This window comes from Acomys russatus, chromosome 13, assembly GCF_903995435.1.
Source record: "Acomys russatus chromosome 13, mAcoRus1.1, whole genome shotgun sequence".
Classification (NCBI taxonomy): Eukaryota; Metazoa; Chordata; class Mammalia; order Rodentia; family Muridae; genus Acomys; species Acomys russatus.
Window position 1 is genome coordinate 59058809 of NC_067149.1, and position 266939 is coordinate 59325747.

Consider the following 266939-nt stretch of genomic DNA (forward strand, 5'->3'; position numbering starts at 1 on the left):
TAACTCTATTCTAGGAAGTCGAGATTAAGTTGTCCCAGCTAACTTGGCTTCTGTTAAACTGCCTGTTTGAGCAATTGTCCTACCTCTGCAGATAACTGCTTTTTTAGTATCTGTTAAACTGCTTGCTTGCACAACCCCACACCCTCCAGCTTCAGCGTGAGATGCCAGGATGTGGTTTTTGCCTTTAAAAGCCTCATGTTATAAATGCTCAGGGATATACTCAGGCTCCAAATACTTGGGTGTAGTCCCAGCTGGTTAGAATAAAGGCTTTCAGTTGGCCATAAACTAGGTATGAGTGGTCATTTCTGATGGGCTCTCCCCATAACACTAGGGCCTAAAAGGATAACTCAGTCAATACGGTGCTTTCCTTGAAAGCCCAAGAACCTGTGTTTCATCCCCAGAATCCACATTTGTAAAGATAGGCATGGTAGTATGTGTGGGAAGAAGAAAAGTGGGTCTGTGGGGTACATTGCCCAATCTTTCTGATCTGAGTTCCAGGCCAAAAATAAATGTAAGAAAATAGTGAATGATGCCTACTGTGCTGGTAGCATGGTACTCAAGGTTGTCCTCCGGCCTCCACACACAAGTATGTGTGCTTTCCTAAAATGTATAACTTGCACCTGCTTAAATTACTATTTATTAAGCATGGTGGTACATGCCTTTGCTCCCAACACTCACAGATTTCTGTGAGCTCAAGGCTAGCCTGGTCTTAAAATCAAATCTGTGATAGCCAGAGCTCTGTTACACAGAGAAACCCTTTCTAAATAAATAAATAAATAAATAAATAAATGCTATTTTAATTAGGACTCTCCACATGTCAAATAAGGCTCAGGACTGGGTATGTGGCTGATTGGTGACAAAGGATTGAATTTAATCCCCAGAGCTAAAAACAAACAAAAACTAGAGACTTGATTGATGGTATAAAATCCTTCAGTTCGAATGGTTGCTTTTCTTGTAAAAATGTTCAACCAAGGAGAACCAAACTGAGCCGGGCGTGGTGGCGCATGCCTTTAATCCCAGCACTTGGGAGGCATAGGCAGGAGCATTGTTGTGAGTTCAAGGCCATCCTGGTCTACAAAGAGTCCAGGACAGCCAAGGCTACACAGAGAGACCCTGTCTTGAAAAAACAAACCAAAAAAAAAAAAAAAAAAAAAAAGAGGAAGAATCAAACTGGAGGCTGGAGAGATGGCTCAAAGGTTAAGAGCACTGACTGCTCTGCTCGTCCAGAGGTCTTGAGTTCAATTCCCAGAAACCACATGGTGGTTCACAACCATCTATAATGGGATCTGATGTCCCTTCTGGCCTAAAGGTGTACATGCAGGCAGAACACTATATATAGGTTAAATAAATAAATCTGAAGAGGAGGAGGAGAAGGAGAAGAAGAAGAAGAAGAAGAAGAAGAAGAAGAAGAAGAAGAAGAAGAAGAGAAGAAGAGAAGAAGAGAAGAAAGAAGAAGAAGAGAAGAAAAGAAGAAGAAGAAGAAGAAGAAGAAGAAGAAGAAGAAGAAGAAGAAGAAGAAGAAGAAGAAGAAGAAGAAGAAGAAGAAGAAAACAAAACAAAACAAAAAAAATACAGGATTGCCGGTAGTTAATAATCCAAGACTGGTTGGCAGTCAAGTCTTTGTTCTTCAGGATTTAGGTGTTCATACGCTGCTCCCCCAAGCAGAAGCCAGAGTCAGCAAAGCCAGTATCCTGGCCACGCCCACTCACTTCCTGTTAATTCGTTCTCTAGCTGACAAGGAGGGCAATTGTTCTAATTGCAGATCAGCCCCTGGAACAAAGCCAAGCGTGGAGGAGCAGACGCAGCCGGGTGCCTCAGCTCCGCAACAGACGGCTGACGGAGCGGAGCGAGTCCAGCCAACCGCACCTTCCATCCTCCCTGCCAGACGTGCTGGCTTGAAATAGGGCTGGACCCAGCTTTTGCGGTGGACAAGGAGAGCGCTGTGCTCCTGCTTTAGTTACTGGAATGGAAGTATGTGCTGCTAGGAGGCAGGAAATAGAAAGTGCTTCAGCTGAAGCTGGGGGGAGGGCCAAGGGTGTGAAAGAAAATATCTAGCAAAATCATCCAGCTGAGAAACCCAGCTGCACCCAAAGCAATTTCCTGGCTATGGCAACACATTGTGTTTGTTTTGAGGCAGGTCTTCAGCTGAGATTCAGACTGGTCTAGCACTTGCTATTTAGACCAGGATGGCCCCCAAAGTTGCAGCAATCCTCTTGCCTCTGCTTTCCAAGGGGAAGGGATGGACGTACAAACACGTGTGGCTTTCCTTTTGTTTTTTTCTTCTTTTGTTTGCTTGTTTGTTTTCTATCTTGCTTTGTGTGTGTGTGTTTTTGTTTGCATGTTTGCCTGTATATCACAGTCATGCCTGATGCTCACAGAGGCGAGACAAAGGAATCCCCTAGGAGTGGAATGACAGAGATTTGCAAGCTTCCATTTGGCTACTGGGAATCAAATCCCAGTCTTCCGCAAGAGCAGCCAGTGTTCTTAACTGAGCTGTCTTCTCTATCCTCTTCCCCCTTGACTTTTATGGCATTTCTGTGACTCATAAGAGATCTGATAAATGCAGTTCTTCAGGTAAAGCGACCTGACTATCTTGTAACCCTCAAGTTGTGGCCACCCAATGCTGCTTGGAGACCTGAGCGCATAGACTCAAAGTGAAGATGGAAACTCTTAAAGTTGGGGGTAGAGGGACTGTCAGAGCACTGCTAAGAAAACTGTAATGGAAGGATCTGAATTTTCACATTAGAACTAATTGTTTCTGAGAGTAATTATTATGCCAAGATCCTTCTAAGCATCAAATACATCAAAAAGCCTTCTGCGTTTACACAGAAGTTATAAAGCCATATATGTCCCAAGGTTGGCAAATAAGGGCCAATGAGTGGCTACTCAACCGATAAGATATTTCTCAAACCTCCACAATAGAAAGGGGCTTTAGAAAAGCAGGCGTGCAAGGCTGGTACTGGGAATAGGCAAGAACAACAAGAAAGGAAATGTATTCCAAGTACTATAATTTCATTTTCAGATTCCATTGTCTACAGGGAGAAACTAAAATCAAGGTCCCTGGCCCTAGGAGATCTGAGGACTTCCCAATAGCTGTGCAGTTTCTGTCGTAAAGAAACAATTTCCCGAGTCCATATGTATCCAGGGAAAGTTGTAAGGAGACAGTTGTCTTGAGTCAGGCAACCTCAAGGACAATTTTTTGTTGTGATTATTGTTTTGTTTTAATACTTTATTTATTTTTATTTTATGTATATTGCTGGTTTTTTTTTACTGTACATATGTCTGTATGAGGGTGTCAGATCCCCTGGAACAGTAGTTACAGACAGTTGTGAGCTGCCACTTGGACTCAGAAGTTAAGAACACTGACTGCTCTTTCAAAGGTCCTGAGTTCAATTCCTAGCAACCATATAGTGGCCCACAGCCACCTATAAAATGTGATCTGATGCCCTCTTCTGGACTTCAGGTGTACATGCAGGCAGAGCATTGTATACATAATGAATATATCATTGAAAAAAAAAGAGAGAGAGAGAGAGAGATCTAATGTCTAAAGTGACAGGCTACAGAGAAAGGCGCTAAGACTGCCCAAGGCTTAGCTTTTTTTGTTCTCTTTGTTCACTACTTTGTTCCAGGAAAGTGTCTGATTTCTTATTAACCCTATCTCAGGTGAGCAGGAAGGAATGTGGCCATAAAACTGGGTCTCTTGCCCGGTGGTGGTAGCACATGCCTTTAATCCCAGCACTCTGGGAGGCAGAGGCAGGCCGATCATTGTGAGTTCAAGACCAGCCTGGTCTACAAAGTGAGTCCAGGACAGTCAAGGCTACACAGAGAACCCCTGTCTCAAAAAACAAACAAACAAAAAACTGGGTCTCTTATCATCTCTATCTCCAGTGGGACCCTTCGGGTGAGTCACTAGGCAACGCTATCTCTAGTGGGGCTGCTCTTTGCAGCTGGTCAGATTATCTCCTTTAGGCCTATTTCTTAACCTTTGCCCCAGTAACCCTGAAATCCAATTTTAGTTCTTCTGGTATCTCACTTACAAGGAGACGATTGTCTAAGTCGAGCCATTTCGAGGACAACTTCTCCATCTTGATGGCAAGGTCAAATAGGTTCATGTTCTTAAGCTCAAGAACCTAGTAATATCCTGACTGATGGACACTCCTTGTTCAACACCTTATGTCAAAGTATGAATGCACAGTGCCACAGCCCACCCTGCTCCTCCTCACTTTATAGTTTTATCCTTTAAATATGCTGAACAGGGACTGAAGAGATGGCTCAGCGGGTTAGAGCACTGTCTGCTCTTCCAGAGGTTCAATTCAGGGCAACCACATGGTGGCTCACAACCATCTATAATGTGATCTGATGCCCTCTTCTGGCATGCAGATAGAGCACTCATAGACATAAAATAAATGAATAAATCCTTAAATATACTGTAAAACACCCCTTCGGGGTGTTGTTCAGGTCTAGTCTGTTCTATGGCCCTGATCAATCAGTATCAGCTTGATTACAATAAATTTTTGTCACCTGCATTGACCTGGTGTCTGAGTTATGTTGGATTTACGTGGACCCCAGAACCAAGAGGGTTGGCTCGCACCTATAATCCCAGCACTCTGGGAGGCAGAGGCAGGTGGATCTCTGTGAGTTGGAGGTCAGCCTGCTCTATAAAGGGAGTTCCAGGACAGCCAAGGCTACACAGAGAGACCCTGTCTCTGAAAAAAAAAAACAAAACAAAAAGGGGAGCCCACAAAACCGGCAACAAAGAGCAAGCACTCTTTTCCAAAAGAGCCAAACGCAGCTCCCAGCACCCACATCGGGTGGCTCACAGCTACCTGTAACACCAACCCCAGCGTCAATGAAATGGCACAGTGGAAGCTGCTCTATGGTGAAAAGGGGAAAGTTTATTCTTGTCCCTCAAGGCTGTCTCTCAGGAAAGCGGAGAGAAGCAAGGAGGTGGAGGTGGGGTTCCCAGGGTTTTAAGGGAGGAGGGGAACCTGGGAGGTGGGGTGGAGTGCATAACAGGTACATGTAACAAGGGATTGAAGGAGCCTGGAAGCTAGCACAGACCTTGATATGTTAATAGGCATCTGTTCATTAAAGAGCTCCTTTTTGCCGAAGATAAGGACAACGCTTTCTTTTAGCAGGTAAAGATGATTTTCCCAAGTCACCCAGGGGATTCTGGTTTTTGTCTAAATGCCAGACTTTGCGTAAAGGAATTTCTTGGAACCAGACACAGGAGAACTGAAGACTTCTGGCCTTCTCTGGCACCTGGATGTATGCAAGAGTGTTCTCTCTCTCTCTCTCTCTCTCTCTCTCTCTCTCTCTCTCTCTCTCTCTCTCTCACACACACACACACACACACACACACACACACACACGAGAGAGAGAGAAAACAGAGATAGAAACATAGAGACAGAGAGACGAACATGTAAATAAAAATAATTATTTTTTTAAAAAACCTACAAAATATCCTTGTTAGCTTCACACATACACACAGAGAGAGGGAGGCATATAAATAAAAAATACTTTTTTTATTTTTACTTTTTTATTTTTGGTTTTTCAAGACAGGGTTTCTCTGTGTATTCTTGGATGTCCTGGACTCACTCTGTAGACCAGGCTGGCCTCGAACTCACAGCGATCCTCCTGCCTCTGCCTCCTGACTGCTGGTGAGATACCAGAACTAAAATTGGATTTCAGGGTTACTGGGGCAAAGGTTAAGAAATAGGCCTACAGGAGACAATCTGACCAGCTGCAAAGAGCAGCCCCACTAGAGATAGCGTTGCCTAGTGACTGACCTGAAGGGTCCCACTGGAGATAGAGTTGATAAGAGGCCCAGTTTTATGACCACATTCCTTCCTGCCCACCCGAGAGAGGGTTAATAAGAAACCAGACACTTCCCTGGACAAAGTAGTGAACAAAGAAAGCTAAGCCATGGGTGGTCTTGGCTCCTTTTTCTGTAGCCTGTCACTTTAGACATTAGACCTCTTTATGGTACTCAACCAATAGATGCTTGCCAGGTTGGAACTCCCCTGCTTTGGGGCACTGGGAGAGAAAGGAACCTATACATTTACCCTCAGCCCAGAGATGAGGCTCTTTCTGGATATCACTGTGTTGGTGTTTGGTCAGAGTTGATTAAAGGCCCTCATGTATACTGCATCAGTTTCGAGTCCTAGTGGGTTTTTTGGGGTCTCGTGATCTGGGTACAGCACTGGGATTAAAGGCATATGCCACCACGCCCAGCAAAAATAATTACTTCTAAAACAAAAAACAAATATCCTTGGTAGCTACACACACACATACATACACACACACACACACACACACACACACACACACACACACACAATCTTTTTTCCTAATTAGCTTTAACTCTCAATTTGACACAGTTCAGAGTCACCTGAGAAGGAAGGCATTTAGGGATTGCCCTGATCAAATGTGGGCATGCGTGGGGGTGGGTAGAAGGGCCCAGCCCACTGTAGGTAGTATTATCCCATGAACATGGGATTCTGGGATGTATGAAAAAGCCACCCAAGCATGAGCCCATGGGAAAGTCGGAGAGCAAGCCAGCAAGCAGCACTCCTCCATGGTTCTTTAAGTTTCTGCCTTGGGTTCCGGCTCTGACTGCTCCCAAGGATAAACCACAACATTTAAGCTGAAATAACCCCATTTGTTATTATTAAAAATATGGAGAGATGGCACGAAGCAAATCTGATATGAAGAGATTTATTTGGGGGAAGGAAAGGGGAGAGGAGTTAGGACCAGAGTAGGTCATAAGGGTAGAGAGAAAGACAGAGACAGAGAAACAGAGGGAGAACAACAGGGAGAGAGAGATGGGGGGAGGGGGGACCCCAGACACAGGGAAGAGAGAGAGAAACCAAGGGGGAGAGAGAGCACATAGCGACAGATTGGCCCTCATCTGGTACCCACCTGGAGGTGGCAGGTGATGATGTCAGAGGTTGCTAAGCAACCTAGAGGCAGGTTAGCTGGGGCTATCTATACGCTAACACCATCCCCCAGCCTAAATTAATTTATGTCAGAGTGCTGTATCACAGCAACAGAAAGGAAACTAGATCTTCAAAGTTCTTGAATGAAATTCTTCCATTATAATTCATATGTGGTACCAGAAGGTAGAAAGAAGATCAGAACTAGATGGTGAGACCTGTTGCTAAAGATACCACATTTTCTGGTCATAGGGCATGAAGTAATTAATCTAGAACTAACCTGGAGGTCTCTTCCTTGCTGGATACCTTTCACAGTTCTGGAAAGTGCTATGTGGACTTCATGGGATGGACTCTGTAGCGTATGCTACGCTACCAACCAGCCAGGTAAGACACACCCACCAGTGCAACAGTGGCAAGTCTGTTGTGGGTACAACCAACTACTTTTTTGATTGGATTTGACTCCACTGGAGAAAAATCATGGCTGGTATTTTCAGCTTTGTTAAAACCATAGCTTTGAAGGTCATAGGCTTGAATGGAGAAGTGGACATGATGTGCTCATCAGACTGCTTTCTACTTGATTATGTTTATGCTCATAGATTAGTGCTGCTGTCTCCTTTGGTAAGGGAAGCTTCCTTCTGCAGTGCATGGTGGTAACTGCAGACTCATGAGAACGAGTGACTATTGAGTGCTCAGCCATAAGTGGGACATCTATAATCACCTGCCTCTGAGGCTGGTGGAACATTTCTTTTTCTTTCTTTCTTTTTTGTTTTGTTTTGTTTTTCAAGACAGGGTTTCTCTGTGTAACCTTGACTGTCCTGGACTTGCTTTGTAGACTAGGCTGGCCTTGAAATCACAGCGATTTGCTTGCCTCTGCCTCCCAAGTGCTGGGATTTAAAGGTGTGCGCCACCACCGCCTGGTGGAACATTTCAAAATGGAGCAGAAAGAATGCAAGAGCTTGAAGAAGGGGTAGGGTGTTGTAGAACACAGTCTTGGCTGTTAAACTCTTAAACTCACAGCAGCTGTTACCTGCACAAGACTTGCACACAATTGGTCTGGCAACGGCAGTAGAGGGGAGAGGAGAGGAGGGGTTCATGAGACCTCATTCATCCCTTATGATTTAAACTCAGTTAATGATTGTTGATGGAGGGAGAGACCTTTTCTTCAGTGGCGTAACCTCTAGCTCCTGTAAATAACCTCTCACCCATGGTCCTGTACACAACTCTGATGAAAATCATTGGGTCACACACACAAATGAAATGAAAAGGAAGCAAGAATTAGTTGAGACAAAGAGACAGATCAGTGGGAATGGAGGGGACAAGAGATGTAACGTGAGGTGAACATAGTTAAAGAACATTATATACATGTATGAAACTATCATAATGAAACCCATTACTATGGGTAATTAACATATGCTAATAAAAATTTAAAGACACCAGGACGCAACACAAAATATACAGATTGAAAGTCCATGAATAAATACCCAGGAAAATAACTTTCTTCTATTCTTGCTACCTATGTCTGTTGCGTTCAGGGAGACACCAAGAAAACTCATTTCAAAGACAGAGGCTTAAAATGGAAGACTTATTCTCTGAGTACACAGAACAGCAGCTAACTTGGGATCTGAACCATGTCTCTGAAGAGAAATTGCATAATATATTTAAAGGGTGAAACCATAAAGGCAGCCATAGTGGCATATGCCTTTAATCCCAGCACTCAAAAGGCAGAGGCAGGCAGATCGCTGTGAGTTTAAGGCCAACCTGGTCTACAAAATGAGTCCAGCACAGCATGGCTAACACAGAGAGACCCTGTCTTGAAAAAACAAAACAAAACAAAAACACAAAAACAAACAAACAAACAAAAACAGGATGAAACCATAAGGAAAGGGGCAGCAAGGAGGGCTATAACCTTGTCCAATCATATTTTGACACAAGGGGTTGAGCAAAGAAGTGTCCATCATGGTTTTGCCGGGACTGAGAGCTGATCAGTCACAGGGAGGGAGTAAATGTTGGTGATTGAGCCTTATCTGGGAACCATGGTGTCAAGATCCTTGACTCAGAGCCTTGGTGCTCAGGCCCCATCCTGGGCATCCAGCCTGAAACCCGAAATGCTAAAGGAGCAAAGGAATAAGCAAGCTGCACATGTCAGGCAAGTCAGGTCATGGCAGTCAATCAGTTCTATACATGTATGACTTGTGTACCTTGGCTTAGTTAACAGGCAATTTCATATATATATATATTATATATGAATATATATATATATATTATTTGTTAAAAGAAAGCAAGAAACCAACTGGTCATGGTGGCACACACCTTTAATCCCGGCACTTGGGAGGCTGAGACAGGTGGATCACTGTGAATTTGAGGCTAGCCTGGTCTACAAAGTGAGTCCAGGACAGCCAAGATAACATAGAGAAACCTTGTCACAAAAAACAAAAACAAAAAATAAAAAAAAGATAAAAAACCAATAGGATGGGAGTTGGTTCCTGGGCCTGGGAAGATGAATTCAGTTTGAGCCCACCAGAAAGATGGAGAAGTTCTGTCTTTATGTACCTGAATCAAATCTTTGAAAATAGAGGGAGATGCAGCACATCTGATGTGGAAGGGACCAGGGAGTGCTGGGGGAACCTGGAGCTGTTTGTTCTGGGTCTGAAGCACACCATTTCAGCCTTTTGTTCATAGTGGATAAGGGATGAAGAAGTCGACCATCGTTGGCTGCTTTCTGCTGACATTGGGACTACAGCAGGGGGGTCAAAAGGCTGAAATGTTGGCCAAGTCTAGGAAGAGCAGTCTGTTGTATTTGCTGCAGCTAGGAGGGTCCAGCTGGCACCATCTGTGAGGTTGGACTGGAGCACTTGTGGGTAGCTGCGTTGGCGCTATATTGGATGTATGTAACTGGCAGGACACTGAAACATATATACAGGCAGAAAACAAAGTTAAGTAGGTTAGGGAGAAAATTCCCTTTAGGTGGACATTTGAAACTTTTGTGAAAGTGAGCAGAGATGGAAGTTTTGGAGCAAAGAAGAGAAAAGCTTGAACATAGGGACCTTCCTTCCATTTGCCCGATTTCTGGCAATAATTAAAAAGCTCAGTTATGGATCTGTCCAAGATTGGTTGCAGAGGCATGTAAAGCTTAGCAGCCCTTAATGTGGGTCTAGGGATTTGAAATTCTCCAGAAGGTATTCCAGAGCGGAGCCTGGAGGGACGATGAAAAGACGGTTCCCGTGAGTACCTGGAGTCAGGGATCCGTCTGGGTGTACCCAGAGCAAGGTTTAACTCAAAAATTGATGCAGTCTTTTCCACCAACTAGTTAGTGCTGGTCAGAGACAAAGAGCATAGCCCAAACAGGAGCAGGCTTAGCGCAGAGACAAAGGGAAAGGTCCTAACTGGAGGTCAGCGAAAAGGACCAGGCATAGTCATGAAGACCAAGGTTGGGGAACCTCCACTCTCCAGTAAACCAGATAGGTGCTGGCAGTCTTTCGGGCAAAGGGAAGAATTTACACCGACTAGAGGTGTAGGGGAATTCACCAATCAGCCGGCATTGGTACAGAAAGGTGGCAAGCAGGTATCCAGAAAAGGAATCCCACCCTCTGAGACAGGCAGTAGGTAGGAAACTTAGGTTGCTCATTAACAGTACTTACCTGGATTCCATTTGACCAGAGAGGTGGAGTTCTCATAGCTTACAAGAATCCTTTTAACTTTACAAAGGGAGATACATTTTAGACATGTTAGCATCACCATTGTTTGTAATTTGCAGTGAAATTCACATTGTGATAAAGGTAGTAGACACACACATCACTTGTTGGTAGCGTAAGTACTTTAAGGTGAGCTCAGGGAAGGCAGAAGGCGTCTGTGAAGTAGAAGGCGCAAAAGCTCACGTGAACTTAATTTTCAGCATCAGTACACATCATGAAAGAGGGGCTTCTTCCTGCAAGTATATAAATTTAGTGCAATGAGAAATATTTTAAGTCTATGTTTAAAAGACAAACCAAAGTAAATTGAAAATCCTGCGCTTGGAACTATGATAATGGATCATACAGTGTAATGTTTTTTAATCAGAGTTAAATTAATAAATCAGAGCTCCAGTGATTAGTGTCAAAATGCTGAGCAGTCTCAATGCAACAGCAGCATAGCAACAGGAAGAAATAAAACATCTTTTTAGGGGCTGGAGAGATGGCTCAGAGGTTAAGAGCACTGGTTGCTCTTCCAAAGGTCCTGAGTTCAATTCCCAGCAACCACATGGTGGCTCACATGTGCCCTCTTATGTCCTGCAGGTATACACTCAGGCAGAACACTGTATACATAATAAATTAATAAATTTTAAAACAACAAATAAACAAAAAGCATCCTTTTAGACCCTCCAACCTTCATAACTTGCATCTACCAACCTTAAAACATTTTCTTAGATCCTCAAATGCTTTCTTAGAAGCTTTTCTTTTCATTTAAATAGTCGTTCCACATCCTGAGGCAGCAGGTCTGTGTCTCATGCCCAGCAGGTCTGTCTGGGTACTTCTTCCTTCCAGACAGAAACAGATGGACCTCAAGATTAAAGGTCTCATCATTTGCTCAGGTGTGTCTAGAGCACTTTAGGGGTGAGACTTGTGGCTTGGGCACAAAGCCAGGTTCCCAACCTCCCTGGGGGGGTGGGAGGGAGCTCCCATACCAGGTGTCATAATGAGCACTTTTCAGAATAAGACTGCAGGTCTCAGAAAAAAATGGAGAACCAAAAACTCCACAAGATCTAAGTGTCACATCTCTTTGATTCATCTACCATGCCAAGAGCAGCAGGGGAGGTGGGAGAATGTCTGAAACCTCCTGGCAGACAGGGTGAGAGGCAGGCTCAGCAGGTGCTTCCCTGGTGGTCAGGACCAAGCTATCGGCAGGGGTTGAGCAGGCCCCAGTTCTGCCATTGCTGCCTGATCCCTGGGCATCCAGTAGCGGTTCCCCCTGGAATAAATGGAGTCTCAGATGGTCATGATGGAGTGAGAAAACAAGCCCAATTTTACTTGTGTGTCAAGGGGTTTGTAAGCCCTGGCCAGTGAGGGTGAATGTGCCTGATTTGCTAGGGCTAAAGGTACCAGAGTACTTCATCTATACATAGTGCCTTGTTTAGAGTAAATACCACTGGTCCCCATCACAAGAAGGAGAAGACAGTACTTGATTATCCTATGTGTGAGGAGATGACTCCTAGATACAGTTAAAGGCCATTTGCTGGGGGCTAAGCTCATAGAACAGGGTGGGGTACTTCTGGAATTCCCTGTACTTGTTAAAGTTCCTTATCAAGAAAAAGCAATGCTTGGGGCTGGAGAGATGGCTCAGCGGTTAAGAGCAGTGGCTGCTCTTCCAGAGGTCCTGAGTTCAATTCCTAGCAACCACATGGGGGCTCATAACCATCTATAATAAGATCTGATGCCCTCTTCTGGCCTGCAGGCATAACACTGTATACATAATTTAAAAAGAAAAAAAGACTTACTTGTCGGCATTAAAGAGAGTCTTAATCAGAAATTTCCTGACGGCTTTATTTCTCATGTCTCTGTACCCTACTTTCAATCCCCACTCCCTCTTTCAGGTGAACCCTGATTTGATTTGTCCCACATTCAACACACATAACAATAATAGTAAATAAACTTAAAAAAAAAAGAAAAAGAAAAAGAAAAACAACAGTGCCTGTATTTTTCTTTTAGGACTGTGTGACTCCCCTTACAAAATCTGGAATTACTAGATCAGGTGGAGTGAGGACCTCACTAAGAAAAGGAGTCCAGCTCAGCATGGTGGTGCACGCCTTTAATCCCAGCACTTGGGAGGCAGAGGCAGGTGGAGCTCTGTGAGTTCAAGGCCAGCCTGGTCTACAAAGTGAGTTCAGGACAGCCAGGGCTCCACAGAGAAACCCTGTCTTGAAAGAAAAAAAGGGGGGGGGGCTTGGGGACCCATTCAACATAGACCAAGGACAAAACAGCTATTCAGAGAAGCCAGATTTCGACTTTATTCAACAGAATCCCACATTAAACTTCGGCATCTTTATCTAATTACTTACCATGAGACACAAGTGAAATTTCTGTAAGCAGTCAATGTTCTTTAGCTAAAAGAATGGTAAAAGGGTGTATCTGTGACCTGGTCCTTAAGTCTGGCTATAAAGTACACTGTATCTAGACCTGAAAGCAGTGGCTTTAGGAGGGCCGCCTAAGGCCTGGTTCCCTGCATATTAACTGAAGCCTGTTTATCTTTAACATAAGGTCTGTGAGTAAAGAAAACCTGTTTGCCTTTTTAAATAAGAGATCTAGTATCTAGTAGTTTTAACTAGCGAATGGATTGACTAATAGACTAACCTAGTGGATTACTTTGGGCTAAGTAGCTAACTGCCTGTCCTCTAGCTATGAAGCTACTGTCAGCTTAGCCATCAATGTGTTCAAGAATTTGTAATCTAATGAATCTATATATTAATAAAAATGACAGAGATGATTAGTTGGTCATAGTCTACTGCTTAGACAGTTGTTCCAGGCTCCTGTGGTTTTAATGGCACCATGGGCAGAGGCAGTATGGCCATCAGGCACAGAGGAGGAGAAGATCTTTTGGTGGAAGAGCATGGAAGAGTCTGGCCTCACCTCCTTTTCAGCAATGTGAGACAATCACTATCCAGATGTCCAGTTTGTCTACATTTCATGCTGGGCCCAAGCAAAGGGTGAGGCATTGGGGACAGTGGTTAGCATGCTACAATCCAGGGTTGAAGTCATCTGTCATTGTGCCCAAATATTCTCAGAGACCTTAAAGAACTACTGCTAAGATTTGGAAATATCTGTTTATCATAATAAACTTATATATGTTAAATGCTATATTTAGCAGATCTCTAACAAGCTTAAGGGTTAGCATATTTGAGTTAAGCAATTTTTGTCTGTCTTTAGATATTTGCTATAATCTACTCCTTGCAAACATAAAACAGAATGCTATTATCTTATTTTATGTTTGACCTTGAAAATATGTACAGGAGTATGAATAAAGCTCAATCTTGTAATCAATCATGCTGGTTCTTAACATGACTAAAAATAGCTGGGCGGTGGTGGTGCATGCCTTTAATCCCAGCACTTGGGAGGTAGAGGCAGGCAGATGTCTGTGAGTTCGAAGCCAGCCTGGTCTACAAAGCTAGTCTAGGATAGCCAGGGTGACACAGAGAAACCCCGTGTCAGAAAACAAACAAACAAACAAACCAAACAACAACAACAACAAGCCACTAAAAATGTATTTCTGAACATGTTAAAGGATTTGATCATTTATAAGATCTTAATCATTAAAGACTAGGCCTTTAAGTTTCATTCCTGTTAAGTTGGAGTCTTAAAAATCCATAGTCCATAAAGACAAAGCAGAACAGTTTCCTATATAGTTTAGTTTATAAAAACTCCATAGCCTATAAAAGTATAAGAATATATTAATAAATTAATTGCATTACCATATTCAGAAACAAGACTAAACGTATTTCTAAGGCAGTGATTTTTAAGCTTTTGAGAATGAAGGTAGGGCACATTAAACAGTTCTAACATTGTAAATGAATGAATGTCTCTAAAATTAATATACACATTTTCAGAGTCAGTGCTATACTAGAACATTATATAACAATTTTAAAATTGCCTTTAGAGTTATTATATCAAACCCATTGGCCAGAAAGTGTTCAAGTGACCCCAGAGTAGCTGGTGGTGGAAGAAACTGCATTTGTTCATTCACGCGCCTAGGAACTAGTAACGGCATAAGCAGTTAGACATACATTTTAAATTAGCTTGTTTATCTACATAGGCCTTTATAACCTTGAAATAAAAAATCTTTTGTACCAGGGTATAATATACAGTACACTGTAAAAATCTATACTAATTTAAAATGAAATTTGTTGGTTTCTTGGTGTAAAAGAAGAAAAGCGATTTTTTTTTTTAAAGTAGAAAAAGATATCAGAGAGGAATTTTTATTTGTAAGAGTTGGAAAGTATAGCCTTAGAGATAAGAGCAGAGGATAGGTATTTGAGGAGGTAGAGCACAGTTTTAGGTATTTGGGAATCATCTGTCTGTAAGAATTTGGAAATTTGGTATGCCACATTTTTGCATGGAATGAGGCCAGGTTTTTGTAACAGAGCCAATTAAAGAAGGGTGGAAGGGACACATACCTTTGAAATCTTACAGGTCTGGTGGAGGAGTAGGGTAAGTGCATGGAGCAAACCTGGCCACGTGGACAGGCAGAATGCCAGAGCCTTGGGGTAGCAATCTCTAAGTAGAATCTAGGGTAAAATTCACCTCAGCAGTGGTGAAAATCTCCGTCTGATGGTGAGGCATGGATAGGTGTGGGGCATAGTCTCTGCTCCCATCCAGCTCTGACTGATGCATGATGTAGCAGCATACCCACATTTCCCTGCTAACCCCAACATAGCTCCTGGACCAAGTCTTTGCCCATTTGCAGTGGCCATGAGAGTACAGCCATCATTTCATTCATGGGGTGGGAACCTGTCCCATCTTTTAAGGATAATGGTAACTGGGTTGCAGGTCTGGGGTAGCTTACAGGTTTTATGAAGCTGTCTGTGGCTCCTGGGTCCCATCCCTGTACCAAGTCACACAGTACCAGTAAGGGTAATAGAACTCTTTTTTTGTCCCAACAGTGGGGATCTCGGGCCCTTTCTGCAGGACATATATTAAATTGCTGGGACCAGAAATGTCATTCTCTTCGAACCCAGTCAAGCTGGCAGCCTATTGTCCAGTTATTTGCCTCTAGCTGATGCAAGCCATAGTGAGCCCTTGGGAAGGGAGGGAGGGGGACTTGAACCATGGTCTGGCCAAATTTGCATAAGTCCATTGTGAACTTTGGGGCTGTGTGGATGCCAGTTTGGAGAGCTATTGTAATGAGTCTTCCTGTGTTAGTCTCGGTGAGTTTCCATTGCAAAATGGTGGGTCTATAAAAAGAGTAGGCTGAGTAAGGGGGCAGCATAAGGGACACCCAAATTAGACAGATACAAGTCTTATCTTTAGTGTGTCCTGAAGGTTTGTTGGGTGGTCCATCTCTTGTAGGTGTTGGCATTCTATCTGGGACTGGGTTTCACATGGGAATGATGGACTCGTGATCAGACCCTGTCCACCTTCATAGCCATCAGAGTGGTCAGGACCACGGTGTTTGGCTTTTCCAACAGGAGTACCAGTGTCTCTTTCTGGTGGTGCCTTGCCCACACCAAGTTCCCTGGCTTGTGAGTGTGAGGTTTCAGCAGCAGCAGTGTTATTGCATATAAATGAGGTACTGTGCTGTTGTATGTAAACTAAGAATCCTGGCACCCTCGGTTGTATTGGATCAGACACACTCATCCTCAAAACCACTCCCCACTGCCCAAAGTTTATAAATAAAGACAGCACAGCAGCTCAAAGAAGTAGCTGTAACGCTTTGGTATCATCACAGGCTTGTAGGGTTCCTGATTCTCCCCTGACATCTGAGACCTGCAGTCTCGTTCTGAAAGAGCTAACCAGTAACACTCTGTGGAAACCTCACTTAGTGCCCAAGCCACGAGCATCACCCTGAGTGCTCTATGCTGCCCCTGAGCAAGAAACAGGACCATGAGACCTTTGACCACAAGGTCTGTTCATTCTCATCCAGAAACAAGCAGCATCTGGAATGACCTATAGGACAGGACGTGGAACTCAGGCCACCGGTACCCAACACAGAATGACACTCAGAGAAGATTACAAGCCTGATTCTTTCCCGATAAGAAATCTTTTCAACAAGCACCTGGGGATTCCTCGAGATACCCACCCTATACTAATAAGATGTCTTGGTGTCTTGGCTCTCAGCCAGTGACCTTTTAACTGTACCTAGAGATCTTCCCCCACCCATAAGATGATTAAGAACTGCTCTTCCTTTTTTGTGATAGGGCTGTTTTGTTATCTGTAGTTTAAGTATCCTTGGTACCCCTTAGCCCCAGCAAATCAAATATATTCGCCCAGGAAACCACTCCCACTGCCCAAGATTTATAATGTCCCTGATTTAGGAAAACAAAGGCTTACTCTCTCACTCCACTCCTCCACCATAACCATCTGAGTCTCATCGTTTATTTTAGGGAAGAACCACTGCTGGATGCCCGGGACTTGACTGCCAGTAAGGCAGTGATGGCAGAACCACCTTGGCAGCTGCTGAAGCTTGCTGCATCATGACAAGCTCAGTGCTGACCACCAGCTAAGCACTTGCTGGGCCTGTGTCTCATCCAACCTGCCTTTTGGCCTGCCAGGCCTGCATCTCACTGGACCTGCCTTCTAGCTCGTTTTGGGCATCCACCTGATCCCTCTGCCATGCTTAGCACTGCAGCTTAACAAAAGGACATAACACTTTTGGTGTCATCACAGGCTAACTGTGGGGAGTCGAGCGCGTTAGCACACACCTTTAATCCTAGCACTTGGGAGGCAGAGGCAGGTGGATCTCTCTGAGTTTGAGGCCAGCCTGGTCTACAAAGCAAGTCCAGGGCAGCCAAGGCTATGGTAGAGAAACCCTGTCTCAAAAAACAAACAACAACAAAAAGAGCTAACTGTAACACCCAGTGGAAAACTCATTTCCACCTCCCCTGGTGAGAATAGGAGCCTCTTCTAGCACACAGGCCTCATGATGAGCTCTCTAAGATGCTTCTGAGAGAGAGAGAGAGAGAGAGAGAGAGAGAGAGAGAGAGAGAGAGAGAGAGAGAGAGAGAGAGAGAAATAGGACCTTTGATCTCAAGGTCCATCTGTTTCCATCTGGAAGCAAACAGAGCCTGGACTGGCCTTTCATATGTGGAACCAGGCTACTTCTGGAAGTGAAATGATACCATGGACCTGTAAAGTGTGGGCTTGGAGACCAGTGGGATCAATAAAAGACTCTGGGAATTGGAATAGGGCCTCAGGGCCGAAGTGCAGGCTCTGGTGGATACTTATATCCACCAGATGGAAGGTGCCTGCTTCTGGGAAAGAGTTGACAGTTATTTAAATAAAGCCATCCAACCGGGCGTGGTAGCACAAGCCTTTAATCCCAGCAGAGGCAGGCGGATCGTTGTGAGTTCAAGGCCAGCCTGGTCTACAAAGTGAGTCCAGGACATCCAAGGCTACACAGAGAAACCCTATCTTGAAAAACAAAAACAAACAAATACATAAATAAAGCCATCCATCTTCTGTCTGTATGGCCCCTTTGCCAAAGAGCTTGTTCCTTTCCTACAGCTGGTACTGAGGTTTATAGGAGAATGTCAGGGAGAGGATGTGCCTTGTGGTTATGGAGGATCTGGAAGCCAAACCCTGGGCCACTTAGTCAGTGCTGACATTACCCAAAACCACTGGGTCAATGGAGGCCTGGTGCCCCCAGCAGTGAATTCTGACCACCTCTGCTGGGTGTTGGAGAGCCTCCAAAAGTTTGGCTATAAGAAGGCCATTGACAATAGACATGCCCTTGATGATGAGAAAGCCCCTTTTCTTCTGAAGGAGGGAGTGAATATGAACTATTTAAAAAGCATACTTAGAATGAGAATCAGTGTAGATGTTAGCCCGTCAGTCCTTGGCTATTTGGAGCACCCTAGTTAAGATGATCAACACAGACCAGGTGTGGTGGCACATGCCTTTAGTCTCAGCACTTGGGAAGCAGAGCAAGGCAGATCACTGTGAGTTCGAGGCCAGCCTGGTCTACAAAGGGAGTCCAGGACAGCCAAGGCTACACAGAGAGACTCTGTACTGAAAAACAAAACAAACAAACAAACAAACAAAAAAGATGATCAACTCAGCCTTCTGTGAAGATGTCCCCACAGGGAGGTGGTTTGCCTCAAATGTTTCAGTGGAAGTTTGACGGTTTCCCAATCTCTCCATGAGAGAGCTCCCATCCACAAAGAGGGTGAGTTGGGGGTCTGTGAGGGGTTGGTCTAAAAGACCAGGCCAAGGTGAGCATAGGGCCTCCATATCCTCTGGGCAGGAGTGAGAAGGGACACTAGAAGGGACTGGGACAGGAAGGAGGGTTTCAGGGTTTAGGGCAGCACTACTGGTCAGGATAATTTGGGGGTTTCTAGAAACAGAAAATGAAAAGCTTGTACCCATGAGGACCAGAAGAGGGAAAGAGAGGAGTGGCTCATAAGAGCCAAGAAGCAATGGGTGGAGTACACCACGATAGGCTAAAACCCAGTGATCTTGACAGTTCCACTGCCACTGTGAGGGCTCTCAGACATGGCTGCCATTCACATATGGAGGGATCTAGCTGTTTGGACAAGAAAGCTACGACTGAGTAGAAGGGCCCAATAAGTTGAGCCAAAACACCTATGGCCACTCTCATCTTCTGGTCTGTAAGGGGGGGGGGGGGCCTCTAAGAGGGCATCCTGAATTGGAAAGAACTCACAGCTGAGCTAGCCAGGTGGGTGAGGGGACCTGTAGGGGTCTCTCTGCCTGCCTGGTATAGTGGCTTAGGTGTAATAGCAAAATTGGATATGCAATGTTTGAAGAACCCCACCAGACCCCAAAATGAAAGAACCTGGTCCACTGGAGTTGGGGGCTACAAGTCCCACATGTTAGGATTCTGCTTCAGTCTGCCTACCTGTGATGTCACTGCTTACCTGCCGTGGGGGTGTGGCCCTGCCCTGGGCCATATAAAAGACACCCTCCCTGTGGTGCTCTCACTCTACCTCTCTACCTCTCTACCTTTCTCTCTACTTCTCTATCTCTTCCCTACTTTCTCTGTCTCTCTTCTCTCTCTCTCCCGTTCCCCCTTTCCTTCTCCCCCCCTATGCTTATCTAATAAACTCTGTATAACATAATATCTGCCTGGTACCTTGTATTCTGTCATCCGCCTTAATCTTTAATTTTTATATATATAACACCACAAGGCTCAGACTCAGTCATAGGTGAGGGTATTAGACAGGAGAGCACAGCCGAGCTTTAGATGGAGAGACACAATAACCCAGAGAGCTAAGAGAGTTTAGGAGTGAAGAAGTGTCTTGTTGGGACAGAGACAGGGAAAGGTTGCAAAGTAAATTGTCATCTACATAACAAAGAAGTGTGCTAGGATTAAAGTTTAAGAGAAAATATCCTGGGCTGGAGCAATGGCTCAGAGGTTAAGGACACTGACTGCTCTTCCAGAGGTCTTGAGTTCAATTCCTAGCAACCACATGGTGGCTCAGAACCATCTATAATGTGATGCCCTCTTCTGGCCTGCGGGTGTACATGCAGGCAGAGCACTGTATACATACTAATAAATAAATAAATCTTTAAAAAAAGAAAGAAAGAAAGAAAGAAAGAAAGAAAGAAAGAAAAAAGAAAAAGAAAATATCCTGAGCCAATGCTTTTCCTGGAAGCCCTGAGGGAGAACTTTCCATGTGAGCTGTCTAGCAGTCCATGTATCAGGGTCCTCCTAGGTGAAGGTGAAGAGAAATATGAGTCAGGGAATAGGGAGACAGTAAAGAAGGCATCCTTTAGGTCCAGGTCAGTAAAGTGGGAGGTTGTAGGGAGAAGGTTAGAGAGGAGGGTGTAAGGGTTGATAAATATGGGTTAGGTTGGGATAAGTGCCTCATTAATAAGGCATAGGTACAAATGGAAGAATGGGAGCATTGCCAGGTGAGTCAGTAGGAATTAGAAGTCCCTAAGATAGAAGCCCCTGAGATGGTGGGATTCAGAGATGGAAAACAGGTCTGGAGGGGAAGGAAGAATGGTCCTTAAGGCAAATGAGGTCTGACTGGTGGTACGTAGCTGTGGAGAAATGTCTTGAGTGGATGTAACAACTGTCAATAAAGCTCTGTTTAGCTAATGAGCTGCGCAGAAGGACAGGAAGTGGAAGGTGGGACTTCCTAGCGAGGGGGCGGAGCCAAATTTGACAGTTGAGAAGGAGGAAAAAAGACAAGTTTACAGGTGACAGGGAAGGAGAGAGTAGTCTAAGATCACAGTGGCAAGTGCTTGGGATATATGTATGTTATGAGGTTTAGAGTAGTTTCTGTTCATTTATGAGTGGATTTGTATCAGTTTAGATTCTGCCCAGCATATTGCTGACAGCTTTAAAGGACATTTCAGTCTCCCTCTGTCAGTTATTAGCCATCCTAGGCCAAACCGATACAATTTACTGTAACAGGTAGCAGTCACTGGTGTGGAGATATGTCACACTTGGAGGTCAAAAGGATCCCATAGGGTAGGGACTGGGAAGTCTGGGGTGGGAATCTGTGAGGCAATTAGAGAAAGAAGATGGAAGTCAGGAGAAGTTATGGGGGCCAGGGAGAGGGTAGGCCCAAAGCAGATTACAATATCAAGGATGAGTAGAGGAACTGATCTGACAGTCATGACCAGAAAAGAGTATGAAAAAAAAATCATCCTCCAAGAATGCAGGGAGTGCAGGGTTTTAGGTGGAAAGGAGGGGATTCCATCTAGTCCCATGACAGAAGTTTCCAATGTGACCCAAGTGTGAGGTTAAAACAGAGAAGGTAGCCTCTGTGTCCATCAGGAATGAGATGTACTTACCTGCTACCTGCAGCATTACCCTGGGCACATTGAGAGTGATGGAGGTCATTGAGTCTAGGAGCTGTCAGTCCTCTACCAGGCTAAGGAACACAAAGGCCAGAAGTGTATGCAGTGCCTACACTAGTGGGGATAAGCCTCATGGCTGGGCACAGAAGACAGGCACACATGGGAGCAGTCTGACTTGTAGTAGCCAGGCTGCTGGCAGGCAGGGAATGGCTTGGCAGGATGCCAAGGGTTGGGGAAGCTGCAGGACCAGTGTCCTTCCTGGCTGCATTTGGAACAGGTCCTTGGTGGAGTTGACTTAGGTTGGATCCTGGTGGGATGGGACCTGGCTGACCTATCTTGTTCCCTCTGTGGGAATGCCATTGGCCTCAGAGAGGCTGCTAAGTCTTTGCTGTAACAAAGCCTGTCCAGAAGTCTTGGCCACCTCCTGTTGGGTGTTAAAGACTTTAAAAGCCATTTTCACCACCTCCTGTATGGGAGCTTGGGGACCATCCTCAGACCTTCCCCTCTCCTCCCCTACCCTGACCCGCCCCCCCCCACCCCACCCCCACCTCTGCCTTAAAAAATGGGTAGCAGCTCAGGCCATGGCTCCCTCTGGGGAGGTTGGATCCAGGCAGGTATATTGGATCACGGTCTCAATTTAGAACAATACCCAGATGTTTGTCTGTTTGCTGAATAGTTTTGTAGAGCCTATCAAAGTTAACAACTTTACTTGAGACCGATTCCATACACTGAACGAGGCATCCCATCATGAGGTCCCTCCTCTGGTGGCCATCTTGACCCAGCTGGTAATCCCAGTTGGGTTTCATAGCTTTAGTACCATGTCACCCACTGGACTGTATCATTTATTAAGTGGGCCTGGTCTGCATACTGCCTAGGGGCAATCTGTACCCTTCCACATTCCTGGGGAGTGAGGGTAGAAGCCTGGCAAAGTTAGCAGAACTCTTTAATACAGGCAGAAGGGTTGGCAGAGAAGGAGACTAGACACTTTAAAATCTGGGAGAGGGCCTGTGTGGGTTCCTTTCTCTGAGAGGTTGGGCTGAGAATCTGGTCACAGAGTTTTGTTTTGTTTTGTGTGTGTGTGTGTGTGTATGTGTGTGTGTGTTGTTTTGTTTTGTTTTCAGCCTTCTGGAGGCTAGCTGGAAAAGGCTCCATCCTGAGACCAGTCATGAAGAAGGTCTTCTGGACAGGGAGGGAGCGCAGGGCAGCTGTGCTCAGCTGGGTTGAGACAATAGAAATCTAAGTCCCTTCCAGAGGGGGAAGGGGGCCCCTGGCTTGTGAAAGGCCAGACTACACTTTATTGAAATAAAGACAAAAAGAGTCAAACAACTAGATTTTAATTCACTAAGCTTAAAAACTGACAAGGACAGAGGGCTATGGGGCAGAAATGGGGGTGCACTCCTAAACCTTCCACCCTCTGGGTTTTTTAACTAAGGGTACTTGAATAGCAGGAGACACTCCCAGGACACTTCCCAGGGCTTGTCTCCAGGGTACCTTTGATATATTTTTTCTTCAAAGAGCCAGCTTTTGACACCTTTTGTGTGGGTTAGGGTCTGCAAGGAACTATCATTTTAACACATTTGGGTCTGGTGGTTGTTATCAGCAGGGGAGTCTGCTCACCTATGTCCAAGCAGGAAGCTTACCGGGAGGGAACGTCTCCTCCGCCTGCAGACAAGGCCCCACAGTCCTGCAGAGAGAAAGGAATGTGAACTCCAACAAGCCCCTCAGCTCCTGCTACCTCCCAGAGAGGGCAAAGGAGAGCAGAGTTCTGCTTGGACCATGTGTGAGATGCCAGAGGGGAGAATCTAGGCAGGGCAGGCCAGTGTGTGGACAGTTACCAGGGTGTAGGTTGTAGGGTTGTAGAACACAGGGAGAGGAGAGTAGCCATAAAGGAGGGAAGAGGATGAGGAAGAGGCTGGCCCTTGGAAGGAGCAGGTTGGGATCTGGAAAGGAATGGGGGAGCCAATGACTCAGGTTACTCATTCATGGCAAATGACTCAGGGTCCAAGTCCCCAGATAACAGAGCATTTGGGGGTGCCGTAACCCTGGCCAGTAAGACGTGGGCCATCAAGCACTTGCTACAGAGGGAGGGGCATGTGTAGTAAAAGTTTTGGTTTCTTTAAAAATTCAGTTATGTTATGTAAACTTGTTTTTGTTTTAATCCCAAGTGTGGGCTATGGACTGCCTTAGTTTATCCATAGCTGTTAACTATAATTGCCTCTTGTGGGGGCATGGTCTTTTCCAGCTGATAACAGCCTCTTGTGAGCAGTGTGATCTTTGCCAGCTGGAGATACTTTAATTCTGAGGAGTCTGAGACAGTATAAATATGAGAGCCTAGAGAGAGAAGAGATGCTTTGAAGAGATGGTCAGAGAGAGAGAAGAAATGCTTCAAGGAGACAGGCAGAGGAGTAAGAAAGCTGCTGGTTCCTTTACTGGTTAGCTGGACTGCTGAGTATCTTGATAGCTGAGATCCATATTGCCCCAAATGTCCCATCCTGTAGAAAAGTCAAACAGGTTCTCTGAAAGAGGGGATACGGATGAAAAAGGAAGGGCAGAGACACGAAAAAATGGAACCAAGACAAGAAATTCTGATCAAGGCTCTACTTTATTCCATGCAGTTTGTATAGCAAAGACTCACAAGCACCTGTACGGACTCACTTCCTCCCTAGCCCTCAGGCAGGCCGAAAAGAATACACTGAATAGTTCTCTGCCCGAACTTCTTTGTTTCCCTCAGTAGTGGGTAATCCAAAGATGAACCATTCAACGTTCATAGCATGTAGCCTAAGCACAGCGACCTCCTTCAGCAAACGTCAACAACTCAGAGGTTACAGCATGTAGCTTAAACACAGTGGACTTCTACTAGCATGGCTTCCCACACCCAAAGAAGCCAACGACTCTACCCAACCGGATTTGTGCATTAATCCAGTGTTCTCGCTCTTCACTGGGGAAGTAATTATCTGCTTCATGTCTCCACAGTGGCTTGTGAACCATTAACTTGCTTTTGTCCTGGTAATTTGTCACAGAAACAGAAATGCAACCAAGACCCCTATAGTCCTTGCAGTCACTAGAGTTGAGCTTCGGTAGGCTGATAGCATCAGAGAGCCAGTACACCTCACTGGTATATAGTGGCTTCCTCTGGAGGGGGCTCTCTGATCATCTCCCAGGACTCACCTCAGAAACCTGTTCACTGTCCTCAGCTGACACTTGGGACTCATCCCTTGAAATCACTGCTGTCAATATTTTCTTTGATTTGACCTCACCTTATAATTTTTCTCTTCTCTATTCCTCCTACAGCTATATTGCTGTGCAGGCAATTCAACTGGCCTGCCCTCAGGGGCCTTCAGAGTCCCAACAACATCCTATATCACCACCTATGTCTTACGTCATCACCTGCATCAGGTGCATGGGAGATAAGAACCCACCTGCCACCCTGCTCACTCTCACTCTCCCAGCTTCTCTCTCTCTCTGCTCTCTCTCTCTCTCTCTCTCTCTCTCTCTCTCTCTCTCTCTCTCTCTCTCTCTCTCTCTCCTCTCTCTCTCTCTCTCTCTCTCTCTCTCTCTCTCTCTCTCTCTCTTTCCTTTTGTCATGGGCACCCTCCCCTTTCTCTCTTCTTCCTCCTTCCCCACAATAAATCTCCTTTCATACCAAATCTTTTGTGTGGCATCTGTATATAGTACAACATTCACTCCTCTTCTTTTTTCACATGGACTATGGCTCCTTTTTCCCATTCCTAAGTGCACTCTGTAGAATTTCTTCCTCTAAATTTCCATTCAAGCCAATCAAAGCTTCATAGTGAGACCCTGTCTCAAAATAACTCAAAAAAAAAAAAAAAAAAAAAAAAAACCAACAACAAAAACAAACAAAACAAAAAAAGAAAACCCCACACAGATGTCATTCACACAAGCATTGTGTATGTATTTGTGTACATGTCAAAAGACAGAGGCCAACTTCAGGTGTATGTCTACACCACTGTGTAGGTGTGCTTTTAAATTTTATTTAATTTGGTTTTTTTATATCTCTTTCTCCCTTCTCTACTCCAAACCCTTCCAATCCCCAACACCAGGTAGGAGAGAGAGAAGGTGAAGAAGAAGAAGAGGAAGAAGAAGAAGAAGAAGAAGAAGAAGAAGAAGAAGAAGAAGAAGAAGAAGAGATGTAGGTCTCTTTAGGGTCATTGGCTTCCTTAGGGGCAAGTCCAATCTTCATTTCAGGATATCTCAAATTAACTAAGAGATGCTCCTTGGGTAGGTCTGGGATGTCATTTGAAGGGGGAAGTCCATCCCCCAGAGTGGGCAGCACCTTTCAGGGGAAGTCACTGGGCAAGGAGAGGTGAAAGAACAATGCTAGGTACCTGCCTTGGTTCTTGGTGGTGGAAGCGTCTATCATGTTACTTTGAGTTCCTTTGCTGCTATCTGAACCCAGTTTCTTCTAGCTTCCAGTGTGGTCCAAAGACCAGCAGCTAAACCCCTCAGCCATCAGTGCTAAACCAGGGCTGCTGAGCACCAAAAGCGTTCAGCCTCTGCCGTGTGCAGCAGACCCACCTGTATTGTGTGAGCCAATCTGACAAATCCTCCTTTGAAAACCCCAACACAGTTCAGAAAATTATGTCCAGGGGGAGGTGACTAAATTTTTGTAATGTGCTTTCAGCCAAGCCTGGGGGTAGGTACATGGGTTTAAACTCAACACTGAGGAGGCCGAAGCAGGAAGGTTACCCTGAGTTTCAGGACTACATAGCAGAGTACTGTCTCAAAAAGAAAACAAGCTGAGCATGATGGTGCATACCTTTGATCCTAGCACTTGGGAGATAGAGAAAGGTTGATCTCCGTGAGTGTTAGGAGAGACCTTTTCTCAGAAAGAAAGAAAGAAAGAAAGAAAGAAAGAAAGAAAGAAAGAAAGAAAGAAAAGAAGGCGAAGAGAATACAAGATATGAGAACTGGGGAAATGGAAAGAAGAGCACTTGCTGCTTTTGTAGAGGAGCCAGGTCATTTCCCGGTACCTATAAGATGGTTCGCAACTACCCATAATTCCAACACCAAGGAGTGTGATGCACCCACTGACCTCCACCTGTACCAGGCATGCAGGTGGTGCATATACAGACATATGTGCAGGCAAAAGATTCATATAAAGTGTGCGTGCATGTGTGCATGCATGCATGTGTGCATGCATGTGTGTGTGTGTGTGTGTGTGTAAATTGTGTAAATTAGGGTGAAGGACAAAACTCCCACAGTCCAGCATGCATGAAGCCCATGGGCTTGATTCCCCAGTACCAAATGAAATCAGGAATGGTGACACCTATCTGTTGTCAGATCCAAAGGAAACTCTAAAAGGCTGTTCAAACATCCAGAAATGAGCTCAACCTAGTCTTCAGGATGGCTTCTGATGGTTAGATAAAAGCCAGCCTTCCTCAGGAATTTGTAAAGCTGGTCCCTCTCTACCAAAAGGAGTCATTTCCCTCACCTCTGGCAGAAGCACATATGACTACCTCTGGTGCCTATCACCATATCAAAGTGCATGCTGGTGTCACAAAGTAAATGCTGGCATTGTGAGACCAAAACAAGAAAGATGTATTTTTCACGTTAACAGTTTGTGAGTAGTGCCAGGCAGTTGTAGTGCATGCCTTTAATCCCAGCACTCAGGAGGCAAAGGCAGGCAGATTTCTGTGAGTTCGAGGCCAGCCTCTTCTACAGAGAGAGTTCCAGGGCAGCCTGGGTTATTGCACAAAGAAACCCAGTTTCAAAAAATAAATAAATATAAAACAATAAAAAAGTTTTTGTGCAGTTAAGAATAAGTTCCTGTTTGTCCTGTATTTCTTTGACCTATCTGCATCAGATGTGCTTGACCACATTTGGATGCAGACAGGAAATACATCAGGATGTCAGGATGTATACTTGCCCCTTCTTAGGCCTGGTAGGGACAATGTGCTGGATTACTGCTTTTATGCAAACATGATTCAGGGCCATTTTCTAAGAACCCAGAGGTGGACTTGGCCAGAAAGTCCATCAATTAAATAAAACTTGCTTCCAATTTGGCTCAGAATTGTGGTAGTAGTCTTATTCTCTACTGGTGAAATTAACAGTATCACAAATACCTGTTTATACATTTCTTTTTTTTTTTTTTTTTTAAGATTTATTTATTTATTATTATGTGTGCAGTGTTCTGCCTGCATGTACACCTACAAGCCAGAAGAGGGCACCCGATCACATTATAGATGGTTGTGAGTCACCATGTGGTTACTAGGAATTGAACTTCTGGAAACTTCTGGAAAAGCAGTCAGTGCTCTGAACCTCTGATGCATCTCTCTAGCCCCCTGCTACACATTTCAAAGTCCATGCTAACATTCAACCTTCTGTAGTGAGAATTTTAGTTTCTTTAAAAACCCAGTTATGCACTGGACATGGTAATCCCAGCACTCTGGGAGACAGAGGCATGCAGATCTCTGTGAGTTTGAGGCCAGCCAGATCTACAAAGCAAGTCCAAGACAGCCAGGACTACAAGAAAAACCCTGTCTCAAAAATCAAAAACAAGAGCCGGGCATGGTGGCGCACGCCTTTAATCCCAGCACTCAGGAGGCAGAGGCAGGCAGATCGCTGTGAGTTCGAGGCCAGCCTGGTCTACAAAGTGAGTCCAGGATGGCCAAGGCTACACAGAGAAACCCTGTCACGAAAAAACCAAAAAAAAAAAAAAAAAAAAAAAAATCAAAAACAAAGGCGGGTGTGGGTGTGGTGGTGCATTCCTTTAATCCCAGCACTCGGGAGGCAGAGGCTGGTGGATCGATGTGAGTTCGAGGCCAGCCTGGTCTACAAAGTGAGCCCAGGACAGCCAAGGCTACACAGAGAAACCTTGTCTCAAAAAAAAAAAAAAAAAAAAAAAATTGAGAGCCCCAAGAGAGGCCAGGGATCCTTCAAAGAAGAAGATGGCTGCTCCCCCTGCTGTTCCTGGTTACTGCTGCTGTGCTTTGTTAAGGGGTCATGAGCAAGGAAACAAGAAATTGGGGCTGGAGAGATAGCTCAGAGGTTAAGAGCCCTAATGGCTCTTCCAAAGGTCCTGAGTTCAATTCCCAGTAACCATCTATAATGGGATCTGATGCCCTCTTCTGGCATGCAGGTGTACATGCAGGCAGAACACTGTATACAAATAAATCTTTAAGAAGAAGGAGGAGGAGGGGGAAGAGGAGGAGGAAGAGGAGCTATCCTGAGGATGAAGATTGGAAATGCCCCCAAGAGATCTGGTCCCCTCTCCTCCTTTCTAACCTTTCTCTCTTACCTTGTGTGGGGGGTTGGAAGGGATTAGGGTAGAGTAAAAGGTTGGGAGGGAGGTAGAAAAATAAGAACCAATAAAATCGAGAAAAAAAAAATTACACCAACACCCTTCTCTCCCCTCCCTCTAGCTCCCTCCCTCCCTCCAGCTCTCTCCCTCCCTTCCATCCCCTCCCTCCAGCTCACTCCCTCCCTCCAGCTCACCCCCTCCTTTCCCTCCCCTCCCTCTAGCTCCCTCCCTCCCTCCAGCTCTCTCCCTTCCTTCCCTTCCCTCCCTCCAGCTCACTCACTCCCTCCAGCTCACCCCCTCCCTTCCCTCCCCTCCCTCCAGCTCACTCCCTCCCTTCCCTCCCCTCCCTCCAGCTCACCCCCTCCCTTTCCTCCCCTCCCTCCAGCTCACCCCCTCCCTTCCCTCCCCTCCCTCCAGTTCACCCCCTCCCTTCCCTCCCCTCCCTCCAGCTCACTCCCTCCCTTCCCTCCCCTCCCTCCAGCTCACTCTCTCCCTTCCCTCCCCTCCCTCCAGCTCACTGGCTTACCTCCCAAAGCTACTCTTTATGACCCTATTACTCTTGCTATGTTTACTCACTCTATGCTCTGCTCCTGTATGTGTCACTGCTTTCTCTGTTCTCTGTCCCCAGGTATTTGCTCCTCTCTCACAGATAGCCCTGGCCATGTCCAGTCTGCTTAATTTTCTCTTTGCTCTGGAATCTTCCAGATGCCTCTGGCTGTTTTCTCTTCCACATCTACAATAAAACCTTCCCTTTAATCATACCATGGAGTGGTCATGTCATAGATGAGTAAACACTTGTGAGGTGACACATGCACACAGGAGGTGGAGGCAGTAGAAGTATGTATCCCAGGTCATCCCTGGATACAAAGCAAACAGTTCGAGGCAGTCTGGGATCAATAAGATTATGTCAGAAAACATAATAGCAATTGTTAAATTAACAATTACTTAAATAAAATTACACAGAGCAATATATTGGGATCGTAATATAATAAAAACATGAGTTAGGGCTTTTCTGTTTTCACCTTGGGGGAAAGACTGGACTATCTACTGATAGTCTTAGCTCAAACTCTTTTTCTAGGCAGGGTTCAATTTCCTCTGCTCAGTAGACACCCAAGATAGTGCTATTCAAAAAGTCCCAGAGGCAAACAGGTTAAGCAGCAAAATAGAACAGAGAGGGAGGAGGGAGGGAGGAGGGAGGAGGGAAGAAGGAGGGAGGGAGGAGGGAGGAAGAAGAGAGGAGGGAGGGAGGAGAGCGTGTTGCTGCACAGCACAGCACAGCGCTTGCTGAGTCACAAAAAACCCCCAGGTTGATTCCCAGCTCCATTTAAACAAAAGAAACAATGCAGGCTTGGCCTGTGTCCTAAATTCTATCGCCTTGGAAGGTAGGAGAAGGGTCAGATTCAAGGTGATCCTTGTCTATTAAGGCTGTTTTAGGCCAGCCTGGGCTATATGAAATGGTCACAAAAGGTAACAGTTGCAACAGAAAAAGCAGAAAGACAACCACCCCCATAGCAGCAAGGAAGATGAAAGAGAGAAGCCAAGGCCGCTCTGCAGCCTCTTTGGCAGGACACACCCAACAGGCTCCTTGCTCGCTGGGCAGGGCCGAGAAGTAACTCATTCCGGTTAAGTTTCTGCGGTGTGCTGTTCCCTGTGAATGGTCAAAAACAGCGTGTGGGTGGGAATGAGCGCCACAGAGGCAACACTCTTTTCCATCCTTTTTCCAAATGGTCAGGAAAAATACAGAAAGGATCTGGTAGGCTCGAGTCCCATGTTCCCGCCCAGTGTGAAGAAATCTGCTATCCAGACGTGAACAGCCACTGAGCGAACCCTGAGGCTTTTTTTGTTTGATTTGATTTGGTTTGTTTTTCCACCCGATTTCACTATGTAGTGCAGGCTGGCCTGGAACTCCCAGCGATCCTGCTGCTGCTGCCTCTGCCTCCCGATTGCTGGGACTATAAGCAGTTACCACTAACCCAGGCCTGGTTCCAGCCTCTGGGTTTCTGGGGGTTGGCCTGGCACTCACTCTCCATGGTTTTATATAAAGATTTCCTGAGGAAGTGATGAGTCATTCTCCTGAAAGCAAGAGAGGAAATAAAAGAACGCCATCTAACAATGCGGAACACGTGCCAGGCTAACACAGACTCTCAAAACCTCGTGGTTTTGTCGATGTTCTGCCACCTACAGCTGTGTGACATCAGGCAAATGGTTCAGCCTTTCTGTGTCTCGGGTAGACAAGCTGGTGCTCTACCTTAAAAGCAGCTGTGTGAGGCTTAAACGTGTCTCTGCATGCCTCGGTTGCTTTCACATGCGTGCAGAACAGTATGAGGCAGCTATTGTCAGGGCGACAAACGCCAAGCGAACGGTCTCAAAAGGAAGGAGGTAGATTTAACTTGGCTCTGTGTTTTTGAAGGCTTTGGTCTGGGCCTCTGTCTGCGGTCAGCTGATCTTGCTGAGGTCAAAGGTCTCTAAGGAAGTGTGAGGTAAAAGAAAGTTTCTCAGTTTATGTCCACCATCAGCAGCAAGAGTCACAGAGGACCCTTGTGGGGGTGCTTTTAATCCCAGCACTCTGGAGGCAGAGGCAGACACACTGCTGTGAGTTCAAGGCCAGCCTGGTCTACTTAGAAAGTTCCAGAACAGCCAGAGCTACCTAGAGACCCTGTCAAAAAATAAAAAAGTTTTTAAAAGTCAGTAGTCTCCACCTCCCCCAGCCTGTAGTGCCAGGGTTCAAGAAGCTGAAGCTGGGGATTCCTTGGAGTTCAGAGTTCAACATAAATAGCTTCAGACCAGCCTAGACTAGAGAGTGAACCATCTCAAATTTTTACTATTAACATGAAGTGAAAGCTACAAGTTATAGACAATTGGGAAGAAGCAAACAGTTATACAAGCATTCATTAAGCAAAAGCCTTCGGTGAGCTGCTCAGCTCAAGCCTGGAATCCTGGTCCTCAGGAGGGTCGTGAGTGTGAGGTCACAACGGGTTACACAACTACCAGGCGAATACCAGACTAACCTCGACGGCATAGCAATCAACACCTTGCGTCAAAATACAAATAACCAGTGCTGGAGACATGGCTCAACTGATAAGAGCACTTTCAAAACCACGAGGACCAGAGTTCAAATCCCAGCACCCAGGCAACAAGCCAGCAGAGAACCTGCCCAAATCTGTAACCGCAGCCTTGAGAGGGTGGAGACAGGAGGATTACTGGGACTTGGGCTTCCCAGCCTAGCTGAAATGACAAGAGCTCCTGGCTCAAAGAGAGACCCTGCCTCAGAAGAATAAGACTGAGAATGAAAAAGGAGTGCATTGGAACCCTCCTCTGGCATCTACTAGTATACACACACACACACTTTTAAAAACTTAAGTTCAAACAGGAGCTCAGAGAATACAAAATAGAGCCACAATTTGTAACTAAATAATGAATCTGACAAAGCCAGGGCAGGCGCGTAATGCAGGTGGTAGGTAGGGTGCTTACACAGCATCCACAAAGCCCTGCAATGAATCCTGAGCACCAAATCAACTGGGCATGGAGGAGGCAGGAGGCCAGTCTTAGTCTTTGCATGTCTCAGAAAAGGAAAAGAGAAAAAAAAATAGAAAAGAGAGGAGAGAGAGAGAAAAAAAATATAGCCTCAGTTAATGGCTTCTGCATTTGGCTGACACCCAAAGAATGAGCGACATCTGGTACAGAGGCTCAGGACCCTGCAATGTGCCACTTGAAAATTCTGGGGTTTTTAAATCGCGCACAGACGTGTCTGCCTGTGGCCAGCAGAGGGAGACGTTTTCAGAGGATGGAATGGTAAAGCCTTTCTCCACTCGAACAAAGGAAGTGCTGTTAAGAGGAGGGGAGGGCGTGGGAGGACCACGTGGACAGTCCCGTGAGCAGACATCACAGCTGGGATCCAATCCCATCTCAGGGTGAATCAAGTACCACGGAGGCGGAAGCACAGACTGCCGGGATTACAGGCTCAGCTGTCAGTATTTTAGGAGCTAAAAAGAGAGAGGTCACTCAGTCACCTAGCTATCACCCTGTGAAAGAAACCCTGAAATCAGCAATTGCTAAGAGTCCACAAGGGAAAAAAGCAAAGAAGGTCAAGTGTTCAAAGAGCCCTGTCATAGAAAATTAGAATCCAGGAAGTAATGGGCTTGGCCCAGGAGAATGGCATTTGAGTTTAATCTGTCTGTTCAACACATATTTATACAATTTTGATCTGAGAGACATAGCTTTACTGGATTAAGAAACTTAGAACAGGAGACACTGAACCTGTTGGTATGTGTAACCAAGTATAGAGGGAGAAGGGAGGAGGCCAAATGCTCAGCAAGGCCTCCTGAGGAGGAAAGGCCTGAGCCCAGAAAGGACGAGAAAGCTGAGGCCGGTGAGGATTTCCACACGTGGACCAGATAGTCCTAAAGAGCCCACTGGCCATCCAAAGCCAGAGGCGATATCTTAATTTCTGCCTCTCTAGAATCCCGTCTGATGTTTCACATTCTGGAAAGTTCTATGTGAATATTTTGTGCCTTCCTACAATAATCCCTTAGGATTCCTCATTCCCAGAGAACAACGGATTCACTTTTATCTCATATCCATTTTGAAGATTACCGGAGTCCAAACCTACCTACCTCCTCAGACTGACAGAAAGAAGGAGGGAGGAAGGAAGAGAGGGAGGGAGAGAAGGAGGGAGGGTTGGTGAGTCACTCCTCCATTTCTTGCAAATAAATAGCTCCTCTAGATCTCCTGCTGCAATTGGCCTTTTCCCAGAACTTCATGCTCCACTGAAATTACTTAAATGAACAATTTCGGATTTTTGGTTGTTGTTTTTGTTTTTTAAAGCAGGTTTCCTGTGTCTCGGGCTGGCCTCAAACTCGGTACATAAAGGGAGATGACCTTGAAACTTGATGATCAACACGAGATCTCCTGAGTACTGGAACGTTCTCACCACCTTTGACTCTGGTTTTTAACTGAGGAGGAAAAGGCAGTGTTCCAGTCTTTGTCTCGAGATATAGGGCTGAATTTTAAATAATTTATCTATAGTTATTCCCATGAACTATTATAGAAGCAAAACACGAATGATCCCGTTTCTCTGTCATGCATAGAAGTAAGAAAAGATGCACATAAAACAGGTAGAGTGAAGGATCCTTAGCTAGGCAGCTGGGCATTCAGGCTTGGATAGAAACTCAAGGCTGCTCCGAAGGCCTTCGGACAGCTTCACACGCTTCATTAGTTGGCCAGCAGGGGGCGACAAGGAAGCCGTCAAGCACCACATGGAGCCACACCCAGACCATGGTTGCTATTTCAGTGTCCCTTCCTGGGTCCTCAAAAAATTCAAGATGACAAGAAAAAAGAATGAGGGCAATCTAGACACTCATTTTTATTGAAATAATTGCAGAGCCACATAACTGAGCATTTTCAACTGGGCAGCCGGGGGGGGGGGGGCTGCACTCCAGAATTATGCTACTTCCCTTGTCCAGTCCCCAAACAGAAAAATGCCTACATGTGATACTTTTAAAATTTACAAAAATCACAGTAATGTTTTGTCCTGATCCTGTCACCTCCCACTTTGACTCTACCCGCACTCTGCGAGGAGTGGTGTGTCCCTCCCCCCTCTCCCTCCCCCACCCCTCAGTAAGCCTCCCCTCATCTTACAGGTCACACCATCCGATCCAGGGTTAAAATTACAACTGGAAAACCAAACCCATCTGGGTCCCTTAGGTTCTCCTCTGGCAGTTCTACGGTTGCGGAAGGAGTGGGCATGCGGTTCACAAGCTCTGTATGTTGATAAAAGTTAGCAAATTATTTTCCTTTACAGTAAACGAAATGGAAATGAAAAAAAAAAATGAGCTCTACTCAAAACCTTAAGTCAGTGGTGAGAAATGCAGTTATTTCTGGTTTTGCCTGAGCATCATTTGAAGGGCACCATGTTCACTGACTAGATAACAACGCAGAAATAACAAATATCATAAAGCCAAAAGGCTTACAGCTTAGATCCACTAAAAAAACAAAACAAAACAAAACAAAAACCAAAAAAAACTCTATTTACTTCATGGTATTTTTCAGAGGAAAAAAAAAAAAAAGAAAATGGAGTTGGGTAGGGTGGAGTAGGTGGGAGATTGCTGTAGGACACTGGGTAAAAGGAAGGGAGGGAAAAGTACAGACTGAGGCTGGTTCCGCCCTAACAAAGAGGCAGAAACTGTGTCTCAACAGCCACCAAATCCAGTTCAGGGCGGTTTGAGCCAGTTTCTGAGCTGGATTGAGAACAACAGCCACAAGCTGAGACTTCACTAGGGTGAGATGGAAAATGTAACATGGATTTTATGGACAGACCTGAACTGGGCGGGGATTTGCTGGAACCTAAAGCCTGTTCCATGGGTGGCGAAGTCAGATGAAATACCAGGCCTGGGGCCGGATCAGTGGCCTGCCATAGCCGAGAAAGTTCAGAGTCGGGCCTCTGTACTCAGATCCGTTCCGCATTTTCCCTCTCGCCCCTTCTGATTGTATCTGGTGAGGGAAGAAGGGCCTCAGGGTATCAGTTTTCAGAGAGCTGGCCAAGGCCTTGGGGGGGAGGGGAGGGGAGGACTTCGTGGCCTGGTTAGTTTTCTGCCTGTGCTAGGAAGTGGGGGGTGGGAAGGGATGTAGGAGGGTCTGAAAGCGCTGAGAAGAACACTTCACACCCTGCGAGTTCACACCATTTTTCTACACCTATGTTTGTGTGTCTTTACAAGCATGAAATACACAGCCCCCACGTCTATGGCACGTTCTGCTTACAATTGGACATCTCAGTATCTTCTGCCCCAGGCATTAAATGACAATGCATGCACTCATTATGTGTCCCCAAATGCATACAGATTGTCCACACCTTCTCAACCGAAAGCAACAGCAATCTAGGCCACACTGGAATGTGGTTAAGTACGGCCTGCCTCCCCTGCCCAAGTCGGTTGTACATTAAGCCCGAGAGTGGCTGCAGGACCAAGTTGTCACCTACTTGAGCCGTGGTCTACAGCTGTGTAGGGTGCACACGTCCTGAGGGCAAGTTCAGTTCAGACTTCTCACGTCGCTATCCCCCCTCCCCCTCAGAAATGCCCTAGGGACAGGCAAGGGTTCCAGGTCAGCCGCATTTGGGAAGGAGACTGTGCCGAGTGGATTCCCTTTCCTAGGGTGTCTCCAAATGGTTAGAATCCGGAGTCAGCAAGCCAGAGCCTGGAGACTCAAAAGCCAGTCTGCTGAGCGGGGTGGGGGGAGGGGCGCCCTGCAATTCCTTTGTTGGGTCTGTGGGGTATCAGAAACACGCTGAGATATTGAGAGAGAAGCGGGGAGACCCAAAGGGTTGAAAAATCGAAGAGCCACTTCATTCTGTTAATCCTGAACATATGGAAGGACTGTTGGAACGTTTGACCTGTGAGGCACGGAAAACTTGTTACTGGCAGGCACGTTATAGTTGATGCTTATTACTCAAATGTTTACTAAGTGTACATACACATACTTTGTACACACAAACGTCACTATGCATTGTAGGTGAGCTGGTGTGGACCCCATTTGTTACTGTGCTTGTTGCTTGGGAGGAGGTGGCAAATTTTAGGGAGAGCCGCTTTTATGCGAAGATGTAAGAATCTAACAAGTTTAGACCGAGAAATTGTTCTAAGCACCGGCGGTGCCTCGCATTTGGTCATACGTGAGCCTAGCCACTGTATCCCTGAAAGCGACACTGCTGCTTCCCATTTTAGAGATGAGCAAAGTTAAGTTAGAGAGGATCAGGTGTTGTCGCTAACCTAAAACCCAGCAGGGAAAGAGACTGGCTCCAAAGTCCAAGCTTTTAACGTGCCACAGTTCCGCCACTTTGGTGTCAAAAGCTTGTCAACCCTCCTAAAGTGCCTACTGTGTGACTGCCTACTCTGGGCTGAGGGCATGGTCCTGGTGTCGGGACACTTGATGACAAGATGATTCCTGCCTTCAGCAAGCTTTCAGTCTAGTGACTTTTGTTTCAAGAAACATTCAGGCCTGCCCAGCGCAGGGTTTTATTTTCGGACTCAAAGGCCATCTGGGAAACTGGAACTCTCCAAGCTTTTCTGGGCCTCTGGGCTGGGTGGGAGGAGCCGGGAACAGGGAGTGACCCGGTAACAGCAGGCAGTACAGGCTGACAGGCTGGCTGCCTGGGGAAATGGGCAGGGCCAGGCCCTGGGGAGCTGTAGCCATGGCAACCCAGCCTGTTTCCAGAACAATGTCTCCTGCCAGGCAAACAGCCCCAGAGCCACTCCCTGTATAATCCGAAAAGCCGACTCAAGGCACAAAGGGCTTGGTTCTGGTGAGGCCCTCTGCACGAAGCCAGGACAAAGGGAGATGTCTGTTGTCTGGGCTCTGTCTTTGTGTTGCGCTTGCGCCAACATCCAGAAAGAGCGGTGACTTTGAGTTAGCCCCATTTTACAGATGCAACGTCAACAGGCGTGAAGGGGCCTAGCATGTAAACGAACCTTAGAAACCCAGAGTCCTTTGAGGTTAATGGAAGGTGGGCCCTGCCTTTGCCTGTTTTGCGGCAGGGTTCTCCAGACATAGAGAAGAGAGGTCGTGTCCCCGTGCTCTGGCACCCTGGGACTCACTGGCTGGCCCTGGACTCTCCCAGGCCAGCTTGCCCGGGGCTGCAGCTCGCCCCTCCCCCACGCGGTGGCCCGCCCCTCCCCCACGCCGCAGCTGCAACCACAGCCGGAAGAGGAATGAGGAAGGCACGTCCGCCCCCGCCCTGCAGGCCTCAGTATCAGCTGGTTTAGAAACTCCAGCGCACAGCCTGAAAAAGGACAACCTACTGGCGCCTGTACTCCTCCAGACCACCAAAGGACTACATCCTGTGTACTGAAAGTTGTCACTACCTTTGCAGAGCCGCGGTGTGACCTCCCAGAAATCGAGTATAGGGGACAACCTCCCACCCTCAACACCAGAAACTGCGGTAGATATGAGTTATATGAGGACTGGGCAGATGGCTCAACCGTTAAAGGCTAGGCTCACAACCAAAAATATAAAAATCCAGACATGTCTACGTTTACAAATAATGTAAATATTTAAATTATGTGGACCAGAAGAAATGCAACTTTCAATACCTTATCCTAATAAGAAACTTGCCTTCGACAGTGTGGTGTCACACACTTTTAATCCTAGCACCCTGGAGGCAGAGGCAGGGGGATCTCTCGAGTTCAAGGCCAGCCTGGTCTACCTAGTGAGTTCGACAACAGCAAGGACTACACAGGGAAACTTGGTCTCTAAAAACCTAAAGAAAAAGAAAACTTGCCCTCAAAATAGGTGGTAGTTCACACAGGAATCCCAGCGTGCAGATGCTTGTTGAGAGCTCTGGGGCCAGCCTAGGCTGCATAGGAAGACCCTGTCTCAAAAAGAATACCTTTGCCCCACAGAAAAGCATGAAAGGAAAATACTATTGTTCACCATTCCACCCCCTTCCCATCCCCCACCCCCCCTATTCCCCCAGCCCCCCTCCCCCACCGCTGCCCAAACAAAAGGCTTTAAACAACACTTTCAACCAGTCCTTAGAGATTGCCTTGCTCTAAAGAAGCTTGTCCATAAGAATGTGTCCACCCAGCCCCGGAGGAGCGATCAAGACCCACCCCTAGAGAGCCCTTAGAAAGCTCTGGATGACGCTGTGATGATACTAAATCCTTATAGCCACGGAAAGTGGCCCACTTTGATTCACCTCACTTAAGGAAAGAAGGAAGGAGGGAGGGAGGAGAAAGGGAGACAGAGACATGGAGACAGGGTTGGGGGTGGAGGCTAGCCTGAGGCCATGCAGGGGATTTGAGACTAGCCTAAGCTGAATAGCTAAACCCCCAGGTTGTTTGTGCTGCCCATGGTTACATTTCAAGGCATAGTTTATCTAGCTTCACGTTTGTAAATGTGTGCTTAGGGGTAACCTTTATTCTTCCTTAAACTCAAATAATTTAACCTGAAAAGGCGGCGGAGGGGTGGGGGCATACCAACTTTTAAACATTATTTGATAAGGATTGTCTCCCTGTGTGGGGGAGGGGAGACTGCTGGGTAAGGACCCCAGCCTAGAAATGGATCTTTATAGTAAAGTTTGAAGGCTACTATCCCATTGGCAGTTCTTACAATAAAATATAAAATGACGTCACTGTTCCCCAGTTTGGTCCCTATTGTTATGTTTAATAATAAGAAATAAGATACACGGTATCAGAAATTAGATTATATAAGGTTTATTAAATGAGCATGGGGAGAGGAGAAAAGGGGGTAGGGGGTACCCCAGAGAGAGAGAGAGGGATAGGGAGAGAGAGAGAGAAAAAAGAGGTAAGAGGTAAGAGAGAGAGGGGGAGGTAGGTCTGTCCTTTTATATACGGGAAAGGCCACGCCCCCACAGCAAGTAGGCAATGATATCACAGGTAGGCAGATTGAAGCAGAGTTCTAACGCCTATAGCATCCTGTATGTAGTCAGCAGTCACTCGGTATTTCCTGGCAACCAAGCACCTTGGCAGCAAGTTACCATGCTGGGGCTTGTGGGTTTAACAAGCACCAACACAGTGGGACACCCTTTCAATAAACCTGCTCTGTGTAAAGGTGGTGCAAGTCCCCAGTCCCCAAATTCTCAAGGCAGACAGAAAAGCATCTCAAGAGTCCTCAGTGAGTCATAGTGACTAAGGCGGAACCTTTGTAGAGTGATTTTGTTGCTGTGCCCTTGACCCCACATTTTCAGTTATAAAGAAAAGCTGCACCCAAGTGATTAAGATGACAACTGCTAAATAATATTTGGGGGAGGGGTAAAACTCAGACTCTCTCTCTCTGGTGACCTTCACATACCATTAAAATGTGCAATGCACCTCGTGCCCCATAATTTTAGTTTTATGCATCAGCTAGCACAATGCTTGCTATGTGTTTAATTTGCGAAACAGTAGTGTGTTTGTCTAAAGAATGACAGGAAGTAGCCCCAGGGATGCTAGCTCCATAGGGATGCTCAGGTCAAAGAGAAACACAAACCCTCATAACCTTCTTACCACTTTCCCATTGCTCCTTCTGTTCCTCTGTACAAAGGTCCATTATCAAAGTACCTTGATTCTCCCAAAATAGTTTTGAAGAGTGCAAACTTTTTTAATATTTATTTTGAAATATATTCACAATATGTTATTTTGGAAAACATTTGAAATATTTAAGCATATTTTGCAATATATTTATTTATTTTGGCTCAGCAGCGGTGGCATATACCTTTAATCCCAGCACTTGGGAGGCAGAGGCAGGCAGATCTCTGAATTTGAGGCCAGCCTCGTCTACAGAATGAGTTCCAGGACAGCCAGGGCTACTCAGAAAAAAAAAAAAAAAAAAAAAAAATCTCGAGAAAACAAAAACAAAACCAGATTTTGAATTATGTGTAGGTGTGTGTGTAAGTGTGTCTGCATGTGGGTATGTGCACAAGAGTATAAATGCCTGAGGAGACAGAGGCATCAGAAACCCTTAGCGTTGTTGAGGGTGGTGAGCTCCTGATGTGGGTGCTGGGAACTGAACTCTGTCCTCTGGAAAGCAGCAAATGCTCTTAATGGCAGAGTGATCTCTTCAGCCCCAAAGCAGCTAACTCTGGTCTCTTTAATACTGACCTTTCCATGGTGAACAGATGCCATTTTGAAAAAGTAAAGTGTGGCCAGATAAGAAGGCAGGGTGGAGGAAAGGATTAACTTGCATGAGGAAGCAGCCATGTAGGCCGCTCTTGCTTTAAATCAACTCACTAGTTAACTCACTAGAAACCCAGACCACTCTTATTTTTATCTTTAGTCACAGGCTTCCATTATGTACCCCTAACTGATCTGGAATTTGATGTGTCGATTTAGCTGGCTTTGAATTTTCACTAATCTTCTTGTTTCTGATTCACAAGAGCTAGGATTAGTCTAGCACCACCATGCCTGCTGACATGCCTTTGAAATATGAAATATAAGCCACACAACAGATATGATATGGAGAGGCTTATTATAGGGGGAAGGATGACCCAGAGAGAAAGAGAGATAGAGAGACAGGAAGAGAGAGAGAGAGCAAGAGAGGAGAAAGGAGCAAGAGAGAGAGGTAAGAGAGCAAGATTGTTGTTGTTGTTGTTTTGAGACAGGGTTTCTTTGTGTAATCCTGGCTGTCCTGGAAGTCACTCTGTAGACCAGGCTGACCTCGAACTCACAAAGATCCACCTGCCTCTACCTCCTGAGAGCTGGGGTCAAAGGTGTGCTCCACCATTGCCCCATATCACTTTGATTTTCAAATACAAATATGCATCTTTTCAAAGAAGCTTTAAAAATCAATAAGCAACCTTCTCCTTTCCTATTCAGGTCATTGTTGAAATGAGTGAAGCCATCTTTTAGTAGACACCTCTTTCCAGAGTGTCCTGCCAAGGGAAGACAACGGCCATACACTGTTGAGAAAGAACAAACGTTTTCATGTCTTAAATAACTGAGAACTAGCAGACATTTGTTATACAAAGCAACTGAGACTGCCTTGGTGAAGTCTTCTGAAACCTACTCCCAACCAGATGTCCTTGCTAATGGAAACCACAGTCTCTGCTTCAGAAGGAGCTAATCCCAGCTCCATCCCTAAGGGGTGGGTTTTGTTGAACAGAAATCAGTCACATAACACCAATCCCTGATTGAAATTGCTTCAGTAGCTGCAACATGAGCCAAATCTGACAGATGAAATGCAGAAATAAAAATATTGCCAAAAGGTTTCAGTACAGTTGAGAAAATCAGGCTGTTCTATTCAGGGAAGCAGGAAGCTGCCTGCAGTTCTTCACCCCTCCCTCCTGTCCCCGAAAGCTAATCCGTTACCCTCAACAGACCACCTGCCATGGCTACCCCCTCTTCTCTGCCTCCATCTCCAGTGGGCCACACATACCCTCTCCTCTAGATCCCAGTGCCTCTAACCTTCCCCCACATCACCCTGTTACCCAGCCCCCAACTCTAGCAGGTATTCCCTGGGAGCCCACCAGCCAAGCCTGACAGAGAAACAAGTAGCCCCGCAAAGCAGGTGGAATAGCTTAAGACGCTTCACTGCCCCTCCTCTCACCCAAGTCTAATTCCTCCATCCTGGCCTTGGCTTTGTGGCAGTCTACCTCTCTGGCCTCTTCTCACTCTCTGCTCCCATCCTTAGGAGACTAAGCAGATCCTGGCCTGATTTCCATCCTCTGATGGATCCCCCTCAGTGTGCCTGCCCCCAATCCATCCCCATTGCTGTCAGCTTCCAATAGCTATAAGTACATTTTACCTGAAACCCCCAGAAGCCACACCTAGCAGGATTCCAAAAGAATTCCAACAAATAGCCACCACAACCTCCTAAGAATCAGAGAGAGAGAGAGCAACAGAAAGTAACAAGAAAAACACCCACTCACCAAAGACAAGACCAGATATCAACACCTAGAATTATAGTCTTCTAAAATACACATACCAAGACAACATAGTAAAAACAAAATAACAGCCAAAGCTGGGCATCGTGGCACACACCTGTAATTCTAACACTCTGGGAGGCAGAAGCAGGAGGCAGGCAGATCTCTGTGAGTTTGAGGACAGCCTGGTCTACAAATTGAGTCCAGGACAGCCAAGGGAACACAGAGAAACTCTGTCTCAAAAAACAAAAAACAAAAAAAGAAAAACAAAAAAACAAACAAAAACAAAACCCAAATATTAACAGCCAAGTCAATATATCTCCACATGAGCCCAGCAACCCTATCACAGCAGGCCCTGAGAATTGCAACACAGCTAAAGCACAAGATGAAGACCTTATAAAAGCTTTGATGAATAGGGTAAAGATCCTTGAAGAGGAAATGAATAAATTCCTTAAAGAAGTCTATGAAAACACAAACAGTGGAAGCAAATGAGTAAAACAGTTTAAGACCAGAAAGTGGGAACATAATTAATAAAGAAAACCCAAACTGAATCTGAAAATGAAAAATTTAGGAACTTGAATACAAATCTCAAGCAAGCCTCAACAACAGAATACAAGAGATGGAAGAAATAATCTCAGACATTGAAATTAATATGTCAATCAAAGAAAATGTTAAATCTACAAAACTCTTTGGGGACATTATGAAAAGACTTAGTAAACCTAAGGACAAGAGTAATAAAGGAAGGAGAAGAAATCAGGTCAAAACTCAGAAAATATTTTCAACAAATCATAGAAAAAAATTTCTAACCTAAAGAAGATGTCTATCAAGTTCCAAGAAGGATACAGAATGCCAAATAGAACACTAAATGCACAGAACAATGAGAGAATATTAAAAGTTGCAAGGGGAAATGACCAAGTAACATATGAAGGCCATTTTCCCTTATGAACATAGATACAAAAATTCTCAATAAAATACTTGCAAACCAAATCCAAGAACACATTAAAAAAGATCATCCTCTGTGGTCCAGTGTGCTCTGTCCCAGAAATGTGGGCATGGTTCAACAATCCAAAAATCAGTAAATGTAATACACCATAATGAACTGAAAGACAAAAACCACATGAACATCTCGTTAGCTGCAGAAAAGTCTTTGGACAAAATCCAACATCCTTCATGATGAAAGGCCTGGATAGAGCAGGGATGTATGCATCAACATGATAAAGGCAGTTTACAAGAAGCCCAAAGCTAACACAAAAACCCAGGATAGCTAAAACAATCCTAAATAATAAAAGAACTCTTGGAGGTATTACTTTCCCTGACCTTAAATTGTACCATAGAGCTGTATTAATAAAAATAACAAGGTGTTGTGACACACAAAAAAAGACACATTGATCTAAATGGAATCAAATTGAAGGCACAGACATAAATCCACAGTTTTATGTTTATGATTAAGAAGATGAGAAGTGATACCAGTTGCCAGATATTAGATATGAGGTTTATTAAGTGAACATGGGGGTGGGGAAAAAGAAAAGGGGGAAGGGATACCAGAGAGAGAGGGAGACAGAGACAGAGCAAGAGGAAGAGGGAGGGATGAAGCAGGACTGACTGTCCTTGTAGTCATGGTGTCTCTTCACAGCAATAGAAATCCTAACTAAAATGCCTATTGACACTTGATTTTTGATAAAGAAATCAGAAATAAACACTGGAAAAAAGATAATGGGTGTGGTCGCACATGCCTTTGATCCCAGAGACAGAAGCAGGCGGTTCTCTGTGAGTTCAAGGCCAGCGTGGTCTACAAGTGAATTCAGGACAACCAAAATGGCAGGTGACAGAATGGGAAAAGTTTTTATTTTTTTAGCAACTATACATCTAATAGAAGACCAATACTCAAAATATATTCATATACAAAAAACAGGACATTGTGGAATTAGTACAGCAGTTCCTCAGGAAGATGGAAATAGATATACCTCAAGATATACCATTCTTGGGCATACACCAGAAAAATGATCCATCTCATGACAGCCACTTGCTTGTTTACTGCTACTCTATTCATAATAGCTAAAAATGGGAAACAATATAGATGTCTGTGGTAGTTTGAATAAAAATGGCCCCCATGGGTTCATAGGGAGTGGAATTATTAGGAGGTGTGGCCTTGCTGGAGTAGACATGGCCTTATTGGAGGAAGTGTCACATTTCACTTCCGTTTGCCTGCCAATCCAGATGTGGAACTCTCAGCTCCTTCTCCAGCACCATTTTCCTGGACACTGCCATCTTTCCTGCTATTATGATAACGAACGTAACCTCTATAATTGTAAGCCAGCCCCAATTAAATGTTTTCCTTTATAAGAGCTGCCATAGTCATGGTGTCCCTTCACAGCAATAAAACCCTAATTTGGACAATGTCCCTCAACAGATGACTGGATAAAGAAAATGTGGTACATTTACACAATGGAATATTACACAACCACTTAAAATGAAATCATGCAACTCTCAAATCAATGGATGGAACTAGTAAAAGAAAAGCAAAACAAAATAAAAAACAAAACAACAAAACACCCTGACTGAGTTAACCCAGACCCAGAAATACAACTCTGCTCTGTATTTTACTTATATGTGAATAGTACTGTTAATGCAACAAAACCTGGTGTACAGTTCATAGAACCACAGAGATTAGGAACAGAATAAGGGACTAGCGGGCTTGTTTGAGCAGGTGGCTCTCCCAAGACAAGCGAAATAAAATACACAGTTATGGACGAATGGAGAAGGGAATGAAATGGAAGAATCAAGTATTGGGGGAGAGGGAAGAAGGAAAAAAGGGAAAGAATACCAGGAAAGGTATCTAAAAACTAAGGCCCATTTGAAGCAGTATGGAAACCTAATACAGGAGAAGTTTACACACACACACACACACACACACACACACACACACACACACACACACACACACAAAGCCCTAACTGGCCATCTCTTGTCACCAAATGAAAATTCATGTTACATCTAATTGAGTTGTTGGTCAATGGACTCCCATGGGAACCTCCAAACAACCTAGGCTGTTGCCAAGATTATAGGTTACTCGCCACAAACTGACAAGGTCTCATTGATGAAGAAAGTGCCAGATGATTTTTTTTTTTTTAAGCAACTTTTGATGTGGGCTGAGGATGTAGCTCAGTGGTAGAGAGCTTGTCTAGTGCGTACAAGGCTCTGCATTCAATCCTCAGTACCACTAAATGAAAAACAAAACAAAACAAAAACAAAAACAAAAAACATTGGTGTTCTGTTGCAGGAAATGGATATCAGATGCAGTTAGGTGTGTCCTGAGAAGTTGCAGCTTGGGCATGCCTTTGAAAGCCTCCAGGGAAAAGAATGCCAAAGAAGGGAAGTTCCTGCCTATTTTAATGCAAATTGCTTGAGAGAGGTCTTTGCTCTATGACTGCAGGCAAAGTCAGCTGCATGGCCTGGAGCTGCCCCACCATAAATGTGAAATGGTTTGGCTTTTCTGATTTAGCTTGGAGACCACCCCACCCCCACCCCCATGATGGTGACATAGCTCAGCCTGCCAAGGGTGCAGAGGCAGAGCTAGAGACTCCTTAAGTAGCAATTGGATCCTGGAGAGCTCTTCCCCCGCCCCCCCCCCCTTTGGATTGGATGATCCCTCACAGAAGGAGCTCTGGCTAAGTTGCAGGAACAACAGGAAAGCAGCTAGCAAGACACAGGTAAAAGAAATTTTAGGAAAGAGAAGCTAAGAAGCCTCAACGGTTTGGAGGAGCTCGAGAGAAAGGTAGATTAGCTATGTCAAGGGGCACAGATAGAGATTTCTAAAGAGCTAGTATTTTAGTTGTAGAGTCAGGTTTGAAAGTATATATATTATATAGTTAAGAAAATAAAGTTACCTTGCTGGGATAGCAGGGTTTTTTTGTTTGTTTGTTTGTTTGTTTGTTTTTACCTCAGTTTACACCTCCCATGTCTATATTGGTACAATTATTAGAATAATTTAAAAAGATAAACATTTCAGTGTTCTGTTTTGTCCTGACTTTGTGCTTCTGCAGGGTCAATCAGGGCCCTGCGAGTGTTTGGCGGGTATTCAGTGCAGAGCTAACATCAAGGACTGTTGCTTCCTTTTAGCACAACTCACGCTAACTTAATGATACACCAAATTGAGCCTGGATTTTACAAACAGAAGGGTAAAAAGCCCTAATGACACATTCCACAAATTCCTCCTGGGAAAATTTGGTTTCTTAGTCATTTAATAAAGCAATTAGAAATGAACATAAAGGAAGTTTAAGAAAAATCTTATTAGTTAAAAAGATTTAAATTGCCGAATGTGGTGGCACACGCCTTTAATCCCAGGACTCACGAGGCAGAGGCAGGCGGATCTCTGTGAGTTCGAGGCCAGCCTGGTGTGTGTGTGTGTGTGTGTGTGTGTGTGTGTGTGTGTGTGTGTGTGTATACTGTGCATATATGTGTGTGTGCATACATACATATGTATGTATAAGTGTGCACACAAAGGGTCCAGAAGTTCTCTTCTTTACCAACTGTATCCTGATAATTGAACTTAAGTTATAAGGCTTGACAGTAGACCTTAGATTTTGGGAGAAAAACAACAGGGGAGGGTGAAAAAAAAAAAAAAAAACAAGCCTCCATAGGTACTGAAAGGATAAAGGTGGAGGAAAGATAGCAGTATCACCCTAACCCCCCTTTCTGAATCAGGGTCTGACTCTGTAGGTCTGGTTGACCTGGAACTTGCTATGTAGACTAGGAAAACTTCAAACTCACAGAGATCCACCTGTCTCTGCTTATGAGCTGTGGTGTGCACAACTACACCTCAAGAGTTGCACTTTCTAGATAGGAGAAGGAAAAGTTATGTCCTTTGAGGTAGAATTTGGCAAACTGGGTAGGTTTATCAGAGACCATCTGCAAACACTTGGACCTGGGAGGATACACCCATTGTCTTAAGAAGGGGACAATTGTTCCTCCGACTGTAGCGTGACTTCATTTGAATCAGCCTTCCAAAAGGGTATCCCCCAAGCCCCACTGCATTAACTCACTTAAAGGAGGAACAGTAACATGCAACATTGTAAGTTTTAGAGCAGATCTGAATGCCCAAGGTTCAACTCAGATTCCAATTGTTTGATGAGGGGAAATAATGTACATTAGTTAGCTTTAAGAAAGCCTTGGAACCGCTGACCTGGACTCACTTGTAGCCCGGGCTTGTTAAAACTGAGCGGTGGAGGTTAGAGGTCAACGGCGGAGCTGTACAGAGGGATGATGGGATCACACCACGCTACAGATCCAGAGACCGGTTCCGGAGACACACGTGGCGGGGGTGGGGGGGTGGGGCAGAAAGGTAGAAAAGTAGAGAGGAGAGGGAGAGAGAAGAGAGAGAGCCACGTGGAGGGTCTGTCTTTTATATGGTCCTGGGCAGAGCCACGCCCCCGTGGCTGGCCTGGAATTTACAGAGATCCGCCTACTTCAGCCTCCCCAGGTCTGGGATTAAAGGTGTGTACCACCACACCCAGCGGTATTTTAAATCTTAAAAGGGACAGTTGTGAACCTTCTCTTTCTAGTGCTGCCAGGGAAACTGGTCGTCCAAAACTCACCACGAGGAAAGAGCCCGTCCCAAATGGTCTTCAAAGCTCCTTACCTTGTCTACCTGACTAACAAAAGACAGGTATTACTTTACACAAAGTAACTTTTCATTTTGTCTTTTTTTTTTTTTTTTTTTTTTGGGTTTTGGGTTTTGGGTTTTGGTTTTGGTTTTTTGAGACAGGGTTTCCCTGTGTAGCCCTAGCTGTCCTAGACCCACTTTGTAAACGAGACTAGCCTCGAACTCACAGTGATCTGCCTGCCTCTGCCTCCTGAGTGCTGGGATTAAAGGCATGTGCCACCATGCCCGGCCCCAGTTTGTCTTAATATACAGCTGCTGTTCATTATGCAGGTTGGTTTTTTGTTGTTGTTGATGTTTTTTGTTTTTTGTTTTTGAGACAGAGTTTCTCTGTGTAGCCTTGACCGTCCTGGACTTGCTTTGTAGACCAGGCTGGGCTCGAACTCACAGTGATCCACCTGCCTCTGCCTCCCGAGTGCTAGGATTAACAGTGTGTGCCACCACTGACCAGCGAATGTACCTTGTCTAAAGGAGGTCATAGAGCCCAAGCTGGCCTCAAACTCCCTATATAGCCAAGTCCTCTAATGATTGGGATTCAGGGCTGTGGTGATTTGAATGAGAATGATGCCCATAGGCTCATATGTTTGAATGCTTGGTCTCTGCTGAGTGGAACTATTTAGGAAGGATTAGAAAGCATGGCTTTGTTAGAGTGGGTGTATCACTGGGGGTGAGCATTGAGGTTTCAAAACCCCATGCCAGGCCCAGTCTCTCTCTTTCTGCTTGCTGTCTGTAGATCAGGATATAAAGCTCTTAGGTATGGCCATGCCTATCTTCTTCCCTCAATAATGAACATGGATGGACTAACTCTAAAACTGTAAGCAAGCCCTCAATTAAATGCTTCCTAAGAGTTTCCTTGGTCACAGTGTCTCTTTACAGCAATAGGACAGTAACTCAGACAAGGATGTTATTCCCAAGGAGCCAAGTACCCATCCTTAGAGTGTTTGCATATGTGCTCTGAGCAAGAACACATGACCTAGGCAAACCACACCAGATGCTCTTTCTCCTACACAAATATTATCCTGCTGGCTTAAATGAAGACTTCGTAACAAGCCTAGCCCGCTCACTCGGAAGTTGGAGTCAGGAAGAACAGATGTTCAAGATTACACGCCTCTGTATTTACAATTTGAAGTCTCAACCATGTGAGATTCTGTCTTGGGAAACCAAAAATTTAAAATAAATAGGCCCCAAAGTTTGACTCCGAGTATTACCTTGGTACACAACTGTGATCTCAGCATCATCTTTTGTTAGAGGCACAGAGATCTTTGGTCACAGTTGAGCACTGGAAGAACCAGGAATGTTAAACACACAGTGTTGTCTCTTCAAAGGGAAACATGTATGACCTGTTTTGTACCCACAAAGCTGGGAACAGACGTGGTTAATAGCCTGGTGTCCTTGCACGATTTGTGTGACACAGACCACACTGGATCCTCTCCAGACACTTATCATGAGCTTGTAAGTCTATAGAATCCACCATTACGGAAGGGGGGGGGGGTCACAGATAGTCAACTTACAGAACCCATTTTTAAAAGCGGATTAACTCTTCGTGAATTTCTCGTGCACCCCAATCCCACTCATCTCCTTGTCCCTTCAGACTTGCCCTTGCAGGCTCCCCACCACACCCCCACCCCAAAATTGGGGGGGGGAATCTCATTGTAATGTGTAACAGTGTGTCTCACAGTATACACTGTAATAATAATGTAGGGGCTTTTTCTATACCCACTTTAGCTTTATTTAGCCTCTAAATAAAGGCCTGGATACCCTAATACATTTATTTATTTATTTTTGTTTTGTTTTCCTAATACATTTATTAATAAGATAAAAGTGTTATAGCTGTGCAGATACTCATTTATTCTAACCCAACTATGCTGGTCTGGTCTATTTCCCACCATTATCTGTCATCTAGTGTTGCCCTGGCTTTTCCTGTTCCATCCATGTTATCATGGCAACTCTCTAATGTCAACCTCTTCCTCATGGCCACCTATTCATGGTTCCTCCTTATGGTGACGTTCTCCTTCTTCCTCTCTTATCTTGGCGAACTTATTCTCTTCTCTCCTCGACCTGGGACCCTCTGATTGGCATTGGAAGTCTCTTCTCAACTCTCCTCTCCTGCCCTGTTTTTTGGCTGTTCAGCTCCTTACTATCAATCAGAGATGATGAAGAACAATTTTTATGCAACATTGAGAGAGGAAATTCTTCATAGAAACGACAAAACCCATATCCAGATTGCAACCATATCTCTGGGCATAGAAATCAGCAGCTGAATACACAGTGCATAAAACTATCCTCCAACAAAACACTTTGTCTACATTTGTTTATTTACAAATGTTCATTACAGTGAGTCATTGATCTCATTCAAGGCCTCTGGCTCCTGTTGCACTAACAATTCTGGATCCACACTGAGACTCAGCTCAGATATCCTGTTGTTGCCTTGTGTCATGGAGACCCTACAGCTTTGGATCTGTAGGACTTGCCCCTTCATGTGCTCTAGCAGATCACAGATGGGGTAGATGTTGGGTTGGGCTAACTCTAAGCCTTGGACTTGGACTTGGGTGATAGCTGAGCTAGCCATCCCACCAGCTCTCTTGCACCCACCCACCAAGGTGAGCTCTCCAGCACTGCCCCGGCTAGCTTACTCAATACCTCAGCTGGCAAGAGGCAGAGCCACCTTACCCACACTCATGCCATTGGGGGCAGGTTCACCTGGACTTACTCCAGCAGGGCCAGCTCTATTGTGCTGTCCAAGGAGGCACAGGGCCTCCTTTCCTGAGTGCTGTAGCTGGTGAGGGGCTGGAACAGTTCTCCTGCTCTCATGACCTTACTTCTAACTCTCCTGGCTGCCATACGTGAGGAGGTACAAGGGGAAAGGGCATCTTTCCGTTGAACATGTCACTGAATGGCAGACAAGTGGTGGAATCAGCTCCCCCATGTTCACACCCTCAGGGCTGGCTCACCTTCAAACCCCACATCCTTGGCTAGCCAAGGTTCTAGGCCTGTTCTCCTGAGTATTGTAGCCTTTGAGGGGCAGGGACGCTCTCCTGCTCTAATGACCTTGAGACCAACTCTCCTGCCTGTCATAGATAGGGAGGTGTGGCAGCGGCAGTGGGGGCATCTCTCCCTTGCCCACGCTAGAACCTATCTTTATGAAAAATATCATATGTACTTTATAAAGAGTTATAATATTATCATGTGTTAAGCTTAATTGTACATGTGAAATTTGTTGGGGACAATAGGCCATATGGCCAATGTTCAGCCATCTTGTCCAAGTCTGCACTTTTAAATCTCTGTCTTTCCCAGAGCTTGCCTTTCACCAGAAACTAGCAGTGAGTCAGCAGTTAGACTAAAGACAGATAGGGAAGGAGCGACCCTGTTGTGAGTCAGCAGTTAGACTAAAGCTAGATGAAGACAAAGCAAGATACCCTGTGTGACAGGACATTACGACCCTGCCTGGACTTTCTTGTGTTTTGAGAAAAGCCTGCAGTTGGATTGCTATAGCAATATGCTTCCCTGCCTTCTGACTTATAAAAGCTGCTGCCTGACTAATAAAGTTTGAGAGTTTGATCGATCAGACTTGCTCTCCTTCTTTGTGTCTTGCATTTTCCACAGGTGAACTTCCTCCCTAGTTTTAGTGGAATCCTGCATGCCGGGGCAGAGATTTAGTTTTTTATCACCAGGAAAAGTTTCACCAAAGTGTGGTATGCTTAAATATGAATATGCCTAAAATTAATTATTTAGGGTCAGGCTCTGTCATTCAGCATCAGCGGGGCAGCCAGGGTCCCATCACCTGTGGGTCAGTCCAGGTTCCAAGTCCCTCGGGTTGGTCCAGGTGCTGCTTATACCCAATGAGAACTGAAAATAAAGTGATGTCAAGGTCAAACATCCCAAGGTCCCGTTTCTTGCTCAGGGTGGCATAGAGTGCTCAGAAGGAGGTGGAAAAGGAGTTTTCCACAGGCTGTTACAGTTTATCTCTTTTAGGAGGAAAGTGCTGCTATCAGAAGGCAGTGGACACTTGGGAGCTCCCCAAGACCATAGTGATACCAAAAGTGTTACAACTCCTTGCTTGAGCTGCTGTGCTAAGCATGGCAGAAGAAGCAGGTGGGCAAAACCCACTGGCAGGCAGATCTGGTGAGACAGAGGCCCGGTGGTGCGTCACTGGGGGTCAGCATCAAGCACAAATGACAAGGGAGCAGACCCAATCAGCTACAAAGGCAGTTCCACCATTGCTGCCTAACCACTGGGCATCCAGTGGTGGTTAGCCTGGAATAAATGGTGTGGCAGAGGGTCATGGTGGAGGAATGGATAATATGAGAGCCTGCAAGCACTCTGGGCAGTGGGGAGGGGTTTGTGGATGAATGTACCTGATTCCCTAGGCACTAGGGCTAAGGGTGCCAGGGTACTTAATCTACCTACTGTGGTATAATACCTCATTTGCATGCCGTAACACAAGGAGAAAACATTACTTAATTATCCTGAGGAGATATCGTCTAGGTATGATCAAAGGTCATTTACTGGAGGCTAGGATCTCCTCAGCATAGGGTGGGGCACTTCCAGGAATTCCCTGGGCTTACCAAGTTCCTTATCAGGAAAAGTTCAGGCCTGCAATCTTTCTTGAGAATTATGTGACACTTCTTACAAGATCTGGGGTTACCAGATCAGGTGGAGTGGGAACCTTGCTGAGGAAAGTGAGTTTACCATCATACACCAATCACAAACAGCTATCCAAACAAGTCAGACTTCATCCTTATCCAACAGAGTCCCACAAGACTCCTGAAGTTTGAACGAACACCAGCTACTGAGTTATGTTGAACCCAACTACTGTCTTGCCTCTGAAGTATTATTCTTCTGGCCATGATATTCTTTTTTTTTTTTCGAGACAGGGTCTATCTGTGTTAGCCTTGGCTTTTGGCTTTCCTGGACTCGCCTTTGTAGCCCAGGCTGGCCTCGAACTCACAGCGATCTGCCTGCCTCTGCCTCCCGAGTGCTGGGATTAAAGGCATGTGCTATCACGCCCAGCTAGCCATGACATTCTTGATACCATCTTCAATCTATCACTACAAAGCAAGTAGGAGGTTACTCTAAGCTATAAAGTGATGTTCTGTCCTCTGCTTCAACCAGGGCTACACAGAAAAACCCTGTCTCAAAAATCAATCAATCAAACAAACAACAACAACAAAGGACAAGAGGAAAGGCAAAGGAGGAGAAAGAAAGAAAAAGCATAAAAACTTCAGCTACAGCCTGGTGCAGTGGCACATGCCTGTATTCTTAGCACTCAGGGAGGCAGAGGCAGGTGGATCTCTGTGAGTTTGAGGCCAGCTTGTTCTACAAAGCAAATGCAAGACAGCCAAGGCTACACAGAGAAACCATGTCTCAGAAAAACAACAACAAAACTACAGCTGGATAAAAAGGAAAAGAGAAAACAATAATATTTACTTGCAGTGCGCATTAGAAATTGCCACACCCTTCTCAGCGGTAGTTGTAGCTACTTACTGGCCTGGGAAACAATTTCCTTGACTAACCTGTTACACTGCCATTTGTTCCTTTCACTCTGTACAGAATTAACTCATTTATTGAAAGGACCCATGCACCTCAGAGTGCCTTATTATTTAGGCAGAGACCACACTCAAACACCAATTTCCAATACAAAGAGATCCTTTATTAAACAAGATAAAGCAACAGGGTGAGGGTGGTTGAATCTGAATCTGGCAGAAAAAGGAGCAGATTTTCATGCAGAAAAAAGAGGAAGTCCATGCTAAGATGAATTGCTAAGTCCCGATTGGACATGTTAGTCAGTATAGCCAAATAGGTAATTCTGATAGCTGCATCTTCGTGGTCAGCCTCAGAAATGAGTCAGACATGAGTAATTGGCCAAATAAGGGGTCTAGTGGGGTATCCAGTGGTTCAGCAAAAGGTAAGTGGTGAGGGAAGGGCAGGACCTGGCACACCATCTCTGCCATGTTTAGGCCCTTCATTTCTATCCACGTGGGTAAGTAAATTGTGTCCCTTTCAAAATTGCACCTTTACGTATGTATATGTATGTGCAGGTGCATGCACAAGAAGGCATGAGTATAAAGCCAGCTTTCAGGAGTCAATTTTCGGCAGACACGCACAGCCTCCATCTGTTTCTGAGACAAGGTCTCTAGTTTTCTTCTGCTGGCTTGAAAACTCTACCTTAGCTGGTGTTGGGATAAATCAGTAGAAAGGGTACCTTGGTGGGTTGGAGCCAAAAAACCACCACAGTGTCACACAACAGATCTAGCAGAATAGGGTTATTGGGGAAGGTGAGAGCAAATGCCTGACTCAGAGTGGGGATATGAGAGAGCAGAGCGAGAGAGCAAAAGAAAGAGAGAGGGGGGAGGGGGGCAGAGAGAGAAAGTGGGAGACAGAGAGAATGCACAGGACAGAGTAAGAAGTAGAGAGGGGGAATGAGGGGGGAGGGGAAAGGGGGGAAGGGAGGGAAGAAAGAGGGGGAGGGAGAAAAAGAAAAAGAGAGAGCCCCACAACATCCAGAGGGGGCCTTCAAAGACTGCATGTGGTGCTACACAACTCATAGGGACAGTGAAAATGAGCTTACGTGAAAACACAGGCTGCTGCCACGGAGTCACTGACAGGAGTGCCTGTTATGATCTAAGTGGTGAACACCGCAAAGTCGCAGCATGCAACAGATCGCATGTGGGAGGTTTATTCGGGAGGGGGTATACAGAGTCTGTCTCTGTGTGCGGGTGGAGGGAAAAAGAGAATGGGAGAAGAGGTACTGGCTTTTTTTTTTTTTTTTTTTTTTAAACCAGAGCACTTATTTTATGACTGATTGAAATCCCCAAGATAAACTGGATATTGCAACAGCTGCCCTCTTGGGTTTTGGTGTTGTTCCTTCATGGAATCTGTTTCTAAATCTTCGGTAGACAACTTTTAGGCTTTTAGGCGCCTCATCTGCCCAGTCCGGGTTGTGTTTCGTCTCTTAGCCTTGGCACTCCAGTTATACTTTCTCTTGTGCTTGGCAGGGCAGCCACATTTGCCACAGGTCGACTCTGAATGTGGTAGGCCTTAGAGCCACAGCAGCGGCAGTGCGTCTTCTTTCGAAGCTTTCCAAAAGACAGCGTTCCTTTTGTCATCTTGCTTCTGTCGCTGAGGCCAAAGAGCGTGTGGTGGCAAACGCCTTTAATCCCAGCTCTAGGGAGGCAGAGACTGCCGGATTGCTGTGAGTTCGAGACCAGCCTGGTGTACAAAGTGAGTCCAGGATAGCCAAGGCTACACAAAGAAACTCTGTCTCAAAAAAACAAAAAACAAACAAAAAGGATATAGCATATGCACATAAGGAAGATATAGAACTTGTGGCAAAAGTGGAAATGCATCGCATCTTGGCACTAGTGACGATGTATCCTGCTGTCACTAGGTAGGTCCCTGGGGCAGGTGGAGATGCCTGGTTGCTAACAGTGCCAAATTTACAACAGCTGATATGTAAGGTTCTTGGGAACTTGTCTTACTTTGCTGCCCATCTTATCCTAAAAGCACCAAGATTGCAGATGCATGCTACAGCGCCTGGCTTTCTACAGGACCCTAGGGATCTTTATTTATTCATTTTTTTTTTGTTGTTTTGTTTTGTTTTTTCAAGGCAGGGTTTCTCTGTGTAGCCTTGGCTGTCCTAGACTTGCTTTGTAGAGCCGGCGGGGTTTGAACTCACAATGATCTGGCTGCCTCTGCCTCCAGAGAGCAGGGTTTACAGGCATGTGCCACTGCATTTGGTTTTATGTATTATTGATTTTGTTTTTGTTTTTTGAGACAGTGTTCCTCTGTGTAGCCTTGGCTATTCTGGAACTCACTCTGTAGACCAGGCTGGCCTCAAATTCATGGAGCTCTGTCTGCCTCTGCCTCTCGAGTGCTGGGATTATAGGTATGTATGACCATTGCCTGGCTAACCCTAGTATCTCATGTAGCACAGGCTGGTATCTGGTATGGTATCAGTATGGCAACTTGGGCATCAAGCATTTTCAATCTGCTGAGTCATCTCTCCACACAACATTCCCCTGGTGAAGCAGGATGTGGTGGCTGCTTGTCTGTAATCCCAGCATCTGGGAGGTAGAGTGAGAAGAATCAGGGATTCAGGGGGGACTGGAGTTGCCATACTGAGTTGGGTACCGGTCTGTGCTGCATGAGATACTGAAGAGAGTCAGGGTGGGGGGGTGGGGGGTGAAGGGAGAGATAGAGAGACAGAAAAAAAAAAAACCTATTCTGAATTTCTAACCTCCAACTTGAGTCTTTTCAATAACATTAGGGAGGGGACTGAGGTTAAGTGAGGGCATAAACCCAACATGACTGATACCGTTATAAAAGGATGATATTTCAAGGATGCATACACAGTGAAGAGACACATGAAGAATACAAGCACCAGGCTGGAGAGACGACTCAGAGGTTAAGAGCACTGGCTGCTCTTCCAAACATCCCGAGTTCAATTCCCAGCAACCGCATGGTGGCTCATAACCATCTTTAATGAGATCCAGTGCCCTCTTCTGTTGTGCACAATACTGTATAAATAATAAATAAATCTTTAAAAAAAAAAAAAAAAAAAAAAAAGAATACAACCACCAGAAAACTGAGACGTCAGAGAGCAGGAGAGATGAAGTCGACTAATATGATACCCAGAACTCCCAGCCTTCAGAACCAAGAGCATGTGACGTTTTGCCATTAAACCTCCCAAGCCCAAGGAACTCTGTTAAAATGCAATGATGACTAACACATTCCCTTAAGTTTTACTGTCTCAAAAATTCCTCTTTGAGCAACATTTTCCATGACCGTATCTGGGATGAATTTGAAAGAATTATACATATCTTGGGGAATGCACTGTTTATCTAGCCCACTTCCTGTTAATTACCTACGAACCGCCCACATTCCAGAACTTGGTGCTCTGCCACTCACTACCCAGCCTTCAATAACTCAGAACCAATGGCCAGTAGGGCACATTTCCATGTGCACCGCTCCATATCTTCCCTTATAAAGCCACCACCATGACCTGTCTGCTGCCGTCTCCAACCCCCTCAAAGGCAGACACCATTTTGTGTTGTGTCCACACTCCCTATATCTCTTGTGTGGGGTCTGTTTCATGATGTGAATTTTGTGGTATTGGTTAGTAGATTTTTTTTCAATTTTTGAATATTTTATTTTTTGCATATACATTTATCTGAAGGCTCAATTTTTTTTTTTTAACAATTATACTTTATTATGAACTCACTAACAGAGTGTACCTCACTTGCAACCTGATTAACCCAAACAATAGGGAAAGGAGATTAAAGAACACAGTAATGAAACCTTAAGGATGTCAGTTCCGAGAAACAATTCTTCTGGTGTAGTCAGCAGAATCTCAGCAAACCCGCAATTCAACCAAGGCTGCTGCGGAAACCTGGAACAGCAGCTGAGGCCCAGAGCCTCAGCCGGAGCCCAAAGCTTTGAAGTCTTCTCTGGAGCAGTTCTCTCTAGGAGTGTCTCTAGAATGGTTGATGAACAGCCAGAACACTCCCAAGTCCTCTCTCTCTCTTCTCTTGTTTTGGGCTCATATACATATCCCCTCTCAGAGTCTCTACTAGGATGTTTTCAGCTGCCAACATCCAAGTTCTCCGACGAAGTGGTTAGACTTCTAAGTAGAAAAACATCCTGCTCTCTCACAAGTCTGTTCCTCATCCCACACTTGGGGTCAACACAAAAACATGTTTATCTCTCCTACATCTATCTATCTGTCTATCATCTATCTATTGGTTTTTCAAGACAGGGTTTCTCTGTGTAGTCCTTGCTATCCTGGACTCACTTTGTAGACCAGACTGGCCTCGAACTCACAGAGATCTGCCTGCCTCTGCCTCCCAAATGCTGGGATTAAAGGCATGTGCCACCACACCTGGCCACATGTACATTTATTTTATTACACATATATACAATAAACTACTTACAGCAAGAAGAACCATGAAACAATCAGGAATTATATAAAGTTTACATTCTCAGTGTTTTGGCTTTTTCATTTGGTACCCTTGAAGAAAACATTTTTCCTATCGTGGTGAGTCTAAAATTCTGAATGTAAACCAACATCTATCTATATTCCTCCTTGTTTCTCTTCAACCCTTACTCCAAACCTAAGAATGGAAGATAAAGGAAAAGAGAGACACCCCTGATTTCAACCTTGTTTTCTCTCTAAATAAGACCAATAATAACTTATAACCAACTCCCATTGATAAATAACCTTCTATGGGCCAAGAAAGCAACCAAAAACCTACCAACCACCCTCCTAAAAAAAAGGGGCATCGTTCTCCTAAGGTTTCTTCTGGGACAAGTAATACCTTTGTAGGGGCCCAAATAAAATTGGGGAAATGGTTAAACAAGCTAGGAATAGCATTTGTGGTCCAATTTCTAAATGTTGAGAAATTCTAGGCTTAGAGTCCTGTTTGAGATAGTCTGAATTGCTAGACCAATTGGGATTGGAAGCTTTCTTTGAAAGTGTTCTAGGAACTGTCTTGTTCTGATGAGTAACAGCAACTAAAGCACTTGGTGCTGAGAATCAGCAGCACTGGTGTTTTGTAGCTCTCAGTTTGGTCTTTAGGTTGTTGTGTAGTCCTGGTTGTCCTGGTGATCAGAAGTGGTATATGATTGGTGCCACCATCTTGGATCTGCCTTGTGGTTGGTAGTTCTTGGATTGACCAAGATACTCTTTTGCTGCAAAACTCTTCCACTTTCTACCTATGCAGAACTGGGGATTAGCTTTAAGCCTTGAATATACTTGTAGATTTTTGAATTTAATATAATTATGCCAAGTAGAATTTCTTTTTTACATATTCAGTCCTCAGCTAAAAGTAATTATTTTTTTAAGTGTGAAAATTGATATTTTGCTTATTTTAGTATTAGAGACAAAGAACAATCTTAGTGCTACACAAACTGTTTCTGCTAAAAGAGAGTGCCAAGACCCAGTTTAGCAAGCATACTTGGCCAAGATGGTTCCCATCTTTTATTCCTCATATAGGTGGTAACTGTGTCTCATGCCACTGAAAGGAGCTCAGCTTCACAATTTAATATGATTGGCTAATTGATACAAAGCGGGAGGGGTTTGAGACCAGCCTGGTCTACAAAGCGAGTCCACAATAGCCACAGCTGCTACACAGAGAAACCCTGTCTCAAAAAACCAAAATAAATAAATAAATAAACAAATTTGATAGGAATAAAATAGAAATGTCTCACAGTAGTATTCCATCCATCGAGTCACCCATTTTGCTCTTAGTATACATCTTGGTATTTAGGCAGTAGAGCTACACGACACATTCATAAAGTCATGCCACACAACAGGTCCAAAGTGGGACATTTTATAAGGGGAGGGGTTATAGAGACTGTCTCTGGGTGAGGCAGGAGAGAGAGAAAAAGCAGGGAAGGAAATAAGTTGTTGTTAGAAGAATGTAGAGAAGTTAATAAAGCAGAGTGGAAACAGTAAAATAAAAAAAAAATGAGGTGAGGGGTCAGTAAGGGCAGAAACCACTTCCATACGGGGTTTTCAAAGCATCAATGATTAGAGGCCTCGAGCTGTTCCTTTTGCTTCTGGAGGTCTGTCTGGATTTGGTGGATTTGGCTTTTAACTATACCTGACTGGTTGACACAGAAGCATCACTCCTCTTGGAGAAAGAGGCAAAGGTCACCCTCTCAAGCCATAGGAGATCCCATCCTTGTTGGTTTTGAAGTACCACTGCCGCAAGGGAATTGATTTGTCCCTGAGGAGTTACTGTAGTATTGTCTGAGTTACCTCTTGGAGGTTCTTGATAAACTGGGAAGAAAACTGGTGATACAAGGTTAGAGAAGTGGCCAACCTTGCTGTCCCAGACCCAATACCCATGGTGATTCCTGAGAAGGCCAGGAAAGGCAAGATTTGAATTGCCCTCTTATTATACTGGGTGGCCATTGAATCCACAACTGGAATTGGTAATGGTTTCTTTCCATGTATCACCAGCAACTCAGAGAAGAGGACCACCAGCGTGCAAACTCCTGACAAAGCAGAGGTAGGCAATGGTAGACCCAAGTAGCACAAAGCATCACGGTGTTGTGAGCAATAAGGCATTGGGGCTGAGATGAGGTATCCAGGATTATAGAATTGTTGAAGTCTAGGGAACATAAAGCCCCTACAGAATGTGTTCCAGATGCCTTGAATTAGCTCACCACACCAAGGAGGGTGGGTCTCAGACCAGGGATTCCCACGTGATTATATATGGGACCTGATCCGGGTGGCCGTGGGACCCAGGTCTACAAACAACATCTTTAACCTGCAGGATAATAGTAAGGTTAAATGTCCCGTCTCTAGGCCAAGTCAGAGTCAGAGCCAGAGTCAGAGTCAGAGTCAGAGTCAGAGTCAAGGGGGTCGTCACAGTTTGTCCCATGTCAGTACGGTCGAGAGAGAGGAAGACAGGGAGAGACAAGACAAAGACAAACAGACAAATAAAACCAAAACCTATCAACCATACGGCAAAATATCGGCGCCACAGAACAGGATTCAGATCGGATGGCAGAACTTCTCTGCCCTTCGGATTCGGATTGAGGAGACCTCTTCTCCAGACAACCACCGGAGCATCCTCCAGGGCGAAGGGGAGAAAGGTCTGGACACGTCTGCCCCCTTTCTCCTCCTAATACAAATTCGTGCGCTACAGAGGCGAACCGAAAGTGGCTTGCAGACCAGAAAAGCAAGAGCTCGCACAGACAGAAAGGGCAGCCGCAGAAGCTCGAGGCCGCCTGCAGAGCACAAACAAAAGGAGAGCCCGCAGGAGCTCAAGAAGCTCCTAAGCTCCCACAGAGAGTACAAACAAAAGACAAAGTGAAAGTAACTCATGGTCTCAGAAGTCAGTCGTTGAAACCTTGCAACAAGTGGGTCGGTGGTCTCAAGGAGACCCCCCAAATCCCGGACGAGCCCCCACAATGTTGGACCCTATAGTCCACTCAGGTATGGGGTCGTCGTGAGAGACCACTTGAGGACCACAGTGTTGATGCAAAAGCACAAGGTTTATTGCTGACGCGTGTCAGGGGGCCTCAGCACTCACTCAGGAGGGAGGCACACCGAGTCACTGTTACAGACTGCTCTTAAAGGCTAAAACCACAAAGGTTAGGAGGGGCTGCGTGCCCTATACTAGGATTGACTCTGGTGGTCGCTAAGGGTGCTTGTCTAAATGTTTCTGGCTATTGCAGGGGTCGTTGGTCTTGGGGGCTATTCTTGGCAGGGAGGGATGTTGGGGAGTTTCCAGAGAATTTCCAGATGGTACTTTTCTGAAAATTGTTTACCTTAGTTGAAATAGTTTATCTCAGTTGGCCACTTTGATCTCAGAAACTGAAATTGGCCTTCAATTCTTTCTGGGTCACTTTCCCAAGCTTGTCTGGGTCATGTTCCCAGGCTTAGGCTGAGAGAGAGAGAGCCTTACAGCACTACCAGGGGCAGGGCAGTTGATGAATGTCTAGGTAAGGTTATTTGACAGGGTCACTGGAGAAGCTGTCAGTGGCAGTTCTGAGCTGCTTCTGGCAGTGGGGGTGGGGGCACAGCCAGCAATCTCCTAAGTGTCCAGGCTGGGTGACATTAAGGAGCTTGTAGGCCGAGGTCAGAGTCTGAAGGAGGAGACCAAATGACAGGTTTGTATTATTATTCAGGAGGGGGAATGTTAAAGAGGCAATGACCTTGAAGGAGTGCCCCATTACCTTCTCTACTTTTCCATCTCTGGGGGTTGGATGATTGGAGTGTATTTTCTCTGGATCGTACTTATCGGAAGTTTGGACTTGTAGTGGAGGTAGAGTTTGCCAATGATTCCTTTCCCATCTGGGATCCCATGGGCCCCAGATATAGAAGAAGAGGGTCTTCTTATGTAGGTGAAGGAGCTCCTTTTGTGCTGGTGTGTGGATTTGGCAAGACCAGTATGAGCGACCTCCATATCCGTCTGGCCATTCCCTGCAATAGCTTTCAGTTTGGTCAAAGAAGAAACAAACAAAAATGTCATGAAATAGGAAAGAAGGGGTGGCCAGGAGTGGGAGCACATGCCATTAATGCCAGCACTCAGGACGCAGAGGCAGGTGGATTTCTATGAGTTCCAGGCCAGCCTGGTCTACAAAGCAGGTCCATAACAGCCAGGGCTACACAGAGAAGCAACAAAAACCAAAGCAAAAAAGAAAGAGGAGGTGGATATGGGAGCGATGGTGATTTCAATTGGCTTCTGACAGTCTTACATAAAGCAATCTTTCCACTGTATTTGGAAAGACTGTTTCTTATGAATGAGGGTTTCTTGAACCTCAGTCTCCATATGTATGGGTTACCCTTAACAGAAACAAACAAGAGGGCCAAGCATGGCTGCTGGAGTAAGGCCCCATTCCTCTGGAACCAGAGACAAAAGAGGTTGGTCTTGGCATCTTCTGGAGCTTAAAGGAGCAGGATCCTGTGTAGGCTTTGGTTTTTTACGAACCTACTTTATTTGGGGTTATTTAATGCCTATAACTCTCTCTTTCAACCCACCTCCTAGATAAGAGAGAAAAGAGGTTAATGGGGACAGAAGTAAACCTTTGTAGACTCAGATCCTTGGGGAGATTCCACTCTTCATTGTCAGGGTTCCTGCAGACCTGTTAAATAGCAAACCAGAAATTCAGCAAAAGTGACTGCAACTATGGAAGCTGGACCCTGGAGCAGCTGCCGGAACCAGAACCTTGAAGCTTTCTCTGGAGCGCTTCTCTCTAGGAGTGTCTTAAAGTGATGAACAAGCAAGCAACATGAAGTGATGGAGAAGCCAAAAGCCAAGCATCTGGCTTGGGTCTCATATACATCTCCTCTCAGAGTCCATACCAGGATGCTTATGAGCTGGCAAAGACCATGTCGCCAAATGAAACAGTTTTTCTATCAGAACCCTCTCAGAAGTCTGTTTCCAGTGGACAAACACCGCACACCTTCACATAAGTCTGTGTCACATCAACACTTGGGATCAAAACAAAAACACGTTTACATCCACTGTAGTCCTGTTGGAGTTGATACATAGGAAGGGCTTTCTGTGAGATAGATGAATCCAGTGAGGAAGGCCCTCCACCTTAGCAGTTGTGGGTCACAAAAATTACTTTGAAGGGGCCCTGCCATTTAGAGAAAAGGGCTAAGGGACATTGGTCCAGAGGAAAGAGGAGGACCTGATCTCTAGTGTTTATAGCAGATGAACAGGGTTTAGTGTGTGGCAGTGGTAGGCAGTGATCTGTAAAGTTCCATAGTATGGAGCAGAGATGACAGAGTAAGGGGGTGAATAGGTGATCGGGGAGAGACAAGAATTTGGATGAAAGACCAGGAGTTAGAACCAGCCTTCCATACATGAGCTCAAATGGAGAGATTTTTTAAAAAAGAAGTCTCTTGAGGACAGCCTGTATCCTGAAAAGGGCCGGCAGCAGGAGTTTCACCCAATTATGCTGAAGTTCCTGTGACAATTTAAACAAGAATTTTTGTTTGTTTGTTTGTTTTGAGACAGAGTTTCTCTGTGTAGACTTGGCTGTCCTGGACTAGCTTTGTAGACAATGTTGGTCTCGAACTCGCAGAGATCTGCCTGCCTCTGCCTCCCTGAGGACAAGATAAGTTTTTAAAGGATCTGTTTGCTCATTTTATCTTTCCTGGGGACTAGGTGTGGCACGAGATGAAAATATCAAAGAATGTTGAGGGCTTTAGAGAGAGTACGGGAAACATGGAAGGTGAATTCGGGACCATTGTCTGACTGGAGGGAAGCAGGAATTCCAAAATGAGAAATATTAGAAAAAAGGAAATCAGAGACGGTCTGAGATCTTTTGTTGGTGGTGGGGAATACCTCTACCCACCCTGAAAAGGTGTCTACCAAGACCAGGAAGTTCCGGACACATTTGACTATTGGCATGGGGGTAAAATCAAGTTGCCAGGCAGTCCTGGGGGAAGAGAGCCCCTAGCCTGGTGGGTAGTGAAAAGGGACCTATGATACCTGGAGTTGGGTTTTACATCTGACAGGTTTTACAAGATGCAGTAGCAGTCCTTAAGAAACATGTCATCAGGGGAGGGCTGCCGGTGGGTCTTAAGCTAGTTAGACAGGCTTGGTTATTTGGATGAAGAGCTGGACAGATAGGACATAATTTGATGAGTGTCAGAGGGTGACAGAGGGCATATGTGTTGGAGCTAGGAAGGGGGCCATTCCTTAGCAGAGTCAAAACTACTAGAAGATTCTTGAGGTTGAGACTTTAGAGCTAGAAGGAGCTGAGTGGGGAAACAGGAAGAATAGAGGGAAGGTTTGGAGTAAAGAAGAGAGACATGTTGAACATAGGGAACCTCCTTCCATTTACCTGGTTGTGGGCAGTAATTAAAAAGGTCCCGAATAATACTGGGGTCTAAAGTGCTATTAGGAGGCCATTAGGATCCGTTATCTAAAGGCTATTGAGGTCACGTTTGCTTGCAGAGGCCTGTAAGCTTAGAAGCCCTTACAGCGGGCCAAGATGTAAGGATCTGAAATTCTCTAGAGAGCATCTCAGAAGGGAACCTGGGGCTGGCTATGGAGGTGCCTGATGTTCTGCCTTTGCCAGGTTCCCTGGGGCTGGCTGTAGAGGTGTCTGATTGCTAACAATAAGGGCAACTGTTTTAAATTTGTTGGAAACCGACTTAAATGAGAGAAAATATCTACTCACTTCCAGGATTCAATGTTTTCATATGATGATGTAAAACACTAATTTTAGCCTGCCAAGATCACAGATTTTAGCTGCTGCTGGTTAGAATTAATTCCGTTTTGAGGTGCAAAAATCAATTTTCCCTTTTACCTAGCAGGGGTACAAATGACCAGTGTCACTTGCAAGCGTCTGGAATTAGTTCTTTTAGCCAAGCGGCAGGTTCTTGCAGCTCTGTTCTTTACTGCTTTTTTCTAGTATTTCAGGCTTAGAGAGATGAAGGCAGCTGCTGTACACAAAACCATTAATGTTTTCTATTATTTCCTCTAGATATACAACTCAATCAGCATGTGGTCTAAAACCGTATGGACTTTCTATGTCCACTCCAGCTCTGAGGATGACATAGAGACATATTTATTTATAGTACCTTTAGGCCTTAGCTTACTGCTGTTCCCAGCTAGCTCTTACTCTGTGTTCCACCATGGGGTTCTTTACCTCTCCTCAGTTTCACATGTCAGACTTCCTTTGTATCTCACAAGCAAATCCTTTGGTTCCCTTTTCTTTCCCAGAGTCCCTATCTCTCCAGAAGCCCCAGATATTCTCTCCTGCGTTTGCTATTGGCTTCTCAGCTCTTCTCCCCCCACCTCCCACAGGGCTCCCTGTGTAGCCTTGGCTGTCCTGGACTTGCTATGTAGACTAGGCTGGCCTTGAACTCACAGCAATCCGCCTGTCTCTGCCTCTGAGCGCTGGGATTACAGGCGTGAGCCACCATGCCCAGCTCAGGCTGCTGAGAACAATGTTTAACAAAACATTGAGACAAATCATGTTTAACAATACTAAAGTCAGATCTGTGCTCAGGTCTTTCGTGGTACAGAAATCAGCATTTGAATAACACAAGGATAATCTTTACACAGGTTACAAAAACAAAAACATCCTTCCACCAGTGGTCTCCTTTGACTGCTGAAGTGGGTTAAACATTTGGCACCACATTACCAATTTTCTGATACTGAAATTATACCACCCACTGCATCATTTACTTGGTTAGTCAGGTGTAGTACCCTACTTTCAAGTACCTGTTTGAAGAGAAGACAACACACACACACACACACACACACACACACACACACCCCTACTCAGCCAAAATAGGAACCCATAACAGATCAAAATAATGATTATGCCAATCCAATTTAGTGAACCAATTATTTATTGGGGTTACAAAAAGGAGCAAGGATGAGTCAGAATCAGCCGCACTAAGCCAAAGGCCACCCCAACACAGACAATGGACTATCGAGAGCTACAACCCTGGAGATGTTTGTACAACTTCTACATAGCTCAGCTCATCAGATTTTCTTTTCTCCAACTGCAGCTTTGCTGGTCAGTCTCCTCCCCCAACCAGCAGTTGGTTACTGCTTCCAAAACCTTGGGTAAGGACCCTAGCGAATCTTGTAAAATTTATCTTTCCCAGACTTGTGAAGTTTGTTTACTGGCTGAGTCTCTCAAACCGCTCTCCCCGCTTCCTGGAGAGACTGTTTGAATTCTGAGGGAACTGTTATCAACAATCCCTAATCTTATATCCACTAGGAATCCATCCAGGAGCTGGTTGCAGAGCTCAGAATATCCAGGGCCCAAATCCAACCCCCAGCACCAGCAGCAGACACAAAAAATGAAATCTTCAACATCTGCTGAAGTTTTCTAATAGCAAGGAGAGGGTGTGCAGAATATTCAAATGCTTTTAAAAGACAGTTTTCCAGAGTGTACACAGATATTTCTTGGAACTCAGTTTAGCTACATATAGCTTAGAGGGATGTTTTCAAAGCTGTGGCAATAAAGGTCAAATTTCAAGCTACAAAAAAGAAAGAAACAGGGCTGGAAAGATGGCTCAGTGGATAAGAGCAGTGACTGCACTTCCAGAGGTCATGAGTTCAATACCCAGCACCCACATGGCAGCTCACAACTGTCTGAAACTCCAGTTCTAGAGGACCAGACACCCTCTCAGAGACTTACATGTAAGCAAAACATCAATGCAAATGAATAAATTTTAAAAGAATAATAATTAAGAGAAAGAAAGAAAGAAAGAAAAAAAGAAAGAAAGAAAGATATTCTTAGTGTTTTTCTTGTGGGTTGAAAAAAAAAAGTGCCTGACAAGAACCACTTAAGGGAGGAAGGATTTATTTGGGACTACAGTTTGAGGGAACACATGGTTGGCAAGGCAAGGCTGTGGGAGTGTGAGACAGCTGGATACATGTTTACAGTCAGCTTACTTGCTCATTTTTCCTCTGTTAGGACCCCTAGTTCATGGGTTGAGAAAACTAAGAGAAAGCTTATCTGTTGTGTGCGGGCAGAGAGGGTTCCCAGGGTACCAGACAGTGGGATTGTCCTCCCTGTATGGCCCACCAATGTTAAGTAGGTGCCATACAACATGCATGGTTTAAGTTTCATTGTAGAAGCATGGAGAGAGAAGGAAGCGGGGGTCACCCCATGGGGACAGAGAGAAAGTAAGAATAAGAGAACGACGGGTGGTGGGTTTGTCCTTTTATTTGTTGTTTGGTTTTGTTTTTTTGTTTTTGTTTTTTTCCCAAGACAGGGTTTCTATGTGTGTAGCCTTGGCTCCCCTGTACTCCCTTTGTAGACCAGGCTGACCTAGAACTCACAGAGATCCACCTGCCTCTGCCTCCTGAGAGGAGTGCTGGGATTAAAGGCATGTGCAACCTCACCTGGCTGCCTTTGTCCTTTTGATCCTGTGCCACTGTTAGCAGGAGGGGGGGTGGAGAGGTGAGGGCCTCAGATGTCCCTAAGCAAGGTATGCTAACAAGGGTACCCTTGCCGTTGAGGTGGATCAAGGGGGCAGAACTCGCTCAGTTGCACAGCATTTGTCTGCCGGAAGACTGTGGTGTGTTAATGAGCAATGTCCCACCACTTGAGCCCCTTAGTACTTGAGCACTTACTCGGTCTAAAGTTGGCTATGCTCTTTGGGGAGGTTTAGGTATTGCAGACATAATTGCTGGAGGAAGTATGTCATTGGAGGCTGGACTGGAGAGCTTAACACCTTGCCCTACTTTCAGTCTGCCCTTTGGGCTTTATGCTAATGATTAAGATGTAATCTCTTAGCTTCCTGCTCCGGCTGCCAGGCCTGCCACTTGTCTCCATGATAGGCAACCGTACATAGCTGGCCTATTACCTCTTTTCTGATACTGCTTTTAAAAAAAGATCTTAAAAAATAGAGACTAGCTTCAAGTTCAGAAAGAAATTGAACAGAAAGTACAAAGAGTACTGGTGTTCCTCCTGCCCGTCCCGCCCCTCAACTCCCCCATCTCAATGGATAAAATTTTATATTTACCACATACAAGTAAAAATGAAACTTTTTTTTTTTTTTGAGATAGGGTTTCTTGGAGCTGGGAATGGTGGCACATGACTTTAATCCCAGCACTAGGAAGGCAGAAGCAGGCAGATCACTTTGAGTTCGAGGCCAGCCAGCCTGGTCCACAAAGCAAGTCCAGGATAGCCAAGGATGCATAGAGAAACCCTGTCTCGAAAAACAAAACAAACAAACAATCCAAAAAAAGATAAGGTTTCTCTGTGTAGGCTTGGATGTCCTGGACTCACTTTGTAGACCAGGCTGGCCTTGAACTCGCAGCTATCCACCAGCCTCTGCCTCCAGAGTGCTGGGATTAAAGGTGTGCACCACCACGCCTGGCAAACCTCTTTTTTGTTTGTCTTTTGTTTTTGTTTTTTTCTGAGACAGGGTTTCTCTGTATAGCCTTGACTGACCTGGACTCACTTTGTAGACCAGGCTGGCCTCGAACTCACAGAGGTCCACCTGCCTCTGCCTCCCAAGTGCTGGGATTAATGGCGTGTGCCACCACTGCCTGGCTGTTTTTGTTTTCTTGAGACAGGATTTCTCTGCGTAACAGTCCTGGCTGTCCTGAGACTCAGGGTTAGGGTTAGGAGTAGTCCTGGCTGCCCTTAAACTCATAGAGATCCACCTGCCTCTTTCTCTGGAGTGCTGGGATTAAAGGTGTGGCCACCACACCTGGGCCATAACCTCTTTCTTAATACTCTTTTGTTACCATCACTAGCGAAACAAAATTTAGCGGCATACAAAGCCACCTTACTATGATATATAGAAATCCTAGTGTGTTTTTTTTTTTTTCTTCAGAATCTCACTATGTACTCCTGGCTGTCTTGGAACTTGCTACTTAGACTAGGCTGGCCTTAAACTCACAAGATCTGCCTGTCTCCCAAGCACTAAAATAAAAGGTGTGTGCCACCACAGCTGGCCTTTGGTTCATACACTTTAAAATATTTGCATGTTATTATCCAGGGAGTATGTGTACATTGTGTGTGTGTGTGTGTGTGTGCAAGCCATAGAATGTATGTGGAGGTCAGAGGTCAACTTTGTATAGTAGATTCTCTCTTACCTTTATATGGGTTTGGGAGATGAAAGTCTCTCTGGTTGCCAGGCAGTGTTCAGTAAGCACCTTTATCCCCTGAGTGGTCCTTCTTGTTTTTCATGTGTTTGTTTTGATATATAGACTTGACATGTGGCTCAAGTTGGTCTTGAACTCATGCCAGTCCTTCTACCTTAGCCTCCCGTGAATTGGAATTATGGATTGATCCTACCACTCCCTGCAAGAGTGGATTTTTGTTTTTGTTTTTTGAGACAGGGTCTCTCTGTGTAGCCTTGGCTGTCCTGGACTCACTTTGTAGGCCAGGCTGGCCTCGAACTCACAGAGACCTCCTTCCTCTGCCTCCTGAGAAACAGTGGATTTTTAAGGAATAAAGCTGTTCTAGTTTCTTTTTTGTTGCTGTGACAGATCACATCAAATAAAGTCCCCTTGGGAAAGACAGGATTTATTTGGTTTGTATTTCCAGGAGACAGTCTATTGCTGAGAGTGGTGAGGTCAGGCACCTAAGCAGGAACTTGAAGCAGAACTATGGAAGAACACTGCTTGCCTTGGCTCATGCTTAGCTGTTTTGTATAGATAGCTCCAAGGGAATGGTGCCACCCACAGTGGACTGAGTTCTCCTCCATCAATAAGCAATTAACACAACCACTTACAGTCATGCCTAGAGACTAATCTGATCCAGGCAATTGTCAGTTGAGGCTTTCCACTCAGATGACTGTAGGCTGTGCCAAGGTGATAAAGCCAGGCGGTGGTGGCACACGCCTTTAATCCCAGCACTTGAGAGGCAGAGGCAGGTGAAACTCCGTGAGTTTGAGGCCAGCCTAGACTACAGAGTGAGTTCCAGGACAGCCAGAGATGTTACACAGAGAAATCCTGTCTCGAAAAACAACAACAAAAACACACAAAAAACAAACAAACAAAAACCCCAATACTCCCTACATTTTCCTATGTTTAAACAACCTGGTGGGCTGGCACATACCTCCCAGCACTTGACAGGAAGAAGCAGGCAGGATTCGATGAATTGAATTCAAGCCCAGACTGGTCTACATAATGAACTGTACAGTCATCAGAAAGAATATGTCTCAAACAATCAATCAAACAAACAAAAATAAACAAGAAAAAAATTGAACAATAATAGCCTGGTCTTCCTTATCTGTGGAATCTGGACCTATGGCTTTTACCAGCCTATAATAACTGAGACATTAGAAACATGAACACTTTAAGTAGAAATAATCCACTCAAGAAAGTTTCAGACCATCACAATTTATCATTGTTATTGTTATTATAACAGTCCTGGCTGTACTGGAACTTCCTTTGTAGAACCAGCATGGCCTGGAATTCACAGACAACTACCCCCCTCTGCCTCCCGAGTGCTAGAATTAAAGGGGTGCGCTACCACATCCATCTTCAACCACCACAGTTATTAAGCCAATTGAAAGTACTAATGCCCTTTATTTTTTATTTTATTTTATTACTATTTTTTTTTTAGTGACCAAAAGTGGGCTAGTGCCTCAGAAAGTCTCCTGATGCCAAAACTCACACAGGGATTTAAAGGCAAAAGGCAACACAGGTCATAATTACATCAGTCTCAGATGATGGTCTGAGTAAGCTTGCAACACTGGTTCAGCAGAACATAGTAGTTATTTCAGGCACAACATGATAATTATAACCTTTCCAGGTATTTAAATATATTTTTAGTTACCATACAAACTAATTATTTTGGTTAATACACCTGGACCATGGTGAAAGTCCCAGAAAAACTCAAATGTGTTGTTAAGGTGTATATGGCCTTGTCGTTTTTTGTTTTTGTTTTTTGTTTGTTTGTAATTTGGTTTTTTGAGACAGGGTTTCTCTGTGTAGCCTTGGCTGTCCTGGACTCGATTTGTAGACCAGGCTGGCCTTGAACTCACATTATCTGCCTGCCTCTGCCTCCCCAGTGCTGGGATTAAAGGCGGGCATCACCATGACCTGCTCGGCCTTGTCTTGTTTTTAAACAAAATCCCAGGGTTTGATTTTACCAATAGAGACTCAGGAGCCAGATGCTGGGGTAAAAGCCGACTAGCTCAGAGAGGCAGAGAAAGTATCAGCTGACCTTCCTGCTGATCATCCCAGAAGGAAAAAACTCTCTTTCTTCATGCTATCTTAAATACCCTTCAACTCAGTGTCCCTCCTTCCTGTGTTTTCTTACGTTCACTTCCTGCCATCTGGTGCTTGCTCTGCCTCTTGACCTATGGTTGAGTTTATTTAGCTCTTATTTCCAGAAATCTCTTGGGTTAGCCTTTAATCCCAGAATTTGGGAGGCAGAGGCAGGCGGATTGCTGTGAGTTCGAGCCCAGCATGGCCTACAGGTTGAGTCCAGACAGCCAATGCTAAACAGAGAAACTCTGTCTCAAAAACCACACACACACACAAAGAAAAAAAAAGCAATCTCTTGTGTTAAAGTGTGTGTTAGTGCTAAGCCGCACCACAACTACTTGTTTATATTAAGCAGAAAGTTCTAGGATTATAGGTGTGTGCTAGGGCTGAGCCACACCACAACAAGAAAGTTTTTTCCCCCCAGTACAGAATCTCAGGGTTCACGATGTGATCAAATATCTTACAACAGCTTTGAGTGATGGATAGAGTGTTGAGAGAGTTAAAAAAAAGACATGAAGTAGAGCCAGGGCTTCAAAGAGACCAATGAATGAGAGTTTAGTTAAAAAAGAGTTGCAAAACAAACAAGCAAACAAAAACAAAAACAAACAAACAAAATAGCTGCACTCTAGAGGCAGAGGCAGGCAGATTAATGTGAGTTTGAGGACGGACTGGTCTACAAAGTGAGTCCAGGACATCCAAGGCTATACAGAGAAACTCTGAAAAAGCCAAAAAGAAAGGAAAAAAAAAAAAAAAAGGAAAGAAAGAAAGAAAAGAAAAAAAGAGCAAAAGAGAAATATGTTCAATGCCAGGTGTGACATGCCTGTAATCCCAGCACTTGGGAAGCAGAGGCAGGCAGATCTTCCTGAGTTTGAGGCCAGCCTGGTCTACAAAGTGAGTCCCGGATAGCTAAGGCTACAAAAAAACCCTCTGTTTTGAAAAAACAACAAAACAAACAAACAAAAAGAATTGCAGTCAACATCGAGCTCATTTGAATATTCTGAGTAGAATTTTAGTTCTTTGGGTTATTTTTTGTTTTTTGTTTTTGAGACAAGGTCTCCATGTCAGTGGCTCTCAAACTCCCTCATGCTGGGGCCCTGTAGTAAAGTTTCTCATGTAGTTGGGAAAAAAAAAAAGTAATGAAAGAAAGAGGAAAGGAAAGGACATGGCTGCTCCTAGGTATGGTTGAGAAGAAAGCTTATTCTAGATATGTCAGAACCATAGCCAGAACCAGATACTTCTGGAAGACTCTAGAGATAGTGAAGTCATGACCCTGAACCATGTGGGAGATGGGGAAGGGAAAGAGAGAGGGAAGAGAGAGAAATCAGGTGCAGAAGCCAGGAGGCCAAAGGTACAAAAAAGGGGGCCAGTAACTAAAATCTCTGGATTACAGAAAAGCTTCTAGGGGAAGTGAAGCCCAAGCCCTGGGCTAGACAGTTCAGGATAGGGCACAGGGTATACTAGCCATACCCTGTAACAGGTAGGGACTAAGAAGGGATGCTGGGAGAACCTGTCGGCCAGATCCTCTATGATATATTAAAATAGGCACCTCAGCTGTCTGTCCTGGATTTGAAACTTAACAGTGGTAACCCCCAAGCATACAGTTATCTTTGTTGCTATTTCATAACTGTAATTTTGCTACTGCTACAAATTGTAATGTAGGTATCTGATTTGTGACCCCTGTGAAAGGGTTGTTTGACCTCCAAAGGGGTCTTGACCTACAGCTTGAGAATGGCTGTTCTACGTAGTCTTGGCACTCACTGTGTAGATCATGCTGTCCTGGAACCCTTAGTCTATCTGCCTCTGTTTCCCAAATTCTGGGATTAAAGGGGTGTAACACCACATTTGGCTCAAGAGAAGCAAATTTTGAAGCAATGGATTCTTGCTTTTCTTTGGGGAGACAGTTTTCAGCCCCAAAGTGAAAAACCACCAGGAGTTATGTAGGAAGTGTGCACTCAAGCATGGTCCTCAGTTACCTCTCTAAAGATGGTGGCATTATGTTTTTGAGACAGAGCCTCCCTTTGTCGCCCAGGATGGACTCATAATCACAGCGTGTTTCCTGCCTCAGCCTCCCAAATGCTGGCGTTACAAGTATGAGTTACCACAGGGCTTGTTAAACATTCTAAACTGATGGTCTATATTTTGTGACGCATTCATTTTCTCAAGCATGAGTCATTTACTGGCTGAAGGTGTGGGAACCAACGTCAGTGCTGGCCTTCTCAATCAAAGTAGGTCAGCTAATCTCCATGGAGGACACGCTTTCCTGCCTCCTACAGCCAGCTGCCAGAAAGAACACCCTCATTCTTCAAGGCCTCAAGATTAGCTGCTTAAACCAGCCTCTGAGGTTGACAGTATCAGATATTGTTGGATTGTTTTTTGGCTTTGAGAGAAGGCCTCAGGCTCAGGGTGACCTTGAACTTCTTGTCCTCAGGCACTACCTCCTAAGAGCTAGGATTACAGATGTGTACCACCACACCCACTTATAAGGGTGCTGGGGACCAAGTCACCACCTGTCACAGAATAGGAAGCTCTCTATCAACTGAGCCATTATCCCTAACCCTAAGAGGTCTCTTTTATTCTATCATGTCAACATTAGCTTTCTGAGGATACCCCCCCTTTGTAAAGTTCCCCCCCCCCCCAGCATTTTACACAAGCAAATTCTTTTCTTTTCCTCCTAAGATTTTTTTTTCTTTTTGGTTTTCGAGACAGGGTCTGTGTTAGCCTTGGCTGTCCTGGATTTGCTTTGTAGACCAGGCTGGGCTCGAACTTACAGCTATCCACCTGCCTCTGCCTCCTGAGAGCTGGGATTAAAGGTGTATACCACCACACCTGGCCTCCTCTTAAGATTTTTATTTCAGTAGCTCAGTCTGGCCCACACTGGTCTGCTGAGTGCTGGAACTACAGGTGTAGGCCTTTATGTTTAGCTTTAGCTTTTCTCTTTGTAGTTGACTTATCCCAGGTGTTGTTAGTTTGTTTGTTTTTTTTACAGTGCTTGAAAACTAACTGGTAAAGACAGGGGAAGCACTGTGTTTTAGAAACTCAGTTCTTAGTGTGGTGGTGTATACCTACAACCTCAGCTTGAGTCATTGGAGGCAGGAAAGGTCTCAATGCTCTAAGTTAGCCTCTGTTAGGCTGGCTTGGGCTTCATGATACCTGGTCTAAAAAAAGCAACAGCAGCAACAAAAATCCCAGCCCATCCCCAGTGCCTGTCATCCCAGTGTTCTGGAGGCAGAAGCTAGAGAACAGAGGCAGGTTTGAACATGCTCTACATGCTCTTCTCTGGCATAGTAATTAGGTAAGGCTTTGCTTCCGGAAGCACTAGGGTGGGGACTTGGGGAGAGGGTGGTGCTAGAAGATTATAACTCCCTGCATGCCCAGCCAATGGGAAAAGGGGAACAGGAATTTTTTATGATCTAACTACATGATGGTTAAACTACAGTATAGCCATTTTTATGCTTTCTCTATGCTGCCACGCCTTTCTGTAGAATGGCATATTTAAAAACTGCTTTGCTAGCACTAATCTCTAGAATCTTCTACAGAGGGTCCTAGTTCTCATATCCCTTCTGCTACCCACACATCTGACAAATATGAGGAGGATTTAGGGTTCTTAGAAGTGCCTCAGTTCTGAAAGGCCATTACAACACTCACAGAAAATGCCATCCCTGTGGTCATTTATCTTGCTGAGAACAAAACTCAAGAAGTTACTGGAAGAAGCACTTAGAGCAGAGGGTAAAAGGAACCAAGAGCTTCCATCCCTCTGCTCACTGAATCCAGATGAGGTAGCTACCTTCCTGGTCCATCGGCTGTGTTCACCAACCAGGAAGTTTCACTGAGCTCTGGCGGCTAGTTTTTATTGGTACTTCATCACACGGACATGATAAAACCATGGCCCATAATGGTTAAATTCAGTCTCCAGCTCCCTTGACCTCTCTAAAGTTAAAGTCACTCCAAGTCCCAACCGTCTAATTGGATAATCACATGGTTCATGGGTCTTTCTGAGGCTATCATAGGGTCCAAGATGAGTCACTCTAGCCTCATCAGAAAGATATATCTCCCTGAAAGCCCAAAAGGCTTCTGAAGATCTGTGCTAGGAGGGGAGGGAAAATACACAACATTTTTTGTTTGTTTTTCAAGATAGGGTTTCTCTGTGTAACAATCCTGGCTATCCTGGACTTACTTTTGTAGACCAGGCTGGCCTCAAACTCACAGCGATCCACCTGCCTCTGCCTCCTGAGTTCTGAGATTAAAGGTGTGCGCCACCAAGCCTGGCTCAACACTACATATTTTTTTATTACACTATGCTGTATCTTCATGTCGTAATCAAATTTTGTAAGACTGGCACCGTAATCTGGGTGCAGTGGTGTGGGACCTTAATCCCAGCAGAGGCAGGTGGATCTCTGAGTTCAAGGCCAGACGGGTCTACAAACCAAGCCAGGCTGTTACACAGAGAAACCTTGTCTTGAAAAACAAAAACAAAAAACAAAATAAAACCAGACTGGCACCCTGGCTGAAATAAAATGAGAGGGTATGAGGGAAAAGGCAGCACATGTTTTGCTTTTTGGGGATGGGGTCTTACTCTATAATCTAGGCTGACCTTAAACTCATAGTAATACTTCCCCTTTCACACTCCTTTTTTGTTTTGTTTTGTTTTAAATATTTTATTTTATTTTTATTTTTTTAAATTTTTTATTAATTCATTCATTTTACATCTCAATAGTTATCCCATCCCTTGTATCCTCCCATTCCTCCCTCCCTCCCGCTTTCCCCCTACTCCCTTCTGCTATGACTGTGACTGAGGGGGACCTCCTCCCCTTGTATATGCTCATAGGGTATCAAGTCTCTTCTTGGTAGTCTGCTATCCTTCCTCTGAGTGCCACCAGGCCTCCTCATCCAGGGGACGTGGTCAAAAATGGGGCACCAGGGTTTGTGTGAAAGTCAGTCCCCACTCTCCACTCAACTGTGGAGAATGTCCTGACCATTGGCTAGATCTGGATTGGGGTTTGATGTTTACTGCACGTATATTCCTTGGCTGCTGTCATAGTTTGAACAGGACCCCTGGGACCACATCTGCCCATCATAATGTTCTTCTTGTAGGTTTCTAGGACCCTCTGGATCCTTCTATTTCCCCATTGTCCTATACTTCTCTCACCTAAAGTCCCAACAGGATGTCCTCCCCTCTGTCCCACTTTCCTGATAAGTGAAGACTTTCATGGGACATGCCCCTTGGGCTAATGTCCAGATACAAGCGAGTATATACCATTTGAGTCTTTCTGCTTCTGGGTTAACTCACTCATTATGATCATTTCTAGTTCAATCTATTTGTCCACAAATTTTGGAAATTCCTTGTTTTTAATAGCTGAGTAGTATTCCATAGTATAAATGTAAATTTCTTTATTCTTTCTTCTACTGAGGGACACTTAGGCTGTTTCCATGTTCTGGCTATTATGAATAAGTCTGCTATGAACATGGTTGAGCATATGTCCCTGTTGTTTGCTGGAGCTTCTTCTGGGTATATTCCAAGGATTTGAATAGCTGGGTCATGAGGAAGCCCCATTCCCACTTTTCTGAGACAGCACCAGATAGATTTCCTAAGTGGTTGTACTAGTTTGCATTCCCACCAGCAATAAAGGAGTGTCCCTCCTTCTCCACATTTTTGCCAGCATGTGGTGTCACTTGATTTTTTTAACACATTTTTTATTGAAAAATAAAATAATTCACATTACATCTCATTTGCTATCCCATCCCATGCATCCTCCCAGTCTTCCCTCCCTCCCGCTTTCACCCCATTCCCCTTCCCTATGATTGTGACTGAGGGGAACCTCCTCCCCCTGAATATGATGCTAGGGTATCAAATCTCTTCTTGGTAGTCTGCTATCCTTCCTCTGAGTGCCATCGGGCCTCTCCATCAAGGGGACATAGCCAAATGTGGGGCACCAGAATTCATATGAATGTCAGTCCCTAGTCTCCACTTAACTGTGAAGAATGTTCTGTCCCTTGGCTAGATCTGGGTGGGGTTTGATGATGACTGCACATATTTTTCTTGGTTGGTGCCATAGATCGTGCAGAACCCCTGGGCCCATATCCGCCCATCATAGTTTTCTTCTTGTAGGTTTCTAGGACCCTTTGGATCCATCTATTTCCCTATTTCCTATATTTTTTCTCACCTAGAGTCCCAATAGGATGTCCTCACCTCTATCCCACTTTCCTGGTAAGTGAAGACTTTCATGAGACATGACCCTTGGGCTAGTGTCCAGATATACGTAAGTATATACCATTTGAGTCTCTCTGCTTCTGGGTTAGCTCACTCATTATGATCATTTCTAGTTCAATCCATTTGTCCACAAATTTTGGAAATTCCTTGTTTTTAATAGCTGAGTAGTATTCCATAGTGTAAATGTACCACAGTTTCTTTATCCATTCTTCTACTGAAGGACACTTAGGCTGTTTCCACGTTCTTGCTATTATGAATAAGGCTCCTATGAACATGGTTGAGCATATGTCCCCGTTGTATGCTGGAGCATCTTCTGGGTATATTCCAAGGAGTGGACTAGCTGGGTCTTGAGGAAGCCCTATTTCCAGTTTTCTGAAATAGCGCCAGACAGATTTCCAAAGTGGCTGCACTAGTCTGCATTCCCACCAGCAATGAAGGAATGTTCCTCTTTCTCCACATTTTTGCCAGCATGTGGTGTCACTTGAATTTTTGATCTTAGCCAATCTGATGTGTGTAAGATGGAATATCAGAGTCGTTTTGATTTGCCTATTTCTGATGACTAAAGACGTTGATCATTTCTTTAAGTGTTTCTCAGCCATTTCATATTCATCTGTTGAGAATTCTCTGTTTAATTCTGAGCCCCATTCCTCAATTGGGTTATTTGGTTTGGTGGTGTTTAATTTCTTGAGTTCTTTATAAAGTTTGGATATTAGACCTTTGTCAGATGTAGGGTTGGTGAAGATCTTTTCCCAGTCTGTAGGCTGTTGCTTTGTTCTCTTGACAGTGTCTCCTGCCTTATAGAAGCTTCTCAGCCTCATGAGGTCTCATTTATTAATTGTTGACCTTAAGGCCTGGGCTCTCGGTGTTCTGTTCAGGAAGTTGTCTCCTGTGCCAATGTGTTCCAGGCTCTTCTCCACTTTTTCTTCTAACTGACATAGCGTCTCTGGTTTTATGTTGAGGTCTTTAATCCACTTGGACTTGAGTTTTGTGCATGGTGACAAGTGTGGGTCTAAATGCATTTTCTACATGTAGAAATCCAGTTAGACCAGCACCATTTGTTGAAGATGCTATTGTTTTTCCATTGAATAGATTTGGCTTCTTTGTCAAAAATCAGGTGACTATATGTGTGTGGATTTATATCTAGGTCTTCAGTTAGATTCCATTGATCAACCAGCCTATCTCTGTGCCAGTGCCATGCTATTTTAATTACTATTGCTCTATAGTACAGCTTGAAATCAGGTATGGAGATTCCTCCTGAGAATCTTTTATTGTATAAGATTGTTTTAGATATAAAGTTGAGAATTGTCCTTTCAATGTCTTTTAAAAACTGTGTAGGTATTTTGATAGGGATTGCATTGAATCTGTAAATTGCTTTTGGTAATATGGCCATTTTTACTATGTTAATTCTCCTGATCCATGAACAAGGGAGATCCCTTCATCTTCTCAAGTCATCTTCAATCTCTTTCTTCAGGGACTAAAAGTTTTTTTCAGACAAGTCCTTCACTTGCTTGGTTAGAGTAACTCAGATATTTTATATTGCTTGTGGCTAACGTGAAGGGTGTCGATTTCCTAATTTCTTCCTCTGTATGATTGTCATTTGTATATAGGAAGGCTACTGATTTTTTAGAGTTAATTTTGTATCCAGCCAATTTGTTGAACGTGTTTATCAGCTGAAGGAGTTCTCTGGTAGAATTTTGGGGGACACTATCATATCATCTGCAAATAGAGATAATTTGACTTCTTCCTTTCCCATTTGAATCTGCTTGATCTCCTTGTGTTGTCTTATTGCTCCAGCTAGAACTTCAAGAACTATATTGAAGAGATATTGAGATAATGGGCAGCCTTGTCTGGTCCCTGATTGTGAGGAATTTCCTTGAGTATCTCTCCATTTAATTTGATGTTGGCTATTGGCTTGCTGTATATAGCCTTTATTATGTTTAGGTATGTGCCTCTTTCACACTCTTAAATTTTAGAATAACAGTTAAAAGCAGGCCTGTCTTGGAAAATAAATTCTCGGATAAGAAAAGGAGAAAGAAAGCAATTCAGATGAGACTTATTTTATTTATTTATTTATTTGAGACAGGGTCTCTCTGTGTAGCCTTGACAGTCCTGGACTTGCTTTGTAGACCAGGCTGTCCTTGAACTCACAGCAATCTGCCTGTCTGCCTCCCAAGTGCTGGCATTAAAGGCATGCACCACCACCACCTGACTGAGACTTATTTGAATGTGACAAATTATTTAAAAGAAAATAAGGACTAATTTTGTCTGTTTAAAATGGGAGTTTGTGGAGGATGGGGTGGGAGGGCTACTTTCTTCTACAAGGAAGTATTGTGAACCCCAGGCTCATGACTTTGAGAAACTTACTTTGATAGGAAGCTTCAGCAAAGGAGATGACAAATGGGAAAGCAGTATTCTAGGAAGCCCACGTGGACCGCAGATCGGGGGAGAGAAAGCAGAGGAGCTGGAGAGACGTGACAGTATATTTCTAAAGTGTATTTTTCAATTTTAATTAATTATTGTGTATGGTGTTTTGCCTGCATGTTTGTCTGTGCACAGAGTATGTGCTTAATAACCAAGGAGGCCAGAAAAGAGTGCAGGATTCTCTGGAACTGAGGTTACAGACAGTTGTGAGCTGCTATGTGGGTGCTGGGAATTGAACCTGGATTCTCTGGAAAAGCTTTCAGTGCTCTTAACTGATGAGCCATATCTCCCAAAAGTATATAATTTTCAAAAGCACAACTTTCTTACAAATATAGAATGAACATGTGCTGATGGCAATTGTTTAGTTTACTAGTGAGCTGATGTCAGTTGAATTACAGGAACAAATCCAACCCAGAAGGCACATAGAAATACATTTGCAAAAAGCTTGGTGGCCCACACTTGGAATTGAAAACATTTCTGGGAGGTGGAGACAGTTGGATTAAGAACTCAAGGCCAGTCTGGGCTTCATGGTAAAGTTGAGGCTGACCTGTTTCAAAACAACAATAATAATGTACCTCCTGGATTTGAGACAAAATTTAGGAGGTGTTATAATTTGTGGGTTCCCAAGCCAGATGGGCAGTTGACCATGTCCCCTGTCCCCCCTCCCCCATTTGCCCCCACCTCCCCACCTCTCAGAGAGTTTGGCAAGAGTACAGCGTTTTCCTACCCACATCAGGCTTGGGCCTACTCAGCCCCATAGAGCCAAAGGCCAGGTCATAATGAAGTCAGTCCAGCTTCTGTTTCCCTGCCAGAGGACTAGCTTCTTAGAAATCATGTGACCAGCACTCTGCTAATCTGGCCAACAAGCTTGGAAGCTCCCTGCCCCCACTGCTTAACCGCCCCCCCCCCCCATGCTCCACGCTGCAGTACTTCCTCCCTTGACCTTTTTCCTCCCCTCCCCACCACTTGGACTGTAAGAGTTATTGCCCCCCGCCCCCCATTTCAATAAATGATCTGTTCTCTGAAACAGTCTCCCGGGTTAATCATACCTGTTGTACTCACTGCAGCCCCAATCAATAGTAAGCATTAAGTTACACAAGGGCATACACTCTGAGGTTCTTCAGAAATAACGTGGGACTCCTAACTCAGTTTCCTGGTTCAGTAGACAGGCTTGATGCAGAATCCATAGGTCAGGTATTGACAATTAGAAAGAACTGGGTGTGATGACACACACTGGTGTTTTCAGCTCCTCGAGAGACTGAGAGTGATGTTGGCTGGGACTTGGGGAGGGCAGAATGTAAGTACTCTTCAGCTAGATATCCTTTGTCAAAGACGCATTAAATTAATTAGGTAGACATGATCTTGGGCTTGCTTTTGAACTTGTCCTCTGGCTGTCGCAGCCTTCTGAGCACTGGGGGATTACAAAAATGTAATTTTTACAAGTACTATGCTAGAGGCCTTAGGCGAGTGTGCTGGCTAGTTTTATGTCAACTTGTCACAATTGAGAGTCACTTGTGAAAGGGGAACTTCATTGAGGAAAAACCCCACCTTATTGGCCGGTGGAGCATTTTCTTGGTTGGTGATTGGTGTAAGAGAATCCAGCTAACTGTGGGTAGAGCTACCACTGGTCTGGTAGTCCTGAGTGCTGCAAGAAACCAGGCAGGCTGAGCAAGCTGTGGAGAACAAGACAGCAAACAGCAATTCTCTGTGGCCTCTTCATCAGCTCCCCCAAGCAGTTTCCTGCCCTGACGTCCCTCAGTGATGGACTGTAATGTGGAGTTGTGAGGTGAAATAAACCCTTCTTTCCCCAAGTCATTTTTGGTCATGTGCTTTATCACAGCAATAGAAACCCTAACTGCAGCAGCAAATCTGACAGAGCAGTAGGACAGATGTTTAATGGCTCTGATTATTAACAGTCACCAATAATGTCAGTACAGAAAATTAAAAAATAAATGGGGGTGGGATGGGCATAGTGATGTATGCCTTTAATCTCAGCACTTAAGAGGCAGAGACAGAAGGATCTCTGTGAGTTCAAGGCCAGCCTGGTGTATACAGTGAGTTCTGGGTCAGGAAGGGCTATACTGTGAAACCTTATTTCAAAAACAAAAGTTTATTAAGGTAAACTTCATAATAATTGTATTATATGTTGATCAGTTTTTCTAAAGATAGAATATATTTAGGGCCGTAAGAGAATTAGCAAACCTCTTTTCAAAAAAAAAAAAAAGTATATGTAATCTGTAGTAATGAGGGTGACTTTTTTTACTGGTTCAAAATTAACTAAGGGGGCTGGTGATCTAGCTTAGTGGTAAAAGCCTCTAGCACATAGAAAGCCCCTGGTTCAACTCCCAGCATCAAAGACACTGTAGTACCACATACCTGTAATACTAGGATTCGGGTGGTAGAGACAATAAGGTCAAAATGAGATTGAGACTCTCCTGGGCCACATGTTATCCTGTCTCAAAATACTCCTCTGTCTCGTCCTCAGAGTTCACAGTATGTGCATCTATTGTTTCTTTCTTTTTTATTCTTTGTTTTCTTTATTTTAGTTTTTGAGACAGAATCTCAGTCCTCAGACCTTACTGTTCTGGAATGTACCATGTACACCAGGCTGGTTCCAAAGCCAAACTCTCTCCAGATTCTGCCTCCTGTGTGTTGGGATAGAAGGTATTTGCACTATTCCTGGCTCACATTTATTTATTTATGGCATGTGTGTGTGTGTGTGTGTGTGTGTGTGTTTTTTTCTATGTGTGTGGTCCAGGCACAATTAGTTGTTTCTCTTCTTATATTCTGTTGGTCCCAGAGATCAAAAATAGCAGCAAGCGCATTAACCTGCTAAGTCATCTCAAAGGCCCTGGTATATGTCTCTTAAAATAGTGTTGAAATACTTAAAAAATGTGGAACATATATAATTCAAACTCAAATGTTAGTAAGAGAAAATATCAAATCTTCCTGATTGTCAAGTGATTCTAGAAAACCCCTAAGATCCCAGAAGTCTTAAAGATATTTTCCCCTTCTTTTCTTTTCTTTTTTTTTTTTTTTTTTGAGACAGGGCTTCTCTGCATCTGTGTAGCCTTGGCTGTCCTGGACTCTAGACTAGGCTGGCCTCAAACTCACAATGATCCACCTACCTCTGCCTCCCGAGTGCTGGGATTAAAGGCGTGTGCCACCACACCCAGCTCCATTTTTCCCCTTCTTAATATGTCCTCATCTTTGGGGAAAAAAAATCAAAATAAAAATCTAAAATCAAGTAGAGATTTGGCCATTCATTTAACCTAGGATCATATATGTCTTAAAACAAAAACATAGTTTAATTGATTGCAGCAGGTGACAAGACCTTTATAACTGCCAAAATATAATTTTTCAGTTTTTACTTTTTGTCTTTTATATCTTGTTGTTGTTGTTGTTGGTTTTTGTTTGATTTGTTTTTTGAGACAAGGTTTCTCAGTATAGCTCTGCTGTCCTAGAACTCACTCTATAGACCAGACTGGCCTTGAACTCATAAAGGTCCACATGTCTCTGCCTCCTGTGCGGTGAGATTGGAGGTGAGGGCAACTACCACCCAGATTCTTCTGTGTCTTTTAAAAGAGCTGAAAGTTGGTTGGGCATGGTGGCCCAAGCCTGTAATCCTAGCACTAGGGAGGCAGAAGCAGACTGATCTCTGTGAGTTTGAGGCCAGCCTGGTCTCAGTCAGACTCTGTGTAACAGAGAAACCTTGTCTTGAAAAACAAACAAACAAAAAAGCTGAAAGTTGAGAAATTATGTGGCATATAATCAGCAGACAGTCCAAGTTATGAAAACCAAAAACAGATGATCTTTTTGAGGCAGCCTTATATATTGCTTTTTTTAATTGGAGCATCTGACAAGCTGAGGCTCACTGTATAGCCTTGCTGGTTTGGAATTCATTATGCAGTCTCAGAGATCCACCATCTTCGCTTCCTTCCAGGGTTGTTGTACAGCAGATTGAAAGTTTCCATCCTTCAGGGAAGCTAGAGAGGCATATTTTAAAATCTATTTTATTGGGTTCTTATTCCTCTACCACCCTTACAACCCCCAACACTATGTAGGAGAGAAAGAACGTTAGAGGGCAAAGGTGGCATAGAAATCCATAGGCTGCTTCCTGCTAGTAGGAACATAGAGTTCCTTGAGGCAAGTCCAGTCTTCATAAAATATCCGGCAGTCAGCAAACCATCAAGAGCGAAGGCAGCAGGACAAATCATCATCATCATCATCATCATCATCATCATCAGCAGCAGCAGCAGCAGCAGCAGGGCTCCGTCCCTCTCTGGGCTTTGACATTTGTATTCTCTCCAGAGTACCCCTCCTGCCTCACCCGAATTAAATTATCTACAGCCGGCAAAATTGATGCCCCTCGTCGAGCAACAGACGATCATAGCTAACACCTGTGGACAGAGTGCAGCAGCCCCATATCCCACACCTGGGGTTAAAACAAAAACAGTCACTTAACATAACTGGCTTGTTTATTCATTAGAGACAGGGTTTCTCTATGCTGGCCTGGCTGTTCTGGAACTCCCTCTGTAGACTAGGCTAGCCTTGAGTTCACAGAGATCTGTTTGCCTCTGCCTTCCCATTAAAGGCCTGAGCCTTTACACACGGCTGGGGATGAGTATGTTTTAGGGAACATGAAAGTATTAGAGGAGGGAAATGGAGTATGTGTGGATATGACATTTCACTGCACACATGTATGAAATTTCCAAGATTAAAGAAAAAATATTGCTTATCCAAAAAAAAAAAAAAAAAAAAAAAAGAGTATATGTAGAATGTTACAAAAATGACATCTGTCATATTACTGAATGCACAATTTCCAATGAACATATTTAGTTTGAATGATGCAGTAGTCTGGAGCCAGGCTCTTCTTCCTCTTTTTTTTTTTATGTTTAATTCTTTCATTAAATAACTGCATAGCCCTGGGCAAGATATAAACTGAGAATATCAGTAGTTTCTCCTTCGTTGAAATTAACTACTCTTTTCTTTTTCCAAGCTCATAAATACTGTTATTTTCAAAGTCTGCTCTGACTTCCTTATAGCCACAAAAGATAATCATGGTTTCCAAGCCCACCCACACTATACACTACCAGCTTTGTATTTCTAATTGAGCCCTTTGTGCATTTGCTGTGCCTTCATTAAAAAAAGGAAATTTAAACCAGAGATACTTTGAATATAGCCAGATATCCTTTTTCTAGCTTATTTTACACCTTAATTGTTTACTTATTAAGTAATTAGTTGTGCCTGTGGATAAACCCACAGGTTTATCCACACTAGATGCTTGACAAGCACCTAGTAATGAGGTTATACATCCATCCCCAACACATTTAAGTTTAAAAGCAATTCACTTAGATGCCATATGTATTTGTTAATTTCTTCTTGTGACAAAATATCTGACAAGAAGTAATTTTAGGTTTGAGGGTTTATTTTGGCTCATAGTTTGAGGGAGTACAGTCCACCGAGAAGGCATAGCAGTATGAATGTGATGTGGTTGGTCACATTTTATCTGCAGTTGGTATCTTCGTTACTTTTCTACTTCTGTGAAGAGACACTATGACCAAAGCAACATAGAAGAGAAAGCATTTAATTAGGGGCTTGCTTACAGTTTCAGAGGGTGTGATGGTTTGAATGAGAATGCCACACCTCCATGGGCTCATGTGTTTGAAAGCTTAGTCCTCAGGTAGTGAAACTGTTTGGGTAGAATTGGGAAGTGTGGCCTCGTTGAGGTTGTGTCAATGGCACTGGGCGCTGAGGTTTCAAAAACCTAAGCCAGGCCTAGTCGCTCACTCTTTGACTGCTGCCTATAGATCAGGACATAGAGTTCTCAATTTCACTATTGCCATACCCATCTGCTGCCTGCCCTGATGACCACAGGCTAAGCTACACTGTAAGGCAGCCCCCAATTAAGTGCTTTCTTTTATAAAGAGTTGCCTTGATTGTAGTGTCTCTTCAGTGACAGACCAGTAGCTAAGACAGGGGGTGAATCTATGACTATGACAGCTGGAAGCCTGGTAAGAGGTAAGGCACTGGGCCGGGCGGTGGTGGTGCACGTCTTTAATCCCAGCACTCGGGAGCAGAGGCAAGTGCATCACTGTGAGTTTGAGGCCAGCCTGGTCTACAAAATGAGTCCAGGACATCCAAGGCTACATAGAGAAACCCTGTCTCCAGAAACTAACCCCCCCGCCCCCGCCCCAAAAGAGGCATCACACTGGGAAAATGGCTGAGAGCTTACATTTGATCTATATGTTGGAGGCAGAAAGAGAGAAATTGGGTCTTCTGTGGGTTCTTCAAATCTTAAAGCCTACACCCAGTGACACACACTTCCTCTAACACAACTACACCTTCTAATCTTTCCCAAAACAGTCCCACCAACTGGGGACCAAGTATTCACATTTATGAGCCTATGGGAGTCATTCTCATTTAAACAAACACAGACAATGAATACTGGTATTTGTCAGGCCTTCTGTTATAGTTTGAATGAAAAATGTCTCATATAAGCTCATATATTGGAACAGTTGCTCCCAAGCTGGTGGTGCTGCTGTCTGTGAGCTTTGCAGGAGGAAGTACAACACTGGGACATGCTTTGACACTTTGAGGTTTTATAGCCTTGCCCCACTTCCCGCTTGTTCTTGGCTTCCTGTGTGCAATTAAGATGTGATCTCTCAGCTTTTTACTTCTTCCTTTGTTATTATGAACATCTAGCCTCTAACATCAATGGAATTACAAGCCAAAATAAGTTCTTCCCAGGTTACTTCTAGTCATGGTATTTCATCATGCACAGAAAGTGACTAATACACTTCCTCAAATGCACCCTTTTATTTATTTTTCACTTCATTAAAAAGAAATTCTTGGCAACTGTATTAGTTATTGCTGTGACGAGACACCAGGACCAAAGAAACTCTTACAAGAATAAATTTACTTAGGGCTGTCTTACAGGTTCCGAGGTTAGTCCATTATTGTCATGACCGGAAGCATGGTGGCATGCAGGCTGACATGTTGCTGGAGAAGTAGCCAACGTTCTATATTCAGGTCAACAGGTAGCAGGAAAAGAGACACCGGACCTGGCTTGAGCATTTTAAACCTTGCAGTCTACCCCCAGTGAACACACTTCCTTTTTAAAGGCCACATTTATTCTAATGAGGCAATACCTTCTAATAGTGCCACTCCCTATGAGCTTATGAGGGCCAAACTACCACAATAGTTGTCTTAGGCTCTTTTATATTGCTGGGGTAAAACACCATGACCAAGGCAACTAATAAAAGGAAACATTTAATTGGGTTTATGGTTTCAGAGGGATAGGAGTCCATCGCCATCATAGTAGGGACAAGGCAGCAGCTGAGAAGGCACTGTGCTGGAGCAGCTGCTGAGAGTTCACATTCCAGTTTAAAACCAGGAAGCAGAGAGTACACTGGAGATGGCTGGAGGGTTCAAAATCCAGCCCCCATGACACACATCTTCGAACAGTGCTACACCTCCCAATCCTTCCTATCCTCTCTAAACAGTTCTACTAACTGGGGACCAAGCATTTGAACATATGAGCCTATGGGAACATTCTGATTCAAATCACCACAGCAACTATGAAGTCTTTGTAAGCACACCTAGTTTCTGCTGCCTAATTTTCCAAGCACGTACACAGTAACCTCAAACAGAGAATCCCTTAAGAAGTTAAAGAAGTACAGCTGGGCAGTGGTGGCGCATGACTTTAATCCCAGCACTCTAGAGGCAGAGGCAGGTGGATCTTTGTGAGTTTGAGGCTAGCCTGGTCTACAAATCCAGTCCAGGACAGTCAAGGCTACACAGAGAAACCCTGCCTTGAAAAAAAAAAAAAAAAAGAAGTTAAAGAAGTACAAACTGAAGGGTTCTGATTATCTTTACAGACTGAGGCGGTGCGACTCTGATCAGATTGGCCTGATTGGTCAGGTGTAAGAACTTGTGGTTAGACCCTGCTCAACTTGTCTAATCTAGAGTTATGAATTCATAATTTCTCTCCCTCTATTCTTCAGTGCTAAGGTGGCCAGAAGAGGATCTGATGAAACTTGGACGGCAGAAGCAAAACAACCAGCAGTTCTTCCACTCAGATGTGGTAACAGGCACTCTATGGGTTATGACTTCTCCTTCGGCTCACCTTTAGTTCTCTTACCTGCCAAATCAGTTTGATCAACCATGACCACAAACAACCTGCAGAAACATTATTGTGCACAAGGAGTGGTGACAACTAAAGAGAGGCAATACACTTCCTTTGCAATCCGACTTAAGCAAAGAATGTCCGTGATGTTTCTGCTAAATTAGCTGGTGACTCCTTCCCCTTTGTCCTAGCTAGCCCTCATGCATTACTAGTTCGTCAGTTCTAACGCCATGAGTTCTTGACCCCACAAATCTTGAGGGTATTTAGTTTTATTACAAAACCCTTAGTGGATACCAGACAGTGGCTCTCAGGGAAAACAGGAGCACGAAGGTGAGACTTCACATTTGCTTCTCTGACTTGTCTAAACATAAAAGAACAGTGACACTGTTATCAGTAGTAAAATGGCTGCTCATCACATAGAAAACTGGGATCTAGAGCAGAATATAAAATTCAGACTCCTGACACGACAGGCAAAAAAAAAAAAATTAGCAGGACTGGTGGTACATGCTTATAATCCCAGATCTCTGGGAGGCAGAGGCAGGAGGATTTCAAGTTCAAGGGTTGTCTGGGCCTCACTGAGTTCAAGTCAGCCTAGATAACTTGGTAGGACTTGTTCCAAAACTTAAAAGAGAAAGAACCTCAAAAAAATCAAACAACAAAGATAGTAAAAAGTAAGAGAGGGCTGAGCACATGGCTTCATGGTAGACAACAAATCACCTCAAAATGGATTCAGGTCATAAATAAACACAAACATTGAAACTAGAACAACAAATAAAACGTAGGGAAATCCTGCACAAAATTGGTCATAACAAGAACAATTTAAAAGCGAAACAATAAGCCCCTTCTTCTAGTCAATCATGAGCACTGAGTGCATTTGTGCATGCTCAGGTTAGAGCACACATTTATTATTGAATTTTGAATACACCTCCCCCAACAAAAACACGGAAATGTACCAATCCTCTGCAGGAGAATTTTCTGTTGTTGTTCACTTCCTCTTTTTATACAATCATCCAGTGAAGCAGCCAAGACTGGTCTAGTAGCCTACTGTCTGGCAGAAGTCCAGAGAGACAACCCCAGAGGTTGTCAATATTCAGACCATGAGACTTCTCCCACAACTCTTGCTCATGCCCAATATGTGCCAATGAAAGTAGTTCAAGGGGTGGAGGCTGTTGAGGTTTTTGTTTTGCGTTTCTGAGACAGGGTTTCTCTGTGTAGCCTTGGCTGTCCTGGACTCACTTTGTAAATCTTGAACTCACAGAGATGCACCTGCCTCTGCCTCCTGAATGCTGGGATTACAGGTGTGCACCTTGATGCCCAGCTGGCTGTTGAGTTTTTGAGGTATTTTTGGTTTTGTTTTTTGGTCTCTCTGCACTTCTCTAGACCAGCACTGGCTCTCTTCTTCTCGGAGAAAAGGCCGAGGCCCAGGAAGTCAGCCTTAGAGGAAGCCTCAGCCCTGAAGCTGGCCTGGGTCGACAGGGCCAGGGGCACGTGGAGCGGCTTGAGCTCCAGGACTGAAATCTGATCCTGCTGACCCCATGAATTTTGGTGTTATATAGGGTAGGCTAAGGCCGGGTGTGGTGGTGCACGCCTTTAATCCCAGCACTCTGGAGGCAGAGGCAGGCGGATCGCTGTGAGTTCGAGGCCAGCCTGGTCTACAAAGTGAGTCCAGGATGGCCAAGGCTACACAGAGAAACCCTGTCTCGAAAAACCAAAAAAAAAAAAAAAAAAAAAAAAAAGGGTAGGCTAGCATGCAGCTGGCCTCAGGTGACGCATCCCTATGCAGAAGTGCAGTAGGCAACACACATGGGTTGAAGGATGGCTCAGTGAGTAACAGCACTACCTGTTGTTCTACCAGAGAACCTTGGTTTGATTCCCCACACCTACATGGAGGCTCACTTGGGTGAGTTTTAAACAACCCAGTTTGGCCAACAGCATGAAACAGCATCACCTTGGCTACCTCTAGAACACATCTTCCGTGTGATGGCCCTGAGGAAACGCTTCCCAGAAGATTTCACCTCAGTGAAGCTGGCCCCTCTTATTCACAGGTGATTCCTCAGCCCCAGATGAAGTCACAGCAGCCACTGTTCCAGCAAAGCAAAGGTTCCACTTTAGTGGTTCTGGTTCCTTGTTAATCACAGCTGATTCCTCAGCTCCAGCTGACAAGACAACACAAAATCTTCACGCAAGTGGCCTGGAGGAGTATTTGCTGCTCTCTGAAACTGCACAAGCCAGGCCTCTGTTGTCTGCACTGCTCTCAACATTCTTAGCTCCAGAGCGCTAATGTAAGAACTCACTGAGGTCTCAACACTCATTGGCTTTATTGCAAAGTCCTTCCAATCCTCCCTAAACAACACACCTAGGTCTGTTCCAACAATAACAGACACCCATGGCATGGGGGAGGGGTAGAGTAGGAAGGTGTGGAGGTCACATTTTGCTTTCCTTTTTCTTTCTTTTCTTTTCTTTTTTTTTTTTTTCCGAGACAGCCTTGGCTGTCCGGGACTCCCTTTGTACACCAGGCTTAGAGGCTGGCCTCGAACTCACAATGATCCGCCTGCCTCTGCCTCCCGAGTGCTGGGATCAAACAGGTGCACCACCATGCCCGGCTTCTATCTTTGTTTTTTGAGGCAAGGTTTCTCTGTGTAGCCCTGGCTGTCCTAAAGCTCACTCTGTAGGCCAAGCTGACCTGAAACGCAGAGATGTCCATGTCTTTGCCTCCTGAGTGTTGGCATTAGAGTTGTATACCACCACAGCCGGCTGGGTGTTTTCCTTTTCAAAGGTCTCCTGCTAGATTAAATTAGTTCTACTCAAGATAATCTCTCTTGCTGGTTGTGGTGGCATGTACCTTTAGTTCCAGCACTTAGGAGGCAGAGGCAGGCAGGTCTCTGTGAGTTAGAAGGCAGCCTGTTCTGCAGAGTGAGTGCAGGACAGCCAGGAGTACACAGAGAAACCCTGTCTCAAAAAACTAAAACAAACAAGATAACATACAAAAAACCCCCAACAAAACAAAACACACACACAAACAAAACCCACTCTCTCTACTCAAAATCAATTTAGGATCTTAATTATATCTAGGAAAATCTTCCACCTTTTGTCTTTTTGTTTGTTTGTTTGTTTGTTTTTCTGAGATGGAGTTTCTCTGCCTTGGCTGGTCTGGACTTTGCTTTGTAGAGCAGGCTGGCCTCGAACACACAGAGATCCACCTGCTGGGATTAAAGGCATGCATCACTATGCCCAGCCTTTTCTTTCTTTTTTTGAACCAGGGTTTCTCTGTGTAGCTCTGGCTGTCCAGGAACTGTCTTTGTAAACCAGGCTGGCCTTGAAGTCTGAGATTCACCTAGTTGTTTTCTTCTGAGCCCCCACCTCCTGTCCCATCCACCTTTGATACACACAGATAACCACAAATTCCACTCACATCCAAGCCAAAGGGATTACACGGGAAAAGAACTGAATTTAGTGGTGAGGGTTGTGGGCTTCTCCCACAACTCTGTCCATTTTGGTTTGAAGCTACCACTAAGCAGTAAAGCATTCGCCCAGCTTGTAGACAGTTTGGCTCTGAAAAGATTCTGGATACTGTACCATAGTGTTTGTCCTCAGGAGTTGTTTGTTGAATTTATAATTCCTTGTTTTTTGCCTGTTTAGCATCCTGGTTGAACTGTCAGGAACAGGTAATAATTAAAGCTGTGAACATTGCAGAGTGTCTCAAGCCCAGGATGATCTGGAAGCATGTGGCCCGGGTGGTGCTTGTTCCCTCAAGCTCAGCCTCACCCTCCTGGAGTGCTGCAGGCATGCCACCCATGAGCTATTACAGCTGGTTATGAGAGTACCGGTTTGCTCAGCACTGACAGTCACCCAACAGCGTTGGAACATAGGGATTGCTTAAGTTACTATTAAACAAACACTTCAAGGGAGAAATTACATTTTAAGTGATTAAACTTTCTACCTAATATTTTTTCTGGCTCTTACTGGTTTGCAAAAACACATGTAGAGTCTTTTCTATATTGTAGCTTTCTCAGTTTAGTTGAACAGTGATTATTATTTCTTCTTCAGGGATATGTGAACTTACAGTAGGAAGTTTGAGGGTGTGATTGGTAGTGCTTGCTCTGTTACAGATTACCTAAAAAAAAAAAAAAAAGTTTCTTCTTCACATCCTGACGATTAATACATTTAATGGACTTAAAAAATAAATGTTACCTGTAGACAATACTTGAATGATTTCGAATTCCAGACCAGTGAGGCTATGTACCAACTTCAAGGCTAGACTGGGGTAAATTGCACGAATCTGCCTCAACAAAACAAAAAAAGGTAAAAATTAAAATAAAATGCTGAATAATCATCGTATCCTAGGATTCTAGACTTTATGGGAATATCTTTTCGCTTTTTAAACACTCACCTAGTTCTTTTCTCAAGTGTCATAGAAGGTGCCCACTGAGGAATCTCCATGCAAAAAAACACCTCGAGGAGGAAAAAGCCAACCGGAAAAAAAAAAAAAAAAATTACCTCAGGACGGGATTTGAAAGGACCGCAGCGCCACCACCGCAGACCTGGTTCTCATTTTCAAGGCAGGAGGCGTGGCCAAAGTTCCTCATTCAAATAAAAAACCAGGAGATTTGCATGGAGAATAGGCATCGCGTGAGTTCATTGGCCGACGGCACAGTGGGCGGGGAACACCGTGCGCCCCGTGGAGCTCCGCCCCCTCCTATTTGCATAACGGCCCCCGGCGCGTGCAGGGTAGAAGCGGGTTTGTTTTTGAATCTGCGGAGGCGGCGGAGTGGAGCGCACGGCTGAGACGGCAGCGTCCGGGACGGCTGCGCGGGACGGCTGTGTGGGAAGGAACCCGGGTCCCAGTCCCTCACCTCCCGCCCCTGAAGGTATATGCGAGCGCCAGAGGCTGCTCTAACCACAGACGGCGAAATAATTATTGTATTTCGGAAGAGTCAAGACCGCATTATGGCGGCTGCGGGAGTGGAGTTTGCGCCTGCGCGGTTGCGAAGCTGCGGGCGGGCGCTGCATGGGAGCACGTGATCGTCTGGGGTCGGGCTCTAGCTGCAGTTGAGCAGCTGGCCGGGCGGTGGCTGCGCAAGCGCAATATTCATTTTCAAGATCTAATGTTCTTGTTGGACGCCATTTGGGTTCTAGATTTAATTTTTCTCATTCTCGAGGGGGTTTCATCCTGTTGCTCTTCTCTTACCACGTTTTCCGAGGAAAACGTTTCTCCCGCGTCTTACACCTACACCTTCCCCCCTAAAATCGTTTATTTCCCTGATTGTCTCACAAGTGCAGACTTCATTTTGTGTACAAAGTGCCTCTTGTGGTTCTCGATTATAATTTCGCGTTTAGTTAGGTATTTCTGGATTCGCGTTCTGTTTAGGGAGGTAAGATCGGCACCTAGTGGTGTTCTCAGGGGAAGTGCATTTACTTAAGCTGCACTTTTGTAAATACATTTTTAACCTTGTTTTTACCAGTTCGCAATTGGATGTGCGATGTTTACAAAACAGAAACTAATTACTGTTTTATTTTTTGAAATACTAGTTTGGGAGAAGGACAGGAAGAGAATGTACAAGTCAGTTAACTTTAATCTTAAGGATTTTTTTTTTCACGTATTTTTTTCTTTTTCTTTTCTTTTTTTACAAGTTCATCAAAAGTCAGTGAAGTTTTAATCCTGAACAGTTTGTCAAACACTAGAATTTTGCATGTTTTTAGTTCTATTATTTCTTCAGTTGGATAATTGTTAAAAATAATTAATGTACTCGTTTTTCTCATCACTTTGTGATGTATAAGCTATTACATTTGATTATCTTTTTTGATGAGGAATTAAAAAAATAATTCCAAGTTACATTGAGGCCTTTATGGATTAAGTGACTCAAAAATTATGAGTTTTAAAAATTTGTACAGTGTAGTATATGTGCACGATGTACACTTAGAATTTTTTTTAGCTCTATATGTTCTGGTTTTAGTTTCTTAAAATAACTATGGGTGTGCTACTGGTTAAAGTTGTGACGCCACTAAAGTTAAATTTTATGTAGCACAATTGGGTCACATACATATTTCATATCTTTTTAAAAAATTTGGCGACTTATTTCTTACTAGTGTAAAACCTCATAAATCGTTTCATAAACTTCACCTGTCATTCATACATATATTCGCTTTTTTGGTTGATTATGTAACTTAAGTTTGAATCGGTCTGTTGTCAAATGAAGTGTTACTGCATAAAATATTGGTTGGTTTGGGATATCTTTATTGCCTGTAACAAATACTCTTAGAAATAATAGGATATAATTGAAAGGAGCATTTTGGGCTGAGTTTTCTTTGTTTTTTTTTTTGTGTGTGTGTGTGTGTTTTTAATGGTGTGTGACATATGGCATGGAATGGAGGGGTATGAAGGAGTCTTCTGTTCTCCCCGTAACAGGCCTGAGTTTGACCATTAGTGTGATCCCTGAGCCTTTCTTATCTTGTACACGGAATGAAGACAGTTTTGTACCTTGGAGACTTCTCTCATCCTTCTGAGGTGCTTCCCCCGCACCCGTATTTGTACTCCTGTTACTGTGATTTATATATCTAACCTTAAGCTTTTGTTTGAATACTTGGGTGTTTGTGTTTTGGGCTAATTAATATTGAATCATAAGAGGTACTGGAAGAATATAATATAATTTCAATATTGATGGGACGATTTTGCTATTATGTTTCTTAGAGGATAAGTGTAATTTTAAGTTTACTAAAATTAATGAATTGTCTGAATGCCAGTGGCTTATTCTTATTATTTTGTCAGAAACAAATACATTTTGAAATTTTAGTTTGGTGATGACTGAACAAAGCTTTGCATAGCTATATAGTGTATATATAATATATAAAAACTAGGTTACTCAAAGTATGAACAGTTACTGAAGTTACTTAAAACCATTGTAGTTTTGTAAATTTTAAGTATATAATTTAGAAAAAGCCAGGCTGGAATAATTGAGTTATTAAATTAAAATTTTATTTTTAAAAAGTATTTGAATTATTAAAATTAACTTTAAAATTATTGTAAATGGTTCTGTGTTTAAATACTGTAAGCTTACACATTATGAAGATTTAGTATTAAGTTAAGCTTTATGAATAGGCACTCAACTATTCTGTTGACTTTTGCGATTTTACTTTTGCCATGGTGGATATAAATACTTACCTTTATTTATCTATTTACTTACTTATGTACTTACTTTGGTTTTCAAGACAGGGTTTCTTTAATCTGCCTGTCCCGGAATTCATTATGTAGACCAGGCTGGCCTTGATCCGCTTGCAAGTGCTGGGATTAAAGGCATGCAGCACCACAGCCCAGCTTAATTTTTTATTTAATTTTTGGTTTTTCCCCATCCTTTTGCGTGATTCTGTGGATCAAATCAAGGGCCTCAGGCATGCTAAGCACACACTGTGATGCCCAGCTACATCCCCAGCACAATTCCCACTTTAAAAAATTAACATCTGATGAATATCTTCCCTTCTTATTATTCTAAACCTTGTTTTTAGTAATTATATAATGCTGTACTATGAAAATATCTATTATCAGATAGCTTCAGATTTGTTGATTTGTTAATCAATCACTATTTATTGAGACAAAGTCTCTTCTGTAGCCCAGACCAGACTAGAAGTTGTTATGTAGAACCAGAGCTGCCTGGTTCTGCTCTCTATGCTACCTCACTAGTTTGACCAGACTGTTCTAGAATTTATAGGAATCTACCTGCCTCTGGGCCCCTACTCCCTGTATCCCCCAGTGCTGGAATTAAAGGCCTGTGCCACCATGCCTGCGGGCACTGCCTTTTAAATTTGTGACTTATTTGAGATCTTCTTTCTCTACAGTCAAAGTATTGCCTGTTGTGAAATGCATTTTTTTCATTTCATTTTCTTCTAGGACTTTATTATTATTTAGACATAATTTTTGTGTATGTGTGGTATGGGCGTATACTTGCACATGTGTTCATGTGAGAATGGGCTTGGTGTCTGTGTAGACGTTAGAGGACAAGCTCTGGTACCTGTCCTTGTTTCCTACTTTGTGGCAGGATGCCTTAATTGCTTTGTATTGGGTTCACCAGGCTAGGTCCCCTATGAGCTTCTGGGCGGTTTCCTGTCTCTTCCTGTGAGAGCTCTTGGATTACTTATAACATGCACTGCCATGTCTAGTTTTACGTAGCTTCTAGCCTTTGAACTCAGGTCCTTTCATTTCTCTAGCTCTCTTTTTTTGAGACAGGGTTTCTCTAATAGTCCTGGTTGTTCTGGAACTAGATTTGTGAACCAGGCTGGCCTTGAACTCACCACAGAGATCCTCTGCCTCGCCTCCCTAAAGCAGGAATTAAAGACGTGCACTACCACCGACAGCCTAGCTCTCTTTTCATTGATTTTTAACATTGATAAAGTGTGTGTGTGTGTGTGTGTGTGTGTGTGTGTGTGTGTGTGTGTGTGTGTGTTTTACTGGGGGTTGAACTCAGGGATTTGTACCTGTCAGGTAAGTGTCAACCATTGAGTTACATTTGCATCTCTGGGTGCTTATTTTGATCATAATTTGTATTAGGTTTAAACAAATTTGTTTCTTCTGCTGGCATCCATTGGTTTTTAAGGTGTTCTATGGATATGTTTACAGAAATCTATAGATCATTCGTGTATGAATTGATAGGAATGTACATATAGGCATGTGTTTTGTGTGTGTGTGTGTGTGTGTGTGTGTGTGCGTGAACAGATGCAGGAATGTTTGTCTCTAGCTACCTCCTTGCAGAGAGGGTCTCTCATTAGCCTGGAGCTCACCAATTATATTAGAGTGTCTGGCTAGTAAACCCTGGGGATCCTCCTGTTTCCCAGTACTGGGGTTACATGTGTGACCACGACAGCCAACCTTTTTATGTGGGTCCTGGGGCAAGAACAAAGGTCCTCAAAGTTGCAAGGTGTTATAAGGCCATACACTGTATCAAATACTATATGAATGTATTTTATAGTGCTATATATTATTTTATTGAAATACCCACAACTTGTTTTCACAGTTGTGTTAGCTAATGTGTGATTTTGCAGATGAACATTAGATTCTTTTGGTTAAATCAAAATGATAATAGCCTTTGTTTATAATTAGGTACAGTAAATTTATATTTTAGGAATTTTAAAATCATATGCCTAAATAGTCATGAATAGGGTAAATTTCTTCTAGATTCCTAAAATGTAATGTCTTTAGGAAATGTTGGGAAAACTTATGGTTTCTATGATCTTTCAATAAGATGCTATTTTATTGTTTTCTTAGTGTTCATTTCTTTGTGTTGATTGCAGTGACATATTACTAAAATAATTTTTTTTTTCTGGCCTTAAACTCACAGAGATCCTCCTGCCTTTGCCTCCTAAGAGCTGGGATCAAAGGCGTGCACCACCACACCCAGCTCGTATTATTAATTACTAATGATCTAATTATACTTTTTTATATTGAAAAGTCTGGTTAATGTCCAAATATTATTTTATTGAACTTGTAGAAGCCTGAAAAGAAATAAAGAGAACTCAAAGAGTAAAATCTTCTTGGCTTTGTGAAGATGAATCTAGGAAATAGATACCAAGCATTACGATGCTGGCATTTTAGTCCTGCTTTTGGGTCTTTTTCAAACAAATTCACTGATGTTACCCTTTTTCTGTTCCCTTTGACGTTGGTTGAGATGGGCTCAGTTTCTTGTGGAGTCTGCAGCATTTGTTGCCTTGGTGTACGGCAGACTGCTCCTAGACAAGGACCTGTGACCCGGAGCAGCGCGTGAATGTTGCCGTCTTCGTGCCAGACAGAACAGGGGCGGCACATTGCAAATGTTAGAAACAAGAATTTGTCACTTTCTTTTATTTTTCCTCCCCTCCTCCTTATTTTCTTGTCTTTTTTTCTGTTCTTTTTCTCCTTTTTTTTCCTCTCTGAACCACTCCCCCCTTTCCCACCCTTCCTGGCTCCCTCCTCATGCCCCTCCCACCTCCTGAGTGCTGGTTTTACAGGCATGTACCCTCGTGTCCTTGGAGATTGAACTCAGAGCTTTCTTGCGTGCTAGGCAAGCTCTCTGCTGATTGAGCTGTGTCCCCTAACCTCTTTAGTTCTGTTTTTCTTCCTGTCTTTTTGTTGTGGCCGTTTTGTTTTTGAGACGTCTTACTGCCTAACCTTGGCTGGCCTTAAGTAGTTCAGGCTGGCTTCAAATCCAGAGAGCCATTCTCTCTGCCTCCTGAAGGCTGATTAAAGGACAGGCTTTGAGACAAGGTCATGGTATAAGATAGCTCAGTCTGGCTACGGGTTCATCACCTTAGATCCAATTCTAGAAAACACACAAAAGAGTAAAGCTTTGAGGAAGAGATGGAATGATGCAACTAATTATTTGTGTACTATGTTTGTATAAATCTCTCCTTCCTTCATTATATTGAAGTAATTTGAAGGTTGGAGCTGTAGCTGTAGCAGGAGTTGGCAGAGTGAGTTCTTAGTGTGCATGAAGTCTTGGATTTGATCCTCACAACTACATAAGACTGGGCATAATCTTGAACACCTGTGTGGTGTCGCCAGCACTTTGGAGGTAGAGGCAGAAGTAGCAGAGGTTGAAGGTCACCCTCAGCTGCTTAATCATTTCAGGTGTAACACGAGACTCTCAAAAAACATTCCAGGGTGAAACAAGTGAATGAAAGACAGAAAGAACAAAGGCAAAGCATTTTCTTAAAACAAATTAGAATAAAGAACTATTGGGGTTTGTATTGTGATTTGGGCAATTGGTCTCTGCACTTTGCCTTCCTTTAGTTTTTATGCTAGTTCATTCTTTTTGCAGTATTGCGTGTTAAACCTAGGGCCTCATACTTGCTAAGCAAGCACTCTAATCCTGAGCGCTATTGCCATCCTTCCTTTCCCTGAAAATAGATTTAAGTTAACATCTATGTGGTGCAGTGTTAGGGCTAGAGAGGAGTAGAATGTGTTGCTTTTGCAGAGGACCCAAGTTTACCTCCTAAAACCTACATCAGGTGGTTTACGTACGTATGCCTGTAGCAGCATTTGGTGCTTTCATGTTTTCTTTGGGCACTTGAAAACACACACACACACACACACACACACACACACACGCCTGCCTCATTGATAATAAAATCTTTTAAGGCCATAGCAGGTTAAGGCACATGCTTTATAAGCTTGGTAACCTCCGTTCTACCCCTGGGATTCACTTAAAGTTGGAAGGAATTAACTGACTCCAAGTTGTTATCTGACCTACATATGTGTGCCATGGCACAAACTCCTCACACACATAAACACATAATGCAAATTTATGTTTGTTTGTTTGTTTGCTTTGAAACAGGGTTTCTCTGTGTAGCCTTGGCTGTCTTGGACTCACTTTTTAGACCAGGCTGGCCTTGAACTCACAGCGATCCACCTGCCTCTGCCTCCTGAGTGCTAGGATTAAAGGTGTGCGCCACTACACCTGGCTCATAATGCAATTTTAAAAGTCCTTATGGACAATAATCTTGACTATAGAGGTAGAATTTAAATGTGTTGAAAAGTAATTTAAACGTATGTTTGATAATGTACTCTAATAAAGAGTGTAAACATTTAGAAAAGTGAATTATAAATTTTTGTGTGAGAATCTGGTTTTAAGACTGACTTATTAAATAAAAACTAAACAAGCCACATGCTTATTTTTTAAAATATTTATTTATTTTTAAAAATATTTATTTATTTTTACGTATATGAGTGCTCTATCTGCATGTACACCTGCACGCCAGAAGAGAGCATTCTCACATTATTAGATTGTTGTGAGCCATCATGTGGTTGCTGGGAATTGAACTCAGGACCTCTGGAAGAGCAGACAGTGCTCTTAACCACTGACTCATCACTCCAGCCCCGCCACATGTTTATTATGACCACTAGATTTACAGTACACCTCTTTATGATGAAAAAAAAAAATCAGTTTTTTCCAATAGTCATTTTCTTGACACAGTTGTCTTTGCTGAAGTTAGGGATGGAGTGAAGTGTTTTAGGGACTAGACCCAGACAGGATTACTGCCTGCCCATCTCTTCCACTTCCTATAGAACCGCCCAGGGTGCGCAGCTTCCCTTTCTCCATTCATCAGGAAAGGCTATGGAACATGCTGGACTAAGGCGGTGTTAGCATGGTAATTCGGGCCTTTGTCTTGGTTACTTGGGAGGCTGAGATGAAAGACCAGCTGACAAACTCACAGCAGCCTTACTGCCACAACCAAACCAGGCTAGAAAGTGACTCATGAGGCAAACAAATAATTCTCTTTCTTCATTATCTTGTACTTCTAAGAAGGCTTCTACCACTTAACACATAGAGTTAAGGGATTACAGGCATGTGGTACTGTGCCAGACACTTAGTAATTTAATTAGCTCTAAGGAGATACTCACTTCTGTCCAGGTATTTTACGATGCATTAGACTTTATCAGATTTTGATAAATACATGATTGGGAATCAAGAGCCATCTGGTTCATCTGAATGAGTTTTCATCTGTTGTTAACTATCGTAGTAGTGTATTATACAGTTCTTAAAAATTCTCATACATCAATGTTCCAGACTGTCAGAAGTGGATATATTCTATTATTATTATTATTATTATTATTATTATTATTATTATTATTATTATTATTATTATTATTATTATTTTCCGAGTCACAGTTTCTTTGTGTAGCCTTAGCTATCCTGGACTGATTTTTGTAGACTAGGCTGGCCTCCCAACTCACAGTGATCTACTGTCTCTGCTTCCTGAGTGCTGGGGTTAAAGGCGTGCACCACCATGCCCAGCATTCTTTATTTTATTTAAGCTTGGAATATATAACTTTCAGAAGAGATACTAAATTGATTTCTTCTGAAGAGTCATTCTCCACTTGAGATGGTTTCCTTGTTTGGTGTCATACTAAATGTAAGATTTATTCTTAAAGGTAACACTTTTACTGTGGTCATGGTTACAAATTTGATTTAGGAAAGTAGATTCTTTAAATATTAAAGTTATTATTATCATCATCACCATGTGTGTATGTTCACAAGCATGTGGAGGATGCCTTTAAAAAAAAAAAAGATTTATTTATTCATTTAGCATTATGCCGGCATGTATGCTTGCCTGCCAGAAGAGAGGATTAGAGCATATTACAGATGGTTGTGAGCCACCATGTGGTAGCTGGGAATTGAACTCAGGACCTCTGGAAGAGCAGTCAAAGCTCTTAATCTCTGAGCCATCTCTCCAGCCCCAGAGGCTGCCTTTTCAAGTTGGTTCTCTCATTATGAGTTCTGGGGATTTAACTCAGTCTTGGCTTTTTTGGGGCTAATGCTTTTACCTGCTAAGCTGTCTTGCCGGTTCAGAAAGCATATTAATCCTTGACGGTAACTATGTTCACCTCTTACTGAAAACATATAGACTGATTTATAAAAAGTTAAGAGATGTTCCATGAGATACTCTAATGAGTAAAGCTGATTGCTGCCAAGCCTTATCACCTGAGTTTAGTTCCTGAAACCCACAAAGTGGAAGGAAAGAATTGACAACTACAGATTGCCCTCTGACCTCCACACATAACCCGTGCCATGGGCTAGCTTCTGCCTCTCACCTGTAAAAACACACACACACACACACACACACACACACACACACACACACACACAGAGAGAGAGAGAGAGAGAGAGAGAGAGAGAGAGAGAGAGTCTTTCTGAATAAACTTATCAACATTAAATACTACTTTCACAAAGTTGTCTGCTTTGCATTAGTACTACCATGAAAATCTTGACCTAGTTCCTTCATACAGATCTTTATTCATGAGGGTAATGACTCTTTTATGTCACAATAAGTATCTTTGGCCTTCTTTTTCTTATAGGACTCTTGTTTTCCATATGTCCCATATTTTGGTTGACTTTGAGGAGGAGGAGGAAACTATAATATGTAGTGATTCTTATTGTCTTTTTAGACAGGATATATGAGATATTTTTGTTCTTAAAAACCTATGTCAGAAAAAATTTGATATTTTAATGTCTGATAGTTTGGCTGGGTATAGAACTCTAGCTTGAAGTCATTTTCCTTTGCTTTGCAATGGAAGATTATACACAGGAAGGAAGGGCTCAGTAGTATACATTGGAATATTTTCTTAAATGATTTCATTGGTGATATCTTCTGTTATTTGGGCCTTCCGTTTTTAATTTTTGAATAGATACTTTAACTCCATTGTTTTTCTGTTTATACTTTGCTTTTTGCTTAAACAGTTTTCTTCATGTTCATCAAGGTTTGTTTTAGTTTGCCTGGCTGAATTTTTAATTTTCTTTCTTTCTTTCTTTCTTTCTTACGTTTTGGTTTTTCGAGACAGGATTTTTCTGTGTAACATCTCTGGCTGTCCTAGACTCACTTTGTAGACCAGGCTGGCCTCAAACTTACAAATATCTGCCTGCCTCTGCCTCCCATCCTGAGTGCTAGGATTAAAGGCATGTGCCACCACACCCAGCTGATTTTTAATTTCTTATACTAACTTCTGTTTTTCATTTCCTACATGTACTATTCTGTCTGTCTGTACTATTCTGTTGTAGGGTTAAAAGTACAACTTTTTTCCTCCACATAGTAAAAGGTTTTAAGTTTTCTTCTTGATGTATAATGTATTGCTTATTGTATTTTTTGGCATTTGCTTCCTGTCTTTGATGTGAAAGATTTGAGTTCCTTTTTCTGGACTTACTACATGGTGTAACATGGTAGATGGAAGCCAATTGAAATGTCTACATTTGGATAAATTTAAATTTTTCTCTAGTATGATTCGGGTAGGTCATTTTTGGTGGGCTCCTCAAAATGTTTTAGGTTTTGTGTTGGTCAGACACTTATGCTTTCCTTTTTGTAAGTTTATGCACATGTATATATACACACATTTATGTGTGGGGCTGCATATTAACAAATATGTGAATGTGGAGGCCAGAGGTCAGTGTTGTATGTCTTCCTCAATCACTTATCTTATTTTTTGAGATAGGGTCTCTCATTGAATCTGGTGTTTCCAATTCAACTAGACTAGTAGGCCAGTAAGCCCTGGGAGCTTCTTGGTTCTGCTCCCAGCCCTGGGATTACAGGCGCACTTCCTCACACTTTTTCTTAAAGTAGATGCTGAGTTTTAAACCCGTGTCAATCTTTTTACTTCCATTCCCCCCACAAAAGGTTTTCATTTTTATACATGGAGAATAACATTCTGATTCATGAAGGAAGAGGGTTAAGAGTCTCTTAATTTACATGCACCCTGTCAGTTTTCAGTTGTACCTTTCACTCTTGTTTTTCTTCTTCTTTTTTTAATTCCTTCTTTTCTTTTTTGGTGGTTGTTGCTAGAGTTGGAATCCAGCACCTTGTAAAATGCTCCAGAAGCCCTCTTACAGAATAAAACTGCTGACCCCTGTACTATCATTTCAGTTGGCGATATTTTCAGATCTTTACTAGTTTTGAGGAAAACTCCTGCTCCCTGGACTGGTTTTGATGAGGGTATCTAGAGTTCTTTCTGCTTCTCATAGCTCTCACCACCGACAGAGCCCCTTTCCCATTTGTCTTTAACCACCTGCAGCTTGGAATATGTTTTCAGCCTCCCAGATCTTCCTAGCTGTTGCATCTGACTTTCATTTAAAGAAAGAAATTATGCCTTAAAATAATTTCATAACTAGGATGGGATCAAAGCTCAGTAAAAGAGTACTTGCCTAACATGGGCAAAGCTAGGGATTTGATCCAAGCACAGAAAGACAAATCCAAAAATCCTCCTTCTTATTTGTAATTTTAGTAAGATTAAGGGAATGAAATGAGATGTGGAAAAGTGAATTGTTTGAGTTTGTACCTTAATTTTTAAGAAAATTACAAGTTTATTTTATTTTATGGGGCAGATTGCGTGGGTGTGGAGGACATTGAAGTACTAGAGGGAATTGATTCTTGCCTTCCACCCTGTGATACCCAGGGGTTAAAACAGGCTTTCAGGATAGGTGGCAAAAGCTTTTACTCACAGCTGCCTTGAGGGAGATGAGGAGGAAGGGAAATGTGTGCCTTTTGAGTTAGGGTCCAAGAAAGCAAGCAGGTTTAGCTATGGACTACTGTAACTGTTGCAAAGGAGGGGCAGGGTGTCTCCAAAAAGTGGGGCAGGGTGAGAAAGCCAAGTATCAGGGCAAAATGCCTTTAGGATTTTAGTCAGTAACCTAAGAAATAAGACAGGGAAAAGGTAAAGTTAAACTTTTTGAGTTAGAACCCAGAAAAGCTAATGAAGCAGTTTACTTTGTGTCTTAGTGCCCCTTTTTGCCTCCCCCCCCAAGATATATATATAAAACAATAATTTGTGTAGGATGCCATAACTAAATAGATAGAATGGCCTACCAGAACAATTAAGACTTTAAATGGTTTTCAATCATTTACATATACATCGTTATTCCACTAACATGATGAATAAAAACTACAGTAGTTGACTCGTTCCTCCTTCGTTATTACTTGTGTAGTTCCTGTCAAATGATTATATTCTCTGGACATAAAGTTAGTGGTTGTCACACTCACTTTCAGGGATGTCTAGATGTTTGACATTACAACATGACATTGTCATTTACAAATGCATTCGACCAGATGACAATCCATCCTGACGGTGTAGGCTGTAGCTTGGGCGTGCCTGCATCACTGTAATACTGAAATTGGAGGAATGTGGCAAAGCATGCTACTTTCTCATTGAAAGAGATTAAGTGTGAGATTGTAGTGGAACTGTTCACCTAATGTTAAAAATTCTTTCCAACTCATTTATTTTTACAAATAAATGATGGGGCTTCTTACAAATGATCTCATGTAAAACTTCCTAAAAGATAATTTGTGACATTAAGTCAAGCAATGTTAGACTTAGAAATTTTAATAGAATTTAAAGACAAGTAATTAAGTTATGTGAAAATGTCATAATGAAATCTGTTACATTATATTCTAATTAAGAAACAACCAACCTGGAAGTGGGTCAGGGTACTGCACAAGCCCAACTGAGTTCTGTCCCTGGAAGGAGAGAACTGACTCCTGGAAGTTGTCTGATACGCATGCATATGGACATACATATGTACTCCTGCATGCATATGCACACAACAAAAACAACAACAACAAACAAAAAGTTGAAACAAAAATAAGCAGTCTTTCTATAGCAGTTTCACTATTCTATGCAAACAGTAGACATTGTCAAAACACTCAAAACTGGAATGTGCTCTACAAAAGGCATCTTTACCACATTGGATTCTGAACTCAGTCTTGCAGGAGAAAAATTAGGACATAAGAAAAGAGACCCTACACAAGTGAAGGTTCATAAAATGCACAATTTTATGAGATTTTGGGTCAGAAACAAAATGAAAGTCTCAAAATACTGTCTGTTGAGATAGTTTTACACTATTGAATGGAAAAATGATATTCAAATGGAAGACAAATGAAGATGCAGTTTCTGTCTTTACATGATAAATGAAGAGAGTGTTGGAGTGTAGTAAATGCAGTGAGATGGGAATTGAAGATCTTGAGAGCAGTTATACCAGGTTTGCATGATGGGCACAGTGGAGGGGGTAAGGAGAGAACTATCAGTGGTCATTCTGATTGCCGGTGTTCTAGCCCATGCCTGTTATTCCAGGACTTTGGAAGGCTGAGGAATGCTATAAATTTAAGGCTAGTATAGGCCTAAAGAGTGAGACTTTGTCTCAAATATTGAATCCAGAAGAAAATTATCTAGTGAACTAGCCTGTTTTTTGGAATACAGAACAGAAGATGTAAACAGGGACACAAACTCCCTGTAACAGCCTGACATGTATATCAGATGGAGAGAGCCAGTTGGGGTTAGGAAAGCTGTGTGGAATGAAACTGTGTGTACAGCTGGGTTACTTTGCAGCTCTTACTCATTTTTGACTTATTTAATCTCTGAGCCTGTTTTAGCTGTCACAGATTGGTGATAAAGCTCATGCCTACAATCCTAGCACTTGGGAGGCAGGGCAAGTAGATCAGTGTGAGTTCGAGGCCAGTCTGGTCTACAAAGTGAGTCCAGGACAGCCAAGGCTACACGGAGAAACTTGTGGGGGTGGGGGTGGGGCTGGGGGGGGGGGGGGGGGGGGGGTGGGGTGAGCTGCCCTTGGAATCAGAGTAAGGATTGAGGCAGTATCACATCTACTCCAGATGTTCCCAGTTTTCTAACGTCTTGTTCTTACTGAATAGACTGTCATCTGCAGCCACAGTATTCGAGGAACTACAACGTGTGCTTGACCACACATGGTTCACAAACACCTGTAAGCCTAGCGTTGTGGCCGTAGGTACAGACCCTTGCAAGTTTGAGGACAGCTTGACTGCAGGGATTTGGTTACATAGTGAGACAGTGGTATGGAACACTGCGCATGTTGCTCGAGGCCCAGGCTTGATCCCCAGACGAGAACTGATGAGGCTTGGGTCCTGTGTAATGCTTTGTTTTCTGATGTACCAGTTAAGGCAGTTTTCACAGGCATTAGCCAGCTCATCTCATGGAAAATTGAATAAAAGTTTCTTTCAAGGCCGAACAATTAGAAAAATTTTATGGAATATTTCAAATATATACAGAAATAAAATGAGGTAATGAACCACATGATTTATCATCTTGGGAGGCCAATCTTTTTTTCAGTTGCATTTCTGTCACCTTTCTTAAACCCTTAAAAAGTTGTATTAAGTACCAACATTTAACTAAACAACACAAGCTAACTGAACTGGAAGATAGTACACCAAAGAAGAATGGAGGGCACCGGACTCCATAGCTGAGGGCGCTGTGAGGCCAGCGGCCTGCTCTCCTGCTGCCTGTGGGGCCAAGCCAGGTTTGCTGGGGTGTTCTCAGATGCGATGTGGTAGACCTCTTCCAGACTGGCTGTGCCCTTTGTCCTCGCTGTTTCTCCTTCACAAGGAGTCTGCATTCCTCATTCACTTTAACAAGTACCAAAACATTGGGAGCTCTGTGTAGCCTGGAAATGTTCCTGTGACCGATGGACTACAAAGAGAAGAGATATTTAATTTTTTGAGAGATTGCTAAAATAAGCTCTGTTACCACCTTATTTTTAAGACTGTAATTGTTTAAATTTTAAAAAGTGATTGTAAGCTCTAACTATTATGCTAGATTGAGCGTTTTTTGAAGCTTAGACTCTGTGGGGAAATTTTAATTAGCTTTTTAAAATTAAAATTAACTTGGTCAAATGAATACAGAACTTTAACAGATTTGACACTCTTGTGATGGATGTTTTACATTAAAGGTAAAAAAGAAAAAGTAGAAAAGAAAAAGAGGGTCTTGAGCAGGGTTCAAAGGCTAGACTTTGTCCTCCCTTGTTTTTCTGGACTGAAATGGAGGCTTTCTTTCAGGCAATTCCCTGGTGTTTGCTCTGTGTGATTTGGCTCTATCTCTGTTACTGCTAATATGTGGCATGGATTTCAAGTTGTTTGGGATCGGGTGTGCACAGACTCTGTATTGCAAGCCCGGATTCACAGGCATTTTATTGCAAAACTGGCTTGCTGCCTTCTGCTTTCTTTTCTGTGTCCTAAGTGGCTGCATTGTTTGTTGCAGTATATGCATTAGCTATCTGCGTTCAGTTTCCTGCAGCCTGACAAAGTGGGAGGGGCTTTCTTTGATACATGGCTGAGTTTTCAGTGTGTGAGTTCTTGAGTGCACGTTGCAGCCATCTTAATTACACTTTTGTGCAACTGAGACTGTGCAGCTGTCTCAAAATGGCTGCTAACCCAATCTCTGTAGCTGCTTAGGCAGCAAGGAAAGATGCCAGTGAAGAGACTTGTCACATGCTTCAGGATCTGAGGTAAGAACCAGGAAGCTTTTATTTTTAAACGGTGCAGTTAGAAAACATATGACTATGGCCAGGCTTGTGTAGGAAAGAGAATTTGCTAGTGAGAAAGTTGAAATGTTTACTAAGACCTGTAAACCTATATTAGAGAAACTATATTAGGATGGTGAGGTCAAAGGTTAAATTCCTGTGATTTCTCACCATTTTGTTGTCATTGCCAGAACATTTGATCACCACAGTAGTGCTTTTCTGACCCATGAGTAACTTAATACTCCTTGTGTATTGGATAGTTAATTCATTAGATACTTGTAGAAATTCAAACAATGTATTGAGTATTTTTTTTAAGAAGCCATAAATTAGTCTTGTTTAGAAAGAATATGGTATTCTGGTTTTGAAAATGAGTTATTGTTTAGAATGCTAATTTGCTATATAAATCATAGAAAACATAATATTGTCTTATTTCATTTTTGTATTACATGCTTCAGTGCTTTCTCACATGCTGCCTTTTTATAGCAAATATGTAATATATATACCTTTTTCTTAGATTATTTTTGTTTGAATTGACATTTGGATTCAAATTTTAAATTTCAGAATAATTTTTTTTCTTTTTTCTTTTTTAAATCTAATGCAATCTGATACCTAGAGAAGTGGAATAAATATTGTTTTAGCTGAGTGTCATTTATTATGTATATTTAAAACTGTTAACACTCAAAAGAGATTGTGAAATAGAAAAAGGTTTTTTAGCATTGTAAAACAGAAATGTTTGCTAAACTACTGTAATATACAATTTCATGGTTCCCTAGCAAGTTGGGAAAATAATTTTCTCTCCTCCCTTCCCCCCTCCCTCCCTTCCTCCCTTTTCATCCATTTTCAAGCTATGGTCTCCATGTGGCCTGGTGTAGGTTGCCTCTAGCTTGCTGAGTAGCCGAGGCTAGTCTTGGGCCTCACCAGTGCCAGGGTCACAGGCACATGTGCTGCCTTGCACTCCAAACGAAATGAAATTCTACTTACATGATTCGGGTAGGAGAGCAGTTATATTTCAAGCAGCGCTTAAGTTGTAGTAGTTACTAAATTATTTTCTGAATGGTACTGTATCTATATTCCTGTTACTTTGTCAATAGAGTACTTTAAATATATTCTTGACTAATACAATGAAGGTTAGTTCTGAATGTTCTGGTAGAGGAACTTTATTTTTTTATTTTTGTAAGGTAAGGTCTCATGTGGTATAGGCTGGCCTTTGAACTTTGGGTCTATAGACTGGCCTGGCCTTGGGCTTAACGTGCTCCTGCTCTAGCCTCCCAGAATCAGCGGCAAGTACCACCACCATGTCTGGCTCTAAAGCAGCTGTTAAAACAGCAAATTGAAATTTTACAAGTTAAATTCTTAGGAAAGGCCCCAACATATTCAAAAGCTACACATGGAATTTTATTTTGTAGTATAAATTTATACAGTTTACTTGTCATAATTATATTTAATAAATAAGATACTACGTTTACAAAACTTTGAAATGAGATCACATATGACCTTAAGAATTTTGTATTACTGTCCGGATCTTGTTCACTTATTTGTAGAACTCAGCTTCTAAGGCATTATGCAGTTCTGTTTGAAAATTTCCTAGAATGCATTTTTTATTTCTTTATTTTCTCAAAGGTCTAGGCTAGAACATTAGATCTCCTGCTAATGGCTGGAAATTACTGCCCTGTCACAAACTTAAATTTATACTTGCTCCTGCTTATATTTTTTAAATAAAATAGATTTTTTGGTTATTTAATCTCAAGTAAAATTATGAACCGTCATAATTTGAATGATAATTTATACAGATCATCCAACCATGCTTTACATTAGCCCCAACAGAAACAAACAAACAAAAAAAGGTAAGTGTGAGAGAGTCTTGTCTTTCTTCCTGTAAGGTCACGCTCAGTAGTATGCAGTGAGAGTACACTGGCTCCCGTCTCAGTCACCCTCCTTTTCATATGTGAGCAGTTCAGTATCTTGGTAGAAGGATGGAGGGAGGGGAGATGATAGTATTTAAATTATGTATGTTTGAATAAAATTACATAAGACAGTCTTTAATGTAGAGGAAAACTATACTGATTAGGTTGAAATTATTGAGCAGTTTATATTGGCATTCACTTTTCCCCCTTGTGTTGCTGAGTGTAGTTTGCTCTCATACATTATAAGATTATCAGTTATGTGTTAGGAAATTCTAAACTCTTTGGGTACTGAGGCTATTATTGCTAACCTTTTCATCGCCATTGTCCATTTTTACAGTTTATAAGCATAAAGTAGACCTCAGATTATTTTGTGTTGTTGGCAGTTTTCAAATTTTCTGTGGTGAATTACAGGATAGACATGCTCGATAATTAAGGACATGATACATATTCTGGGAATTGAATTCTTGAGGCCATATATTGTCTATTCTCCTTTCCCCCTACTCTTCTCCATTGTTTACTCTTTTTCATAAGCGATTTTAAAAAATTAGTATTAGTTTCAAATGGAAATGATGGGATGGTGGAAAGTTGATTGAGTCAAGAGTGCACACTTGAGCGAATCTCCCTTTGGCTTCCTTTTTCTGATACTGACTGGCTCATCCCATATCTTCAGTTTATTTTTCTCATATGTCATATATCTTGTCATGTGTTACTAGATCTTGGGAAAGGGTGGAGAGTTTCTCATATAATTCATGCTAAAATATATTTATAGGTAAAGCCTGAATGGATTGTTGCTGCTATTAATGAATTGGAAGCATAGGATAAATGCTTCAGTTGTAGTCTGACTGACTCTTCCAAATATATTGTTTAAAAAAATTTTTTTTTTCCAAGATATGACTTGAATCCAGGGCCAGGTGTTTCCCATGCTTGGTGCAGGTGACCCTTCGGAACAGTTCTCTTTCAGGGGCCACAAACTGCCAGTTGCTGGGCTTATTTTATCCTTTGACCACTTCTCATTTCTCTAGTTAACGTCCAATGTCAGATTTTACTGAAAATCCACATTTCTTGCCTCTTTAAATATGCTAGATGGGGTAGTGGTAGGCCAGGTTTTCTGCCCAGTAACCGATATTGAGTACATAAGGTCTCTGGCATTCCTTCCTCTTTACCATTATGCTTCTCTCAGCTAGTTCCAGTGTAACAATCCCATTTGTATTCAGTGGGTGTGTTGACAGCCTTAAATATCTAAGATGCAGTTTCTAACCCAGAAGAAAGTGAACATAAATAAGACGTAGTGTATTATACCTATCCTTGGGAAGACCTGACATATGTAAGTGTATTTTCTAGAGATTTGCTACCTTTGATAGCATTCTTTCTAATTAAGTTTTTTGAGGTTTATTTTTATTTTATATGTATGGGTGCCTTAATGTATTTATGTCTATATACTGTATGCTTGCAGTGCTCACAGAGCCCAGAAATGAACATTAGATCCCCTGGACTTGGAGGTAAAGATGGCTGTTAGCTGCCATATGGGTGCTGGGAATTAAACCTGGGTCCTCTGGAAGAGCAGCCAGTGCTATTTAAACTGTTGAGACATCTCTCCAATCCCCGCCTTCCTTATTTATTTATTTAATTGTTTGCTTGTTTATTTATGTGTTTATGTATTTATGTATTATGTTGGTGCACTGTGGAACCTAGTAGAAAGATTTAGTAACATCAGCCCAGGATTCAAAGTGCTCACTAGAAATATATGAAGAGAACTTGAGATTTTCTTCTGTTAATGATATCACTGTGTTAAAACATTATTGGATATCAACCAGCCTTGATGCTGGTAGGAATAAGAAAAATTAAATTGATTTCTAGATGTACAGCTTTCAGAGCAGGTAAGTAACATTTTGTCAAAATTTTCTGCCAAAATTGAACGACACAGTGAGTTTCCTAATAGAAACTTTTCCTAGTTGAAAATATTTTTTGAAAAATACTTTTCTTGCATAGCTCATATTGTAAACCAATATAAACTTAGCTTTGGAAATTTCTTTCTTTACATTTCTTAGTTAACAGCACTGTGTCAGCCATTAAGATTGCTTTGATAGCGGATAGGTATGTTATCCTTGTGGTCAGCATCGATTGGAATCCACATTTTCCACAGTGTCAGCCCAGGTGTTTTGTTTTGTTTTGTTTTGTTCTGTTTTTTTAAGGTGACAGTCTTACTGTGTATGTAGTCCAGGCTGGCCTCAAACTTTTCCTGCCTACTGAAGCGTGGAGTACAGGCATAGGCCACCATGCCCAGCAGCTTCTTGACATTCATAAAATGACAGGTAACTCTCTATAAAGAAACTACTCCCTCTGTGAAGCCTGTTTCATGGTAAAAGTGAAACCTGTCAAGAATGAGAAAGTGGCTAACTCATACAGGAAGTAGACTACCCTGTTCTCTGCCCAAGAAAGTGACTGGGGAGAAGAGATAACTCCTATTCAGATGGCCTGAGTAGTTCAGGTTAGAACTTTCACAAAGTGGTGTTTGTGTTTGTTTTGTTGTTGTTGATTCACAATAGTTTATAATTGAACTACTGAGAACCACATCACTATGAATTTAACGAGGAGGGAATTTTAACTAGAGAGATGTCTGAGGAGTTCTGAGTTTGCCTGCACATGTCCATCCTGTCTCCTGAAGTAAGCCAGATGCAGTGGATGAAGATTCTAACTGGTGGTGCTTCTTTGCTGGAAGTGGGAAGCACTAATTAACAAAGATGTCAGTCAGGAAAGGTGATCTCTGCGATTATTATTCAGTTTAGGATAAATCATTTAATCTTTTTGTGCCATTCTTTGACCAATAGAGATGATTAAAGAATTTGAAAGTACATGTAGTTACCTGGAGTAAGAGGTTTCTAAGTTTTTGTTTGTTTCGTTTTTGTTTTTTGAGACAGGATTACTCTGTGTAGCCTTGGCTGTCCTTCCATGCATTGTAGACCAGGCTGGCCTAGAACTTGCAGAGATCTACCTGCCTCTGCCTCCCGAGTGCTGGGATTAAAGGTGTGCGCCACCATGCCCGGCTGATGTTTCTAAGTTTGAAGCTAGTTTAGACAACTTAGCAAGACTCCCTGTATTAAAATAAATGTCAAGCAAGAGTCCTGGCTTTGTAAGTGCTCAGTGCAAGAACTGTTTGTTAGAGGACCAAGGTCCTCTATGGCATAAACCCATAAGGGTCTAGACTTTTTTTTATCAGTTTGATAAACTAATTTTTGTCAGTTACATAAAAAGTAATTTAAGCTCATTTTATTTTAATGTCTTTCACTTCTCCAGCAATTCTTTTCACTGTACATTGCAAAAATATTTGTGTGTTGGGCCACTGGAAATAAAGTGTCAGTTCTCTGCAGCAAGCTGGAGCAGGATCCCCAGCCAAAGTAAGCAGGAATGTTGAGCTGTTTTTATTAATTCACTGCATGATTAATTAGCTTACTTGATACTACAGTGATATATAACTGCTTGTTATTTACATTATATTTTATGCTGGACTAAACTTGAAGGTGGATGCTTAACCAAGTACAAAGAAGGAGAAGAGACACCTAAAAAATTAGAGCCTGGTGTCAGAGCTACACACCTGATGCCAGTGCCTGGGCAGCTGAGGTGGTCCTTGTCCTTCCTAACGCTGCCACCCTTTAGTGTGATTTCTCACATTGTGTTGACCCCCAGCAATAAATTATTTTTGTTGATACTTCATAACTAATTTTACTGTTATGAATTATAATGAAAATAGCTTGATATGCAGGATATCTGATATGTAACCCCTATGAAAGGGTTGTTCCACCACCAGAGGGGTCAAGACCCTGAGGTTGAGAACCTCTGATACCAGCCTTAAGGCCGGCTTGGGCTCAGATGCAGACTGTATGTGGTGGTTTGAATAAGAATGACCCCCATAGATTCATATATTAGCACTATTTGTAAAGATTAGGAAGTGTGACCTTGTTGGAGGAAGTGTGTCATGGTGGGGGTGAGTTTTGAGGTTCAAAGGCTCATGCCAAGCTCAGTCTGTCTGTCTGCCTCCCCCCCCCCACCTTTGGATCAGGCTGTAGCTCTCAGCTACTTCTGTAGCACCATGCCTGCTACTGTCCTTCCTACTTGATGATAATGAATTGAATCCCCAATTAAATGTTTTCCTTTATAAGAGTTGCTTTGGTCATGTTCTCTTCACAGCAGTGGAAGAGTGACTAAGATAGAAGTTGGTATCAGGAAGTGGGGTATTGCTGTGATGGGCCTGACCATGCTGCTTGTTGGAGGACTGTGGGACTTCAGGTTAGGAAAGCTTTAAGTGCAGTTTAACGGGCCATAGTAGTAGGAGATAGAAGGCAGTGGTGTTGAGAGCAGTGTAGATTATGACACTGAACTCAAGAGGTTTAAGAGGAAAGAATATTAGTAAGTGGCCTAGAGACCATTCTTGTGATATCTTGGCTAGGAATGTAGCTGCTTTTTGCCATTGTCTGAAAAATATGCCTGAGGCTAAATTGAAGAGTTTTGGAATAATGGCCTTAGAAGAAGAAATTTCAAGATAGCCTAGTATTAACTGTGTTGTGTGATTATTAGTGGCAACTCTTCTGCAGATCTACAGTGAAAAGGAGCAAGCTGGGCAAAGAAATGCATTTACAATTTAAGGAGAAAAAGGAACATCAGGAGCTAATGGAGCTAATCTAGTGTCCAAGGAGATAGAAAGGTTAAAGAAAAACCTGTTGCTAAGTGAAATAAATGAAGTGGTGACCTCAGAACAGTGTCCCACCCAGTTCAGCCTCTAGTATGTGTGGAGGAATTAACGAGAAGCTTCACTAGTGAAGAAACCATCAACAGTGGAAAGCTGATGCAAATGTTACTCAGCATAAGTTCCAGCCCCAGCACAAAGCAGAATTTTTGGGCAGCTTCAGTCACATAGTTCTGGCTTTAGAGTTAGTAATACAAGAAAGGGGCTCTGGAATCTCTTTGGTGCTAAGGAAATCTGCTGAGGCCTGGCCCGTGTTAAGGGTGTCCCTGTGTGGAGGCCTAGATAGAGAGGCCATTCATGATGGTGTGAAAGAAAAGCCTGGGTTGTGTTGGAGACCCAAAGATGTTGGAGATGCCGGAGTCTTGGGATATCTGCCAAGAAAAGCTACAGAGACAACAACATTGAAGGGAGTTGGAAGTATAGAATGTGGAGTTTGCCCTGCTTGGTTTCCATCGTGCTTTGCTCCAGTATTTTCTCATTATGTTCTTTTTCCTCCTTTCAGAACGATAATGCATATTCTGTGCTATTGAATGTTGGAAGTATGTGATATGCTTTTTGATTTTGATTTTACAGGGGGTAACGGTTAAGCATCTCAATTTTGGACATTTAAACAGTATTGAGACTCATAGATTATGGTGATTTTTGAAATTGTACTGAATGCAGTTTGCATTATGATATGGCTAAAAGCCTATAGGGGTCAGGGAGTGGAAAGTGATGGTCTGAATAAGGTTCAAACCATAGGTTCATGATTTCAGTGTCATCAGGGAGTGGCCCTCTTTGAAAGGATTAGCAAGTGTGGCATTGTTGGAGGAAGTGTGTCATGGGGGGGGGCTTTGTGGTTTCAAAAGTCCATGCCAAGCTCAGTGTCTCTCTGTCCTCTATGTGGGGATCAGGATGTAGCTCCTAGCTACGTCTCCAGCACAGTGCCTGCCGTGCCTGCTGTTTCCGTCTTGATGATAATGAATTAAGCCTAAAACTGTAAGCAAGCCCCCAATTAAGTGCTTTCTCTTATGAGCTGCTTTGGTCATGGTGTCTCTTCATAGCAGTAGAACAGTGACTATAATAAAACCTGGGTAATTTCCAAGCTCTCTCTTCAGTTCTTGAGGCTTTGTGGTCAGTGTGGTACTTAACCAGCTGCGCACCCCTCAGTAGTAAGTATATGGTTAAATCGGCAGTTGCATTGCATTTTGTTGTCATTTTATCTGCTGGAATGGAATGAGCAAGAGTGGACTGATGGTGAAAAGACAATGAGCTTGTCTCAGAACTTATCATTTCCTTTCAGTGATTATCTCTCAAAGGTAGTAGCATTTACAGTTGTCTGCGTATCAGAAGGCTCCCGTTTAAGGTTTATACAACAATAACTTTATTCATATTTAGAGACTCCTTATATAAAGAGTAACTTAGGTAAGTTAAAAATAAGATTGAAATTAGAGACATAGTTACTGGAGAGGCCTCACTGGTTAAGAGTGCATACTGGTCTTGCAGTTCCAGGCAGCCACTCTAGGTGTCGCACCGCTGCCTTCCACTGCAGTTCCAGAGAGAACTGATGAGTCTCTGTGGATAACTAGCATTTGCATGGACATATGCAGAACATAACATACATACAGGGAATTTAAAATAGTAAAAACAAGTCTAAACATAATAAAGAACATAATATGAGGTCATTCTCCTTGGCATTTTAAGTTTATTATTTCGAATGTAGCAATAGTTTGTGGATTTGACTATACTTTAGGTCTGTATGTTTAAAGTAAATGGGGGAAAAAGTAGAGTTGTGGAATTTTTGTCAGTAAATCATAAAGTAGCTAAAAGCAATTTAAACAAAGGCATCCACATCTTCCAGTAGTGACTTGGTGCTTGCCCATGAGGACCTGGCTAATTGAAATGGTAAGTCAGCCACATAAGTTTGAAAAGAGTTGTGGTACTGACATTTGTAACTTACTGTGTCCTTCATTTGACAGGAAGAAAGAACATGCTTCAGTAATGTTAGCTGGTGTTAGTAAATATGTTTAATTATTTGACCCTCATAACAATGGTACCTGAGCATGTGCTACATATTCAGTGAATTGTCAGTGTTTCTAAGAGCAAGTTGGCTTAGGAGAATTTATATTTACTCATTAATAAAACTTGAAAAATACATGTATATTAGACTGAAGATAACTTTTATTTAATGAGTTATAATTTATGGTTTTAATGGTTTCAAAGTTAGGAAATACTAAGTTTTATGCATTAGTCTGTGAAACAGGGGATTAAATTGTTTCGTGTGGCAGGATTTAAGTTTTGTTACTTAAATGCTAGAAATTGCTTTTAAAAAATTTTTCTTGGAATTGAATTATTTTAGTGGCTAGCTAACTAGATGTCTTCTAGAACCAGTCTGTGCCTGTTGGAGAACTAATGGGGAGGGTTTTCTCAGTAGTACTCTCCTTTAAGAAAGGACTGCTTTATGTAAATTGTTCTTACTGGCGCCAGCTAGCTGGCAGTACAGTCTGGCTGTGCAGTGGCAGCAAATAATATGTGTCATGGACTTACTTTGTGGAACGTGTGAGACTCTAGCCCTCTGGGTTGATTGTAGAACAAAGTTGAAGCATTAGTGTCACTGTAATAAGACCTCCAAAATTGACAGTGAACATGGGTAACTGAGAGCAGCAGCCCATGTTTGACGCTTTCCTTCTGCTCTTAGAGACAGTGCCTACTGACAGTACTGGCAAGACGCGGGAGGCGTTTGACTGCAGTTGCTGCAGACCCCCCCACAGGTGACAGCACAGAGGATTTAGATTCTAGGCGTTTTCACTGGGAACAGTCATTTTGAAGATAAGCTCTTGTGATCTTTGAGCATCACTGGTACAGTGAATGACAGTTTTTAGGGTTCGTGGTTAATGGGATGTTAATGGGGATGTTTGCTGCACAAACTACACAACAGATGTGAAACACTAAAAGGAATACATAGCCAACTATTATACTGTATACCCGCTTTTTAAAAAATGAATATTAATTAAATAAATTTAGACTCAAGAAGTCAAACCTAGAAGTCTCATTAGATTTTAAAGTTTGCACTGCTTAAATGAAGAAGAGGAAATCTTTTTATAGTAATCAGCTGCCTCAGGTAAGAGGTTCAGATCTTTTCCTGTGACATGCCCTACCTGAGGTGCTCTGTCTGTCTCTTTGCCTTCAAGCAGTTTTTTGTTGCTGCTTTTCAGCTATAGTAATAACAGGATTGATAGACTGCTAATGTTAATATTTAGGAGGTTTTGAGAGCCATACTTGGATTTAGTCTTTTAAAGAGATGTCATTTTCATCCTTGAAAAATTCTTTCACATTTGAATTGAAAGGAACTAGCTAATAGATAAATTAAGTGTCGTGTGGCTGTTACTCCTTATATAGTCATGTTACGTATGGATCGGCTCTAGATCTTGTTTCATTATAGCCCATCCCCGTGCTCTCAGTTACATCGACACCAGCTGGGATAGGAAGAGAAATGAGAACTGCTGTTATCTTCCCTTAATGCACTGTAAAGTTCTGTATTATACAGGTAGGTCAGCATTATAGATGAGACTGCTTAAGCTTTCACATGTTACTGACATGGTAAACAGTGGGTGTTTATACAAAGATAACAGGATCCAGTTTTTCATCCTACATTTGTAGTAATTTCATTTCCAAGTATTTAAACTTATCACAATTTTAATATGCTTTAATTAAGAATTCCAATACACCTAATACTTTATTTTATAAGTAGACCAGTGATACACAGGCATTGTTACTCTGGCGTTGTCATTGTTTGATAGCTGTGTGTGAGTTTCTTTCATGTTTTCTGCTTTTGTTATATTGAATTGGCATTATACCTTTCTGTCTTTATTAGTGTTTTTGGTTAGTACAATTAAGCACACTAACATTTTTGAATTAGTGCAATTAAGACTATCAAAGTTTTTTTTTGAAACTGACCTCATCAACTTGTGACATAGTTCTTTATTAAGGCCACCAACACATCTATCTATCTGTCAGTCTGTCTGTCAGTCCGTCTGTCTATTTTGAGGCCAGGTCTCTCTGCATACACCAGGCTGTCCTGGAACTTCGAGATCTGCCTGTCTCTGTGCTGAGGTTAAATGTGTGAACCCCCACAGACCAGAGACTATCAATTGTTATATGACTAGTTTAGTAGAGTGACTTAGCAGGTATTCTGTTAGTGCTTTGCTGTTAAGATTCCTACAAATTGCCACCTTAATCAAAATTTCTTCTTTTTAATAGACATATAATCTTCCTTTCATCCTGGTTGTATATATAGTTTTATTATGTGTGGATATTTTTGTTACTGAAAATATGAGAAATTTATTACCACGTGTGAGCTCACTATTAATATTTATTGGGTATATTTGTAAGAATTTTATGTTTAGTATGTATTGGTATATGAGTCTGTATATTTTACTATTATTTTAGGTTGTTAATAGACTTACTCTTTTTATTGTATTTATAGATTTTAGGACAAAGAATATATACCTGCTTGGGAATTTCTTCTGAGCCCTGTTTTGCTCATGTGATACAGTGTTTTTCATGGGTGTCTGTAGTGTTTGTACTTTCCTTCATTGCAGTGGAGCTCTTGGGTTCATCACTTGATTTTCACTTTGAATTTTTAAAGACATTATTTTCTATACATGTTCTGCCTGCATGTACACCTGCAGGCCAGAAGAGGGCATCAGATCACATTATAGATGGCTGTGAGTCATGATGTGGTTGTTGGGAATTGAACTCAGGACCTCTGGAGGAGGAGTCAGTGTTCTTAACCTCTGAGCCATCTCTCTAGCCCATCACATTGAGTTTTTAAAAAGTACTTTATATTTAGCATTTGCTCATAATGCTTCTCTAATTTTGTGTCAGCGTTTAGCTAGCATGTATTTTTTTCATTCCTAATTTTCAGAGCTTATATATTGCTTTATTATAAAATATGCCTCTTAATTGGATTACCTATATGACAATTAAAAAATAATTTTACTAACTTGAAATTCAGTGCTCTTCTACACCCTTTGGGTACATGTGTATTGCCTAATTTTCTCCCCACAAGTGATAAGCTTTTTGTACTGATAGTTTCTTCTTCCTTCTGCATAGTTTGCCCCCCTCCCCCCACTTCCCTGTTGAGCCTTCCTGGGATTTAATTTTAGTTCTGACTGTTTCAAAGATGAATCTGCAGTTGTTTTAGCTTGCCTATGAGCTAATTTGTTGTTTGGAATATTGCCATTTTCTTTTATCTGATTTTGTTCTTAGGTTTATGCCATTTTGTGCTTGTAGTGTATGTTGATGTAATTATTCTAACAAGGATTTCCCCCCGTCTTTGTTTAGAAGAGTAGCATCCTATTTCTCTATCCTCATTAATTGCAAGTTTAGGCTGTCATGGGGGAGGGGGTGGATGGGTAGAGGTTGCGGGTGGAGCAACGCTTCCTCTTCAACTTTCAGAGTTTTTCTTTTAGCATTTATTATTGCTGATGACAAGTCCAGTGTCAGTTTAATTGTTACTTCAAACTTTTAAAAGTTCTTGGCATTTCCTTAATGGACTTGTGTAACTGTCATCAAATGCTGATTGCCGACATTTTAGTTTTCAATTTTCAGTGGTCTTTATTCAGCTCTGAAAGTTTTTCTTGTTTTATTTTTCTTCCTGACTTTTTCCTGTCTCCCCTACCCCCACATCCTCTAGAGAGGAGATGACTGAGTATGCCTTTCAAATTTACTAGCCTGAGTAGTTGTCCTTTGGGAAACATCCTGAGGAAATTTGAGGTCTTGATTAACCAAATCATTACACTTGTCTTCACATTTTAAATGTTTAGGATTATCTTTCTAATCTTGTAAAAAGATTTATTTTTATTATTTCTAATTATGTTTGTTAAGTGTCTGTGTGTGGATTGTGTGCATCTAAATGCCGGTAATTGTGGTGGCCGGGGACATTGAATCCTCACAACTGGTGTTACATGCAGTTGTGCGCTAGTAACCAAACTCAGGTCCTCTGCAAGAACAGTGTGCACTCTTAGCTGCCGAGCCATCCCTTCAGCTTCTCATCATTTGTTTTATTTTTGTTTTTGTTTTTGGTTTTTGGTTTGTCGAGACAGGGTTTCTCTGTGCAGCCATGCAGTGCAGTTTTGACACAGTACTTATTAGAGATTTCATCATGCCGTTAAAAATATCCACAACATCCTTTTACACTCACTGTCTGATGTTCGTTAGTTTGAATGCTCCATTATTTTTGAAAACTATTTTCCTAGTGATTTCTCCCCCTTGTTTTGCTGTATACAGTGTACCTGTATGTTCTGTCACGTTCCTCTTTTAAACAGTAGAGCATAACCTGAGACAGTACTGGTTAATGCCTATCTGCCCTCACCAATGGTTCTGATTAATTCTTCTAACAGTGAGTGACACGACTTTTATACTAAACTAATCAGAAAGCTTTTATTTGAATTTTCTGTTTCTGTTTATTTTTCTGAGTCATTTTCAGCTATTTTTTTCCCAAGTGGTCTGTAGAATTTGTGTTTAATTTTCATTCTGTGCCATTGGATTTTTCATTCCTTTATATATAACTTGTTTGATGTACTCTTATCTAATTTAGTTATTCTTAATAATTTATTTAAAAAGCTGTCTCCTTGTTTATTTATGGTTTAGACACTCTATTGCACTCGTATTTTAAACACTCTTATTTTAAAGCAATAATTATTGCTTTTTCATAAGCTTTTGTATTTGATGGGAACACTTATTTTTGATTCTCAAATTTCCCTATTTTTATAAACCACCTTTTTGTTTTGCATATTAATCTTAACATTTTTGTTATAGTACAAAATGTAGGTGAAATTTTGGCTAGCGTTTCTTTCCATAGGTTTTTGCCTTGAAAGAATAATGTATCTTTCTACATTGAGTCTTATGTCTTACATAGTTCCAGTATTTTACATAGTTTAAAATCCATATAGATAGATGTTTTAAGATACTTTTTCTTTGCTGTTTTGAATGGATGTTTTCCTTTTATCTTCTGGTACTGAGCTTTTACTGATTGGGTCAGGGTTTCTACAGCAGTGAATATAGCATCTCACTGTTTCTATTCTGGCTTAAGAGTAAAGATTTCTGATCGGAATGATCTTTGTTTGCTTAAGGAATGATCTTGACATCGCTCAGTTTTATTTTTATCACTGTTAATCTGTATAAATGAATGAATGTTGACACTTGTCACCTCTCAGTTTCATGGAGAAGTGGCAGCTGTGGTTTGTAATTGTTTTATGTTATTAGTACATTTCCCAAATTTAAATAATTAGAGTTTTAAAATAGAAAAATGGCTTGGCTTAGTGTGGAAACATTAGTCTTCAGTAGTTTGCTGAGCATGGAGAGTTAAGGAAATTTGAGGGAAATGTAGTTGGTTTCCTCCAGTCCTTAAGATCTGATGTAACCACAGTCTGCACATCGTTCTGGCCTGTGTGCTCACTAAGGCTCCTTTGGCTGTTGACTAGAAGAGGAGCTTCCGACATGTAAACCTTCTAGGCTTGGCAGGTTTGGAAATAGCCAAATAAGGTGCTAGGTGCTTGGCCTATTCTAGTTTTTACTGTGTATCTTTGTAATTCTTTTTCTCTTTTTCCTTTCTCTATTCCTCCTTACTTACTGCTCCACCTCCTTTTCCTCTTCCCTTTCTGTCTCTTTGTGGTCCTCTTCTTTATTTTTCTCCTTTTCCTTCTTGTGTGCTTTTTTAAATTCTGGAGGCTCTAGGCTCAGTCAAATCCTTCAATGTGGCAGACAGCCAGATTTCCAATAGGCCCAAACTGAGCATGCTGCTGTTGCTTAGCAACCACTTGTGAAGTCTTTGTCTATGGTTGAATTATAAATAGGGTTATGAGCAGAAGTGCAATTGAAAATGGGATTTAAAAGAAAGAAGTACTTTTTTTCCCTTCTCATTTGCGTTTGAGGAATTAAAGAATTTTTTAAATGTAGTTTTTAGAAATCTGGCTTATAAAAAGTTCAGCTTATCAGGAATAGAGTAAAGACTCTTTAAGTTCACGTCTGTAGTTAAGCAATAAAGTCTTTTTAAAAGTTTTGTGTGTGTGTGTGTGTGTGTGTGTGTGTGTGCGCGCGCGCGTGCGGCTTTGTGTCTTTGGAGCCTACAGGAAGGGCTTTGGATCCTATGGAACGGGAGTTAATCACAGTTGTGAGCCAATAAATGTAGGTACTGGGAACCTAACTTGGGTCCTTTGCAAGACCCTCCAGGCCATTTCTCAAATTCTGTAAAGTCTATTCTTTTTGTTGTTGTTGTTTGGTTTTGTTGTTGTTTTTCTGAGACAGAGTTTCTCTGTGTAGCCTTGGCTGTCCTGGACTCGCTTTGTAGACCAGGCTGGCCTCGAACTCAAAATGATCCACCTGCCTCTGCCTCCTGAGTGCTGAGATAAAAGGCGTGTGCCTGGCCCTAAGTCTGTTCTTTTGAAGGATGAAAACTGTCTATTTGTAATTGTTTGTTTGGGTGTGGGTGCTGTCAGAGGCTAGACTAGGCCATGGAGCCTCTGGAGCTGGAGTCACAAATTGCTGTACATTTTCTGATATGGATGTTGGGGAATGAACATGGGTTCTCTGAAAAGAAGCAAATGCTCTTAACTACTGAACCATCTCTTTAACCTCTAAAGTCCTTTGATAGTTAGGATTAAACACTATAATACAGACATGAAGGCTAGAGTGCTATTCCTAAATTTGGTGGTCATGCATGTAGAAAAAAACTCATTATAATACATACTGTATGACTGTATTTCCTATATGCACACATGTGCAATATAACCCAATTACAATATTACTTTTTATTACCACTATTTATTTTATATGCTTAATGACATTATTTCTTTATAGTGTCTTAAAAAGCGTTTGGTGCATGCCTTTAATCCCAGCACTCAGGAGGCAGAGGCAGGCTGATCTCCAATGGGTTCGAGGCCAACCTGGTCTATGGAGCAAGTTCCATAATAGTCAGGGATACACAGAGAAATCCTGTCTTGGAAAACCAAACCAAACCAACCAAAACCCAAAAAATGTTCAGTAATTTTAAGGGAACTTATATTTGCCGGTTTCAGTTGTTGTCTGGGAGGCTTACTGCCTGTCTGTTAACCTAGACCTAGTCCTAGAAGCTTTTAGCTTCTGTAGATTCTAACCTAGGCCTGGGACATTTTCAGCCTCTGAAACTTACTGCTTAATGAGCTCACTCTTTCTTGTTCTTACTGAGCTCTGGGCTGGCTGGTTCAACTCAGCTGTTCTGGCTCAAACTCCTCCCAGCTGATTTATTCTATCTGGCTTCTCTCTTGGCCTCTGGATTGCTCTGCTTGGCCTCAAACTAACTCAGCACTCTGCTCTAACCTCCTGGCTCCTCATTCTCTGACTTCGCCTGAGCCTGCTCTTTGCAACTGGCCTTGCTATTACTGTCCTGGTAAAACCATCTCCTCCTCCTCTCTACATTGCCCATTAAGTTGCTCCCCTTTCCTTTCTCTTCTCGTGAGAGTTGGACTTATCCTATTCTGTCATCTTTCTCTGATTCTGCCACTCAGTTAGACATCACTCTCAAACATGGGTGCTTCCTTCTATAAACTAACTTTGCCTTCATTGTTGGGGATTAAAGGCATGCACCATCATGCCTAGACCTAAGCTTTTCTTTACATGAAACTTGCTGTATACCAAGCGGGCCTTGAACTCAGGTCTGCTTGCCTCTATCACCTGGATTAAAGGCATGTTTATATTTCAGTTGATTCACACAGACCTAGAAGGTCTTTGGATGTGATCACTTGCCAGAGCAGCCATGTTCTGAATAATTTTAATTCTTCTACAAGTAGTAATATACCGTATGGAGCTAGTTATTGTGGTGTGTGCTTTTAATCCCTGTACTAGGAGATGGAGGCAGGAAGACCCAGGAATTCAAGGTCATCATAGTGAGTTCAAGGCCACCCTAGGCCTACACAAGACCCTGTCTCAAAAGAATCCAAGATGGTGGTGGTGGTGGTGGTGGTGGTGGTGATGATGATGATGATGATGGTGATGATGATGATGATGACGACGACGACAACATATTTGGTGAATAATAGTGAATAATTGTAGTTCTTTTGGGGTAGAATTTATTAAAAGCTTTTGTTAAGATTTCTAATCCCCTGATTTTAGTCAGGAAATCTTTAATATTTACATTCTGGTTTGTGTAGAGAAATTTTAATCCAGCCATATGGCTGTTCCGGCAAAGGATCACACCCAAAGTGCTTCTAGGTCTGTGTGGAACACAGACATGCCCTTAGTACACCTTTTAATCCCAAACAATTGAAATAAGATTAGTTTATAGAAGGAAGCAGCGTGTTTGAGAGTGACCTCTAACTGCAAGGCAGACAAAATGATGAACCAGAGAAAGGTATGACAGAATTAATCAGAGATAGGATATGTCCAGCTCTCACAAGAACAAGACAGGAAGGAGAGGCTACTTAAGATCAGTGCAGGGAGTTTTTAACCTAGAGTTGATTACTGGGACAGTTTTACAGAATTGTTGCAGAGAGAACAGCTAGACACAGGTAAAGACAGAATGAGCCAGGGAATGAGAAGGAGCCAGAAGATGAAAACATGTTGCCAGAATTAGTTTGAGGCCAGGCGGAGCAATTCATTCAGAAGCTAAGAGAAGCTGGTTTGAAACAGTCAGGTTGGAGAGGAGTTTGGGCCAGAACAGCTGAGTTGAACCAGCCAGTGAGAGTTCAGAAAGAGCTAGAAAGCCTTGGGAACAGTTCTTATCTCTCCCCTCATATGAGGAAATAGCAACATTTTTTTTTTTTTTTTAAATTTATTTATTTATACAGTGTTGTGCCTGCAGGCTAGAAGAGGGCACCATATCTCATTATAGATGGTTGTGAGCCACCATGTGGTTACTGGGAATTGAACTCAGGACCTTTGGAAGAACAGCCGGTGCTCTTAACCTCTGAGCCATCTCGCCAGCCCCGGAAATAGCAACATTTTGTTGTTTGTTTTTTTTTTTTGTATTAAATTGGTCTTATGGTAGTGTATGTAGAAGCTATTTTCTTTTTTTTTTTTAAAGATTTATTTACTTATTACATATACAGTGTTCTGCCTGCTTGTACATCTGCAGGCCAGTAGAGGGCATCAGATCACATTATAGATGACTGTGAGCCACCATGTTGTTGCTGGGAATTGAACGTAGGACTTCTGGAAGAGCAACCAGTGCTCTTAACCGCTGAGCCATCGCCCTAGCATGAGGAGCTATTTTTTATGGCACTCAGATTCTATTAGTTTATGCAAAATTTACTTGAATCCTGTTATTTATAATTTTAAAATAGAGCTGAACTTATTTAATAATCATAATTAGTGGGCAGGTTTAGGTGGGTGCAGAAGGCAAGTGCTCAGTGGATTCTAAGGTGCTGGCTCATTGATAAGGTGACAATTTAGAGGAGATTGTCTAAAGTATAGTAAGTTTTGGTGCTGAATGGCAGTTTTGAGTTCTTGGATAGCTTTATGTTTCTCTTGTTCTTTCTTTTCTTTCTTTCTTTCTTTCTTTTTTTTTTTTTAAACATCTCAAATAGATTGTAGTAGCTGAACCTATAATGCTAAGCTTTTAATGAACATTTGCCAGGACCAACTAGATTGTACTCTTATACATTTTTGTTGGGAAAATTTTAGAATGGTAGAATAATTTTGTTTTTGTTGTTGTATGCTCACTGGAGATCATACTATATAAAAGTGTAACTATTCAATTAGTTGAACTGGGTAAAGATATGCAATTACAGGTAGGACTGGTTAGAAGAGTAGTGGTAAAATAATTCTAGTAGATCTACAAGGAAGGATGATCAGCCATATGCTGTGTTAGGGAAGAGGAAACAGTGGCGCAGACAGGCATTTGAGGTGTTACCAGAACCTGGGTCAGGGTGATGCGCCTGTTGTGCTGCTGGACCTCTGTGCTCAGGAGCCGCAGCTGCAGAACACTTGCTTTTCAGCAGGCACTTAGTTCTGTGAGGTTTTAGAAGGAAGAGAGGCAAGAGAATGGATTATTGATCTGAGCTGACCTGGGGATTATGGGAGCTTTTCCTCCGTGTTTCAGCTGCTACATCAGTTGTCTTACGGTTCCGTGATCATGCATTTCCTCACAGCTTCAGCTAGACACTGCTCGAGTATTTTAGAATAATGCCTCAGATTCCATGCTTATTCGGTTTTCTCAAAGTAAAACTGACCAAGTATAATAAAGAAAAGATGTGAAAAAGAAGCTTACTACTACAGTGAAAGAAAATCAAAATACCAGTGCTAGAGAGATGGCTCAGAGGTTAAGAAAACGCAGTGTTTGCTCTTTCAAAGGTCCTGAGTTCAAGTCCCAGCAACCACATGGTGCCTCACAACCATCTATAATGAGATCTGATGCCTTCTTCTGGCCTGCAGGCGTACATGCAGGCAAAACACTGTATAATTAATAAATAAATAAATCTTAGAAGAAAAGGAAAGAAAATAGAAATACCAAGGATTGTAAATAAAGTCATAATACTAATCTAAATTTATCAAAGAAAATTTCCCAATACTAGTGCTTTAATAACAAAATTTAATCACAAGCAAGGAAAAAAACTCTAATTAATTGTAGCTCATAGGTTAATTCATACTGCTTTCTTTTGTCATGATGATAGTAGTTTATTTGCTCATAATCTGTGTATATACAACATTTAAGATTTTGTTTTAATCCTTTTTATTAAGATATAAATATAGTTAGAGTCTGTATATCCAATGAATAAGAATAGAACATTAAGAAAATTAATCGTTACTTTTTATGTAAAGTGTTTAAAATGAGAATGATAAAAAAAATGAGAATGATTATATGGTAGATGATGAAACTCCATTTTTAGCCACTGTATTTTTAGAAGGTGGATTTAACCTTCATCATCTGTTTCATGGAGCTTTTATTATTTAAAATGGTCTGTGTTTGATTCTCATCACCACAAGAATGAAACCAGAAACAAAAGAAAAACACGGAAGACAAGTGCTTGTTTTAGTAAGGACCCAACTCCTCAACTAGCCTTTGATTTCAGCAGCTGTCATTTAAGTTAAAGTGAAATGCAGGTGTTGGCTTTGCTTATTGTTTCATGCCCATTATCTTCTGCCACCTCCAACCTCGATGCCAGCATTCAGACCTAGAGCTATGTGCATGATTCGCGAGCCTTCCTAATTTTGAGCTAAATCCCTGCCTTTGTATTTTTCTTTCACAGCTCTTACATTAGACTGTAAATTGTTACTTTTAGAAGTGAAAATTCTTTCTATATTAAATTGTATTATACAGAAAAAAGGCACATGCATGCTAAAGTCATTAGATTATATTCAGAGTAAAGAGCAATTGAAGATTTTGTTTGTTCTGTTTTTTGATATTTGAGACAGAGTTTTTGTGTTGTCCTGACTGTTCTGGAATTTGCTCTGTAGACCAGGCTGACAACCCAAGAAAAAATTTAAATTATGGACATTTAACATCTCCACACTACTAGGAGCCAATTGAAAAATCAGAAATGAAAATTTTGTAGAGATTACTTATGTTCAAAAAAATTTTTTTGATGTGAACAGTAAGACAAAAATTTCCCTCAGTGATAGTGATTAACTTTTGATAAAATAATTGTTGATGTCTAGTATGTATAGGATATACTGTCATTGGAAGTTTATGTTTTAAAATTGAATAAAGCAAATCTTTATCTAAAGGTCTGCTTTGAGTTTTTGGTTTTAGTACACAACAAACAGGCTTTTAAAAATCAACAAACCACATCCTCAAATAATCACACAAAAAGTGCTAGAAAGCTGTGGGTTTTTTTTTTTTTTCTTCAGATATTAAGGTTTTTCCTTCTTTTGAAAGTGTAAAATTTATTAAACCTATGACTCAAGTGCCTTATTGTTCTGGAAAAGGGAAAACAAATATGTTAACGCACACAAGTATGTTAACGCACACACACATTATGCACACAGACAATAGAATGTTATATCACAGTGATTGGTTTATTTAATGTAGCATGCATTTTTCTGTAATTGGTATCTAATAAAGGTGTCAGATTAATGTTACGTGCTAATAATGCAAAACACTTTCTCTCCAAGAAAATAATTGATTTCAGCTAGGAAGTTGTGTTCCTAGGTTCACGTTTGTTCTAGGAGTCATAGTTGCATATTGTTTCTATTTTGGGGCTGTTGCCAGGTAGATTTAAATTTTCTCCTCTTATGGTTGCCCAAATTCTAACTTCCTGATTGGTTACATGACCTTACTTTCATTAGCCAACCACAGTGACTATGCAAATTGTACTTCAGCTTCTGTTTCAGTCAAAGAACTGATAAGATGGCTGCAAGGGGCTCCTTTGGGGTATGTTTATTTTTTCAAAGAGGGTTTCTATCATTATCTAGTAATAAGTGTAGGTTTCTCTTAAAGGGATATTTTATTTTTGAAATAGGAAATCACACTCCATGTAAACTTCTATAAGACTGAAAAATGCCTCTTGTTAGATTTTATTTTAATGGTGTTGTACTTTGATACTTAGACACTGTGTAAGTGGTATATTTTATTACTTAAGTGTAAGTGTGTGAGTATCTAACTTAGAAGCTGCTAGAATGTTCTAGATTAGTACCTTTGCTTTCTAAAAGAACAGATTTTTTAATTTAAAAATATTATAGGTGTCAGTTACATGTATGTAGCATACTATTCTTTAGTCAGTATTATATGCCCTAAACACTCACACACATTCTCTCTCTCTCTCTCTCTCTCTCTCTCTCTCTCTCTCTCTCTGTGTGTGTGTGTGTGTGTGTGTGTGTGTATTATATATATATATATATATATATATATATATATTCATTATTATACTATTAGGGCACTCCAGTTGTCGTTATTTTGCGAATGGCTTCATCCTGGCATTGACATTTAAGATGTTTTCTGGTATAAAAGTTTTAAATTTCTCAAGTATGCCTTATACTAAAAATCTTATACTAAGAATATGACGAGGTATGCATGCTAAAGGGCTTTGTTTAACAATATTAATGTAGAATTAGATCTGAATAATGTTTATTTTTAAAATGATACCTTAAATGATGGCAGAAATAGTAAATGGAAGCAAGATACTTTAGACTGCTGGTAATGTGGTAAAGCCATAACCTCAGGACATTGAAAATGCATCTCATGAAACTTGCCAGGGTGAGTTACAAGATAGGTTTTGATTAGGCTCAGAAAACATTTGCTTCCTTTCAGACTCTGGCTGTCCTGGTAGAGGTAGTTGATTGCATTGTCCACAGTAGGAGAAGAGTGTTAGACCATAATCCCCAATGCTGCTTGCTTTGTTCTTTTACTTATAGTGTGTTTAATGCATTGAGATAAACATGTTATTGACTCTTGTCCTATTTAGGATAAGAGTAAGAGTCTTGTCTTCTTTTAGTATGTAGAGAAAATGGTGGTAATAATTTACATGTAGTGCCTTTCTCAAAAGCAAAAATCACACCAAATACTTAATCACCTGGAAATTAGAACACCCTAAAGTAAAGTATGAACTAACACTCAGTTTCTTGGTAATCCTCCCCAACCCCCAAGTGTGTGTGTGTGTGTGTGTGTGTGTGAATGTGTGTGTGTGTGTAAGCAAACATACATACAAACATATAACAAATAAATTTTAGGGAAAAAACTATTGAGAATGTTAATTCATATTTACTTCATTTTAAGGATAATATATATACAGTCACACACATATATACATACGTATACATATACATACAAATGTTCAGATATATGTGTGCCTGGTGCCCAGGGAGGCCCGAAGAGGGTGTTGGATCCTCTGGGACTGGAGTTACAGAAAATTGTGAACCACCACGGTGGTGGGTGCTGGGAATTGAACCTGGTTTGAAGAGCAACCAATGCATTCAACCACTGAGCTATCTCTCAGCCCTGTGTGTTTGTTTTTTAATTTCAAAAGTATGACCCAATAAAAGAGATGAAAGATAATAGATTTTAAACAAAACAAGGCATCATCTTATTTCTTAAGATAAATTTTTAAAAAGTTATGATATATACTAACTTGGATGATGTCAAAGTGATGATTCATTTATTGTTGGACTGACTGGTGTGACTCATGGGTAGTAAACAGTAGAAAGGGTGCTAGTAGGTATTGTATAGTTGATTTTCTTTACGGTCCTATTTTCATCCATAACTATGCAAATTCTTAAGCAGTGCAAACAAACCTTAGCGCTCTCAATGAGAAATGACGGTTTTGTGCAGATTTGTTTATGTACTTACTCGTTTATGTGTGCCTTGAAAGTCAGAGCACGATTTGTGGGAACTGGTCTCTCCTCCCACTCTGTGGGTCCCAGGACCTGAATTCAGGTCACTGTGATCAGGATCAGGTCATCATCATGACGACCAGACTCTTAGTGGCAAATGGGCTAGAAATCGTGGCTAATGAGTAAAATGATGTTTAGGAGTCACTTATTAATAGTCAGTCCTGTAAGTTGATTTTGTTAAGACATCCAAGGAAAAAAAACTTGAATAAAAGATATTTTCATGTGCTGTAGAGATGGCTTAGTGGTTAAGAGCACTGAGTTCAGTTCCCAGCAGACTCAATTTAGGCTCCAGGGCATCTGATGCCCTCTCTGGCTGTTGATGGCACTTGCACACATGTGGCAACATACACATAATTAAAACCAAAAATAAATCCTAAAACACCCATGAGTTTCAGCATCTAGTTACTCAGAAAATTATGAATCATGTTGTCACAGCATGAACTTGAGAGAAGTGTTTATCACGAGTACTGCGTTCACCTACGTGATTGTGCTTCACATTCTAAGTTTTGTGTGTGTTTTATTTTTATGCATCCTTATATTAGAAAATATTTGAATTAGCATGGTGGTTATGTGTGTGTGTTTTGAATCAATAATCTTAGTGTTTATGAGTATTTTTAGAAGACAATAAGGACCCCAGTTTAAATAAGGTGGAAACGTAACCAAGCAGTACTACAGATACCAGTTACTAAAATAAAGCATTTGAGTTAGTTTCCGTTTTATTGTTTCCCTTGACTTTTCACAGCGTCTGTAGTTCTTAGAGCACTTGCCCTCATCTGCTTCCCTTGTTGCTGGGTCAGGTTTGTGATTCTTCTCTCTGATTGGCTTTAGGCAGCTAAGACATTGAGCCAATCAGAGTGAATTTCAGGTCGTTCCCACCCCCCCCACCCCGTCTCCCCAGCCCCCAGGACTGAATGAAGCACTGAAGCAGCTGTTGATTTATTTCTCTTATGTGGAGATTATATAAACTAAAATTATAGCTGCAGCAAGCTCCCTCTTGGGTATGTTTAAAAAATTGCAAGGTTCACCTGTAACAAAGGGGGAAGAAAATTATGATTAGTTTAAAATTTTGTTGACTAGGAAAAGCTAATAGATACTGAATTTAAGGGGAAAAAGAAACTCTGATCATAGATTTTTTTTTTTTTTGTAGTTTTAAATACTTAATAAAAACCCTGTAAAGTTACCTTATAATCCACACATTTTATTGCTTTAAAAGCAGAGCTTATGTAGTCTTTTTGTAACCTACTGTGAAAGGCAGTTAATTGTGCTTATTCTGGTAATTATATTTTTATCACCTACATCACCAAGAATCAGACATTTTGATTTTGTTATGTGAATTAAGCTGAGTCAGTTCCATGCAGTAGACAACACAGCACTTTGCCATCCTGTCCATAGTCCAGAATAATGTTGAATTTTGGGTTTGGAAACCAGTAGTAACGGTAGGTAAAAAGGTAGGAGAAATGTCCTTAATTATTTGCATTTAATATTTTGGTGGGTTTTATTTATAAATGTTTTTACAAATGTAAGAACTCCTAATCTTCTAAAATAAAATATATTTGAATTCTGTAGGTTCTAACTCATTGTGTAGAAAGGGTATTTTTATGTATTTTCCCTGTTTAACTGATTCCTCAGATAGGAAGTTGTATTTTAGGAACATTTAAGAACATTGATTACAGCAAGATAAAGTAGCATAAAAGGTATAAATGTGACCCACTTATTTATGTGTACTGTATATTTAATACGTATCATGGATTTAAGACATGAAATCTGTGCTCTAGATTATTTCTGACAAATAACCACATTGCAGTATTTCAGATCCGGGTTTTGTTAGCTATGCTTCTCTGACCTTATTGTCTGTCTCCTGTTGCTGGGCAGGAAATAGAAAGCTGGCTGCTGATTGGCTGAGTTTGTAGCTCTTGAACAGCCACTTAAATTCTTGAGTTTTTTCAGCAGGGAGATTATAAGCTAAGACAAACAGCTTCCCTTTGTTTCATGGCTGTGATCTCTTGGTGTAAAGAAAGTGAAAGTAGTCGGTGTAGGGGTGGGGAGTTCAGATCAGCAACAACAACATCAAAAAGATTTTCATTTAAAGAGACTCATTGGTCTTCCCTTAAGAAGAATTTATCAAAAAATTGAAAAAAAAAATATAAGCCATAGAAACACATTCCAGGTAACACACCTCTCTCTCTCTCTCTCTGGTTATTAGCATACAGATTTCTTAAAAATGTTGATAATTCACCAGAGTTTTTGGATCTGAATATGTAAAGTCAGGACTTAAAATAGTCTATCTTTTAGCTTTTCTTTTTCATTACAAAAGTGTTTCCATGAGAATTAATTCATTACATTATTAGTTACTTCTAGATAGAGCAGACATTTTCTGCTGTACAGTAGAAATGCACTTTCTGTAAAGCAGGGTGCAGTAGTGTGAAAGCTCTGTGACTCTAGTGCTGCTGCCTTTAAAGGGAGCAGTCATTTTACTGAGTACATAGATGAGTGGCGTCTGAGGCCCAGGTGACGGCGCTTAAGTGGTCTTCAGGAACACCTTCTGGTAATACAATCTTGGAGACTTGTTGGCAGGTTACATGTGCTGCTCTAACGCATATTTTCCTCATGAGCTTTGCTTATGCAAAATAGATTTCTCAAAGCAAATTGCTGATTGGTTTGCACAGATTTGGCTGAACCAGTATGAATTGGTTGTTCATTCTACTTCCTTATTGCTTTGTCTGTTTTGTTTTTTTTTTTGTTATATTTAGAACCTATAAAAATGTGGTGAGTGGCTGTAGTGTGCTCCCTTGTGGGTAAGGAAGGTAGTGAGCCTGTTGTCACAGCAGTGCTTTAGGCTGTTACTGAACTGAATGGCTTTGCTGCAAAACCCAACTTGACTTGGATTATATTTATTTTTATTAAATGTTGCTGGGTAGAGTATAATAATAATTGTTTACAGTGGATCACTGGGTTTTCTAATTCTCTCTTACACACTTACAAAATCTTGGTTATTTAAGAGAAATTTGTCTCAGACTCTGAAAGTTATGCCTAAAAACAATGGATATATATATATGCTAAAAAGGATAATAATGCTGTGTGTTTGTGTGTGCACGTGTTTGTGCATGCACACGCACATGCTCGAACAGAGCCTCACTCTGTAGCCCAAGTTGGATAGGAGCTGACTCTGTAGCTCAGGCTAGCCACAGACTTGGGAGGATCCTCCTGCCTTAGCCTCCCAAGTACTAGGATTATCAGTGTATTCTACATTGCCTGGCTTAAATGCTTAAATTAATTAGTTAATGTTGTTAATCAATCACATCTAGTTTAATTCTCAACAAAACTTGTGTTGGTAGAAAGAGGCAGCCTGTCTCACTTGCAGTGCAGTACCTGGGAGAAGTGGCATTCAAACTTACAGCCCTCAGCACGATTCATTTCTTATATACATTATGGAGATATGAGGCTGGCCTCAGACTCAGGGAACCACCTGCCTCTGCCTCCCAAGTGCTGGGATTAAAGGCCTGCATCACCACACTCTGCTTTAATTTTATATAAATAATGATAACCATTTGTTATATAGAATTTCTGAAAATGGATATATCAAAGTCTAAAGGAATGTCACTTCAGTATTTGAACAGATTTAAAAGATTATCAAGCGACATTTACTCTTTATAGTCAGCAAAGTGAGTGCCAGGCTTGTGTTGTCTCGGATATGCTTCATTGGTAGAGCACTGATTAGCCTGCATCAGAAAGCCTTCCTTGGTTTATCTCCTGCGCCAAAAAGTAGGTCAAAGAGGTTTATCTTCAGCTGGGCATTGGTGGCGTAAGCCTTTAATCCCAGCACTTGGGAGACAGAGGCAGGTGGATTGCTGAGAGAGAGAGAGAGAGAGAGAGAGAGAGAGAGAGAGAGAGAGAGGGAGGGGGAGAGAGAGAGAGAGAGGGAGGGGGAGAGAGAGAGAGCGCATGCACGTACACATCCACATGTGTTTTATTCTATTATAGTTGACCCCTCTCTTCTTCCCTCCTTTCTCCCCTGCTCTCTTTTCTGACCTCCCCCTAGCTACTGGCTTTTGTGTATATCTTATGGAGGATGAAATTGAATTGAAAATTCATGATTAAACTTGAACCACAAGGAAAAAGATGGCGCAGTGGTTAGTCTCAGTTGTCACTTGAAGGGATCTAGAATCATCTGAGAGGTGAGCCTCTTGGGTCTACCTTGATTGTAGTGTAAGTGGCTCCATTCCCTGGGCTGGGTCCTAGTCTGAATAAATAGGAGAAAGTAAAGTGTGCACCAGAATTCATCTTTGCTTTCTGATTGCGGATGCAGTGTGTCCAGGCACATCAACTCCTTGCTACCCTGACCTCATATGGACTGGATTCTTGGACTGTGTTTCAGAGCAAATCCTTTCTCCCCAAGTTGACTTGGTCATAGTATTTTATCACTGCCACCTAAAAAGTAGCTTATCTGATGCAAATTAAACCTATTCAAAAAGTCAAAGATAAGATATTTGAGGAGAAACCAGCAAAACTACAAAACAGATGCAAAAACAGAGGCATAAACTGAGAAAAGTTCATTCTTTGGGAAACAGATAGATTTGATAGGACTCGAGCAAAATTGACTAAGAAGGAGAACACATTTCAGTACACGTATTTTCACTCTTTGACACTTACTGAGGAATAACAACATATGATTCATTCATAAAACCGTACAATGATAATGAGTTTTCAGTAGATTCACAGTTGTGTAGCTATCACCACAGTGAGTGGTAAAACATATTTATGGTTTTATAGAAGAATTATGTACTCTTTAGCAGTCATTTTTACTTTTTCCAAACCTATAAACCAAGCTGGACCAATGGCTCAGCGGTTAAGCGCTCTTGCTGCTCCTGACATGGCTCAGGCTGGGTCCCCAGCACCCCACCTGCTTGCTTCATTGCATCGTCATGCTCCTGAAGCTTCTCTGTTGTTTTGTTTGGTGTTGGGGACAGGGTTTTACTGTTTGGCCTTGGCTGGAGTGGAGTAACTTTATAGACCAGGCTGGCCGCAAACTCACAGCAATCCATCTGCCTCTGCCTCCCTGAGTGCTGCTTCTCTGGAGTTTTAACTCCTGTGTTGAGAATAAAGGCTAGCTAGCTTCTTTCCCTGTTGATTCGCCTAACAGCTGATGTTCTGGTATGCACTGTTCTGTCTGCACCTTTATATTATGTAACTCTAGCAAATATGAAAACAAAGACTTGTAAGGATTTAATTTTTTATTTGCCATTGTTTTAAATTTATATGATCTAAATGGTTCACTTTAATTTTCAGTAAACCTGTAATTAAATGACTTTTGTCTTAGTTATTAAAATTCTTTTCTTTTTATTTTAAAGATTCAAGATGGATAGTATAGAAGAACCTCAGAAAAAAGTCTTCAAGGCTCGAAAAACAATGAGAGTAAGTGACCGCCAGCAGCTTGACGCTGTGTACAAAGTCAAAGAGGAGCTGCTGAAAACCGACGGGAAGCTTTTAAATGGGAGCCATGAAAATGGAGAGTTGGATCCCACTTCACCTTTGGAAAATACAGACTATAGTCAAGATAGAGAAGAAGTGAATGGTGTTGAAGGGATTTGTTTGGAGTCTGAAGAAAGTAAACCGGAATGGAAAGAAACACCTTGTATCCCCAATGCTAGTGTAAAAGTCAAGCAAGAGGAGGATTCAGATAGTGAATCTTTGTCTCCTAGTGTCACTTCTGAGCTTGCTTCTAAACTAACCACTGAACCAGCTTCTAGCACCCCAGCGTCTGGTACCCCAGCTTCTGGTACCCTAGCTTCAGGTACCCCAGCGTCTGGTACCCCAGCTTCTGGTACCCTAGCTTCTAGTACCCCAGCCTCAGGTACCCCAGCCTCTGGTGATCTGGCTCCTGGAGTACCAGCTGCTGATGATTCTGCCTGTGAGGAGCTCCCCTCCAGTGACCCCTCCCCCACGGCCTCCTCCTCGCGTGATCCCAGCTGTAGTGATCCCACCTGTAATGACCCCACCTCTGGAGATACTGCTTCTGAAGAGCCTGCCTCTGATGATTCCACCTCTGGTGAACCTGTGTCTGAAGACCCAGCTTCAGGTGCACCAGCTGTAAGTGAACCAGCTGCGGATGAACCAGCTTTAGATGAAGCAGCTGCAGATGGAGCAGCTACAGATGGAGCAGCTACAGATGGAGCAGCTGTGGGTGCACTGGCATCTTGTGAACTGGCCTCTGGGGATGCAGCTGCTGATAACTGCGCCACTTGTGATGTTTCGCCTTCTGATGATCAGCCTTCTAGTGATGAACCCTTTGGTGGTCCTGCCTGTAGCCAGCTGGCTTCTGGTGAGCTGACTGCTGAATCAGCCACTGACACTTTTAAACCAAGTGCAGTTCCAGTTTGTGAACCAGGTCCTGACACTGACAAGACAGAGCAGAGTAGCACTAACAATGATGATTGCTCAGAAAAAAATGAAGACGGTGAAAACTTAGACCAAATTCAAAATAAAGCCTCATTTGATAAGGAGAATAAAACTAACAGTAGTGTTGATGAGAAGGAAGAAACTCTAGAAACACATAGTGCAATGATTTGTTCTGATCTACCTCCAGAAAATGTGCAGCAGATAGAGGAAGAGCCTGCTGCTGAGCCTGTTCCTGGAGAAGACGCCATCTCCAGCAGTATGGAAGTTGACCACAGCGACAAGGATGAGCACGACAGTCCTACAGAGGCTGGAGAAGCTGTCGGGGAAAGTGCCACGGAAGACAGCAAGGAGGAGGCTGCCTTAGGCAGCACGGATTCGATGGAGACAGATGAGATCATTCCTATTTTAGAAAAACTTGCACCCACTGAAGATGAACTCACTTGCTTTTCAAAAACTTCTCTCCTTCCGGTTGAAACAAGTCAAGATTTGGAAGATAAGATGGAGGGTTCTTTTGGCTCGCCGTCGAAACAAGAAAGTAGTGAGAATTTGCCGAAAGAAGCCTTTTTAGTCCTCTCTGATGAAGAGGATATTTCATGTGAAAAAGATGAGCCTGAAGTTATATCACAGAATAAGATGAACTCTCCAGGTTAGCTGATTAATGGTTTTTATTTGCTTTATTGAACTGTTTAATAGAACATGCTCAGTAATGTCAATATTAGTATTCCTTGAGTCTGATTTTATAGAAAGGCAGCTAGGTCTGGTGGCACAAGGAGAGAAGAGGGAGGACCTAGCAGAGGGAGGACCTTGCAGAGGGAGGACCTCAGAGTTCAACGTCAACTTTGGCTACATAAAGAGTTTGAGGCTAGCCTACACTACATGAGACCCTATCTCAAACCATTAGTAAAACAAGTAGGAAAAAATCCTACTTTTACAAAAATAGAACTAATATGTTCTAGTACATCTGGAGACCAGCTGTTGCGGATTGCTAACTAACTGATACTTTCTAATGATTAAAATCATAGTCTAAGGAGTCTTTCTGGGGAAGTTTAGACATTAGTGCAGCTATGTTTGTCTTACGTGTTTCCCGTGCATTCTTTAGCTGCTGGTCCATCTCTTCTTAATTTCAGAGCAGATCCTCCAACTATATTTACAAAGCTAGGACCTGTTTCTCCTCCTGTTAAGTCCTCAGCTTACTTGAATTTGGAGTTCTATCATTCTGGCTGTTCCCAAACGTCACAATCCTTTCTTGTTAATGCAGTTCCTTATGTTGTGGTGACCTCCAATCATAAAATTATCTTTGTTGTTACTCCATACCTGTAATTTTGCTAGTGTTATTAATTGTAATGCAAGTATGTTATTTGCAAATGTAGATCTATCCCTGTGAAAGGGTTGTTTCATGAGCCACAGGTTGAGAACCACTTACATGAAAGATAGTATTTGCACCATTCAATTGGTGTACAACTTTGAAAATGTATGGAGAAGTTAGATTTTCTGCGGGCTACATTCTCTCCTGATGTAGTTTGTAAGACTGACAGTCTCTATGTTTATTGGCCCTTTGTATTTGCTTATCTATGAATTGCCTGTTACTTCCTTTATTTTTTCTAATGCATATATTGTTTTCAAGTAACTTATAGGCCGTTGTTTGGCTTTAAATGTATTTATGGACTCAATCTAAACAAGAGGTTGGCAGGCTGTGACCCATCTGACTTTATACAGTTTAGCTGGGACAGAGGCAAGCCTGTTTTACATATTACATACAGTTGTTGTTATTTCTGCACAGGACAACAGTAAGTAGTTTTGTGTCAGACTGTACTCTTGTGGCCATTTAAAAAAAAGTAACTTGCCAGGCGTGGTGGCTCAAGCCTTGGGAGGCAGAGACAGACAGATTACTGTGAGTTCGAGGCCAGCCTGGTCTACAAAACGAGTCCAGGACAGCCAAGGCTAACACAGAGAAACCCTGTCTTGAAACAAAAAACAAAACAAGTAATTTATTAAAGGTACTATCTATCAGATCAGGAAGATATTAAATGCTTTATTTGATCCCTTTCTCAAAGCTTTTGGGGTGACCAGAACTATAAGATTTGGTTACCCATCTTTAGTGATCTTACTGTCTAAAGTTGACAATCTGTCTCTGTCTGTGTGCCTGCCCCCACCCCTCGTCTCTCTCTCTGTCTCTCTTTCTGTCTCTCTCACGAGATGTTCCCAAAAGATGGTTTATGCAATCTCTAGAGACTGAGCACAAAGTTAAAAGAAATACAGACCCTACTTCTTACTAGGAAGTAAGACCTGTTAACATATTTTCTTATCAGTTCTGTCACAAGGTAAAACTCTAGCATACATACTAGTCCTTGTAATATGTTCTAAAACTCCATGCATGTTCTGTCTTTAAGTGCCATGAATCTAGGAAAACAGATTCAGCATAGGATATAATTTGAATTGTTTAGAATTTATCAGTGTGTTAAGTTTATCATTATTAGTTTGATAATTGCCTTAACTATTGCTTTAGTTTTATTGCATTTCTTATTGCAAGGTGATCACCATGTATGGAGGCCAGGGTAACTTGAGGCAGTTCTCTCCTACCATGTAGGAGCTAGGAGCTGCAAATTGGTTGTCAGGCCTGCTAGCAAGTGTCATTTACCCTTTGAGCCACCTTGCTGGCTCTGGTTTAGTTTTAATTGAAAATAAAAATCTGAATGCTTTATAATAGTTGTTACTGGTGACTAAAAAAAAATTTATTTTTCATCTTCAGCATATAAGGAACAAACACAGTTTGGATGTCCATGTGGTCTTTGACCTGTCGGTCTGTGCTCCCATAGTCTTCAAATTTCCCATGTTGTGACTAATTTTGTAAAATGTTTGGTAGCAAAATGGTGAAAAAAATGCGAATTAATGAGGTGTTCCTAATTTTCAAAAAAATAAGACTCTTTTCTCCACATTTCTCCTAACAGCAGAAAGGAGTGAGAAGGACAGCAAAGCTGAGGAAGAGGAGCCAGTGGCAGATGAGGAGCAGCCACCCGTGAGAAGTATGCATGTGCCCACCTGCCTCAGTGTGCCTGAGGCTGTGGCCTGCCATTTCCCTCCAGGATGGTTGCAGCATTTTTTAATTTAAGCCACAATTCACTGATCTTGTTGATGAGCAGCTCAGGGATCTTTCAATGTATTATTTCATATGTTTTAATGTGTTTCTTGTATTTGTTTGTTAATTGTTCCACAGAGAGGATTTAGACAGACACTTTAAAGCACCAAGTGTCTTAAGATGTTTTTAAGCTTAGGACAGGAGTTATAAGTGTTATAAGTGAATTTAATATATTTCTGTCCACGGCAGACTCATAGGGAAGGAATGCTAGAACTGATAGCACAGACTTAGAAAATGCTAGAAGCCAGGGTTTGATTTTGGTTTACTGTATCTATATTAAAAAGTTGTTAAATAGAATTATATTAAATAAATGTATAGATAGATATAGATATATTTCTTTATTTACTATTATAATAAAACTGAATAGTTTTTGAGCTACTCTCTACCTTTCATCTTGAACATTATTTTACAGATCAAAGGAAATTGGTTTCATCTATGGAGAGATGTTAGTATGGCCATAAAAGGTGTGGAATATTAGTGCTTTAATTTTGAAATGCTGAAAAGCGAGTTAAATTTTTCTAATGATTTTATGAATATTGACATTTAAAATATTTTTCAAATCTTTGAATGTCTAGTCATTGCCAAGTGTACTTTCGTGACATTAATGTTACTATGCATTAGGGTGTGTTAAGTGTATCTATTAGAGTCTGTTGCAGCTGCAAGGCTCGACTGATGAGGGAGTGGCTCAGTCAGTATGAGTGCCAGGCACCTGCTTTAAATAGTTCAGAATATGCATAGGTAACAGAAATCTGTGGCATAACAATGGCTACTGTATGTTGTTAAAGTGTTCACATGTGCTAGGGAATTCAGCAGAGTCCCTATTATCTCCATGACAAAGCCATAGTTGTCTCTTTTAGTGCGCCAGTTTTAAGGAGAGGATGCTCTATGTTGCAGTTTGCGTCTCTAAGCAATTAGGAAGTTCTGTTTGGCATGCTGATAGTCATCTCAGCGTTAAAGCTGAGCCTTGTGTGCTGAGCTCTTCTGATCTCAAGAACAGTCACAAGATGACTGACTGAGAGAACTGCATCTGCTGAGACTGTGTGTGTGGACACCTGTATTTAAGCCAGCAGACTGAGCAGTAAGAGTTGGTTTCTTGTTTTTCTCAGATGAGGTTTCCAGACGAAAACGGTCTAAATCAGAGGACATGGACAACGTGCAGTCCAAACGCCGGCGGTATATGGAGGAAGAGTATGAGGCCGAGTTTCAAGTAAAAATCACAGCTAAAGGAGACGTTAACCAGAAGCTTCAGAAGGTGTCCATATTACATTTTACTGTGTTAGAGTCCTTGTGTGCTTGGAGATTTTTAGCATGATCCTGTTATTCTGTGTTTACTTGACATATATAGTAAGAACAAAGACAATGGCAGACAATGAAATCTGTGATATTTTTTATTCCTCTGACTCTATTTGGCCACAGTATTTTCATTTTAAAATGTGGTGGCTATTAAATTAGAAGGGTGATATGATGACATTTCTCTGTTTGTTGTTAGAGTAAGACTAAATAGTTTTTGAGCTCTTGTTTTCCTATGTTGAACATTATTTTACAATGCCGAAGAAACAAACTTTATTGATATTTAAATCTTTATAGTAGCTTTAGTCTCTATAATATTAAATTAGTACATTTAACTTAAAGCATGATAGAGACAAGATGAAGTAGAAAAAGGGAATGTTTGGAGTAAAGTGTTTTGCTTTTTTTTGTTGTTGAAACTTCCTTGTATATGTTATGCTAGCATACAATATATTTTGAAACTACCTAGTGTTTTATAGGTATATATTTCAAAGTGTGAGAGATGGGAGATGTCTCAGAGAGTAAATACTGTGTAAGCATGAGGACCTGAAAGCCAGGCATGGTGTCTTTCTCTCTGTCACCCTCTCTCTCTCTTTCTGTCTTTCTCTCAGTGTTTCTGTCTCTATCTCCGAGTCTCCTTCTCTCTCCCCGAGGAGACATTAGTTTAGTATATAGGCCAGGTTGACCCTAGTCTTGCAGGTGTCCTTCATTGTCAACTTGAGGTGATATGATGACAGGTGTGAGTCACCAAATCTGGTTCTGTTTTTCAGGGCCGTTCCTACTTAGTCATGAATTAATACACCGAAATTCTTCCACTGAGTTACAAGTACAAATAGAGCAAATATTTATACTTTCTTTAAAAAGAAAAAACAAAACAAAACTAAGAGGTACTAAATGCTATTACTGCCTAGTTTCTTTTTCTTGTGCATATTGAGGTAATAATGCACATAGTACTGTTAGAATTGTAAAGATGAAAGTGTGAAGGGATCGCCAACTCCTGTGTGATGAGGATTTCCCTCTGTAGAACAGATTTCGCAGGTGTGGAGTACAGATATGCCAGGGTCCTGCTCATTATGGTCCAGATGAAGTAATAGTGGAACTTTGAATAAGCATTTATAAATATTTATCATCAGTTCTGATACTGCAGTAACATTTTAAGTGTATCTCACAAAATTGGCAACCTGTAGTAGATTAGAAAAACTTTGAAGCTGTTCTTCTTAGCACATTTTGTTTAAATGGCTTCATCATAAGGAGAATGATGAGACAATACTGAAGTTTCAAATTATTTTCAGAATTCTTTCTGGAAATGCATCCATTTCCATCTTAGCGTTTACATCCATCTTGAGTTGGTAGAGAATCATAGTGGGTAGCATTGAGTTTTGGATTTTATTTTTTAAATTAGTTGACCATGTTTATTTATTAAATACAGTTATGTTGTTATTAGTTCTTAATATTTATTGGTTTTGTTTGCTTAATTACCATTTTGTAACAAGGAATTTTTTTATTTTTATTTTTTAGGTCATACAATGGTTGCTGGAAGAAAAATTGTGTGCTTTGCAGTGTGCTGTGTTTGATAAGACTTTGGCAGAATTGAAAACACGAGTGGAGAAGATAGAATGCAACAAAAGACATAAAGCAGTTCTTACTGAGCTACAGGTCTGTAGTCACAGGAACTTTATGCCCATGTCTCATTTTAGCACTTATTTTCTCATGATGTGCTATCATTTTTATGTATTTGAAGTTGGTTACAAAATACATTTACATTCTATATAGGAAGTAGATGGCATCTGTTAATAGTTTTTGCTGAGGCTGCTGTAAAAACAGAACCATACATAGGTAGCTAGATGCTTTACCAAATGAAATCCATGACTTCACAGTTGGGAAATAGAAACCCAAGATGAAGGGGCCAGCAGATAAGTTTTCTCTTAGGTTTAGTTTTGTTAGAGGATGGAGGTACAGGGATTATTTTTGTATGGGTTTACTTTCTCTGTGGATATTATGCTTTCATGATATTGTTGAAGAGATAATTCAGTGGCTAAGATCATTGACTGCTCTTGGAGAAGACCCAAGTTCAGTTCTCAGCACTCACATAGTCACAACTGTCTGCACTTCCAATTCCAGGGGATTCAATACCTTTTACTGTCCTCCTTGGGCAAAAGAAACATAAAATAATTCTGCAAAGAGAATGAAAATGGATGTATAATGATTAGTCCTTTTAATAGGATTAGAATGAATTTCTTTATTCTTACTTTGGCTTAGATTCTACTTTATCAAATATCTATGTGGCTATTCTTGCTTCCTTTCAGTTATCATTTGCTTGAAATACCACTTTCCATTCTTTGATATTAACTATCTTTGTTGATGTGATGTGTTTCTTGCAGGCAGTAATCAGTTAGATTTTTTTTTTTATTTTATTTTAATCTGTTCAGCCTGTCTACACTGTATCTTTGAATTGGAAAGTAAAGATGATTTACATTTATAACAGAGAATTATATGCTCATTCCTGGAATTTGGTCTTCTTTCATGGTCCTTTCTCTCAGTTGGTTTGAGCACTTTTTTCTTCTCCATTACTCATCTTAGAAGTTTTCTGGTTCACTATGTTAAACTTGTTTTATTATGACCTAGTTCTGTTTGTTTATATATGCTCATGGAATTCCTTCTGTTCTAAGCTTTTGTGACTGTGACTTTCTTATTTGTGTATGTAGGATTCTCTGTTCTTCTTCTTTCTTCTTTCTTCTTCTTCTTCTTCTTCTTCTTCTTCTTCTTCTTCTTCTTCTTCTTCTTCTCTTCTTCTTCTTCTTCTTCTTCTTCTTCTTCTTTCTTCTTCTTCTTTTCTTCTTCTTTTCTTTTTCCAAGACAGAGTTTCTCTGTCTTTGTAGACCAGGCTGGCTTTACACTCACAGAGATCCGCCGGCCTCCATCTCCCGAGTCCTGGGGTTAAAGGTGTGCCCCACCATACCTGGCTGGATTCTTTAATTTTCACTAATTGGTCATGGTTTGAATTAGTTTGTTCAGATTAGAATGTCTGTTTTTGTTGTTGTTGTTTTTGTTTTTTTCCCTCCTTCCATTAGAATTTAGAGGATAACTTTTCTAAACATAGTAACCTGGTTGGTGGTGATTAACCTGAACTATCATTCCATGATTTCTTGGCTTTTAGATTTTATGATGTAATAAAATTGTAACGCATTTTCTTTCATAAGATGGCCTTTTACTTTTATAATTATCAGCATTCTTTGTTGAGCACTCTTGATAATTTATTTTAACTATGATATGACACAAAGAATTTCTTCTTGTCGTGTCTGATTGGGGTTCTAAATACCTCCTATATGTGAAGTTCTATATCTTTTTCTAAATCAAGGAAGTTTTCTGCTGTAATGTTATTGAATAGATTTTCTGTGCTTTTAGCTTGCATCTCAGCTCCTTCTACTTTAGGGATTAAGTTTGGTCTCTTGATCAGAGTTCGTGAAGCTTATGGTTATGGTTCACTATTCTTATTATTTTCCTTTATTGTTTTATGAATATATAAAAACTCCTTTATCTTGTTTTCAATTTCTGATATTCTTCCTTTTCATTGAAAGAGTCTTTGGGTGATACATCCTACTGAATTTTTAAAAAATACATTTTATTGGCATTTTCATTTCTATTAATTACTAATATTTCTATTATATTTTATTCTTTAGAATCTGCTTAATTTGGATTTGTTATCTAAATTTGCTGTACTTCATTTAACTTGAATTTTTTCTCATTGAGGTGATTTGTTTTTCTTAAAATTAGATTTTTTAATTCCTTTGCTTGGCATTTCAATAATTCTGTTATTGTTGGATTCAGTTATTAAAGTGTCATTAACTTTTGGAGAATCTCACATTTCTTTGTTTCTACATTTTAATGTGCGTATCTGTTGATTAATCCTTCTGGTTTTATATGGTGTTGTATAGGCTTAGATTGTCCAAAACCTACTTTATCTACCTCCCTTCCAACCCACTTAGTCGGAAAGGGGATTGTGGGCCTCTTTAGACGTAGTTCCTTGGGCAATTCCAGTCTTCATTGTCAGGATACTAGCAGATAAGCAAAGAACAGCAGCAGCAAGACTCAGCTGGAGTGCCATGAGAAGTTTTCTGGAGTGTTTCTCTCTACAAAGTGAAGTGTAGAAAATCAAAGACTAGTGAAGTGACACGAGACATTGCAAGGTGCAGCGATACAAAAGCATTGTCTCACTGTCTGTGGGCTTCTGTTTATCCCTTTACAGAGTCCACACAGGATGTTTTCAGCTGGCAAAAACGATGCCCCTCACACAAGACAGTTTCTAGTAAAACATCACGCACCCTCACAACTCTTGTTTTCAGCTAACGAAGATCATGTGTCTGTTTTCAGTAGTGGAAAAACATTCCCATATCCCACACTTGGGACTAAAACAAAACACATATTCACATGACACAACTAAGTCTTCAAAGAAACCAGACACTTCACTTCAGTGTTTTCTAAGCTGGCTGCTTTCTCTTAAGTTGACAGTCTTTTCTACCACTCAGAGGAGAGAATGCATTCCACAGTATCAGTTGCTATTTAAAAAAAAATGTGTGTTGGGTGTGGTGGCGCACGCCTTTAATCCAGGCATTTAGGACGCAGAGGCAGGTGTATTACTGTGAGTTCGAGGCCAGCCTGGTCTACAAAGCCAGTCCAGGACAGCCAAGGCTATACAGAGAAACCCTGTCTTGAAAAACCAACAAAAAAGATGTTTAAATTTTATCATGTTTACTAATTTAGAGTGTATATGGGTGTGCCTGCGTGTGCGCAAATATGCCATAGTGCACATGTGGATTGAGAGGACAGCTTACAGGTAGGCTCTCTCTCTATTATGTGGGTCTAGGGGATTAACTCAAGTTGTCAGGCTTGGTGGCAGGCACTGAGCCATTTTATACAATATCCTTGAATGTGGTAAAATAGTTAGAAGCAATATCTGTTCTTCTACGTTAACAAGAGCAAACACTCAGGAAATGTGATAAACTCAGGATTTACAGATTAAGCCACAGTTAATAAGAAATAGAAAACAGAATAGAAGAAGCAAAATTATGAAAGACAAGAAAAACATGCTATGAATGAATGCGAAGCTGCTGTGAGAGGTAAACACAAGAAAGGAATACAGAAGAAAGCAAAAGTAAGCGGAGACCAGTTAGTGTCTCTTCCTTGGTGAGGAAAGAGGAGTTAGGAATGCTCTGGTGCTTCCAGTAAGCTTGTCACTTGGCAGTTCACTTACTTTAGAAGGACCAGTGCCATTGAATTGTTTTGTTTTCTCTGAATTCCAAACAGGTTAGGCCTGAAAGTAGGAGTTGTTATTGTTGTTATCATTTATGCTCCTCATCTCTCAAAGGGTAATAAGCTCTCATCTGCCCTGCTGCAGAACCAGTAAAAGTCTTTCTGAAAAACATTAGACAGCATCCATTACAACAGACACTGAGAATTCTACTTCTGTGAATGACCCTAAAGAAGTATTCTGGGGCGGGGGGGGGGGGGGGAGTTGGAGATGGCTCAGTGGTTAAGAGCACCATCTGCTCTTCCAGAGGTCCTGTGTTCAATTCCCAGCAGCCACATGGTGGCTCACAACCACCTATCGTGAGATCTGGTTCCCTCTTCTGGTATGCAAGTGTACATGCAGGCAGAACACTGTGTATGTAATAAACAAATAAATCTTTAAAAAAAAACAAACAACAACAAAAAGAGATATTCTGATAGAACAAACTATCAATTACATACAGCCTTTGTGACTTAAGCAAGGCACTGGGACACATTCAGCTTATTTAGTAGAAAAAGCCATATATATAACTCAACCTGTGGGTCATGACCCTGGGGGCAGGTGGTGTATGTGTCACATATCAGTTATCCTTCATATCACGTATTTACATTATAGTTCATAACAGTATCAAAATTATTGTCATGAAGTAGCAGTGAAATAATTGTATGGTTGGGGGTCACTACTACATGAGGAGCTGCATAAAAGGGTCACACAGCATTGGGGGGTGGAGAACTATTGATCTAGTAGAAAAGTGCATGTTCAAATAAGTCAATACAGTACATACTATCCAGGCACTTTTGTCTAGAGATCTCTTATGACCATGTATGTTTTTAGTAAGAATGTTAAATGTGATTGAAACCATTTTGAAAATAGCTTAAAATAATGCCTTACACATTACAAAATAATCTGGTGGAAAAATCCAGTTGTGCTTAAGGACAAACTGACCTATTAGTGTTTATACTTAGCAATTATTTCAGGGGAATACAGTGGGTTTCCTTTGATTTTTCTGTGTTTTCCAAGTAAGTATTATATCATCTGCTTATTTTGCTTTTCTCTGAAGAGCCTGTTATCTTTGCATTTCTCTTTGACACACCATACTTTAAAGGATGTTCTACCACTTGATTTTTACTTGTTTGTTTTTTAGGCCAAGATAGCCAGATTAACCAAACGTTTTGGAGCAGCCAAAGATGATCTTAAGAAAAGACAAGAAGTAAGCATTTCTGTTCTTACCTAGCTATGTTTAGTGTCTTAGTCAGTGTTCTGTTGCTGAGAAGCAACACCACGACCATGGCAACTCTCATAAAGAAAAGCATTTAATTGTGGCTGGCTTTCAGTTCAGAGGTTTTGTTTGTTATAGTTGTGGTCAGAAGCATGGTGACGCACAGGCAGACATGGTGCTGGAGAATAGCTAAGAGTTCCACATCTGGATCAGCATGAAGAGAGAGACACTGGGCTTGCCTTGGGCATTTTAAAACCTCAAAGCCCCCTGTTAGTGACACAGTTCTCCAGCAAGGCCACACATAGTAGTGCTACTCACTGGTGACCACTCATTTAAATCTTTACGCCTATGGGAGCCATCCTTACTCAACTGACCACATACCATACCCTGGCCCCCATAGGCTTATAGCCCCATCTCAGTACAAAAAGGCAGTATAACTTCAAAAGTCCCTATAGTCTTTAATGGTCTCAACACTGTTTAATAAAAGTTCAAAGTGTCTTCAGAGACTCAAGGCAATCTCTTTAACTGTAACCTTCTCCTATAAAAGCAAAATCAAAAAGCAGATCACATACCTCTAAAACACAGTGGCACAGAATATACATTATCATTCCAAACAGGAGTATAATGAGGAAATACTGTACTACAGCAAGATCTGCAGTTGAGCAGGGCAAACTGTAGTTCTGCATCTTCATGCATGCCATCATGTATGCTGTCAGAGCACTCTTCAGATCTCTAACTCCTTTCAGCTTTGTTGCCTGCAACACACTTCTCTCTCGTGCTTGTTCCACACCTGGTCTGCAGTCCCCTTGGGAGGTATCAAATAGCTGTGGCAACCCAGGTTTCACCTTCATAGTTTTAAGTAATGGCCTTTGTAGGGGGACAAGCAGAACACCTCTGACACACACCCCTGGCCTCCACAGCTGTCCTAAGCCATGAGGAGAGGAGATGCCACAACCCCTCTCCTCTACCCGTGACCCTAGAGCCAGCACTAGGTTGCTGAAGCCGCCAACTCTGCTGCTTGTTGGGACTGGAACATGGCCCCTTGTTTACTTACATTGTCACCTGCTTCCTGTTTTCCATGGTTTCCTCCACTGCTGTCCTGGGACTTGATCTGTAGACTAGGCTGGCCTCAAACTCAGGTCTGCCTGCCTCTGCCTCCCTAGTGCTGGGATTATTGGTGAGCACCATTTTCTTTAAGTTGTCTTCACAAGTTGAAGCTTAGATGGTTGAGGTTACCACTCCCTTTAAATTGCATTTGACATCCAGCTTTTCCATAGTCTGTTTATCTCTATGAGCATAGGATTTAGCTCCTTACTTCCTAGCTCCTCGAACTGTCCATTTTGTATTTTTTCTTGCTTTTAACTATAGATCTGCATGAGACTGTCCACTAATAACCATGTGGCACAGTCAACACTAGGCTGTTTTAAGATCACCTCTGCAAGTGCCATTAGTCCAAAACTCTTTAAATTAGCCTCAAGCAGATATTTTTGGGGGGTGGGGGGGCCAAGGGCAAAAAGCAGCCATATTCTTGCCAAAAATTACAAGAACAATATCTAGGCCACTTACTAATATTCTCCTCTGAAATCTCTTGAGCCAGGTTGTCATAATCTGCATTGATCTCAGCACCACTGTCTTCCATATTCCTATTAGTATGGCCCACTAAGTCCCCTTAAAGCATTACTGCTTTCTTAATCCAAAGCCCACATTCTGCCAACAAGAACATGATGTCTCTTCACAGCAATATAACAATGACCAAGAACACTGGTACTGAGAGTGGGATATTGCTGTGAAAAGACACCATGACCACAGCAACTCTTGGAAAGGAACACATTTAATTGGGGCTGGCTTATACTTCAGTTTCCATCGTTGTCACTGTGTGAAACACAGCGGCACACATGCAGACATGGTACTGAGAAGTAGCGGAGAGTTCTTGATCCACATCAGCAGGTAGTTTGAAGGGAAACCCCCCCCCCCAACACACACACACTTACCACCACCACACCACCACCACACACCACACATAACTTGTCTTGAGCTTCTGAAACCTCAAAGCTCACCCCCAGTGACACACTTCCTCCAAGGCCACACCTCCTAATAGTGACTCTCTCTGGTGACTAAGCATTCAAATATATAACCCTTTGGGTTCAGTTCTTAACCCATCACATTCAGCTACCTGTGACACTAGGAGATGCTGACTAACATTTCCTTTATCATGAATGGGAAATTTGCTTTCTTCTACGTATTAGTATGTAGGCTTGGAGCTGAACCTTTAGACTAAGTATTTCTTAAAATGTGGAGTGAATTAGTTATTTAATGTTATTTCAGAGAAGCCACAGGTTCTGTGAAGCTGATGAGAAGGTCAGAAAAGCAGTAGTAACATTCGTAGTTGTGAGTGTGCACCCAGCTCCGAGCCGTCTTCATGGCAGTGAGCAGCGGTGCTCTTGTGTACTCCTCAGCACAGGGAAGGTGCTGACAAGCTTGCTGTCCAGTCAAGGCTGCCGGTCACTGCATGGAGGCCCTCGCCTTCCACACAGGGATAGCATGTCCACCTGACCACAGAGAAACGGTCAAGAAAATTGCCAGCTCCTAAAGAGAAGTGTGTAGAGCTGTCTACTAATATAGAGGGAAAACCATCAGAAAAAGAAGATGGATGAAGTTACCATCTGGAGATGACAATGAAAGAAATTATGAGGTTTATGAAGAAACACTTCCAAAAGAAAAGTACAAAAAGACAAAGTGATGTCTCATCTTACAGTGTTTCTATTATATTAATTAAATAACAGATAAAATATTGATAAAGTACTTGAAGGTCTTTATTTTTCTTTTTAAAAAATTCCTATATATTGAATTTATTTTTTACCTGTGTATTTTTCCTCTCTCCTAGAGCCCTCCAAACCCACCCATATCACCAGGAAAGCCTGCCAACGATGTCAGTAGCAATACCAGTGTGACCTACAGGTAAGAGCTGCAACCTGTTTCTCTACTGATTAAATTAGAAAGCAGCATTAATACTGGCATGCAATTGTAAATGCCTATGCTGCAGTATATGGTATATTCTATGTATAATATGCATGGGCTCGAGTAATAGTTGCTTTTCTACTTCCTCTTTATATTATGTATTGGTTTTTGCTACTTTATTATGTTTTTGTTGTTAAGACTTTCTTTTCTCAGCTGGTGCAGTGGCACAGACCTGTAATCCCAGCACTCAGGGAAGCTGAGACAGGCAGATCTCTGTGAGTTGGAGCCAGCCTGGTCTACAAAGTGAGTCCAGGACAGCCAAGGCTACACAGAGAAACCCTATTGGGAAAAACCAAGTACAAAAAAACCCCTTTTTCCCTTCAATTTTGCAGTATTGAGGATGTAAAATATATATATATATATTTAATATATATGGCGCCACCCCTCCCCCAAACCCTCCGTGTTCCTTTGAGCAAGTCATTAGTTGAGAACTGCTTTGGTCATCAATGAGAATGGGCCTGTACATATAGCTAGTCTTGTGGTAACACACTGATACTGTTAGAATACAGATAAAGACTCTTGTGATGTGCTGTCAGACATGCAGTGGTTTGTGCACTAGCTTCAGATAAAGGTCACCACGCTTTCTCCACCATGGTCCTCCCTAAGATGGCACAGCCATTGATGTAACATGTGTCTGTTTCATACAGAAATGCAGGCACCGTGCGACAGATGCTGGAGTCCAAAAGAAATGTTAGTGAGGGTCCACCACCATCCTTTCAAACTCCTGTGAATACAGGTAATATTCTTTTTGTTTTTCATTCCAAAAATACATTTTCTTGGGACCTAACATCTTTGGTTCTCTTACATTCTTTTGTGGTTGGAAATGGGTTAGAAAACAAGGCTCTTTCGTACCAATACAAGTATATTTTAAAGAAAAAATCATGATAGTAAATAAGTATGCATGGAAATACACACATTCAAATTCCATGTGTAATGCTTCCTAGACTGTCTCATCTCTAGGGCCCCCCTTACAGTCTCAGGAAATTAACTAAGACGTCCAGAGGATTTTTTGAGTTAAACTAGTTGGTACTACCAATTAAGTGAAAATAAAAATTTAAGGACTTTTTGTTGGCTTAAAATTAATAATAAACCTAGAAACAGGCAGATATCTGTGAGTTCAAGGCCAGCATGGTCTACATAGTGAGTTCTAGGACAATTGCTCTATAGTGAGCCCTTATCTCAAAGAAACAAAAAACACACAGAAATAAATTATAGTAAGCCTGTAACATGCACACAAAGAATATTTTTAAAAATTGAAAATAGCTTTATTTTTCAGAATTAAAAATAATTAGTGAAAGGGTAGAGATCTGAGTTTCATTTCCAGAACCCACATAAAACAGGTAAATAAAGGCAGCCAAGTGTGATGCTAAGAGAGCCAGCATGGTGAGTCACAGGCCCTTGAGAGGCCTTGATGTAACAAAGGAAAAAGAGGCAGGTGAGGTGGATATGACCAAAATAGAAAAGATTGTGTGTGTAGGTATGTGAAACTGCTGGTGACTAAATCTTAGTTAAGATGTTACATAGATAACAGTAGGCTGGCCATTTTTTTGGGGGGGGGGCCGTGTATATGTGTGGTGAGGGGGTTGTTGAGACAGGGTTTCTCTGTGTAGACCTGGCTGCCAGTTTGTAGACCAGGCCATGGTTGAACTCAGAGATCTTCCTGCCTCTGCCTCCCAAGTCCTGGGATTCAAGGTGTGTGTCACCATTTCCGGGCAAGCTGGCCAGATTCTTGTGCCTGTATCTGCTTTCAATCTGTTCCGTCTGCTGAATTCAGCTGTGGAAGAAATGCAGCCTCATACAGATAATGGAAGCAGACTGGCCCTTGTAGATAGCTGGAGACCCCCCCACCCCCAGCCCCTCCACCTCCATGGCAGTTTCTGTGGGTTAGTGCAGAACAGAGTCAGAAATCATATAATTTGCTTTCCAGTTGTTTTTCCTAGTCACTCTGAAGAAAACAGATCCTGCTAGACTTGGCAGTGCAGGCCTGTTATCCCACTGCTCAGCAGGCTGGGCCAGGTAGACCAGAACTTCAAAGCTGGCTTTTACTGGAGAATGAGACACAATAACAATGGTAGTTTTTATTACTTCCTTATGGACATTTTAAAGTGAACTTTACTTTTTTTATGCTATAATAAGCATTGATAATGAAGCGTTTAGTGTGATAAGAGCATTAGATACCTATATACCACCTTGGATTTTATAGTTTTCCTTTATCCACAGTTTCATTTTCCATAAGTTGTTACCATGATCTACAAATATTACATGAAATATCCATAAATAATTCATATCTTATTTTATGTGATAATTATTCTATTTTATTATTAGGTATTTTTGTTTATTTTGCCTAATTTTCAAATTAAACTACTATAAGGTTATGTACAATCATGTGCCACATTATGATATTTCATTGTTATTAAATGCATTATGAATCTATATAAAACAGTTATCTGGTGAGAGCATAATGGGGCTAGAAAATTCTTATCAGCTGCTGAGGCCATAGCTGTTTTTTGTTTTGTTTCTTTATTTGTTTGTTTTTTGTTTTTCGAGACAAGGTTTCTTTGTGTAGTTTTGGCTGTCCTGGACTCACTTTGTAGACCAGGCTGGCCTCGAACTCAGAGCGATCTGCCTACCTCTGCCTCCCTAGTGCTGGGATTAAAGGCGTGTGCCACCACGCCCGGCACCATAGCTGTTTTACTGTTGTAGCTCAGTGCATTACTCCTGCCTATGGTACAGTGTTGATATGAGCAGACCTATAGCACCGTGAGCTCTACAGACTGTCGTAAATACAATTGTGTAGGATACCTAGTGACAACTACGTTACTGCTTTATTACTATTACCAGTGGTTTACTATAAACTGATATGCCATTTTATACTTGTAGAAGCTGCACATATTTTATATTTACTGTCTTTTGACCCATAAGATGACTAATATGTCCCAGCTAGATTTGTACAGTCTTGTAATCATACCGCATTGGGATTATGTAATGACACATTTCTCAAAACATACTGCATAGAAAAAGATGCAGTGTCTCTGGGGTTCTCTACTGTCTGCCTTATGCATCCTGGGAATCTGAATACACAGTGTCTTCAGATACAGACCTGTTCAAGTAGACCAACAGCTGTTCTAATTCCGTTCACATAGTGCAAAAGTCAAATGTCTTATTACTACTTTGAAAATAGCTTTGATATTGCAAATTCTGTGAAGGGTTCTCAGGAAACTACAGGTGTCCCTATGCATTCACTGAGAATTACTCTTCTTGTATACCCATGATTTTGGATAGGCTAGATACCCGAGTAATAAATTAAGTTATATTTTAAACCTGTTCAACGAGACTAAACCTAAATGGTTGAGTCTTGTGCTCATGGAAATCTCTGTGGTCACCCCTTATTCTTTTCCCTCTTAGGTCTCTGTTTCATTTCTTAATTCATCTCTTTTTTACTCAGTGCTTATTTTCTGTATCAAGTATTGTTCATAGACTCTTCCTTAAGGGATTTTCTCTCTCCTTGTTTGTTTCTTTCCCAAGGAACTCACTCAGTAAAACTCTTATCAGTTTTCCTATAGTTCAAATAGTAAAATACAGAGATCAACTTACTCACTGATGGCCAACACTTTCCTAAGTGAGGTAGATATTGCTGATGTTTAAGGTATTTATAATGCTTAGAATGAGGTTTTAGAAATATCTGTGGGCTGGAGATATGCCTCATCATGGTTAAGAGCACTGACTGCTCTTTCAGAGGTCCTGAGTTCAATTCCCAAACACCACGGTGGCTCACACCATCTATAATGTGATCTAATGCCCTTGGCCTGTGGGTGTATAGCAAGGCAGAGCACTGTATACATAGTAAGTGAATAAATCTTTTTTAAAAAAGAAATATCTGAATATTTTTACTTAATTTCTAAAGTTGTTTTTCCAGTTCCTCTAAAGTGCATGTGATAATTTTCAAAACCTGTCTTGATATGGAAATGTTGTATATTAACAAGAAATCATGTGGCATTGCATAAGACAGCAATTATGCATACAAAAGTACTTCTACGTCAGGTGATGGTGATATACTTTTAATCTTAGCACTGAGAAGGCAAAGGCAGGTGGGTCTCTGAGTTTGAGGCCAGTCTGGTCTACAGAGTGAATTTCAGGACAGCCAAGGTTACACAGAGAAAAAACAAAACAAATAAAAGTACTTCTAACCATTACAGTGGTTCAAACTTAAATATGGTAATTTTTTGTGGTGGGCTTTTTGTATCTAATATATTTAATTTATGTCTTATTTTCTTGCTTATCAGTTAAGGTATTTGTGTAGACTAAGACTTCTCTTTTTCTCTCTAGTGTCTTCAGCCAGTCTTGTCACTTCTCCAGCAATTGTCAGTAGTCAGCCTAAACTGCAGACTTCAGCAACCTCAGGTTCTCTGCCAGCACCATCGCTTCTTCCTGCACCCAACACAGCCACAGTAGTTGCCACTACTCAGGTGCCTAGTGGAAACCCTCAGCCCACAATCTCTCTGCAGCCCTTGCCAGTGATTCTGCATGTGCCCGTTGCAGTCACCTCTCAGCCTCAGCTCGTACAAAGCCATCCAGGGACATTGGTGACTAATCAACCATCTGGCAACGTGGAATTCATATCTGTGCAAAGCCCACCTACAGTGAGCGGTCTTACCAAAAACCCAGTATCCTTGCCACCCTTGCCAAACCCCACGAAACCAAACATTCCGTCAGTGCCCAGCCCTAGTGTTCAGAGGAACTCTTCAGCCACTGCTGCACCCTTGGGAACAACACTTGCTGTACAGGCTGTTCCAACCGCACATTCTATTGTGCAAGCCACAAGGACTTCTCTACCCACAGTAGGCCCCTCAGGACTCTATAGCTCATCAAACAGTCGGGGCTCAATACAGATGAAAATCCCAATATCCACTTTTAGCACTTCATCTTCTGCAGAACAGAATAGCTCTGCCACCCCAAGAACTGGTAAGTTGGTTTGCTTTGTAACAGAAACAAAACACAGCAATGGCCTTTCAGTGATTCAGTCTGCCTGGCATCATTGGAATGAATGGAGCAAGCAGAGTTTGCTTCATTATTTTTAATAATTTTCTGAGTACCTGATGATAAATGATACTACTAAAGTGGAATGTAAAAGGTGTTTACTTCACTGTGCTTTGTTACCGAGGCATAGTATTTGTACAGCTTTCTGGGATCTGCCACGGCTGTCTGATCTTTGTACATAGCACACACTCACCAGTTCAGAACCTTACACTCGTTATGTGCTTCATACATTCAGTGTGCGTGTTGGGACATGACTACTGCTTCTTTACATCATAGATGCTTTCCACGGGTAGTTACTTACTGTGCCCTAAAGTGCAGAACCAACCCCTCTTGACGTACGTCTCAGTGCTTGTTACACGTGCCTTCTTTGCTCCCCTTCTCCCTTCCCAGGCTGAAGGAAGTATTGAGTGAGAAGTTAGTGTTTCTGTTTATTTTTCAGTAATTGTACTCATTTTGGTGAGTTTTCATATAGTCTTTGTAGCAAGGATTCTGCATTATTTTTCTTTGTTTTTATGATCGATGTTTTCAGGACAACTAAGTAAATAGATTTTAACTATCTAATTTTAGAAATTTATTATAAGAGAACATTAAAAACTAAATATCGCTGGGTGGTGGTGCAGGACTTTAATCCCAACAAGGAAGCAAGAGGCGGGCAGATTTTGGTGAGTTTGATGCGAGCCTGTCTATAGAGTGAGTTCTGGGACAGCCAGGGCTACACAGAGAAACCTTTATCTCTAAAATTCAAGAAAAAACAACAAAACAGTAGCCAAAACAAACAAACAAACAAACCAAAAAACCCCAAAACATCTTCTCTACCTAGTTTGGAAAACCTTTTATCATTCATCACTCAGCGTCTTCTAAAATTGCACAATTTAAAAACAAAAAAGAGTTCCTTTCTTTTCTTACAAAATGTTTGACTCACTACTGTTTTCTCTTTCCTGTCATTTTACTTTAAAATATAAGATGGACTTGACTGCAAGTGCTATTTAAAATTGCTCAACTCTTGTCCTGGCTGTCCTGGACCAAGCTGGCCTCAGAAAGATCCGCCTGCTTTTGCCTCCTGAGTGCTAGGCAGGTGCCACCATGCCTGGCCACAAAAACATGCTTCATGCTTGCATTACTAAGAGAGTTGTTTACTTTTAATCAGGTTAGAGGCCAAACAAGACAAATTTCATTTTTTTCCCTCTGATTTCTTTTTATAAAACTTTCAGTATTTTTAATATGTCAATTCATTTAGAATAGACTTTATGTGATTTTGTACGAGATAACTATGAAAATTTGAAGCATAGCTGGCACTGTTTTTGGTTGATTGAATTCATTTACATTGAATTTAAATAAATACAGAACTTTACTCTAAGACCATGGCCTGTAAGGAAAGCTTTGAAGAGTATTTGCTTAATGTTATGACTACTTCTCCCTTAAATATACATGTTTTAGATTATAATTTCACCAACATGCTCTTTTACATATTTTGTAAACATTTGCAAGAAGGGCATATTATAGAACTATCTAGCTGATGAGCTGCTGTAATCACGTCAGGTTGTTTCAGATTCACTTTGCTATTCAGTATGTAAGATTAATACTTTCTAAAGTCACTAGTTAGTATAGTATTCTGTTTTTGAGACAATAATAACAACAACAACAATAATAATAATAATAATAATAATAATAATAATAATAATAATAATTTGTATTGTACAATCCTTTGTAACTCTAGTCCCAGGTGATCTGATACTTTCCTCTAGCCTCCGTGGATACCAATGCTTGCACAATATTATTATTGTTGTTGTTGTTGTTGTTATTATTATTATTATTATTATTATTATTATTATTTGGGCTTTTCGAGACAGGGTTTCTCTGTGTAGCCTTGGTGTCCTGGCCTCACTTTGTAGACCAGACTGGCCTTGAACTCACAGTGATCCTCCTGCTCTGTCTCCCAAGTGCTGGGATTACAGGCGTGCGCCACCAATGCCCGGCGAGACAATATATTTATTTTTAAAATGTTTTTTATTGTAGCATTTGTATTTATTTAATATATAACTATAAATCATTAAAAGTTACTTTCATAAACATTTGGTTTATGTTTAAAAATGAATTACTAATGATTAGTAATGAATGTGAATGGCATGTATGGTATTTCTACAATATTATTTAGAAAGTAATTATATCAGAACATATGTCCTTCAGCAATGCATAATTTCAGGGATACCATAAATGACAACAAAATGGTCATTTTTGTTACTGGGCTTTCCATAATTTAAGCTGGAATCAATTGGCAAATTTTTGCAGAATATGTAAATTGAAACTAAATTATATATCCTTATTATAGATTAACTATTAGGTCATACGACTAACACTTGCCATGTCTTATATCTATCTACATATATTTACTTAATAAAATATGTACTTCATAGCTAGATTATATTTATACACATTTGTTACCGTTCATTATATCCTTAATGGATTTTAGATAAATAGTTCGCGTTTAGATACCCTTTAGGGCTCAAATTGTACTTTATTCATTCAAGACATAATTGGTGCTTGTAATTTCTAAAGTCCTGCAGGTACATAGAAACATGTAAGTCTTTTATTCACTAACCCTACAGATATGGAGTCTTGCCATTAATTAATTATAAATGTAATAAATATTATTGTATGCTGTTTTCTTTGAGAAGATGTAAAAGGGCGTGACAATCTTTGAAATGTATGGGTTAGGGAACAGGAAAAGGTGAAAAAAAAGTAGCACTATTTTTTTGTGTGTAGAGGAGTGTGGCATCCATGAATATTGACTGCAATGTGGAAAATAGCTTTCCAGAAATGGAATGAAATTGGGCTGAGCAGTGCATTAGATGAGAGAGAGAATAGCATAAGGAAGATGTAGAGGAAGAGCTGGTGTACTTGATAATGTGTTAATGTGAGATTAGACAGCAAGGGTTGGACAGGTGGCTGAGCATGTAACACTGGCTGCTCTTCCAGAGGACCCAGGTTTGATTCCCAGCACCCAGAAAACAGTTCACAATCCTTTGTAACTCCAGTCCCAGGTGATCTTCCACTAGCCTCCTTGCATACCAATGCTTGCACATGATGCTCAGGCATGTGTGCAAACAAAACACTTCACACATGACGTCAGTCAGTCAATTTTGGAATGAAGATTAATAATAGGAGAAATGCTAAGTTTAAAGATGTTTAGTAATTTTGCTTATTTAATGTGTACCTCTGCGTATGAGGAGGACAGGACTGTCAAGTTGTGAGCTGCTTGATAGGGATGTTGGGACTTGAACCCTGGGTCCCCTGAAAGAACAGTCAGTATGTGCTCTTAACCAATGAGACATATCTCCATTCCCTGGTTTGATCTTCTAAAATATTAAATGGTAGTCTCATTCTGTAAGCTAGATGTGAAGCATTAGATTTGTAAGAGACTTAGTAGTTGTATAGAATTCACTAAATATCTCTCATTTCCAAAAGTAGGAGAAAACTGGAGTTTAAATAACACTAAGCTGTTACTCCTTCAACAGTGATTTCCTTTGAGTTTCCTCAGGCTTGTCTCCCCCCCCCCCCCCCCCCCCCCCAATTTTTGGCTTTTTGAGACAAGGTTTATCTGTGTAATAACCCTGGCTGTCCTGTAACTCTCTGGTAGACCAGGCTGGCATTCATTCATTCATTCAATTTTTATGTATAAATATGCATGCCACGAGAATGCATCAAATCCCAGTATAGATGGTTGTGAGCCACTGTGTGGTTTCTGGGAATTGAACTCAGGCCCTCTGGAAGAGCAGACCTTGAGTGCTCTTAACCACTGAGCCATCTCTCCAGCTCTCAGGCTTCCATTGCTACTCATACAGTTATCGAGACCTCCTAAGAGAATGCTACCAGTTTAAAGTGCCTTGAGCACTATGGGAAGACTGCAGGGCAGAGACGGCTGAGCAGTTATGAGCACTTGCTGCCCTTGCAGAGGATCTGGGTTCAGTTCCCAGCACCCATACTACATAACTCACAACTGCCTATAAGTCCAGCTCCAGAAGATTGACACCCTCTTACAACTTTCAGAGGCATCTGCACACATGTGGTATACATGTAGACGTCCAAAACGCATACACACATACATAAGTAAAGATAAATGTAATGTTTAAAAATATAAATGGACATCTTTAAAAATGTAAAATGAAATACTGGCTAAAAATGACTAACCAGTGTTAAATAACCTAATCCATCATGCAGATAACAAACCAATGTATGCCCTACATTATAGACAGATTTTTAAGCTACACCTTTGTTAATTTTGTTGATTGATGGCCACTCTGAACCATCTATCTCTCCAGCCCCTGATGGATGGTTTCTATCCTCCTGCTTGACAAGTAAATAGCTCAGGTAGTTAGTAGAAAGGGAATGTGACTAAAATCGAGGGAATTTTTAGTCTGTAATGAAAGGGCAGGGGGTACTGAAAATCTACAGAAAGGAATATTGTTAAATTTTTGTGAATAATTAACTTATTCTGAGGCAATTATGCCAAGAATGGAATCATTCTGGATAACAAAGTAGCATATGCATACATATAAACACGTATACATATATACATACATACATATATATAAACACATACACTTACACATCCATACCTTAGTATGTATGTTCAAAAAAAGGTGATGTTTTGGTAATATTGCCTGTGTATCTCAATTCTTTAACATGTAAGACAAGTAACCTAGAATTAGTTTATGGAAAAAGTCTTTCAGGAAAAAATATCTGTAACATATATAATTTTACTATATTTGAGGCAAAGTCTTATTACGTAGTTTTGTAAAGCCTAGAATTTGCTATGTAGATCAGGTAGGTAGATCTCTGTCTTAGAGCTCTGCTTCTGCCTCCCAAGAGCTGGGGATTAAAGGCATGTACCATTACACCCTGCCAATTTCTAAATATTTTTTAAAAGTAATTTTATATTAATAATATTATCCAAAAATAAAATTGAAGCAAGAGGAGGAAAAAATCATGAAGGCTTGTAATTCCATTTCCTGCTCTTGGCTTTTCAGCTGTGGGTGTTTATCTTAGTTGACTCTTTAAATGTAAAATTATCCATGTAATATAGATAATTCTGTCAGTTTTGAGAATAAATACTGTTTATATGTTCTGAAGGTTTGAAAATAACCAGAATACCATATTTGACCATGAAGTTGTTTATCTCCAGGAAGACTAAGGACAGTTTTAACATAAGGACACTCCTGAGAATGTAACTCATTACTAATTAAAGAATGAAAGTGAATTACTTCAATGGATGTAAAAGATACTCTGTAAAATCTTAGTCTCTCTTCTGTCTGTTAGGAACTGGACAGGAGCACACTAGCTTCTCACACAATTCTGGAAGTGGTTCCCATGTCATGACAGTTTCCCATGGAAACTTGACCCAGGTTAAATGAAAAGGAACACGGGACCGGAAGCTGGATGGGTAGATGACTCAGTAAGCTTTCTGCTGAGCAAACACGAGGACATAAATTCGAAGAACCAACACGTACATAAAAGTCAGGCCTCCTGAAGGCTGTGAGCCCAGCACAGGCTGGACAGCCTCACAGAATCAGTGAACTCCAGGTTCCGTGAAAGACTGCCTCAAAAATTAAGATGGGGTGCTGGTGGAGGAATACACCTGCTGTCAACCTCTGGCCTCCTTGTGTAGCCTCGAATAAGCATGTGCATCTGCATAAGCACACAAAGAAAAGTAATCTGTACTTGAACTAATTTATATATATATGCATTTCTCATGGTTACTGTAACTTTTTGTACTGAATTTATTATGAACATTTTTGATATTAGATTTTCCTCCAAAGATACATGATATGAAAGAACGATGTTTTGCTTAGCCATTTTCCCTCATTGAAAATTGACTTCATACAGAAACTGACCTATACTCTCAGGTGTTCCTCAGGGTAGTGTAGGCTGCTGGGTGATGAACGTATGACGCCTTTAAAATGTATAAAGTGAACTTGCGTTCTAAAGGACACCACAGGGAGCTGTGAGAGGAAACCCTGTAAGCTGCAGCATGCCAGTGGAAAAATAGTTGGAGAATACATAAATTATGTGTGTAAAGCAGCCTGACCTTTTACATATTATACATTTTATATGTGGTAAATTTTTCCTTTTTTGTTTAATTCTCAGAAAACCAGACAAACAAAACAGTAGAGTCTTCTGTTAATAAGAAAGCAGCAGATAGCACGTCACAGGTAAGAGTGCTCCCCTCCACTGCAGGCGTCTTATGGTAACAGGCATCATGGTTTTTCTTACATCGTTAAATATAGTTTTGTTTTCTTTTGTTCTTTTTTGAGACAGAATAGTAAGTAGCCCAGGCTAGTCTCAAACTCACTAAATATGAGTTTTCTTTTCTGAGGGAAGGCTTTGTTGTACTGAAAACTTTGAGTTTAGAAAATTTTAATAAAAAGCCTTTGGTTGTACTGTTCAGTGTAGCAGTGACTCTTTGTTCTCTTTAACATCGGATTTTCCTGTTTGTATGCAACATTTTCTTTTCATTGTTGATTTTTAGTAGTATTGTTGTGATTTCATATAGGAGTATGCTTCCTTCCTTCCTTCCTTCCTTCCTTCCTTCCTTCCTTCCTTCCTTCCTTCCTTCCCTTTTTTCTCGAGACAGGGTTTCTCTTTGTAACAGCTCTGGCTGTACTGAAGCTTGCTCTGTAGACCAGGTGTCCTCGAACTCACAGAGATCTGCCTGCCTCTGCCTCCCGAGTGCTGGGGTGGGAGTGCGTTTCTTAATGCTTGTTTTATTTGATACTCATTGAAACTTGGATTTGTATGTTTTTCACCCATTGGTGTTTTTTTCTGGGGGGGGGGGGGTTATGTCATATTTCTTTACACACTCAAATTCCCCTTCACTTAAATATCCATACTGCATTTCTTTGTTTGGGGGTATAAGAGCGCACATACAAAGATTAGAGGACAAGTCATAGTAGACATTTCTCTGAAGTTTAGTCTACATAGGTCGCAGGGGTCCCAGGGATCCTCAGGCGTGTTGGCAGGAGCCTTTATCTACTGAGCGATTGCACTGGTCCTCAATCAGATTTTTGTTGAACTACATAATTCTTTTCATAATTCTTTTTGTAGTCTTCATTTCTTGGGATGAAAGAATTCTATTGATTAATCATCAACTTCACTGAGCTCGTCTACATCCTATAAACTACCTTTGTGCCCAGCCAGCTTTATTTGTTTGTTTGTTTGTTTGTTTGTTTGTTTTTGCAGTTTTTCGAGACAGGGTTTCTCTGTGCAATCCTGGCTGTCCTGAACTTGATTTGTAAACCAAGCCTGCCTCTAACTCACAGAGATCCACCTGCGATCTGCCTCTGTCTCCTGAGTGCTGTGACTGTGTGCCAGGCACTCCAGCTAATTTTAAACATGTTTCTTACTTAGCTATGTGTGTGTGTACATGTTTGTGTTTATTTAGCTATGTGTGCATGTTTGTTTACTTAGCTATGTGTGTGTGTGTGCATGTTTTGTGTGAGGTGGTTACAGGGGTGACATTTTTTTAAAAGATTTATTTATTTAAGGCCAGGTGGTCATGATGCATGCTTTTAATCCCAGCACTTGGGAGGCAGAGGCAGGTAGGTCTCTGTGAGTTCAAGGCCAGCATGGTCTACAGAGTAAGTTCCAGGACAGCCAAGGCTACACAGAGAAACCCTGTCTCAAAAAATTATATATTTTTTAAAAAAGGATTTATTTATTATGTATACAGTGTTGTACCTTCATGTGTGCCTGTATGCCAGAAGAGGGCAGCAGATCTCAGTACACATGCTTGTGAGCCACCATGTGGTTGCTGGGAATTGAACTCAGGACCTTTGGAAGAACAGCCATTGCTCTTAATCTCTGAGCCATCTCTCCAGCTCTGACTTTTTTATTTTAACCCAAAGTTAAATTCTACTTTACAATGTATTTTTTCTCTCCATGTTTAGTAATATGTGATCCATAGTTTCAAAATTTAGTAGATTTTGAAAACTGGACCCTGTAAATAATATAGCAAGTGCGTTCTATGATGACGAATAGAGACTTAATTTTGAATGAAACCAATTTGTAGTGTTCATAAATATATAAATTTAAATGAAATTATTGTAGGAAGAGTTTAACAAGATTTAGAATAATTATCTTGGGATTTGATCTGGATTTTCTAGTCAAAGAATTCTTTCTTTCTTTCTTTTTCCTTTTCACTACGTATCTTATCTGGGTGTATGAGCCACAGCTCTTCCATCCAGCGCATCCTGGATCCGTCTCTGGCTCAGGCTCTGCAGCTATAACCGTGGCCCATCCACTCTCCTTAGTCTCACAAAACTGCTTGAGCTTTACAGATAAAGGCCCTGATTATTTAGGGCTGCTCTCAGGATGATAAGTTGAATGAAGTTATAATTATCACTTGAGTATTAACCCTAGCTCTTGTGTGTGATGTAAGGCATTTCATGCACACATTTAGATTAACCTTTGTAATGACTGACAGGTCTGTGTTGTAGAGGTGAGCTCACGTTGGAGGTGGAATGTGTGTGAAGCAACTGCTGGTCTGCAGCCACTGCTGCTGGTCCCCCCCCCCCCCCTTTGTTACTGCTGCCTCCATATTTGTTTCTAATCCCCTTTGTTTCACTAATGATTTCGGACAGTTGCTGAGTTTGGTCAAATTGGACACTCCCTAAAGATGTAATTATGCCTTTTTGGGTAGAGAAGAACAGATTTCTGTTGTCTTTGTGGCCTCTCTGTAAAGATTGTCTTTCGTGCTTTGGTGGTCCTTTAGAGAAAGAGTGGCTGTTGTTTTCACTGTCACAAAGTGAGCGCTTGTATTCAATCGTGTACTGCTTACAGCACTGAAGCGCGTGGGCAGCCTGTGTAAAGGGCCATTCTTTTTAAACTGTTAGAGTTTCATCGGAAAGTACCTGAAAACTATGTTGTGTTGCACAAATCACATTGTTACTACATTGTATTCCTTTATGTTGGTATTTGCACATGTGTGAGTGCTCGTGTGCCACAGTGTGCACATGGGAGTCAGTTCTTCCTACCACCATGTGGATCCCAGAACTCAAACTCAGGGTCAGGGTTGGCGTCTTTGGAGTCAAGCAAGCACCTTTCACCCACTGAAGTGTCTGCTGTGGTGCTTACCACCACACTATTGAGAAAACGGCCTTTAGGGGCCTACCTGGAACTAGGCCGTTTACCCCCTTTGCCCTTACTGTTTGTTACCACACACCTTCTTAGTAATTGCAGAATCAATCATGTTGTGTTTTTCAGAGTGGAAAAGCTTCTGGCAATGAGTCAAGTGGTGTCATTGACCTCACAATGGATGATGAAGAGAGTGGAGCTACACAAGGTACTCAAGGTAGTTCTTTCAACAGACGCTTTCCTGATTCTCCTCCTCTTAATGTTTGGTGATGTTTTCTGAAAGTAACATTGCTGATGTATCTAGATCCCTTTAGAGGGAGAGTCTTTCAGGTTAGAATTAAAAAGCAGCGTTCAAATCCTGAATGGACGTGATCAAGCTGGAGAGGAGCGCAGCAGTTAGCACCATTACTCAGGGCGCCCACCAGCTATCCAGTTGCTCTTCGCGACGAAGCCTTCTCCTTATACTAGAGTGAAGGAGTCTATAGACCTTAGGACACAGCAACAACATCTAGTTCCTTGACTTCTTGCTCTTGATTTCTCTTCCTCCCTTTCTGTGTCTCCTCACTTCTCCCTTCCCTACCCCTCCCTCTTCCTGTCACTCCTTCTGGTGTAGATACCTTTCAGTGTGTGTTCATTTAATTTTGACCATTTGAATTGCTTTCCTTTAGTACTATATGATTTTTTTTAATAGTTTTTTTTTTTTTTTTTTTTTAAGATTTATTTGTTTATTATTATGTACACAGTGCTCTGCCTGCACATACACCTGCAGGCCAGAAGAAGGCAACAGATCACATTTTAGATGGCTGTGAGCCATCATGTGGTTGCTGGGAATTGAATTCATGACCTCTGGAAGAGCAGTCAGTGCCCTTAACCTCTGAGCCATCTCTCCAGCCCAGTACTATATGATTACAAGTCAAAATTTAATCATTTTCAAGAGGCCCTAATAATGTTCTCAGTTGCATTACTTAGAAACTAAGTTGGATAAATGCTAAAGCCATACTCCACAGTGTCTCATGAATGACAGCTCCTAGGTTAAATCTAATTGGAAAATTCCTGAATTAAAATTCAGTACGTCTTATAATAAAATAATAATAATAATAATAATAATAATAATAATAATAATAATAATAATAATAATAATAATGATGTATACAATCTAGCCTTTACTGTGGTGACTTAAAAATAGATCCCCAGTCATGATTCAAAGTGTGGTATTTCTAAGACTTTTTTGGCTATCAGAGTGTCTTTGTTCACAGACAGATGTGAAACCACAGTGACAGTGTGTTCATTTGGAAAGATCAAATACTAATTTTATTTATCTTGAAGTCAGTAAACTTAAATGATTTAGCAAAGTCATGTTTTGAGATTTAGAGAAATTTGCTGATTTGGGAGAAGTAAAATTAAGTACATGTAGTTAATTCTACTCAGTATATAGTACCATAGGAAGCTGCGGAACCATTGAGACATTTAGCTGATGTCATGATGGTGTGATGATGTACTGGTATCATGATTTGAAGAGTTTCAAATTGACATTTTACTTCTGGTTTTGTTCATTTGCTTTCATAGATTGGTTTGACTATCAGGAATTCTTAGAGAACAAAAGTGAATACTGAAGCAGGGTGCTGGGAGGGCAGAGCTGCCCCTGAGTGGTCAGGCATTCTGCCTGTTATGGCGCTAGCCACCGTGCCTGCTCTCAGTGCTTCTCTCTTGGGTCATCTTAATTCTCCCTGCAGAAGCCCATTGTTCTCATGTTCCGACCACCTGATGGACCAGAACTACTGAGTGTATTTTAATGAGACATTTCATAGGACACAAATGGATGAAGGTCATCGTCTATAGAAAGTAGTTGGTTTATACTCTTCATAGTGTCCCGTCTCTGTTTTTCTAATGTATTTGTTTGTTTTGAGGTATAGACATTTACTTCGGGAGCTATTAGGCTATCAGGGACCTGTTTTAATACTTTAAGAGACAAATAGAAATAATGGACAACTGTTTATATAAAAATTTACACAACTCTGAATAATTGAAATTTAAATTCAGGAAAAAAACATGACTTTACAGTATTTGTCAGAAGAATGTCTTTGATACAGGTGTATAAATATGTATATGCATTTTTGTAATTTTTATTTTAGTTGCTATTATATAGTGAATTCAGGAGATTCTTGACTGAAAAATAAGACTGTATTCCTCTAGGAGTGTGAACTGGAATCTCTTAAGTGTTGGTGAAACTGGGTGTGGTGGCACACGCCTTTAATCCCAGTACTTGGGAGGCAGAGGCAAGGGGATCTCTGTGAGTTTGAGGCCAGCCTGATATATAAAGAGAGTCCCAGGATAGCCCAGGACTGCATAGACAAAACCTGTATCAAAAAGCCAAAGAGGAAGAGGAGGAGGAGTGGTGTGGTAGCAGTGGTGAATTATTTAAGTAGCTCATGACTGGGTCTTTAAATCAGCAAAAGTATACATGAGAATAAAACGGAGTTGTTTCTGAAGAGGGGAATGTGTTGTGTAGAGAGTAAGCGAATGAGTTTCCCATTAAAAGTCAGGCCTGTGTGGCCTTGTGTTTTCTATCATCAGTCATGTATCTTATATTTTAATTAACAGAGCCCAAAAAGCTAACTCATCCTTCTGCGCCTACAATGAGCACTTCTCAGCCCATGCCTCGACCGTTGCAGCCCATTCTACCAGCACCACCTCTTCAGCCATCTGGGGTGCCCACAAGTGGCCCATCTCAGGCAACTATCCACTTACTGCCTACAGGTAAATGTGCAGAGCCACCAAGCCGGAACTTAGTAACCAGTTTATATAACACTGGTTATGGAACCAGTGGGAAGAATCAACAGAATATTTAGACTAATTCCTACTGCTTTCTTGACGTTTGTGGTTTTGAATGTGTAATGTGACCCAGCTCTGCTCACTGCCCTGAGTAGCTACACAAATAGAGACTAATTATAATCATTGTCATAGATACTCTGGAGAGCAGAAATAATTTAGTTCTCTGGAATGGCTGGTTGTAATGATTTTGTTCTGAATCTAGCCAAGAAATTCCAGTGACTGGTCACATAAGTTTTTGTTTGTTTGTTTGATTGTTTAGTTTTTTGTTTGTTTGTTTGTTTTTTTTTTTTTTAAGTTGGAGATTGGACCTAGGCCTTAAATACGCTAGATAAGCAGTCTACCACTGAGGCAGGGCCTGGGGCTCAAGCTGGTTTTAACCAGTGTATCATAATATCGTGAAGTCCGTGCTAATATTTTATCTTAATATTTCAAGCGACTGTGAGATTGAGCATTTGCAGCATGTAGCCTATATCACCCACACTGTTTTCAGAGACAGCAAGGCTTCTTGCAGGTTAGGTCACTGCTCAGAGATCTGTTTGCAGAGTGCTTACAGAAGCATTCTGCTGAGTCAGCAAAAACACGGCACTAAATGGGATTTCAGCCCTGAAAATAAGAAGGCCAGAGTAACTTGTGGGCAAAAGCTATATTTTCTAGTGCTTCAGAGAGTCATCTGATAGTCTTGGTGTGGTAAGTGCACACTGTTTAGTGTAGTAACTGTTTTGTTGCCTTCCAGAATCTTGATGTTATTGCATGTCATTTAAATTGCTCTTTTGCTCTTTTGCACTTTGTGGACCAGGCAGGCCTCGAACTCACAGATGTCTGCCTGCCTCTGCCTCCCAACTAAAGGCATATGCCACCACTGCCTGGCCACTTAAGCTGCTCTTTGTCCTGTTTGTGTTTCTAGTCAAAGTATGTGCTATGTGACTGTTTCCTGTATAGTAGTTTTATGTTGGTCTTATGTTTAAATGCCACTTTTTAATCTAAATAGCTACTATTGCATTCTGTCCTCAGCAGTTCTGTGTCTGTTTACCTTGATCCAAAGTTACAGTGACAGTTACCTAATTTAGTTCAGAAGGAAGTGTCCTTTATGCAAAGAAATATATTGGCAGCTGTTATCAGATCTTACATATTTGCTTCCTGTTCTGAAGGCTCTCAGAAAGAGTCGTCAGAGAAAGCCCAACAGTCTTCAGTAGCCTTTGGTGTGTGTGTGTGTACACACGTGCATGTGCACACACATGCTATGAAAGCATATATGGAGGTCAGAGGTGTTATGAGTTCTCTCCTTTGGCTGTGGGATCTGGGCATCAAATTCCGGTTGTCAGGTTTGTGCAGCCCCTTTTACCCATTGAGCCATCTTGCTCACTCCTGTCTTTAGATTTTTGTTGTTGTTGTTTTTGTTCGATTTTTCTTTCTTTCTTTCTTTCTTTCTTTGTTTTTGTTTTTTGTTTGTTTGTTTGTTTATTGGTTTGGTTTGGTTTTTGGTTTTTCGAGACACGGTCTCTCTGTGTTAGCCTTGGCTGTCCTGGACTCACTCTGTAGACCAGGCTGGCCTTGAACTCACAGAGATCAGTCTGCCTCTGCCTCCTGAGTGCTGGGATTAAAGATGTGAGCCACCATTCCTGGCTTGTCACTAGATTTTAAAAAATAAATGTGTTAGAACTTTATTTGATACCCTGTAAAAGCCAAAATTGATGCTTCTTGACATGGTATGTAAAACACAAGTTAAAACATGTCAAATACCCCCAAAGCATTCCGTCTAGTGCTTATTCCTTTAGCATTATATAATAATAATAATAATAATAATAATAATAATAATAATAATAATAATAATAATAATAATAATAATAGGCTCAATGCCTACAACCAGAAAGTAATAAACAATCATTGAAAATGCTGTACAATTCCAGCTATTTTTCCCAAACTGCTTTATACAGTTTGCTGAATATAAACTAAGAAATATAATTTAAGGAAGATTATATAACAGTTTAACAAACATTATAATCTTCAGTTTTTTCCTAAATTTATTTTATATTTTTTTCATAAGAAAATTAGTATGCAAGGTATAAACTACAGGTGAATGTCCAGGATGTAGCTCTGAAGGACCTTCATGGAAGCTGTGTTTTAAATGTAAGGAGGTGCTGGCATCAGCTACCACCAATTCAGTGTAAAATAAGAAGTGCGGACAGTTTGTCAGTTAGAAGCCTCTTTTGCTAATGATTTCTATCCATCACAGGGAACTAAAATAGTTACCTTTGAGAACAGAGCAAAAGCAAACAGCTGCTAAAAGGATGGAACATTATCAACACATCCTTACTAGACTAGACTGTGTGCATTTCAGAAGCTTAAAGGTTTTTAATATTCTAGGTTACTTTTAATGGTTTCTTTTATGAGGTTACAACTGTGAGGTTTTGCTTGTGCCAGTTCAGCCATGTATGTGGAAAGCATGAAACATTAGCTCTGTCAGTCACCCAACAGGCCTTTGACAGATGCCTCCCAGAGACAGGCTGATGAGATGTGCTCATCGCTGCAGTGACCTCAGGCCTGTAGGAGCAGTGGCTTCTGTTGTGGTCCACAGAAAAGAATCAAAGTTATTGACAACCAAGAAACATACTTAAGTTTTACCTTGGGGCCACTTCCATTTTTGTTGAGTGTGCTGGATACAAATTCAGGTTCAGTCATCAATCTTAGATTCACTCGGTGCTCAGTCGTCATCATCATGGTAATAACCCAAGGGCTTGGTTAAAGAAAGGTGAGAGTGAACTGACTTTGCTACAGTAAGTTTCTTGGCCATTATTGTAATTTTTCTTACTTTTGTTTGCTTGTTTTGCTTTATTTTTGGTTGTGAGCCTAGCCTCTGACAGCTGAACCATCTCTCCAGCTCTTTTGCTTTATTCTGTAAGTTGGGAGGGTCTCATTCTAGCCCAGAATGTCTCCAAACTCATCTGTAACCAAGGTAGCTTCAAACTCACTATTGGGATTGAAATATGAGCCACCCATTTTTAGTAGGAAACGTCTGGTGCATTTCACAAGCTAGAACCTCACTAGGTTGTACATTTCCCAGCATGCACCTTAGGATAGACATGACCTAGTTTCCAAGTATAGAGTAGCACCAAAGAAAACAGAGAGAAGATAATGACTCCATTGCCGGAGGTGGGGTAAGGAGAACTGTGCAGACAAGCATGGGACTACAATTTTTGTGCATCAGTAAGGTCCTACATTGTGAAAGGAGAAAACCTGCTCCCCCAAATTGTTGTCTGATGGTCACACATACACATACACACACAAAATAAAATGTAAAAAACAAATTAAACTGCATTGTGTCCGTATTATAAAATATAGCTTCCAATAAGGCTTTGATTTGGACACTGGCACCCGTAGAGAAAAATTCATATCAAAGGGGGAAGAGAGTGATTTCATGTCGTCCCCCCAATCCTTCCCCAGCTTCATCACACCCAATTTTAACATCTGCCAGAGCACTATATACAATGCAGGAATGGGATCTAAAGAAATATATACGTTTAATAAACACTGTTTGCATAAAAAGCCATCTCCTTCTAGGTTTTTAGAATACCACATACTTGCATATCTATAGCCACCCAGAAAGTTTTGAGAAACACATGTGTGTTTGAGTTTTGTTTTGTTTTGTTTTGTTTTTTTAAAGTCCAAAACCACCAGAGATGTTAGTTAGCTTGAGTCTGGTGATAGCGCCGTCTCAGCTGTTCTGTGGGATGAGAGCAGGACTGCAGTGGCTCAGTGTAAGAGGGATGAAGATGACCACCTCAACCAGCCATCAGTACAGGGCAGGCATTGATGTGCTTGCACAGCAGAAGCCAGACTAGGCCCTGGAAACAAGAGTCTCTCCTAGAGCTTACACAGTGTGGGGGACCCTCCCCCACCCAGGGTCATACACTCCTTTACGTGTGTCTTGAGTAAGGCTTGTTCTTTGAGCTATGCCAATCTGCTTCTCTTCACTCTGCTGACTTGGTCAGTCTGGCTAAGTGGTGGGTGTTTGGCTTCACTTAGAGCTTGTTCCTTATTGGTAGGCAGTGGCCTGAGCCGCCTCTGTCCCTTGCCATTGTTAGCTCAGCTGGACAGACACACCTGAAGTGGAGAAAATGCATGGGACCTGGGGGAGGTAGAGGGAGGGCTTGGAGTGTGGGATCTGCCCATGCTTCTGACAGCCTTTTTCCGTATGGCTAGAGTTTTGTGTAGTGGTAATTACTATTTCATGCTGTCTTCTTAACATAGCATTGACTACACTCTTGGTATGTTGTTCCATTAGCTCCAACCACCGTGAATGTAACACATCGTCCAGTAACTCAGGTGACTACAAGACTCCCTGTACCAAGAGCTCCTGCAAATCACCAAGTGGTTTATACAACTCTCCCAGCACCACCCGCTCAGGCTCCCCTCCGAGGAACTGTGATGCAGGCTCCTGCTGTTCGCCAGGTCAATCCTCAAACTAGTAAGAGGCTCTTTTCTTATGTATGGGTTTGAAGGGTATGTACTGATCTGTACTGACAATAGATTATCATATTAAAGGATGTATCAAATAGCACACTTGCATGGTATAGTTAATAATAATGTAGCACTTTGGGAATTGCTGATACTATAGATTTTAAGTGATTGCATAGAAAAAAAGGATAGGGATATGAGGATGGTGTGATGTATTCATTTTTAAATGTGTAATTTTGCAAAACACCACAGGCATACATAGTTTTATCCATTAAAATGGATTTTGAAAAACATTTTTTTTCCCCTAATTATTTTTTTATTTAGAGACGGTGTCTCACTATGTAGCTCTGGCAGACCTTGAACTCACAGTGATCCACCTGCTTCTGCCTCCCAAGTTCTAGGATTAAAGGTGTACCCCACTAATTCCAGTCTTTCTTATGATTTAAAGAGAGAAATTGGACTTATATACTGCAGGGTTTGCAGTCTTTATAGTGTCTTCAATTTAATGTTGTTAAATGGCCTAAATTTTAGTATCTCATTTGATAGCTATTTATGTTTTGAGACAAGGTGTCACTATATATCCCTGGCTGCGTAAGAGCTTGCTACATAGACCAGCCTGGTCTCAGACTTACAGAGATCCACTTGGTCCTGCCTCCTGCTTGCTGAGGTTTAGAGCTGTGCACTTAATGCTCTACTCTTAATAGTTGCCGTATTGGCAAATTGAAATGGAATGGTAAGTTGTGGCTTTGCTCAGAAAAGGAAAGTTATGGTAAAGGTAGCCTCGGCAGTCTTGCAGGTATGGAAGGCAGTTAAAGAAATTAAAGGACGGAAAACACTTTAGGAAATTCATAGTTCATTTAAACTATAAGTAATTATAGCCATTCTGAATTTTAATACACTGTGTATTATTAGCTTAGACTACGTCTTAATTATAGCATATTAAAAAAGCTGGGCATGCGATGCACCCACTTGAAAAGCTGGGCATGCAGTGCGCCCACTTGAAAAGTGGAGGCAGGAGGAGGATCAGGAGCTGAAGGTCATCCTTGCTTATATAGAGATTTCAAAGCCGGCCTGAGCTACGTGAGACCCTATCTTTTTTTTAAAAGAAAAAAAAAAAAAGCCCAAATAAAAGTGCATATATAAGCCAGGTGTGGTAGTCTACAAAGTGAGTCTAGGACAGCTAGGGCTGTTACACAGAAAAACTAAAGAAAAAAGAAAATAAAAAAGCTAATCTAAAGTTTAAAGGAAACAGTGACCTTTGCCATGGTCGGAAGTGGAACTCCATCACTCTTCTGCCTCTCTTGCCTTCTGCTCTCCTCACTTTTCTTTGATCAGTTCTGGTATTTATTTATTGCCGGCAGTGTAGGTGCCACATACATATTTTTGTCTCACATGCATATAAATATAAAATGTCAAGGTTAGTGTATGTGTACATATATGCTTATTTATAAAATGACAAGCAAAATTCTAGCTGTTTTTAAAACTGTAATAGTTGCATTATTGTTAGCTTCTAGGAGAAATTAAGCTAAATTGAATCTTGGAATTACAGTTTTTAATGTTGTCAAGTTTGTGAGGCTTTTCTCTAGGCAGTTGTTTGATTGGGCCATAAATGAGCTCTGGGACAATCAACCTGGCAAGAGCAGTGTGGCTCAAGTGCTGTGTGTCTGATGAGCATGACCAGAGAGTAGGTGGCTCTCAGGTCTCTGCTTGTGTTGACCTTGGCATGAAATAAATGTCCTCAGCTTATTAACAGTATGTATAGAGAAAGTGGGGAGCCGCCCTCTAATATAGGACTGGTGTCTGTCTGTCTGCATAGGCTAGAAAAGGGTGTCAGATTTCTGGGAGCTGGAGTTACAGGCAGTTGTGAGCTGCCTGATGTGCAGGGAACTAAAGCCAGGTCCTTAGCAGTCTTCATTGCTGGGCACTGTCTCTAGCCCCAAGGACGGCTTCCCTGACAGCTTCTGTCTGCTGACCCTTTGAGTCACTGGCTCCAGTCTGGCCCACACTTGAAGGCTTTTATTTCTTGTTGTCCTTGTGAGGATTGTGTGTTTGCGCTGTTCTCATGTCACTGTCACGTCTTCCTGTTCATTCAGTTTCCTTCATGTTGCTGCATGCAGCTTGTGGTGCCACTTGAAGAAGCATTTGTGAAAGTGCTTGAATTTAGGACTTCTTCATCCTCATGTTTAAGTCATAGCTTGCCAGGCTGTATGTAGACTTTTTGGTTGGAAATATTTCTCCTCTTGAATTTAAAGAATGTTTTTTAATAATAATGTTTACAGTGCCCCAACAAATTTATAAGTGAATGGTGATGTTTTTCTCATTTTTGTTTTGCAGGTGTTACAGTTCGAGTGCCTCAGACAACCACATATGTTGTAAACAACGGACTGACCCTGGGATCAGCAGGGCCTCAGCTCACAGTGCATCATCGGCCACCACAAGTGCACAGTGTAAATGTCAATGCTTGCCTCTTAAACATCCTTAGTAACCAAGCTGTCGTATCATTCCAGTCACCGTTCCTTTCTTCTCTTTCTTTTCTTTCTTTTTTTTTTTTTTTGAGATAGCCAGCACCTTGGCTGTCTGGGAACTCACTCTGTAGATCAGGCTGGCCTCGAACTCAGAGATCTGCCTGCCTCTTTGCCTCCCCAGGTGCTGGGATTATAGGCATATGCCACCACACCCAGCTCTTATTTCCTTCATGACTTTGTATTTCTTAAAATCTATTATTTCTAACTGCGTTATTGTTGTTAGCTTATCTTAAATGATCCACTGGTATTCAGAATGCATTTGTTATAAAAAGACAGAAAATTAATTATTTCCCTGTAAATTTAGTCCCAAGCAAAGTCATATTGTCCTGTTGCAAGATTATAACCAAGTTTTAAGGGTACTGTAGAATATACGTGAGTATATATAGTATATATGTGAAGAGAAATGCTGGCTATTGCAGAGAGAAGGCAGAACGTCAAGGCTGACACACATTACCTACCAGAACATCCTTTCACAGCACCCACAGTTCTCCTTGGGTATCGATTGTGTCCCCAGGATGACAATGTGCTAGTTTTCACAGGTGCTCTCAGGCTGTGGCTGAAGGAGCTTCTAGTCTTCATTGCATGTGTGGCCACTGGTATTTGGAGTTTGAGTGTGCCTGGAAGGCTGTGTGTGCTACCTAAGAGCCCTCGTTCCCCAGTGAATGAGCCACATCCCAGCCCTGGAATCCACTGTTGGAACAGCTCTGATTTTCCTTACCATTTTAAGTGCCATTGACTGAGCATCTGCATCCCAGCTACTCTTAAGAACTTTCCCAGTTTGCTTTAGCCCTCATATTCTATGGGAATTAGTAGTAGTATTCTCGCTTTGGCAAAAACAAAAATAAAAACAATCAAAAGAAGGTAACAAATATACAAGGCTAGTATGTCATGAAGATGTTAGTGGTTGCTCAGTGTCCTCACCCACACTGCTGTCAGAGCCAACCAGATCTGGTCTGCCTCTAGAGCTTCCCGGCTTCCATTTCCCTGAAACCATCAGGATATGATTCGAGGTCTTTCCAGCTTCAGCCCTATATCCACAGCTCCTCTTTGTTGTTTGTCTGTCCTCTCTTACAGAAGGATTTGTGGTTTTGCTTGCTCTTTCATGGTGTTAATGAACAGCTTCCCTTCTGGATATTGGACTCCGGTGATCCTTAGGGGTCTCACACTTAAGCTGTAACTGGCACTTTAAAAAAAAAATTTTTTTTTTTAGAATAATTTGTCATATAGTTTAGACATTTGGACTGTATTAAGGCATTGGAATTTTATAGCATATTATAGGACCTTCACATAACTCAGTAGTTTATTCAAACTATACATATAATGGAGTGCTGCTTTGCCTTGCCTCCGTCTGAAATACATAGATGTATGCTTTGGCACAGGAGTTTTGGTTAAGGAATAGCATTTTGACTCTAGTACTAAGTCTAAGTGCCCTACTTAGACTCATTGTATCTGTTTCCTGGCTCTTACTGTTCTCAACACCATCTTAAAACAGCTGTGGCAGCGATGAGTGCAGTAATTGCAGTGCTATGTAGGCTTAGGTCCACAGGGCTTTCCAGGATCACTTCTGAGCCACTGGGCTGGAGGCCGCTTTCCAGATCTTTTTTATCTTCATGTACCCTATGCCACAGAAAGTGTTGACACTCACTCTCGTCTGTTGTTTTCCCTGCTTCCTCTGCCCATGATTGCTCATACTTACCCGCTGCAGCATGGAAGGCATTTTGCCTTTTCCTCCTGTCTTTCATAGCATCACCCTTTTCTTCGTGACTGGCCGAGAATATAATACAGGTTCAGCATTATTCATATGTGTATCTATATATTACAAAGTAGATGTAGAGTGAGTGTGGTGTATATACCAGTTTGTATGATATACACAATTTTAGATGCTTTCCTGAAACAAAAATGAAAATCAAAAGCAGAGTAAATTGTAAATGTAATAGATGGTTCCCATATGTGTGTGTGTGTGTGTATTGGTTTTTCAAGTCAGGGTTTCCCTGGCTGTCCTGGACCAGGGTAGACCAGGCTGGCCTTGATCTTACAGATCCACCTGCCTCTGCCTTCCTGAGTGCTAGGATTAAAGGCGTGCGCCACCATGCCTGGTGATGGTTCCCACTTGTATCAACGTGTCTTCAGTATTTCATTAGGAAAGGAGTTGTGTTTTCCAAGATGAACTTCATGCTTTTGCTCTGGAAAACATTTGGGCATGGCTGGTGTGGATCACTGACTAGAACTTGACAAAATTGGTGTGGTGTTGCCGATTTTGGAGTTCTTAATGTAAACCGATCTCTCTGTGGTTACTAAGGTATCTTCTGCAATCGTTCTGTAATTGCTAAAAACCAACACACCTCTTCTTTTGTTAGGAGCCCCCACGCCCTATGCATCCAGCGCCCTTACCAGAAGCCCCACAGCCACAGCGTCTGCCCCCAGAAGCTGCCAACACTTCTCTGCCTCAGAAACCACACTTGAAGTTAGCGAGAGTTCAGAGTCAGAATGGCATTGTTTTGTCATGGAGTGTCCTGGAAGTGGACCGGAGCTGTGCCACTGTTGACAGCTACCATCTCTACGCTTACCACGAGGAGCCCAGTGCCACTGTGCCCTCACAATGGAAGAAGATCGGGGAAGTCAAAGCCCTTCCCTTGCCAATGGCTTGCACTCTCACTCAGTTTGTGTCTGGAAGCAAGTACTACTTCGCAGTGCGCGCCAAGGACATCTATGGCCGTTTTGGGCCTTTCTGTGACCCTCAGTCCACGGACGTGATCTCTTCCTCTCAGAACAGTTAGACCTTGGAGTCTTTAGCTTCTGCTTTTGAACGTTCCACATTTTGGGCTTGTTTTTAAATCTTGTGCATGAAATTCAATGTAAAATCCACTTTGTGCAAGATCTCTCAGACAGATGAGTGTATACACTACGTTTGTTTATGACCAGAAGTATAATAAATTCAACCCAGAAAGCAAGTCTTCCCCTGAACAAATCGAGCTTCAGGGTTTTGAAATGTACATTTATTCCTTGCTTTGGTTCTGAGGCTGGGGAATATGTGTGGGTGTTGGTGTGTGTGTGTGTGTTTCTTTTGTTTTAGTTTTACGTTTCTGGTTGTGTGTTTATCACAGTGCACTCTCCCTTCTCCACTCTCCTCCAGTAGGAAGTAAACAGATGAAAGACTCTGAGGCCTGCAGCTGCTGTGATTCTGCCTTTGGGGGAATCTAAACACAACCCAAAGAAATGGAAAAAACAAAACAAAACAAGCAAAAAACAGCTTAGAATAGATGAGTTTAAACAGAGGAAATATTTTCTTTGATTTCTTCTGAGCTACTGACTAGGTGAAAAATGTCCTACCCTCACCCCAAGTTCCTAATCTGGCTTCTACATTTGTGTTTGTGCCTTATAAAGTATAGAAGTTCACTGACCATATGTCCATTGTTGTATATTCCTCTTTCAACTTTCCTTTATTCTTTTTGCCACCAAAAATACGACATCCTTTAAGCATTTTTAGAACCAAAGTGTGCACGCATGTGTTTTCCTCATCTTCTAAGACATCACTACATTCTACCCCAAAATTTTGACTTCCTGTTTTGTTTTAAGAACATATGTTTATTTTTGCCCATTATTTAACAACAGGCCATGTTGTTTAAATTTTTTCCTTAAGTCTTTTAATGTCTATGTTTCACTGTTAGAGAGTCAGAAGGAAGTTGTGGGTCTTCTCATCTCTCATGGCTGTAGTGTCTGTTCAAAGGCAGTCAGTGCTAAAGACAAGGGAACCCTCGCTTGCTTCTTTGTTCTCATGAGGTCCTTCCCGTTTTAACCTTATCTCTGTTTGGATAGTGCCAAGTGCAGTCTGATTTCATGGGCTTTGGATGGAAGTTGGAAGCATCTCTACCATTACAGTTCGGTCCAGTCACTTCTCATTCCTTGCAAGAGTTACTAGATAAAGGCTCAGCCTTGTGTCGTCGAGGAATGCCAGCTGCAGGACAGTCGGACAGGTATGTTAGGGAACTGAACATTTAGGGGCGAACATTTAGGGATGAGAGTGAGGTAGGTGTCTGAAGTTTGTGACGACTTTTCTTGCAACGTTTTAAGATCTTAAAATGCATTAGTCACTCACTTGTCCTGGCATCAAAAGTGGGAGCCCCATTCCCATGTGCGTTTGCCCCTGTGGTGGCTTACAGCTGTGGAGGCATTGTCTTTGGTGACTTTTTACTGGGTGGTGTTCTGTCATCTTCAGTGTGAATTTTGGATAAAGAATCCTGTAGTTGCTAAGGTATAAATGCCCCTAACCTTCTCCTTGAGAAAAAGGAGACCACACGAGAATCAGTTTTCCCATAAGTTAAGTTTGGCGAGCGGTAGTCTAGCTAGGACTCCTAAGAGTCATGATCATGGAAGTGTTGCCAGTGTTAAGGTAATGAGAATTTGGAAAGGAAGAAATTATTTTCTGCCTGTATATGAGCACCTCTCTACATCTGAGCAGTTTGTGTCTTGTAGTGGGTACAGGGTTGGTGGTGTGTTCAACCTCATTCCTGTCTATATAGTAGAAAAGCACATATTTAAAATTGTTTTATGCTGGCTGGTCTGCTCACTATCAATGGAAGTCTCCCTGGATGGATATTTTTATTCATACCCATTCATTATTTCACACTCAGTAGTTTTTTGTTTTTGTTTTTAATTAGGTGAAGAAAGCCTAGTGGAATTAGTATATTTCATTGTTTTGGCATTTACTCGGGTGGTTTTGTTTAAAAAAAAAAAAAAAGGTCTCAAATAATGGCTCTAGATACAGGTTTACTGCAGAAAGTAATTATTGAAAGTGTTTATTCCAGATTGGAAAGAAGATATGAAGAGAGACTAATTGTTAAGAGGAAAATACATGTGTGGATGTGGTCTTCTCAGATAACCTGTCATGAGCTTCTCTGCGGCAGCCATGGTTTCCTAGAGAGGGCTAGACTTGTGTGGGGGGGGCAGGTGTGAGTGCTGATGGGTGTGGCTTTTTATCTGGCTGTCTCTAGGGGGGAGTGGAGGACTTCCAGAAGTAGCTACAGCTTTAGGATATTTAGTAGCAGTTGACATTCCATGGCTCGTGGCTTTTAGCCCCTGGTATCTCTTCTCAAAGTATTACAAAGAAGCTCGGTTGTCCCATTTTGGGAATTCAAGTTTGCTACATTTTTAGCCTGACAATACTGGTAAGTATTGCCTTAACTGGGGATCCTGGAAACGTGGGAAGTTTCAGTGTGAAGTGTCAGGTGTTTATATGGTAATTAATGGTAACAGCCATGCTTGTTACTCTCTACTTTGCACTTTGCCAGAGAACTTTTCACCCTGTTTTAAGTGTGAGTAAGCCTCTTTACTGTGTTCTTGCTAATGGCATACGAAGACAGCCCGTTGTAACAGTTGACTTTACAAGGTGACTGTGTCCCTCTGGTTCTTAAGGTTTTTTAATCTGCAGAGTACTTTGTACTGTGTGATGCAATGTGACTTTATGAAAAAAAAAAAACAGAGCTTTCTTCTTGAAAATATGTATTGGGATAGCATTTGCCTCAGAGAGGTGTCCTCGCCCAACCCCCTACCTATGCCAGATAAGGGATACCTTTAAAAACATGATGAGAAGCAAGCGTGCAATCAGGTGCATCTCCCCAGAGTTCTCCCGTGCTGTACGGGTTCTTGTTGCTTGCTCCATTGTTTTAAATATCCTTGAAATGACCACTTAGTATCTGTCAGTGCGGCACAGTAGACATTTCACTTCCCATGTACTGTATGATTTAAAATGCTGTGTGCGGCACCTCTCACGTTAGATGCTGTGATCTCACACCGACGACTCCTCGGGCAGCCACTTCAGTGTCCCCAATATGGTCATCTTTCCACTTGCCTGTGATTGGGTGGCCTGTTTGATTCTCATAGAAATACACATGCCCTTGTGCTATAGACAATAACTATATTCGTGTGATTCTGCCTTCCTTTCATTGTTTTCTGGGCAAAGGGCACACACACAGACTAGAGCAGTTATCATGAGGGCTTTGTTGGTGTAGGAAACTCACTAATTCCTACAGCTCTCTCGAGCCAGCCGGAAGGGTGGAGATGAGGATACACTGTTCTCATCTTCAAATGACTCCATCATGTTTGAGCCTTTGTTTTTTGTGTTTTATATGTAGAGATAGCTGAGTACCTATCATTTAAATATTTAGATGTGTGCCCCCCCCCTTTGTAAATAAGGGATCTAAGCAATCAAATGCCTTTGGGGGAATCCTAGCTTGAGGGTTTTATCAGCCATTTCAATGTAAATGTAAAAATAAACCCCTGGTAGGAAACTTGCATCCTGATTTTTTGTTGCAGTTGCAAGTGTACATAATAAGATGATGTAAGACTCTAAGGTCTAATATTAACTGGCTGTATCAAGTTGCCCTATTTTTATTAGGTTTTGAAGGTTTTTCTCTTTTCCCCCCTAAATGTACAGTAGAGTGGTGTCTGTGTAAGTGTTAACTGTAGTGGGGATTTGTCCAGCAAGCCTGAAATTTCTACTTTGAAATAAATGACTGGGTTTTTAACATCCTGAGTACTCTGATTCATTGAGAGTTCTCAGTCTGTGTGCGCGCGTATGTGTTTCTTTAAAAACTTATATGTTGCTCAGAATCACCCCTTGTTCAGTGTGCCTTATTAAACCTACTTGGCAATCCCAGGTTCTCAGCCCACATGTTACTACTCCCTGGCTTTGAAAGGGAAGTCGCTCAGCAGAATTGCTGCCTGGCTACATATGGTGGTTCAGCTAATGAGAGACAAGCATGTGCGTAGCCTGAAACCCAGTGATGGAAAGGACAACAAACTGCCTTCTATTTGAGATCCCCAAACCTCTAGGACTTCTGAGCAGCAGGGGAAAGAGAAAAGGACCATGGGAAATGCAGGTGTCTACCAGGTCTGGAAGTGGCCCTCGTCTTACCTCAAGCTCCCTTGGTGAGAACTTGGTTATACCATCAACTGTGATTGACGGTTGCAGGCATAAAGAGAGGATAATGGATTCTGGCTAAAAAGAGCTTCTGCTGTCCCTTTGTGTATTTGTTCCATACGTAATGTTTGTTCTGAGCTCTCCGCCCTGCAGGAAATGTTTGCTGTTGAAAACAATTGATGGAGAATGGAAGGGAATTTAGTATTTTTTATTAAGAGTGCAGATGGGAAAATACAGCTAAAAGACTGCCTTTGGTGCTTTTTTTGTTTGTTTGTTTGTTTCCTCCGGCCTTCACTTTTTGTCCTATGTCAAAATTGGTTTCATGGTAACGAAATCAAAGTCATAGACTTCTGGCATCCCCACATGCAGAGTTTTGTTGAACTGATTCCAGCTAAAAGCAGGGAGGCCATCTTGTACCGTGGGGCCGCTAATGGCATAGGCTGTGTACTGAGATGCAAGGAAGATATCTGCCACCTGGAAAAAAGAGGACAGCATTTTGACAGCCCATCGGACACTGACTGACTGTGTAACCTATCCCTTCCCCTCACCCCACCCCACCCCGCTCAAGGGCACAGTATGGTTTATTTTTATATGGATGAACATTTTGTCTTCATGTGTGTATGTGCACCACATGCACGCAGGGCCAGTGGACGCCTGAAAAGGGCATTGGAATTGGAATTACAGATGTCTCTTAGCCAGCATGTGGGTGCTGACAACTAAACCTGCGTCCTCTGAAAGAGCAGCCAATGCTCTGAACCGCAGACACATCTGTCTGTCCAGCCCCATGAGTATGAATAAGGCTTCTTACAGGTGCTCTATGGATATTGAAGGCTTATTCTTCGCTATACTCCATGGACCAAGCTGCTTCCTCTATTTAATATAGGGTTGGAAACACTGGGCTTTATGTTGCAAAACCTCCACCTCTGGTCTACCTCCTTGTTAGCAGTGGATTGGAAAGCAACAGTGTGCTTGTTACCTTGGTGTCATAGCAACCTCCAGGAATTGGCCTGGCTTTATTCAGGTCCTCGCGACAGCATATGGTATTGCAGGGGTCACCCTTACTGTAGGGGTCCACCTTGTAATCTAGAAGACACAGTGATGGGGAAAGAACAGGTATTGGCTAATCTGAGATATCCTTATCCACAGTACAATTTTGGATCTATTCATGCCTCCGTGTCCCACAGGCCTCCCCATCCCTGCCTGCTTCCAGATACAGACATCTTGCTATGCACTAGGGAGTGACTAACTTCAGATCCCTTGTGCCAGGCCCAGCCTGCCTCAAGGATCAAAGAAGACAAAGAGAGAGCAATAAAGTGGATGGGTGGATGTGTGTCACCATCTTCCAACATGAAATACAAATTAGGCTTGGAGAGTCTTCACCAAAAGAAAGCATTTCTGAGTATTTTAGCTGCTTTTCACCTTGGAAGTGTGTTGGCAGGAGGTTGGGTAATACTAAGGAAAAGACCGTACATGGATTGTTTTCTCCTATATTTTATATGGCTTTTGTTGGGTTTGAGTTTGGTTTTTTGCTTGTTTGTTTGGTCATGTAAAAAAATCTGTAGAGCTAGGTGTGGTTGTATACATCCACAATTCCAATACTCAGGAAGTAGAGACAGGGGGATCAAGGGGTGTGTGTGTGTGTGTGTGTGTGTGTGTGTGTGTGTGTGTGTGTACGTGTGTGTACATGGTGTGCATGATGTAGTCAGAAGACAAATTCTGGGACTCAGTTCTCTCACTGAGCAGGTCTAGGGGATCGAACTCAGGTTAATAGCCTTGGTAACAAGGGCCTTTACCTGCTGAGCCATCATGCCAGCCTTTCAAAGAAAATTCTCTGAGATTTTATAAAGGAAGCAACTGTTCTATTTGTTGACCAATATGTGAACAGCACTAACTATGCTGAGTATTGAATTCAAATAACTTCTTATAATTCTGTCTAGTACAGAGATGATAGACTTCAATAGATTCTCATTCCACGGGGAAGGAAAAGGGGCTTTGCAGAATGACTTGAGAAACATGCCACATACTGTTGTATCGCATGATGTGTTTCATGGAAGCCATGTCCATCACTTTCCCTTGGTCACGCCTGAAGATTTTGGCTCGCGGAGCTAAGTCATAAGAGTAGTCCAAACCTAGCTTCTTCACCAGCATTGGGTATCCACTCCAGTTGTAGATTTTTTCATGGAAAGGAATATTATAGGAAGGCCAGTATCCTGATTTGGAATGAAAGAAAGGGAGGGTCGAATAGAGGGAGATGGGAAAAGAAAGGAACAAGAGAAGAAAGTTATTTATTTAGTGATAGTATATTTGAAATTTACATGTGACGTGCATGCCTGGCAATGGAAACTCATCTTTAAAAGTGTCTGTTGTATGGGGGAACGGCCCACAAGGCCCCACCAACCCATGATCTACAGGCAGTGGATCGCCACCTGTGTGGGTCAAGCTCCCTTTGGAGGGGGTCACATATCAGATACCGTGCACATCAGCTGTTTACATTAGGATTTATAACAGTAGCAAAATTACTGTTGGGAAGTAGCAATGAAATAATTGTATGGTTGGGGGCCACCACAACACAAGGAACTGTATTAAAGGGTCCGACTTAGGAAGCTTGAAGAGAATTGCTCTAAGGGGACCTGGAGACATTTTCATCTTTAGTGCCACAAGTGGTAGGTTACCCAAGCTATTGTCACTCACCCTAATTAAACTCAGTGGATCTCCCCACGCCCAGAAAAAATAAGCCATGAAAGCAGAAGAGACTTGGAAAGAGGAAAGGCATTAGTGTGTGTGTGTGTGTGTGTGTGTGTGTGTGTGTGTGTGTGTGTGTGTGTGTGTGTGTGTGTGTGTGTGTGTCTGGGGGTGGTGTAGAGAGGGTGAGGGAGGAAATGATAAAACATGCACATGTGACCATTTACCCTATGAGCATATACAGGGGGAGGAAGTCCCTCTCAGGCACAGTCATAGGGGAGGAGAGTAAGGGGAAAATGGGAGGGAGGGAAGAATGGGAGGATACAAAGGATGGGATAACCATTGAGATGTAACAGGAATAAATTAATTAAAAAAACATGCGCATGTGTAAGAATGCATAATGACATCTCTTGTCATACATGATATATACCAGCGGAAACTCTTTGGAGGCAATGTGGGAACGTGGCAAGTAGTTTTAAATTTCTGACTTAGAGACTTGTTAAACAGAGCCGAGTCAGACTTGCTCTTTATCTTGGTTTTGTCTCTGCTCATCTGGGTGGCTCTGTTCCATAGAATCCTGTTTCCTTTGTCCCCCCCTGTGTTCTGTCTATTCTCCGTCATCAAAAACTCATTTTCGAAAGAGCAAAGACCAAACTGCCCAGCAGGGTTTATAAGGCAGACATTTTTTTCCTGTCACTAATGGCTTTTATTTTTCATCCATGAAGCCACAGCACCTCACGTGTTTGCAACCCCACCAATGCTTGTTGGCCAGATAAGCAAGTTTCAGAATCGTTCAGGTGTTCGGACCGTAATGGCGTGTGTGTGTCGTATGATAACATGTTCTCATGGGAAATGCCTCATGATGAAGGCACTGGCCCTTGTGTAGTCTAATGTGTGTTATGATCTGGTCACGAGGTACCCCCGACCCCTAGATCTTGTGTGCTAAGGGCTTGGGCCCTCACTGGCAATGCTGTGGAGAGGCAATGGGTCATGGGTGTGCCAACTTCACCAATGAAGTACTTACTCATTGGTATGTGTTATTAGGAGATTGGGCCTAGATGGAGGAAGGGGGCCGCTGGGGTGCCTGTGATATGTGTGTCTTAGAAAGTTGTACCTTGGCCTGGGCTATCCCTCTACCTCTGCTTCCTGACCATGGGGATGTGAACAGTTTTCCTCTACCATACCTGTCAGACAGAGTAGTCTACCTAACTGATGGCCCAGGAACCACAGGCTGAGACACTAACTCACAGTAAAGCTCACCTCTTTTAACGTATTGTCATTTGATTGGTCACAGAGGCAAGAAAAAAAAATGACTATCATGGTAAGCAAAGTTTTTATGAGGGGACAAAGACAGAAGACAGCTCAAGCCCATAGTTTGCGGACTTGGGGGCAGCTCTTTCTCCTACCAAATTAGTTCAGTTTGGGTCGAATTTTTCTACCAGATAACAGTGCCAAAGCAACTTGGCTTTAGAGTTCCAGGATTTTAAAATAGTAAGTAAGTGACTGATGGGGTCTACACCATGATTGCGCGTTTTTGCATATGAAGAGAAAGGGTTAGAGAGGTTGAGGCATTTACCTGAGATTTCGAGAAGCCAAGATTCAATCCCTGGGCTTCACCTGTCTGGGCTGTACCCTTGATGGCCAAAGCTACCCTCTCTGATCCCTCACACTAATGCTGCCCTTTTTAGGTTCAAGCAGGCCTGGTCCATAAGACCGCAGTCTAGCTCTTCCAGTTCTTGGGTCCTCTGCTGCATGATGCTCCAGAGGCCCCAGAGAGAAGCAATTTGTCATCTTTGCTTTTGCTGCCTGAGTCAGGGTGACACCCGACAAACCTGTGCTTGGAGTGGAGCTTACAGCATAACCCTCAGAATTCAAGAATGGTGGCAAACGTTGGAGCTGTTTAGAGGTCAGAGGTCACAGGGCTTGATGGTGTCCCAGTCGCCAATGAAAGAGTGAGATGGCCTCACATATTGTGTTGAGCACAATAACTCTATACCAGACTATCACTGACAGCCCCACCACCCACCCTCAGGCAGCATGTCACAGCCCATCATGGCTGGCTTTAACTTTCAACTTCTGGGCAGAGAATCTCCATTCAGAGCAGCTGGGCCTGTGTGCTTGTCTGGTGAACAACTGTCTTCACTGCTCTGGGAAGACACACTGAAAGGCACCAGGCCCTGGACAGGGAAAGATAGCTGCATGGCCAAGGTGTGCGGGCGCGCTTTTCCCCTGCTTGCCACCACACACGTGCCACGGTCGGCTGCTTCAAGTTCTTGGCCTGACTCTTCCACAACGGTGGCCTGTGCCAGGGAACTGTGAGTTTTCCATCCCTAAGTTCCTTTTTCCCTCAGGGAATCACAAGGACAGAAAGGAAGCCAGGCCATGGGGATTGACAGAGTAGGAAGGAGGTACCTTTTCTTAGGACGTTGGTTTGTTCAGAGTATTCTACGTATGTCGGAACCTGCTCCACAACGAACAGAGTGCCTTCATCGAGGCTCTTTCCAATATTCACCTTCTTCAAGTCCAGGACCATGTACTGGTTGTTGTAGGTACCTAAGATGTCGGGAGACACAAGGGCAACCTGGATCCACCTCAGCTGGTTACCTCACCTGGAAGGCTAAACGCAGGCGCCACGTGCTATAGGGTCATTGCACAGAACCACTTACCAGAGTTGTACTTGGAAAATATCTCTGCCCAGTCCTTACCGCCCTTTGCCATCATGTTTGCGACACGGACTCTTTGCCAGGCCAGGAGAGTCTCGGGTACCACCAACTTCAGCAGGGTTTTATTGTATACACTGTTGGTGGTCTGTAGCAGTATCAGGCCACTGCTAAGGATGTAAAAGTCGTCCAGAGACTCCAAGAACCCTAGAGGGGCAACAAATGCACAGGTCGTCACATGTACACATGCTCCACACAGCCACCGTCAGCACAGGGCTTTACACACACACACGGTGGGTCTGGCGAGGTAGCAGCCATGGTTTTCTTTTCTCCGTAGCAGCCCCTCCCAGCTCTGGTGTGTGCAGTAGATCCCACCCCAGCTAGATCCTCTTTTAGAACAGTTTGGCAATCTGAGCGCTCTCTCTCTCTCTCTCTCTCTCTCTCTCTCTCTCTCTCTCTCTCTCTCTCTCTCTCTCTGTGTGTGTGTGTGTGTGTGTGTGTGCGCGCGCGCGCGCGCGCGTGCATGCGTGCATATGGATCCAAGGGAATAGGTGGTCTGTGAGCATTCATAAACAACAGATAGGACCATTAGACTCCCACTTGCAAAGTGTCTATGGAGCTTGTAATTCAGGAGTTTATCAGCAAGGTCTTTTTTCTTTTTCTAATCTTGTTCTTTACAAATTGTACTCAAGTCTGCCTGACTTTGAAGCATGGATGAATCTACATGTTCATTTCCGACCATGGCTTTGAAAATAGACTTTTAACACCCAGGATCCCCTATGGTTTCTAACTGTTGGAGGCAGTGTGGGGTTGCCTTGAGGTCTGAGCTGGGAAGAGTGTGGGCAGGTGGGTCAGACACAGCTGGCGCAGTGGGAAGGCAGGGCAGTGCCAGCAGCTGGCAGATGGGGCTACAACTGAGAATGTTAAAGGAACGACTGAGAGCCCAGAATTAGATTAGGCTACTCTGCACAGAGACCAGAGTGAGTGTGCTTGCTCCTCCCACCGTGTGCACACATAACTAGGGCCCAGCTGTAAGGAAGGGCTATCACAGACAGTGTGCCTGCTGTTGCCATCACCTGGACCTTCCCAGTGTCTAGAACTGCAGGCAACATACTTCTATTTGGAAATTACTCAGTCTAAACTTTTCTGTTATGACAGAACTGACAGACATAGGCTGAACTGTCCACTACTTTATAACACCCCCATTCTTTTTGCTGTATCAGAGTAGTAGTATTTACAACCTTAATTATCTAAACTGTTATTCACTTAGTATTTTGTTTTTGTGATTTATTTGTATTCAGATTGTCATCATTGTGTGTATATGTAATGTGTGTGGACACTCATGCTATGACACAAGTAGAGACCAAAGAACAATTTTGCATAGTTGGGTTTTTTGTTTGTTTTTTGTTTTTGGTTTTTTTTTTTGTTTTTTTTTTTTTTGTTTTTGTTTTTGCCCTTGTTGTTTTGTTTGTTTGTTTGTTTGTTTTCTCAACTAGAAACCTGGAAAGAGAGAGCCTTATTTGAGAAAATACCTCCATCACATAGTCTGTAGGCAAGCCTGTGGGGCATTTTCTTGATTAATGGTTGATATGAGAGGGCCAGAAAACCATGGCTGGTGCCACTCTGGCCTGGTGGTCCTGGTGTGTATAAGAATGCAGGCTGAACAAGCCAGTAAGCAGGCTCCGCTGTGGCCTCTGCTTCAGTTCCTGCCTCCAGGTTCCTGCCTTGAGTTCCTGCTCTGACTTCTGTCTGTCGTGATGGACTGCAGGCCATAATCTGAAACAAACCCTTTCGTCCTAGGTTGCTTTTAGTCATGGTGTTTACCACAGCAGTAGAAAACTCTAATAGGTCTCTCCACCTTTACATGAGTTCTAGGGATTGGACTTAGACCGTTGGGATTTCAAAACAAGCACCTTTACCCACTGAGCCAACTTGCAGGCCTTTAGTAGTACAGTTTTGGGATATTTTATTTCTATTTTATATGTATACATGGTTTGCCTGCATGTATGCATGTATACTATATATCATATAATGTGCAGTGCCTGAGACGGCCAGAAGAGGGCATCAGAACCCCTGGAACTGGAGTTACAGACAGTTGTGAGCCGCCATGAGGCTGATGGGAATCAAACCCAGGTCCTCTGTAAGAGCAGCACGTGCTCCTAACCTCTCCATTGTTTTGGTTTGTTAACTAAAAGGTCACACTGTGTTTATCTATGGGGTATATTTTATATTTAAATATATGTATGCATTGTTAATAGCGAACTCAAACTCTTTAACATACGTGCTACTTAATATTTCTCTTTAGCCTAACTTCCTTTTTAGATCTAAGCCATGTTAGCCCCTTTGTATGCATTAATGTCTAAAGACACAGGAGTTTAATTATTCTTATCCCTCATTCCCACTCCTAAAACATTAAAATAAATGGTTTCCTTTCTTTCTTTTTCTTTTTTTTTTTTTTTTTTTGTTTTTCAAGACAGGGTTTCTCTGTGTAGCCTTGGCTGTCCTGGACTCGCTTGTAGACCAGGCTGGCCTCAAGCTCACAGCAATCCGCCTGCCTCTGCCTCCCAACTGCTGGGATTACAGGTCTGCGCCACGTACAAAAAGTGTTTATACATGTAACACCAGAAACCATGCCACCAGAATGACTGACATTGTGCAACTACTAGAAGCCTGGAATGGGCCAGGTAGGATGGGGGTCCAAAAAGGGATTACATAAAGGCAAAGTCTCAGAAGCACGGTCAGGTATGGTTTTCTACATCTACAGACCCAGTGCTTTGGAGGCGAGAGAAACAGGATCAGGTGTTCATGGTCATCCTCAGCTGTATAGCAAGTTCAAGGCCAACGTGGGCCACGTTCAACTCTTATCTGCCTCAGTAAATGCAAAAAAAGAGGACAAGATGTCTTGAGAGGAGACTGCAGTCTAGTTGTGTGCACAGCTCATACCAAACCTTTTCAGTTGCCGCGGCACCTCTGACAGCCCAAGATCGTGTGACGTCATCCAGCTCTCACACACTCTAAGCTTAATTTTCAGAGCTTCAGAGTAAGAATGTTAATGGTAAGATAAGCGTCCAGCTGGCTTAGTAAGCTTCTCTACAGGCTGGGCTAGCTCCCACGAGAGGGTTTGGAAGCAAGAACGGGGTTGTTTACGGCAGTCTTCCCAGGCTGGAATGCAGTTTCAGTGAGCACCCTCGCTGAGAAGACACAGGCTGGGTATAGGACAGAGGGTGGGGCGGTTTTCAGGGATGACTCATTCATTTTTTAGCTTCTTTTGCAGTGCTCAAACTGTACAACCATGCATGCCGCTGTTCACAAGCCCCTGAAGGAAAAGCCTTGTCGGTAGAATGCTGTTTGCTAATCCCTCCTTCCTGTAGTAGTTTTTCTGGACACTAGAGGGCAGGCGTTCTTACGTGAATGAGAGCTTGAGGGACGTACTCTTTGTAGAGTAAGGATCCTCAAGGAGACCAGAAGATAGAAAAATAAAAAAATACAGGCTGCCCAGAGTTCTTGAACAGCAAAAACAAAATGAGCTTAAAGACAGTAAAAGACTCACAGAGGGTACACAGTCGCAACACAGGACCCTAAAGGGAAACACTGTGACTGTATCAGTCCCATTCTTGCTGCTACCCGTCACCAGCAGCTCTGGAAGGCAGATTATCAGCAGTTAAGGAAACGAGAGAAACTTCAGCATTTTATAAATGTCCATCTTAGATAACATCCCTTGGTAACTTTCTTGCTGAGGTTAAGAAATAAGAGGATCTTTTTCAGTAGATAAAGGGTACTTCAAGGACCATCGAGGAGATTCAGATGGCTACATGTGCCACCAAGCCTGGCGATCTGAGTTCTCTCCCTGGAATCCATTTGGTGGAACTAGAGAACGCACTCCTGAAAGTTGTCTTCTGACCTCTGACCTCCACATGCTTGTTACAGCACACACACACACACACACACACACACACACATACACACACACAATGTAAAAAATGCTTACTGTAAGGTTTATAAAGGTAGTGTAATGGCACCCATCTTAATCCCATTACTCTGGGTGTCCAGGCACAGGGATGGAGAATGCAAGACCCAAAGAAAAGATAAACAGGATGGGCTGGAGAGCTGGTCCACTGGCTGCTCTTCCAGAGCATTTGTCTGGTTCCTAGCACCCAAACTCACAACTACCTGTGACTCTAGCTCCTGGGAGACCCAGTACTCTCTCCTGGACTTCTGGAGAGTCTATCTGCCCTTACTCGTGCACATGCCCATGCTGACATGCACATGTTTGTATAAATAAAGTTAAAAATAAACTTAAAACATAGTACCCACTACTCCCAAGTGTCGTGAACAACCATAGATTCCTCTAACTACCTCATTAAGCCCACGAGGGTCACAGCAGCCGCCGCCAACCAAGGGCATGAAGAACAGACAGCAGTACGGGACCTCTTCCTTTAGATTTCACTTCCTAGGGTCACTGTGGTCTACGAATATTAATGGGAAAACTTGAGCCGGATGGGGACATGCCTGTAATTCCAATACTTGGGACACTGAGGCTGAGGCAGGGGGTCAGCCCAAGTTAGAGGCCAGCAAGGCTAAAGAGGCTAGCCTAGGCTATAGGATGAGCTCTCAAAAAAGAAAACCCAACAAACAGCTCATAGCTTTCTTACAGTAATTTTCCACTTTGATAAGCGCTAATCTCTTTAGACTGACAATTTATAAATTGAAAATGTCATAGGTACATTGGAAATGTTTGATAGAAAGACAGAGGCACGGAACTCTGGCCCGTCAGTTTGGGGCAGCCACGGAGGATTTGGGAACAAATCCCCGGAGACCAGGGGACTGAGTGCTGTGTGGTTCAGACCCCGCATGCAGGTCACCGTGACAAACCAGGTGAGCTGTGCTTCGTGCTTTTGTCTCTGTGCTCTCTGCTGTGTGACTGTACCATCTCCCATCAAATGATACTGATTTCTCCTTAAAACTGGGCTGATTTCAGAATTCAGGAGACAGCCACAGACTTCTGCTTACTCCTGTGGCCTTGGGCTGCCTGGAAAGGAAGCCCGAGCTGGCTTGTTCTCCAAGATGGAACACCACCATGTAAACAAGGCCAGGTCACTTCAGCTGATCCAGAGCCTTCAACATCAGAGGGCTGAAGAGCTGACTATGCGGCCACAGGCAAACTAAGGGATTAACGGCTTCTCAGAGATGCCTAGAGACGCCCACCTCACCAACCTAGAAGTGCAAAATTGATCACTGACTGCTTCCAGTCCCCAAGTTTTGGTTCTTTGTTTTGTGTGCAGCCATAGCTACCTGATGTGGTGACAGTAATTCAGTTACACAATACACTGGCTTGCTTTGATTTGTTTATTTGTTGCTAGGTTGTTTGTTGCTTGGTGAGTGTCTGTGTGTGTGTATGCATGCGTGCATGTACTTGTGTATACATATGTGCATGTATGTGTGTGCACGCATGCATATGTATGTATGTATGTATGTGTGTGTGTATAAGTGTATATATGAATGTGCGTGTGTCTGTGTGCATGTATGTATATGCGTGTATGTGTGTTTGTTCATTCTTGTGGGTCATAGCCCATTAAAAAAAATTTCTTTTGACATGGTTCTTACTGCATAGCCCTGGCTATTTTGGAACTTGTTATGTATATAACAGGCTGGCCGCAAACTCACAGAGATCCACTTGCTTCTTCTTCCCCAGTATAGAACTAAAGATGTTTAATACCACATTCAGATCTTTTAAATTTTTATGTATGTATTGGTTTTTTGAGACAGGGTTCCTTTGTGTAGCCTTGGCTGTCCTGAACTCATTTTGTAGAGCAGGCTGTCCTTGAACTCATAGAGATCCTCCTGCCTCTCTCTCTGCCTCCGAGAGTGCTTAAATTATGGGCATGTACCACCACATCTGGCTTTAAAAAAAAAAGATTTATTTATTTAGTGTACATTGCTCTGCCCACGTATACACCTGCAGGCCAGAAGAGAGCATTAGATCTCATTATAGATGGTTGTGAGCCACCATGTAGTTTCTGGGAACTGAAATCAGGACCTCTGGAAGAGCAGACAGTGCTCTCATCCACTGAGGCATCTTTCCAGCCCCCACATCCAGCTTTAAAAAAAAAAAAAATTACGTTTGTTTGCTTAAGATTGTTTGTGTGTGTGTGTGTGTGTGTGTGTGTGTGTGTGTGTGTGTGTAGTTTCCATGGCAAGATGCTTTTTCTTTTTTCTTTTTTGTTTTCTTTTGGGAGGGAGGTTGCAAGGGTGGAGGGTTGATATGGAGAGATGGGGAGATAAATGGGATTAGGGTAATGATGTGAAATTCACAAAGAATCAATAAAAAGCTAAAAAAAAAATTGTGTGCACCCACACACCAGTGTGCTGCGGCATGCATGTGGAAGTCAGGAAATAACCTGTGGGAGCTGGTTCTCTCCTCCTACCACGCGGGTCCCAGGGACTGAATTCCGGTCACCCTGCCTGGCAGCTAACACCTTCACCTGCTAAGCTGTCTTACAGGCTCCCACCTCACTTTTTGAGAAAGGGTCCCTCAGTATCCTGGAGCTTGCCGTGTAAGCTAGGCTGACTGGCAGTGAGCCCCAGACACCCAGCAGTCCCTGCCACCCCAGCTCTGGGGTCACACCTGCCCACCACCAAGCCCAGCATTTTTGACATGCGTCCTGGGGATACAACCTAGTCTCTGTGCTTCTGTGGCAAGCGCGCCGCCCACTGAGAACTCCCTCCCACTCTGGTGTTTATCTACTAAGGAGGCAAATTTTTGTCTTATTGGCTTGTACCTGTTTGTTTTGGAATCATGAAAGTACCAAAGGCTTAACACACAATAAGTGCTCAATAATTAACTGTAAAATTAACTGAGAAAGACATCAATAGCGAATAATATTTATGCACTTATAGTATTTGGTGATCCTCACTCTGAAAGGGTGGAAGCCATCTTTTGATCTACACACACACACACACACACACACACACACACACACACACACACGAGATAAACTACCTGAAGCTAGTAGGCAGACACAGCTCTCTTCTAGCCACATACCTGACAAGGGTGATGGGAAAAGATGTACAGTCATGCAAAAGAAAACAAAGACTATTCACTGGCACGATGATGGAGCAACTGTATCGGACACAAGAGTGAGTCCCAAGGAGCTGCCTAGACAGGGTGGAGTTGGAGGAATCACTGAGTGGCCAGTTCATGGGGGGTGGGGGTGGGACAGAAGGGCAAGTGCAGTGGGATTTGGGGGTGTAAGGGAGGACGCTCTCTGAGCCAGGTGGTGGAAGATGACTAAGACAGGTGTGTCCCTGGGCTGGAGAGATGGCTCAGAGGTTAAGAGCACTGCTTACTCTTCCAAAGGTCCCGAGTTCAATTCCCAGCAACCACATGGTGGCTCACAACCATCTGTAATGAGATCTGGTTCTCTCTTCTGGTGTACATAAAAAGAAAAAAAAGAAAAAGAAAAAAGAAAAAAAGACAGGTGTGTCCCACAGAAGACACCCACCGTGTCCTGGGAAGGTGCCAAAGGAAGTAAAGCATGCACAAAAGGGAGAGTGAGAAAGCTGGAATTAAACACTGCACAATCTGCTGTCTTCTTTTGCGATGCGTGTCCTGCTTCTATTCTTCCTTCAACTCTCCCTTAGATTCAAGCCTTTCAAAATGCAGGCCAGCCAGCACACGTCTTTAATCCCAGCACCCGGGAGGCAGAGGCAAGCGGATCTCTGTGAGGCCAGCCTGGTCTACAAAGGAAGATCCAGGACAGCCAAGGCTCCACAGAGAAACCTTGTCTTGAAAAACCGGAAAACAAAACGAAACAAAACAAAACAAAAAACCCCCGGAAGCCCGGAATTTGGGCCTCTGCTCACTTGGGAACCATTTGTATAGATTCTACTTTTACGACAGAGTCTCCAAGATCAAAGAAGGTAACCTGAAATTAGTGAAAGTAATTATGGTATGTTAAAATTTTCACAACATACAGTTATTAAGCAGATGACTTTATAACCAAGGAAAGTAACCACATCGTGGACCTCTAAGGCAGACTAAACTTCTCCCGGGGCTTGGAGCACCGGCTTTGGTTTTCATGTGTGTCCATTACAAAGCCTGCGCTGTGGGGACCACACAGGCAGCTGGCTTCTCAAAGGATGGGCTTGGTCTCAGCATGTTAACATCACCAGGAGCCATTGTAAACACTGGGAATAAGAAAGAAACCTTTCTGGGCCAGCCAGATGGCTCCCTGGGTAAACTTGCATATTACACAAGCCTAGTGGACTAAGTTTGATCACTGGAATCCAAGTAATGGCCTGAGAAGACCAGTCCCACCACAGTGTCCTCTGAACTCACATACAATGCACATAAAAAAGATATGTTTCCTTTGGGTGACACTGTATGTGGACATTAAGCCAATTCTCCTGAAAATTCCCCTGAAGAATTACATGTTTGTATACATGTGTCTCTGGATGGAGACACAATATCTAGACACAGTGCAAAGAACACACACGTGCTTGGTGACACCCACTCAGAACGTTCCAGAAAGCCTCTATTATAGATAATTAAGCTTCAAGCCTCAGTCTCGTGGGATCGCCATTACTGGATTCAATTAAAAGCACTTTGAATGCGGTCCAGTTTTGTCCCCAAGAAAATGCTGCTCTACTCCCTTCCTTGTAGCCATCTGTTTAATGCAAATTAAGCCATTTCAGGAAAGAGGCGTGGGTGATGCTAGTCAGATATGTTGTGTCTGAACCCAGGACTCTCCCTTGCTGTTGTGTGACTTTGTTCTATTTGTGTGGCCTAGTTAACTACTTCTCTCAACCTGTTTCTGCCTTTAAGGAATCAAGTAAATTGCCCTTGGTCAGTTTTCTTTTCTTTTTTTTTTTTTAAATGACCTGTATAAAAAAGAAATCTGTGTAAGACAAATGTATGTAACATGTCAAAGAGCCAGGCACATAGTAGTAATTAAAAAAAAGAAGATTTGTTTTCCCTTTTATTTACTCTATGAAGATTATCATAAACAAGCTTTATAGCATTAATTTAAACCTTGAGTGTGTGGTCTAATTCCCATAGTGCTTTTTCCTCTCCTTCCTGTTTCTTTTCTTCAATATATATATATTGCAGACCCCTATCATTTATTTATTTATTTATTTATTTATTTATTTATTTATTTATTTGAGACAGGGCCTCTTGTATCCCAGGCTAACCTCCAACTCACTATGTAGCCGAGGAAGACCTTGAACTTGTGGTCCTGCTCCCTCCGAGGGCTAGAGCTATCAGTAAAAGCCACCACACTCAGTTCATGTGTGCAGGGGGTTGAACCCAAGACTTTCAATTACTTTGCCAGTTGAACTATGTCCTTAGTTCTACCCGTGTTTCTATAGATATAATTAAATATTAACCGGAAGGGAATTCTTAGTAATTCTGACTACGGTCTCTGAGCAAGCAGTGAAAATGACAGTGCAGTGCAAAGGGAGGCAGCCAGAAAGCTAACTTAGGTGTTAACTACAGTTTTCTAGGTTCACTGATTTTTATGTCTGAGTGTTTGCCTCCTGTGTATGCGCACTGAGTCCATACCTGGTGTCTGTTAAGTCTGAGGCTGGAGCTGGGAGCTGCCACACAGATGCTGGCAACCAAGCCTAGACCCTCTGCAAGAGCATCCACTACTCTCAACCTCTGAGCTAGGAAAAAAGGGACAGAGAAACAAGACAGATGGAATAAAGAAACCAAGTATCAAGATAACAGGCTTAAGTCCAAATATATATTATCTTAACTGTAAATAGAACCAAACACTACTATGAAAGACGCTGTTGATAGTGTGTAGTTTAAATGCTCTTGATAGGTCAAAATCAGTTATCTAAATTTGTAAAAAGGAAAGGAAGAAACAAACAAACAAACAAAGAAAATGATGATAAAGTGAAAACAATAAAGAAGAAAATTGACAATGAATGGGAAGCAAATTAATGAAACTCAGATTTGGCTCTTGGAAAAAAAAAAAATACCAGCTGGCGGTGGTGGCGCACGCCTTTAATCCCAGCATTTGGGAGACAGAGGCAGGTGGATCATTGTGAGTTCAAAGCCAGCCTGGTCTACAAAGCGAGCCCAGGACTGTCAAGGCTACACAGAGAAACCCTGTCTCGAAAAAAACAAAACAAAACAAAAAACCAAAACCAAAACAAGAACAAAAAGAATGCATGAGATCAGTACAAAGCAGCATAGTGACGAGGAGGAGGACTGGGAGCACCACCACAGATCCTACAGACAACCGAATGTCAGGGGATACCCCATAAACAACTTCCTGTCAAAAAACCTTAGAGGAAACAGGAAAAAAAAAAAAAAAAAAAAAAAAAACCTTACAAGATACAAGCTCAAGAGTTAGACAACTGGATCTTATATCAGTAAAAGAAATTAAATTCCTAAGAAAGTTCCAGGAGAATTCCATGCCTTAGTGACTACACCGGTGGATCCTATTAAACTCTTAAGGGAGAGACGCTCCCTCCACTAGATATAAGAGGAAGAGCTAATTCTCTGTTCAGGACATATGGATGTACTTACCCTGGTGCTAACACTGTTACCTCAAAAGGAAAACACACTAATATCTCTAATCTCTTGGATATAGAAAACAAAAGTTCTGAGCCAGGCGTGGTGATGTACGCCTCTAATCCCAGCACTCAGGGAGGCAGAAGCAGGTGGATCTCTGTGAGTTCAAGGTTAGCCTGGTCTACAAAGCAAGTCCAGGATAGCCAAAGCTACACAGAAAAACCCTGTCTTGAAAAAAAAAAAGAAAAGAAAAGAAAAGAAAAGAACAAAGAAAGAAAGAAAAAGATGAAGCAAAGTACTGGTTATTTGAATTGAAAAATAAATTGAATAATGGGTCATGATTAGGAATGTTAAACTGACTTAATGTCTGAAAATTAATAGACATAAATCAATCATCATGTTAATAAGAAAGAAACTTCATATGCTCCTCTCAGTAGGGGCTGGGAAAGGATTTGGCAAAATAAAAACAAAAAATTCATTGAATAGAATCACTCAGCACAGTAAGAGAAACGACGCTAGTTACCACCACAAACACAGGACAGACAGCCCATAGCCTACATGAAACCTGCAGCTGGAACCTGAGTCTCCAGTCCCTGACAGGAGGAAGCAGGTGAGAGTTTTTATCTAGCTAAGTCTACAGCACCGCTAAGATCTTCTCCAGACAACCACAGGAAAGAAGAGGCCATCAAAGGTGCACAAGGGAAGGAAGGAGTTTCATTCGGAGATGATGGTCTCTAGTGTATAGAAAAAAAAAAAAAAATCCAAGGAATCTAGAAAGCCTACTACAAGGCATAGTTGAGAGAAGTCTTGGGCTGGGGAGAAGAAAATTCATGGGACTAAGCTGTTTAGGTAGGTGAAGGTTCTTCTCACCAAATCTGAAGACCTGAGTTCTATCCCCAGACTCATGTGACAGAGAGAGAGCCTGATTCCCTTTAGTTGTTCTCCACACATGCATGAAGCATGATAACACCTACACATACAACAAATAAGTATAGAAAGGTCTTGGGAAGGAAGTAACAACGACAAATGTCATCAGAGGCTAGGTGGAGCACCCTGGAGTTGAAGGCAGGGGCACATCTCTCTGTTGGAGGCCAACCTGGTCTACATAGCAAGTGTCAGGCCAGAGCTACATAATGAAATCCAGCCACAAAGAAGACAATAAAATAAATAAATCACTGTCTACATAGTGTTTTGTTTGCTTTTGTTTTTGAGACTTCTTCACTATGTACCCCAGGCTAGCCTCAAACTCACAACCCTCACCTCAGCCACCCAAACTCAGGGTACAATGCTGGCCTCGAATTTTCCACAGATACTTTGACACTTTTTGCTTCAAGAGTTAGGTCTTAATTTTTTTGCCTTTAGTGTATGTAAGCTGGTCACAATCCCTCACTTTTAATAAATAGAATGTGGCAGAGTGGCCATACGTGACCCCTGAGTCAGTTCACAATAGGCAGACTAGCTTTGTCTTCTGTGTCACTTGATTTAGCAGAAACCAAGCACCCCATCATGGAGACACTTAGTCACTCTTGAGGAGAGCCTGGAGTGGAGAGACAGGAGTGTTGGCCACCCTACCAGCCTCGTGAGTGCCCTTGGGAGTACCTAAGCTTCAGTTAAGCCATCTGCACTTTCAGCCCTCCAGGGCCCCAGTCCCTGTGTCTGAGTTGCTGGTCCACAAAATCCATGAGTTGTTAAATGTCTCGTATCTTCGTTATGTATCAATGACTAACTAACACACACACATAAACTTATGATGCACAATTGGAAAAGAGAATTAAAAAGTTCATTTTTATGTATTAAACTAGCATTAAGACCTATTTAAGAATACATTTAATTAAAATTATATGCCCAAGTTTTAATATGGTCCAGGGTCTCTCCCTCAAGGGTCTATTAAGATTGAAGTCTACTGTTTTTACTGAGGGACAGTAGCATTCTTGGGAGGTGAGACCTTGCAGGAGAGCCTTGTCACTGAGGCCAAGCTGACCAATGCTTCTCATGGTCTCCTTGACCATTCTTGAGAAGGACCAAGGGCTGTCCTGCCCACCTCCCTGTTCCTGGATTGAAACACAAGGGCTTTGACAATGCTCTGGCTTTGTGCCATCATGTAATGTAGCTCAGCACTAAGCTCTTGCCAACACTATAGCTCAATTCCCAACTCTGCATGCTAAGTCAACTGCTTATTATTATTCATAAATAGACTATCAGATGTTTCATTTTTCCCATTTGTTTGTCTATCATGTATGTATGTATGTATGTATTATCTATTTATCTATCTCTAATAATTTCTTTTTAAGAGAAAGAATCTTTCGATGTATCCTTGGCTGGCCTGGTACTCACGGATCTGCCAATTTCTGCCTCTTGAGTGTTAGACTGAAAGGTATGTGTCACTATGCCTGACCAGGTATTTCATTATCCTGATAGAAAACTAATGCTGTGTGTAGAGCTACAAAACATCACCCAGATATTTAGATGAACACATATGAGCAAGTCAAGGAGAAGGTCAATTGCTACAAATTCAGTCTAGTGACCTGGTTGGTCTTGCTCTGCTGTTTGGTTTTGTGATAAGGCCTAAGGTAGCCTGAGCTGTCTGGCACTCCGAAGCCTGTTGCTTCCACCTCCCCAGGACTGAGAGTCTAGGTAAACACCACTACACCCAGCTTCAGATTTAATCTTTTTAAAGTACTAACACTTGAAGAGATAATTCCATTAATTATCAGCTACCTCATTAATTTGTTATGATGGCCTGTACAGGTTACCGTGCAGTGTCCTGAGAAAGCTGAGGGTATAGCGAAGTGTGCCGGCCAGGTACTGCTGACCTCAGCACTAACCTGAGCTCTGTGAATGTCACTCCCACACGTCATCTCCATGGTCCTGCAGTGGCCTCCCGCCTTCCTTACCTTCTCTCCATGCTCTCTCACCCGTGTAATGTCCGTTCCTCATGCAGCACTGTCTTCCTGCCTTCTCCCCAAATGCATGGCTAGCTTAGGGGGTCCTTTGTACTTCTACTTTAAAATATTCAGGGGGATGGAGAGATGGATCAGTGATTAAGACCACTGACTGCTTTTGTAGAGGACACTGGTTCAATTCCTAACATGCATAGGACAGCTCCCAACCATCCATCATCCAGTTCTAGGGTATCTGGAACCCTCTTCTGGGCTCCATGGGCACCAGGCACATTTATGGTATACAGATATATATACAGGCAAAACGCCCATACACAGAAAATTAAAATTAAAACAAGATTTACTTTATTTTCCACCCTGTGGGTCCTGAGGTTGGAGCTCAGGCCATTAGGCTTAGTAGCAAGTCCCTTTGCCTGCTAAGCCAACTGCTCGTCCCTGTCACTGGTTTTTAATCTTAACTTCATCTATTTCTCAACAGAGTATACATTTTGTGCTATTAAGCATTGTGCCTTTCTTGCTCTCCATAATAGTCTTTTTAGACTTATTTTATTATTCTGTGTACATATGCACCATGCGTGAGCCTAGTACCCACAGGGCCAGAAGAGGACATTGAGCCAATTGGGACTGGGATTACAGATACTGTGAGCCACCATGTGGGTGCTAGGATTTGAACCCAGGTCCTCTGCAGGAGCAGCACGTGTGAACTGCTGAGCCAGCTCTCCAGCTCCTTGTCATAAATCTCTTGCCAAGCGCAACAATTTAGTAGGAAAATGGCGATGACTAAACACACTCTCTAATGTGTGTCCCTTTACGAAGTGACGTCATGCCAGTCCTGTTTTGTTGTTGTTGAAAAAACAAGCTTGCTAACCTTAAAGCAGTAGGGCAGGAATGCTGAGCATTGTTCAACAGCTGCTCAAGCCTAGAGACTTATTGATAGTTGTTTGAGACAGGGCTTTGCTGTGAATACAGGGTGGCCTCGAACTTGTGATCCCCCTGCCTTGCTTCACTAGGACTCCAGGGAAGCACAGCATGGCAGAATCTCTGGTATGTCCCATAGTGATCCTCCTTCTCCTCCTCCTTCCTTTCCCTTCCCTTCTGTTCCTTTTTCTTCTCCCCACTTCCTCCCCATCTTGAGTCCCACTAAGCAGCCCAGGCTGGCCTTGAACTCATAGCAGTCCTCTTGCCTCAGCTTCCCAAGTGCTGAGATTATGAACTTGAGGTACCGTATCTAGCCCCATGACAGTCATCTCAATAGTCACCTCAAACACCCAGGTCAGAAACTTAACATATTGTGAAATGGGGACAAGGAACACACGAGATCTCCAACACATCTGAGTCTGCCGCTGGAGGAGGCTAGACCATCCCTGTCAGATTCAGCTGGAGAAGGCTAGACCATCCATGTCATTGTCATTTCCAGTAAATGTTGATTTTGACTTGATGTGTATGTTCTGATTCAGGAATTTAAATTTTTTTATATTGCTTTTGTTTAATTTTAACATAAATATTTGAACTATCCTCTTACTTTCTTATGCCCTAAATTAACTCATTTCCATATTTTCTTCTAGTTTTACTATGGAATAATTGACAAATAAAGCTTGTATATATTCAAGGCGGTACATGCTTTTGTTTTAGTTTTTCAAGACAGGGTTTTTCCATGTAGCCTTGGCTGACCTGGACTCACTTTGTAGACCAGGTTGGCCTTGAACTCACAGAGATGCACCTACCTCTGCCTCCCCCAAGTGCTGGGATTACAGGCGTGCACCACTGCGCCTGGCTGTACGTGCTTTAGAAGCATTTATTTTAAATTTTGTGTATGTGTGTGCCTTCGTGAATGTGTGTTGCAGAGGCCAGAGAGCATTTTATCCCTACAGCGAAAGTGATAAGTGGCTATAGGTCACTCACTGTAGGTGCTGGGAATTGAACCTGGGTCCTCAGTAAGAGCAGTAAGTGCTCTAGCCACTAAGTAATCTCTATATATTATACATGGATATTTGCCCAACTAATCAGCTCCATGGCCACCTTTTCATGTGCAGGTATGACAGGAACATGTAAGATCTACTGCTAGTACATTTCAAGTGTGACAAGCTGCACGGACATCTTGACTGAGAGGTTCTTAATACCCTCACTCAGGCTGTGAAGAGCTCTTCACAAGACCCTGCCCTTCAACCCAAACTAACATCCTCCTATTCCCCCCAATCACCATGGCAAGGAGAAGAAAACCAGTCCCCATGGTAACTGGCTTCATGTCAAAGCCAGATTCAACATCTACTCTATAAATCCAACATAGCTGGTCTCTTAATCAACCAGTTGGCCATGTCAACCAGTTTCTAGTTCAGTCTTCCAGCTCCTATTGAGAAAGCGGCTGGCCAATTAGAGGAAACCTGAGTCACATTGTTCTGTGGGCGCCTGGAAAAATACCTGGAGGATGGAAATGCCTGTTGTTCTGGGTGTGGTGGCAGAAGGCAGAATGGCAGAGCTGGGGAGGCAGGGCAGGGGTGTGGACGCCAGGCTGGCCACACAGCAAGATGCTGTCTCCAAAGCCTGTTGTTGTCCCTGAGGTTTCTTTCTTTCTTTTTTTTTTTTTTTTTTTTTTTTTGGTTTTTCGAGACAGGGTTTCTCTGTGTAGCCTTGGCTATCCTGGACTCACTTTGTAGACCAGGGTGGCCTTGAACTCACAGCGATCCACCTGCCTCTGCCTCCTAAGTGCTGGGATTAAAGGCATGCGCCACCACCGCCCGGCTTGTCTCTGAGGTTTCTATAAGGGTCTCAGTATTATCTATATTGACTTGTGTATTAAAAAAACATTTTAAACTTGCATTTTTATTTATTTGTTGCATGTGAGAGTATATAACATACAGTGCACATGTGGAGGTCATAGGACAATTTGCAGAAGTTAATGAGGGTCCTGGGAGACAAACTCAGGTCATGAGGCTTGGCACCAGTCTTTCTTTACCAACTGAGTGGTCTCATTAGCCCTGTATGTGCCTGCCTTCCTTCCTTCCTTCCTTCCTTCTTTCCTTTCTTTCTTTCTTCCTTCCTTCCTTCCTTCCTTCCTTCTCCTTTCTCTGTCTATCTCCCCTCCCCCACCACTCATTTGATACAGGGTTCCACACTATGCAGTCCTAGCTGGCATGGAACTTTCTAGGGCTGTGTTGACCTCAAAATCACAAAGACCTACCTGCCTCTGTCTCCCCAGTGGTGGGAATAAAGCCCACTGTGCCCAGCCTTAAATTGGTATTTTATTCTCAAGACGTTGGGGCTCTGGAAAGAACTTGCTCTGCATTCTTGCCCCCATCAGTCAGTGGGGGCTGCGCAGCTGTCCCTCTCAACATGCCTAATGTTCACCACAGCTGTGCACCTCTCTGTTTTGTTATCACTACCCTTTCACTGACAATGCCCACACGTCTCCTTGCGGCACTGGCTTTGGCAAGCCCTCCTCTCTGAGACCTCCCACACGTCTCTACTGTTTTAATTCCAGCCACAATCCGCTGCCATCTCAAGCGTCAACCTCTCTTCCCGTTCCTGATGCTTACTAAGCTTTTCCAGATGTCACGGCTAATATTGCTCATCAACTTGAATAGGATCTTCAGTCTCCCAGAATACAAGCCCCTGGGCATGCCTGCAAGGCATAGTCTGGAGTAGATTAGCCTCTGGTTAAGCCTGTGAAAGTTAACGCGATTAGGAGACCCATCCTAAAAGCCGATGACCCCCACTCCCTGGTCTTGGGTCATGGACTGGCCAAACAGAAGAAAGAGCTGAATGAGAGAATCCATTCCTCTACTTCCTGGCTGTGGACATACATGACCAACTGCGTCAAGCGCTTGCCTCGAGGATTTCCGTGATGGATTGCCTACACCCTTAACTGTGATGCAACAGAGTCTCTTTCTCCCTCAAGGTGCTACTGTCAGGGTACTTTATTGCAGCAGCAGGAAAAGTAACTAAGACAGAACCTATCATGTCCAGTGGTACAGGAATTTTCTAATTCCTGGCTCTCCTGACTGCTGCTCAAGGGCTAAAGCTCCACACACTCAATCATCTGTTAGCAAAAGTACTGTGTACTAAAAGGTCACTAGAGGTCAGCTAGGGGCGATGTACTGGCCACACTGCTGTGAGGGAGAGAGATGGAGACACTGAGAGCAGGGCCTGCCGAGTTCATCTGCCAGCACCACACAGCCTGGGAAACAGACTTGAGTGTTCCACTGGCATTTGAGATAAAACTCAGACACATCCATCTACATTTACAAAAAGCACTTTCTGCTTGGCAGCTCTGTAAAACTTCTTTCATCATCTTATTAAATAAGACAACTTTATCTCTTCAGACAACATTCTAAAAAGTCAGACTGTACCCCAGCTGTGGACATTTAGTCTCTCCTTCCAGTTAACTTTCAAGTCACCAAAGTTTCATTTTGAAAAAGTACTCAGCTCTTTCTGTTAAATTACTTACCTGGGTAACTGCTGAAAGAGAGCCTGCTGCTGGTGGTGTATTTGTCCTTGATGTTGAAGTCCCAGTGTTTATAGATCCTGAGCATTGCTGCATATGTGTACCAGCTCGAGTGGGCAAAATAGATGTTCTCAAACCCAGGAAGGACCTGTAGTCAGATTCAGGGTTAATAACGCAGACGTATGGTAACCATGTACACATTACATGTAGGAGGCATTGAGCGAGTGTGCCAACTTAGGTAAATTTATGGTACTCTTTTCTTAAAAGTAAATTCGTGTGTGTGTGTGTGTGTGTGTGTGTGTGTGTGTGTGTGTGTGTATTCCCATGGGTGTGAGTGTGCTATGGTATATACATGCGGAGGTCAGAGGACAATTTGTATAAGTCAGTCATCTCTTTCCACCATGTGGGTCTCAGGGATTGAACTCGGGTCATCAGGCTTGGCAGCAAGCACCTTTTACCTGCTGAGTGCTCTCCTCCGCTGTTGTGTGTGTGTGTGTGTGTGTGTGTGTGTGTTTGTTTTTTTGGTTTTTCTGAGACAGGGTTTCTCTGTGTAGCCTTGGCTGTCCTGGACTCACTTTGTAGACCAGGCTGGCCTTGAACTCACAGCAATCCACCTGCCTCTGCCTCCAGAGTGCTGGGATTAAAGTTGTGCGCCACCGTGCCCACCCTCTCCTCCGCTGTTAGTGCTTTCTTTCTCGTTGTGAAATACGGCCAAGGAGTGCGACATTAACCTTTAATGTAAGCAATACAGACTGCCCTTCTGACGTGTAGGATAGAAGAACCTGGAAGGTGGGAATGGCCCATGTGTACAGCATAAGGCAGAACTGTGGAAGAAGATGGTACTAGTTCTAATCCTCTCCATCCGGGTTCCAGCCAGCCCCTAACTTCCGCCACAGAAGATCCATGCACTGGCTTACATCTAGACACAGATGACGAGAGGTCTGCTAGACGTGGGTGATGGGCATGCAGAAAAAGTCAGTCTGTGTGGGTGGGAGAGGACAGGGCCGGCAGAGCTTACCTTAATAAGAGCGGAGCAGTGGCCCATGTCCCAGCGCTTGAGCACCTTCATGCTGTTGCCTTTTGGGGGAGACAGGGACGGGATGAGGTCCAGCAGGTCACCTACAGAGTTCAGGAACTGCATCTGGAACATTGTCATGGGCTGTGAAAGGACACACAGCAGCACTGAGCACTGATTTATGACACATGCCTTTTTTTTTTTTTTTTTTTTTTTTTTTACTTTTTCTATTGTTAATGCTCTGTTAAATTACTGTTATGTGGAGGGTGTCCAGTGTGACATCGTGACAGGTGTAAGTTCGTGCCATTGGAATCCACAAACTCATTTTCTGGCTTGGCAGTTGAGAGGCAAAGTTAGCACAGATGCTGGAAGTTAAAAATTCCTCGATGAAGACATCAGAGCTTCTGTTGGTGTTCCTCTGCAGGAACTCCTCAGGAGAGGCAGTCATCTCTTTCGGCTAGGGTGATTCTTATGTAGAGGTGACAATGCTCTGCGCTGTTCAGTAGGATGGCTACTGTCTGCTCTCCGGATAAGAACGGCCACCTCCTAGTGCTGGGGTTTTAGCCCACGGTTGCCTCGGGATAACACAGCACTTCATCCACTGAGCTGTCTCCTCAGTCCATGGGGTCTTTTTTTTTTTTTTTTTTTTTTTTTGTAAAACATTCATAAGCTACCTTGGTTACTTATCTACTGCTGTGAAGAGACACCAGGACCAAGGTGACTTATAAAAGAGTTTACTGGGCCTCATAGTTAGTTCTAGAGGATGACTCCATTGTTATCATACCAAGGAGCACCGGCAGCAGGCGGGAGGGCATGGTGCTGAAGCAGTAGCTGAGAGCTTACATTCAGAAGTACAAGGCACAGAGAGCTAACTGGGAATGGCATGAGCTTTTGAAACCACAAATCCCATTATCAGCGACACACTTCCTCAGCAAAGCCACACCTCCCGATCCTTCCAAACAGTTCCAGCAACCGGTGACATTCAAATATACGAGCCTATAGTGGCTTTTCTCATTCAAACCACCATGTCAGCTTTATTTTTTTCCCCATGTCTATTCTCTTTTTAAAACAAGAAATTATTTTTACTGCTTTTAATTGTGTGTACATGTGTGGGCATGTGCATATAAGGGCAGGTGCCTGAGGAGGCCAGAGCCTTTGGATCACCTGCAGCTGGAGTTACAGGCACTTGTGAGGAGCCCGAGCTTGGTTCCTGGAGCCAAACCCGGGTTCTCTGGAAAAGCAGGAAGCACTTTAAAGAGATGAGCCTCCTCCCCAGCCTCTTTCTTTTGTTGTCTCTTGAGACATCATTCTCCTAGGTGGCCAGGCTGGTGAAGAACTCACAGAATTCCTGCCTCAGCACCCCCAGGTGCACAGGTTATAGGAATGAACCATGGTAGTTTCTTGTTGCTGCAAGTTTAGATATGTGTCCTTATACCCACAGGTCAGTGCAGTCCTCACTCAACATCACCAAGGAAATGCCTCTTTTCAACAGACAGAGACCTCTACAGAAAACCACAGCTAATGGAAAAACGCAGAGTGTGGAGCCCAGCCCCAGAGGACACATTTACAAAACATCCCTGCACCTGAGGCTCAGGGAACACTGTGGGAGAAGTGGGAGAAGTGGGTGTAAAGATCACCAGAGCCAGAAAACCTGTGACTTCGTGCCTCTCAGGAATGCCAGAGGCCACATCCATGAAGCCTCTCCAATGTGGCTCCCTTGCCATAAGCTGAACAAGGACGACAGGGACAGAAGGCCCGAGGAGATGGGGAGATGCTATGGGCCTGAATCCCTACTAAAGAAGTACAGGCAACTAAGGGATGCTGGGAATGGGAGGAATAGCCTACCCAGGGAAGACCCACCAGTTGGTTATCCAATTCCCAATGGTCAGCCCTGAAACATATAAACAAGTAGCATATACAGATCGAGCCGGCTGCACTTGTGTATTTAGGAATATATATATATATATATATATATATATATATATATATATATATATTGGACATACACACATATGGACATACACACATATGTATGTAATAACAGCTAATGAAAACAGGTCATGAATTTCAAAGAGATCAAGGAGGGATGTATGGGAGGGTTTGGGGAGAGGAAAGGGAAGGGGGAGATGATGTAATTTTACTATGATCTCGAAAAGTAAAACAAAACAAAACAAAAAATTAAAGGTTAGATATATTTACTTCATTTTTCCCATTAAAAAAAAGATTGCTTTTATTTGCTTCTAAATTGTGCTTTGTAATCAGAACCAGCGTGGTTCTGAAGTCCAACCTACCAAGTAAGTTCTACTCAAGGAAATGAGGTCCCAGCTCCTACCTTCTCTCTTTCCCTCTTTTATGGGCATTTTTTTTTGTTTTAGTCTTTGATTTTTTATTTTAAAGGTGATTGATTTATTTTTACTTTATGTGTAAACATTGATTTATTTTTACTTTATGTGTATAGATGTATGGTTGTGCGCTGTATGCATGCAGTATCCAAGGAGGCCAGAAGAGGGCGCTGGAGTTACAGATGTGGATGCTGGGAGCAGCCATCTCTTAACTGCTGAGCCATGTTTAAATTAATATTATATATTTTTGTGTGTTGGGGGTGGAAGGTGTGTGTGTGTGTGTGTGTGGGTGTGTGTGTTTGTGTGTGTGTGTGTGTGTGTGTGTGTGTGTGTCCACGCTCGGCCACATAGTGATTGAACCCAGATCATCAGGTGTTGGGGGATGGTCTGATGTATTTTGATGCTAATTACTGCTTTCTGTCTCTGTGACCCACCTTTTAATTAATAAAAAGCCATCCCCATCCCACTGGGGCAGGACAAAGGAGATAGAGGTGTGGCTAAGATTCCCTGGCTTAGGGGAGAGAGAGGCAACCTAGGAAGAAAAAGAGGAAGACCCGAGGGTCCCAGGAGGAGAGGAAGGCTGCCATGGGTTAGATGAAAGAGAACAGGCATGGATGGAGATTCGGTCCAGATAAAGAACATTAGCAAGTATTTGAGATTATGGATGGGAGGTAGCTTGATAGAACTTATCAGAAGCAGAGGGCATGAGATTGGCGCAGGTATGTGATACCTGCCCCACTATAGGAAGTCGTTTAGGGGATTAATGTCTGCCTTGCCCCAGGTTAACTAAGGTATTTTAAAATATAACAAAAGTCTGTATCTTGATTGATTGCTAGTCAGTAATACTAATAATATTGATAATTAAAACAATAATCAGGCTTGGCAACAAGAGACTTTACCCCTTAACCACCTCACTAGATTTGTTTATTCTCAATCAGAAGAGTCTACCATCGATCTCTGCCCCCACCCATCTTTATCCTCCTCAGTCTGAAGGCGGCATGTGAGAAACGCTGTGTTCTTCACCCTACTTTTGTTCATACATAGTAAAAATCCCCAAGGCAGTTCCAAGACAGAACCTGGCTTTATCAGGGCCACTGGCTTTATCACGGCCACTTCTGCGTATGGATACTCTCAGTCTTGTGCTAGGATGCGTGACCTGCAAACGAGCAGCTTTGCACACTTCCCTCATTGTATATTTGCTCAGTGTATCTTTGTAATAACACTAGAAGGGGAATTTCTGGGTCAGAGGGCATGTGGGCACGTGGTTTTTATACAAAGCACACAAATTCCAATCAGTATTTTAGGGCAGGGCCCTTTTTTCCCACATCCTGTCAACACCAGACTGAGGAGAAACTATCAAGATGGTTTTAATTTACCTCCCTCCTCTCCTTCCTTCCCTTCTTCCTTCCTTCCCTCCTTCTCTTCCCCCTTCTGTTTTCTTTCTCTCTCTCTCTCTTTCTTGTGTAGTGACCTAGTTAGGGTTTCTATTACTGTAATGAAACACCATGACCGAAAAGCTTACATTTCCATATTACTGTTCCATTATTAGAGGAAGTCAGGACAGGAATTCAAACAGGCCAGGAACCTGGAGGCAGGAGCCGATGCAGAGGCCATGGAGGGTGCAGCTTACTGGCCTGCTCCACATGGCTTGCTCAGCCAGCTCTCTTATAGAGCCCAGGACCACCAGCCCAGGGATGGCCCCACCCACAATGGCCTGGGACCTCCCCCATCAAGCACTAATTAAGAAAATGCCCTACAGGCTTGCCCACAGCCTGATCTTATGGAGACATTTTCTCAATTAAGGTTCCCACTTTTTAAATTACTGTAGCCTGTGTCAAGTTGACTTAAAACTAGACAGCTCATAGAGTGTCTCTCATGGAGTCCAGTCTAGCTTTAAATTGATGATGCAGTTGAAGATGGCTGTTCTAGTTGCATTTCTACTGATGTGATTAAAATATCTGGAGAAGAAGCTACTCTGGGAAAGGAATGAGTTTCCGCGGCTTACAAGTCCAGGGCACATACAGTCCATCATTTCAGTGAGGTCAAAGTTCATCCTCAGCTGGGAGCTAAGAGAGTGAGGGCATCCTCGCTTGTGGACTTGCTTCTCTGGTACCACTCTCTAGTCTTACAGTCAGGGCACAGCCCATCAAGTGGCGCCACCCACCTTCAGGGCGGGGTTTTCCAACTCAACTAACAATCAGGAGAGCCCCGCTCTCCCCCAAGGCAGGCTGGTAGGCTGACCTGCTCTAGACAACCCCTCAGAGTTCTCTTCCTTGATGATTTGAAGTTGTGTTGACAGTTCAAACTAGCCAGCACCATCGCCTTGAACTCCTGATTCCCGTACCCCCACACCCCAGTGGCTTGAGCTTCAGGCGTGTGCCTCCATGCCCAGCTTTGCAGCTGTATTTCTAATTTATGAGCAAGGGTGAGCTCCTGTCTGTGATTAAGAATTATGAACATTGTGGTGATCCTTTTCTCAAATATTTTGTTCTATGTATACATGTATACATCTACACACACACACTCACACATACTCACACACACACACATTCACTCACACACACTCACAAACTTACACACACACTCACTCACACACACACTCACAAACTTACATACACACTCACACACACTCACACGCATACACTCACACTCAAACACACTCACATACACTCACACACTCACACACACACACTCACACTCACACTACACTAAGATAACAGTAGCCTTGACTTTCTGAACTATGTCAACTGGTGTCTGAGGCACCTCAGCCTGTTCCCTTCTAGAAGGAATGCATATATTTTTACACACGTGGGTGCTTAAAGGACTGTCACCAGGTGTGGCAATCAGAACTTATACACCAAGACATTTTTGTCTTAATGAGAAGATAACCCAAAACACTAAAACTCTTGTTCACTGAGCTAAAAAGCCTGTAAATCTGTAACTGGCCCCTTAAATCTCAGCAGAGCCGTTTATAGAAAAGGCTGGAAAAACAGAAACAAACTAAGTTTTGTACCAAAAACTTGTGGTGGGTGGTTAGATGTCAGTGTTGTCTGTGAGGAATGTCCCAGGTTTGGTATGCTATTAACTTGGGGTGCTTCTTTTTTTCCTTTGTTGAGACACTTGGCTTGGAAGTGATCAAATACCCCAGCTTGGCCTTGTACCCTTGGTATTTGACATGTTTTTGATTGCTTGTTTTGCCATTTAAATGGATTTAAATGGATTTCTGTAAGAAGGACAATTAAATGAGGAAAATTTTGTTTTGTTTATGGTGCAAAGGATAGAATATGCTGGATAAGTGTCCTGCCAGAAAACTATAGCCCTAACCTTGAGTTAATTTTTTTTTCACCATAGAGGCCATACAAATTCTGAGGCACCTTTTAAAAGTCTTACCTTTAATTTATCTACTGAAGCCCTTTTCAGCGCTCCAACGTACAGCCCGTCCAGCTGGGCCGTAACGTAGCCGGTGTGCCTCCAGAACGGGTCCTCCCTGTGTTCCTTGATGTTCTTCCGCGTCCACAGATCTTGCTTCCTGGGGGAGAATTGGACTTGAACACAGATCTCAATGGCAGCTCACTCAAACCCAAATCAAGGCAGGAGTCTAGCGGCCACATCCCTGAACACGCTGGTGTCATTGAGTTATAAATTTGAATACACTGTCACCATTCAGGCGATTTCAGTACAAACTTTAAACTCTTTCTAATTTTACCCCAGGACATTGACCCTCTCATAGCTTTCTTGGGGCCTCTGTCTAGAGCAATGAGTGGGTTACTAACCCGAGACAGCCAGGCACAGGCTGTCACTAGACATTCCTTAAAGCACAGTGTTTCATCAGGTCAGTAAAGATGGGATGATTAAGTTTACTTTTGTCCATAGAAGGACACCGAGGACAAGGTGACTTCAATACAGTCTGCTCTTCTCCCAACCTCTCCATTCCATTGCTTTGCATCTGACTCAACATTTCTGTTTTAGCATTCTCAGGGGGAAAAAATATATATATATGAGTGCTTTGCCTCCATGTCTGTCTGTTCACCATGTGCATGCAGTGCCAGTGGAGGCCAGAAGAGGGCGTGGAATGCCCTGGAACTGGGATTACAGATGCCGTGAAACACCATGTGAGTGCTGGGAACAGAACCCAGGTTCTCTACGAGAGCAGCAAGTGCTCTTAACTGCTGAACCATTTCTCCAAGCTACCGAAACAAACAAGCAAATAAGTTTATTTATTTATACAGTATTCTGCCTGCATGTGTGCCTGCAGGACCGAAGGGGGCATCAGATCTCATTATAGATGGTCATGAGCCACTATGTGGTTGCTGGGAATTGAACTCAGGACCTTTGGAAGAACAGCCAGTGCTCTTAACCTCTGAGCCATCTCTCCAGCCCCAAATGATTTATTTTTAATAGCGCTCTCACTTTTACTTCTTTTGGTTCTCTGTTTTGTTGCTGTTTGTTTTCTTGTTTGTTTGTTTTTAATGGGATGATTTAATGACTTGACATCATTTTTCACACAAAGTTGAACTATCTCGGGTTTGTTTAGAGTGTCTCTGTTCTTGAGACAACCCAATGCACACCTCAGGGAATGCAACCCCATCCTTTTTGCCTGATGCTGGAGCAGGTTTTAGCCTTTCATGAGTGGGATGTTGGATGTGTGATTCAGCAGAACACACAGGAACCTTTGTGTCCCCAGATGAAGCTGCCACGATTTAATTCTATTTAAACTTTGTTCTTCAGAAAACTGAATTAAAACAGAAATATCCCAGAAAGCATTAAGAAAAAACTAGGTATGCAGGTCATCATCTCTGTGCTCTGGAGTTTGAGGCAGGGGATCTTGACTTTGAGGTCACTCTGGGCTGCATAGTAAGAGCCCATATGTCTCCCGACTAGCCAGGTTAGAGACGTAGGTTCTTCCCTAACACTTGACTAGGGTTAATTGCCAGGCTGACGATGACACAGAAGGAGAAGGGGTGCCTGGAACAAGAGTGAGGGACACCCACGTGGGAAGCTCCTGGGGTCTGACTTTGCCTGCTTGCCGCTGCTGGTGCCTTCCGGCTGTTTCAGCTATTGGTGACGCGGCCTTGAACTGGAAAGAGCCAAAATTGCTAGCAACCAGGTTTCAGTGCATTACAGAAAAGGCGGCCCTAATGAGGCAGAATTTAGCCAGGGAGGAGGTGCAGGGTCGCCCTGGCAATGGGAACGGCAAACTTTTATACATACTTCATGAAGTTCTGCACTTTGTCCATGATAGAAGGGTCCTTGATCAGCTGTGGGTACAGGTTGGTGAAGTGGTCATACATTTGTCTGAAACGACAGGTAAAACGCATTGTTACATTCCAGTGGCGCTTGGATTCCACAGGTGGAGTAACTTACTCCTCTGGCTATGTAGACTGTTCACCATCATCACTCCTTACAATTTAAATCAAGCAAACGCACAACTTAAAATTAAGAATTATGTACGTCCGGGAGCCGGAGAGATGTCTCAGCAGTTAAGGGCACTTCCTGCTCTCCCAGAGGACCTGAGTTTGCTTCCCAGCACCCAACATACAAGGCAGATGTGGTGGTATGAAAGTGTGAGCCCAGTGCTGGGGAGATGGGAAGAGGTGGAGGCTGGGGGCTTGCTGGCCAGACAGCTTAGGTGAAGTGATGAGTTCTGCGTTCAATGATGAGACCCTGCCTTAAAAAGTAAGTTGCTGGGACTGGAGAGATGGGTGAGTGGTCAAGAGTGCATATTGGTCATGTAGAGGACCTGAGTTCAAGTCCCAGCACCCACCTCAGGCAGCTGACAACTTCCTATAACTCCACCTCCAAGGAATCTAGCATACCTCTGACTCCTTATCACACATAGCGCAGATACACACTGTACCCTCACGAAATAATAATTATAATTTACAAATAATAATGCCAAAGAGGAAGACGCCATCAGTTGATTGGTGTGGTGTAAATGTGAAATGCCCACTACAGGCTCCCGCTATGAACAGCTGATCCTCAGCGGACGGTGCTGGTTTGGGGACACTGTGGCGTCTTTCTGACAACGTAGCCTAGAAGTCAGAGGTAGAGTATAGGCATGGAGCTAAGGAGTTATGGGTCATCCCTTCTACTGGGATCCTGTGTTTGCTGACTCTGGACACCTCGTCACCAGCTGCCCAGCCACTCCTACGGCCTTGCCAATTCTGCCATGAGAAAACTTTTGCCAGTTTTCACATGACTCACTGCTTCCATGGGCCCAGATGGCCACAGGGTCAACCCTCTGGTAGCAGGAACCCAGACCGCCCCTCCCCCTTACAGCTGACCACACGAAGGGCCCTGCCACAGGTGGGAAACTGACTAATCTAGAACCCCAGGTGGGCTTGACGATAGGAGTTGGTTTCTCAGAGCAACAAACATAGGGCTTCTTAGTCCAAGATGCTCCTACGCATCTCGATGAGTGTCAGGAGACAACCTGTGGCTTTGGGTGAAGTGAGGAGATACTGAGAGCCATAGACCTGGCAGAAGTCAGGGATGGCTGTTGCCATCTCAGGTAGCAGTGATTACACACCCGGAGACCAGTGAGAGTATGTAGCTCCTACATATGAGATGATAAACTATCCAAGCTGAAGAATAAAAGATATTGTTCGACTGTGGTGAGTGCTGGGAAATGGCACAACCTGGCTATAGGCCAAACCCTTCCTCTACAAGCTGCCTCAATACCATAGACCCAATCTGGAAGGGTCACCAGTCAGAGGAGGAGAGGAGAATTTTGAATTGACTGTTTAAATTGCACCTCATTTGGGTTGTGTGGAAGCGATTTCTCTAAGACTAAGATCTGGAGGAAGGAGACTCAGACCACAGTTAAGTGGGGATTTTGTATCCCAGGATGATGTTGTAAACCTTTGAATATTTAACTCCAAGTCTTTTCCTTCAGTGCTGTACTCCATTGCTTTGTACTTTGTACTTCATATGTAATTACGTACATGCCTACATAACTTTTATGGGGCTGCGGAGATGGCTCAGTGGTTAAAAATACTTGCTGCTTGATTTCCAGCATCCACATGGTGGCTCACAACCATCACTTAACTCCAGGTTTAGAAGATCTGATGCCCTCTTTTTACCTCCATGGGTAACACACACACACACACAGACACACACACACAAACACACACAGACACACACACAGGGTGCACATACATTCATGCAGGCAAGACAGTCATACACATAAAATATGATAAATATAAAACAAATTTAAAAATTCAAAAGCTTCTGAGATGAAAGCACTCCTACTCTTCTGTCTTGCTCTTCTGGCTCAGGAACCAGAAAGGCTGCCTTAGTCTTTCCACAGTAATTAAACTCTGTGTGTGTGTGTGTGTGTGTGTGTGTGTGTGTATGTGTGTGTGTGTGTTTGCACAAATGGACAAACCCTGACTGAACAGCCTGGTTTCCAACCCTACTGTGCTGGCTGGAGGTCTGCGAGAGGAGGGAAGCTGAATTGAGACAATGCCTCCATAAGAAGAGGCTGTAGGCAAGCCTTTAGGGGATTTCCTGAATTTGTGGTTGATGGGCGAGGGCCTGGCCCATTTCAGGTGATGCCATCTCTGAGCTGAGCAAGCTAAGGTGAGCAAGCCAAGTAAGCAGCACCTCTCCATGACCTCAGCATCAGCTCCTGCCTCCAGGTCCCTGCCCTGTTTGAGTCCCTGTCCTGACTTCCTTTGATGATGAACAGTAATATGAAAGTGAAATGAGTTGAAATTAACCCTTTCCTCCCCAACTTGCTTTTTGGTCATGGTGTTTTGTCACAGCAATAGGAACCCCGACTAATACACCTGCTTACTGGCTCTCTAATTTTTAACTAGCTAACATGTTTCTCTGTGCCCAGGTTTTCATGTTCCTAGGATGTGGCAACCAATGAGCACAGAATTAGTGCAGATTGAAGAGTTAACATGGAGAGTCTTTGAACACCCTCTGGAGCATTGTATGCTAGACAAGTGCTTGCGGCTAGTTGGCAGTGACCACTGTCACACGTCCCAGGATTGTCACTGTGCCTTCTGTACTCAGTGGTCCTTGAAAAGCTCCAAATAGTAACAAGTTGATAGTTTCATTAGATATTTTTGAGCGTGGGCCTCTAGCTCAATTCTTGCCTTTGCTTACAGACTTGACTTGGAAGCATATTCAGGCCCTAACATTAAAAGGAGCAAGCTGGGCATGGGGGAGAAATTCTTGAGGCATTTCTTGATGGTACCCCAAAACCAAGGACAGACTGCTCACTCTATTAGGACTGTGGTGCTGGTAAACTCTATCAGCCTTAGTAACTGTTGTATCACCTTGTCAGGCACTCTCCACCGAAGAACACACTCATGCCCACCTCTGTCCCTTCCTTCCAATCAACCAAACAGGTGTGTGTGTGTGTGTGTGTGTGTGTGTGTGTCCGTGTGTGTGTGTGTGTCCGTGTGTCTGTGTCCACCCCTTCCAACTGGACAGTGCCAGGGGAGGAGGCTTCATCAGCTGCCTCGGACACCCCACTTAGCAGACACTTTATTTAAACAACTAGAGAGCATCCTAGGGCCCCGAATCCTCATCAGGTGTTGTTCTCAGAAAGGTTTCCTACCTCATTTTTTTAAGGACCCATCCAGGACTCAGCAGGGAGACAGCAGAAACTGAATTTACAACTCTTAGGCAGCTGCCCCATCAAGTTCAAAAGCAAAGAAACCCAGCTTGGCTGGGGCTGCAGCCCTGCTCTAGCACATGGAAAGGCATGCTGCTTCTCTTTGATTCAGCAGGACTCAGTTAAAACTAAACAGCATGTAATTAGCAGCTGGGGGAGGAAGTGCCAAGCCTGGTGCCTGGCTAAGGCAGGGACCTCACCTTCCAGATCCTAAGGATGGAGGAGGGGAGAGATGGAGCTGTAAGCCAGTAGGAATACAGTCTTATGAGATGTTATCAAGGAGACAACACTGGATCATGGGGTGACGGCTATGTTAGGGATGTTTCCTGGTTCTTGCAGAGGACTTGAGTTCGGTTTCCTGCACCCATAGCAGGTAGCTCACAGCCCCCTTAATTCCAATTCTAGGGGATCTGATGCCCTCTTCTGGCCTCTGGGGCACCCACACTCATGTGTGTGCAGACACACACACACACACACACACACACACACAAATAAGAAAGACGACATTTAGCTGAGCATGATGGCACATGCCTGTAATTCCAGAACTTGGGAAGTAGAGGCAGGAGGATCAGGAGTTTAAGGTCATCTTTAGCTACATTGTGAGTTATGGGCTAACCTAGGCTACATAAGAACTTGTCCATCCCCAAAGATAAAAGAAAGCGATGCAGAAGAGTGCCCCTGTGCCGATGGGCAGCTGGTGTGGGGTACCCTGAGGAAGCACCTCAAAGGAGGAAGGGTTTCTTTTCTCCCGTGGTCTGAGAGGGTGTGGTCTAACCAGTGTGGAAGATGCGGTGAACTTCCTGTCAATAGGAGCATGTGGCTGGCACTCTTCAGACCCTGGTAGGGGAGGAAGCAAGGATGGCAGGCAGGAAGTGGGTGGAGCTGAGCTATAAGGCTCAAACTGGACTCCTACAAACCTGTATCTGTCTGAGGAGCCCCAAAGCCTAAAGTCTCCACAAATTCCCCAAACAGGCTCAGCAGCTGGTGATCAAGTGTTTGAACACATGAACCTGTGGGAGACATTTTACATTCAAATTCAACACTGGCCCTAGGTGGTTAACAAGTTTTCTGTTAGCGGAGCTGAGGGAGGGAGCATGGAGTTTCTAGGAACCCACTCAGGTGAGACAATGCACTGTGGTACCCTGCCTGAGTCTAGAAGTGGTAATCCTAGGAGCCCTGCTGGTATCAGTAATGTGGTGCCTTTCAGCGGAGGCTCTTGCTCCTGGGAGCCCAGCCTATCCCTTCCATTCCGCAGGTTGATCTTTAACAGCCAGCTCTGGTATATTAGCCATCTTTAGGGGCACATTAGAAGGGAGGGAAGGAAATGGGGAATGCCACGCCTTTCCCCAGCCTTAGGCCGAGCGTTGGTATGAAGCATGCTTGGTCGCTCATAAACACACCCCTGTGCTGAAATCCCTGCCTGTATTGGCCTTTCAGTAAACAGACGACAGAGCCCGAGCAGCGGTTCCCAGAATGTCTGTTCCCTGGGACTCTGCATACTTCACTTACAGAACTCTGACAGATTGCTCACTGCTGTGGTGAGGACACCCACATCATCCCACTTGGGAGGCGCCAGAGGCAAGCGAGTCTGAGTTTGAGGTCAACCTGGATTACATAGCAAGTTCCAGGGCTGCATAGTAAGACACTTTCTCAAAAGAAAAAAAGTCAAAATGAGATTTTACTTAAAAAAACAACCAATTAAAAACAAATCATAGTTACTGAACCATAGGTGCTTTTTTAAAAAAGAAAATTAAGCAACAGGCACAGTGTGCATCTTTAGTTGCAGCACTTACTAGTGAGGCAGAGGCTGGTTGATCTCTGTGAGTTCAAGGCCAGATTGGTCTACATAGTCAGTCCCAGGACAGCCAGAGCCACATAACACTAAGAAGCTATCTTAAAAAAAAAAAAATTAAGTAATGCAATGTTTACTACAGATGTGCTTCTAATGGACTTGGTGTGGGGAAAAGTGAATAAGGTTATTATTCAAATATAAATGCTTTACTGCTAGAATGAAGGCCTAGGGCTGTGGAGATGGCTCAGTAAGCAGAGACATTTCCCACCGACCCTGAAAGCCTGAGTTTGATCCCTAGAACTTCACACGGTAGAAGGAGAAAACTGATTCTCACTGATTGTCCTCTAGGCTACACACACACACACACACACACACACACACACACACACACACACACAGAGAGAGAGAGAGAGAGAGAGAGAGAGAGAGGGGCACTAAAGTCCCATACCCTAATCCTAATCCAAATTGCAACCCTATCACAGCCCGAGGTTTCTGCAGTGAGATGCTGCAATGTGAGAACACACTATCACACTACCCAGCGAGAGCCTGTCAAACCCCAGGTCTCCCTCCAACAGTGGGTCTCAGTGGAAACATCCAAGGAAGACATGGTTGTCTTTAGCACACCCCATGGCCCAAGCTGCTCCCTCAGCACTCACTTTCTCCCTCAGTGCCCCTATATACGTCATTGACAACTCAGCCATATATGTTTATATTCAAACATTTCTTCAAACTTGCACCTCAGTAAAATAACACCCCCAGAACAGAGGGCAGAAGGAAGTGCAAAAAGAGGATGAACTGTGGAGTTAGAGTTACACACACAATATAGCTTTAAACATGTTTTAAATATATTTCCAAGGGGGCCTGGAGAGATGGCTCAGAGATTAAGAGCACTGACTGTTCTTCCAAAGGTCCTGAGTTCAATTCCCAGCAACCATGTGGCTCATAACCATTTATAATGAGATCTGGCGCTCTCTTCTGCACATGTGCAGGCAGAAGACTGTATAAATAATACATAAATGTTAAAAAATAAAAATAAAATAAGATAAAGGATTTCAAAGGGATTGGGAGCTGGCTTGGTGGTTAAGAGCATAGAGAACCCGGGTTCGGTTCCCAGTACCCATATTGTAATCCCAGTTCCAGGGGCCCTTGACGCCCTCTTCTGGCCCCCACAAGTAATGCACACATAAGCTGCACTTACATGCATGCAGGGAAAACACTCATGTGGGAAAGACTGTAAGCTTTGTCACAGGTGAAAGCAGTCTTGGCGGGCTTTACCCTTGAACACACCACAGATGCTCCCTGAGATTAACCTTGAGATAGACTGGGTGGAGCCATCCTGGGCTTGGAATTCAAAAAGCGGACCTGGGGATTCCACCTGGACTATTGGTTTTCTAATAGACCCTCAATGGGAGAAGGAGAGACCGCCCTTTGCACATGAGGCAGGCAGGCAGAGAGGAGAGAGCAACAGCAGGTTCAGACCAGGCTTGAGCGCACGTGGATCGGAAGGAGGATCAGCGAACAGGCCGGACCAGTACGCAGGCCAGAGACACCTAGGGATCCGTCCCATGGAATGGATACCAGAAGGTTCACTCTTCTTTCCCTTTAACCTTTTTTCCCTCTTGTGTAAGCTAGTTGGGTTGTATAATAAAGTTTAACTGTTAAGAAACAGAGTCTACACACTCAGATGTAGAATTAAATCTTTACCAGATAAAGGTTTTATATACTTCTGAATGGTAAAGTTATTTACATAATAAAATTTCCAAAACTGGGTAAAAAAAAAAAAAAAGGGCTGAGAAGTCAGTTGAGTGCATGACATGGTAACCTGAGTCTGGATCCATGACAACCATGTAAAAAGATGGGGATGGCCCTGCACGCCTGTGATTCTAGAGCTCATGCATACAGACAAAGAGATCTGGGAAGCTCACTGGCCAGCGAGTCCAGCTGAATTGGTGAGATGTAGTTTAGTCAGAGACCCTGCCTAAAAATCAGATGGAGAGAAGTTGAAGAGAGGCAGGATTGACCTCTGGCCTCCACAGGAAGGAACACACACACACACACACACACCGGGGAGTTGTAGTCTAAATAATAGAGGAGCCAGAGTCCGAAACTGATACCATCTCAGGGCCTGAGAATGAGATTAAGATTTGTATTTCACTTATCACAAGTAGGATCTAACAGCCCCCAGCAAGGTTAGATTAAACTGCACTTAACTACATCACAGAGAATAAGAGAAGCAAGCCAAGTTGGAAAGACAGTTTTATATTAAATGATATGCAATTTCTCTTCCTTAGAGTGTTTTCTCTATAAAGCTGTTCTCCAGCACTCAGGAGGTTGAGACAGGAGGATCACTGCATCTTTGAGGCCAGCCTGGGTTGCTTAATGAATCCCAGGCCAGTCATGGCTATAGAGTGAGATGGAATGAGCCCGTGTTTCAAGCAAACGCCCTGCACTGGGAACACAGCTCGCTTGGTAGCTTGAAGCTGGTAGAGTACTGGAGGACCTGGCTTGGGGTCCAGCACCACATGAAACTGGGCATAGTGGCTGACATGGTGGCAGGCATGGTGGCAGGCATGGTGGAGGGCATGGTGGCAGGCATGGTGGCAGCTATGATGGTGGGCACAGTGGTGGGCATGATGGCTGGAATAGTAGCTGGCACAGTGGAGGGCATGGTGGCAGGCATGGTGGCCCATGCTCATAGCCAGCACGTGGGAGGTAGAGGCAGGAATATCAGAAGTTTAAGGTCATCTTTGACTTCACAATGAATTAAGACCAGCCTGGGGGTATATGAAAGACTGCCACAAATAAACCCCAGAAAAGCTTAAGTATGGTGATTAAATTATTAACAACTATGTCCTTATTATTTTTATGAGACAAGGACAAGGACACCAGGATTTAATAACAATAGACTTCGGAGGAAAGGTTACAGTATACTCATTAAAATGCCAACTTAAACCTCTTTATCCACTTGGAAGTATTGTTTTAAAATAGTAGAAAATAAATGCTCTTATATTTTTATTAATTTAAACAATCTTTTATGTTTTAATTAAGTAAGTCATTGATTAATAGGGTGTGTGTGCAAGTGTGAGTTTCATGGGCTATGTATGGAAGTCAGACAATGACTTGTAAGAATGGGTTCTCTCCTTATCATGTGGCCAGGATCGAAGACTGCCAGGCTTGGTGGCAGTCGCCTCTACCCACTGAACCATTTCGTCGGCCCCTTACATCTTCCTTTTTTTTGTTTTTGTTTTTTGAGACAGGGTTTCTCTGTGTAGCCTTGGCTGGCCTCAAACTCACAGAGATCCCCCTGCCTCTGCCTCCCAAGTGCTGGTTATGTTACTTTCACTAAGTCTTCATTGCTTCGTCTCTCTCATTCCACATCTTATGTTCTTCCTACCCAATGGCAGACGACTAGTAGGGGGCATGCCTGTTGATGCCTTTCAAAACGCTTTCATTAGCAAAGAAGGTGGAGCCGGGCATGGTGGCGCACGCCTTTAATCCCAGCACTCGGGAGGCAGAGGCAGGCAGATCGCTGTGAGTTCGAGGCCAGTCTGGTCTACAAAGTGAGTCCAGGACAGCCAAGGCTACACAGAGAAACCTTGTCTCGGGAAAAAAAAAAAAAAAAAAGAAAAGAAAAGAAAAGAAAAAAGAAAAAGAAAGAAAGAAAGAAAAAAGAAAAGAAGGTGGCTAAGAAGATGGCCACCAGAAAAATACTTGTCACACAAGCATCAAAACCTGAGTTTGGATCCCTAGAGCCCACATACGCAGTGGGGGTTACATCCATCACCCCAGTGCTGGAGCGGTGAAGACAGGAGGAGCTCCAAAGCCCATTGGCTGTCCAATCTAGCTGAATCAAAGATCTTCCTGCTCAGTGAGAAACCATGAAGAACATTGAAAAGCCGAGAGTGATCGAGGGAGGACCAACCTGCAGCCTACACACACAGGTGTGCCAGTACACACACGGACACACTCATACAAGCGTGTGCAGCCATACAACACACACAATCCAGTCTTTTAACAAGCGGAAGACTTCAAAAGAAGCATCAGGAAAAGGAGTGAGTGCCCCACCTGGGTGCTTCATGTCTGCTAGGCAGGCATGATTACGGGGTACAACTTGGATGCTTATAACCTCTCAAGGGTACCCCTGCTTCCCTCTACCACTAACACAGCACACCAGGATCCAGGAGTCACTGCTGGACAAAGCAGAGGGATCGGGGTACTTACAGAGCAGTGAGGTAGCCTTCGAGGTAGCCAGCCAGAAACATGATGATCTCATTGCTCAGGACCTGAGTGCCGTAGCCAGCTCTGATCTCCAGGATGCCCCAGCCCGTGGTTCCCATGGAGTCATTGTAGAAGCCGTAAGCATCCCCATTTTTGTCCAGTACATTCTTGACTTCCACTGTCTTCAAACTGGGCACCCAGTATACAGTTGCGTAGTAGACTCCTGCAGGAAAAAGGGGGGGGGGCTCGTGAGGGACGCCACTCAAGGATGGCCTGTGCCTTCCCCCTGTGCAACCAACGTTCCAGACTTTGCTTTTAGAGATGTCTAGCCTACAGACTGCGGAGATGGCTCAGGCGGCGAAGTCCTTGCTGAGCAAATGTAAGGGCCTGAGCTTGATCTCTGGCATCCGCGTAAAAATCAGGTGTGGTGACATGCGTCTGTAATCCCAGTGCTGGGAGGGTGGACGCAGGTGACTCCTCAAAGCTGGCTGGCTAGTCTAGCCTTCAGGCCAGTAGGAGACTTGTCTTGGAAGAAAAAAAAAAAGGTAGACAGCATCTCAAGGAAGAATACCTAAGGGTGACCTCTGGCTTTACACACACACACACACACACTTTAAAAATAGATTCGTCAGTTCATCCTCTTGGTCTTATGACTTGGGTTCCTGTCCATGTGTGTACCTGTAACATCACAGTCCAAGCACTTGGGGGCCCAGAATTCATACTTCTAGCTCTGCATCCTGCCAAGAACGAGGCCAGCCCTTCTCAGACGCACCTATCATTTCTTCCTCCTGACATTCTGTCTCCTGTTAACTAGTTAACAGGCTGGCAGGGTGGAAACAGCTAGGGCGGACCCAGGACCCAGTTCCGCCTCCCTGTCCCTAAGGACCAATGCATCCAATACACACTTTTGCTCCTTGGCACCTGATCCTACATGGTGTGCCCCTCAGAGTCCAGAGACTGTTTCTTTCCCAGCTGGTATAGTACTTGGCATATAGCAGATGCTCAGTAAATAACTGTGGACGGAGTCCAGGATGGTGGAGTGCATCTGTGATGGTCAATGTTAACTGTTAACTTGACAGAATCTAGTCACCTGGGAGACAGGCCTCTGAGCATACCTGTGGGGGGGAGGGATTTTCATGATTTCGTTAATTATGGTGGGAAGACCCACGCACTGTGGGCGGCACCCTCCCCTGGCTAGGAGCTAGGATCCTGGACGATATAAGGATGAAGAGAGGAAACTGAGCGTCCATATGTATCTGTCACTCTCAGCTTCCTGGCTGTGGATGCCATGTGACCAGCTGCTTCAAGCTCCTTGTACTTGTCTTCCCCACCAAGATGGACTGTGCCCTTGAGCTGTGACCCAGAATGAATCTCTTCTCCTCTAAGTGGCTTTTGTTAAACTTTTTTTTTTTTTACAGCCACAGGAAAAGGCAGGAATTCTATAATTCTAGTGCCCAGGAGGCAGAGGTAGGAAGGTATAGAGGCCAAGCCCAGCTTTGGCTACGTAGCAAGTTCGAGGCCAGGCTGGATTACACACAATCGTGTCCTAAAACACTAAACACAAGCAACAGTGTGAAAGGAGGGAGTGGTGAATTCACAGTAGACAGCTTGCCTTGCATGTCTGAGACCTTGGGTACACACTCCTCTGGCACTGGATGAAGAAACAGACAAGGAACTATGAGAGGCAAGACCACTAAGAAAGAGAAGAGGAAAATGAACTAGGACTCAGAGAAAAGATGCAGTGTATAGAAGAGCCATCTTCCTGAGAAACTGTCAGGTACCTGCTGTACTTGAAGAAAAATAGTACAGAACTGGCTAGATGGCTCAGCAGGTAGAGGTATTGTTGATAAGCCTGACAGCCTAAGTTCAACTCCCATGACCCTGTTGGTAGAAAGAGAAACTCCTGCAAATTGTCCTCTCATCTCCACCCGTACATATTCTCACACTCAAATGCCATTATAGGAATAGACAGATATATAAGCTATAATATAATTTTAAATATGGAAAACAAAACATTACATTTAGCTCAGTCATCAAAGAGGTGGGAAGTAGGCTAGACTGACTCTCAGGTTTGGGGCTGAGGGTCTGGGACTGTCCCACTGAAGGGGGAAGGGCAGGAAGAAAGGGTCAGGAAGGGAATATAAATTAATTTTAGGCTCATTACCATTGTTAGTGGTCAGCAGGTGGGAAGTTCTATAAGGCATACATGGCAGTGTTCTGAAAGGAATTAACGTGTTCTGGTTTTTAACACAAACACTGCCTATCCGTCAGATGGCAAGGACACAGTCTTAATGATCATCAGCGTGCACACTGACTTGGAAGATGAACAGGGTCCTAGGCTGAGGCTGATCTGAGCTATGACCTAGAAAGGAGTGTTTCTGTTGTTGCTGATGATTTGTTTGGGGTATGGTCTCACTACATAGTGCAAGTTGGACTCGAACTCACCACCTCCCTGCCTAGACACCCAAGCGCTGGAATTACAAACATATGTCACCAGACCCAAGGATAAGGCCTTTACAAAAAGTCAAATGGACAAAAAGTCAATCCTGGGAAGTCTGGGATGACTGCATGGCAGTCATCCCAGCACTCAGGAGGCTGAGGCAGGGGGTTCACTACAGGTTTGAGGTTAGCCTTCTAGTCCTAAACTGGCCAGGGATTCAGAGCAAGACCTTGTCTCAAAACACCACCACTGCCACCCCCCACACATACATTATCCTGGCAACAAAAAAGGAACTGTTAATGAAGCTGACCAGTTAACAATTTAGCAATTATACACATCTTCTTTAGAAATTTCTCTTTCAAGTCGGGTGTGGTGGCACATGCTTTTAATCCCAGCACTCGGGAGGCAGAGGCAGGCAGATTGCTGTGAGTTCGAGGCCAGCCTGGTCTAGTACAGCCAAGGCTAACACAGAGAGACTCTATCTCGAAAAACAAAACAACAACAACATATATATATAAAGTATATTTTCCAAGTTTCTTTCTGACTCCAGAAGCCACGGCTGTTCTCTTTCTTTGCCTACCCCTGACCCCCTCCTCCTCACACTAGGCCTGGAAATGAGGAAGCAGGGGTGCAGCGTTCTCCAAGACCCTTCGCAGCACAGCACACTGCTGCAGGCAAGGGTTAGGGTTAGGGATAGGGATAGGGTTAGGGTTAGGGTTAGGGTTAGGGTTAGGGTTAGGGTTAGGGTTAGGGTTAGCGTTCAAGGGTTCGGCTCTTACTTTTGCTGGAGCAACCTCCTTCCCTGACCATAAAAGTTGGCTTCTCTGATGCCAGCGTACCTTCACAGGAGGAAGCCTTGGCCTTGGCACAGGGCGTGCTTTCAGAAACAATCCCAAATCTGAGGGTTTTGTTCAACCCAATACACTCCACTCATTCCATGTTTTCTATCAGTCTCTTGTTTCCCAGTGTCTGTGCTATTTTTTTCCCCCAAGTCCCATAATACCATGCTAAGCCGGCATACATTTCTACTGTTGAAGACCATTTCTATGTGGGGACAGATGTTGGAGAAAGTGAACTAGTGTGGGAAAAACACTGTGTCCTTCTATCTTTAACCCTAGCTGTGTTTTTAGCAGCTCTGTTAGAGCCAGGAGGGGTGTCCAGCCCCCTCTGCCAAGAGGCTCTGTCTCCCCAAAATCTCAATTGTGTGTTCTAAGTTATTTCTTAGATTTATTTTATGAGTGTTTTGCTCACATGCATGGCCATGTGCCATGTGCATGCCTGGTGCCTATGTATGTCTGGTGCCTTTGGAGGTCAGAAGAGGGTGGTGGATCACCGGGAACTGAAGTTAAGGATGGCTATGAGCCTGCATGTGAGTGCCAGGTTCAAACTCAAGTACTCTGCAGGAACAAGTGCTCTCAGCAACTGAGCCTTCTCTTCAACCCTACTTATTTCCAGCACTTGGGAGGAGGAGGCAGGTGGATCACTGTGAGTTCAAGGCCAGCCTGGTGTCTTATGTAGCCCAGGCTGGCTTACGACTCCATATACAGCTCAGGAAGACCCTGAACCTCTGCCTCTGGCCTCTTTCCAAGCTGCACAATTCTCAGCTTTGTGTTCATTCTTCCAGTGAAAAGCAAACTTACCCAAACATTAATTCATTCACAGAGGTTGGTCTAACATCCCTCCTGTGATTACGTTAGCGAATAGAAGAGGCCCGAATGGGCTGGAGAGATGGCTCAGCGGTTAAGAGCACTGACTGTTCTTCCAGAGGTCATGAGTTCAATTCCCAGCAACCACATGGTGACTCACAACCATCTATAATGTGATCTGATGCCCTTCTCTGGCCTGCATAGGTATATGCAGGCAGAGCTGTATACATGATAATAAGAGGCTTGAAGGATGCCTCAGTTTGAAAATCTAGCTGATGCCTCGGCTTCCCCAGTCAGTTTCAGGAGGAAGTCCCGAGCACCAATCTGACCTGGTGCTGTCAATCAGTTATTTGTTCTTCTGTCTGGAAGCTTCACCGGAAGAGGAACTCTAGCCAGCTGCTTTAATGGGGTTTTCCTAGTTGGTTTCTGTTGCATGACTTGAAGACCTGATGTGATGGTGGTGGGCACCCTCCTTTTATTACTTAGTGTATTCATTCAAAATGGAAAATATGACTGTTGCAGATCATTCATCACATCTTAATAAAGATGGGGACTTTCCAATGGCTTTCCTTTTTTGTTTTTTACTGTAAAACAAAAAAGAAAACAACAACAAGAAGTCCTCAGGTGCCCTCATTACATTTCTCACTTTATATTCTTTATGAGCTTATTTTTAATTGAAAAAAAAAAAACCTTCCTTAACCCTTAAACTTTATAAAGATGCATTCTTTCCACTAGGAAAACAACAACAACAAAAAGATTGGATATTACTCTATAGCCCAGCTTGACCTGGAACTCACTATGTAGCCCAGGCTAGCTCTTATCCCATGACAGTTCTCCTGCCTCAGCTTTCTGAGTGCTAGTATTATAGGTGTGAGCTACCATGTCTGGCCAGCTCCCCTATGCAGAACCTAATTTTCTTAGCATCTCTTTTCACGGAGGAGACCATGATGGCTTTCAAGCCTAGACGGCAGTGTTGGCCTATTGGATCAGGCCTTTAGAGGGAGAGAGATTGAGGTTGAGCGGGTGGGACATGTGAGAGAAAATAAAATATTGAGATTTATTGTTTGAATTGGGTCGAGGTCAGGTCCCTTCACTGGTATGCCTCAGACTTCCTCTTTCATGTGCATGCAGCTCGTGTGGGGGGGGGGGGCGGGGTTCGTACTTTCTCCTCCTACAGAGCCCTCAGGAAACTGCTCTCTGGCTTCTAGACTTACTTTGAGTCCTCATCAGAGTCACCGGGGGAATAACTGACTTGTGAGTTATGCTGCATCCAGGCAAGAAAATGATGGTAGGTGTTCGGCTTGTCTCTGTGCAGATAGCAAAGCCCATATCTTTGGCTAAGGGAAGGATGGCTTCTCACTGGTCTCATTGGGCCCCACTGCGGAAGTGTGTTTAACCAACTCCTTCAGGTCTCATCCCAAGGATGGGAGAGGACATGGTGGCTCACACCTGTAACCCCCGAATTCAAGAGCCTGAGACAGGGGGATCACTGTGAATCTGAGGTTACCCTGGGTTCCAAAGTGAGCTCTCATCTTCCAAAGGAAAACCTAAATGTGGATAGAAAAGGCACGTTTCTCTGCCTGTTTCGGTCCTACATAGTCACACGATGGATGACTTGCCTAGGGTTAAAGCCATCACTTGCAGGCTTTGCACAGTTAGAGAGTCTCTGAAGAGGAAAGCAAGACACCGTGGGGGTGCAGCTGGAGCGAGGCACAGTGGGGCACACCTGTGTGAAGCTAGGATAAATGGACAATGGTCCCGAAGGGCAGTTAAGAAGTGGCCAGCAAGCCGGCCGTGGTAGCGCTCACTTGTAATCCCAGTATTCGGGAGGCAGAGGCAGAGGTAAGTGGATCACTGTGAGTTCGAGGCCAGCCTGGTCTACAAAGTGAGTCCAGGACAGCCAAGGCTACACAGAGAAACCTTGTCTTGACAGAAGCAGCAAAAGCGTGAGTGCAGGAAATGACTGGAGGTTGGCTGAATCTGAACCGCCCTTCTCTTTCAGCCTCTTGAACACTAACTTGCCTTCATTCTGACTTGGCTCTCCCCAGGCCACACCCAGTCCCTTTTGGGGAGGGCGTCTACCTTGCAGCCTTGGCTGACCTAGAATTTACCCTGTAGCCCAGGCTGGCTTCCAACTTATGGAGACCATCTTTCCTCTGCCTCCCAAGTGTTGGATTACAGGTATGTGTCACCAGGCAGATTCATTCCTCTGAGTCACCTCTCATCAGCGAGAATTGTGTGTATCTGGTCCAGTAATCTCCATCACAAACTCCTTGGGAATTGGAGGTAGCTCATCTCTGTCATCACATCCACTTCCTTAGGCTAGCACAATTCTTTCTTGATTACATGGCCACCTAAACCCTAAACTGTCACACTGACCGGAAGGTCACATGTGGGAACCTATTCACATGGAATTCATAGTATGTGAGTGCACATGCCACAGCACACAGTAGAGGTCAGAGGACAACTTTGTGGAGTTAGATAGCTCCCTCCACTCTTTTTTTTTATTCCAATTTATTTTTTATTTTATGTGCATTGGTGCTTTGCCTGCATGTATGTCTGTGTGAGAGTGTCTGATCAGAGTTACAGATGGTTGTGAGCTGCCATGTGGGTCGTGGGAACTGAACCTAGGTCCTCAAGAAGAGCAGTCAGTACTCTTTAACCCTTGAGCCTTCTCTCTAGCTCTTCTTCCACTCTTATGTGAGTCCCAGGGATCACACTCAGATCAAATGTGTGCCCCGGAACCTTTCTGGTTGAGCTATCTCCCCGGCCCCTGTGTTATTGATTTATGATGTCAACATATGAATTAGGATGTTGGCCGCTTGAGTTTGGAAAGGGAATAATACTTAGGTAATAACCAATGTTTAGCGTCTCATGCAGGGCCCAGCTCAGCGCCTGCCAGTCTGATGGAGCCCTTTCAGAGCGCTGTCAGCCTCTCACATGGACTTGTTCATTGTTTTCAAAGCTCAATGAAAAAAAAAAAAAAAAAAAAAAAAGACTTCCACAACTTCCCCCAGAAAGATTGACACATGTCATATGACAGCTAGGTCTTTGCAGACGACACAGAGTTACACATTTTTACAAACATTTCCACATAATTTTACTACCTCTACAGTATTCGTGAGTTCCTCATTTGCCCTGGTGCAAAGAAACAACATAATAACCTCAGCAACAACTCACTTGCCACATACTAAAGCTAAAAATTGGCACACAAGAGTGATTGGAACGCAGTTTAAGGATAAAGAGACCAGGCTGGAGAGATGGCTCAGAGGTTAAGAGCACTGGCTGTTCTTCCAAAGGTCCTGAGTTCAATTCCCAGCAACCACCTGGTGGCTCACAACCATCTATCTGGTACTCTCTTCTGGCCTGCAGGGGTGCATGCAGACAGAACACTGTGAACATAGTAAATAAATAATCTTTAAATGATTAAAAAGACCATGCTAGAGTGCTAGTTAAGCCTTTACATCCAGTATTCAGAGGAAGGTAGATCTCTATGATTTCTGGGCCAGCCTGGTCTACACAGGGAGTTCTAGGCTAGCCAGGGCTACATAGTGAGACCTTGTCTTAAAAAAAAAAGTTATAGAGAACTTCCATGTTAAAAAAAAAAGCCCATGGAGCAATCAGGAGGCTCACCTTAGTGAATTCAGATATAAAAACTGCCCTCAGAGGTAAAGCATCCATTGAGACTGGACTCAGCCAGTACTTGGCCATGACATCTTAAGGAGACCAATGACAGCCAGGATAGTAAGTGCTTCCTCCTGTCTGATTCCAGTTCCCAGTGCCCACTGAGGTCAGATGAGTCGGGGCCCCAGACTTGGAACCCAATAACACGTACTAGTGTGTTTTGGTGGCAGGAAGAATGTGCCTGAAGCTCCCATAGGAGCAGTCAGCAAACAGTTATATTTCCAATAAATAGGTAACAGTGAGTGTGGGAATAGACTTGGGGGTGTATCAGAGTGAACCATCTCCTTTAGATCTGATCACACCTGGCTTGCTGCAAATACTGTCTTCTGGAGTCTGGCCCTGCACAGCTGACAGCCAGGTGAAGAACCAGTTTTACCAAGGAATGTGCCACATCCTGAGAATCACAGAGGTCAGCTCATCCGTCTCTCTCTAGTGACCACCCAACTTTGGCATTCATTCCACTTAAAAAGATGATTCTCAGATGGCAGTTGGAAGTGGGGGTAGGAGGTGGGGGGCTGAAGGGGGCTTGATGGTTGGGGGTATGTTTTAACATTCATCAAGCCCTAATTGAACTCAGCACAATAAAACCATACAAGGATGTTCTAATACACACACACACACACACACACACACACACACACACACACACACACAGGCTTTTCAGTGTTGAGAGAAGCCACACTGTCATCTGTAATAGCTTGAACAATATGAAGAGATGGCTGGAAAACCATCTGCTGGTCTCTGGAATAAAAAATAAAACCTAAAGTCAATTAAGGAAGTAGGCTAGTAAGATGGCTCAGGGTGTCCTGTCTGGAGGTGAATATATTGGTTCTTGTCTCCCCAGGAAAAGTTAAGACCAAACTCACTACAGCTCACAGCACTGAGCTAGGTACTTCCGGGTAAGCAGTGGTCCTGTTTTTATGTTTACACATCAGGCAGTCTACTGGAAGGTGGAGAAAGCTCCTGTACAGAACAAATAACCGACTGATAAAGAAAAACAAGGGAAATCACAGCTGTTTCAAATAGCCACGGCAGGCGTCCTTAGCTGTCCTCAAAGCCACGTGGAAGAGCCACAACCTCTCCAGACTACAAGGTGTGTGTGTGTGTGGGGGGGGGGCTGAGGAGGGGGGGGGGGAGGGCGGGGGCGGAACGATGGTAACCTAAGAACGGCACTTCGGGGCCAGTCCCTTCTGATCCCACAGGCCTGTGCTCGCTGAAAGCAGACGCCTCAAAATCCACAGGGTTTGTTGAGAGAAGATAAGAAAATCAGCGATTTGGGCAAAGGGGACACCGCCCACGTCCCACCCTATTCTTGCACAAGGTCAGCGTGGAAGATACTGTAAAATAAAATCCATCTCCTATGAATTTGATTGGAATCTCCCAAGTCTTTCTACATAACCCACAGTTCATTTTGGTTTTCTTGCAAATGGGAGAAGGGAAAGATTGGAAGGACACCTGCTGAGACCTGTTCTAGTGACAGGCAGGGTTACACCAGTGCCCCCTGCCAACCCATCTGTCTTATCATTTATGCAAATTCCCGAGTCCCTCTCAGCCCCAGTCATGGCACTGTAGAATGGAGACTTGAATCCACTTTAGGATTACCAGACCTTTGGAGGTAAGAGCTCTCTCGCATCCTTCCCTTCTGGCCCTCTCTCAGACCAAGTAGGCATTACCTGTTCGTGGTCAGTTCTCTTAAGCCAAAGTCCCTTGTCTACTTTTAGAAGCAGACAAAAGGCCAGCTCCCAAATCACATCCCTGTCCAATCTGGACAAACATACTTGATGCCTTTTGATTTGGAGACTTTTGGCCCAGCCGAGGTTGTCTGGGTCAAGAGTCGGGGCAGGAGAATTCACGCCAAAACTTTCAAGTTGGCAGAGCCCTTGTGCCCTCCTTAAATGCTACCACTGATCTATTATATGGCAGGGCTGGAGCCTAACCCGTCAGGCTCCCCACCAAGAAATGCGACCCAAGACGCCCCTGGGTGCAAACGCGCTGGGACTCCCGCCAGGGGAGGATGGGCGCTTCGGGGTACAGTCCCGGCCCCGCGGCAGTGCGTTCTGCTCACCTGTTTGACTGGGATGCGAGGCGGCGGCGACCCAGGAAGACGGCAGCAGCAACGGCAGCAGCAGCAGCAGCAGCAGCAGCGATGGCGGCCCGAGGCTCCTGCCAGGACTGCGGTGGGACATCGCTCCTCCGCTGTGACCTCTGCCTGGTTGGATTAGGTCCCGCGGGCAGTGACAGCTGTTGCAAGAGCCTCACGTGGGGGTGGCAGCGGGGCGCTGCGTTGCTGGCCGGGGCGATCTTAACTTTCTTGTGGCATTAGGCTTGCCTGTTTGGGCGCTTTGCGTGGCCTTGAGAACCAGCCTTAGCTCTACTGAGCCCCAGGCTCGGATAGGCGGATCCTTTCTGTCTGGTCTGACCCTCTAGCCACCTGTGGGCTGGGCGGGGAAAGTTCTCAGCTGTTCTTTTGGGAAGTGCAGGGGCCGCCCTCCGTTGAGTTCTATCGCTGCCTCCCGCAGGTTGAGGCTCAGAGCTAAGCAATCAGTACAAGGTGGCCATGGTCCCCGTGGCAGCGGATGAGGTAACCGGGGCAGCGGTGGGTAGCATGCCTCTGTCTACACGCAGATCGGATTCTGCAGCCTTCTGTCTTCTCAGGTCCCTCATCCGTTTGGGAGCCAGGGCCTCTTGTGCCTACTAGTCTAAACTCAGGAACTCGACTCCTCCAGGCCTTGGCTTCATGTCTTCATTGGCCGGGAGCTGATTCGCACGGGTCTCGAAGCAGATCTACCCGTGAGCCCATATTGAGACCCCATTTCTGGGCAGGGCCTTGCTGAAAATAACATTGTGAAGTTGTCCAGGGGTGCCCTAGGTGACATTGTGAAGTAGACAACAGACTTCAGGCCAACTGAGCTCATCTTTTGCTACTGGACTCAGTTAAAACAGTTTAAAAGCAAACCCCTGTGGTCAGGTTTGTAATCCCAGCATTCCAGAGGGCGGGGCAGCAGGAAGAGTGCTGAAAGTCTGAGGTCAACCTGGGCTACAGAATGAGGCTTTGCCTCCAAAAACCAAAATATTAAAAAAAAAAAAAAAAAAGATAAGCAAATAAATACTAAAGAAATATTAATGATGAAGTGCCTTTGTTAGAGGAAGAAATATATCTGTCACTGCTAGAAACGGCAGGTGTGAATTGTGAAATATGAATCACAATTTTGTTCGGTGATATTCATTTAATGGAGGAAGAAGCTGAGGTCATTGTAGGGAACTATACAGAAAACAAAACCGAAGGTAAACGGAGCCTTTGGGTCCTGTGGTTCGTGGCTGGTGAAACTGTGTCACTGCAAATATCCCAGGCATGCCGTGTCTCCATATCCCACTTTCTGTGACCTCTCTCACCCTTCTGATCCAAGGAGCCAAGGGTTCAGAGGAGACTCCTTGAAAGTGCCTAATAGGTGCTGGCCTCACCCACCTGATGGTGTGCTACCTGAGTATTCATTGATTTCAGTGGTCCAGCATTGAGCCCTGTGTGACACCCTGTCCTCTTAGGACACCTGGTTGAGGAAGTCATTAGTCAGGTCTTAGAAGCAAACTAATCGGGTTAGATATTCTCAACATCAGCACTGTTGACATTCTGGCCCAGTTATTTCTCTCTCTCTCTCTCTCTTTCTCTCTCTCTCTCTCTCTCTCTCTCTCTCTCTCTCTCTCTGTGTGTGTGTGTTCCTTGAAAATGTCTCCAGATAGTGTCCAGTTGTCCAATGTTCCCTAGCAGAAATGCTGTGCCTAGCTGAGCACTGTTGATGTACGTTGTGGTACATTTTGACACATTTAAATTGTGGAGGTTTTAAGTTCCAAACGAATATTGACTGCAAACTCTAGGTGAGAAGGTCCTCGGATATAGGTTTCAAAATTGTAACTAGAATTAATAGGGTGAAAACCAGGGACCCAACAGCCCTAAGAGGGTAGCATCTGCCCCCTCCCCTGCAGCACCCTCCCCTCACCACCCCCGTGATGGCTAATTTTAGTGTCAACTTGACACATATCAGAAGAGGTGATTGAGGAATTGCCTCCATCAACTGGGCTACAGGCATTCTGGGGGGCCTTTGGCTGATTGCCAATTGAGGTGGAGGGGCCCAGCCCTGTGGTCATCCCTAAGTAGGGGGGCCTGGGCTATCTAAGAAGGATAATGGGCTAAGCGCTGTGGCTCTCAGCACTTGGGGAGCCAGAGGCAGGCAGATCTCTGTGAGTTTGAGACCAGCTTGGTCTACACAGAGAGTCCAGGACAGCCAGGACTACACAGAGTGACCCTGTCTCGAAAACAAACATAAAAATCAAAACCGAAAAAAGGTAACAGAGTTAACCCAGAAGCAGAAAGACCCAAGTGGTATATACTCACTTATAACTGGACACTAGCCCAAGGGGCATGTCCCATGAAAGTCTTCACTTACCAGGAAAGTGGAGTAGAAGTGAAGACATCCTATTAGGACTCTAGGTGAGAGAAGTATGGAAGAATGGGGAAATAGAAGGATCCAGAGGTCCTAGAAACCTACAAGAAGAACATGACAGGCAGATCTGGGCCCAGGGGTTCTGCTCAAACTATGGCACCAGCCAAGGACAATACATGCAGTAAACATCAAACCCCTACCCAGATCTACCCAATGATGGACATTCTCCACAGTTGAGTGGAGAGTGGGGACTGACTTTCACACAAACTCTGGTGCCTCCTATTTGACCATGTCCCCTTGATGGGGAGGCCCGGTGGCACTCAGAGGAAGGATAGCAGACTACCAAGAAGAGACTTGATATCCTAGGATCATATTCAGGGGGAGGAAGTCCTCCTCAGTCACAGTCATAGGGAAGGGGAATGGGGTGAAAGAGGGAGGGAGGGAGGAATGGGAGGATAAGCGAGATGAGATAACAATTGAGATATAATATGAATGAATTAATAAAAAAATTATAATGATAAAAAAAAAGTAACAGAATATGAACCTAGAAGCGAGCCTGTAAGCAGAGTTTCTCCCTGGTCAGTTCCTTGCCACCAGGTTTCTGCCCTGACTTCCCTCAATGATGCGCTGAAGCCTAAAACAAATTAAATGAAATAAGCAAATTAAAATAAACTCTTTCCTCCCCATGTCATTATTTCATCACAGCAAAGGGGAACAAAGTAGAACACGCCCCACCATGGTAATGACAGAGACAAACAGAGGGGAGACAAAGAGAAGAGGCTCATCCTTTGTGGCCACGCTGAGTAGACGACCTGAGAGATCCAGTCATCCACCCTCAGGGGCCTGACTTGAACTTTGGGTTTAAATAGAGGGGGGAGGGTACACATGGCCAAGCAGTCCGGTGATGGTGTGGGCCTGCTCACCACACACCCATCACTGTTTGGCCCCACTCTCTCCTGTAAGTCACTAGAACTCTGTGGAGTCTCGGAATACAAGAGCCCCCATGGCTGGCACCAGGCTTCAATCCTTCAGCTTGTCACAGTATCAGTTAGGGAAACGCCAGTCCCTTGGAAGGTGTTGCTAGTTTCATGGAAATGGAGTTTGAAGAGTCTCCCTGGTCCTTTCAAACTTCCTCTGAGAAGAGAACTAGGGTGTGGCTAAGTGTTGGAGTGCTTGGCTCACACGAGTAAAGGTTCAATCCCTAGCACTACAAACTAGAGGTACTTGAGGTGAGGAGACAGGGCAGTAGGAAGGACCCAGTGTGTTGGATGAAATCCTGCCCCACCCCCCATGCCTGCTTCAGTCTCCTGTTCCCCTGGGAAAACATCACAACCACACCCCTCCTTGGGATTTAGAGAAAGGAAGTTGCCAGTGGAGACCCCTTGAGTGACAGTTGCCTTCTCCTCTTCAAAAGAATGGATTCTGCCTCTGGCCTTGGGTGGAGACAGGACACTCATCTTTGCTTCAGAGACTAGAACATTGCAGCCTGGTGTCGGCAGCTGGCCTGGAAACCTATCCCCTAGAAAACTGATTTACCTAAAGATGCACTAAAGAGATGGGAGGAATAATAATCCTCTTCCGTGTTCCTCCCTGGAGTCCCTCACCTGCCCCTCCTCTGGGGCTTGTGCCATACCCACTCTCCTGAATTCCAACAAAACAAAATAAATAGAATTTTCTCTTTTCCCATTTGGACACTGGCCCATGCTTTCCCGACACTCTGAGCTTTCTCACTCTTTGTCTGAAGGCCTCCTGCCCCCATGCCTTGATTGCTGAACCAGCCTTCTTAGTCTTTTAACTCAAAGGCAATTGCTTCTTCCTCCTAGCAGCTACTGAGAATTGTGACTTGCTTGCTGCCCCTGCTCTGATATTTTTCTTTCAAACCCTAAAAACCAACCAAACAAAATAAAAAAACATTTCTTGAGCTTCATTCTGAGCCTGTTTTTATTTTTATCTTAAAGTCTGTGGTGTAGAGTTTCTTAGAAGGTGCATTTAATTTTAAATTAAAAAAATATTTATTTCACTGTGAAGGGCATGCGTGTGCTACAGCACTTGTGTGGACATCAGAGGCTAACCATCAGGAGTTGGTTTTCTCCTTCTAGCTCGTAGGGGCCATGGATTGAACTCAAGTGACTACACACGGAAGCGAGTGTGTAAGCAAGCCGGTAAGCAGAGTTTCTCCCTGGTCTATGCGTCAGTTCCTTGCCACGAGGTTCCAGCCCTGACTTCCCTCAATGATGCGCTGAAGCCTAAAACAAATGAAAATAAACTCTTTCCTCCCCTTGTCATTATTTCATCACAGCAATGGGGCCCCAAAAGAGCTCAAGATAGAAGCCTGTCCACTTCAGCAGTACCTCAGGGACTCAGGCTCCTGACCCAGTGAGGAGGGAGCCCCAATGGGTGGGATGTCACACAGAGCAAAAGGAAGCAGGAAGGAGGATCATCTTGGCATTCAAAAGACTGATGCCGGAGGCTCAAGAATTCAAAGCCAGCCACAGCTAGTGGGACCTAGGTCAAAACCAAAACGAACATAAATCCTACACAATTTACCCTCTTCTGAAATAAAAATGTGTTTACTATTACGTAATCCCATTTGTGTCTGTCCTAATGTGACTGTCAACATGACTCAGCCTAGATTCATCGCCCCTCCACCAAAAAAAAAAAAAAAAAACGTCTCTTAACTGAGAGATTGTTTTTACCAGGCTGGTCTGTGGGCATGTCTATGAGGGGTTGTCTTGATTGTTAGTGGATATGGGGAGGTTCAGGCATGATTCCTTGAAAACGTGATCCTAGGCTATATGAGGAAGCTAGAAGGAACCCGGGTGAGCCACAGAGCAGTGTTCCTCCACTGTTCCTGCTTCCAGATTCTTCCATTGAGACCCTGTCTTGACTTCCGCCAATGGCGGACTGTGGCCTAGAAGTGTAAGCCAGATAAGCCCTCTCCTCTTCTGAGCTGCTTCTGGTCAGAGCGTTTTCATCACAGTCACAGGAAGTGAACAAAGGCATGTCCTCAGGCCTCTGCCTTGTCCTCACTCTCCACCTTTTCCCTGAGCTCAGTCTTAGTTTGCGAGGGGAAGGGAGCTGTGTGTTGCCTGAGTATTGGGTACTTGTGTGTTTAAAGAGTCCTCTTGACTTAGCGGCTTCCAGGGAGCTGTGGTTTGGCTCATTACTGTCAGGAATTGTGTGTTAGCTGCTCCAGCCCTGCGGAAATTATTCCCACATCCTCTGTGTATCATTTAGGGTAATGCATGCCACTGGTGATAACCAGCTCCATAAAGTTCATGCAACAAAAGCTTATTATTCTACCAATCTAGTGTGGGAGTTCTTCATTGGCGACTTTCCTCCATGCAATCAGGAGCCTAGCATCATCTTGGCTTTCACATCCTCCCAAGGCAGAGGTTCCCAAACACTTTGTTATAATGCATACCCAAGGCATCAGACCAAAAGAAACATCCAACAGTTTTCTTAACATTTATTTTGTTTTTAGTCATGTGCATGTATTTGGGGACCCATAGAGGCCAGAAGGCATCAATATCCTTGAAATGTCTTGATGTGGATGCTGGAAACTGACCTTAGCTCCTCTGGAAGAGCAGGATGTCTTAGCCACCAAGTCATCTCTCCAGCCCCGTTGTCCAACAGAGTCAGTTTAATATTAGCCACTCACCTTTGTTTCCCCGTTTAAAAGTATCCACAAGGTACTGCTGTTACGCTCTGCTAACTGATGATGGTTGTCAGATGTTATAGAAGAGCATGACCCATGGGCCTTGAAGTCTTTTCTTTCAATGACAGAAACGGCAAAGGGCAGTGAGAACTACACCTGCTCCGTAGTCACTTTGCTCACCTTCATTGACAAGAGCTAGGCCTGCTGTCAGAGCGACTATTCTGGCAAGGCTGTGAAGTGCAGCTTGGAGCAGATGTGTCCCCATCACTACAGAACCAACACACAGCTTTGGCATATTCATGGAGACCTTGGTGGCCTTCGTACATCCCACTGATGTGTGGCAGTGACGGTAGGGACCTAACGATGTCCTGACCTAGTGTGTGTCAGTTCACCATCCGCAGGGCATCTCCCCTGCTCACTGCCAGGCTGCAGCCCCAGCACCCACCACAAGGGACTAGTGACTGCTTTGCAAGGCCTGCAAGTTCATGGGTTACAATGTGGCAAGTTGGGGTGTCATCTGGTAATTCAAAACCGGTCTTGAGTTTGCTTACTAAATACCTCCACACCCTGAACCACCCTGAGGAGGTGGCCACACCCCGGCGGCATGCAGCTGCACCCTTTGTCTTCAGGCCTGAATTTCTCTTAGCAGCTCTTTAGATACGTTGTTACCTCTGTGAGGAGGAGCTGGTCCCACATTATATATGTCCCCATTCCAATTTCTCTTTCTTCAGTATGCCCTTTATCTCTGTCTATATTGTCCCATTTTGTAAATCAAAAATTTGGATATTTCAAAAATAGTTCTTATTATTCAAAGCCTTACAATTGAACGGCCTTTTGTTTTTGCTTTGCTTTTTGAAAGAGGGTTTCTCTCTCTGCGTAATAGCCCTGGCTGTCCTGGAACTTGCTCTGTGGACCAGGCTGGCTTCAAACTCAGAAATCTGCCTGCCTCTGCCTCCCAAGTGCTGACACTAGAGATGTGCATCACTGCGCCAGGCTTTAATGGCTTTTGAAGACAGCTGGTTCTGTATACATAACTCATCTAAAAGGTACCACCTGTGTTCTGATTTTCCAATGCATTTGTTTTCTCCTCCCTTGAGCAATAGTTTTTTAATTCTTGTGGTAGAAGATTTATTAGGTTAAATTGTGTGTGTGTGTGTGTGTGTGTGTGTGTGAGAGAGAGAGAGAGAGAGAGAGAGAGAGAGAGAGAGAGAGAGAGAGAGAGAGAGAGAGGATGCCACTGGCCATATCTAGAGGTCAGAGGACAACTTTATGGGTTCATCTCCTTTTTCTGCCATTATATGGGGTCTACAGACTGACCTCAAGTCATTAGACTTTCCCAGAAAGCTTTTACCCACTGAGCCGTCCCACCAATATGAGATTATTTTGAGGACGCACTAATGTCTAACGACTCTCACATGCGTTCACATGTGCCACTGAATTTCTTGTCTTTTCTGCTCTTTTTGCCTCTGTGTGCAGGTTGAGCTGGCAGTTAAACCTACCATTGCTTTACTGTATAAACGAAGTACGAATGAGCACCCCAGAGAAGAAGGGCTTGGGTTAATGCCAGCGGTGCTGGTCACTTACACCAGGCCTGTGATGTCCTTGCTAGCCGGCCTATATGCTACCAGCCTGGGGGGGAGGTGCCTTGCAAATTGGGTACAGAAACAGAAGGGATGATCTTGCTCAGTGGGCCCTGAGATGGGAACCAGGAATGCTTGACTACAGCAGGGAAGGCTCGAAAGGAGGCTTCTGTGGAAGCTGGACACCAGCTCGGGGAGGGAGGGTGATGATTTATTTAACAATTGGCTAATTGGTTGACTCATTTATTTTGTTCAAAGCCAAAGTCAACAATGTCATATCCTGCTGCTAGCATCCTCTTTCCCATCCTTACCTCCAAAGAGGCTGAAAACTTACCTCTCAATACTTCTAGGGCCAATGTTTAAACATATGGCTTTATTTAATCTACACACACACACACACACAAACAAAGACAGAGACACACACACACACAAACACACACACACACACACACACACAGAGAGAGAGAGAGAGAGAGAGAGAGAGAGAGAGAGAGAGAGAGAGAGAGAGAAAGAGAACAGACACAGAGAGAGAACATTTCTTTCTTCATTGTCCTCCTAAGCCTCTTCCTGCACCTCTTTCCTAAGTTGCATGGCTACATCCTTGAAGCTGTCATCAACTTCCTCTCTTTGCTAATGTCGCTGGCGCTTAGATTTACTGTACAAGGTGTGCAAGGGACAAGTAAAAACAAGTACCAAGACACCGCCCTTTCACCTTCAGAGTTAAGGATCAAACTGTGGCCTTGTTTATTGACAAGTGCTGTACCACTGGGTTTTGGTGCTCTCTCTGTCTCTATCTCTGTCTCTATCTCTGTCTCTGTCTCTGTCTCTCTCTGTCTCTCTCTCTCTCTGTCTCTGTCTCTCTCTGTCTCTCTCTCTCTCTCATGTGTGTGTACAAGAGTATAGAGGTCAGAGGTTAGCTTTTCATGACCTCTCAACACCATCCACCTAGTTGTGTGTGTAACATTTTAAAAAAAGTTTTATTTGCATGTATGTGTGCATGTATGTATGTGTGTGTGTGGGGGGGGTATGTAATATGTGCTTATAAATACAAGTGCCTGTGGAGGCCAGTAGCATTATATTGCCTGAAACTGGAGTTGCAGGTCGTTGTAAACCAGCCGATGTGGATGCTGGCAACTGAACTTTGGTCTTCTGCAAGAGCCGTATGTGCTCTTAATTGCTGAACCGTCTGTCCAGTCCATCATCTAGGTTCCGCGCCCCACCCCCCCCGAAATAGGGTCTCTCTGTGTAGCCTCAGCTGTCCTGTACTCGCTTTGTAGACCAGGCTGTCCTTGAACTCACAGCGATCTGCCTGCCTCTGCCTCCCAAGTGCTAGGATTAAAGACGTGCGCCACCACCCCTGGCTCCATCATCTCAGTGGCCCGGAGCTTGTGAACTAGGATAGGCTGGCTGGTCAGTGAGCCCCAGGGAGCCCCAACCCCCAACACTGGGTTACAAGCAACCCTACCAACCTGCATGAATTCTGGGAATCAAACTTTATTATGTAGTGTGTGCTTATATATGGAGGACAGAGGATGATTTGCAGGAATCTGAAGGTCTCACATATACAGGCAAGCCACTGAACTGTACCCCAACCTTCCCCATCATTTTAAGGGGACACCTTTTAATCAACCTTTGTTTCCTGGCTTCCTAGGTAGCCTTTCTGTGTACAGAGCCTCCCTTCCTGTGCCACTGCTCCCACCTGCACATTCCTTCTCTTATCTTCTCTCTACAGAAGCAATGGCTAAGGGCAGTGAAGTAGAAGCTATAAGGAAAACAGCAGGCTTGGAGGCTGGAGAGATGGCTCAGCAGGTAAGAGTGCTTACTGCTCTTGCAGAGGACTTTGGCTCCCAGAACCCATACTAGGTGGCTCACTGCTGTCTATAACTCCAGCTCCAGGGGGTCTGACTTTGTTTTTTCTGCCTTCTGAGGACACACACACACACACACACACACACACACACACACACACACACACACACACACAGAGAGAGAGAGAGTTAAATATAATATTTTTTATAGTTGGAATTGGTACCCACTCAAAGAAAATAAATACTGTGAACATTTCAGAAGACAGAGGATGGGAGTGTTAAAACTCAAGTTGGCTTTTACTTCTCTGTGTTACAAAGTTCAAGGAGACTATGGAGTATTGCCCTAAGAGCTTTTTAGATTTATTTTGTTTTGCATGCATGAGTGTTTTGCTCACATGTATATCTATATACCCCATGTGTGCCTGATGCCCATAGAGGCCAGAGGAGGGCCTTGGATCCCTTAGAGCTAGTATTACAGATGGTTGTGAGCTACCATGTGGATGCTGAGAGCTAAACTTGGGGCCCCTAGAAGAGCAACCAGTAAGTGCTGGAGCCTTAGCTAGGAACGAAGCAGGATTTCTCAGGCAGCTGATGTCACTCAAGCCCAGCTCACCCTCAGCTTTTTGTCGAGGCTGAACTATTCTTGCCAGGTGATGCAGGTGCGTTCCACAGGCTATACTCTCTACACTGTGGCTCCTGTCAACGTCTGGTTTTGGGCGAGGATAGCATAAGGCACCTATGAGGGAGTGCTTTTCTGTGTTGCCACTCACTACACAGTAACTTGGATGGATCCTTAGTCAATAAAAATTACTTAACAGAAGCAACATTGCATAAGAGCCATAATGGCCATTTTCATTGGCAAATACATTGAGCAATGATTTTGTGCATCTTGACGACTCCTGTTGAATAATGAATTGTGTGTTTTAGAAATTAGCTATGAAAAGCAAGTGACTAAGGGTGCTAAGCAGGTGGCCCTCACTGTTTATGGGCTGTGCACCTGAGGATTCAGCCATCTGTAGCTCGCAAACAAGAGTGGTGCCCATTTTATACATGTACAAGTTTATAGAGACAAGGCCTCACTGTGTAGACCTCACAAAGATATGGCTGCTTCTACCTCCCTTCCAAGGGCTTGGATTACAATTGTTGCATGATCATCATGCCTGGCTGTACAGATATTTACAAAATTTTTATTTGTACTATACCTATTTACTTAGCATTTACGGTAGGTCCTATAAGCAATCAGGAAACAGTATAAAGCAGGCAGAAGCAGGGTCTGGTAGCACATATCTGAAATCCCAGCACAAGGGAGGCTGAGGCAGGAGGCACCATGTCACGGTCAGCCTGGACTATGCAGCAGACCCTGTCTCAAATCTAAAAAGAAGCCAGATGTGGTGGCCCATACTCATAATCCCTGAACTCAGGAGACTGAGGCAAGACAATTTCTCCATGTTTGAAGTCAGCCTGGGCTATAGTAGTGGCATAGTGAGGCCTAGGGCAGCCTGGGACCCAGAGTGAAACTACCTAAAGCCAAACCAAACCAAACCAAACCAAACCCAGAGGCTGGGATGATGGCTCAGTCTGTAAAGTGTTTGCTCTACAAACGCAATGAGCTGAGTTTAGATGGCGCTTGTCTGTAATCTCAGTTCTGGGCAGACAGACGCAGGCAGGTATCTTTGGCAAACTCTAGGTTCAAGGAGAGATCCTGTCTCAAAAAATCAAGGTAGTGCTGGAGCTGGAGAGATTGCTGAATGGTTAAGACCTACTTTTGGTCCCTAGTACCCAGGTGGGTGACAAACATCTGGATCTCTAGTTCCAGGAGCTCTGACAACCTCCTCTGGCTTCAGCAGGCACCACACACAGGTGGTGCGCATACACACATGCAGGCAAACATTCATATATGTAAAACAGAAGTGAACAAATTTGGAAATATGTAAATAAATAAGGTGAGCATCAGGCTATTTGTACACCTGCATGCACCCCCATATGAACATGTACACACACATAAAGCCAAAACACAAAACAGCTTCCACCACTGACCCACACTCTCCTATCTGCATGTGTGCGCACGCTGGGGTTCAAACCCAGGAGCTCATCATGTACTCTAGGCAAGCCTTATAACTGCATCCATAGGTCCCCATGATGTCGTTTTATACAAGATGTGAGCACCTGGGGATTTTTGAATTGAGCGAGAGCTGAGGAACCACTCTCTTGGGGGTACTAAGGTGACTGTATGAATTGCCACAAAACTTGTCTTCTATAAAGTGACCCTAGATCAGTGGTTCTCAACCTATGGGTGGTGAACTTTTGGGGGGGGTGCAGCCGACCTTTTCAAAGGGGTCACACATCAGTTATCCCTCATATCAGAGATTTTCATTACAATTCATAACAGCAACAAAATTAGTTACAAAGCCAACAAAAATCATTTTATGGAGCCGGGCATGGTGGCCCACAACTTTAATGCCAGCACTTGGGCGGCAGAAGCAGGTGGATCTCTGTGAGTTCAAGGCCAGACTGGTCTACAAAACGAGTCCAGGACAGCCAAAGAGAGAAACCTTGTCTCAAAAAGACCAAACCAAACCAAACCACCAGCACCACCACCACCACCAACAACAACAACAAACAAAACAATGCAAAACAAAAAAAAGGAAAGAAAAAAGAAAAAGAAAAAGAAAGAAAATAGTAATAATTTTGTGGTTGGGGTTACCACAACATGAGGAACAAAGGGTCCCAGCATTAGGAAGGTTGAGGACCACTGCCCTAGTCCTCCAGTACTGTGGAAGACACCAGCAGTGACAGGGACAGAGTTACAGTTGCACTCTGTCACATGCAGCAACCAGAAGAGTTTTCCTTTCCCTCAGGGATCTCCATCCAAGCAAGGCCATCACTCTTGTCCTCGTTGAAGGAAAGAATTTCAAGATAAGTCATTATGAAGCAGAATCAGGTTTATTAAAAGACAGTCTTTGTATGAAACTTAAGTCACTGCAATGGATACATGCGTATATTAATCCCGGGACTTTCTAGGTTATGTCACTCAGAGAATGTAACTTATGACAAGGTTTGAGGGGTAAGGCATTTTATTTTATGAGCACAGTTGTGAGCTGGATTATAGAGGAGCAGCTTTAGGAATGAGAGCGGGGTGCTAGACACGCCAGGATATGTATCATTTTGGCAGTTTATTAACCTTGACTTCTTTGCTTCAGATTCTGTAGAAAAACCTGTCTTGACTCTCTTCATTAATATGTGGCAAAATAAGAAAAGATAAGTTTCACCAAGTCTGGGAGACATGGGAAATCAAGTTGTGGCCAGCTGTGTGTACCACACCAGTCAGACTGTGCTCGGCTGTGTGTACCACACTGGTCAGACTGTGCTCGGCTGTGTGTACCACACTGGTCAGACTGTGCTTGGCTGTGTGTACCACACTGGTCAGGCTCTAATTGTTAGTTTGTATCACACTGTATATCATCATCCTGGAGTAAATAGCAGTTTTCAGCCTGGGTCTTGTCCTGCGTGACTATTCTACAGAAGAACATTCTGATCCCCCCCCCTTTTTTTTCTCAGAGACAGGGTTTCCTTATGTAGCCTTGGCTGTCATAGACTCACTTTGTAGACCAGGCTGGCCTCGAACTCACAACAATCTGCTGCCTCTGCTTCCTGAATGCTGAGATTAAAGCCATGTGCCACCATGCCTGCCTTATTCTGATCCTTTTAATTTTATTTTTAATTTTTATTTAATTAATTTATTCAGATTACAACTCAATTGTTATCCCATCAATTGTATCCTCCCTTTCCTCCCTCTCTCCCGCTTTCACCCTATTCTTCTCCCCTAGGTCTATGACCGAGGGGGACCTCCTCCCCCACTATATGTTCATAAGCTATCAAGTCTCATCGTCATAGCCTGCTTATTCTTTCTTTGAGTGCCACCAAGCCTCCCCACCCAAGGGGAGGTTGTCAAATATGGGGCACCAGAGTTCATTTTCAGAGTCAGTCCCTGCTCTCCACACAACTGTGGAGAATGTGCTGTCCATTGGCTAGATCAGAGTAGGAGTTTCTGATCCTTTTTAATTGCAAGTGCTTAGGTAGAGTGACCCTCAGTGCATTTGTGCACGTTACCAATAAATAACCCAAAAGGCAGGCTGATAAATAATTATCAAACATTACCACCCATGAACTTGCCATATTAAAAACACACAGGCACATGGGGGAATCAGAAACATGTCATGAGGAGTAGACCACATCACTGATTGAATGAACACACCAGCTCAACCGATGCTATAAGCCCTCACCTAGCTCATATGAAAGACCCTCTCACTGGCATGTGGCCGGTACCCACCCACCCATCATCAGCCCACCCAGTGTCTGGGGAATCACAGGGGATGACATTCCGAGTGTGTCCCTGAGATTTCAGCTCAGCGTGATCCCCCAGCTTGACATGGCCCACTCAAGTTGCTGTCTATCTGGTCCTGAATTTGATAAGTGTGGGCCCTAAATGGCTTGTTCCAGAAATGAAACCTTGGCATTTTCAGGAAAATGGCTGGAACTGGAACTGATGATAGGCTAAGGTCAGAAAGGCAAGCTGTCCCATTTCTCTCACGGGAGGAAGAGAGATTTAGTGCTACGCACGTCTTTATATACAAATGTGTGTAACAAGAAGATAGAGCAAAAAAGTCTATCACCACCAATGAAAAATGAAACTTACTTTGTCCTCTGGCCAGCAGGAAGGCTCCTTGGACAAAGTGTTTGCCTTGCACTTGACGACGTGACTGTGATCCCTGGAGCTCACAGAAAGCTGGAAGGAGAGAAACAACTCCAGGAAGCTGACCTCTGCCTCCTCCAGGCATGCCATGAACTGTACACACCTTCACAGTGACATGTCACTCATGCATGTGCATTCGCACACGCACACATGTTGAAACAGAGAAACCTTATATGGTCTCATACAGAGACTTCCTTGTATCCTTATCAGCCTCTGTCTTCAGTGCAGCCTCCTTGGTTCCTGAAGCATCTTTAACCCTTTCTTATTTTCTGTAACCTGTTCACCACTGTGAGACATATATATATATATATATAAAATCTGAGTATTAAAAGTGGAATAGAAGAGGGATGGGGAAATGGCTCAACCTGTTAAGTGCTTGCCATGTAAGCATGAAGATCTGAGTTCGATTCCTCGCACCCATGTAAGAAGTAGGTATGGTGGTTGCTAAGGCCCACTTTTCCTCTGTAGAACTATTCTAGTAGCACAACTGTAGCTATTTTTGTTTCAGATCCAGCACCCACATCATCTCAGCTTGTTGCTAAGATATAAGGATCTCTGAGCAAGGTCAAGTTGACCAAAAACTATGTTTGTGTTCAGCATATCCTGTGACCTTGTTATTCCTGGAAGTCCCCCAGCTATGAACACAGCTGGACACAGCTGGCCCTAATCATCGGTCCCACTGAGGACCAAAGTCAGCCAGATCTGCTTTGTCTAACTTTGAGCCAAGGCCAAGCACCCTGTTTCACTGTCCACCCCCTTGTATGAGCTAACTATGGTTTTTGCTTTTATAAGCTAACTTGAAAAGCACTCAGTGTCACAGTTCAGCTCCCAAGCCTGAGCTGCACCCTGATTGACCAGTCTTGGGTGTGTTTGATAAAACATTTATATCTGACTGAGATCAGTGTCTGAGCCCCCGCAGTGGTATGTATGTGCCTGTAGCTTCAGCACTGGGGAGACAGAGATCCCTGCAACATGCTGGCCAGCCACCATCACTTCAGGTTCAGTGGTAGATTCTGTCTCAAAAATAAGGTGGAGAGTAATTGAAGAAGACACATGACATGGTCCTTTGCTTCCTACACACATGTGCATATTCACCTGCGTGCTACACACACACACACACACACACACACACACACACACACACACGCTGATAGCCATATCATCAAGGAAAGTTACAGTAGTTGGGCAGTACTGCCAACAGCATTGATATATCTTGTTGGATTTTTGTTTCTTTGTTTTTGTTTTGTTTTGGATCTGGAACTCACCATGCAGAGGAAGATGGCCTGGAATTTACAGTTCTGTCTCAGCCCCTTACTCCCCAGGCTCTTGGGTTACAGGCATATTGGACTTTCTGAATTCACTATTATTCAGTAAACTCCGACACTGTGGAAGACTGAAACCTTTCAATGGCTTAGTGGGCATATTACTGTAAGGCTAGCCAAATGAATTTGTGGCTGGAGGTTAGAGGAGAGTTAGTTGTCAATAATACCATAAAAGAATCTTTTTAGTTTTTAGATTTATTTGTGTGTGTGTGTGTGTGTGTGTGTGTGTGTGTGTGTGTGTGTGTGTGTGTGCGTGTATGAGTGTAGGTGCCAGAGGTCTCTATGCCTTGGAGCTGGATTTACAGTCGATTGTGAGCTGCCTGACATGGTGCTGAGACTCGAACTTGGGTCCTCCTCCAGAAGCGCAGCAAGTGCTCTTAACCACGGCGCCATCTCTCCAGTCCAGGAACCTGCTTTATCGAAATGCGTAATGAGAGCCTGTGATAACACATGGCCCTGTGTTTTGGGATTTGAGTGATTGTTTCCACCTTCAGGGGTTGATATTTCCCAAAATTTTCTAGCGAGAATGTGGTAGTTTTCTTACTACAAAATCAAAATGTTTTGCATGTCCTGGTTGAATAAATTCTCTTACTAAATAATCGAGATCTGGAGTTTTAAGTTGCGTGCTGTGTCCTCTGAAACACAGTAGAGTTTGCACTCAGCCTTTCTCCTTCGACTAAGCATTCTGACTGGCAGTACCACTTGTGACTTTTTTTGGGTCACTGCTGTATTTTTTCCTTCCATAGCTCCCAACCAAAACCCATCATTAGGCATACAGTCACCAGGAGCATTTTCAAAATATTCATGCTTGCTCAATACCGTATCATCAGGCTTTCAGTTTGCTCTTGTCTTCCTTGGGATTTTAAAACCTTTCCCTGGTTTCTCTTAGCACTAGCGTTGTTCAAAGTCCTCATCTTTCTTTTTTTGGTTTTTTTTTTTTTTTTTTTTTTTTTTTGAATAGCTTGATTCCACATCTCAGTTGTCACATAAAACTCAGCCTTTCTACAGATTTGATTTCTCCCAAGAGCACTCTTGGGCAGGACACCCCCCCTCCCCCACCCACCTGCTTTGTTCTAGCTCTTTGGTTTTGAATACATCACATCCCTAACTTACTTACCCCTTCTCCCTTTCCTACCACCGTCCAACCTGTGCAGGGCTCAGCTGTCGTCCAAGTCAGATGTGTCCCGCAAACACAGTGCTGCAAGGATGTCTAGTTGGAATGCTCCCAGCTCCTGCCCTCGGAGGAATCACTCCCTGAACAAAGCACACTCCCCTGCTAGGCAGACTAACCCAATGGGCACCCAACAATCACCACTCCCTGGCGCTTCAGAGAGGGAGGAAATGGTGGCACATACAGCCTTCCTCAGTTGCTTTTGTTCTGGCGGACTCCCCTCCTCCCTGAACTGCCGTATTTCTCTATGCTCCCTTGAAATCAGATATATATATATATATATATTTAAAAAGATTTATATATATGAGTGTTTTACTTGCACGTGTGTGTGTGTGCACTGTGCGCATGCCCAGTTCCTGTGGAAGCCAGAAGAGAGCATGCCAATCTCCTGGAACTGGAGTTCCAGACAGTTGTGAGCCACCATGTGGGTGCTGGGACTTGAACCTGGGTCTTCTGCAAAAGCAGTAAGTGATCTTAAATGCTGAGCCATCTCTCTGACTTTTTTCTTTCTCCTTTAAGAGTTTTGTTACTCCAGACCTTCTTGACTCAGCGCACAGAGTGCCACCGGCCTTTCTGAGGGAAGCAAAATCAAGGCAGGAAGTTTGCTCTCGAACCTCCCAACCACGGGCCAAGTCTCACACAGGGACATCCCGGAGGGTTTGAGAGGATCGGGTGTGCTTTCCATGCCTCACGACTCCCTTGTTTGACACTGTCACATGTGTCCAGGCCTCAGCCTGCCAGGGGACCACAAGAGGCCAAGTTCAGCTCTGAATGCCGAATGGTGACACAACATGGTAAAGTTACTTGGCACAGTCTGGGGTGGGGTGGGGACTCTCCTTTTGTGGCTCCTGTGATGTCCTGGATTCTTGGGTGTGGACTTTGGGGGTGACAGTGCTGTTTCACAATGTGACAAGGTTAGACATGCCCCCCTCTTTTAAAAAAATGTAATTTATTCACTTTACATCCTGATTATAACCGCCTCCCTCTTCTCCTCTTGGTCCCACCCTCCCTTCCTCATCCCTTTCCTCTAGTCCTCAGAAAGGGGGAGCCCTCCTCCTCTATCATCTGACCCCTCTTTTTTTTTTTTTTTTAAGATTTATTTATTATATATACAGTGTTTTGTCTGCACGTATGCCTGCAGGCCAGAAGAGGGCACCAGATCTTATTATAGATGGTTGTGAGCCACCACGTGGTTGCTGGGAATTGAACTCAGGACCTTTGAAAGACCAGCCAGCGCTCTTAACCTCTGAGCCATCTCTCCAGCCCCTCCCTCCCCTTTTAAAAAAATGTGGATTTCTTATTATTTTGAGTTGTGTGTATGCCTGTGGGTCTGCGTGTGGGTGTGAGCGCGTGAGTGCGGGTGTCTGAGGAGGTCAGAGGCACCAGAGTCTCTGCAGGTGGCGTTTCAGGCCATGTGAGCCTCCTAACATGGGTGCTGGGAACTGAACTCTGGTCCCCTAAAAGAGCAGTATACCCCATCTCTCCAGCCCCTGGTCACCCCTTTTGATTTCCTTCCTTCCACCTCTCATTGTACCTAGTGAAACACATGGTAGGGGTATGCGGCTTTGGGGTAAAATTACACTGTTTCAAATTTTCATTTTGCTTATAACCATCAAGTAACTGCATGGCTCCATGCTGTTGTTTTTCTCCCTTTAGAACGACCACAGTGACAGTCTCTAGTTCATGGGATTTTTCTGTTTTGTTTAGCTTAGCTGCTTTGGTTTTCTGAGATAGGTCCCCACTTTGTAGCCCAGGCTGTCTATGAACTCACTATGAAGGCCAGGGTTGGTGTCACACTCTTGGCAATCCTCCTGCCTCAGACTCTCCTGTTTGAAGGAGGACCCTGTGATGCTTCACAGTGCTGCTTGGCCCACCTTCGAAGTCTCAGCTAAACTCTCCTAGTTCCTCTCTGCGGGCAGTTGCTAAGTTCCTCCGTGTCAGCCACTTCCCTTGTCAGGGTCCGGCCACCCTTGACTCACAACATCCAGCTTGTCAGAGGTCTCCAGGGTGCTAACATCCACGGCTGCTTTTTTTCCCCCCTGTAAAATGGCTGCAAGTATCCAGGTAGTCCAAAACTGAGTTAGACACATCCCACATGTTAGACAAACCCTTCCCCAATCATTCCAGGTCACCTGAGCCCAATTGCAAATGCAAATGCACCCCATGCCCCCCACCCCGATGTGTCTGTGCGCTCTCTCTCTCTCTCTTTCTCTCTCTCTCTCTCTCTCTCTCTCTCTCTCTCTCTCTCTCTCTCTCTCTCTCTCAGGAGACCCTAAGAAACAAAAATGCTGACTCAGTCAGTGTTGCTGCACAGGCGTGAAGACCGGAGTTCCACCCCAGTTCTTTCTCAGGCTCTTTTCTACCTCATGAGTCCTGGAATATGACCCAAAAACAAAGCCTCCCTTCCCTAAATTGGTTTTGTCATCTGTCCTTTGTCTTAGCAAAGGGGATCAGTAACTGCCACCTGAGGCTGACATTGGACAGGCTCCTTACCTTCCTACTCCACGTCCCCAGTGTTGGAATTACAGGTGTGCCCCAGCATGCCCAGCTTGTGAAAACCCAAGAAAGCTTGACTCTTAAGCCACACTGGAACAAAGGCCATGTACTGTGCCCATTAGTACCAATAACCTGGTCAATGGTCATCTATTAATATCCCGTATATCTTTTCCCCTTTGCAATAGGAATGATATTTTTTTCCCTAAAAATATAACAAGAAAAGGCCAGGGACCAACCTAGTGACAGCAATTGTCTATCATGTGCAAAGCCTTGGGTTTGGCTTTACCACTTCAACATACTATGCTTATTATATATGCATATGTATACACACATGTTCGTTATATCATTCTTGCATGTAAAAATTAACAGTTAATATTGGCTACCTAGTCAGTTTTTACATTTCTCTTTTCATCAGGCAGACTTTTTCCCCCTTATTTCATGCGTTTGGTTTAGGGTCCAAGCAGAGAACACACTACTCTTCATGAACACATGCCTTAAGCCATTTTAGACTGCCACTCTGCTTCCTCCTTTTTAAATTGCTGTCCTGTTTATTTGCTGAAGACACCAGATTGCAGTCCTGTAAGTTTTGATACTCTGAGTTTTGTTGCATGGATTCATTTTGTTTTGAACAACATTGTCGAGTTGTCATTGGGCTACAAGAAGCTCTACACATTAAAATATAAGTTGGTGTATTTTGGCATGAATATTGTTATTGTATTCAGATAAAGAATCTATTATACATGAGGATTTTTTAAATCACTGTTTGTTTTTAATGGGACATAGGGGACAGTTCTCAGAACTTACCTCAGGCATGTCTCTAACTTGTGATCCTCCTGCCTCAACCTCCCAAGTGTGTACCACCACACCTCACCACCCTGCACTTTGGTTTATTCAGTTACTCTTAGTAATTCTTCTATCCCACTATTTCCACTCTCCGGTGCTGAGTCCTAAATCTGCTTTCTGTTAGTGCCATTTGCTGCTTCTAGAATGTTCTGTAAGTGGAATCTTGTATATTCTTTTCTGGATCTCACCTGGTTGCGTTTGTGAAGCCTAATAACTTCAAGACCTATCATCATATCCATCATGCCTGTGTGCCAGAATTCGTTACTCATTCATGTTCTGTTGTTGAGGGGCCTCAAACTGGCATCAATCCCCCTGCCTCTTCCTCCCAACTCTGGGATTGCAGGCATGTACCACTGTAGCTGGCAAACCATTTACCCTATTCATGAACATATGAGTTATTTCCAATGTTTAGCTATTAAAATTAAGGGTTCTCTGAACATGTATGTCTAAGACTGTGTGGACATTGGCTACTAGTTAGGAAAATGCCCCAGAGAGGACTGGATGAGCTATACAATGAATATGTTAAACCTTTAAAGATTCTGCCAACTCATTCTGTGAAGAGGTTTCACAATGTACCCACCAGCAGGTATGGATGTAACTGCCTGTAAGTATTTGTCAACACTTATTATTATCTATGTCAAACTTTAGCCATTTAGTTACTAATAGTTATTTATTTACATCTCATTGCTTATTTAATTTGCATTTTCCCTAATGATATATGTTGTCAAGATTTTTGTTTGTTTTGTTTTGAGACAGAGTCTGGCTATGTAGCTCAGCCCTGGCTGGCCTGGAACTCTCTCTGTAGACCAGGTTGGCCTTGCACTCTGTCTTGTCTGCTTTTTCTATTGGTATAAAGAGACACCAAGGCCATTTCAAATGCATTCTCTTCACTTTGTGCTTGGAGTTCTAGATGTGAGAGTCTGGCTGCTGTTCTAGTCACGCACTGCCTACCACCTGCCGTTGCAGCCTCGGTTCTAACCCTCCAGAGTGAGAGAGTCCATAGTGATGGAGAAGGCAGCACAGCAGGCAGGAAAGTCACGGCAGCAGGACCAGAAAGACGGCTGATCATAGTTCTTATGACATATAGGAAGAAGGGCCTGGGGACAGGGTGGGGATCGGGAAGTAGGGTGAGCCCATGAGCCCTCAGTGCCCGCCCCATACAGCAGGGCTGTACCGCCTTGAGGTTTCACAACCTCCCTGAACATCCCTGCCTGTGGACGACACACATTCGTTCCAGTACATAAGCCTATGGGAGGGGGGGGAATGGGGGAATGGGGGATGGGGGAAGGGCAAGTTCTCATTCAAACCGCTGTAATCGCAGAGCTACGCCTCTAGCCCAGAAGTGGTCCCTTTAGTAGTCAACTGAAAACGTCACCCTTTCTCCTCTGGTTTGCAAGGCTTCAGCTAAAAGGTCCACTCAGAACCTCAGGCTGCTCCTCCAACTTTGCGTAAGCCAAACTGATTCTCCCTGGCTGCTTTAGGATTTCGGCCTTGACTTTCAGCAGCTTTATCATAATAGACTTGGCTGTGGATTTCTTTGGCTTGATCTTACCTGGTGTCCTCTGGCCTTCTTGGGTCTGTTTGTACATTTTGTTGACTCTATCTTCTTCTGAGACTGTATACTTGCTACTGTTTTCATTTCATGGCATTCCTCAAGCTTTTCTCACTTTAATTAAGTTTTGCTTCTCTCATGGCATAATAACAAACAATCTACCCTTAGTTTTCCAATGCTTTCTTCTGCGTGCTCTCATCTGTTGTTGAAGCTCTCTATCGAAATTTAGTTTAGTTAGTATATTTTTTAGCTTTAAGCTTTCTGCTTTATTCACTGATAGGCATTTTCATTAAGATGTACTTTCAAGGGAAGTCTCAAGAGGTGAGACTTCTGGTTCAAAAGGCAAATGCGTGTGTAGTTAGTTATGCTGGCTGCTTTGGATACCCATGGTTCCACAGCCCTGTGCTGGACCCTCATGCCCAGCACCAAGTGTGACAGTGCCTGCTTCCTCAAGCCTTGCCCAAAGACTGTGTGCGGGTCTCCTAGGCAAAGGTGGGCATCTCAGCACTGCTTTAGCTTGCTTCGTCAGCAGTGACCCTGGGTATTCGTTTGTGTGTTTTGAGAGCCAGTTTAGATGCTTCTTACTAACTGTTCAGAGCTTTCTGCAGTTCTGTAGTGGTTATTTGATCATTAGTTCCCAAAACTGTAGAGTTCTTTAAGAGTGAGGGATGCTAGTCTTAGTGACACATTAAAAAAGTTTGTTTTTACAAGTTGGCAGTGACTGGGTTGTGGATGTCGCTCAGTGGCAAAGGGCCTGCAGTAGTGAGGCTTTGGGCTCAATTTCTAGCAGGGCACGTGCAGACATACACACGCACACACAGCTTGCAATTGCCTTTTAGCTTTGTTTTATTTATTTATTTATTTAAGATTTTGTTTTATTTTTTGGCATATACATTTATACTTAGCTTTGCTTTTTACAATTTTCCTTGCAAGGAAAAATTGTGCACACATGCATAGTCACAGTTATAAAATTTTAACCTTACTGCGTATGAAAGATAAACATGTTTTGTGTTGACCCCAAGTGTGGGATGGGGGAACAGAGAGCAGGATGTTTTTCCACTTAGAAGTCGAAGCACTTCGTGATTGGATGTTGCCAGCTGAAAACATCCTAGTGGAGACTCTGAGAGGATGGATACAACAAGAGGCTTTAGAGAAGGCTTGGGGTTGTTTTGGCTGTTCATCAATGCTTCAAGAGACGCCCCTAGAGAGAACTGCTCCAGGGAAGGCTTCAAGGCTTTGGGCTCTGGCTGAGGCTCTGGGCTCAGCCAAGTTCCAGCAGCAACCTTGGTTGAATTGTGGGTTTGCTGAGATCCTGCTGACTATGCCAGGAGAATCGTTCCTCGGAACTGATCTCCTTAAGGTTTCATTATTGTGTTCTTTAATCTCCTTTTCCTATTGTTTGGGTTAGTCAGGTTGTAAGTGAGGTACGCTCTATTAGTGAGTTCAAAATAAAGTATAATTGTTAAGAAAACCGAGCCTACATTGCTACCTTTGGGTTTTGAAATTTGAAGGCTTCTCCTCATTCCTGCTAAAGAGGCATGTACCCAAGGTTTTTTTTTTTTTTTCAACATTTGCATACCTTCTTTCTTTACTTTTATATTCCTGCTGGCTATGAAGAATTTATTTATTTATCATTCATTCATTCATTTATTCGAGATGTGGCCTTGCAATGTAGCCCAGGCTGGCCTCAGCTTCAAATCCTTCTGGCCCAGTCTCCCCGGCACTGAGGTTACAGCTGCGTGGTACACAGCAGCATGCCTTGCTGGAGTTTATTCTTATAAGTGAGGGCTACAACTTTATATCTTCCAAATGGCAGAATGGTTGTCCCAGCATATGTATTACAAAAAGTTCATTGTTACCCAAGTATCTTGTGACACCATCTTTATAACACTAATTTCTGTGCTCAACTGAATCTATTTCTTTTGCCTTTTATCTAGCATATGTCCACCATGTTGTTTTAATGATGAAAGCTTTACAATATATGCTAATATTTGTCCTCCCTGGCTCTGCTGGGTCTGTATGCCCTTGCATATTGACACTTCAATAAACCCTTGTCTACATCTTTAAGAGTTTGGTTAGTACTTTATTGAGATCATGTTAACTTTATAAATTAGTTTAAGAAGTCTATAACACATTTTTTTTTCTTGTTTATTTGGTGACAAGGTCTTACTATGTAACCTGGGCTGGCCTGGAACTTCCTGTATAGACCATCCTGAATGTTGGGAGTAAAAGCACTCCCCCACCCCCCAACACACCCAGGCTAGAGTCCAATGTGTTTGTGCTGATGAATTTTATTACCTCAGAACATAATTCCCAAAAACATGTTTCCTGTTTAAAAAAAAAAAAAAAGCAAGCCATGGCATAGTGTTCATCAATAAATACTTAATGTTGAACACTTTCCAGGTGTTGCACTGGCCACTGGAGTCAAGGTAATGTGTAAAGTAATTCTATATTTTTATGTAATGTGTAAATAAATAAAATCACACGTGTCACGGGTGTGTTAACCTAGGGCTTGGTCAAGACCTCTGGGTATCACAACAGACCTATGGAGGCCTCACAATTGCGACTTCACCCGCTGTTCTTGTTAGTATTTCTCACTTGACACAAGCTGGAGTTATCATGGAAGGGGGAATCCTCTACTGAGGGTATGCCAACCTGTCTGTTGGCAAGTCTGCAGTGCAGGTTTTTCATTAACGATTGATGTGGGTGGAGGATGCCATCCCTGGGTAGGTGGTCCTGAGATGTATAAGAAGGCAGGCTGAACAAATCAAAGGGAACAACCCAGGAAGCAGCAGTCCTCCGTGGCCTCTGTTACAGTTCCTGCCTCGAGTTCCTGCTGACTTCCCTCCATGATGGACTGTGACCTGGAAGCACAAGAGAAAACAAACCCTTCTGTCTCCAAGGTGCTGTTGGCCACGGCATCTTACAGGAACAGAAAACGCCGTGACACCAGCCAACGCAATACTCAGATGAGTCCAGCTACTGGCTCTGTCCGCCACTAGAACACCGATGGGGAAAAGTCAGCTTAGCCATCCTCTCAGGGTTCCCTGCCCAGCCAACTCCTCTCTTCCTCAGAGTTCTTGAGACGGTTTCATCTTTCAAACTTCCCTTATCACTGATTTGGTTCTGAGTAGGTAACTCACCTCCTACGACAAAGAGAAAGTGGAAGTGGTAATGTGGGAGCCCCCTCCACTTTCTCCTAAGAACCACACACAACTACCCAGAGTTCCACTTACCCTCTTTCTGCCGCCCAGGCGTGTTCTCCCTCCCTCATCTGAGTGCCATCTCCTCACCTGCTTTCCAGTCAGTCCTCCCAGCTTCTTCCCCCGCTCCACTCACGACTGAGACGTAGGCTCTCATGGTCTATTCTCCCTTTGGCCTCCGTCTTTACCTTTTCCTCTTGCAAAGCATGTCAGCCTGCTCACCTCTAACGCTGAAGGCAAGGCAGGGCTGAGGATGCAGCTCCGGGGTAGACTGCTGGCTTAGCGTGAGCAAGACCCCAGGTTCAATCCTTACCACCAGGAAAGTAATCCCAAACATTGGCAGTAACAAAACCACACACTCCTTTCTCCTAGCCATGGCCATAGATTCTTTTCTTTTCTTCATAACCTAAGTCACAGATGAAGTGAGAATTCTGGAATGTTGGTTTCTCTAAAAAACACAGAAGTATCGTAAGACTGTGGTCTTGTTTGAAATCCAGCTGGATATGGGGCATCTTTGCAGCAGCTGATTTGCCTTGCGCTGTATCAGAGGCGTGGTTTTTGCCAGCTGCAGATAGTTTCTGAGATTGTGTGACATTTGGAATTGTGGGAAAATTTCAGAGGGTATATAAATGCTAGGGCCATGCTAGGTGGGGTTGGTGGTCATTCAAGAGGGTTGGTTGTGGTTTGTTAGTGGTCATGTTTGTGCTCAAAGAAGACAAAAGAAGAAATTAGATTCAGATCTCTCTCTCAATCTCTCTCTCTCTCCTCCCCCCTCCCCCCTTCTCCCTCCCTCCCCCCTTCTTTCTCCCTCTTCTTTCTTTCCTATCTAATGATAGGGGGCAAAACCAAGGCGATAAAGGGTGGAAAAAGAAGAACCCACAAAGTAGTAAAGACCAGCTACAAGCAAAGAAGAAACCAGAAGATCCTCTCTCTCTCTCTCTCTCTCTCTCTCTCTCTTTCTTTCTCTCTCTCCTCTCTCTCTCTTTCTCTCCCTTCTCTCCTTCTTTCTCTCCTGTCTAGCGATAGGGGGTAAAGCCAAAGGATAAAGGGTGAAAAAAAGGAACCCACAAAGTAGCAAAAGACAAGTTACACTCAGATCTTGGGGTTCATGATGCAAAATATGGACAGCTCATCTGGATGCACAAATGCCTGGACACTGAGAAGAGGGAACGCTAACAGGGAACACAGACGGCAGCAGATCTCCACTGTGCTTGGTTCAGCCAGAGGGCCTGGGTGTCACAGTTGATGAGATGTGTTTAATTGCTGCTTGGGAAATTAGTATAATTTAAAGAATATGGCTTTAATATGGGTGTGGTTTGTCTGAAAACCTGAAAGAATAATAGCTGCTTCTTACCTCTATAGCAATGTTTCGAAGATCCAAAAGCTAGTGGATACAGGCTACGCATGGTGGTTCAAGGCCAGCCAGGACTACATAGTGAGAGCTTGTTTCAAACAAACAAACAAACAAACAAACAAGAAGCTAATGGATAGGAAGGCCTCACAAGTCAGCATATGTTTAAGTTTCCTCATTGTTGCTTTTGTAATGTAATTATGTGATTAGATGCACAGGATTGCTCAACTAAAATTGAAAATATTCGTGACTGAAAATGCAAATAAACAGGCAGCAGCAGTTCAACTGTCTGCGACTACAAGTTGGACAGGTGCTTTAGGCCTTTCCTTCACTTGGCATTAGGGTTAAAGAGAAGAGTGAGATCTTCCCTCAGTGATCTTAGCCTTAGGATGGCAGGGTGTAAGCACGCCTTCAAATGTAGTTTAGTCATTTCAGTAATTGACAAACACAGGGTGTTCTGGAAGTTCAGAGAAGGAAGCACGCAGCTTAGCTGAAGGAGAGGTGTGCAGGAAGCCATCTGGAGTGAGGCCAAGCGAGGCGGCTCATAGATGCTGTCAGTAGCGAACGGCTTAAGGCTTCTCCGGCCACACAGTTCAACCCAAAGGTACTTATGCCTCATTTAGTAAGACAAAGTCATGGCCCTACAAAGTTATTTGACACTTACTGGCCCATGCAAACGGGTGTCGCTGGATGATACAACAAGGAGACACAACTCTCCTTGCTAGGAGGAGTGGAACAAAGCAGGAATTGCCATCGGCAAAGTGACACAACACGTTCTAAGGAACCTGGTAGCTGGGAGCCCAGATGGGGTGCTGCCAGTGAGAACATCGCCTAGGTGGTGTCCTCACAGTCAGGGATTTTGATTCGAATTTGCATAGTCAGGAAGTTGGTTGGCAGGTCCTAATCTCCTGGGGACTGCTGCCTTCAGAAACAGGAGGGAATGCGCTCACAAGCCATAAGTATGACATTCGTGTCAATGAAAACATATGCTACAGACTGGGATGCCTTGAGCCTCAGGCATCAGAGCGAACGGAGCAAGCAGCTGCCTGATGCAGACGGGAACTGAGCAACGCACACTCGTATTCTTCTTCTGACTCTCCGAAATTATGATCTGTGCAACCTCAGAGGTTTCAAGAGTCTCATTGTTGTGGTTAGTTGAACGATGGTGTCTGAAGTCAACAGGAGGTCTTGGGCCAAGAAGCATATAATTAGGTTGTGTTTTTGAATAGATGTTAAGTAGTAGATGCTGAGGCAGCCGAGGCCATGGTAAGTCCTCTGGAGGAAAGAAAATAGCCTGGACTGCAGAGGTGACAACGAGCTAGTGCCAAAGATGGCACGATGGGGGCGGGGCACTCTAGACTCCTGAGAGCTAGGTGGTTTATTTACATGTGTTCAGAGAATTAGACACATTCTTCATCCACACAGGAGAACTCTGTAGTGGGAACATAGGGAAAGGCACACAAGCTCATTTAACGCATCAAGAATGGTGTATGAGTCAGGGCTCTCCACTTCTGCATCTGACCTGAGTGTTGGGTTCTTATTGGCACCATGTGGCAGGCTGTTGCCATGTCCTCATGCTCCCATGGTAGAGCCTTCCCCTATGCCTTTTCCAATGTAATGGATTGTCGCCCTTGATCCACGAGCCGGAACAAGTCCTTTCTCCCTTACTTTAACTCCATCTGGAACTTGGCCTCAGTGATGTAAAGGAGCCAGTTCACATGGATGCAGCATTCTAAGTTTGTGTTAAGAGTTTGGGGATCTTCCTCCTCTGTCAGTGCGTTCCTACCTGACAAACACGCCCATATGAATGCTCATTACCACTAACTTTTTTGTTCATGCGTCGTTCCCAAACTATTAAACAAACACTGCTTTCCCACCATGAGATCATAATGCCACAGGATAACCCCCCTGCAACAGGTCAGGACCACATTCAACACTATCTCCCTGGAGCCAGCTCTGCTTCCTGGCTTCTCTGCCACACCAAGAACACGTTTTCCCTCCCCCATAAATGCAAATGCGAGTGTATTGTTTGTTTCCCCATCTCCACGCAGGCAGTCTAGTTCCTACACTCAGTTAATTGGCAAACAAATTCTGTCTGCTTGGATTTTCAGATACTCATTGCGACCGCAGCAGGTCCGTACGTGTCTTCTCATGCCTAGACTGCTGGAGTTTCCCACCCAACGCCTAGTGTGGGAGGCTTTGATTCTCTGTCTGTCATGTTGGTGCTGCGGTCAGAGTGCCTCTCCTAAAGCACGGGCTTCTTCTGTGAGAGTTCCTGACCTGCCAAAGCACAAGGCCTTCCACAACTTGACCCAGGGGTCCCTTTCCTAAATTGGACGTTTTCATTTGTGTGTCACATGTATGCACGTACCCAAGGAAGCCAGAAGAGGGAGCCAGATGCCCTGGAGTCGGAGTTACAGGCATGCATGATTCAACGGACAAGGTGCTGGGAACAGATCTCCAGGCCTTGGCATGAGCAGCCAGGGCTTGCTGAGCCCGCTCCCCAGCCCCAGGATTCCTCCCAGTGTCAAGCAAGTCAGAACTCCCTTCTTAGCTTCAAACCTGCTCTTTTCTCTATCTCCCTCCCTTTTGTAAATGGTACTTTCTTTCATCCAGTTGCCCTGGTCAAACACACTAGAGCCAACCTTGGCATCTCCCGTTTCCGTGTCTAAGGTGTCAGTCAGTTTGTTTGCCTCTGTCTTCAAACATCCCGGGATCTGCGCCCTGGAGGAACGTCCTGCGTGATCTCACGTCTTCAACTCTTGCTCCACTCGTCCACACCATGTCAGTCATAAGTACCCTTAAGTGAGAAGCTTAAGACTTGTAGGGAGAGTTGGGGTGGCAAGGGTGGGGCGGGGGGGGGGGTAAGGTGGGCACGTCAGTGCTTTCTCTGGTCCCACTGCAGTGAGTTCCTCGTGGTTTAACATTCCCATTGTGGCTTTACAGCTTTGATTCCACCTTTTTCACCTTCTCTACAAACTCAGCTCTTCCTGAGCTCAATGGAGCTTTTAACAAGTCCCAGGCTCATCTCATTCTAAGTCAAAGGCTAACCTTCAGATGAAAGAATGCAGTGCTGGTGCGCATCTGTAATCCCAGCGTGTGAGAGACAGAGGTAGGAAAGCCAGATGAAAACCAGCCTGGGTTACATGGGCCTTACCTAAAACAGAACAATATAAAACAATGACAACAAGAACAACAAATATATATATTAAAAGTGTGGAGAGACAAGATCATTGCTGCTCCTTCAGAGGACTAGAGTGCAATTCCTAGCACCCACACTGGGTGACTGATAACTGCGTCAGGGGATCCTATGTTCTATTCCAGCTCATACATACAGTACACACACACACACACACACACACATACACACACACACGTGCACGCAAACACAAATAACAACACGGATTTTATTAAAGGGAAGCATTTTAACACAGTCTGGAAGCACGATGACAAGTGGCTTTCTGGAAAGAACTAAGGAGATGCCTAAGGAGGAGGTGTGAAAATGCTGAGGTTTCTCACATAGAAGGCAGACACCAAAAATGGTTCCTTTTGGAATCACCACTGGGCGTGGCTCTTTGAAGACGAAGCACAATTTTTTCAGACTCCTTTGCAGCCACAGCTCTGCGAATGACCTAACTTTCACCAAACAGATCCTCTTGGAATCCTTGGAGCGGTGTGGAATGGGAGCTATGTCGGGGGACGTGTAGCAGCCACGTGGCCTAGTTCTTCCAAAGCAAGCTTGTAGCCTAATCTCTCCTGGCAAAGACATCAAGCAGTGGTCACTGAAATGGTCTGCTGAGATAGTTGATTGTTATAACTCAGGTATTTCCCCCCCCCCCCTTTGGGTTATTCTGGCTTTGTGACACTAAGCATTCGGAAACTAACTAACTAACTAACTAAAGTACTTTGTGTGTTGTTTGTGCCCACACACAAATGAACATAAATACACATAATTTAAAAATATTTTTAAAATCTTATTTTAAAAAGGTGGATTGTAAACCAGGAATCTTTCTAAATATCAGTATACACCTCACCCAAGACAATGCCGACGGCTTCTTTGCTCTGAACTCCACCTACTCTAGGGTTGGGTTAACCTAGAGGGTCTGACATAGGGATAATCCACCCAGTGATAAACTGCAATTGTTTTAAGGTGCAAGATAAGATGAATTTTACCTGGAATTGCTGCGCAAGCACAGCAAAAAGATAATGGTGACGTCAGCAAACATGGAAGTGTTTATTGCTGCAAATATAATGATTTTCTCTAGGAGATTTCTATTCTGGGAATTCTTAGATTTCTACATGTTAACTACCACCACTATGGGAACAAATGCATTTAAAATTATCTTTCTTTTAGTGCCTCTCTCTCTCTCTCTCTCTCTCTCTCTCTCTCTCTCTCTCTCTCTCTGTTTGCATGGGTGCCCACAGCACACGTGGAGGTCGGAGGACAGCTCTCAGGAGTGGGTTTTCTCTTGCAACCTTATAGGATCTGGAGATAGAACCCAGGTCATTTATTTTTAGATTTAATCATTTGTCTATGCCAGTGTGGAACCAGAGACATTTGTTTCTGAGGTTTTAATTCATTATTCTCATTTATTTTATCATTATACTTTTAAAAAATTTTGACCTTTGGTGTCTATTTCTCAACTTTGGCTTTTAGCGTCTCTTTCTGGCTGGCTTCTTTTGATATGCTCCCCGTTTGTTGCTGTTGTTGTTGCTGTTGCTGTTGCTGCTGTTGCTGTTGTTGTTACTGTTGATACAGGTCTCATGTGGCCCATACCTAGAACCAGTCACTGTAACGTCTCAGTCCTGTTGGTCACTGGTGTGTGAAAACCAGAGCACTGCCACCTCGCAGTATGCTCTGCTTCTGAGGTTTCAGCCCACTCTTTTCTGAGAAACAATCTACCAGGTAAAAGTGTCTCCGGCGACCTGGGGAGTCTTACTACCTGAGCCCCAGAACACTAGTTTTGCGTCTGCCAGCAACTTTCTTTAGGCTCTCACTCTGTATGAAGAAGAGTCCCCATCCCAGTCTGCATGCCGTTTGCATCTGGAGTCATGTTTCAAGCACCCCAGTTTTGTAAGGGACAGTGGTGCCCCAGGGCCATTCACTTATTCCCGTTGGTAGGCAAGCCTTCCAACCACAGTCCAGGAGAGTTATACCCATGCCCATTTCTTTCTTCTACCCCGTAGTGGGCAAGCCTCCCCACCACACCACTCTTAGAGCCCCCTGACTTGGTTTCCATTCCTATGATTTCCTCTTTGCCAAAAAGTTAAATAAATGAAACCATGCAATATGTGGTTTTAGGCATCTTCTTTGAAAAAAGCTGTGTTGTGGTACAATCCATGGGCTGGGTTTACGGTTTACAATTCTGAGTGGTATTTAGTTATACTGTAAGGAGACAGCTATCTGAATCCAGCCACCTCAGGCACAACTTCTCCATCTTGCTTGCAGAGTCAGACTAGGTTCGTGTTCTCCAGCCCAGGAACGAACTCCTATCCTGCTTCTCCAAATGTTTTCTTAGTTGTCTGTTAACTGGTAAAGAATGTACAAATTGCTGTTATCTAAGCCAAGGAGCACACGTCATAAGTATGTATCCGATCACCTGTCATGGCCTAATCATCTACAGGCAGCTGGCCTGCTCCTTTGTTTGTTTCCTTATCATTCTGAGCTCAGCACCGAACACCGACCTTTCAGGAAGATGAGTTACAGGACTGTGAAGCCAGGTGCACTGGAGAAGGCCCAGTCTCCACCCCGTCCCCCCTTGTTTAACCCCACCTTGCTGTTGGTAAGGGGTGAGGAACTGACCAAAGAGAGTCAAGAAATAATTGGTTTGTTTGCTCCTTCAACTCTAAGGGTTTATTGTCAGTGTTTGAATCCTCGTAAAAAACACAGTGCACGCTCAGTTAAGAGCTCATGTTAAAGAAAAACAGTCACAGCTGAGGTCATCTTTTGTGGTGCCCGTGCCACCATGGTACTGACTCGAGGGCGAGGGACTGCGGATTTAACTCATGCACACACACACACACACTAACACTAACACAGCGGGTCCTTCGTGCTAAGAGAGCAGCAGCCACAGCAGCGATTTATTATTCTCGTCCGGTCCCTCCAGAGTTCCAAAGAGCCTTCTTGTAGGCAGCAAAACAGGAATCCTCCCAGGTGAAATCCCTCAAGAGGTGATTGCACACAGGAGGAAAAGTCTCGAGGATTGGAGAGGCGCGTTCTCAGAGCAGTAAACATGACTACCTAACCAAGACAAACACAGACATGGAAGCTGCTAGAAACAGGACATGAAACAGCAAGACAGGCAGGCAGCCCAGTCGGGCCTGGTTCCTACAATCTTTGGTGTTTTTCTCAGGAGTGTCTCACATACAGAGACAGGGACTATGTTGTACTTGCCTTAGGAAAACACAGGAGGATCCGGAGAAGGAGGCTCAGTAGGTAAGAGTGTTTACTGCTCATCCTGCTATTTCAGTTGCGTGGTGGCGCACGCCTTTAATCCCAGCACTCGGGAGGCAGAGGCAGGCGGATCGCTGTGAGTTCAAGGCCAGACTGGTCTACAAAGTGAGTCCAGGATGGCCAAGGCTACACAGAGAAACCCTGTCTCGAAAAACAAAACAACAACAACAACAACAACAAAGAACTGATGCAGAGGCCATAGAGAAGAGCCTGCTTATTAGCCTGCTTTCCACATCTTGCTCAGGTTGTTTGTTTTCTTTCTGTCTTTCTTTTTCTTTTTCTTTTCTTTTCAAGACAGGGTTTCTCTATGTAGCCTTGGGTGTCCTGGACTTGCTTTGTAGACTAGGCGGTCCTCAAACTCACAGAGATCTGCCTGCTTGAGTGCTGGGATTACAGTCATGCGCCACCACACCCATCTTGATTTCTTCTAGCCCTGGGGTCTCATAGCATCACCCACAATGGATTAGGCCCTACCACATGAATCTCTAGTTTAAAAAATGTACTGTAGATTTGCCCACAGGCCAGTCCGATGTGGGCATTTTTCTCAGTTGAAGTTTCTCTTTGCAAAATGACTCTACCTTGTGTCAAGTTGACATGAAACTAGCCCGCACACTGCCCTCACAGAGGACCCAAGTTGGGTTCCCAGCATGCATGGCAGGCAACATACAACTTCCTGCAAATCCAGCTCCAGAGGGTCTAATGCCCTCTTCTGGATCCCTTGGAGACCTGCTCTAAGATGAGCACAAATCTACACATGCCTATTTACATACTTGAAACAAACAAACAAACAAATCTTTAAAAAAGAAAGAGAGAATAGAAAGAAGGCTGAAGGTCTGCAACATGTGTTCAGCTGCTTTGTTGTCCACGGTGGTGGAGCGAGCTGGAGAAAACAGAGCAAGAGCTCACACAGATTTGCAGAAGAAGCCAGATGGCTTTGTTTGGAGCAAAGCAATAGCGCATATTATGGAGGGAGACACTGTCCAGATTGACAGCAGGCCACCCGAGTGATAGTCCTCAAGGGTTCCAATTATTATTTGGGGCTCACTTTTAAGGAGCTTAAGAGAAGGGGCTGGCTATTAAAGGGCAAGTGTAGGGTCATAGGTTAGGCCATACAGTATTCTTTCTTTTTTTTAAATGCACATGACCGTTCCTATAATGCACCTGATTTTTATCATGCGCATGCCAACTATGCATGTGCCACTGAGCAGTGCTGTGCAATAATCAGTCCTGATTAGTGATATGTGACTACTGAGCACTTTCAATGTGCTATAAATGCATACTACTTTTAGAATTTCCATTAAAATGTCCAGCTAATGGCTCCAGATTAATTCTATACAAGCTGAATGCAAACATTTATGTGGTGAGTGTGGTGATTTGAACACATGTGCCCAGTAGGCTCAGGCATTTGCACACTGAGGTCCCCAGTTGGTGGCACTGTTTGGGAGATTGTGAAACCTTTAGGAAGGGCAGCCTTGCTGGAAGATGTATGTCACCTAGGGATGGGCTTTTTGTCACCTCCCCCACTTGCGATTCACTCTATTTCCTGAATGCTGATAAAACTATGATCTCTCAGCCTCCTGCTCCTGTTGCCATGCTTGTCTGCTGCCATGCCACCCGCCACTGTGGACTCTCCCTCGCTCTCTGGTACCATAAGCTAAAATCAACTATTTTTTCCTATTAATTGCCTTACTTATGGTATTTTATCATAGCAACAAAAGCCGTTAATACAGACACTATGTACGCATATTAAAGTTATGGGATGTGTGTGTGTGTGTGTGTGTGTGTGTGTGTGTGTGTGTGTGTGTATTGCATGTGATATGTA

General features: G+C 43.1%; 2 protein-coding genes and 1 pseudogene across 6 annotated transcripts; 1 reads left to right on the forward strand and 2 right to left on the reverse strand.

Annotated features, from left to right (window-relative positions):
- Window positions 1-54437: 54437 nt before the first annotated feature.
- LOC127197730 (60S ribosomal protein L37-like) lies at window positions 54438-54756 on the reverse strand (annotated as a pseudogene).
- A 37517-nt stretch (window positions 54757-92273) lies between these two features.
- Window positions 92274-177640, forward strand: Atf7ip (activating transcription factor 7 interacting protein). 5 transcript variants are annotated; one of them, XM_051155492.1, is made up of 16 exons: window positions 106413-107329; window positions 135622-136034; window positions 136065-137315; window positions 139621-139692; window positions 140912-141057; window positions 142611-142748; window positions 147524-147589; window positions 150483-150556; window positions 151264-151352; window positions 154943-155578; window positions 161798-161862; window positions 164912-164999; window positions 167384-167539; window positions 171897-172079; window positions 174404-174516; window positions 176952-177640. In XM_051155492.1, the coding sequence occupies exons 1-16, from the start codon at window positions 107313-107315 to the stop codon at window positions 177369-177371; spliced, it is 3927 nt and encodes a 1308-aa protein (XP_051011449.1). In that variant the 5' UTR covers window positions 106413-107312; the 3' UTR covers window positions 177372-177640. The 5 variants fall into 5 exon arrangements, with proteins under 5 accessions (XP_051011447.1, XP_051011446.1, XP_051011445.1 ...); XM_051155491.1 differs by having other exon boundaries at window positions 106415-107329; window positions 139618-139692; XM_051155490.1 differs by lacking the exon at window positions 106413-107329 and adding an exon at window positions 92274-92440 and having other exon boundaries at window positions 135622-137315; window positions 139618-139692.
- A 4147-nt stretch (window positions 177641-181787) lies between these two features.
- On the reverse strand, window positions 181788-233019 carry Plbd1 (phospholipase B domain containing 1). The gene is made up of 11 exons (XM_051155506.1): window positions 232553-233019; window positions 222721-222940; window positions 213290-213373; window positions 211469-211607; window positions 205740-205880; window positions 204725-204869; window positions 186862-187062; window positions 186608-186748; window positions 183538-183723; window positions 182490-182596; window positions 181788-181987 (listed from the first exon to the last, which is right to left on the reverse strand). Exons 1-11 carry the CDS (start codon window positions 232671-232673, stop codon window positions 181817-181819), a joined length of 1656 nt encoding a protein of 551 aa, XP_051011463.1. The 5' UTR covers window positions 232674-233019; the 3' UTR covers window positions 181788-181816.
- Window positions 233020-266939: the final 33920 nt, after the last annotated feature.

Coding starts and splice junctions, on each gene's coding strand:
- Atf7ip (XM_051155488.1), top strand. Junction 155,579..161,797: donor CTCTGCCACCCCAAGAACTG/GTAAGTTGGTTT, acceptor TTTAATTCTCAG/AAAACCAGACAAACAAAACA. Junction 174,517..176,951: donor GGCCACCACAAGTGCACAGT/GTAAATGTCAAT, acceptor TTCTTTTGTTAG/GAGCCCCCACGCCCTATGCA.
- Plbd1 (XM_051155506.1), bottom strand. CDS start 232,673: ATGTCCCACCGCAGTCCTGGCAGGAGCCTCGGGCCGCCATCGCTGCTG. Junction 205,881..211,468: donor CTTCAGTAGATAAATTAAAG/GTAAGACTTTTA, acceptor GTCCTTTCACAG/CCCATGACAATGTTCCAGAT. Junction 181,988..182,489: donor GAGGTTGCTATGACACCAAG/GTAACAAGCACA, acceptor TCTTTTTTCCAG/GTGGCAGATATCTTCCTTGC.